The sequence below is a fragment of the Homalodisca vitripennis genome, chromosome 4 (assembly GCF_021130785.1).
Source record: "Homalodisca vitripennis isolate AUS2020 chromosome 4, UT_GWSS_2.1, whole genome shotgun sequence".
Classification (NCBI taxonomy): domain Eukaryota; kingdom Metazoa; phylum Arthropoda; class Insecta; order Hemiptera; family Cicadellidae; genus Homalodisca; species Homalodisca vitripennis.
Genome location: NC_060210.1, coordinates 134,857,883 through 135,144,786, shown reverse-complemented (window position 1 = coordinate 135,144,786; position 286,904 = coordinate 134,857,883). Strand labels below are relative to the sequence as shown.

Here is a 286,904-nt window from a genome sequence, read left to right as displayed (position 1 = left end):
GACTGATCTCCTTGCTTAAAAATAGGAATAACCTTAGAGAGTTTTAGTTTACTGGGAAATTTGCCACATTGGAAAGATAAACTGATTAAGTTAGTTATGGGATGAGCTAATTCTTGCACGCAGGACTTTAATAATTTTGATGAGATTTCATCTATACCTGAAGAAAGTTTAGCTGGAAGAGTGTTGATGATATTTATTACTTCCTCAAGTGTTGGATTTTTTAGGTCTCGCAAGTACGGGATGTTAGGTTTCTGAACAGTATTTTGTGACTTGTTAAGAGGGGGGTTGTTGCTTTTAATAGCAGCATCAGCCATTGTTGTAAAGACTGTGTTTAAGTGCTCTGCTATCTTATGAGGATCTTTGGAATTTACATTGTTGATCTTAAGTTCTCTTGGTTCAGCTGATATTTTGATTCCTCTTTCATTGTTTATGACTGCCCATACGGCTTTAGTCTTGTTATCTGAACAAGCTATTTGGTTTGCAGCAGCTTGTTTTCTGAGTTCTTTTAATTTCAAGTCATATTTTTTCTTCTTCGTGGCAGCGGCCTCCTTGTGTTCTCTTAAGTTTGTAAAATTAAATAGTTCGTGCGCTTTTAGAAACTCTTTTCTCAGCTTTTCAGTTTCTGAATTTCTAAATTTTCTCTTCTTGTGTGGTTTGTTAATTTGATATGGACACGACTTATTCAATGCTGATGTTATGGTGTTTGAAAAGTGGTTATAAGCTGTTTCAATATCTGAGGTGTTGATGATGTTATCCCAAGTCTCATTTGCTAAGATGTTTTTAAAATGTTGTATGTTGTCCTCAATAAATTTTCTTTTTTGTTCCCTAACGATCCGAGTTTTTTCTGTTAAAATATTTAAAGTGCAGAATTGTGCAGTATGATCAGAAATTCCTGCATCAAGGATATTTACTAAAACTTTGCCCTCTTCTAGATTAGTACAAATGCAGTCAATAGATGTTTCTGAGTGAGGCGTTATTCTGGTGGGAGGGAGAGGAATTCTGCTCATATTGTAGCTGAGAAGTGTCTCATTGAGGAGGACTTGGTCACGTTCCAGTTTAAGGCAGTCAATATTAATATCACCTATTAGTAAGGTTGGACTCTTCCAAGTTGGTACCTCATTCATTACTGACGAAATAATGTCCATGGCATCTGTCAATGAACCCTGAGGCCGATAGATGCCAATTATGTATGTAAACTGATGCTTAGTCTTTACTCGCACCATTGCTACTTCGCATACAAGCTCAATGCTAAGATGCTGTATAGGTATAATTTCCACATGAGGTCTTATTGATTCTTTGCAGAAGATTGCAACACCTCCTTTAAGATGGTTTTTCCTACTATATTCAGTTACAAGGCAGTAATTGTCAAGAAGAGTGTTAATAATGCAGTCCTGCTTCAGGCCATGTTCTGTCAGTACTACTATGTATGGGTCAACTATTTGCAGGAAGTGATTTAAGAAGTCAATTTTATTTCTGATTCTGTCGACATTTTGGTGGAGGACTGTTAACCGGTCAGAGAGAGTGGAATCGTGAGAAGTGATTTTCTTTAATATTGGTTTGGTTTCATTTTGCTGTTTTTCACATTGTTGCAGTCTAAAAAAGGACAGTGTACATGAGTTTGGGCTATGACTTGATCTTTTATAGCAATGGAAGACGACTTAGGCAGACAAAAAGAATCAGTGATGGTATTGTCAGTGGATGCAGAATTACTGTCTATTACTGAATGACCATAATGCTTTACCATATGCTCCTTGTAGAAGTTTATGTTGCTATGGAAAAAACATTCATAACTTTCATCTTTTACCTTTATTTTTGCATTCAGGGGGGGTGTTCTAGTTTTTTTATAATTAGCTTGTTCAGTTTGTGTGATTGGGGCTTGTATTTTAGGCTCATCAATGTGACTTTTGTATTTTTTTACTTGTAATGCTACACTTAATACATTTCTTTTACTGTTAGTACTTTTACATTTTCCCCGCGATAAGCTGTTACGTTTTAGACAATCCCAATTAATTTTGTCAGAAGGAGAGACCAGTGGACTAGTTGGCTCCTCAGATTTCTCTATTTTTTCCACTTGTGAACTTAGAAGTTTAGTTTCCAATACATGGAACTTTTCTTCTAAGTGGATATGGCTTTTTTTTAGCAGCCCAATTTCTGTTATAAGATTGGGATTATAAGTTATAATTTCAATTATATATAAGGGATGTGGAATTTGTAGCACTAGTGTTTGAAGTGAAGTCAGTTTGAGTTTCAGATGTCTTATACTTTTTTGTTATTATTTCTTGATGGACTACTTTAGTTTCATTACATAGCTTATGATGTAGAGTAAGAAGTTCCTTCTCCTGTTTCTCAATTTTCATTTCTTGTTCCTTGATTTTTTGAGCTTGTTTCTCATCGTGTTCCTCAAAGATATGTTTTATATCAAAATAATAGTTCTTTTCTTTGCTTCTTTGATCTTCAGTGTCAGAAATTCTTTGATGGAGAAGTTCGATTTTTGCTAGATATTGCTCTTCTCCTCTTTCCAGGTCTTCAATTTTTGATTGTAGGCTCATAATTTTAGCTGAAAGCATACAATTTTTACTTTTGAGGACTTCATTTTCTTCTAGTAGAGCTGATCCCACCTTTGCTGCTAGAATTAAGGTGTCTTCCTCTGTCTGGGGAGTATTTTCCAATAGACTTCTTTCTAGCTCATGCCTAGAGTTATTCATCAATTCACCAAAAAAAATCATTCACCATTAAAACAGATTTAATTGTGAAGCAATCTATGTTAGACGACTGCAAGACACGTCATGTTGTATTATTTTCCAAACAAGTGTACAATTTTAAAATATTACACTGTAATGTGAACAAAATTCAAACTTACGTATATAGTAACTTTAAAATTAAAAATCTATAAAAAATATATAAATACTGTACATATATTATTTACTTTATTGAGTAAACAAAACAATTTTTATATCTCTGTTCCTGATATTTGTCAGTGTTTTCAAAGCTACTTGACCATGACTCCTTTGATCTTGTCTCTCTCAGTACAGAAATCATGAATTTTAGTTTGATATTTTATAATACTCTAATTAACTTATTCTTGATAATAGAGGTTAATCTTGTAGGTAGAATATTATTGCCAACACTTAACACTTCATATCTAGACGTCTACACACTGCTAATCTGAGGGGGAAAATGGCACAGGGTCCAGTGTGGTGAATGCATGTAATTTCTTGCTACACCTGGTGAATCATTGTTTATTTCATTAAATTCATGTATTAAGCCTTATTCTATGTATCAACGCCAAGCTATTTTGTGAGCTATTGCTCATATAGATCAAAACATTTGTTTTTCAATTTTTTAGTCTTTTTTTGTTTTTAAATAAAGTGACTAAAACTGTAATATAAAAAAAATGTATTTTTCACTTGAAAACGAAAAATCATCGATAAACCCATAAAAATACCATCTGTATTTGCTATTGTCTCTAATAATTTATGCAAATGACAAAATAAAAACTAAAATAATAACCTTAAACCAGAACACTTTGTACAAATACGAAAGGTGCAAACAGCATGTTAAGGAAGGTTACTGACCTTATAAGGAATTGAAGTGGTGTAAAGGTTCAGTATTGTAGAATTGTATGGTATAAAAGTTCATTGTTTCTATCTGATATGACAAAAAATTCATCTTATGACATTGCTAATCATTATACAGTGTGTTGTAGAGGTGTTTTTCACATTTAATGTTATGAGAAGTTCACAGTAATCCGTAAAAATTTGTGGCTGTAGTAAAGATCAACTTGCTCCAGATGGAGGAGTACATGTATAAGGCATTGACTTATGAGTGGTTTTATAAGTATGCTGATGTTTTTGATTTGTGAAATATTAGTTTGCATTTATACCAATGCCTTAGAAAAGATTGTGTACTCCATTAAATGCACGATGATTGAATTTTTGAGGTACCAAAAAGGAATATCATACAAAAAAGTTTGTTGTTATTTTGTTTCATTACAATGGTTTAAATTAGTGTGAACAGTATTTATATACAAGAAAATATTAATTTTGTATTCATAAAATAAAAGTAAATAATAATTCAAGAGCTTTATTTGTGCATACATGACGTACCCATGGGGTGGATGACATCAAGGTATAATAAATCGCAAAGCTGTTTACCTCTTGGGGGTACATTAACATATAAACATTGAAAAAAATATTATTTCTCTTTACCAGCATTGAAAAACCAATAAACTTCCTCATAATACTTACATGTTTTAGGCAAACGGCGAAAGATGCAAACAATTTTCTTATGAGTCAGCTGTAGTAATATATCCTTGAGTGTTTATTTGCCCATAAGATTAATGTATCATTATCATTCAGTATTATCATAATTAATACAGTATCATTCAGTTTTAGGTCCTTATTTTTGATTATAGCATTATGGAAGATGACAATTTTAAAGATTTAATTCATACGCATCTAAATTCATTTGTTTTTTGGAATTTGTATGCTTTTTGAATATTTAACATCTTTAGTGCAGTTCTATACTAAGATACTCTTATTCCTCTCTCTGCGCTGTTAGGTGTCTGCCGCAGTTAACGTGTTAAACGAAGATATACAACAAAAGTTGAGATGTTTTCCTGAATAACCTATAAAAATATCTAAAAAAATGATGCATATTAATTATCTTTAAAGTGAGGTATCTTCCATAATTCTATGACTAAAAATAAGTAACGATGGTGGGAAGAGTTGATTCAATTTATCTAAAACGTTGTAGTGCACTCAAGTAGAAATGGATTCATTATTTCCAAGAAAGCGGTATCCTCCATAGGTAAGTTTACTTTCCTATATAAAACTAATAAAAAAATTAGGATAATTTTGCTGGCCCCCAAATATAAATACTTTATCTCAACAATTTTTTGTTTGAAAAAATAAATCTTTTTATATATATATATATATATATATATATATTGTAATAAATAATATATATATTTTAATTACAATAGACAAATTTGATTTATTTTGGTTTTCCTTAAAATTATTTTTGACTACACAAAAGTAATGCGTGAACTTTGAATTTGTATTCAAAATTATTCATCTTACATAAAGCATATTTTAATAACTTATTTACTTAACATACTAGAAATTTACATTTTCTGAGAAGGAAACCATTATGTAACAGTATACATATTGTAGTTTCAAAGCAGAGATCTTGTAGATGTGACAAGAAAAAAAATAAGTGATGAAAATGGTGGAATAGTTTTAAACATTAACCATTGCACAGATTAAAATGTAAATTTTGTCATTATGTGTTATTAGAGTAATTGTTTAAATCATCTGCCTTTATAAATTGTTTATGAAAATTATAATGAGCGTTTTGAATACATTTTCGTCCTTTTGTAATTGAAGATGACCAACCTTAACTAAATTAGCAATTTTTTACCCTTGACAATTTTGTGATTTATATGTGTATAAATAGACCTATCCTGTATATAGTTTATTTTCTAGATATGATACAACTAATATGCTATCAAGAAGATTGCATTTATTTTCAGCCTAGTTCAAGAAGTGTCCAAAAAAGATAATATGTTGTTAAATGTCTAAATGGTTACTTACAATAACTATAAATGGTATGGAAATTAACATATTCTGTACAAATTCATAATTTTATTAAAAGATATTATTTACAAATAAACAATGTATAGTAGTCGCATAAATATTCTATGTATAAAGAAAACAATATGTACAATATTCAGTTTGTGGTTATTGACACACTACCTACACCACTCTGTAATGGTAAAAGTCCATGACTGTCTGAGTAACATTCCAGCCAGTGGCCAGAGAGACTATGAAGATTAGCAGTACAGGCACCATGGGATATAGCAGTACCTGCGTCCTCTGTAGGATTGGCAAACCTGGACACAAAACAATATGTACAATATTCAGTTTGTGGTTATTGACACACTACCTACACCACTCTGTAATGGTAAAAGTCCATGACTGTCTGAGTAACATTCCAGCCAGTGGCCAGAGAAGAGACTATGAAGATTAGCAGTACAGGCACCATGGGATATAGCAGTACCTGCGTCCTCTGTAGGATTGGCAAACCTGGACACAAAACAATATGTACAATATTCAGTTTGTGGTTATTGACACACTACCTACACCACTCTGTAATGGTAAAAGTCCATGACTTTCTGAGTAACATTCCAGCCAGTGGCCAGAGAGACTATGAAGATTAGCAGTACAGGCACCATGGGGTATAGCAGTACCTGCGTCCTCTGTAGGATTGGCAAACCTGGACACAAAACAATATGTACAATATTCAGTTTGTGGTTATTGACACACTACCTACACCACTCTGTAATGGTAAAAGTCCATGACTTTCTGAGTAACATTCCAGCCAGTGGCCAGAGAGACTATGAAGATTAGCAGTACAGGCACCATGGGGTAGAGCAGTACCTGCGTCCTCTGTAGGATTGGCAAACCTGGACACAACACAGTCACCTTACTTTAACTAACATAAAAAGATGGTTACTTCTAGATGTTCTGGACTTGAAATTTGGTACACTTGTGTAACTTGGGCTCCATGTGATGGATAAAAACTAAAATGTCTATTTTGGTTTTTACTAATTTTTAGGGGTAAAACCAGACCAAAAATGGATGATGAATTCTCCACCAAACACCGATTCTTGAAAACAAAAACATCAATAATCCATAAAGCTAGATTTGTAAAAAGCTTCTTATGTTGGACTAGATTTAAATAATGTAATCGAATATTAAGAAATTTTGCAACAAAAATGTTATGTTTAAAGTGTAAAATGCAGAATTTTTAGAAAAAAAAAACTATAAATCACATGAATATAAAATCATTACACAAATAGTTTAGTAAAATAATTCAAAAAAATTGTACACTAGTTAAATAAATAAAAATTATACATAAAGTAATATACAAAGATGTATACAACTACATACCAACAAGTACTAAAATGGACATATAGGACATGAATGAAATTATTATAGAAATATCTTTAGATGTAACCATAGACTATTTATTAGAGTGCACGTGAGTAGACTTTACAGGCTTTGAGAAGACGAACTAGCAGTCATTTACTATCTTACACACCACTACAATAGATATATGATCTCACAATGAGCCGTTATTCATTGTACCTGCTCATTATTAATAGTTATATGATGGTAAATGTTCAGGCAAGCCGCATACCGGCATTACTCAAAATTGGTGAAAATGTGATTCACACAATTTAAAAGGGCAAAAATTATCTGCATCAGTGTAAACAATCTAGCCTGATTTTCAATATTCTGGAAACTCGCTTCTCATTGGATGTCTCAAATATGAGAGACCAATTACAAGCTAAGAGTGTAATAATCAGCCTGCAAATTCTCCATAAACTCAATGCTAAAGGACATCAGATCATTTCCAAAATTATTACAGGTAATGAGATATATGTACATTGTAGGATGCTCCAATTTTTGGAAAGAATCATATACCGGTAAATGAATCCAAAGTAGCTGCCTAGAGCCTGGCCCTAGTAGGCCTTATTAGGAATATGGTAGGCTACTTCACATATCAAAGCTTTAAAATTCCGATCTGCTATTTCTGAACCATCATATTTTTAGTTGAGAAACATTTCAATATGTTAGTACAAAAAAAATAACCATCAGCTCCATTAATGTTTTTATAAAATCAAAAATAAATAGGCCAGACAATTCAGTTAAGTGAAGATAAATCTATACTCACATGTATAGCCAAGAAATGTAATATACACATAGTAACCGATGGCAACTACCCACAACAAGTTGCCAAACAGTCGTGAGAAGAACCAATCTTGGCTGATGAGCACTGAAACAAAACATTCATTTTGTATTAATTTTACATCAAGCTTTTCTGGGACAAGCATCTCTGAATTAAGAAGAAATCATGCACCTCCCTTCATTTGACAAGATCTAATAAATCATATTCGGTTCGTAATAATATTGTTGAATTTATTAAATGTTGTGATGAAAATAATCAGACCTTCCCAATAAAAATCAGCGTTCTCAAACTTTATGATTTAGATATTGTACAGGAAAAAAAACACTCAAATTACAAGAACCTCAGATCACAGACACTTGAATTACTGCGATTTTGGTGCAGTTCTTAACAAAGAATAGCTTACTCATTACTGTACTAAAACAACTGAATTTTTTTATTATGCAAAAAATAAGTAAATGTTTTCTCTCCCCACTAGCCTACTAGATACAATGATAAAATATTTACCACACTTAGGTAATGACAGCAAATAAGCTATCATCAAGGTTTTCCTATTAAAATCACGTCAAAAACATGCTACCACAATACAAATATTGGAATATTTCAGCCTTGCTGTGAATTATCTTCAGCTAACAATTGTTACACAAAAATAGCTTATGAGCGTTATGTAACAATATATTGTTTTTCATATTTATACTGATAAGGGCTGTGCAATAACAATGTATTGTTATTCCTCACCACCTTTTTACATATTCTAAAAGATTGTGGCAATTAAAAAAAAGCAATTACATTTTCTTTATATTAAATCAATAGTTTTCATTATAACAGTATATTATTAATTATGCTAATGCCTTCAGAGGCATGGCAAAGTGTAAGGTTTAAGAAATATGTCTCTTTTATTACACCCCATTTGCTTGTCATGAAAGGTTAGCAATGATTGGTGACATCTTCCAGCATTAAATTGCTTAGTCTAGTACACAAAATCAGAGCATTATATTCCATCATCTAATTCTCATAAACATAAAGTTCATTATAATGGAAAGATGGATACAGTTATTTCTCTAAAAAAACTTAACATGTTTAAATCTCTGTATTTAGAAAATATTTTTCAACTACTAGTAACTAATAATACAAAAAAGTTATATTTCTGTTATTAGTAGTATAACACCCAAATACACAACTAACACACTTAAATGCACTTCCAAGCCAAAAATATAGTAAATTAATAGCTTAATAAATATACAATTTAAGATGTATATTGTAGGCCGATTAAGAGAGGTATATAATCAATCAATGTGCATTAAATTACATTATTAATTAAGGCTGCATTTACTCACCATGATAGAAGAACATTTGAAAAACATGTAATATGATGAGGGATGGGAAGAAAGCATTGAGATGGACATCAAAAGCGTAACCCCACTCTACATCTTGCCCTTGATACGCTGGCTTCAGAAAGTAATGGTTGCTAATATACCTGTAAATTGATCAATGATAATTTAAAATTTGTTTTCTGAATTATATATTTTGTTGACATCAAAAGATCTAAAGATCTAAAGATATTTCTATATTTTGTATAAAAAAAACCCCTATTTCTTCATCAAACATGACCACCAGAGCCCAATACTAGTAAGTAAGATTATGTGGTTCCAATCTAGATTATCTGTCATTACATCTCCGGAAGATACATATTTGTAACCATAAGAGGAGCTTCATCTCATACTCATCCCATCTTCATAATGTACTTTAGGGATCTGTATTGGGCTTTTTGCTCTTTTTGTTGGGCACCCTGGATGACTACTGCACGTTATTTACAAATGATTCAGAGTGAATTATATCAAAAAGATTACGAGAATGAGAGGCTGTACTTTTCAAAGTTGGTTCTGTTATTTGGCAATGCGGAGAACTGTCTCATGCCCAATATGGAGAAAAACCAACATCTGCTATGTTATTTTAGTAGACTGGTTAATACTGGCGAGTTAACCCTTTCAGTGCTACAGCGTCTACGTTGTAGACGCTGTGTTTATGTCTAAAAGTGCTAGTGTCTACGTCATAGACGTATTTTTATATATACGAGGGCAAATCAAATATAAACGGTAATTTTGACGTTCGGACACATGATGCGGCTGTGGGCGATTGTCGTTTTGCTTAATAGGAGTGGGGGGAACTGCTTGCTTCACACTAGCGTTGTGTTCTGCCTTCAGTACAGCCATGACCGAGCGAGAGGTACATCCATCTGTTGCGCAACGCATCGTCATAAAATTTTTAACAAATGAAGGTGTTAAACCTTCAGAAATATTTACTCGTTTGCAGGCACAGTTTGGGGACACTACTCTGTCTCAAAATCGAGTGTATACGTGGGCCAGGGAATTAAGGGATGGCCGAGAACGTGTTGAAAACGAAAGTCACGGTCGACGCCCAAAGTCTTACAGATGACAACATTAGTGCGGTTCAACAGCTTATTGAAGGTGATCGCCGGTTAACTTTTCAAGAAATCTCATCAGAAATTGGTATCAGCTACGGGAGTGTTCAGTCTGCAATCACAGACCACCTTGGCTTCAGAAAAATTAGTGCTCGCTGGGTTCCGAGGTTGTTGACTGGAAATCAAAAACAGGTCGGAGATTGCTGGGAAACTTCTGCAACGATTTCAAGAAGAAGGTGAAGATTTTTTGAGGCGCATCGTCACATGTCCACCATTACACTCCCGAATCGAAAATGACAAGTAAGGAGTGGCGAAGGAAGGATGAAGGCTGCCCAGTGAAAGCCAAAACTCGTCTCTCAGCCGGAAAAGTTCTTGCAACAATTTTTGTTGACTCAAGGGGAGTTCTACTCATTGACAGTCCAGACCTGTCCCCTTGTGACTATTTTTTGTTTGCGCCCCTGAAATAACCACTTGGAAGAAAACGATTTGAAAACAATGAAGACGTCGAAAAGCACGTGCGCGATTGGTTAACAACTCGCCCTCAATCTTTTTATGAATAGGGAATATTCAAGCTTCCAAATCGGTGGCAGAAGTGTGTAGATAATGCAGGAGACTACATTGAAAAATGTTGAAGGTATAGTTTCTGTATAATATTATTCAATAAATATAATTTTGAAAATTACCGTTTATATTTTATTTGCCCTCGTATATTGGTTCAATTTATGCAATTTACTGGCTGCAAACGATGACAGTTCATCCAAAAGCCATAGAGTAACGATGTTTGTATATTTTATTGCTGATGACTAGCTATTTATACGTCTTTGACATGAAATAAAAAGAAGGTAAGTTCAGATACGTTGCGAGTGAACTGACGCTGTGCTTTGTTTACTCTGTTTTATCTTATTTTATCCATTAAATTGTGTTATAATATTGTGAAATACTACTTCATTAGTATTCCAAATCATTGCATTACTTCATTTTTCATTTGTGTTTTCCGTGTGTATTATATTTTTTTATATTTTTATGTGTTTATTATAGTTTATAAGTTACAAACTATGTCTAATAAGAACATTGCAGGTGATGATGAGTTATTACGGAATGTTGTTGAAGATGTTCTGGACAATGAAAGCAGCAGAATTATCAGTGATTCTTCATTTATAAGTGAACCATTTGGTTTTTATGAGCAGAATGATGTGGAAAGTGACGAAATCCCAACATCTGATGATGATATTAACAAATCGTATTCAAGTGAAATTGACGATTCTGACAAAGACAAAGACATATTTTATTTTTCATCCACACTTCTTATTTGTTGTGTAAAAATAAAATAAAATATATGGAATTTGTTTGGTTTTAGTTGCTCTTTACAATGGTAGCATCAGAAAAATAATATAAAATTGTTTACATACTAAAATTGTATGCTAAAGTGAAAAAAATTATACAAAAATTTATGTTACAAACATTTTTTTATAACAATCCAAATATGTAAAAATGTATTTTTTGTATTTATTTCTGTTTATTGGTTATTTATCTTCAATACAAAAAAAAGTAACAAGATATGACCTCAAATAAGGAATTTACTAAAAGTCTGCATTTATGCACTAAAATGCTTAGCACTCTTGGGTATGGCAATGCGCCAGATCCCTTAGCACTAAAAGAGTTAAAGCTGTTTTGAATTTGGATGGATTCTATGACAATCTAGAATTGTTAAATTGACATATTATACTTGAAGCTAGCAATAGTATTGTTCTTGTTCAGAAGACTGCTGGATGACATATATTTGTTGACTGTTTATTACACTCTTTCACAATCTCATCATGTGTGGTCTGATATTGGGACCTTTCTGCTGAGGTGGAGAGGGTGCTGAGGCTTAAATACAAAAGTCTAGATCATCAAACCAGTGGCGTATATAGAACTTTGCAGATCAATTTTTGCTAGCTTAAGGATCATAAGTCTCGTTACCCAGTAAGTATTTAACTCCATTATCTACATCAGGGAAAACCTTGCCAGTCTTCTTACAAGGGATGAAATCCACAAATTGTCATGTGGGTGATGTCAACATTCTCCAGTGTAAAATTTATTTGACGATGAAGAACTTTCCTGTCACAGGCATAAGAATGTTCAACCATGTCCCCCCTGAAATTCACCACTTGGACTAAAATGGGTAAAAGAATGAGGGTAAACTTACAGCTAGGACACTTGACTCCTTGACTGAGATAGACAATGGTTTGTACTGACCACTGGCATAGTTTTTGTGTACCGGTATTGTAATAAGAACAGTCCTATATATGTGCACGTATTTTCTTTTAATGTTTATACATTCTATTTGCAGCTCTCTCTGGCAAACGGCCGCTCTCCAACAAATGAAGATGGTAATGATAATAATGGTATGCTAGAAGTTCATAAGAATGAATTGTCTTATAAAATGACAAGTTGTCAACAAGAAGAAGTTTGAAATGAAACTCTGACCAACAGTATTTAAAGAAGTGAGGAAATCTAGCTTGAGAAGTTTTGAAGTTGCGGAGTGGTAAAATTTCATTAAAACAGTTTACTTATATAAATAAGGTAAACATAACATATCAGCTAAAAACATCACTGGTAAAAATAATTATAATATTGTCAATTAAAGAATACATATTAATATGAAAAGTTACACTTACCATAATATGGTAGCAACAATGATGCCAAATCCAATGCAGTCGACAAAGATTAGATACACTAAAAATTTGAAGAACGCCCATATACTCAAATTTAGTATGAAAGTGAATGCTATGGATGCAACTGAAACAAAACAATAAAAACCTTTTGATTTAAAGATAATGTAAAATAAGTTAATTTTCTGTTTATAGCCTGCTATGCTTTGTTTTTCTTACATCTTACATCACACATGTGTGTTGTATACTGATTTAAACCTTTGCGTCCTGCGGCATCGGCGTATCACATGAGGTAAAAACCTTCTAAATTGCTGGCATTGATTGGTGCGACGATCTGTATTTAGCTAATACTTAATATGGTAGTACATAGTTGAAATATGCAAGTAACTATTTAGCTGCATTAGATATGTTACAATGTATTGATTCATGCTTGTTTGTTTCTTCCTCGAAAGTTTTTGGAATGATAATGAACTATAATGTTGTTATGGTCTGTCAGCCGATGAATTCAAATGCGAATTCTGCGTTTGGCTAGTTGCACTGTTTACTTCTTTCCGTAATTATGTTTTGATGTAAAAACAAATCATAAAGCAGTGCACAATTTAATTTATTCAGTGTAATATTGATATTTGGATGTTTCCATAATAATGAGCTATTGCATATTTTGTTGTTTCCAGTATTGCTGCCAAGTGCATAAATAACAATGAGTGAAGAAAACTTTGCGGACAATGCATGAACCATCTTTTACAGGCTTTAGATGAGAGTATTAGCTCGATATGTGTCAGTAGTAGTAGGCCATGTGGTGCTGGTGATCAAGGGGTAGTGTTTTTTATAATTTTTCTTCATGTTTTTATTATTTGAAAATAAAAACCTAATATTATGCATGAATTTTGTTTATAATATAATGGCCTTTCATGTGGCACAGTTAAAAAAATCTAAAAATATTTTGTAAAATTTTAATTTAAACCCAACAGTTTTTGAAATTTTGTACTAACACATATTAAAAATATATTGAATTTTATTTTTATCAGAAAACATGTATTATACTATTATAATATTGTATTGAAAAAAAAAAACACAAAACAAAAATTATGAAAATCTTTTAAGTGGTTTTTGACCAAACAATTCTTTTCCAAAAAGCTTGCAAATATATGTACAAATATCAGGCTGGCGATTAAGGGGTTAAGAGGGGTAACATAATAAAATAGCTAGGACTCTCAAAGGGTTCAAGGAATTGTTAATAAATATGTTTTTCTGGAATATACATGCTAAGATTATACTTTGTTTAGTTTCATAATTTGAACTGTATGCCATTCCCTTTAAAACACCTCCTAGTTTTCCATTTCAATTTTTCATAAACACATACGTGGTATAGTTGGATTCTAAGTGATCAACCAGTAAACTGTAATTATTTCAAAACATTGACTGCAATACTAACAGTGTAGGTTCTGAAATGACAGATAGTGAAGAATACTGAAAGACTAAGGTGAAACATGTGTTTTACTCAGCATTTGTCTATAAAGTTTTTTCAGGTGATACGGAGATATTGGCCATAAATAGTTGTGCATGCAAACACTCTCCATTTCAGTAAATCACTGCTGGCATTTACAGCCAACACTGGCAACTAGTACAAGATCCATTAATTTACCAACCACTTCAGTTTACAATATATATACAACATTAACCTTCAACAGGACTAATGACAGTACAGATAATGATGAAATACATTAATGTACATTAATATATCTATATATATAAAAATGAAACTGTTCGTGTGTAACAGCATCACTCACAAACGGCTGGACGGATTCGCCTAATTTTTTTTTAAATTTGTTCGTCTTGATCTGTAGAAGGTTATAGGATACTTTTTATCCCTTTCCCGATTCAGGATTCCGCCCCACTGGTTACAGAAATACCCGTAAGAAATGCATTGCAGCAAACATATGTTATTAAGTGAAAGAGTCTTTTCAAATTTTTAATCAGCTGTTCTTTGTAAACATATATAATGCGACAAAAAATATATTTATATATAAATTTCTTTACACTTATAGTTTTAAAGCATAGAGTAAGCTTAAGAGAAACGACAAATTTTGTTTAAACTGTTTCTGCAATCATAATATATAAAAAATGAATGTTTGTGTGTTTGTCCTTTATAGACTCAGAAACTATTGGACCGATCACTATGAAAATTTGTATTTTTCTATGTAGAAGGTTTATACGCAATGCCCATTGATGTAACTAACCACCAGGCTGTACTGCAAGATATAAAAGTTATCAAAGCGCCTGCACATTATAAACTGCAATTACAACACAGTAGTTACGTATATTAAAATATCCAAACACTATTTGAAGGCAAAGAAATATACGGGCAAAGCTTAAGAGACGCGTGCGAAGCCGCGGGAAACAGCTAGTTTATACTGTATATAAATTATGAAAATCTATATACAATATAAATAATGAATATTGTTATTTATGTAAAACATGTTAGCTATTTGAATTGTATAATAAATATATTTACATTATTAATTAACTAAAACTTACAGCACAGCCAAAAACTGAGCAAGACTAGAAACGCTGGATCATCTCGAGCAAACTGGGACTTTGTTTCTGTAAAAAAAATTAAGTATTAATAATAAAAAATCTTAAATTAATAAATTGTGATTTCTTTAGAGATATAATTAATAATATATTTTGTGAATTTAGTGTCCAGTGTATACACAATCAATTATAAATATCCACTTTAAACGGGATGTCTCCAAACCACATCGAAAGTTTAATATGTGGTTTCCAAAATGTAAACATTTAACGGTTTTGGATTAAAATTACCTAGGCTAATTCCTAGGTAAATTATATTTTTAACTCTGGGGTTCAAAGAGTTAAAATATAAATACACTCAATACTATACAAGGTAGGAATACACCAGAGCTTGTGTCGTGTAATAGGTTTCACTGAAGTTCAATGCAAACTTTTATGTTTATTGCTCATTCCATGGAAGATAAACAATCATAAGGAAAAGAAATTTTTACACCCTTGGCAAACAGAAAAGAAACAGTGTCTACTGAATGATTTTTCTAATGGCTTCAATGATTCTCAGACAAATTCCATAATTAGACATGCACCATAATATAACTCATTAATGTCTATGTACAAATGTAGTTTCATGAAAAATGTTAAGTCTACAGATGAAATATTTCTTGAAATATCTTGCCACATGATACATTTCATTTCATCTTGCCACATTTTTTTTATTAAGTTGTGTATCATATCAGTGTTTAAATAATAAAATTGTAGACATAAAGTCACCATAACATGATATACTCGTAGTATGTGTTGGGATAGTTAGACTACATGTTAATATTACAAATGATAAAATCTTTTATGAGTGTACTGAATTTGTTTACATATTTATTTATACTGATATTTCCTCATTGCCCATATGGTTAGCGCATAATGTTCATCCAAATCACATGGAGTGATTTGCACCATCATCAAACTCAGTGTTGTCTATGAAGAAATGAAGGTCTATGCACAATTTCAAGTCTGTAAGTCAGTTCGTTTTTGAGATATCGTGCGGACAGACAGAAATTAAATGTTTCCAGCTCCTTGAGTGATAGTTTTCACTACCACTCAGCCAATTACCTGTTGGTTATATAACCATGTTTAAGACTGAGTGAAAGTAGAACTTCTGGGAATTACAAATATAACTCAGGGAAGTTATTAGGAGCAAGATCTTTGAAACCAATAACTCTTCGAGTGGCAATGTCAGATATTTCTCACCTGATAATGTCACTTATTTGCAACATATTCTATTCAGAAAGAAAGTACTGTTTGATTTATCATCACCACAGCATTGCAGTTGGAGTCCATGCATGCAAGCTAAGAGTACTTTGATCAGCTACTCTTAACAGACACCATTTTGGTTGCTCTACGTTATGTTTACAGCTTGTTGTGCACATTTAAAATGTTGACAAGACTTAATTACTAATTCTGACGACTGTGTGATTCATGCCCTAATTCCACTTTTGACAGCAAGGAATATGAAACAGGCTGAAATTAAATTATCATCAACTTGACCCAATGGCCTACTTTAATGAGACTTAGCGCTTTGCACCATGAAATACTTTGAAGAGACCACCTTGTCACCAAGCAGTTTGCATTTTGTTTAATAACATATCAGCACTAATGAGTCTTAATTTTGTTTCTGCATTTTATGGAATAATGGGAATGAAATAATTATACTTTTCAGACTGACAACACTGCTGCAATTATTGAGGAAGGGGAAAATAATGACCGACTCAGTGACAACTGCCTCAAGTAAACAAACTGTGTAATTGCATAAAATGATGTGAAGTAAAGATTTACATTGTAGTGAAATTGATAAGATATATTGATAATGATGTATATGTGTATATGATATGATAACAGTGTTTATTATGAAGTGGGTTCTGTCAAGGAAGAGCTCAAGCATGATGGTGATTTACAATTTAGTGATGGCGAACTTGAATTTTTATTGAACATAAAATTAACATCAACTTGCTATTTGTAAGTCAACTTTATGTTTATGGTTAAAATATTGTCAAATAAATGTAATTTTAAGTATAAAAAAATAAATGTTTATTTTTAAAGTAACAAAATTAACATTAACATGACACTTATGAGTTAACTTTGAATTTATACTTATAAATATTAAAGTAAACAAATTTTATTAAAAATAATGATTGTATAAACATATTTTATAATTAGCATAAATTGTGAAAATTAATATTAACTTACTATTTTTAATTACAATTCTGTTTATGCGTTAAATATAATAATAAAAAATAACTGTAGGTAAAATATAAATGTACATGTATGTATGATTTGGCATTAACAAAAAAATGTATGTAAATTAACAAAATGAACATTATCATTTTGTTTTATATGATTTTCCTAATAAAATATTTAGCTTACAATAAACATATTATAATTCCAAAATTTCGTTAAAATCTGAAAAGCACAAGAAAAAAAATTAACAGAATTTCAAGAATAAGTTACCATTTTCACTAAATTTATCGGATTTACAGTGCTGTGCAGAGGCTGTATAACCTAGCAGGCCAATGGGTTAAAGATGTTTAAGGTGAAGATGGGATGAGTGATGGAATGGTGAAAATAAGGGGTTAGGATGTTTTATAAAGGTCAAACAATGCCGCTCCGAGTGGTCGGAATTCTGTTGTCAATAATGATCAGGAAGGAATTATGATGAAAAACATTCCATGAAAACACATACTTGCTTTTGATGAATCTTTGCAAATTTCTTTAAGGAAACTACGGCATGTATTTTAAATCAAACTGAGAGGAATGCTCAGTAAAGAAATTGGGTTGCTCCATGACAATTTTCGGCTCCATACTGCTGGTGATACTCAAACAGTTATCCAACAGTCTCTTTGGTGCAGTTTAATCAACCACTGCATAGGCCATACGACTAAACTTGTCCCTGCACATGATGCATCGGCTGTGTGGTAAGCATTGTAAAAACTGTTGGTGATACTTAAACAGTTATCCAACAGTCTCTTTGGTGCAGTTTTAATCAACCACTGCATAGGCCATACGACTATACTTGTCCCTGCACATGATGCATCGGCTGTGTGGTAAGCATTGTAAAACTGTTGGTGATACTTAAACAGTTATCCAACAGTCTCTTTGGTGCAGTTTAATCAACCACTGCATAGGCCATACGACTATACTTGTCCCTGCACATGATGCATCGGCTGTGTGGTAAGCATTCTAAAACTGACAAAGAGGTGGAAAATGCTCTGGAGACGTGGCTATCATTATTAGTGGGAAGTTTCTGTGAGACAGGTCTAGAAAGGCTAGTCACCCATTAAATATGCTTGAATATTGGTGGAAACTAAGTACAAAAATAGTTTAAGCTCTTTCATGTAAAAATATAATCGGCTTGAAAACATTTTTGTGAAAGTTCTTTTTCAAAATGATACTTTCTGAATACGCTGTGTATTATCTATAAAAGCACCACTACAAAGACAGCATTGACCTTTTGTACTTTAAATCTGATTCATTAAAACCTGTATGGACTGTGGAGGTAATTTTTATGTTCTCTAATACAAACAACAGACTACAGTCACAATCATTAGTATGTCAGTATAACGTAAAGCTCTCTTTTAATTTTGGTTTATATATATATATATATATATATAAACATTAATAATTAATAGTTCAGACATTTTTGAAATTGGTGAAATACTTAATCATCTCATAATCAAGAATGAATGGGGATAATGGGTAGAAAATGTTAAAAACCTTTCAAACATTTTACCTTTTCTATAATTGAAATTTCTGTAGACTTTTTGTGGTGCAATAAATAAATATGTCATTTGCCAAAATGCAAACTCAAAGTCCATTTGCTGGAACTTGAAGAGTCTGCGAAGATATCTGTAACGCTTCACTGCCGCTGACATGCAATCTCTTCTGAAACAATGGGCCTAGTTAGTGCAGTTAAACAAAACAAATACATTTCAAACCCTACTATAATATTGTTAATAATATGGATTTATTGATTTTTTGTTATTTCTTTATTAATTTAAATTAGTCTACAGTTGTCTTATGAATAAATAGATTGTTAGTAAAATTAAATTTAACATAACTGTTAACTGTATCTATTTAAAATTTGTTTACACACTACATTTTAACCACATTCTTATACTGAAATTTACAATAATACACATTATACGTACGTAATACGTTGTTTACAAATAATCATATTCAATAAGTGATAACCCTAAATTGGTAAGGTGCTATAACAGGTTTATGTTACTGGTTAAAGGCTTTACCTGGGAGACTATTTATTTATTATATTTAATGGAAAATCTGTTTTTAGAATGTGCAAACATAGTAATGATTACGTAAAACCCTAAAAGAGAACATAAAATAATATCAAAAACTCTATTATAATTGGCTACAAAATCAAGGCACTAAATTTGGCACATGTATACATATACATAATATATATATATATATATATATATATATATATATATATATATATATATATATATATTGACTACAATTGTTCTTGATGCTTTCCACATATCGCTCGAGAAAAACTCGAAAAATGGGAAAATGGGTAAAAAAATGTCATTCACCTTTTTTTACAAAATAAAAAAAAGCACTAAGACACAACTGGTAACATTTAATTTAAAAAGAACACTACATCGTACTGTTACAGTGACAACGTAATTAAAACACATGAAGTACTGTTTGTCACTAAAACATTCAATAAAACAAGTAAGGATTTGTCAACAGAACTCCGCAATATAAATGTAAAACTTAAGTAAACGGTAAGGGTTCATCGGAGTGACTATACCCTCCACTCACACACTCAGAACAGGGTCAATTAAGATGGCACTGTTAGGGATGTAAAAAACTACCTGGTGCCGCAGTTCAAACAAACTGGTGTTTTCCATCCCCATCAAGAAGACGCTTTACCAATCCAGGGTTAATAACACACCATTAGAATAATTATTCAGATTAGGCCTTCATTGTTTTTCTTGAAAATACACAGTTTGACATTTAACATCTGACACACAACAATATTTTTCTATTCACTTTAAAATAAACAACATTCTAGCATATATTACTATGTTTATTATTGCACATGTAATAAAAACAATCTAATTTAATATTCTTTACTTTTATTTTTCTTCCAGATTTCTAATATACAAGGGCTATCTAGAAAGTAGATTACCTTTTGCTCTGTAGCTGCTAGGGGTGGGACTATTGCAGCCATTTTGATGTCAGGGCGGTTTTCCGTTCAGTGGCTATCCTACCATGCTAGTGAGAGATTAATGTCACTCCTTGTTGTTTTACAATAGCAGTTTAAAATATGTGATGCAATTGGAAATCCCACATGTTATGAGGTGCAGTCGGTAATACGGTTTTTGTTGGCTAAGCACAATAAATCAATTGAGATTTATCACTTAACTCTCTGTTTATGGGAACGATGTGATTATACCAAAGGTGGTGTGTGACGGTGGTGCATTAGATTTTAAAATGGCCGAAAAATGTGCATGATGTGTCCAATGAAGTTGATGAAAACATTAAAGACCGCCAAATCACAATAACAGAAATCTCACTTAGTTTTTCTAAAATTTCAAGGAGTTTGTTACATGAATTTGTCATGGGACAATTGTTTGTTTGTCTAATTGTTAATTGGAACTGCGGGGGGGGGGGGGGGGGTACGAATACCTGGTTGAAGTATCAGGCGGCAGAATTTTATAATGCTGAAATTTCAAAACTAGTTCACCGCTATGATAAGTGTCTAAATTTGTGTGATGACTATGTTAAAATAGTATTTTAGTCTCAATTCCAAATGCATATAAGACCATTTTTTTTTACTTTGTTTATATAAAAACGTAATCTACTTTCTGTATAACCCTCATAATATATATCCAAAATTAAATTCTATTATCATATCTTCATTCCATTAAGTTGAACTAAGTATACTATGATCACCAAATCCGGTCTAGCTAAATAGCCTCATACCAAACACACAACACCAGATCTACACATTAAGGGCTCGTGATGATTTCAAATATAAATTACAATGCAAAAAATGTATAAACATTATAAATTATAGATTTTTAAAACAAGTTAAAATTATGTTGAGAAGGGATCAGAACACCCCACAGAAAAATAAATATTGAAACCCAAAAACTAAAATACAAAGATTTTAAATATAGGTACATTTAGTTTTTTCTGTAGATGAACCCTAAATATTATTTTGTTAATCCAACTAATACCTTTTTGTTTGTTCAACAACTACTTTCAATTTTGCTTTGAACATTTAATTTACAATATTATAATTGTGATTATTATTCATAAGGGATATGAGAGAAGGAATTGTGGAACAAGGTGTGAAGAACATGTAAGACTGCATACAAATTGTTGGCAATCCTAAATTTTTTTTAACAATTATATTTTATATAAAATGCACCTTATCAACTTCAAAGGGTTATATTTGTACTAGTACGTTGTAAAAGGCTGGAAACAGTTGGGTTAAACATATTAAAATATAAAAAGAAATACAATATGCAATGTTACTTCTGAATGCATTTATGAAAAAATTGGTGAGATTTAGTTTTAATTTTTTTAAATTGATAAGCTATATTTGCTAGCAGTACAATGCAAACTTTTGTGCACATGTTAGTTTAGGGAAACCTTAACACACAAATATTTTATTGAATTTTACTATAAAAGTCATATTTGAACTTATCAAGTGTATTTCAACAGTCAGCCTAATTACCTGTGAGTAACAGGAGCTGGTAGATAAGGAGATCTCAGACTTTCTCTGTTATTAAAGCTGTTTTCAACACTGCGGTTCACCATGCCAATCACTTACTCTTTGTATACCTATAACATCAATAGTTAATATTAAAAGACGTTGTAACTAAGCAGCTGATAAATTAATAATTTAGATTTTTCATCTTACCTTGATAAAAGAATACAATCAACCTTGTTTAACCCTCGAACTGGTGGTGTCTGTTACTGTACTAGCACGCTTTTTTTCGATGTTTGTAAACTTTTCATTAAACTGTTATATACCTCTCAAAATTCGACAAATATACAACTTATTATACACCATTGTTTTCAGAATATTTCAAGGAATAATGATAAATTATTTTTATTATTAATTTCTTATTTTCAAAAATATTGGTGTTTGATAGTAATTGATATGAATTTTTCAGAAATCTTTTCAGTTTGCACTATTTTATCAAATATGTCTAAAGGTAAATACAAATTCCAAAATATACAAAGGAAGCACAAGTTTATAACTATCAAAAATATATAGTTTTAGCCCTTTACTCAGAAAATATATGCCATTTTTAGCAATTTTGCATAAAAACCACACCTGTATATTCAGTCTTTTTATAAAATTGCTTTACAACATGGAAATTCAACCTCTATATGACTCCTTATATATAATTAATTTCAGCGTATTAATAGGAATAATAAATTATTTTTATTATAAAAAAATAGAATCCTTGAAAGTGCTTGATAAGAATGTTTTTGAATTTATTTAAATTTACACTATTTTATCATAATGTGTTATAAATTCCAAACATATACAAAAGAAGCACAGTTTAATAGTTACTAAAATTATATATAGTTGTAGTCAATTTGTTTGGGAAAGTTGTGATTCTTTTTAGAAATTTTTGAACTTTTGCGCCAAATCTAATAACAAAATTTTTAGCCTTTTTGTACAATTTATTTAGAACAATGGAAATTTACATATGATTTTTCAACTTTATATTTAATTGCTTTCAGGAAAACACAAAGAAAAATAATATTCATATATTTGGGTTTTGCTATTAACAAAAATTAAACCTTGAACAAGCCTGATAAGAAAGCTGGTTCCAATTTAGGTAATAGTTCTCTCAGATTACTTGATTTTTTCCTAAAATTAAATGCGTTTTCATCAGCCATATTACTAATAATTAAAACTAAACAAACTAAAAATAAATAAATTATGCAGACATCAAACTTAACTAATAAAAGACAGTCCGGGTTTCAACCAAAACGTCAAAAAAAGCAAAAAATATCCAATTTCTGAAATGCCTGCTTACTACTGTATATATGGCAGTGCCAGTATCGGGGTGAGCAAATTGCCATTAATACGGCAGATGCCAATTTGAGTGTAAACAGAGATTTTTCACTATATAAGTCCCATGCTTTTAAGTGTTTTTCATGTTTTGTATCAGTCACATTGAACCAACTGAGCAGTTGTGAAAAGAGACCCAACAACCAGATTTTATTCAAAGTTTATAATGAAGAAGGAAAAACATTCAATGGGTGTTGATCTTCGTTTAGTACATCAGGGCCCATGATTTCCAACTATAAGTTCTCTTTACGAAGGGGGGGGGGGGAGATATGCTTCAAACACAGGGTGACTAAAAGAGGTGGAAAATTTGAAACTAGTGATGGCTGAGGAACTGGTGTATACAACAGATCTGGTGATATTTGCAGAACAGATGATGGGTGCAGAGATAAAAGGGAATCCATAGATGGCAAAGATTGTATATTTGATATTGTAGATGCTTGTCTCTTTTTTCCAAGTATCTTAAATGAAATCTCTATTTAAGATAAGATCTAGATAAGACTATACATTTCTCATCCTTTACTGATTAGTAATTGTGAGACTTGCCACTGCCTAAGTGATATTTCAAATTCATCATGAGAGTAAATCTCAATATCACCCAATACTTAATCAATATTGGTCTTCATCTATAGTTGCAAATTAGGTTAATAAAATCTTATTAACAAATATATATATATATATAAGATTTTATTAATTATAATCTTATTTTTTTTAATTAATAAAATACTAGTGCTAAAACCACTGTGTACTCCAGTAACAAAATATTTTTTTCAAAGGAGGCGTTTATGGGATTTTTTTTAACCCGTTTTTGGGAAACAAAACAATTTTAAAATGCATGAAACATAGTGTGTGATATATCTAATTAAAGAGCATTTCAATCAGAACCTGAATTGCCAGAATCAGGCATTTTCAATCGGCATTTTATGCATACCATATAGCAAAACGCTGCGGCACTCAAAGGGTTAATAGGCCTAGTCTTTAAGCTAAACTACTTAGAAAATATTAAGACGTGCCCAAAAACTGTCTTTTTATGGATTTTTAGTCACTCGAAAACCAAAAAGCAGAAAAATGTTAAATTTTGCATTTGAACTAGTGTTGGTAGGTACAGCTTCTATTCTATTCAAAAAAATTATCAAAATCTAAGAGGTCAAGGTCAAAAAATATTTTTTCATTGGTTGATTTGACATGGAATAACCCCTGCCCTGATTGTAACAGGGCAATAACTGTCACTGTATAACAATTGGCTAGAGTCAATGTATTATCTTGTATGCTTAGCTGACAAAAAATATATTCAAAATATTAGCAATATATAGGCTAGACTAGTTTGGAGACCTAATATAACAAAAATTCTAGAACAGTTTTTAGAGTCTTGCTCTAATATCTTGAAAATAACCTATTCATACAATTATAACAGACATATTTACCAAGCATTAAACAAATCTGTAACCAATAAAAAATGTATAGTTATTATAGGCCTAGTCTATATACCCCATATCAATTATAGTTTAATATAATTTAGATATAACTACTGGCAAGTTTAGTTACTTACCGTCGGCCTTCTATCAATATTAGAATTTAAAATTTATACATAGGCTCTAATTTGTGTAACTACACATCAAATTGTAAGATTTCCAATCAAATTTGTACTAGTAATAATTTTCACATATTTCGCTATTGTATATAACCTCATAACTATGAATCCGTGAAATATCAACATAGATTTAGTATAATCAAGTACCACTGAGTACTAGACGACAGTGTAATAGCAAGTTATAAAACAAACATTGGAGATGAAAAACTAGATAAATAACAGTTAATAATACTACGTTAAGTGTATATATCTGTAAAAGAATATAATATTCAACTCTCCCAAACTCAAGAATAATTGGCCACTTACTTTTTAGTTCAATAATAATATTCAGGAAACATGTATATTTTAATATTTAGATTATATATTCTGTGATGTCTTCAATTTTTAGCACCCATTTAGGATACAAAAGGTACAATATCTTTGCATTCTTTAAAAAAGAAATCATCTTCTTGCTGAGATTTAATCTCTTCGAAATTCTGTGGCTGTTATAACACAAAAATCTCATCTTATTTTACATGAAGTTTGCATTATCTCTTCCAATACTCCGCTCTACACTATTGTATGCATCCTCAAATTGTTTGAAGCCGAGCCAATAAGGGAGAGTTGTAATCGTATCAAAGCAAGTATTTGAGAATGATTACATGTCAACACCGGTTGGTACGCAACATTTGAAGAGGTCTACAAGTGACAACATTTGCTACTTCAATGAGCAACATCAGACTTTCCACACATTTTGAAGCCATTGCCAGCCGCAATAGACCAGCGGAAATAGTCTGTCCTCGCCCAGCCGCTATCTTAGATGAACCACCGCAATAGCTGACAATGTTGAGATGCTAAACTACCCTCAGATGACTGCTGCACAACTTATATACTGTGGTGCTCACAAGCACAGGTCAAATTTTATGGGATGGCAATTTTTCGCACTATATCACTCCCTCCATCAGTGACGATAGTCTCAAATGGCTTCTTAGCTGGTGTTATGCGTACCTTGTGGTTATGCGTTTGGTGGAGGTTAGAGCGGCGAGTGCTAGGATTGCCTAAATGTGGCGTAAAGGAAACGACCCTCACCAGCAGGCTAATTCAACATAAGTCCAACTCAAGGTTTATTATGGAATTTTATTCTCAATGTCAAAGTATGGTAGAAGATAAGTAATACTATTAATATTATTTGTAGTTCTTTATAATTTCCATTATTAAACTGTTGTCTACATTATTTATTATATTGCCGTAATTGTTCACATTTTTACTTAATGTATTGTATACTATATTATTATATCCCGCGCATTGTTTGACGCAGTTTAATTGTGTTACTGGTTTTATTAATGTTGTATACCAAGAAATGAAAGTGACATGGAAAACGTTAGCCATTTTGTGAACATGTCTAAGAACCAGTAACCAGAATTTATGTTTCCTTCTATACAACATGAACATTGACAAATTTGAATTTGGCATCATGAGTTAAATGACAGAAACTATAAGTCAGTCCGTTTTCAGTAAGCTATTGAGGATTTGAGGGAGTAATTACGAGAGATGTCGAGACGATCAAATTTTGTCTCCGATATTTAACACGTAGTTACCTCTCTATATATTTTTAATTCTTTACTCTTTGGTTGGGAACTTCCGAAAACAGAATTGAACATTAAAGAGAACATTTAAACATTGAACTTTGGAATTGGAATCGGGAGGGATCAAGGGAAAAGAAACAGAGTGAGAGGGGCATCTTTCATATTTTATATTGTTCATTATTGAAGTAAAAGCAATGTATTTACAAGATTGCATTTTTATCTTATTTTCTGTGTATTTCAGTTTTAATTTAATAACATGTTATGAAGTTAGCGAAGGAAATAGTCATGACTTATATGAAATCGAAGGAAAGGTGTTTCCTCAAGAAAGTTTAGTACCTAACCCCAACTGGATTATTGATACTAAAGTTATGACAAAAGGAGGGTATCACATGGGATTTTTGAGGTAGGCTATGCTAATATTTTTCTTGTTAGATTGTATATAGTTTAACATATTGACTGAATGCCTAGTTTATTGACCACATTCACTTATATTTATATTGGGGTAATGAAAGTGTTAAAGGCTATATTAGGGTCAATAGGCTACTTAGATTATGATTACTTTAGCCACATTAGGACCTAAAATCGTATACTGCAAAAAATTATTAAAGTGTTTTAGTTTTAGGTTAAATCTTTGTTAGCCCATTGAGTTGCTATTTACTTTAGCTACGTTAGCTAACATCTGAAATCATTGTTTACAAATTACCATCCATTGAATTAGGGGATGGAGAGGAAGCATAGTTTCTGGGTGGGGGAGCTTAACAAAGGAGAGTTAGGTTTAGGAGGGGAAAATATTATGTCTATGTTGTCAACTTTCACATGAGAATTTAAGCTGGAAGAATTCTAACTACGTTTGAAGGTAATTGAAGAAACTTTGGGTAGACTTTAATAAGCAGCCTGCACTCGTTATTTGGTTGTTTTACTGAGTGGTTCGATGTTTTTGTCCGAAGGTATAATTGAATATTACAATTTATCTAACTTATCATAGGATTTCAACTTATCAGTTATGTTAATTTTAATGTAAACAATAACAGCAAGAAGTAACTATTATATTGAGACTTTGAAAATGGCGATGAATATTCGAGGAAAATATGTGGGTATCAATTTACAATAACGTGACCATGGAAAGCTATGTTCATTTTTTCCCCCTGAAAACTACAATTTTTCCTGAAAACAATAGTGAAGAAAAAATTCGTCGGCAACGAAAATCAAAGGAGTTACGATTTTTTGAAAACTCTGTTTTTGACAGTATCTCTGGCAATTTTACTGAAATGATGCTGACAAGTACGTTAATTCTGTCAACGATGCCTGCCCGCTGCGCAGTGCTGCGCACTGCTTGCTCTTTTAGAAAAAAAAATTAACTCGAGCTTGCAAAAGTCGAATCCCAGATCACGTGATGCCCCTGATCCTTAACCCTCCAAGTGTTGTTCGACAAAATTTTGTCGGTTATTTTCCATTTTTAACACAATAATGCCCGAAAGGCATCAATATAATACAATAATATACTTTCCCCCCAGTTTATATGCACCTGTGATAATAATACTTGGCTATAAATGCCCAACCCATGAAAAAAAGTCCATTTTTCATGGTCACGGTATTGTAAATAAATACCAATATGTGAGATATTTCTCACAAGGGACGAGATTTGTTTAAGTGGCTCCAACATGTGGGTTTGGCTTCTGGTAACCCATGGGGAGAATTATTTCCTCCATGCAACAAAAGAGGCCGAAAATAAGAACCAATAGCTACAATGAGATGTAATTTTTCATAGTAAGTAAATAAAGTCTATTCTTTCTAGTTATTTTGGCTTTTTAGGTAAGAAAAATAGTGGTCTTCAGATAATAACAAAGTACCAATTCTATATTATATAATTATCGTTCACATCCAAAATTATAATACAACATAGTACAATAACAAAATTAATTTAACAATAGTATTATAAATAACAAAACCAACTATTTTAGACCTAGATATCAGAGATACTCTACAATACTTATAGCTTGTTCAGATAGCAGTGATCAACTGCTTTTGTGAAAGGATTCTCTGTAGACAGGTGCACTTCCCATCTTTACAAACAAAATCAAAAGATGGCCTGCTAGACAGTCTGCTGGTATTTCACTCATCTACCTCTATGACTGCTCGCCAATAACTTTCAAGATTCAAGATTTTTGTATTGTCATAAAGCACAATTACAGGTTATGCAATAGACTATGCTTTGACAGATGCTATAACAGTCAAACTATGCCAATGTATAGGTATTTTATAGACAATAAAATTGAAAACATATTTCCAAACCAATTCACTTGTGTAATACAAAAGAACTAACTTATAATATACTAAATACAATGACTAACAATGAAGTAAATAACATCTTTTTATTAATGTTATTTACAGGTATACAGGTAGGATGTCTAACAGGTATTTATTTCTTGTGTGATGCCTTTGAACACCTTTCATATTTATATAGCTATTCCAATTTTCTTTTACTTGCAGTAACAAACAAATATACAAAGTTGGCAATGTTATAATTTGAAATTCTTTAAATAACGGCTCATGATTCATGTTTATGATTAACATTCTTTTTAATGCCAGATTAGTACTTTTTTGGTTTTATGCTGTTCCCCAAGAGCCAAACTATATTTTAGATATGAGAATGGAAAAAGGCATAATGCATAGTAATCCAAATTTCCAGGTTAACACAGTTTCTTTTTTACTTTACATAATAAATAAATAACTATAGACAATTTTATACAAAATAATATGATAATCCCAATTTAGTTTATTGTCTAGATTTACATCCAGTAATTTTAACAAAATCATTACTACTTTCGAGGGTTTTTAAGAGAAAATGTTAGGTGTTCAGGTTTACAATGGTTCAGACATTCTAAAGCAATTTTCATAGAACGTTCTTCTTTTCCCAGATTCCTTGTGTCTGTATTGAAATTTAAAAGTGTAGTATCATCTGCATACGATACAGTATTACAAGGTACATTAAAAGAAAAATCATTAACTGCAATAACAAAGAAGAAAGTCCAAAAACAGAATCATGTGGAACACCTACATGAACTTTTCTAAAATTTGATTTGTAGACAACCATTTGTTTCGTGCCAGACAAATAAGATGTTAATAACTGTAGTTCTTTATTTTTATACTCTACTTAATAATTTTTGTAGTAATAATTCATTATTAATATAATCAAAAGCGTTTCTTTAGTCTATTTACGCTGCAGATGTAAAAACAAAATTTTTTTAAATACATTTGACTATTTTTCCTGTTTCTTTTATTGTATTCAACGTCTTAAGAAACCATATTGCTCTTTGAATAAAAGATTATTTTGAGAAAAATAATCGTATAGACTAGCTGATCTTTTAAACATAATTCAAAAATCTTACTAAATATGGGTACCGGTACTAAAGAAATAGGACGCTAACTAGTCCTAACTAGTGTAATCTTCCTTGCTGTCCTTTTTGTACATGGCACTACTTCAATGATTTAGGAAATGTGCCTTCAGATAACGTCCATTTGAAAAGATAAGTTCTTGGTTTTATGTTGTGATGTAAAATTTTTATCATAATATTATTTGAAAATCAATAATAATCTTCTGTTTTTTAACCACTTAAATTAGAAACATATTTTAAAATGTCTGAATCAGTTATTATTTACAACATTACAATCTGATATGTAATTGCTTAATAACTTAATACCAGGTCCAAAGTTATTTGGATTTAAATTTAAATTCAAATTAGGAACTACAGTAATAAAATAGTTATTGAAGTCATCAGGGTCTATCTGATCTTCTAAACTTCAGATTAAGATTCTGTATTAGCTATTAAATCAAACAAATTACAATAAGCTTTGTCATGTTAATACGGCTGTCATAATATAAAACAACAATAAATTGTAAATTAAAATTACAAAAACATTCAAATTCTTATATCATTAAAATCACAGTTAAAATATTTTTCAGAGGTACAAAAATATTTTCCTCTTAACCAACTACACATAACACTTTTATATTTATTATCAGGTAATTGCCTTACTGCTAATGGTAACTTGTTAAAAAACGAGTATTGTTGAAATTTAAATCTTTTATGTCTTAAAAATGGCGTAATCCCCTTCAGTAAAAGCATCATCTTTATTAGTTCTGTGAAGCCCATCATTTATCTCAGTACATAATATCTAAAAGAAAGTGGACGTAACCCTTTTTGATAAAATGATATTGTTTGATCACAATATAGAACTTGTAAATTTCTCTATATTTAAAATTAAATCTAATATTCTTACTAAGTGAAATTTCTATAGTTTAGCTGTCATATTTTTAATATGCATTTTTTTATTTGTTGTCTCATTGCTAAGGTTGTTTTTCTGTTTTTGTAGAGAGGATGGCAGTTTTGCAATACACAATGTTCCATCAGGTTCGTACGTTGTTGAAGTGATCAGTCCGAATTACACCTATGAACCAGTAAGAGTGGAGATAAATTCCAAAGGAAAGCTACGAGCAAGGAAAGTCAATTACATTCAAACATCACAAGTTGTACCAGTTCCCTATCCGCTCAAGTTGAAGCCACTGGGTCCCACGCGATACTTCTACACTCGAGAACAGTGGAGGGCAACAGATTTCCTGTTCAACCCAATGGTAACGTAATTACTTAGTTTTGTTGTTAAAGCCTACTAAATTGAAATTATTACAGTTACTACTTAGAACATGTAAAATATACAAGTGTACTTTTAGTATTATTGTAAAACAAATTATGGTACTTCAGATAATACCAAAGTATTTCAATTATTTTCATAACTTCATGACAACATGTTTTCTGAGAATTGGTTTGGAGAATGTCTTCAAACTTTGTTTACACATGACAATGATGCTTTGGCAGGTCTCAGTTTTTCTTTCTTGTCATGTTATGTTTGATGTGTGTGAAACCCTCTGCTGCAATCGTTAGGTGTTTTTACTGGAAAAAAATCACGAAACTGCAAAGAAAAGTATGGATTAGGTACTGAATTGATAAAATATATAAAAAGCTTTCACTAATTTCCAAACTTTGTATTGAAATATTATAATCAACAATATATGATAAAACTTTGGTAAATTTGAATATAAAAACTAAACTTAAAAAGAAAGAAGTTAAACTTAAAAAAAATTGTTTACATTTGCTGCACAGTGGTTAATAACAAAATCACATCTAGAAAAACCACACAGATTGGCAACTAGAAACACATGATAAAAGAAAATCGAAGACCACTAAACATTAAAAACAATTCATAGGCTTTCAATTGATGTACAATTAAAATTGGCGGGTAAAATTTTATTTCTGTCTGCCTGCACAGTATCTAAGGAAACCTACAAATCTGTAGAGTTTAAAGTTTGCATGAAGCTTCATTTCTATATAAGCAACAAGTTTAATGTTGGTGTATGTAACTCCATGGGATTTGGTGGAGCGTTAGAGAACATTTTTACATTGGTCTTATGAATAACTGTGATGGCTACGAGAAAATAACAGAATAAAAGAAATTAGTTAAAAATACTCTGTACAATCATATGACATTTTAACACATTTAGTCAATGAAATGAGCTATACTTGACATTTTGCAAGCAATCACAGTGAAGCCTGTTACATGACACTTGGTGTGGCATACTCCTACCTTGTATTAATTAATACTTACTCTACTCTACTCCCATGGCCATGGATACCCTAGGTGGTATTTGGCCTAGCCAACCAGCTGCCTCCATCTCTCCCTGTCTTCACAATCCCCCTGACCCGCTCTCAATTTCCGCAAGTCCTTCTCCACCTGGTCCTTCCAGCGATTTTTGGGTCTACCTCGAGGACCCAATTAATCTGTATTTGATTAATCTGTAATACAGATTAATTAAATCTGTATTGATTAATACAGATTTAATTTATATTAGTGCCTGGCCATTCCTCCCTCCCTCCTTAACTAAATCCATTCTCTTTGTCAGTTTCCAGAAGAGCCACCAAGACATTGAGCCATGCTATCATGGGTGTGCTATGAATGGGTATATATTATGTTATTTCAGAAATGCCAGTGTGATTTTTTGTTTACCCTTCTACTTAATTGGTGAAGAAGTTCAAGTTCAAATATATCTGTATTTGAACACATATACTTTGTTGAGTTTTTTTTAATTTCCCTGTTTATAAATGATCAACCATATGTTTGATTTGTTTATTTTTTGCATGAATGTTTAACCTTATGTTTTAGGATTTTATACTTAAAGAAGAGAACAAAATCCTGTTCTCGTAATCCTGTTCTTCCTCGGGTTGATAATCAACTTCCTAGTTGTTGCAACAATCACCACGGACCGTTTGTCAGTTTATTTGGAATTACATTATATTTTACACTTTTTTAATGTAATTTCACCTTGAGTTTGATTTCTTTGTTTTGTACACTGTGTTACATTTTACAGTTACTGTGTATACACGTCAAATTGTGTATAAATTCGTGATTTTCATTTTTTATCTAAGAAAAATTATTTAAATCTTTTCAATTGTGAATTTGGTCCTGTTGTTATGTTTTTAGAATTACACTACTATGTTACATAGAATTTGTGAGTTCATAACAATCTTTTTGGGGTTTATTACATAAATGACCTGTATTTAATTATGCACAATCTTCTGTGCTACAGGTATTGATGATGGTTCTTCCCCTTCTCCTCATCATGGTGCTGCCAAGAATGATGAATGATCCTGAAACTAGAAAGGTAATTGTATAGTAGTATAATATGTAAAGAGTTCATTATGTTCTAAAAATTGTAACAAATAAAAAAACTCTAATATTTTTACTTTGATATTACTATTAAGCTGAGATTCGTGTTTTATTTTTGTTTTGTTACTGCTACAGTCAATGTATTTAATACACTGCTCAAACACTAGTTAAAATACCAAATTTATATGTTGTGTTTGCATTTCAGGAAATGGAGCAGCTCAATAATCTGACCAAATATGACATGCCGGAGATGTCAGAAGTCATAACATCGTTTTTTGGGGGAGCTGACAAACAAAAACCAAAATCTATCAAGTCTGCGAAGAAATCAAAGCAGAGTTCATCATAGTAATTACTAGGGACAACAAATTATTGTTTAATTAATGTTTATTGTTGTAAGTAATAAATAATTGTAAATTTATTTCTATTAAATTTGTAAATATTATATAAAGAAGACAAGAAATTTAAATGACAAAGAGCAATTAGTTATTGTTATTTATTTGATTTTGTTAATATATTTAAAGAAATTAGTGAAGGTGGAGTTATTCTTGTTCTTCCTATGATTCTCCATTTAAGGCAATTTGTAACCCTCTGTTAAAATCAAATTTAATTTGATCTATTGAATAAGAGATATTTAAAAAATTAAAGTTAATTTCAAAATCAGATGATACGACTTTAAAACTTATTGGACATGTTGATTGTATCACCTTTAACCCTTTAAACAAGAGACTTTTCACTAGCCTCCCTATTGCCAGCCTCGGGGGTTCAGTCTACAGTCATTGAAAAGAATTAACTACCCTGTCAATTTATTTACCATTTTTCAAGAAGACTTTCTATAACAGAATTGTCTAAAATTATTTGGTTACTTATTACATAACTGCTGTTTTATTACTGTTTACATTATATAAAATAAAAAACCAAAATTTTTATGGTAGGCTAGGACAGCTTGTAATGTGGAAAAGTAATTCAATTAGAAAACAAAAGTAAGGTTGTATTATAACAAGAAGAATAACAAACAACTCAAAAATTATTTTATTTGCCTATTGGATTTTTATAAACAAAGAAAAGCTGCTTTTAGCGTAAAGAACATAAAATAACCTAAAACAATAAAACATTTTATAAAATATAAATGCAACACAGTTCTTTTGTTTATAGTTTTTTTTTTTTTTTTTTTTTTTTGAGCACTAAGCAAAAGTGATGGTATTTCCACAGCTATTGCTGATCTGCTCATGCTCTTATTTCATACCTCTTCCGGCCTCAATGAATACATGTTGCTGCTCACCTGGCCTAAGCTATTTGAAGCCCACTATCATACTTTTTAAAAATCCACTAAGATGTTTTTCTTCAATATTTGTTTTATACCTTACAACTTGCTATAATGCTAAGATTACACCATAAAATTTGAAATAAATAATAATCCTTTGCCCCTCAAGCTCAGATGAGTTGTCATTGTAATGTATCTAACATGACTTCTGAATGGTGTTACCTAATACTTAGTGACCTGTACAATAGTCTTAATGTACAACAATAACTGTGTGTTATTTAAAACCCCAAATTAATGACCAAGTGAAAAGCAACATCACATCCAGTAATGATGCAACAGTCCTCTAAGCTCGACGGTCCACGGCTAGTGGCTGGCTGGATTCTGCGTCTTCCCTTGGTGATTGCATAACCATGTATGTCACTTGAGTCATATTTAAATACCAGTATTTGATCTTCAGCTCTTAAAATGCAATTCTCTAAAACTTATTAGCTCTAAGTTAAACACTTTTTCTGATTGGTTATTTATTATGATCTTTACTGAAAAACTACTTTGATCAGGCATTTTCAGAAAGAAAAAATAAAGTTAAACTAATCTTTGCTAGCTTATTCATGATAATATAGTACAATGGTGGTTTTATACCTAGATAGTTCAAATTAGAATAGACAGTTTTAATTTTTCTTGAGGAATTACCGAGCTATTATTAGGGATGCTAAATCATCTGCATTACTTGAAAAACTATAAAGCTCAACTATTAAGGTTAAGGAAGTTAGGATATTATTAATATGAATAGAAATATGTTGTTGCGTGTAAGGAATTCATAATTATGGTGTCTTGATAAGGGATTCAAAATCTATATTGAATGACTTCTTCATTAACTTGTGTGTGTGTGTGTGTGTATATATATATATGCTGAACATAGAGCAGATGAACTGTTACTGTAACATTCAGTTGTACTAGTAGAGGGTCTGTTACTGACCCCATTGGCTTATACAGGTTAATATATCAGACCAACAAAATGTTAAAAGTAATAGAAATGTTTCACAAGTCCTGCCTCCAGCATCTGTAGCCTCTTCATTCTTTCTTAACCCCATCACTGGGTTTAAAATTATACAATAAATTCCTTAAAACTAAAAATTGTTGCTGGAAATGATAATGTTTTCAAAATTATTTAAATCTTGTCTTAATCTCTTTCTTCTTCCACTAGTACATATGATAAATCTCTTTACATAAAAATGAGAAGTTTGATGAACTTGATAATTTTAGACTCATTGTCATCATGTCAACATTCTAAGGGGTTTGGGAGGGCGATATTGAATAGATTATGAATCTATTCAATCGTTTATAAATTTAAATTATATCCTATTTGCAAATAAGTTTAGGTTAGTAAAGAATAAATCAACGGTCTGTTAAACTTATGCACTCAAAAATAGAATTGTTCACGCTCTGGATAGGGGTGATTCTGCAATGGGTATCTTTTTTTCTATATGTTCAGGTCATTTGATATGGTTTTCCATTAGTGACTTCTTGATAAACTTAAGCATATTCTAGAGAGAGGTGTGCTGAAAGAATGGTTTTTACTGTACGTCGTCAGACTTAAATTTCCTTATAAAGAGGGTGGTGTCTAAGGAAGTAGTTTCTCTGATATTCAGGTAGTGGGGACTCGCAGGGACCCATATTAGGTCCTTTATTGTTTATAAATTATATCAACAACCATGTACACTCCATCTCAGAGGCAGAACTATATATTTGCAGATGACACAAGTGGTTGTAGAGGAATATAGCCATGGAGGTAAATGCCTTTATTCAGTCAAATAATATCCTGCAATGGTTTAGTGACAACAAAAAGAGACAACTTTGTAATAATTGATCATCAATTATTACAAAGTAGTGTATTCCAATAAGAAGAGCTCCTCCTTCAAGAAAAAGAGACAAGTTTCATTTATTTTAAAATATCTCCTGCAACCAATGAAATAAGTCTCTGGATGGCCAGGAAAACCAGGAATCTCCTTGTAGAACAGGGAAAATCTCAAAAACAATGTTTCTGTCTTTAGGAACTTGTGAAATAATTTGACAGCTCCTTGAAACTGAATTAAGGTCGACAATGGATTTGCAAGCCCTATCTGACGTCGGTTAATCCATGTCGGTTGTCTCCATTAGTGTAGTGAGGTTTATCTTGGTTAGTTATACCCTCATGCATGTAACGGTCCGTCAGAAGATAAAAGTCAGATGACTGATGGCCTCAGTTTGGTCTGTTAGCGATTGCTCCTCACTCCGATTGATTGGTCATCAGATTACATATCTTAAAACCAAGAAAGTGAGATTTAGATATCATGGTCACATCGAAACCGTCTAAACTAATATTAACCCCAGTCTACAGGCACTTGGTCGGCCGAATTGCCTATACATGTCGGTTTTCGTCGTCTGCGGCATTGGTTGGAAGACACCTGGAGGAAATCCAACTTCACCAATCGACTAATCGTCTGAACGACTTCCCCGCAAATGTAACAATTGGTTGGATAATTCAAACTTTTCTAACCAAATCGTCTATAACTACACTTGAACTAACGTATTGTAACGAACTACAGCCTTTTGTGTGTTTGTTTTATAATTGTGTTTTTGTAATCCTATTATTATATTATTTTAAGACAAACAAAATATTGAAGAGCCAATAATTGATTAAGAATTATAGGTTCTTATTTTATGGGAGTAACTATGGAAGGTACTGTTTGAAACAGATGTATACTTTTTCTACAGAGCTAATTTTGCACATATTGGTAACTTCCGTAGCAGACAACTTTCTAATGCATTTTTTGTATAAAGGTCGCCAGTGGGATTAACGAATAATCTTGATTTTGTAAATATTTTGCTTGGAGTTAGTAATTTTCATATGTTCGCCTAGTGCCTTGAGTTTCTATTTTGTTTGTGCATTGCCACAGGTCTGCTGTGTGTATGTGCGGATGTCAGCAACTAATTTAGTTCACATAAATCTGTCTTGACAATTTTTGTAGTTACTGTATATAAATTTTTTTCTATAATATATATTAAGTTTTTATTGTAATATTGTATTTTTATCTTAACTAGGAGTGGTTTGAAGATTTTTTACACATTTTATGTTTAAAGTATGTTTAAGTGATATCTGAAAGCTTAACCTTGCAGCTTCCAGAATATAAAGGTAGAAACTTAAAGTAGAAGTAGGGGATATGACTTTGTTCTTAAAATATAGCTATTTCTCTGATCCTCTGAAAATCCCATCACAATTAAGTGGAATTGATGGATAACTTTTTATACTATCAGAAATTTTCCAAAGGGTCAAGAATGACTTAGTTTTTATTGGTGAGAATTTGGATTATACCATTACTTGATACCACAGCTTGTATCACTCGATTCCAGTACCAACAGAAATGCTTAAAATTTGCTTACAAAGTCACCATAACATTGTGATTATGACAGTAAAGGTGAATCTAAATTCGCTGATGACAGCTATACGTTAGTATGCAAATTGATTGCTAGCATATGCTATTATTGTTGTACTATCTGTATGGAAAAGTAGATGTATAAACAAATGTCCTAAGTTTAACGAAGGTTATAATCTGTGCTTTATATATTTATTTTGGCGCATATTATTACGTCGTCTGCAGCGTATATATTTACGGTAATTATGTATATTCCTTAGAATTAATGTGGCTGTCTTAGGCTTGTTTTTCTCCCAAAGGTTAAACAAAGTTAAAAGTAGAGTTCAGATAAAATTATTTGGTTTATTGCTTGGTTTTATCGAACCGAGGTTGTGTTCCGTCAAATCGTCTCGTACTGAAAGTTCATGTGCTACAGACCTCTGGCCTCCAATACTAGACTGCAGCCTGCTCCACAATAATGCTGCTTTGGTAATTTTTTATTTTTTCGATTTTGGGTAGATGCATTTTCCAAATATCTCAGAAGGGAAAATTATTAGATATATATGATGTTAGGTTGAAAAATTGAAAGACAGAGATATAAACAAATAAGCATTTAAGCAATGTTGTTAAAAAAATTTTAATAGGTGGTAGTGATAAATCGTCATTGAATTTTTTCGCATATACCGCTAGTGTTGAAATTTGCTGAGCCACCACAGCTTCCTTCAAATACTGCTGGTGATTTGAACCCATCACCGTTGCACTCAGCGTAAGCGTTAGGGAAAATATTAAAGTTGTTTATATTCTTTTTTGAAAATGGAGTAGAGGATTGGAAATGTTTGACTGGGAATTTGAAACGTGGTTATGAGTGGCCACCCTGTCCGTGCATGAGTGACACGATGGTTGAGCCTAAACAGAATGTGAGATTTCTGAGCATCATGATTAGTAACTTGAAATACTACCCCCACACTGTTTGTTCTTCGTTGATTTTCGTCATTTAAATGTAGATAATAGTTCATGGAAAAAATTGACCAAAATGAACTAAAAAGGAAACCAGAAGTATCAAACAGATTAGACATTTGTAATAAACTAATGTTGAGTCACAGTATGCTTTAAGAAGTTCGTTTAGAATTAACCAATAATAAAAAAGGCCCACTCCAATTGTCTCCTTTTTGATGCCATATTGTTTCTGCCGTGATGATCGCCATTTACTATTTTCAGTCCTAGATGGTAGGTCGGCAAATATAGACCTATTGTGACCTGTGTTTTTATTAAGTGCATGTTTAGAGTTGACACACAACATGGTGGTTGTGATTCCTGACTTGTGCGTGTCAACGCTATGATATGATTTGCTTATTTTAACCTAGATTGTAGTTATGTATTAGGTTAGCTATTTACCTGAGGAAGAGATCAGATTGCAGATCTCGAAACTGTTACTGATTTGTTATATCGCTGAGCGATGGCAAATGTATGGAAAAAAATCCTGTTTCCTTAATGTACAGAAGTTTAGCTTACTACTTACTATGCTCAAATTTATCCATTTGTCTTATACATGACAAGCTGAACGGGAAAAGAGAGAGCCACTAAGAGTGGTCCGGTGAGCGCATAGCCTCTGACCTGACACAGAGAACACCTACTGCCAGCTGTAGTAGCCCCACAAACTGATAGGACTAGTACATAAGTTGGAATCTAAGTACAAAGAAGAGGGCAGTACCATTTCCCTTGCCTTTTTCAAAAGCAGATTAAGGGTAATGGAAATTAATATTAAAACAGGTAAAAATAAAACAAATATATATTTACAACAGTCTGTTACAAGTAAAACAAAATAGTTGGCAAAATGGTTAGTAAAATAGCATAGTACAAACTGTATGTGTATAAATAATTAACAATATCAAATAACAAAAATACCTTATCTGAATTCAAAATTCTTTAAACACAATAAAGAGAAAAAAAATATATAAACTCAGCGACATTGAGTGATATTTAGAAACTGTCAGGAATAAATTGAACATCTCTAGTCACCATACATGTATAGAAGACTATCCTGTTGTAATTGTAATAGGACAGTATCAGAAAACATATTTAGGTTGTCATTTATGTCTATACTAAAAATATGAAATATTTACTCTATAAAAACAGTACTATGAAATATTATCTATATAGTAGGAAACTACATTTTAAAATAATGTAGAAAAGAAAAATAACAGTGAATAAAATTTAGTTATCCAGCAATTACTGCAGTAATAAACGTGATATTTCTGCAGAACTTGCACTTTAAGAGGCACAATGGTCATTGTCGGATATAGTGTTGACATAAAGGATATATATATATATATATATATATACATATAAAATTTTATATATATATATACATATAAAAATTTATATATATATATATACATATACAAATTTTTTGTAAAATTCCACACATTAAGTTATACAAATTATGATTTATTCTCATTGGGTACTAGTCAACGCGCAACTGAAGTAAGATCAGATTTTGTCAATCAGTACAGAAACTCTTGTGTGATGTTGGAACTCTCATCGATCCACCTGAACACATCAGACTAGATGCAAATGTCAAATTCTTTTGTATGCTAAGAAAAAAAGCAACAGGACTTTGCATACTATGTGTCTTAATTTACGTTACTTGAGCGTTAATTATATATTTTTAATATAAATGTGAAAGTTTGTGAAGAATGATGTTTGAATATTTATATGTTTAGGGTTTTGGCTGCTTCATACTCAGACACACAAAATCTAGTAATAATATAATTATGTTAGACCAAGCAAGTATGTTAATAGGTATATAAAAGTTTTGAATGAAAACAGGATCTGTTGAAGATGGTTTTTAATGAATTGTTATTTGCCCACATGTTTTAAAATTACAATAACTACTTTATATGTAAATACTGTATTGCGTCTACAACAAAAGCTGATCAGTTTCAAATTTGTTTATTGTACACATTAAATTAAACTACATGTCAAGCACAAACCATGTACATATTTCTTTAAAGCTAAATTTTGTTTTTCGTGGTTGATATATTAATAACTGATATCTGTCATAATTCAAGGAAAAGCATTAGCCTACTCAATCAGTGTTCGAAAACAACTCAAAGTACGCCCCTCAGTTTTTATCACTTGTTTTTTCCTGTGATAAAAATCCTAACATAACAAGGGGCTATAACTTGGCTCACGGTCTATATTTTTCTCTTAAAAAATTCATTCATAAGATGTGTCAAGAGATTTGAAAGATAGTGCAAGAGAATTGGATGGCATTTGCCTTATTAAAACCTAATTACTAAATAGTAAATAAATATTTATTAAAAATATAAAAATTATGGCCATTAAACAAATTTATCATGAAGTGTATAACCTGTTTAGTTTATAAAGAACACATTGGTATACATTTTATTATTTAAAACCAACAAATGGTGTCATTGCTGTTCTTGGCCAATTACTGTTTATTCACTATTTCATAAAATCTTGATGAAATATAAAAAATGGTAAGAGCAGACATTTTTAAGTAAAATTACTTTTTCAATATCTTAAAGGGCTTTAAAGATTTAAAAAGCCATGAATTTTAAACTATAAAATAATTTTATCTCATCATTAAGTTTTAATAATATAAACAGCCAAACATAATTGCAATGCTCTTATTTATTAAATCATTTATGTATTATAACTTCGAACTTTTAAAGTAAAAACAACACAGGTGATAAAAAGTACAAAGAGATATACCACTAGAAGTTGTATTGAATTTTTGTCTTTTTTGGGCAAACAACTAATGTTTGTAATAAATATATATATATATATATATATATATATATGACAAAAAACAATACTAAGAATAGAAAATTCTAGACACCTCTCCTAAGAGCAGTTCCTCATAGTTAAATTATGATGACAATCATAACCTTGATCTGCTTATGAAACTGAAGGACTGCCATTACAAAACAAAACATATTCTTACTGTATGTTTGAAATAAAACAAAACTTCAAAAGTTAAAAATGGCACTGTAAACTCTATAAAACTTAAGGAGTAACAACTTTAAAAGAGTAATAATATAATCACTTTTTAACAGAAAATTATAAACCACTAAATAGAGAAACAGAAATAAGCATAGTAACTTGTGATCAACAGAGATTAGACTGTCTCCATTGAGATGTTGCCAGGGATTAACTGCACATAGTTATCAAAGGTCCACTTGGGGTAGACTCTCTTGTACAGATTGAGTAGGGCTGTGTCTTGTGACTTGAGCTGTCCATCGAATATGCACTTCATGTGTCCATGGGTTCCTAAAACATTTCACAATTGTAGTTCCAATGCAATAATACAAATAACTTCACATAATCTACAGTAAAATCAACAATAAAACACTCACCCAGTGGCTCCTTGATGTGACCCCGTCTGCCATACTTGGTGCGCAACTCCACAGGCTTGAACCAGTCGATATCCTCTCGGTTGAAGAACATGAAGCGAACAACAGCTGTGCGCTTGTGTACCTTGAAGGGATGTCCGCTGAGCACCACTCGTTTCACCACAACCCGGTCAGGGTTCACAGAAAGTACGCTCCCTGTTGCTACCAACACCTAAAGCAACACTACTCGTACACAAACAAGTTGTTTATTTAAGAAATATACTAGAATTCTGAAAGAAATTTCAATGTAGGATGTACAGTTTGAAATCTTTTTTTGTTCCCCTCTACCCATTCAATTAAAATAAAATACTCTACAACTCTGTACAAATATGTTGCAGATGTTTAAACAAGAAGTGTAATCAAGTACTGTACATGTTGATACCTCAAATGTATTATAATCATCTATTATCTTAAAAACAATAATTGTTACTTTGATTAATTTTATCTTGTTCTCCTAGAGATGCTAAGGTAGTCAAAGGGGTATAGTTTTCACAATCTAAAGCCACATTAAAAAACAAGGTTGATGAGGTTATTTTGTCTAAGATTGATAATACCATAATATTTTTAAGAAGAATCAGATCCTCTTTTCCCCCATTACTTTGTCTGATCTCATGGGACACTGGTCTGTGAGGATTTTACTGAACAGAATAAAGATGAGAGTCGGATACAGTACAAGGTTAACAGCACTGATAAAAAAAAGATCAAGTTACAGACAGGATTTTAAACAGTGCTATCTCTAACTCAGATCCAAAGTCCAATGCTTTAGACCATGTGGTTAACCCGGCTTTCTCAATTAAGATATTAAAAGCGTACCTGAGTGCCATCTTTCTTCTCTTTGAATGCCAGGACAGATGCTGGAGGAAACGTGATGGGAGCAAATACTGTTGCTACAACTGTTGAGTTGGGCTGGAAATATCGTTCATACTAGAACAAAGAATTATCATATTATTTGCCATGTTTAAATAATTTAACTCGGCTATGTTACAATAATGGGTTTTGTCAAAAATATTAATATTTTTAAAAATATTTAGTTTAGAGTATAATTACAAATCTCTTTGATCTACCAATACATTTGTTGTAAGTTGAGTTATGATTTAAAAAAATAAAACAATGGATGATATATCCCTAGATTTACCTTGGCGCTTTATAAAATCTACCTCAGAAAAGCTCTTTTTCCCAGAAAGCAATTTTTTCCCAAATAAATATTTTAACAAATTAGACTAAAACATCTTGTCATATATTCCAGTACAGAGAGGTCACTTATGCATTTTAATATATATATATATATATATATATATATATATATATATATATATATATATACCATTTACAGAGACATAATAAATACACAAGGTTTAGCTTTGTTAAGTTGATAGTAATATAAAACATAACACAGATACATAATGTTAATCTCTGAACACGATATATACTAAAATGCACATATGACTACATTGTGTTAGTCTATACAGTAGTACATAGTTCACTTTAATTCGACAAGGTATAGTTTATATACTGTTATGGCTTGCAGTTTTAGATTTTACAAATAAATTGTTATGGATATTTTTAGTCTAACATCCAAAGGATAATGTTATTATAATGTAATTATTTAAAGTGAACATTGGATAATAGTTCAATAAAAACAATTGGGAGTCGTTTTTGGGAAAATGTTGATCTTGTAAGCTCTTAAAGATGTTTTAGGTTATCATGTTCCATTTAATGTTTAGCAGTATCCACAGATCTGTTAGATCTTGTACAAATTCACTCATTGACTTTGGATGCCTTGATTTTATATTACAATAAGAACTCAAAATTGGAAATAAAATAAAATTTTGTAAGATCACACTAGTTTTTTATTGTTAGGTAACCAAGAGAAAGCAAATGTTAACATTTGAGTTGTTAGATTGGACTAGCTGTAACTACAGCAACCCAGACCACCAAAATAGTCTAGTATGGGTTGTTCTAGGAATAACATTGGAGCTATAGACGCCTGCTATCATTGAGGATTTAAAAGTTTGCCTTGAGACAAATGGGTGGTATTTAAAGTAAAACGAACTTGAGGAGCTTATATGTCATTAACACAAAACAGAATGCTAATCAAATATTTCAATTAAGAGGTAGGTTTATGAGTTGTGTCCAATTACCTACCTTGTGCTTAGATCCGTTGGTATGCTGGCTGAAGATTGGGCTCGCCCTAAACCTGCGATAACCACACTGAAATACCAGTTGCTCCTTAGACTTAATGGGGTCCTGGAACCTGAAGATTGGCTGCCGCTTAAGGACCATGTTAAGGACTGACATCTTCTGTTCATGAGGCAGCAAGCCATAGAATAGCAGAGGCTGGGAACCCAGACGGGCTGTGTAAAGAGCCTCGGGCACTTTTTGCACATGGACTGTAATATACCAACCAGGCTGAAACATCAGTCACAAATTATCATTATTAACTTAATCAATTAGCCTCAAAGAGGTAAAAAATAGCGTTGTTATTGAGATAATAGGTTGTAATAGCTAACACTAGTTGTTGCCTATTAGTTTATCGATGACTTCTCCACTTTAGAAGTTTTTAAATGGTGTAGATGGATTGTCTACGAGCCTGCCCATCAGTGCCGTTTTCAGTTCTTTTCTCTGGCAAGTTATCAGGCAGATGGTTGTAGAAGGTGATGCCTTTGTTGGAAGGCTTCTTCTCATAAAGACTGATGTGATGAGTGTTTAGCAACATGTTCTGACTGTGCATGGTGTTGTAGGGATGTTGGTCTGCCATCCTAGTTTGGTCTGATTTTACTGCTGAGAGCGCGGTTCTAAGGATGTAGAGTGAAACCACTGTCTTTGTTGTGTTGAATGTTGTATAAAAAAATGTTCTGTAGTTTGTTGCAGCTGATGTGAATTTGTGTTAGTTCTCTTGATTGATGTTGCTGTGGTGGTTATTTGATTGAGGCCATCGGTTGTGACGTTACTAAGAGTTCAAGGAGTTAGTGTGTTGGATCCATTTGCCTATTGTGTCATTCCTGCACGGTGTTATGTAGAGGAAAGATTTAGTATGTCTTGATATTGCCACTAGGCAGTGGTGATGTGACTCATATATATGCTCTGGGCTACTGGAAGTGCAGATTACAACTATATTGTTAGCTTGTTTCCCTTGAAACTTGTTTCCCATGGGTGGATGCTTTGTAGGCCATTTTAATAAATTCACGCTTCTCTGATTATTTGAAGGCTAGAATAGTGTTTTCAATTGGATGTAGGTTAAGGTTTTCTAGCCCCTCAAAGCTTTGTACATGTAATTCACCTTCAGTGTAACTTGTTGTTTTTATTCCTCATGAGCAGTATTTTGAGAGGAGAGCTGTTGTGGTTTTAGTACATCTATAGGAAGTATTCAGTACTTTGTACTTTGACAGTTGTTTCTATTTCAGAGATCTTGTGAATTTTCACCTTGAACACTGAAATCCTATATATGTAGGGGATTTAATTAGTGTCTTCTCTGAGCAGAATTTATTTTGTTCTGAAGAGAGTTGCAGCAAATATTATTTCCCCTGCATGCATCATTTGAGCTTCTTCTATGACGAGCCTGTCATACCGATTCCCTTGGATGTTTTAGGTGGAGGTAATTAGAAAAGAATGTACTGTTCAGAAGGTGTTTTTAACGATAGCTTTACAGTAGTTAGAGTGTATGCCCATGTACCTGTTTCTGAACTCAAGTGCTGGGTAGGAAATAAAATTAGATTTAAAGCTCTTTAATATGAATGTAGTATTGCCATATCCTCGTACTGTACTAAATTAAACTGAGTGTCCAAGGTGTGAGTGTAATATTGAGCTATCTTATGCTTTTATAGAGTGTAATTTAAATTAGTACTATATTCTTTAACTGTATTAACTAGAATAAGGATTTGTGTTTTTTGAACATTCAATAGTTGTTTATTAAATAATTATTATCGGACTATTGAAACAAGATTTTTAACAAGTTATTGATTTTGGAAACAAAGTACATAATATCTTATTTGAACAATCAACTACTCATACTTACAAGAGCACCAGATATGTCTCCCAACTCATTGAGAACCCTTTTCTTCGTCTTATCAAAGTTCTTGAATTGGAAGATCTTGGCATAATCAGAGGGAAGATTCTCCTTGGGGTCCCAAGGAGAGGTCCGGAAGGACTGGAGGCCTCGGTACTTCTGGAAGCGCACTCGAGCTGGGATATCCAGAGGCGTGTCTACCTCGTCTGGGAACATCTGCTCAATCCTGGCTTCTGCAGGCAAGGCAGGAAAGTTTTGGCATCAGCAGTGTAACATTCCTTAGTCTGACTGTGACATTAGATATTATATACCATTCCAGTCATTACTTAACAATTACTTAAGCAAATATTAAAAGAACAATGTTTCAGTTTTGAATAAGCTTATTTTACTTCCCAAAATAATTGTTATTACAAAAACAAAAAAGCTGCAAATCCACTTATTTGGCTTAACTTTAATCATTTGCAAGTGTTAAAATTTGCTTATTCTTTTATTTAATATCATTAAATAACATATTAATGCTAAAAAACTATGTAATAGGTGTTAATTGCATATTTAAACTATAATATGATAGAAATTCTACCCATTTAAAGCACTAGCTTTCGTGACTCTTGATCGCATAAATATTTACTAATTGCTTTAACCCTTTGTGACCGGGAGACCACTTATGTGGCCAAAACTTAACTCTCGCTCAACTCTGAGGGAGACTCAGGTGGTTGTTCACTCAGCTTGCAGGGCCACGCATAGTGGCCGGCTGAGTTCTGTGTCACCACTCAGGGCTTGGATAACCATGTACGTCATTTTTACTCTGATTTAAATGGCAGTACTTGACCTTTGACCCTTTAAATGACTGACATTTAAATTAGATTCTCAAACAGTTTACACAGTTTATTAGCTTCAAGCTTGAAACTTTATCGATTGGTTATTTATTATTTGCAGTCTCAAGTAGGTCTCTAGTATCATAATATAATATCATAACGTAATATAAACTCGTTTCCATATTTTAAGCTTCGTCTCCACCAAATGCACTAGTATTTTAATACATTGATAGCATACACACTATAGCAGCTACAGTGACACTAACACTTAGATAAAAAACAATTCTGAACAATGTTTAATGTGGAACATGCTGCAAATAGAGAAATATTAATTTAGTTACTTATTGGGCTGAGAGATTCCAGCACATTCCAGCCACACCTGAATATGGATTGAATTTTGTAACTGTGCAATACAGTGGGCTACATTTAGTGGCCTGACAAGCTGAACGCTAAACAGCAAGGTCCAAAATGTGTGGCCTGCCGAGCAGAGGGACAGATTACGGTCATAAATAAATGACCTGATGTGAAGAACAGCCTTGGCCACTGTTGAGCCAGGCAATCAATCTGATAGGGCAATCATATACATTTAATGCCGACCTCAAATGGTTAAGCCGCACTTGGTAGCTAAGTGGAAGAATCAACTTATCCATAATTACTAGTTGTTGTTTATCCTGCCAACCAACAAGGGTTGCAGACAGATGTGAGGTTGGTGTCATCAAACAACTCAGTATACAAGAGTTTTATTATTTTTTCATTATTTAATTTCTAGTTCATTACAGTAAGTCTGTAATCTATACACCTGACACTAAAAAAATGGGTTTGAGAGCTTGATACTATACTGGAATCCTGGTTTGAAAATTTGTTGCCACTGTTTTTAAACGCATTTGAAGGCAGTATTAGTTTGACAATAATTTATATTACATATACTTATAGACAGCATGAAAAATCTGCAATTTGATTTATATATATAGTATTTTGAAAATCTACTTATCACTAATTCTATGAGATGTGTCAATACATATAAACTGAAAACATCTGCCAACTCAAATTATGAATGCAATGGACACCTGTTATTCCCGGCAACGTACTATCCTAACTCTTACTTGATGTCAGTAAACAAAAGACCAGTGACTCACATGAGTCCCAATATACTGTAGAGCTCTTATGTTATTTATGTAACTGTGAAACTGATTTATTGGTTTTAAATTTTGTTTCGGTTTGGAGAGATGGGACTTTTTCCAACAATATCTAACTAATAATTACTCACCTCTCATTTTCTGCAAAGTCTCTTGTTCCTCGGTGAGGTTGGTGTCTTGGTCGTACTTGTCAGTTGGTATTGGAGCCTCAGAGGTAACAGTCATAGTCTCTGCCTCCTCCGACACCTCCTCGTCTGAGTCCTCTTCTGACCGGGCTTCATCACACTCCATGTTGTTGTCGTCGTCATCGTCATCATCATCATCCTCCACTTCGTTTTCTACTTCTTCTGCACAATAAAAAAAAAAGATTGATTAAAACAGCTGCATAAAAATGTAACTTGTAAGAGCTATGTGCTTATGTGCTAATCTTAGTGTGAAAATATACAGAAGAATAATTGACACTTCAATGCTGGACTTTCACGGATCCATCTACTCCCAGCCGCAGGAGTTATTCAGTGTATCGTCACAGAAGTTGGTGTTATTTTTTGTTGTTGTTTTTTTTTTCTCACCGTGTTACATTTACTACCGACAAGTATGTTGTGTGCAAGCTGCAACCAGTCCTTGTCTTCGTCTGCGGAGGTGGCCAAGTGTGCAGAGTGTTCTAACCAGTTCCATCCCGCTTGCTGCCGCATTAGAACTGCTGAGAAGTTGAAACAGCTCAATGCTAGAGGAGGTGTGTGGAAGTGGGAGTCCTGCAGCGCTAAGTCTGAGTCAGATGACAGCAACACCCTGGAACTATTGAAGAGTATCCAAAAGCAGATGGCAGTCGACAGTAAGGAGTTCAAGCCAAGCTTCGCCACTCTGGAAAAGTCAATGGTGTCCATCCAAGAGTCGATGGCGAATATAATCACAAGGTTATCAGACATTGAGCAGGACAACATCAGACTGAGGGAGGAGTGCAATGAGCTGAGGGAGAACAACAAGCAACTGAACCAGAGACTGTGGTCTGTGGAGAGCAAGATCCTGGACATGGAGCAGTACACACAAGATTGAGCAACTTGGAGGTGAGAGGTGTTCCGGTAACAAGTGATGAAGACGTCTACACTATTCTGCAGTCTGTGGCTAATGCACTTCAAGTACCCTTCAACAACGAAGAAATATCTACAGCTCATCGTCTTCAAGCACCTAAGAACCGCAACTTCCACGCTAGTATTGTTGTGCAGTTTGCTCGGAGGTCAGTGAGAGCTTCGTGGTTGACTGCGGCGAAGAAAAAGAAACTCCAGACGACTGATCTTCACTCATCTCTGAAGTCAGCCCCGGTGTTCGTCGTCGAGCATCTCTCCCCACACAACACAGAACTTCTACAGGAAGCCAAGGCCATGGTCAGAGAGAACAAGCTAGCGTACGCCTGGTGCAGCAACGGCAAGATCCTCGTCCGGAAAAGTGAGAACTCTCGTGCAGTAAGGATTTTCCGCAGCCTAAACGAGCTAGAGGACAGTAACTAGAGGACAATGTAACTTCAGGATAGGCCTATAGCTCATCACAATGTAACGTAAGCATTTTATTTTCGTATTTTCCATACATTTTAAATCTTGAGCTAATTGAGGATATATATTGTTTTCTTATATATAATTTACTAATGAGTACTTATATACCATATTTGCATATATAAATCATAAAAAGTTAAAGAGAAAGTTAATAACAAAAACAACAATATTAGTTGTAATTAGTTATAGTTAGCAAATTACTTACTTTTAAAAAATATTATCAAATATCTTTAAATGTTCATTTATTTTCTCAATGTTATAAGTCTAATAACTTATTTTTCTCTGAAATTTTAAGAATTTAATGAGGAATGTTGTTTTTGTGCTCAGTAATTTCGTAGGTGTATTTTGGTTTTTTTCATTAACTAAACAACAAATTCTGGAATTCAGGAGTACAATTAAAATATGTAGGTATGTTCTTTTTTTAATCAAGTTTTACTTAGAAGGAAAAATACAACGTATTTTTGATTAGAGCTAATCCTGTAAACTAGTAAAGAAGTGTTACATTTTATTTCTTGCTATCTCAATATATAATTAATTAATTTTATCTTAATAGTTCAGGTATAGTATAAAAGTTTGTAGTATTAGTATTGAAGTTAATTAGGATTTTTTTGCATAGGTACCTATAGTAATCTTGGTCACACAAGTTTAAAAAAAAGAAAAGTTTTTTCTTGTGCTCTATGAATATATGTGTGTGTGTATATGTATATGTAATTAGTATATATATATATATATATATAGTGTGTGTGTATATGTGTGTGTGTGTGTGTGTGTGTGTGTGTAAGTAAATTTTCATAACTAGATGGGGCTTATAAAGTCTACTAAACTACAAAACTTGTAATAATCTGTATTGACAAAAATAGTGATAGGGTCAATCCATATGAAGTGATCCAATGATGATTGCTTGACCATTTTAAAATATTTTAATATGTTTTTACCAGACTTATAAGAGGTTCAAAAATGATTTTTTAAAGAATTTTAATCTTTCACTGTTTATGCATGGCAGCCATTTTTATTCACGAGAATCCAACGGTTTTTGGCTTTGAAGACATTAGTGTTAAATTGAGGATGACACTAGAGCCTTCAAATCAACACCATTCTTTTTAGAAAGATCTCTTCTACAATATTTGTTATCTTCTTTATAGCTCTAAATGCAAATTTTTATTCCCAAAATAGCCTCCAAAGTATGGTGTAAAAATTGGGTGATTTACCATAGTTCAAACTTTTTATTCAGTTAAATTATATGATTTTTAAAAATCTGAAACTATGATATTTTACTCAGAGCAAAGTTAGGAATTTTCAAAAGTAAAAGAGAAAAAATGGATTTTTGTCAATGTTAATATAATGCGAATTACCTAAATGAAAGTGGTATTGGGCTATGTTTTATAAATTACAGGTGTGTTCTCAATAAATGGACTTATATATGTTTATGACTCAAAATTGTTTTAAAAACTTTTTGACTTTTGTCTAGTTCTTTTAGGCATAGAGTCTAAAACGAAATTAATGAGCAATGGTTTTGGCTATATATTAAAGAATTATAAAAATTTCTAAAACCACAATTATAAATTTAAATTTTAGGTAGGCAGTGGGTGATTCATCCACAGCATTATATCCAAAATATTTCTACCCGATGAGCCGTGTGAGCACAACTCTATCCACAATAGACTAACCATTATCAGTCATCACTCTACCTGCATCACAGTCTGGTATCCATGCAGCCTGATAGTCTGACATGCCAGCTGGCACTCGTTTAACTCTTTTGATCCGGACCTCCGCTTCTGCCATCTCCTCCTCTGTAGGCCAAGTCTGCTCCGCATCCATTGGATCAGGTACATTCTCCATATCCAGGGACTCCTATGACACAATTTATTTATTTAAATTTTGATAAAATATTTTTATGCATTTGCTGAACTGAAGTACTTAAAATTGTGCTAAGGTTTCTGATGTCTGCAATAACAATGATTCTACAGTGTATGTTAAAATTGTTGCTGTTAAAACATTAGTTGTAGGGTGTTTGTTAAGTGGTATTAACACATTCACTCCATAGCACTATGCTGAACACTCAACTGTAGAAAATTAAATTTTAAATTAAGTTAACTATTTTTAGAATAAAAAATTGATAAAATGATAACCTGTTTTTGTGGGTCAGCTACTGCTAAGATCTTGTATTCCTGCACCTCCGCTTTGGAATTCCCCATGAGATGAGGATCCCCCGGAGAGTCTATCTGTTTCATCTGGAAAGTACCCCAGCCTGGGATGTGCACCAAGGAGTTCACTGACAAGATCTGTCCTCGCAGGTACCCTGTCATTTTCACTGTCCCTACAGAAGATTCCTGGAACAGAAATATAACCAATTTATCTGAAGAACTAACATCAGGGTACTTCAAGAAAAACAATTCTAGTCTTTTGATTGTTTACCTGCTGGTCAGGAATGAACTCCACTTGTTCGGCAAGCAGGTGGGGCCGACGGTCTCGTTGGACTATCCCACGCTCTTTCTGGTTGCCAATGGATCTCAGGATCTTTAAAGCATCACTCTCCTGTTCCAGTATAATCACTTTTTCATCGGGCAGCCATTGGTTGATAGAGTTATGCAGTTCCTTTTTCACTCCAAAGCGTTTCTGACAAGTGAACATCACATTAATATCGTCATAACGGTTATTTCCAACTAATTATAGAATTGTTTAAGGTAAAGTAATTGAAAATGACATCACTTTACTAATTATTACTAAATATAAAACATGCCAACCGTGTTAGATATTGAGGAGAGGTCGACTACAGCAGTGACAGTGGAGGGCAAGCCTTGAGCAAGACAAGCTGTTAGCAGTGCCTCCCCCACTGTGTCGATTCCACGTGTAGACATCAGGAACAGAACACAGTCCGCCACTTTAAGTGCGTCCAACACATCCAGTACATTCCCACTGTCACACTCCAGAAGAGAAAATCGCTTTCGTAATTTTGGAATCCTAAAAAAAAACATACATTTTTAGCAGATTTGAAATTACAAAAACCAATAAAAGTGACTGGGGCTAGTTTTTAAAAATATTATCCAGCTATTGTTTGTTTATGAGCTCTTGACGAAGGATGATTTAAAAGGATAGCCCTATTTTGTAAATCATAGTGTGTTTACTGGGTCCTTCATCAGAACCAAATATCAGATAATTCTCTTTTGTACTTGAGCTTGAGTGGAACCAGAGCATTGATGGCCATCTATTACAACTTAAGGCATTCATGTACAAATATTAAGGTAATTTAAGTTAATTTTTCAGATTTAAGTTAAGGTAAATTCTGACTCAACTGTAAGTTTCTAACATTTTATTATATAAAGAGTTATATCTTTAAATAGAACAACAACTCAAAGGACAAACTGAGCAAGAAATTTAATTTACAACAATCTTACTAATCTAAAGCCCGTTATTCAGGGCACCTGGTTAATATGACAGAACCCCCAGGAAAATTGTTAAAAGTTTACACAGATTTAAAAACCTTTGTTTTACTCATGTCATATTTTATTTTTACAACAACCCTTTGTGTTGGTAATGGCCACTTGTTATACTAAGCCACATATCTCACATCTGTTAGTTGTTTTGATTGTTTGTTGTGAAACACGGTTATTATTTGTTAGAATTGTGATTTTATAGTCAAACCGTTTACAATAAGACCCTGGGTGATTTGAGTTCATGCAGCAACCAATTTCACCAACATAAAAACTAACCACATCTGTTGATTTAGAATGAATTATATCTACATCATCAGCATGTATGACATGTGGTATGATTATGTTATTTCATGTAACAATTTCATCACCTATTGGTTCCACCAAACCAGACTATTAATCAAATTTTTTATTTGAAAGTTTTAATAAGATTATGAAGTTTTTAAAAGTGTTCATCAAATGGAATGCATTTGCACATACAGCAGCTATCTTTATTAGCCAGTTTTGGGCCAAAAGTGCCACATACCACTGCCTCATGCACTGGCATAGTGCCGTATGGTTTTTTCTCATATTTGAAGAGGGGTAAGAAAGAATTAATTTTATTCTTTCTTATGAAATTTATAAAATACTTAATTATGAAATCAAGAACAAAATAAAGAAGGAGCGGTTGGCTATTCCTGAGGATAGATATAAACAAATTTTGAACAATGGAGTCTCTAATTGGGCAAATATATCAAGTGTAATAAGGAACATGTTGAAGGCAACAAGTTATTATTTTTAAAATGACATAGCTTTATCAACAATTCTGATTTCTTTTGGTTACCCCTCCATACATCAACACACAGAATCAAATATATCTTTTTCTCAGAATATATTTAAAAATGCAGAACTAAGATAAGTACAGATAATGAAGTCTTTCATTGGCACATAGCCTGTATTCTAAGAAGGAACTCTTTATATCAACACAGTTGATTGTTGTTTTGTTTTTTCTTCCAGAAAGTTTGATTAATAAAACTACCTACTACATTTGTAATACTTTTTTAAATTGAAGATTATGTTTTACCCGATATGCAGATGTGATTCAGGGCTATAACCTGTAACAGCTTCAACATCAGCATTTTTAAACAGACATAGTAGATGTGAGGTATTGATATTGGTGTTTAAAGGTACCATAGCAACCAAATATGGTGCATCTGTCAATCCTCTTTTTTTCAGTAAGTAGTTCTCCCGCTTATTGTGCCGTAGCTGTGCAGCTTGATTTCTCCTTTCACTTTTGTTTTGTTCATGTTTTGCTTTACGAAGTATCTTGGTTGCCAATACTCGACCTGCAATATAATCAGTAGATAAAACATTAATTCAATAACATGTAGTTACTAATTATAATTATATTTCATGAAATATTTTATTTCAAATACAATTAAACTACAATTAAAAAACTGTGAATTTTAATAATGTTTTCACCTATTTCTCTCTGTGTTTGAATAATACAGGTGTTTATATAAATTTATTTATTTCAGTTTACACCACTTGACACATCATACTTATTCTAGTGACAGCAAGATTGAATACAAGCATATGTTTTACATGTATTTTTTAAAAACACACTTGTATTTTTAATATGACACTAGTACTGTTCTCAATGAACATGCTAAAGAAACAGTTTTGTCTATTTGTCTGTAAATTATATGAATATGGTCATGATATTAGTTTTGTATATATTTGTTTTATAATGATTTAAGTACATATTAAATATTTAAACATCAATTAGAAGATGGTTTCTGTATAACTTGTAACCAATGCTATAGCATAAAATAATGTCATATGAAATCAAACGTATACTATAGTTAATCTTAGCAAAATTTCAAATTTTTTTTCAAAAGTTAACACGCAAAACTTGCATGATTATATAGGTATCTTTGATTTTCTTTACTGAACCTATGAAAGGTAACGGTAGCTTGTAAAATGCTTTAAGTGTAATATATTGAAATATATTATATTGAATGTAAAAGTTTAAGTGATGAACATAATATAAAGTTCTAGTTTTGGTAATGGCAATACAGCCTGAAGATACGACTTTCGCTTAAGAATTAATCTCACAAACACACTAAATGTTTTTGCGTGTAATATTTGAACCAATAACTCAAATTAAAATGTAGGAGAAGGGAGTGCCAAGTCAAACAATATTTCATTATTATATACATCGATAACATCAACCAATAGTAATTAATTTGAAAAATAACTAAATAATCTGTACCATTTCCATATTCTAAACACAATTTGTTCTGAAAGTAACTTCTTTTAGAAAAAAAGATTGTTAACTTTAGAAAAATAAACAAAATAACACTTAACCCTTTGACAAGTGGGTTTTTTCTCAGTAAAAGTGCCCTAAAAAGTAAATTATTTTAAAATTTTTTTAGGTGATTTGGTTTACTGCAGTAAATGTTTTATGAGAAACACTCATTTGAGTGTTTTTCAAGTTTTTCTGTACAATAGTTATTATATTTAAAAAAAGTATAATAGTAAGATTCAGTATTTTCTCATAAAACATTCTAAGGTTAGGATTAGGTACAAATTAGTAACAGACAAGTCTCCTCAGAAATCTTTGATGATATGAAAGACGCGAAAACAATCAGAAACGCTGATCTATCTGCGCACATGACATGTTTCGGCTTGTCCTTCTTATCTGTAGCCGGGATGGTGGTGGGAAAGGAGTAGTAAGTCTCAGGGGAGCATCTTAGCCAAAAATTCGTCTGTAAATCTTTCTCGGGCCATTTTACATAATCAGTAATTACACAAACACTCATGGTAAACACAACAAAATATTTACAATCAGGGCAACCAGTAACGTAAACGTAAGGTTACAACCTGTATTCACTACACAAACAGAAATAGAATCAGCTGATTATTTGGAACAACTGATTGAATACCGTCAATTTGGTCTGAAAGAAATAATAAATAAAGAACAACTGCGATCTAGTGAGAATGATGAAAACTACTTTAAATTATTTATTCTACTAGATTGTATTCATATTGAAGCAACCTTCTCTTTAATATTTAAATAACATTTTTCCTGTCACCTGTCTTCATTTTATCGTTTCATTAATAGTTATGGTTCCTTTATTATTTGAAATTACCTAATTGTTTAAACTATTTCTATTAATTTGAATCTGTGACTATAATTTGTTTTGGATACGTTGATATTGATTGATAGTTCTGTTATTCGATTTATAAAGTATTGATGATTTCAATAAGTGAAATAAAAACCCGAGTCCGCTTATCGTACTCTGCCCCAAAGTTAGCCCGTACCAGTAAGATTAAACGCCGGGGCGGCAAATCACGAATTTGACGTTACCAACGTATTCTGCTCACCCTCCTGAACAAAAAAATATATATAGTACTATGGGGTGCAAATGACAAATAACATGATTTTAGGGGGTATATTGATAAGTGGTTAAGTTCCTAATGTTTTAATGTTCAGTTTGTGTGCTGTGTCTGGATAATCTGTTTACTTGAATATTATCTGCGGCCGGGACTGACAGCAGCCTGATAACGTACCTGTTATCTGAGTTCTCTGGGGCATGGGTCAGTTCTACACAAGATATCGTGTTCAATAGGTCGGATTGAGTGAGTGCGTTTACAATGATGAATCAACCATCCACTAGTTCAACCAACCCTAGTGAATTGTGTGTGTCGGAGTGTTTCGTAGGGCACGTAAAGAGTTTACGTTTTAACCAAAACGAAATTATCTCTTTTTTAATTGAACATGGAATTTTTAAAAATGAGTGTATGTGTTCGTCGTGCGGTCGAGTGGTGTTTTTAAACCGGGAGACTTTGTCGTTTCGTTGTGATAGACGACTTTTTTGTTGCTGCTGCTCAGCTGTATCCGCCAACACACTAATGGTATGTGTTTTCTGATCCATCTATATATTTGAGTTTTTCATGATTTATTTAGTTTTTTAACTGTACATAATTGCCTTTGCATTACATTTCAATTTATATTTTTGATCAGCCCCTCTAGTATTTTATATTTTACTGATAGGTACTATCTCGAGGGATGTTTTTCTTTTATTGACATCAGCGCGGGCTGATGGCCGGAGGCACTCGTAGTTAATTTTTTTCTCGAAATTAAGAAAAACATTTATTTTTATAAAAATTCTGCTCATTTCTGTATCTCCCTTATTTTTCATTTACGTTTGCAAAGATGGCGGCGCAACCGGTGACGTCATCACGAGGTTCAATCATTGGCCACAAAAGGTCACGTGACGCTAGACGTGGATGTAGAACATGGAGATATTACTGAAAAGTTATTTAATTTTTCATTTTCTAGAACTTCGTTATTTCTCATTTCCACCCCATCAAACCTTATACTTTTTTGTTCTATATGACGATTCCAATAAGTTTTTAACGCAAAACTCGTATTTTTCCGCCCCGGCCGTTAATATGATAATTACCAGTTAGCCTATTCTTACAAATTAGAAGTAGTTAGTTCTACGAACCAAGCATAGGCATAATTCTAACAAATTTTCTTTAGTAAAAAAAAAAGCGGATAGGCTAGACTATGCTTACTAAGTTGTGCATTATTGAGATTGTCTGACATAAATCACAGAGAAAAAATAATGATTAATTGTTATATAGTTAGGAGTAAATGTTTATATTTCATACCTCTTTTCAAAGTTTCCAATTTCCCCTTGCTCTTATGCCGGCCATGCTTGTGAGCTTTGTTCTGTTGCTTCAGAGAACCAGGTACGTGTCGTTCGTTTTCTGCTCCAATCGCCATTTATATTTGAAGAATAAAATCGTTAAAGGAACAAATTGTTTACAATAAAACGCTTTTGGTGACAAATTTATACCATAACTAACATTCACTACCTCGACAAGCGCAAACAATAATTCATAACCTCAACTGCTTTTACCCTAACCTAACAACAACCATATTGCCTCCGCCAAAAGATAAAGATATGGGCCTCGGCCACTGAGTATAAATCATAGAGAATAAAAGAAAAAGTAAGTTAGTTTTGTATATTAGAAAAAATGTTAATAATTTTGTTCCTAGTTAAAATGTACATAGTTAATTTGTTCATAGATGCCGTTGTGTATAAGCTTCATTGCGAGCACCTTCTATTTACTGACGACCTACAACTTTATCGTAGAGGGTCTTCAGTCTAAGCGAACCTTCAACATGGTCGATAAGTGGTGCCATGATAATTTATATGTCCCTAAGCCTAGGAAAGAGCGTTTGCATTTCTTTTCTCCGTAAGTTTTCTCCATTGCTCTATAATTTCTCTTTAGGTGACAATAGTCTCTCCAGACTTAGTGAGGTGAAAGATCTCGGAGTCACCCTTACCTCTTCGCTATATTGGGACTTTCAAGTGTTTAATGCATGTAATAAGGCTGTACGAAAACTTGGCCTGATATAGAGTATCTAAACCTTTTAACGACCTCCACACGCTGAAGATAAGTATCACTCTCTGGTTCGCCTTCACTTGGAATATTTTAGCGCCGTATGGTCTTCGCATCAGCGTAACCTTAAGGAGAAAATTGATTCAGACTCGGTTTCTGCGACTGGCGAGTTAGCGCCTTGGATATAAATATCTTAATGTTCCAACTGACTTAGTAGCTCATTTTCTCAACCAACAAACTTTGGATACAATACTTTAAATCCAAGATGTCCTGTATCATCTGGTGAATTTTGAGATTGACTGTGCCAATCAACTCAGTCGGGAGCAGGTTCAAAGCGCTCAAAGGATGGTTTCGCAAGACCTTTAATTAGTTTTAACAACTTATGCAGGGGATACAGCGTCACTGCAATGCTCTTCCAGACCATATGAACTTCTTTGGCTCCTCATCACTGACCTTCAGACGCCAACGTGGAAGGTTCCAGCATTAGGGCTTACCACTATACGTTTCCTGTCCTCGTGTCCTACTAATCCGATTTGGGCGTCGCCTTCAGGTAGTCAGCGTCGTCCTATATACACTTCCTCTTACAATTCCTTTGTCCTTCGCTTACCAACATTACAATAAGCCCTGTCCTATTTTCCCACAACCTATTTCATGCTTCATTATTGTTGTTCATACAAAGCAACTTTTTGAAATTTTGTTTGTTCACATCTATTGCCATATATGTACCTAGGAGCAATAATGGGTCAGTGGGTATTTTATATCTTGCATGGATTCAAATCAACAGACAAATCCTCGCCCTTTCTTTTAGAAACCCTGCTTGCCAGAGTTAGGATTCCCTTATTGCCCTTGACCTTTTTATTTTCCGCCTTCGCTATTACCGACGTCCTGTTGTTCATAATTTATCTTATCTTAGCGTCTCTTCCCACGGCCCTACGTCTTGTTCTACACCCTTCGTTTTCTTTCCGCCAATAAATCCTTTATTTCCGCTACCCCTAAAACATTTCCTTTACTCCCCTCCTATCCGTAAACAACCAGCGGTGTCCTAATTTCCCCTGCGTCGTGTCCTAGTTCCACGTACCTCTTTTACCCTGACCTTTGCCCGCACCCTAGCAGTTGTCCATGTTTCCGCTTACCACTATACGTTTCTTGCCCTCGTGTCCTACTAATCCGATTTGGGCGTCGCCTTCAGGTAGTCAGCGTCGTCCTATATACACTTCCTCTTACAATTCCTTTGTCCTTCGCTTACCAACATTACAATAAGCCCTGTCCTATTTTCCCACGTTCAGTCCGGCTCCTCCGTCACTTGACCCTACCCTGCGCCGCCGATGAAACTTCCCGTTACCTTATCGCCTTCCGCTTCTTTTCCCATAAACGTAACCCTCTCCTAAACACTCCTACACGCCCACCTAATTCCTACTCCCAATACGTCCTGCAGGGCCGCTTTACACACAAGTATCGGCACCTTTTACCTATGCCGACGGACCCCTAACGACCCCCAAGGCGCGTGGAATAGGAGGGTGGGCCGACAGGCAGAGCGTGGTGGGGGTAGGGTATACGTGACGCAGCTGCAGTCCTCGTGGCGCGGGTAAGTCCGGACCTTGAGCAGTAGATGAACAGTGTCAGTTACACGAGTGTTGGTAGCGTGTCTATAGTGTGTCGGTAGCGGACTGTGTCGGTGAAGGTATGTACTTACAGTTATTTATAATTCATGTGTGAATAGTGTGAAATTAAGTAGTCTGTGTATTATAGTGTGTCGGTAGCGGACTGTGTCGGTGAACGTATAGTACTTACATGTTTCTAATTCATGTGTGAATAGTGTGAAATTAATAGTGAAATGCCGGGAATGCGGTGTGCTGTTGCTATATGCAACAATTCATACTTCAAAACCAACAGAAAGGCTCGATGGTGTTTCTTATTTTCGCTTTCCTAAAGACGAAAGAGTAAGGAATATTTGGATACAGCGGTGTAAAAGAAAAGATGAGGAATACCCGCTACTACCTCCTGATACTTCGTATGTTTGCTCAGATCATTTCAGCAGACTGACGAATTTTATAAGGAACATTGTGGTGAAATTATGGGAAGTAAAAAGAAATTAATTAAAAAAGATGTTATGCCATCAATAAAATTAATGCCTTCTGGAAAGCGAGAAGAAGTTTTGAAAAGAAAAGGATCGACTGTGTCGAGCTGAATGTATGAAAAAATCAAAGAAAAACGACGACATGATTAAAAGTATTTTTCTGTGATGTTTGGTCTTGAAGAGTATGCGTCTAGGTTCTAGGTTCGTGCGTCTTTGTCTTTGTTGTTATGCCTTTTCTTCGTTTCATCTTGCTGTTTGTGGTGACGAGTGGGGAACTAGTGATAATAATATATTGGGAGAATCAGGCTGAGCCCATTATTCAACACAGGTACCGAGGAAAATATTGACTACAAATTAGAATACTTTAAAATGAAGAAGCTTTGGAAAAGTGTACGAATGAACAGTATGAAAAGAACGTCAAACGGGAGCAGAGATTATAAAAACCTGAAAAATGAATTTCACTCAGACCGTCTCAATAGAAGTTCGTCAATACTTAGTGGTGTGTTTTTCTAAAACACAAATTGGAGTTAATTCTTAATAAAAAGGAAAAGGTAAAAGCATGGAGCCGTGTGAAGATTAATGCCAACAAACGCGTTTACTATAAGATACGCTGAGTAAGAGATGCTACATTCATCTAACGAAATAAGATAGGTGTTCCTCTACCAAGTATAACAACATTAAAAGATATGGCGTCAAACTTAGCGTACACAGTGGAGTACTCGATGCGGTGTACTTAAATTGATGGAAGTAGCCTCAGCAGTGACAATGAGTACCCTGGAGAAGCTAGGTTAGTTGCTCATCAGTTTGACGAAATGAAAGTCATGTCGATTTATTGAATATGATTTCAGTCTCGCTGATAAAGTAATGGGTCCCTCATTCACAGGCTCAAGTAAATAATGGTAAGATCATTCATTTGCTTCATGGAAGCAGCCTGTTTCACTGAATTTGACCAAAAATGACAAAAGCGTGTTTAGACTACATTATATCAAGACATTTATGCATTGGATTTTACTGTTGTTGCTGTCGTGTCAAAGACTGTGGAGGAGGAAAATTTAGGCGTGGTGGAAAGAATTTAAAAGTCTCCTACAATAACAAGCGTTCACTTTTCAAAAATAACTAATAGGAATATTTATTTATTACTTTGCCGATGTTCCTCATCTATTGAAATTGATCCGCAAATTGGTACATTGACGGAGGTTTTTGTTATGTCGGATGGTACAATGATATCTACCAGCAACAGTTAGGAAGCTTATAGAGAGGCACAGATAAACTGGAGATATCGTCATGTCATAAATTAACCAAAAAACATGTCAACTGCGAGAAATTTCAAAGACAGAGTGTCCCTCCAGTTAGTGCCCAGCTGATGTCGAAAACACAACGGCTGTTGCATTGCGACGCTATGACGTTATGTGATTGAAGCGCTTCGTAAGGATGCTGCAAATTTTATTAAATTGACAAACGATTGGTTTTGAATGTAATGAATAGTAGGGTGCCCAACGCAAGTTTAAATTTAATGTGTGGCTACGGTCTTCATTAGAGGAGCAAAGAAACAAATTTAGAACAGTACGTGAAAATAATGGAGGGAAATGATTGTATTGAAAAAAATAAAAATCAGCAAGAAGCTTCGATTTTCAAAACGATAAGAAAACGCTAAAACTGATGTGTTTTCCAGAAAAGGCGTTGATATATGTCTACAAAATCGTTAATGTTGCTATTTGATGACTTGAAGATCTTCATCATATCATATATTCTGACATCGAAACTGAACCAAGACAGTTTGGAAAAGTTTTTTTCCCTTGTAAGAGGAAGTGGTGGTATTGCAATGGACCATTCCAACTCCTTTGAGTTTCTTTACGTATGAGTTACTTATCCTCAGGAAAAAAATGAAACTTTAAGACGCATTATAATACCCAGCAAACGGACGTTGGAGTTTATTGTTGGGAAGGTTTTAATGAAAACCTGTGTTGTAGTTGAAAAAGTGAGTGCTCCCGAAACTGAAAGTGATTAATAACAGGGAAGTGGAAGGAGGAACCTAATTGGCGTGAGACAGATGAAAGGTTTGTCAACGTAGCGACACCGCAAATCCATGATACACCCGGACCTCAAGTGTAGACATACCAATATCAGAAGAACTATCTACTGATGGCCTTAGTTGAATCTCCGGTGGTGATTTCACAAAGGGCATGAGTCACATTTTTTATTTGAAATTGAGTTTGTTATTGGTTTCTGTTACTGCTGGAGGGTCAATACATTGTTTAGTTGTCAAACGGCAATAAGTCACATACTCAGTGTTGCTATGGTAGACTTATATTTTATACGTGTGGTTCACAAACGGCATGAGTCAGTGACTCGTGCCGTTTCAGCACTCAACTACACTGCCAAGTGCCAACTAAAGATCAGCTGATCATTGCCCGCCCTTTTAGCCACTCTGCTTCCTAGTTATTGAAGTGTAGTAAGTATGATGTGTTTGTTTGTGGGTTTGTCGGTGTTATATTATCAGTACATGGATAGTGTTTTTAATTGAACATCAAGTTGCATATGTGACTCCAATAAGCTAATTTCTTTTTTATGTAACGTTTAAACTTTGAAACTACGTATTTACTAGTTTTCCTGAGTGAGGTTTTAGAAGTTTACATAACCTCAAAGATGAATTCTAATGGTAACAATATTTTAAATAATGAAGGGAATTGGAAACTCAAAAATAGAAGAAAAGAAAGGTGTATGTAGGAATGACAATTTGTACTACCATAATGTGAGGAAGAAAGCAAGAATGTTCCAGAAGGTATGAGTAATACTAATTCTAACAAGGTAAGGCTTGTACCTGACCGCATGACTGGCGAAGAACTGCAGCTGTAAAAAGAAATGTTTTGACCACTTTACTGAAAATGACAAAATGGATATTTTAACGGTTGTTTTCCCTTGTTAATAAAACTAAGAACGAACAAGACCATAACTCCTCATATTTCATTCTGCAAGGACTTATAACTTTACAGAATGTGAAACACAGAGACCCACGAAAAGATGAGCCAAGAGAATAGATCTTATAATTTTCAATATCATGTCAAGGTAGGGTCCAAAAAGCATGAAGTTTGTAAAAAGGCATATATAAGTTTACATGGAATAACGGAAAAGAACGTAATTGTTAGAAGAATGAATTGTGATTTGTTAAAAACTGGAGACATCACCTAGTGATAAACGGGCCATAAATTACCCGAAATGTTATTCGTCAGATGTTTGTGAGAAAATAAAAGTATCTCACATAGAGTCTTTCCCGAAGAAAAGAGACTCATTATTCAGGCAAAATTAATGCTTTTACTTAGATGCCCGCTTACTGTAAAAGGCCATGCCATGAACTCTTTTGTCAAAAAATACCCAGACCTATCTGTGAAATATGAATTTATATAGCAATAAGTATTACAAAGAAAATTTTACTTTAAGATTCGGTAGGCCACAAATCGATACATGCTGTAAATGTGAAGAATTGGGTGCAAGTTGAAAAGCCCCTCATTGATATATTGCCAGATAATGTTAAAAGAGCAGTGTGCAGGTGAACTAATAGTTTTCACAAAAGGCGAAGCAAAAAGTTTTACAAAAATTGGAAAAAAATTACTGAATTGTCAAAAAACAGGAATGACATTTTAGCTATTGCGTGACTTCATGCAAGTTATATACCTTCCCACGACAATTCCAGTTCAAGATATTTTTTACATGAGACAACTTGGCCTCAATAGAATACGTATTTGTATCCACAATCTAGCCAACAACAAAGCTACATTATACCATATTCATGAAGGTATTGCCAAAAAAAAGTCCCAGACGAAGTTTGCTCTTTCTTGAAAGATTTCATTGACAATTTTCCGGATATCTGTCAATAGGAGTTGTTAACACTTTGTCTGTGATGGTTTGTTCCGGACAAATAACAGAATTTTTAATACAATAGTTAGAATGTTTTTAATTTAGTAAATGACCCAACGTTTTTCAAAAATTATTCATGCCCCTTCTTTCCTCTTCGGGGTCATTCTTTTTTTTACCCTGTGACCGGGATTTTGGAGTTTTGAAAAGAAAATCCAAGCGTGAATCAAATATGACCGGTTTCTGCATACGTTTCCCAGTGAGATTTCTGGACTTATTACCGAAATCGCTTCAAGGTTTACTCTTAAAAATGTAAGAACTGAAAAAATCTATCAACTCAACTTTAGTAGTTTGGTGGCAGACTTAATGTTCTTTTTAAGAAAACATGATTTCCTGATGAGACACTTGGTAGGGCTATTACCGAAGGAACAAAAAGTATCCTTTCATACATCACCTTACATGATGTTTACCTACTCAAGATGAACATCCATGTGCAGTAAAAAAACGTGTCCCATGTCATGAGACAATAATGTTGTAGAACAAAACTTTTGTTCTAGCAAAGGAACCGATACTCAACAAACATACCCGGACCCGCAACCAAGTACAATGGGAAAATACCTCCATCCCCTTCTGAAAAAATGGAAGATATAAGAAGACCCATCAGTTACATACCCTCATGAATATCTTGATTTCTATAATGACATAACAACTTGGCCAACCGAAGAACGTAGATCCAGGCTTGACCAATAGGAAGAAAGTGTTGGAGATGAATGAGGCTAGATGTTTTACTTGTAAGCCTACTACTGAAAAGCCATTTTAATTTTGTCATTATCTAGAAGAACCGAATACTGGACACTTAAAATGTTAGTATATAATATTTGGTAATAAATTTGTTGTCATTAATACAAACAAGAGTTTCAGTTTTTATCCCTCTTTTTTAAAATAGCTAATTTCCAGACTGATTTCACCAAAGGGCAGAGTCGTGTTTTTTAATTTGTTTACGGGTTGTAATAAAAAAAAATAAAATTATCCCAAAAAAAAAAACGATATGTTTTTAAATTACATATAACCTCGTATACCAATCGATCATATATATTATCTATCCAAAAAAATGAACAAATTGTTTTAAAACTCACATACATTTAAGATAATCGTTTTTTTTGTTTCCTGAAAAATTAGAAATGTTTTGACCATATGCCCTTTGTAAAATCACCGATTCAGTTATAGTTATAGTTAAGTGGGTGGATGCTAGAAAGTTAACCACTTCATCGCCACTATTTAATTTGAACTGAACACCCCCTAAGTGGTCCACATAATTTCTTGTTTTTCACATTTTTGTTACAAACTTACCTATACAAAACATTACATGATAATCTGCTAAGCCTATACTTGTAAAAAGTGATTGTATTGCTAAATATAAGTATACCCATACAAACATGTACAAAATACCATTACAAAATTTGTTAAGGGACGATGTTTACATGGAATTTATTTGCTGTACTTATATTAAAACATTTGCAACTGTGTGATATGTCTTGAAGCAGTCCTCTAGGCATAGCCAGTCCTCACATTGGGGACTCCAGTAGATTGTGTCCTTCTTTCGTTCTGCACATGTTGGTAGCAAACCACACATCTCCTTTGAGGCTTTGCTTTTTTCCCTGTTGGTGGAGTCTTTTCAATAAAATGTCTTTCAAGTTAGGAATCCTGCCCCCGCCTTGGTGGAGCTCAGTGGGGATGGTCTGCACTTGAACTGTTCTTGGTACCTCTTGTTGAAATCTTTCCAAAAATTTCTTTTACTAGGCCTAATCTAAATGTTAAGTGATCAAATATTGTTGTGTTTTTGACTTCAAAATGATGTATGAGTTCATAATTGTAATGTTTAGTATGCGCTTGAAGACTTTCATGTACCATTTAGTACCTCTTTTCCTTTCCAGTAGATAGTTCTCTAACATTTGATCTCTAAGGTCTCACACCCCCCGTATTCTTATTATATTCTGACTACAATACCAAACATAACCAAACAAATAAACAGCTAAACACAAACAATAACATCGTCATGCCAGCAGACAAAGTCGTTTCACAGTCAATTGCGTAGTTAGAAAACAGCTGACAGTAAGCGCCAACTTGATCGATGTTGTTCGTTTTCTACTATAAAATACATGTTGAACTGGCTTTCGATACATAGGTATCGATACATCGATTAGTTCATTTCATCTTCTTTCCAACGATGTATAAACTCGAATGTATTACACCGAAAATAACCGAAATATATTTGTTATAAGATCGGAATGCGCGATGCGTACAGCGTACGTCGCGGGCCGGAGTTCAGGCGGTAAACACTAGAACTACTACGGCGTACGTCGCGGGTGCTGCGTCGAAGGGTTAAAAAACAAGTATCTGATTTAGGGCCATTTTCACATATAAAAGAAAAGCAAATGAGGGGTCATGGGTTAGTCCCGGAGTTGTCTGCTGGAGGACTAACATTTGGAAGCGACATTAGACTTTCAAAAAAAAGATTATTGAAATGGAAAATGTATTCATCATAGCATTCGCTGGCGAAAATATCGTTACAGGGCCAACATACCTGGTGTTAATGCAACAAAAGAGTATTAAAAAAAGAAAGTTAAAAGTAGAATTAGTCTGTAAAATACCGGACTAAATAAATTGAGATAGTTTGCCAGAAGAAAGGAATAGCGATGAGGGTGAAAATATTTAAATAAACAGAGGTTAAATCAAAAAAATGTTCAAAAATATAAAAAGTTTACAAAAATTAGCTGCATAAACTTCAGACTTGAAACTCGACAATGCAGTAATTTATATGTTTTGTATAATACACTTTGTATTAGAATATTGTATTTCGTATGTTTAATATACTTGATGATTGTTAAAAAATGTATTAAAATTCCATTATAAACGCAAGAAGTAAATATTTTTCTTTTTAAAAATATGAAATTGAATAGATGGGTTTTAGTTGATACCCACTATTGTGAGTTTGTTAACACTAATTATTACACAACCATATTCATAATGCCAAAGTTATTATTAGACTTCAATTATCTGTTATTTTCAGGGATTCTCCAAATTCTTTACTTTTGAAGACGGATGGATTAGAAAACATTTTCATTACAAACTTGCCTTAAACGGATATTGATACTTGTGATACATTTAAATTTCTGAGCTGGTGCAATATTTTTGTATATGTTGTAATTTTAAACTGTTATGTGCAGTTTTATTTGTTATTTGACTTCACAGTGTTTTTATGCTATTTTGTCTTTCATAATAATTATTTTGTCTGTGATAATTTATTCTTATGTATGTTACTTCCTATGTGAAATATCTATTTTTATGTCCAATATTTATTTGTTTATTTGTTATAGCCTAGTAAAAACCCATGCCTGTTAGCTAATGATATATTCAAATATTTATAATTTTTTATGTCATAAATTATTGAAGAAAAAATTGACTGTAGCTAATTCAAGCTGTAATATGACTTTGTCAATATATATGTATATATCAACGACACAATAAAATTCTTGATTCTTGATCCAGCCTTGAGATTAGTTTAAACAGCGAAGTACGAAATGTATGTTTCTTGCAAATTTTGTAAATAGCCATAATATGAAATATAAAAGTACTTTTTAAACTAACTTGCATATTTTATTGCGACTGGCCTATGATAATACAGATTAACGTGCCATGTGGCCCGGGTTACTAGTGTTGAGTTAGCGAAGCTACGAGAATGTTTTTTGAAATGCGGGGACCAGGACTGCAAACTGCAGCGTCTGGCACTACTCACGTCACGCACGGCGGTAGAGGTGGGGGAGCCGTCTGTCCGGCCCACCTCCTATTCCCACGCGCCTTGAACGACCCCATCCTTGCCATAAAGAATAACGGTCGAATATTCAGAAACAGCAGCGTCTCCATTTCAAACAGGTTGGAATAAGCAGACCATATAACCCTACGGAAGAGATGTTGCTGGCACCGCAGCTAGGAACAGACTGACAATTATTAGGGTATTCTGCGCATCGCGCCAACCTGGCTGCTATACAAGGGAGACCATCACAGGTACAGTTTTCATTCGTTCCTGGGAAACCACCCCAGGTAGAGCAGCTCATTCGTTTCTGGGAGTTCACCACGGATACAGCGCTCATTCGTTCCTGAGAGACCACCACAGGAAGCTCTCCGTTCCTCAGAGACCAACCACGCTTCCCAACTCTCAGGTAAGAAAATCACCCTGCGCTAGAGAAATCCGAGCGCCTCTATCCCCTAGCCCGCAAGAGCAATCCAAGCGGAACCTTTCGTCCTGCGCTAAAGAAATCCAAGCGCCTTTTTGTCTTTCACCGTTATAGCAGTTCAAGCGGAACGTTTCGTCCTGCGTTAGAGAAATCCGAGCGCTTCTATACTCTCCCGATAGAGCAATCCAAGCGGAACCTTTCGCCCTGCGCTAGAGCAATCTGAGCGCCTCTTTCTCTGTCGCCGCTAGAGAAATCCAAGCGGAACCTTAGTTCTTTTGCTAGACTCTTTCCCAACGCCTTTGTTTCCAAATTACTATTGTCCATACTCCTCCTCATACCCTACTTGGAGCCTGGGCTGTGATGATACCGAGCGTTCGTATTGAGTCCCCTTAGGTTGACTCTGCTCTCAATCTGAGCCTTTGGTTTCACCATTCTAACTACCTCCTCCCGACCCCTGGAATACTTTACCCCATTTCACGACTGAGACTTTCTGGGTTGGTTACGATACGTTACATTATTCGTTACAATGTGTCATCTGGTCCCGTACTTCTAATTGTGGAGGTCAAACACAATCATCGACCAAATCAGAAAGAATCTCCTCCTAAAACATGGTGTTCTTCAGCAGAACTATACGAATCCATAAATCTTTTGTCCTAGTCATTTTGGCTTTAGTGTTGTATGTTGTAGTTCTCTTGCAGACTGGCTATTTCTGTCTTTCATCACTGCAAACTTGGAGTTTTTAATGGCTTTCTTAGCATCCTTTTTGTTTTTATAATGTGGGGGGGTTTGGTCTTGAACCCATTATGCCTCTTGTATATAATCTGAGCAGTATCAGAAAATATTCTGGTAGTGTCCTATTTTAATAAGAAATTAAATCTGTGTTTGAATCAATAAAGTCAAATATGAAAACACACTAGAAAAGAAAATGTAATAAACAATACACAGGAGTGTTAAAAGATCACTTGACTATCACATAATATGATAAATCATATATTATTATATTTTTTTATCTACTGTTCTGTTACAGATTTATACTTTAGGAATAAAACAGCTAATAACAGCAGTTAAATAATTTTTATTCAATTAACATTTAACACTAATTTTAGAGTCAGCTTATTTCTATATTTGTTTTAATTTAGTACAATAACATTGCTTTAACTTGGATTTTACATTTTAACTTTGAAAGTTGAGCTCAGACAATCATATCGGGTGTGTCGGGGATAGGCATGGGAGCACGTTGGCGCATGTCGCAGCTGCCTGACCAGGCTCGCACAGGACTGGGCAGGTCCAGGACACTGCGAGGTAGGGCTTCCACTGACAGACTTACTGTAGTCGGGTCGTTCAGCCCATTGGCCTTCAACCTCCTCTGTGCTGCTATGCTGGCACGCAGAGTCTTGCGTTTCTATACAATGTGTGGGTAATTAGCATATTAATAATTAATATTATTAATGCTACTTCAGCCATACATTAATGAGTAACCAACCTAGGTTAGTTAATCAATCTCTTCATTGCCACGAAATTACTCACAAGCATAACAGTGTTATAAGAACAGGTTGTCACCTGTCATTTTCAATGCTACATACTAAAAACAATAACAAATTTCATAACTACAAGTAATAGATAATCATTTCTGAGACGAGAACAACACTTATGCTCATCATATAATTACTATTTTGATATCGTGTAAAGCTAGGCCTTCCTACTTGTCACATAACTGTTACACTATAGTCATATACTTGTATGTAAATATGTTTAATTTTAAATTATAGGATTACTGCTGTCAGATTCCGATGCAAGTTGTTGTGCTACTATTGGAAGGGCGAATTCAATGCTTATGGGGAAATAAACTAATATAATTAAAAAATAATGGCCTACTCAAATTTAAAAAAATTGATTAAAAACTTCACATAATTTATTCAGCGCATTAATAAAATTATTTGATGATATTCATTTTCCTTCTTAAAATACACTAGTATTGATTTGCAATTTATTTCCTAGATGGATGTAATAGTTTATTGCTCTATGGAAACTCTCTGAGCATAAGAAGCACACGTTAAGAAATTAGGAATTCAGGTTCTTTTAATGGTTTCTTAATGGTGTAAGATATTACATAATTATATACATTTATTGTAGAAAATTTTCGTGTATTTTTGATATATTGTTAAAACTCTATTATACTTATTAAATTTGTAGATTATCACAGAATGGTTACAGCTCATATTCATTATTGGATACCATCATCATTAATACAATACTGACTGAATTCTTATATTTTTAACTGTATATAAATAAACTAATACTTATTTTTAGTTGAGAATAATTATTCGCAATGGCTCATATAACTTGTATTGAACTTTTAAAATATTTGTCATTATACCCTATACTTTCAGTTTGAACTATATTAAAATAATTTTATTGGTAGAAATACTCATGCAATTATATTTTGACACACGTGAAAGTGAGGGGGGAGGAACGTCACTGATATTGAGACCAGGGCCTGTAATCGAATGTGGGGGAATTAATATGGTGGCATGCCTACCATATTAATAATTGCAATATGACTGTAAGTAAAGAATATAAGACCTCAATGTTAAGATTGAAAATTACTTGAAAAACCACTGTAATGGCTATTACCTATAGAGTTGAAAAGAAATATATAAATATATATATATATATATATATATATATATATATATAAAATACGGATTTTTTACTTGCCATGCTTCCACTATTCCACAGAGCCTTTACTTTTTCGAGTCAATTACTGTGACCATTTCTGTCCTATATGTGTTTGAATAACCAAACTAACATATGATCAAAAGACCAAATATCTGTAAAACGACTTTAAAAAAGTACTTGCTTCACTAGGATTCGAATCCGGATTTCTCACTTCCTGGGCGAGCATAATTTACTACCACTACACCACAGACCTTACTTTTTACGATTCAGTTATTTTGTATTCGACTATTTCTGTCACACAAGTGTTTAAATAACCAAATTAACATATGATCGAAAGACCAAATAGCTGTCAAATGACTTTTAATATTCATTAAATATGTATAAACTGCAATAGCATAATTTAATTTACTCGTAAATAAATATTGAATCCCAAAAAGTACTTGCCCCGCCGAAACTCGAACTCAGATCTCTCATTTACCAGACGAGTATGCTACCATTACACCATAAATAAATATATATATATATGTACCATGTTATAAGGTACCGCTAGTTACAGAAATGAATGGACACCTACTTCAATAGCTCCACGCCATTTGTCTGCTGCATGACGTGCCAGCTCCATGCGCTTCTGTTTGCGTATCTGGTGTTTTTTGTAGACCATCTCTATGATGATCAGCCCAATACCACCCACTATACCAGCTGCTACCAGAATGAATACTCCTGCCATGTTCTTAAGTCCCAGTGTGTTTGGTGTCTTCTCGTACTGCTCACATTGCTGTAGATTTCCCTGCAGGATCCACTTGTTGTCTAAACTCTCCATAAATCCACCTGTAGAGCATAATGCAGTTTACCACCAAGTGTTAGTGTAATATAACATTGGATAGTCAGAAATTTTAGATCTCTGTACAAAAATGCCATGGTTTACTTAATTCAGACACACACATATATAATATTAAATAACTAACTGTAATCAGTGGTGTATGAAGAGATTGACTTTTGGAGTGGGGGTTGGATCTGATTGAAAAGCATTCCACACAAGGGGTATGGAATAAATCTTAATTAAACTAAATTAGATAGGCTTAATTAAAAGTAAAACTGTGACTGTTGTATTTAAAACAAGCTAGGTTGCTGTTATATCAGTTTTTTTGTGGGGGGATGGGATTTTGGGTGTGGATTCATCCTATCATCCCTCATAGTTACACCACTGACTACTACAAAAACTCAGTAGATTTAGTTAATATGTTTCAAGGGAAAATAATATTATATTTGTTAACTATTTTGATAGTAAATTTTTAAAAGTATATACTAAAAAAGCCAGCATTTTATAAAGGACCAGTCAAAAAACAAGAACTATTTTGCTGAGTTTGCAAATGCTTGCTAATTCTTACTAACCTTTTAACTAATATTCAAGATTTCTTTCTTTCTATTCAGTGTAAATATAGTACCATAGATAAATCATAAAACACATAAAATGTATTAAATAAATAAAATATATAACTTATCTAAAAGATTTTTTCACAAGTTAGAAGGATTGAATAACTCTAATAACATAATTCTATCTATAAAACACAACAATTAAATAATATGTTGGATGTGTTTTGTTCCATCTGACAACGGATAACATTTATATTTTTGAAAAATTCCACAGTGAAATACCAAATATTTTAGTCTAATTATGAAAAAGTATCAAGTAAATATAAATAAGTTATTTACTAATTAGACTTATTTATGTTATTTTTATCCTACACTGGCAGTACAATGTGTACTGTGAAGAAACAAAGAAAGTTGATATAACACACTAAAAATATGTTCTATATTACCAGTAATGTACTATCCAGTAGAGAACTTTGTTGAATACATTATGACTTTTTATTATCGTTTTGGTATAACACAGTTGAAAGTTAGTGTACGTGATATTGGACATATGTAACTTTTTTATAATAATTTTGGTGTAACACAATCAAAATTTTGGTTACATTTTGTATTCTTTAACTAATTAATGGCATTACTAGGACCTGGGTTGGGGGGAGAGAATAAATATGATTGAAAAGCATGCCACACCGGAGGGAGGAGGGGGTGCATGGTACGGAATAAATGTATATTTGAATGAATTAGATAGGCTTAATTCAACAATTAACTGTATTTCAAAGGCTTAATTCAAAAATTAACTGTGTTTCAAACAAGTTAGAAGGCGTTAAACAAGTTGGATGGCCGTTATATTGATACGTTTTGTATTCTTAGGGGTTTTTTTTTGGGGGGGGGGGGAGGAGTTGTATCTCCTTTATCTCTCTCTTATATACAAATTATGTAAAAAAAAAACTTTATTACCAACAGTATAAGATATTCAACATATATAACATTGCAATTTTGTGCTTATATTATCAATATGAGTATGGAAATTAGAATAAAAATGGTTGCATATTAGGACAAAAATGAAATATTGCGAAAGAAGAAAGGAGGGATTTGGACGTCTAGGATGTTATAAACACTTATGAGCACTTACTTTCATGGAAATTTAGGATTTCTAAGGTAACAACATCTGCCCACGGAGAGCCTTTTTGCAGCCCAATGCCGTAACCCGAGCGCCCAAACAATTCCCCTGCAGTGACAAGTTCACAATCCTGAGCTGCTTCAAAGTCTAATCGAGAACTATCCCAGATGAAGGCCATGAGCTTCCTGAAACCATATTAATAATCAGTAACCAAAATCACTTTTACATAATAAGTTCATAATATCTGTTAGAGGCTTATTTTGATCTAATTCTATCTACAAATGCTTATAACAATTTGAAAATATTTTACACAAATATTATTTTGCAATAAATTGTAATGTTCTAGTTTCTGATAGACCAATAGCACAGTAAGTGAATCAATGGAGCATATATGTTTAATAGAAATAAAATCGGTCCTAATGCTGATCTCTGGGTTCAGTGCTCTTTGAGGATTGAATTCGTAAGGGCATTGCTGGCATTAGAGTTATGAAGATTACTTTTGTTCTTTTTTCAGAAGTCAAGAGGCAATATAACTTTTTGGACTACCCTTTATACCATTGAATTCTACTTTATATGAGCATGTTTCAGACAAATGTTCCAGAGACATAATTAAACAAACAGAAGTTACTAGATCTCCGCCCCTCAGCACAGACTTAACTCAAAAGCAAACCAGAAAGAATTCTTGAAGTTATTTAATCAACTCATTTTGGACATAGAACACGTTTACATGCAAACATTTTAAGCATCTATTAAACTTTTATTTCCTCATATTACTTTCCTATGGTATTTACCTATTTATCTCTAGGAGCTCATTTACATTTAATGTTAGTGCTCTCCGTAATAGAATAGGAACGATAAAGTATCAACAAACCCAATTTTAACGTCTCTGATGGCTTCCTCTGCTGTGTCATAGTTATTGGCCTCCATGGTGCGATACATGTTGGATAGCTCCACTTGTCTGCGGAAGTACATGTCTACTGCCGACCCCTTCACAGTTGCGCATGTTAGGTTCTCCATGGTGTTTCTCAGCTGGAAATAAACACATTATAATAAGTATCAGAGCTACCAGTTTAGACTCAAATTTAAGCAAAAACAGATTGCTATAAAACTTGTGTTTTTAAGTACTTCAATGTTTAAAAATTTTTATGAAGTTTAACTAGTGAAGTGTCTAACCCGAGCATCATTAATTCCTGTCAGTTTTGTTTTTGGCCGCTCCAACACAAGGAAGGCTGCCAAGTTGGCAGTGTAGGAGGCTACGATGATCATGGCAAATCCAGCCCAGACCATTCCCAAAACTCGTGCTGAGAAACTACGAGGCACTCCTGTCAAAACGTGGGTGATTTAGCACACAAATTACAAGAACATCATGCATTTCACACTTGATCATAAAACAATTTCTGTAACTTAAAAAATAAAAATTACTGATAATTATTACCTTCACCGATGCCACTGTTCAGTAGAACTCCCCAAGCAAACCAAATGGCACTGGACAAATTGAGAGCATCTTCCTCTGTGCTGTCGGTATTCGCAAGCCTGTATCGACCAAAGGGCGAGAATCGATCCAGTAAATATAGTACCAAGGCTACCACATGTACTGATACCATCACCAGTATCCACAGAGTGTTACTGAAGGGTTGTAAGAATGACACTAAGGTTGAAGATCTTGAGGGCTGTAAAATACATTAATTTTATTTTTTTACTAAAATTGATCGGAAACATCTTTTGTTTTTAAACTTTAAATACTGTTAAGTAATGTAGTTTTCAAGTAAGGTTAAATTTTCATTTTGTTTTAAAAGCAAAAAAGCCTTTAACTTTGAGAAATAACTTAATAGCTTTATCAATTCTATGTTAATAACAGCCATACCTTCTTCTCCAGTATAGTAATGCCTTGATACTTGAAGGGTTTGCTGAACTCTATAAACTCAGCTCTCTCTGGGTTGATAGTCAAAGGGGCCACAATCATATCTGCTCGGTCATTCACCAGCTCTCCGATCAGACCGGTCCACTCCTTCTTACCTCCTGCCACATCCACATGATCTAATGTTCCATATCCATATTTTGCAATATTCAATTCGTCAGGCAGTCTACAGTTTGTAATTGAAACATACAAAAATAACTTGTTTACCTGAATTATTTTTGATTATGTAACTTCCAAATTGGCCATCAGGAGAGAGGGTGAGGTTGTATGTAAAGTCTATAGTCTTGGACAACTCCCGTAGAAGATCCATGCAGTAACCCTTGCAGCAGAACATCCGCATATCTGTGGCAATCACAGGTGCAATAGTACTCAATTCACAAATGAGAAAGTGTAACTATAATTTAAAAAAAATTCTGGTTAGTAGTTATATGCAGTGAGCTGTACATGGTACCCTGGTTGACACAGTGAATTCTAGTATTTAAGCGTAACTAGTGTAAGTAAAGCAGAAGACTGAAACCAAATACAAGTATTGGCAGATCTGAGTATATTGAGTTCAAAATTTAATCAATTTCTTTGATACACTTTTTCAATCTAAATTACAAAAGTGTAGTAATAAGTTACTATTTTCCTTCTTTGTTGTATACAGTGGTGTTGTAAAGTGGTTTTTAAATGATAATAAAGCTTTTTTTTTGATAATCATTAAACTATGATTATCTATATCACCTTTGAATGGAGTATACCAAGTTGTTGTTAATAGTATGTTTTTAAAACTGTATAACATGAAATATAGCGGTTTGTCAGATTACCTCATCAGAGAGAAAATTAAAAGTCAAGAGTTGAATGAAAAAACTGCAAATATACATGAAGGCAGAGTTAATAGAGTCAATGGGGTTTCCACTCTTGCAGAATTCTTCTACAGACTAATTAGCCCTTCATAAGTGTAAGGATAAAATGGGAGATACTGTTAAGAGTTTTATCATTGCAAATGTGAATACTTCAGATTCTTCTAATCCTGAAAATGTGAATATTTCAGATAATTGTGTATATCATGTTTATTTCTTCCAATTCTCACATTGCTATCTGTAACTATATTTCTATAGCTCAAGGAGCTAAATGTAAATGTTTTTAGGTTGGATAATAAAGTGTAAACTAACAGCTGAAATAAATAACTGCTGAGATTGGCAAATTTCAGCTTTGGATATAGATTAGCAAATTCATGCTTCTTTTTATATGTCTTGGAGTTAAATTTAAAGTTAAAAATTTACTGAAAGATGTTTATGTTATGGCATGGAAACAATTCATTTTTAAAATTGAGTTAATAGGTTTAATTATTGTTCATAGTAGAGGGAAAAGAGATAAACATAATCACTCCCCTTTGAACGAAATTCAGGAAAGCCACACTTATACAACTTTCATGACCAGTTCTGATTCATTCTTGGCAGAATCAACTCACTACTATACAACATATCTCTGAATGTATTAATCCACTGTTTTATTAGCAGTTTTATTAAGCCTCCTTTTTAAATAAGTCTCTTTTATCCTTCCTAACTATCATAAATGTCAATTTTTCTCACTTTCCTATGCCCGTTTACAAGTGTGACCTTATTGGTGTGCAAAGATCTCTCTTTATGGTGTATCTGCTTCTGTAGACATTTTTACTCATGTAAACTCTCATACTAGTACTCTGATTGTGCCCAACAGTCAAGCGGGTCAACCTGTTCTTACATCTTTGGACAATTATTTAAGAAGATATTCATTGGTAAATGAAAATTCAAGCATTCTTTGGAACACTTTCTTGTTTTTCTGGATTTCCAATGTATATTTTGTCTCACCAATCCTGTTGTTAACCTCTCCTCATGAAATGTGTTGGGAATTTGAGTATTCCAAACGGTCCTTCAGTATATTTTAAGTTATTGTTTAAACCACTAATTACATCTATCTAGTTTTTACATCGCTCTGTGTATGGTGCTTTCTAGACAGGATATAATTATCCTGTATTAATTAATTGTGGCTTGTACCGTCCATTGTTTGATCCTGAAATCCTGTTTGATCCCAATGAATTTTTTTAGATTTGTATGGTTCATTGTAGTTGCAGCATAATTCAGTGACAGTATTTTCATGATATATATATATATATATATATATATATATATATATATATAATAATAATATAATAAAATATAATATAATAAAAATATATATATATATATATATATATATATTTTTCAATACTACTACTACAGATCAGCTAATCTTACCATCTCTGGAAGAATTAAAATGAGGACAGGGTATCTCATCAGGGTTACAGGTCTCTGTCTCATAGTCCTCCAGCTCTCTAGTGTACACAAATGGCTTCTCTTCAATTGTTAACACTTTGATGTGCTTGGGAATCTCCAATCCCTCTGGCTTACTCTTGGGTCGGCCGGGCCACACAATACGGGACTCATTGATCTTCAGGCGCATCCTGTTCATCTCCTGAGGACATAATAAAATAATGAGAGTACTCGCGCTCAATCATAATTATGTAAGATTAGTCTTATTAAACATATGTTTTTTTAATTCTTTGACTCGGTTTAAGTCAACATTGTTCCACATTTTCAAGTGTACTTACATTACTGTACAGATACTGGCCCACAGAGACCTGCTGGTCAGGACCCTGAACATTGACAATGTTGTACTCTGCATTTATTCTGTCCCCATTGTCATCAAACGCTACTTTCCCAGTGGCTCCATGGAAGAGGACTTGTTTCTTAATATAACTGTAACAGTAAGTGTTTATTCGTAGATCAGTGTTGTGTTCATAGATTTTGTGTACAAAATAAACAAGTAAAGGTATATTCACGCCCATAAACCAATACTCACTCAAACAAAACTCTTCCGGTTTCCCATATAGAACCAGAATTGTCGCAATCTTTGGGAGCTTCAGTGATGTTTTCTGTCTGGTTCATATCCCGCAAGGCAGAGGCCAACACGTATCTGAAAATGATTACAATTATGGTTACTGTACACATTTTACTGTTACAAATTCCTAGATACATTTAGAATAACATATTTCTGAATACTTTATTTTAGTGTGCTGTGTTCATTAAAATTGTTTTGTTTAAGAAAGCATCCTCATCTGTGCTAATAAAAATGTATTCTTGTATTCAAATAATTTTCCACTGTACATTTTATCATTTTGTTAGGATATTTTTAATCCCATAGTATTTTCATTATAAAAGTAAATATTTAATTACGATGCTATTGTAAATACAGTAAATAAAGAGGTATAAAATTAATAAATTAATTTTACAAAATAGTACTTGTACACATTAACCCATTGGCTTATACATATTTTTACTATCAGCTCAACTAGAGTTATCCTATTAAAAATGCTAAAAACGTAAGAGTTTTGTTATATGTTTAAAAAAAATTTATTTTTCAAGTTATTTGGTTATATTTTATATCTTTTAGGATTAACATGAGATGGGCTTTAATAATAAATAGATATATACAAATATATAGATGGATATTTTTAATATATTTGGGCATAATTTAAAAATAATAATGCTGTACAAACTAAAAAAGTTTTGGAATTTTTGAAATTAAAAATTTTTTTACTCAAATAATATGAAATAAAATACCCCATTGTTGCTTTTATTTTATTTGAAATGTATTTCTCTACCTAGCAATACTAGAATATGTGTATATATATGCATAGTTTGTCAGAATAAATGTTTTTTCTAAATACTGAAAATTCCAAGAATATTGATTTTTTTCTCTTGTAGTACACTAGTATTCTTATAGTAACTTATTATTCATTTAAATGTCAATTAATTGAAGTATTGCAGTTTTTCTTATTTGTTACAACAATATTAGTCTAATTTATACTAACATTTGGTTGAAAAAGGAGTTAAAAAGAAATTATTTAGATGGCGTTGTACTTGTCACGGAACGGTTCGGTGATATACATTTTGAGCCCAGACTAGCTGTCACGGAACCGTTCCGTAATACAAGGCCAATGGGTTAATATTACCATCTATACGAACTTATAGAGGTTACATTAAGGAAGTTTGAAGTTTTATCTTAGTTTTTTAAAATAAGTATATTTTCTTATTATTATCTGTACTAACATGCTGTCCTGGATGTGAGCCTTCTCGCTCTGGGCATGTACCAGCTTGAGGCCGAGGACTCCTATTGGCACGTTGCTGGCCTCCAAGGCCTGTTCTGTCACTACCCACACGTATCCTGCATCTGTCATCCTCTGCAGGTTAGCATCTCGGAATATCACATGGGCATCGGCCTTGCTGCCATAACAGTCAGTCCATGATTACTTCTCAGTACGGTATGGCTTTGCTTAAACTTGCAAAGAAACCCTCAGATGAATACACATTACACATTACCTGGCATACACAAGGTAGACCCGGGCTTGGGCATTGTTTATCTCTTGGAGCTGTTCGATGAAACTCTCCAGGCCAGGTTCAAATTCAATCACCGACTCTACCTATTAAAAAGTTATTAAATTAAGATATTTTTTTATTTATATTTTCTTTGTCTTTTTATCTTTAACCTGAAAGTATGCATGTGTATATTGTATTATACGAGGAAATCCAAAAAGTAAGTTTCCCTGTTCTGTAAAAAGACGCGTACGTAACACAGCATGCAGCTGTGGGCGGGGATATGTAGCGCGGTTCGGTTGGCAACAGGTGCGCCGGTCACTGGCCCATTGTCACGCTTCTCAGTCACTTGCTGCCCAAACATCATGGAGACTCCACTGCATTCTGCCGCCAGTTGCGAAGTCCGTAGTGTTATTCGTTTCTTGACCGCCAAAAACGAAACTGCCGTTGAAATTCATCGTCAGTTGTGTCAAGTGTATGGTGAACATGTTATGTCCGTTCAGATGGTCCGTCGTTGGCGTGCAATGTTTTTGGAAGGAAGAGAAAATGTTCATGACGATGAGCGTAATGGCCGACTGGCCAATTCTCGGCAACCTGACGTCATTAATGCTGTACGAGCAGTTATTGACAATGATAAGCGAGTGACTCTCGATGAAATTATGGATAAACTGCCATCAAGTGTTGAAGTTAGCCAGTCATCTGTGCACAATATCATGACAGAAGATCTTCAGCTTGCAAAAGTGTGTGCAAGATGAGTGCCTCGCTTATTGAGCAATGCCCATAAACAACAACAAATGGCTGCTGCCCAGTCTTTCTTGCGATTGTTTGACGATGAAGATGAAAACCTTTTCAGTAGAATAGTCACTGGTGATGAAACATGGAGCTGAAAAGACACCTTGGCGGTCGGCGATTTGCCAACAGCGATGACCTTCAAAATGAGGTGGATACTTGGCTTAAAAATTTGGCGGGTGAATTTTGTGATGCTGGAATAAAAAAACTACTTCCTAGATACCAAGAGTGCTTAGAAAGGGATGGTAACTATGTAGAAAAATAAGGTATGATGTAAAAAGTTGAATAAATGTGTTTCAGTTATTTTTTGAGTCTTTTTAACTTTTTCATAATTAATGGAAACTTACTTTTTGGATACCCCTCGTATGTATTTTACAGTATGTAGAACATTATATTTTGATGTTAATCTTACTAAATTCTAAAAAGAGCCGTCAATAATATATACTATACAGTACATATTATTGTACTGGTACAGTACTATAATAGTACTGTTATTGTTATTATGTTAATTTATTGTTGTTATGTTAATTTATTGTCGTTATTTGTTGATTTGTTTCTATGTTTATACCTTGTTACTTGCTTATATTTTTTATCTCTTGTTATTTATATACATATGTGTGTATGTAGGTGTGTATATGTATGTATATTTACATGCATATAAACAAAAATTGTTAATAATGGATATAAGTATGTATTTATGCATGTTAGTTGTTAGCAGTAGCAAATTGGAAAACATGGTGGGCTTAATTAATTTATATTATGATTATTTTACTACAGTAGGATTCAAACATATTTATACATATAACTGGAAGAATGCATTTATCTTGAATGTCTATATGTAGTGTTTAAATGGAATAATTGTGAATAATTTGTGCATGGAGAAGATCTAAAAGGACTATTACAAGTAAAGGAATGACTGTCAAAATAAGTAATGTACACTTACAATTAATTAGTAAGTCAACTTTACTTCCCGCACACGCCATTATAGGGGCATTGGGAAAGTACGGTACAGAATGCATGTAATGATAGAAATATAAATTGCATGTCGTAATGTTAATGTGTTATTCTCAGAATAAAGATCTTTTGATCTTGAAATTGAATATGTTATGTAGTACAAACAAATTGGTTGATTACATTGAATTCAAGAGAGACTAGTAATATTTTTCCATTAGATTCTTCAAGATTGCATTTAACAGGCCTAGTAGCCTTCTCCTGATCAGCTGTAAGCTGTACTGGCACAGGTAGAAATATAGGTACTGTTGTTATTGAATTGATTTTGGTAGTTATTAATCAAGATGGCTGCTGTTTGTGCAAAACCAACATACATGTGGATTATTGTTAAATTTTAATTATTTAATTTGAGAAAAGCACTTATTTGGTCAGTTGAAGAATTTCTTAACTTTGAATATTGCATTGCAGATTTAGAAATACTAAATTTCCTCAAATCCTAATAATATTATAAATGCGAAAATGCCTTTGTTTGTTTGTTTTGCTTTCACGCATAAACTATTCAACCGATTGTACTGAAATTTTACATGGGCATTCTTAGGGACCCTGATATGAATATAATCCTAATCTTATTTCAAAAATCCTTCCAGGCTATACCCCACTGGTCTCTAAAGCAGTAAAAAAATACCATCTTGGTTTCTAAGTTGAGAAATATTAATTTAAAGAGCCTGTTAAATTTAATGAACTGTTCTGTGTAAATATTGTATTATGAATGCACAACTGATATGTTTCAATTATTTAACCATTATTTGCAATTTGTTTACATCTATAGAGTGAAAACATAACTAAAGTAACAACACTTCTTATTTCAACATCGTGGCAACAAGGTAAACCAATTAATTTATTCTAGATGTTACTTAAAAAAGTAAATTGTTAATGTGTACATGTAAGATATTGAATTTGGTTTCTTCAGATATTGTGGGACAACATATTTATAGTAGCTGAAGGAAAAAATTGGGGAAACTGGACATTAGCATAATTAAACAAACCAGTTGCTCCGTAACCACATTTTGAGGAAACAAGTGAGCGCAGTGAGTATGTGATTATAGCAAATGGAGTCACAAAGCAATACACAAAACACTAAATGCAATTTTTATGACATATAATCGTTGAGGGGATGTCGTATCCAGTTCTGACTGCTGAGGTATACAATACTACTTAGGTATATAAATACTGATATGATTCCTCATAAACTCCAATTTGGACTTTAAAATAAATGTCCTGTTGGGAACATAATAAATATCAGTTAGTAGTGCAAACGAAATCTGAAATAAGAATTACAGTTTTGCTTAACCTCTAGCCAGTTAATAACACTGAAGAATGAGTACCTGATGCATGATATATAACTAATTTCGTTTTAAAAATATCATAGGATCTTATCGTATTATATCACAAGTGCTTTCACTAAAAAAGCTATGAACTTCGACTTTGGAGTTCCTCTAAATTGGTCTAAAATAGTTCAAATGTTACTGAAATCATGGGAGCTATTCAATCAAATACATGGAATGTTGCACAAAAATCACAGGTGAAGCTGCTGGTATGTGCTAGTATTCTCATAAACAAAATTATAGCGGTCCCTTTGTATTGAATAGAATTTATTCCAGTCTCTACTTACAGTTTTGTAATTTTTACTTTTAAAGTCACAGCTGCTGACAGATCAGTGTAATTAACAGACCTGAACCTTGATCTCCACGTCGTCCTCCATGCTCTGGGAGGTTGTCTGGAAGCGGCCCAAGATTGCCCGACCATCTGTGTCTGAGCTATGGATAAAGATGACCTTGAGATAGTTAAAGTGCTTAAGTAGTTCCATCCACACATCAGCCTGGTGTGAGTATGGTGGCACTGTACGCAAGAACGACACGTGGATATTCTATAACACAATGGTGTCAACAATTTATTCCTCATTCTAAATTCAACAATACATTACAAGTCACACTTCTTACAAGTCAATGAGGAGATTCTTTTTCATATGTTATTAAGGACCCAACAGAACCCACTTAAAATTGTGTTGATGTCTGTGGGTCTGTCTTTTCATCTGTGCGGTAACTTGATTAAAAGGTTGTAGAGAACTGAAAATTCGTACATAGATCCCTCTTTATACAAGAAAGAACTCTATTTATTTTGGGTTAAAAGATAAAAAATAAAAGGTAAAATTTGATGCCACAAAAGTTTTCCTTTGAAAAACCCTTTAGGATTGTTATACCCTCTAGGGATGATTGGTCGGAGGGAAGGAAACCTCTTCCACCAGCGGAGCTTGAATGGTTGACAGACAGCTCTAAAACAAAAAGCAGCACAGGTGCTGGAATTGTGGGAGTGAGACCATTTAGGGAGCTGGTGGTCCCTATGGGTCCGTATCCGACAGTTTTTCAGGTGGAGGTCGCAGCTATTACGGAATATGCTTGTGAGAATCTTCGTCTGCGATATAGGAGCAAGATGATTAATATTTTCACGGACAGTCAGGCAGCGCTGATGGCGCTGGACTCATGTGTGATCAAATCCAAACTAGTTTGGGATTGCTATCAAGCCGTTTCCTCCCTTGCCAGAATCAATAATGTGACTGTTTCTTGGGTTCCTGGTCATGGGGGGGATCCCTGATGGGAATGAAAGAGCTAATGCCCTGGCCAACCGGGGCTTAGCGTCATTAATGACGGGCCTTAACAGTTCTGCGGTGTTCCAAGGTGTGAATCCTTTAGGGCTGTCTCGAAATGGGTTCGCATGGAGCGCGTGAGAGAAGGTGGAGGTTGCATCCGGGCTTGATAATGAGCAGAATGGTATTACAGCCGCCTTCCTCCAGAGTGGCGTCGGACCTTCTCTCATTAAATAGATCAATGTCTTCTCGGGTTATTGGTCTTATCACGGGGCATGGTCACCTGAGGAAGCATCCTTCAAGAGGATTCGCTCTGTAGAATGTGTGATGAGCAGGATGAAACTGCTGAGCACCTGCTCTTTGACTGCCCTTCAATAGCAAGGGAGCGGTATGCCATCTTTGGTAGTTTGGACAAGGGTGGTGAATTTCCCCAGGAGGACCTGATAGGTTGTTTTCGGCGGTTTGTGGAACTGCTGAAATCATAGACTGGTAGGTCTCATGGTGTGTTTCCGGGGTGCGCAAAAAGCCCTTGAGGCTTAAGTGCATGGCTGTAGGCCACCCAAAAGAGAGAAAAAAAGGTAAAATTTAAATTTTTTAAAATTGGTTTTATGGATAACTATTACCACAACAAGAAAATCATAGAATAAACAAACTGAATACAATTATATAACATTTCATCATGTGACATAGTAACTCATGTGATAAAGTTACTTTCTTTGTTTGAAGTTTGTTTTTGATGATTGTGAATGAAACAGAATTTTTCCGGACATTTGCCAACGTTGTCATACAAAAAATCAGTAACAGTATGTTTCAATATCTGCAATCTCAGATCTTCTTCAAGTAAATAACTAACATAACACATAATTACACACTAGATTAAAATAAACAAATTGTACCTAGTCAGCGAATGCAGACCTATTGTGACCTGTATTTGTAGTTCAGTTTTAATAATTAGTGTTGTGTTTTGTTTTTTTTTAAATGCATGTTTTAGAATTAGTAAAGTTGAGACACAACATAGTGGTTGTGATTTCTGACTTATGTGTGTCACAACATGCTGGTATGGTTTAATTATTTTAACCTAGTTTGTAATTATGTGTTAGGTTAGTTATGTACTTGAAGAAAAGATCAGATTGCAGATCTTGAAACATAGTGTAACTGATTTTTTGTATCACTGAACAGTGGCAAATGTCCGGAAAAATCCTGTTTCCTTCACTAAGTTACTTTGTTGAAATGGTTATTAAGACTCATAACATTCTGACTCATAAGATACTCTGTTTTAAGCAACTATTTCTTTTTTTATAAAAGAAAATGGCATTCATCTTTCTAATGAAACAATATGTTAATTTTAGGTGAGTCTTTTCGAAACATGTCAAAAATGAACAGTTAGCATTATTCTGAGTAAAACTTTACATACAGCATAACAATTATTTTCAGGGTAACATAACTCATTGAAAAAATATAATCATAGTTTTAATGCATCTATACAAAAAATATAAATATATAGGTACGTAAAACTTTTACTTTTATAAAATTTATAAAACTAAGAAATTTATATAATACATTATTCAAGGTCAATATTCTTGACTTAAAGTAGCAAAACAAATGTGTAATCCATTGTGTAAACGTATGTTGAACAATGTGTGTAATATCTCAAGAGGCAAAAGCAGAAAAAGTTTTAAAACTATATGTTTTTAAACATTTGTAAAGCACACTACACATAATCTTTAAGTTTTTATTACTTAAAGAATTTCAGTGTTTGCAACCCTTAACAATTTTCCTACCAGAGCTTACACCATCTGTCTGTGCTGAACATAGATTATTAAGCACTGGACTGTTGGTAAAAAAAAAAAAAAAAAAAAATCTGCATAGGAATAAATTTAGTGTGCATTCAAAATCAGTCTGTTCTGTAACTATGTTAGAAGTTAGCCTATATTTCATTTATAATCTTTTAGTGGTTCAAATAAAATGTAAAATAATGGAGAATTTATTTTAGAATTAACAACATTATAGACTGATAGATATACTAATGTCTACGTATTTGCTAGATGAACATATTTGTACCTTGTCAGAAAAAGCAGAGTCTCTGGAAGAAATGCCAATGACAGGGATGTGGTAGAAGCCACTTGTGTAAGAGACAGCGGCTGGTGACAAGTCACCCGTCAAGGGGTGGGACACTACCACAGCGTACACCTGACAACAGTTAGTTTTATGTTAAGTTAAAATAAAAATTGTGTCCAGTAATTGAAAGTTTCAAATTTTGGTTTCAGAATTTTTAAGCATTATATCTTTCAAAACTTATTGGTACCGGACCAATAAATGCTCTACTAAGATTCACTCTGTTGGCAATGATACATTTGCATACATTCAGGGCTGTTCTGATTGGGTTGGAATTCATCTAGATAGCTGTGGCATCAAACATTTGTTGGTGCCGGACCAATAAATTCTCAACTGAAACTCACCTTGTTAGCAATGAGATGTTTGCAGACTTTCAGGGCTGTTCTCATTGGGTTGGCTTCTGTCTGAATAACTGTGGCATCAAACATTTGTTGGTGCCAGACCAATAAATTCTTAACTGAAACTCACCCTGTAGGCAATGAGATGTTTGCAGACTTTCAGGGCTGTTCTGATTGGGTTGGCTTCTGTCTGAATAACTGTGGCATCAAACATTTGTTGGTGCCAGACCAATAAATTCTCAACTGAAACTCACCCTGTAGGCAATGAGATGTTTGCAGACTTTCAGGCGTGTTCTGATTGGGTGGGCTTCTCTGTGAATAAATGTGGCATCAAACATTTTGTTGGTGCCGGACCAATAAATTCTCAACTGAAACTCACCCTGTTGGCAATGAGATGTTTGCAGACATTCAGGGCTGTTCTGATTGGGTTGGCATCCATCTGGATAGCTGTTGCATAAAACGTTGTTCCTTTTGGTACTATCTGGCTATCGAAGTTCAAGTGCTGTAAAAAATAAATAATATCAATTAGATCCTTTTTGAAGATTATACCTTTAGAACAATAGCTAATTACTTTCTATATACTTTATTCTATTTTTTAAACTGTTATCAAACATGACAGCTTTTAAGTTAATAGGATTTTTGATCAGTTTCCAATGTTCAGTACTGTAACTGGCTATAAAACATTAGATTCATTTCTAGAACTGAGCCATTAATAATTCTCGAGTCACTTAGCTAATAATTGTTGTCTATGAGCCAGAATGAATTAATTAACTGTGTCATTACAATATGTAGCCTCAAATAATAGTACAGAGAAAATCTACTAGTGACTAGTGTTATGGACCTTCTTATCAGCCCATGACACTCACAGCAATGGTCTCCTCGAACTGCAGCTTGCTCTCGTTGTTGCTGAGCACCCCACCGATGTGGAAGTAGTCAGGGTTCCGAGACTCCACCAACAGCATGCCCAAGGGTTGTACACAGAAACAGTAGACTTGGAAGACCCATCCTGCAACTGTATAATGTTTTCTTCAGTATTCTTATTGAACTACAGTAGTGATAATATATACTTGGACACCGGTAATCGTTTTTAGTGAAAAGGTTTATTAATTGTGTTGCGGATTCTATAACCTAATTAATAAATATGCATTGGCTATTATTTTTAAGTAGAAAACCGATAACAATAATGGAGGAAGAAATGTGAAATTCATATTTCTTATATAGTAATTATAATAAATTACTGTATATTTGTAAAAATTTATTGAATATACATATATATATATATATATATATATATATATATATATATATATATATATGTATATCTATATATGTAAATTTATTGAATACACACACACACACACACACACACACACACACACAAAATATGAAATTGAAGTACAATATAAACTGCTGCATATATGTACATATATCATAGCCTAATGTATTTCCATGCTTGTATGTGCGCCTGCATTTTGTTGTTGAAAATATTGCAGTACAAATCTGTGTTATTATTGCGTCTCTGTGTTTACACGGCGCTTTTCTATCGACGTGGCACAACAGCTGTGGTGAAACGACCTTGAATTTAACCCCATAAGAGCAATGTTAAATTTTAAACACTTTTACACACCTATTTTTAATAATAAACTAACGAGAGGTGTCATTTCAAAGATATAATTAGTACGTATCCAAAAACTTTTTAGTAATTTTTGTAAATTGTATATTTTTTTAATAATTAAAGGATTAAGTACAAAAAAGGTTGTATTTTTATTGAAAATACAAAACCTAAAAATAGTTTGGATACGTATTGATTATGTCTTAGAATGAGTCTCACCCATGATTCTACGACTACCAAATACGGCCGTACTTAAACTGAAATGAAATAATGATTTATTCAAATAATTGTATACACATGATTAACAAAAACTGAAAAAACTCTGGAATTACTGACCAATTTTACAAGTACGTAATGTGGTCAGTTAAAACACAAATATAAAAACAAAGTCAGACTTAGCCGACTCTATTCAACTAGATAAGACTTAATACAAAACATAATTGCTTAATAGCTAAAACTACAGTATACAAATTATGAAGGCACAGCTAATAATAATAAAAACAAACAAGTTCTTAAAATATTTCATTTTACATTAAAAATAATAAAAATATAATAAGTTAGTTAAGCATTTAGGCCTACATTTAAAAAAAAAAAAAAAAACAACGCAATATCGTAATGACCAAAACAACCAAGATTTTACTTTCAGACAAAAATGCTTTATATTATTAGTTTCTTTAATATGTTGAGGTAATCTATTAAAAAAATATGGTCCACTATATATAAAAGAATTTAAAAAAAATATTTATTAACTTTATGAATTCTGAAGTTTCTTTTGTTCATACTTCTAGTTACATATAAAAGATCAGTCGTTCCGGTATTTCACTCCGTAAGTGAAATAACATTAGAACCTTAAATACGTAAAGATGTTGAATAGGCAGTATTTTTAAATCTACATACAAAGGAAAAGAACTGTCTCTCTTTTTCTTACCTAGTATTACTGTATTCGTAGAAAGTGATTTTGAACAACCCTTAGTTTGTCTATTAAATACTTATGTGTTCCTCCCCAACAAACTAATCCATATTGCATTCTAGAATCAATTAAAGAACATTTTTTAACATTGTCCTTGAAAATATTAAATGTTACTACGTCACGAATAGTGTCAGTTGATGGCTTTCAAGGGTAAGAGCGCTGACGTCTTCAGTGACATAAATCGTCCCTCTCGTGTCCTCTATCGACGTAATCAAAGTTGATGAGATGTGTGATGAAGCACTTCTACCCCCTCCCCCTGCCCGCTACATCGCTACAACCCCCTTCACAGCCTTCTCAGAAACTTCTTAATCTGAGGGCGCTATAATAAATTTCCCACAAGACACCGAGAGTATTCCTCTTACAAGAATTTAAATTTGAGTTATTAACTTCAGAATTAGTTTGAAATGATACTTGCTTGGATAAATTTAACTCGAGCCAAGACAATCTGGACTATTAAGGTTATCAGATGAATATTATATTTATTTGTAACGTTTAATTAATTATTATTCTGTTTAATATTCTAATTGCATTACTATTCAAACAAAATATTTACAAGTATTATTTGTATTTGTTAAACCATGGAACGCTTTGTCTGGTCTACTATATGCACATCATGTACACGAGAGTTGCATTATTTATTCATTATTTTGGTGTAGGCTATATTATTTAGATCTATATTATGTACTATACTAATTTAACTCTATGATCATTTTCATAAGTTGTGATGAAAGAAAACCACCTTTTAGCGATTTTGTCAACCATTTTTTTTATTTATAGACATGTCATACGGATAAATCTAAGAATTCCAAAATAACTGTGGACTATGTTCTAATATGTACATATCTAATGGAGTATTATCCTTGAAGAAATTAGAAATTCTTCTAACGATTTCACGAAAAATAAGATTACATGCACAACATTAAAAAAAGTGAATTACGTGACCTTTAATGTAAATTGACTTTCGATTCCTGGACTGTACACTGTACAGTGTACAGTGCAACGTATCTCGTTCAAATGTAGCTAATGCATTCAAGGTCAAGTAATTCGCTTTCAACTTGACATCGTGCGTTATGACTATTATAACAGTACATTCGCTTAAACTAATATGTAGGCTACGTAGGAATTTAATAGATTTTCGCCCGGTAAAAAAGAGATTCTTTATTTTATTTCACTTCACAACCAATACTGATCCTTAAATCATATCGTGTGTAGACAAGACTAAAACAGTTTTCAAACTTTCATTCATGCTTGGCACATCACACATAGAATGAGGTTTTGGTTATTATAGTAGTACGTGCTTTGTCGTAGGCGTGACCAAAGTGACTGGTAGAGAAAAGGCGTAACAAATTTTAATCGTGGCTACAAAATTCACATTCAGGTGTCGTCTACAATTAGTGTAAGTGCCGTGTACACACAAATATCAAAATTGGAGGTATCTCTTGACTCTGTTGAAACTTTCATTTATGTTTGGCACATCACACATAGAATGATGTTTTGGTTGGTTATAGTAGTACGTGCTTTGTCGTAGGCGTGACCAAAGTGACTGGTAGAGAAAAGGCCGTAACAAATTTTAATCGTGGCTACAAAATTCACATTCAGGTGTCGTCTACAATTTAGTGTAAGTGCCGTGTACACACAAATATCAAATTGGAGGTATCTCTTGACTCTGTTGAAACTTTCATTTATGTTTGGCACATCACACATAGAATGAATGAGGTTTTGGTTATAGTAGTACGTGCTTTGTCGTAGGCGTGACCAAAGTGACTGGTAGATAAAAGGCGCGTAACAAAATTTAATCGTGGCTACAAAATTCACATTCAGGTGTCGTCTACAATTAGTGTAAGTGCCGTGTACACACAAATATCAAATTGGAGGTATCTCTTGACTCTGTTGAAACTTTCATTTATGTTTGGCACATCACACATAGAATGAGGTTTTGGTTATAGTAGTACGTGCTTTGTCGTAGGCGTGACCAAAGTGACTGGTAGATAAAAGGCGTAACAAATTTTAATCGTGGCTACAAAATTCACATTCAGGGTGTCGTCTACAATTAGTGTAAGTGCCGTGTACACACAAATATCAAATTGGAGGTGTCTCTTGACTCTGTTGAACTTTCATTCATGTTTTGGCACATCACACATAGAACGAGGTTTTGGTTATTATAGTAGTACGTGCTTTGTCGTAGGCGTGATCAAAGTGACTGGTAGAGAAAAGGCGTAACAAATTTTAATCGTGGCTACAAAATGCACATTCAGGTGTCGTCTACAATTAGTGTAAGTGCCGTGTACACACAAATATCAAATTGGAGGTGTCTCTTGACTCTGTTGAAACTTTCATTCATGTTTGGCACATCACACATAGAACGAGGTTTTGGTTATTATAGTTAGTACGTGCTTTGTCGTAGGCGTGACCAAAGTGACTGGTAGAGAAAAGGCGTTAACAAATTTTAATCGTGGCTACAAAATGCACATTCAGGTGTCGTCTACAATTAGTGTAAGTGCCGTGTACACACAAATATCAAATTGGAGGTGTCTCTTGACTCTGTTGAAACTTTCATTCATGCTTGGCACATCACACATAGAATGATGTTTTGGTTATAGTAGTACGTGCTTTGTCGTAGGCGTGACCAAAGTGACTGGTAGAGAGAAGGCGTAACAAATTTTAATCGTGCCTACAAAATGCACATTTCAGGTGTCGTCTACAATTAGTGTAAGTGCCGTGTACACACAAATATCAAATTGGAGGTGTCTCTTGACTCTGTTGAAACTTTCATTCATGCTTGGCACATCACACATAGAATGATGTTTTTGGTTATAGTAGTACGTGCTTTGTCGTAGGCGTGACCAAAGTGACTGGTAGAGAGAAGGCGTAAACAAATTTTAATCGTGCCTACAAAATGCACATTCAGGTGTCGTCTACAATTAGTGTAAGTGCCGTGTACACACAAATATCAAATTGGAGGTGTCTCTTGACTCTGTTGAAACTTTCATTCATGCTTGGCACATCACACATAGAATGATGTTTTGGTTATAGTAGTACGTGCTTTGTCGTAAGGCGTGACCAAAGTGACTGGTAGAGAGAAGGCGTAACAAATTTTATCGTGCCTACAAAATGCACATTCAGGTGTCGTCTACAATTAGTGTAAGTGCCGTGTACACACAAATATCAAATTGGAGGTGTCTCTTGACTCTGTTGAAACTTTCATTCATGTTTGGCACATCACACATAGAACGAGGTTTTGGTTATTATAGTAGTACGTGCTTTGTCGTAGGCGTGACCAAAGTGACTGGTAGAGAAAAGGCGCGTAACAAATTTTAATCGTGGCTACAAAAATGCACATTCAGGTGTCGTCTACAATTAGTGTAAGTGCCGTGTACACACAAATATCAAATTGGAGGTGTCTCTTGACTCTGTTGAAACTTTCATTCATGCTTGGCACATCACACATAGAATGATGTTTTGGTTATAGTAGTACGTGCTTTGTCGTAGGCGTGACCAAAGTGAACTGGGTAGAGAGAAGGCGTAACAAATTTTAATCGTGCCTACAAAATGCACATTCAGGTGTCGTCTACAATTAGTGTAAGTGCCCGTTGTACCACACAAATATCAAATTGGAGGTGTCTCTTGACTCTGTTGAAACTTTCATTCATGTTTGGCACATCACACATAGAACGAGGTTTTGGTTATTATAGTAGTACGTGCTTTGTCGTAGGCGTGATCAAAGTGACTGGTAGAGAAAAGGCGTAACAAATTTTAATCGTGGCTACAAAATGCACATTCAGGTGTCGTCTACAATTAGTGTAAGTGCCGTGTACACACAAATATCAAATTGGAGGTGTCTCTTGACTCTGTTGAAACTTTCATTCATGCTTGGCACATCACACATAGAATGAGGTTTTGGTTATAGTAGTACGTGCTTTGTCGTAGGCGTGACCAAAGTGACTGGTAGAGAAAAGGCGTAACAAATTTTAATCGTGCCTACAAAATGCACATTCAGGTGTCGTCTACAATTAGTGTAAGTGCCGTGTACACACAAATATCAAATTGGAGGTGTCTCTTGACTCTGTTATAATTATTGTTATAAGGTCTGAAAGATTCAATCCTCAACTATCTCAGAGCTGGAGTATTATTTTTAGATTTACTGTCTTTCCCTGGAACTGTTTAAGACCGCCATCCTGTGTAATATAGGTTATACACGTTGGTTCAGATATCAGCGAAAATTTAGCAGTATTGTTTCCAGGGTGGAAAATAAGCAAAAGCTGAACGAGCCAACTTTATTGTCAATCTATCAATCCGAAACTAATATTTTGTTACTTGAATATCCAAAAACCATAAACAATATGAGTTATGTCACTCTAAATTTGAGTAACACTTATCTTATAATGACATATTCCAACGTATGAGTAGAAAACGTAGAGCAGTATTTTTGAATGAAGAAAATTCACCGGTTTTAAATGCCGGCTAATTTAATAACTGTGAACCGGTAATTTTTCATAGAAACCGATATAACAGAAAATAAATGTTAAACATAATAAAAAGGAACCAAAGATGCTTAATATTGTACGGTGAATTATTTAAAAATGAATCGTAGTGCTCTTGAGTATATATTTAAATTATTTAAAAAGGATTTATGATTAAAATTAGGTTTATATTTAACCAGCGTTGCAGCAGTTATATTTGTGTTGATCTGTGCAAGTGATTATTTGTGTGTGTTTTGTGTGTTTTAATTATGTAACAAAACCATCCACCATAACGTATATATATGTTATCGTAGACACACATGACAATTTGATTGATTGAAAGTAGGATATAAACCTAATTTTAGTCATTATAAAAGAATCAGGCTACCTCAATGAATTATAAAAATAACAATTGTTTTGCTGTTATTTCTCAAGTGGCCTTAAAAATTAAGTTTATGTATGTACTTAAGAATTTATGTTTCTTGATATTTTCACTCATTCATCGATTTTAGTGAAATAAAAAAAAAAATTTGAATTGAATTTGAAACCAATACCTCTTGTCCATTTAGCACTAAGTCAAGTAAAGTGGATTATCCGAAGAAAATTATAGTATTTTAAACTTATTGTGAGTCATGAATATTATGAGATCGAAAGTAAAATACAAAATTACAGGCTTTAATTATTTGTTTCCTTTTATTTAGGAAAACAACAACTGTTATTATTGGTACAACAAATGTTTACTCAAGTATACAACAACAGTTTTAAAGCATTGGAAATAAAACAAAATGTGTCCAGTGTTTTCCAGGGCACAGATTAAATGTTTTAAACAAACATGCACTGCAAAAAATGCATGTAATTCATATCCAGTCCAACTTTTGTGTTGATCTTTATGATGCGCGAGATGGAATTGTAACCATATGGACAAGTTTATTTAACATATTGCTTGCAATGTACTCTTGCTATATTTTCTGATATTCCAGCAGACATGCACTGTATGTGTGTTGAGTGAAGGGAGGATCATATAACAGGGGAGGAAAAAGGAGTTAGTTATTCAGGAGTGTGTTACAATGGCGCTGCGCTGGGGAGAGTAAGATATCCCCTCTTCAGGAGGGGTTGCATTTAATGCACATAAGAAATTGTGAGATTAATATTGAATAGTATCTACTTTTCTTATTACGAGTTTGTACAAAGGTTAAATTCATATCTGTAATATTTAGTATGGTTTAAGATATTTTTATGGGGATTGAAGAGTTCTTGTGCCTTAAGATATGTTAAATAAAAATACTAAGAACATTAACTGTAGACTATGGGCAAGGATTTGTACGACTTCGTATCGGTTTGATTCGCGAGGAGATCAACAAAAATTTAAAACGTGAAGGTTGTGGATTGTTTCATTTAAAAACATGCAGTAGAACCGATTAAAAAGCCATATGTGTAGAAAGAACAACGTAATATAAAAAGAGAGTTTTCTCCACTAAGTTTTCAAACCACATGTTGTAATATAATATTCTTATTTTAAACCTACAAAATGACAAATCTCTGAACAAAAGAACTTGGCAAAACAGAATCTAAGCGCGCCATCAATTTTTTACAGGGCAAGGGAGGGCGAGAAGAGTATAGAATCCCGAAATGAGGGGTTTGGGCAAAGACAAACAATCTTTGATGATGGTTAAGTTTTTGTCCCAATCAGGCAATTTACTATAATAGTTTTCTCTAGATGTGGGAACACTGAGCGACGTGTGTAAGACCGCATTAGGTTTTGTAGTTGGTGTTATGTTTAAACCACTTGAAGGCAGGTTTTTAATTATATACAGGGTGATCACAAAATTTTGTTGAAACCTTCTATGGCTCATAGAACTTATTAATCCAAACAAAAAATGTTCTATAATCATTGGTCGAGAAATGTGCCGTTTAGCCGCTAGCTTCCATTTTGTATTTTTTTTTAAATAAAAAATTATTATAGTTATTTTATTGTAAAAAAATTAGCTAAAGCTAGTGATACTAAATTTGGCAAATAGGTCGGAATACATAAAAAATTTTAAAAACAACCGTGTTGTTTGATTTAGTATAAAAAAGGCGCCTATTCAAAATATTTAAAGTATATAACACAAAAACCAGTATAGTTATAAAAATCTATAAAATAGCAAATATTTTGAAATTTTTATAAAAATTCTAACGGTACCTCTTTCAACGAAATCCGTCAACGTATTAGCGAGCACGGTCACTTTAAAGTTACATTTGCACAAGCTGGGAGCTGGAAACAACTAATGGCTGAGAGGTGTGACATGTTTGTCTTGCCGGAAAAGGTAAAACTACGAGTATATTTTCTGTAATCATATTGAGTATGATTTAAAGTACTCATAATATTATAACATTATCTCTGACTGTCTATCTGTCTACTGGATATCTCGAGAATTAAATGACTATATACTTAAAATGCTGCATGCAACTTTAAACAAGACTGTTATGCGACAGGTTTTGTGGCGTACTTCTGCCTTTTAAGAGTAGGCCTATACCTAGGAATTGTTCTTCCGTTCTGTTCTTCACCCTAGTTCGATTCTATTCTTCACTTCACTTCGAGTTCTATTCTTTTCCAATACAAACTTTTGAACTTTGGTGTCTAAAGTTAATGCTGAGCCAAGTCTACTGAGTTCGTAGTTTGTCAGTCAACGTCTTCATTTAAGGGAAGTCAACTTTAGTGTTTTAATAATAATTATTAAGTTTCGTAGCAAATATTCTAAAGAACATTGGAACCAGTGGGTCCTTCCTCAGATACCATTTATGTTTGATTTTATTATATTTTAGCAGCAAGGTGGCAAAATTCTACTTTTACTTAAGTCGAAGAAGTGGTGCATCAGTTAAATTTGAATGTAAATTTTTCAAGTTAATTGATAGTAATAATAAATACAGTGTCGTGCATTTATTACTACGACCTCAGATATCTTGCTCTATGTGTTTCGTCCACTCTGTACAATTTTAGTTTAATTGTTTCCAGTATATGCAAAGAAAAAAGATTTCCTTTCTTTCGATAAGCGCTTGATTCCACGTTCTTCAAATAAAGGAATAAAAATATCCAAGATAAATTAATGACTAGTGAGATTAATTGCAAAATAAGATCTCTAAACTGAAGCACTTATATTTATAACTAATGACAAACTTTTATTTCATAAATTTGTAATCAGGGCGATGTGTAACATGATTATTTGCTTTCGTTCTTCCTTTGACACTGAAACGGGGAAAATAACACAAAGCAAATTCAGATTTAATAATTTGTTTATTGTAGTTATTTGAATGTAAACACGAATGTACAATCATTATTTCCACTTAAGTGACACACAAAAATAACCAACCGACGTGACGTGACGTTGCTGTACATAAATACGCCAACTCACGTTCGCAGGATCGCATCATAATATCAATGTAATGTAAAAGTGAGGTAGTACATCATAAACGAATTTATGGCTTAGACGTTTACAATTCTAAAGGACAAAACAGCAAAGTCACAGAAGCCATATCATGTATGACGCAAATGCCTTTGGATGAATTGGTTGAAATAGACATTTGAAAAACAGACTACAATATTTTTGGTTTGTATCAAAACAACCGTGTAGAGCATATCGCAAAATGCAGGCTTTATTTAATTATGAATACATGAGTCACTGCCTTTAAGTGTCACTGCCATTTCCTCAAGTCCAGGAAATAGCACAAAATTGCCAGACCATGTCTCACAGTTGCAAAGCTTTCCTGCAAAAAGCTTTTGAGGGGGAAATTGTATAAAAAAGAAACCACCCCATTTTGATCAACCTTTTTATTTATTTGTAATGTATTAATTGTAATACATGCAACAGTTTTATTATCCCTATTTATATAAAAAGTCATTCTAAAGAATGAGTGCCGATGAAAAATCCGTTTCAAGTAGATTTTTGTATATACAGTATTTTTATATTTAATTCAGTTACATCGTGTCAAAGAGCATGTAAAACTAAATAAAAATCATACTTAATACATTATTGTATCTTATAATATAACATGATATCACAATACAAAACAAATACGACAAATAGACATTTTGTGCAAACCTGCCAAACGTTCAGAAATAATAGCACTACTAGGAGACAGTGAGAAAAATCTTTATCATTAGATAAATAGGTTCTAAAATAATGCTGTAAACTAAATGATAAGTAAAAACAATAATGTAATGAATAAAGTAATAATAGAGTACAAATAATCTAATATTTAGAAGGCCGGTAATTTATGCATATTTCTCCGAAAAATTTTTCCTTGTTAACGTATTTTCATTGAAAAGCAGTGAGGAATTATGAAATCCAAGGAGTTCCTTTGGTCGTGTTGTAGAATAAAAAATATGCGTAACATTGAGGGAACAGCAAAAAGTGATTACAAATGTAATGTTCATTCGGTTAAGCATAACCTTGTCATTTGTAATATAAAACACCACTTCATATTATAAATGCCTAAGGACCAAGTAGACATGAAAGTTAAATATTTTAGAATATTAAAAATTTGAGTAAATTAAAGAAGCCATGATTTGGTATGTTTCCAGTAGCACCTTTTGCAGACATTTTAAAATTTCTGGTAAAGCATAATAGACATATGATAGTATAGCATAGATGGTATATGATAGTATTATATCCTACTATCGAAAATGTCTCTCCCCAAATTCTAAAATAGTAATAGATCGTTTACCATCAATATTTTTCATAGTAATAGTTGTCAAAAACATAGAATACAAAAAAATTTAAATAGTCACCAGAGAGTTTATACTTTTATAAGCACATACCGGCAGCTTCGCCCACAATTTCTTAGACAACATTCCGTAGATTTGATTGAATAGCTCTCACGATAACACTTGAACTATAGAGAAAATAAAAAAAATCAACATCAATAATACTTACACTATTAAAGTTCCATATGTAAAGATGATATATGATACAGTGACGTACATGTTCTTGCTTACACGTTCGTATGTGTGAAATATGATTTTGATTACTCGTTATATGGCCAACATTATATAATAATTTTAATGTGTTTCTGAGATTACATAGCACTTGAGTAATAAACATTCAAAATATGATGTACGCAATGGTACTCAAATAAAACGTTTATTAAGTAAAATGTACTATCCAGTAAACCACAACGATGTTGTTTGGCATTAATAGAAGAGGTATTGCTACATTAATGAAGCGTACATATATATATGCAGGTGAATTTAGGCTACTTGTTTATACATAGTATATGTTAATATATATATATATATATATATATATATATATATATATATATAAATATATAATATAATATATAATATTTTATTATATATATATATATAAATATAATATAATACACATAATATTATATGTATAAATATAATATAATATATAATATTTTATTATATATACATAAATATATATATATATATATATGTATATATATATATATATATATAATATAATATATAATATTTTATTATATATATATAAATATAATATATAATATTTTATTATATATATATAAATATAATATAATACACATAATATTATATGTATAAATATAATATAATATATAATATTTTATTATATATACATAAATATATATATATATATATATATATATAATCATAATATATATTCTTTTGTTCTCAGAATTATTAGAAATACATTTCTCCAGAAAAACTGTACTATACGTGACAAAAACAATATTTTAGTAGAATGCAGTTTTTGGCATGAGCCGCAGGCAAATGACTTCTTGCGCATTGTAAAGAGACTGCACACCAGCCTATTTAAACAAAGGATTTCCTTAACCAGCAGCTGCCTTTTCCGGGCAAGGTAGAGCATTGCGGTTAAACCAAGGAAGACCTTGCTCGTTTGCTCTTAACTTGTTAACAAGTTAAATATTCACCCTGTATTTCCATGTATGTAAATAGATCATTCCATTCGAAAGGTAAAGCTATAATAAGCGTGTGGTGCTAACTGAAGGTAGATCAAGATCACAATGTTTGACTAATCAATATTATAACTCTAATAAACATATTTTAATTCGTAACCTTAGTCATTACGAACTAAGGTCGGACCGTTTTACTTTTTCTTTAAATGGAACGTAAGGAATGGAATATGTTCGTTTTCCTCTGACTACGAGTATTCGTAATATGGGGTGCCCACTGCTACAGTTAAGGCCACTGGAATCAGTATCCAAAAAGAATCAAACTCTATCTCATCATTGTAAGAAATTATATATTTTATGGATTAAAAAAAATTTAATTTTTAAAAAAGTTCAAATAATTTTATGAAATTAACAATGTAATACTCTAGCTTATACTCCGACTTCTAGCAGATAGATTGTATTGCAAATTATACTCGCCAGTATCATTTTCAGTAAAACTTTTTGACATTTCAGAAAATGCTCAAAAGCATGACAGATAAGGCACTGATATCGAATATCGAATTCATGATCTACGACCTTAAAAAACTGGACTTTTAAGTTGAAAGGATCCATAGCAATTACATTCCTCATGCTATTTTGTAGGTTTTCTATAAAATGGTTTCGCTCTCCGACCCAAAATCACTCAATGGTTCATAGAGAGGAGAATCTTGACAAAACTGTACGCAACGATAGTTGTAAAACTAATAAGTTTGAAATTTTCCCTCTGATTTGTTTTCTTATAAAATGAAATAAAGAATTATCGTATAAAAAGTAGTTTTATGATATAACTGATACTACTGGAATGTCTAACAAATTAAAACTGTCCACACTTTCTAGTTACTTTAACATAAATAACTTTCTTTACGTGGAACCCATTAAAAATATGAGATATGTTTCACAAAATCTTTTTAGTAATTAAAAACTATATATACTAAATAAAATAATACAAACAATAAAAAGAAATGAAAAATATGATACTTGAGTGATATCTTTATGTATATCGTATTGATGATCAAACCTCTTTATCGTTTTCCAATAGATAGACTAAAGATTGGTATTCATGAGGAAAGAGAACATAATGTATCCACGACCTAAGTCCCTACAAAATATATAAAGCTATAGCTCACTATTATAGAACATATATGAGGGTACAATTGGCTGAGCTTTAGCTAAGGTTATCACTCGGGACGCTGAAAAACTTCATTTTTGTCTGTCTGTCTTTTCGAGCAATATATCAAAAATGAAATTATCAATAGATTAAATTTAGCATGAATCTTCATTTAAATATGATGCATACTAAGTTCAATGATGGTGCATGTCACTCTATGACTTTTGGCTGAGCGTTAGCGAATATTTTTAAACTGATCTTATGAGTAACCTCGATGACAACGAGAAAATAGCAGAAAAAATAAATCTTAAAAATAAACTGAGCACAATCATGTGAGTTTTTACATAGGACAGGATTATTCATAGAGTAAAACGAGAAATACAATATCAATGTTTGATCCCACCCTGTACGTTATTTAAATTGCTTTTAATTGAGATTAACTTCTAGTTGTTTCCGTATTAATTTACAATTTATTTGTACAAAACAGTAATTTATGATAAGACACAAACATGAAGTGTATGAAGCATAACAGATAATATATATATGTATGGAATCAAAATCTATAAATTAATAGCATTAAAATGTATGTATTAAAAATATGTTTGATAATTAGAAATTTTAATGAATAAATCATGCAAATTCAAAATAATTCAAATATTAAAACACGTTGTATGGGGTATGTAGTTTGAACCCCAGAGACTAAACGACATAAATCTCACTGTTTTATGTGAATAGTCGCAGAAATTCATTTTTTTTTAAATTCTCTATCTTTACAAATGAGTCGGAAATATGCTTGCCATCAAACTGGACTGAAATAAACATAATTTCAGCTTGTGAGTAACAGTGAAATTGTTTTCAGTTGCACATTACCTGTTCAAGACTCCAAGGTCCGCAAATGGTCGAGCCAATTCGTTTTCGTAATTGTAAACAAATGTCCCTTCAATGTTTTAAGACAAATTTGAAAGAGAGGATAAAACGGGAAAAACATATCAATTTGCACATACTTCTAATGTATAACACAAAAAATATTTCCAGCAAAAGCACCTATTAAAATAGGCATTTAAATCATAAAAATACAGTCAGAATCGCAACACACCGGCCTTCAAATGTATTGACTCAGATTTGGACGAAGTTCTGAAGAGGAAATATCTTAAAATGACAAAAACTTATTTAAAGAACTTTTCGTGTTTTTCGGCAGTCAATTTGGCAAGACAAAAATATCCATTCTTTAAAAGTTGCCTAGTTATGAATTTTAAGTGTATATTTAGGGTTGAATTCATTAAATGTTCAAGATTTCATGTTCAAAATGTTCAAAAATTCATTAAAATGTTTAAGATTAAAAAAAGAGCGAGTGTCCAATCTTCGTGGGTTGTCCGCTTTCCTGTATCTTAGCAAACAAAATCATGACACTTTGGTACTAGTTTTGTTTTTTTTTAAACGTACATATTTACAAAACTATTTTCCTACATTAACCAACTTACCCACAAACTACAAAACGTTAATATTCCTCGTGTAAAAGGAAAATCATATCTGCTATGCCAAAACTGGTTTTAGCTCTATAAAAGAAACAGTAAAAGAATGTACCAAAACTTCATTGTTTTATTCGGTAAGATATGAGGACGCGGTCCCACACGGCGATCAAGCTGTCAGTTTTTACACTGTTTGTCACACTTTTGGTCACTTTACCCGTTGTGGGTGGTAAAGTTTAGGAAACTGTGGGCAACAGATAGATATCTAGTAATATTTTTTATTAATGAGGTATTTTGAGACTCAAATACTTTTTTATGTAATTTAAAATTTTACTTTCTAGTCTTTATTTAAATTCTTAAAAAACCAATTTTGCTTGAAGCATTTTATGGGTACATTCAAAAATGTCTTTAAGCCTACCGAAGAACAATGAATCAAACTCTTCCTATTAAAAATGTTTAACAATAAACAAAGTATTACGTTATTGAATTTAAAAAAGTATTCCTTTACACAATTATTGCATTTTTAAATGTGAGCATATATTCCTTTTACGTACATATGCTGTTTTATTCTTAGGATGAGATGAACACAAGAAATTAAATGATCAAATTCCATAATAATTCCTCCCCATTAGTATTTTGAGGTAATAACGTAAAGGTTCATTGTAAACATAATACTAATAAGCATGGTGTAAACAAATTTTCAAACGTAAACTACAAATTTTCAAATTTTATAGTGTAAACTACAATTTCAAAAGTGGTTTAAAACTAATTATTACTAGAGCTTCTAAAACGGGCTATTAATGCTTAAGTTTAAATATATTTATTTTTAACAGATTTCTTGCGCATCTTGAAGAATACTCGCATTAGGTTAATACCTATTATTACCAGAATACGAGTGATCTTCAAGAAGCGCAAGAAACCTCTTAAAATGTCGAGTATCGAAGCTAGTTCTTATACTACTTCAAGCTCTCTATAATTTTTTTTTAATTACCCAGTTGACAGCGTTGATAACAGAGCTTAATTTACGAGCCATTGTTTTCAAATATTTCAACTTGTAACACCAGAGACTTGGCTGTTTAAAATTAATAGTGCGGTGAACATAACATGCAACTATAAAATAATCGAAAACTGTTAAATTAGTTTATTTCCAGGTTTTTTTAAAGATTTTCTTTATATGAAGAGCTGAAAATGAAAATAAGGTTTGATGGGATTTAATTACACTAAATACAGCTGATCTGCATTTTTAGTACCAACTCTTTGTTCCTAAAAGGAAAAAAAGCTTAAGTAGACTTGGAGATAATTAACGTTTATTTGGGGATACATAGAGTATAGAGTATTTAAATTGGTACACGGTGTACTTGTTTATCATCTAATGGCCCTTGGATGTGTCATCAGTTCAGTATTAGTCGAATTTAATTAGAATCAGCACTAGAAGGACATCACCACATACGATCATATTCATATAATCATATTCGATCATCATATTCTCAGATCACAAAGTATAGATACCTGAGTTTAAAAGTTAACATCGAATTAACTAGTAAAGCTTCAAGAACGGGGATAAAATTTAGCTTGTTTAGTTCTTCGTTTAGAAATATCGAGCAAAAAATTACAAAAAATAATTTTCAGTTTTAATCTCGATAACAACGAAAAAGGGTACCAGATTTTGACACTTTTAATTTACTGTATTTATAACTTGAAAATTTTCGATCCAATTAAGACCAAACTTTTATACAAGATGAGTACAAGAGTACTATTTTTAAGTGTGTAATTTCATATTTTTAGAATTATATAATAAAGTTGTTATTACATTTCCGTATTAACGTTTATTCTTGACCGAGCGATCAGATTTGCACGAATATTTACTGTAAGGGAGTGATCAAGGTTGCTAATTTAAATTTTCTTTCCAAAAAATCAAAATTCAAGATGGTGGGTAAAATGTGGAGTAATCAAATTTAATTTTTGGATTGAGAACAATTCGCTGTTTGGACAATGGTTTTACTGATTGTTGCTGAAGTAAAAAAATAAGTAATACTAATAAAAACCGCATTACTAATATATATAAATAAATAATATTGAATTTGTTATATACAACCTTGTATTTGATAGTTAGATCTATAAATAACACAAAGCTTAATAAAAGAGATAATTTTCATAGTTAACAAAGAGATGTCATTGGCTTACAATATTTAATTAAAGCACGCACATTATACATAAACGTAATTGGTCTGCCTATATAGTACACGAAACGAAACCTATTTAATACTAGCAGTTACCCGCGGCTTCCCACACAATTCGCAGGCTTTGCACTTGTATAAGCTCCTCTGGTTCGGGTGAATTATTTTTGTGACGTCAATGTTGAATTTGCCTTGTTTCCCCGATCACACGCACGCACACACAAATATATATATATATATATATATAATATATTATATATATTTAAATATATTATATATATTTAAATATATATATATATATATATATAATTAATTAACTGATAGCTACTACTACTTATTCAAAGTAGGCTTAAAAGGTAAAGTATTCTTTGTTCGAATGATTTCTGAATGTCATATATTTTTAATTTTTTAAAGAAACAAGCAAATGGATTGTTTTGACATTTTCTAGTTTTATCAAGACATTTTTCATTTTATATAATAAGAAAAGAATCTAATTTTTAAATTGTTGTTTTATCCTGCCTTCTAAATAATAATAACGCTTTGTCTTCGATTTGAAGTACAGATTCGATAGATAATGTTGTATATGTACATTAAAAGGGTTGTTTCATAAGACACGGAGTTTGCATTAGGTAAATAAAAACAAACACATAATTAAGTGTCTAAAAGCCACAGTTAAAACAGTAATCTGTTTAGACCGTTTATGGGTTAAATCTAACATTTTAATTATGCAGAGACACTTATTTGATCTATTTTTACTAATAAGACTTTTTGCAATTGAACTAAAAACTACGGAATAAAAGGTCTTCTATATAGGAGTATATTCTCGATCTCGGAATGTATGTTGTAATCGATCCTAAAACAAAGCCAAGCCCCTATGCAAGTAGGACAATGCAACAATGCACAAATAATGCTGTAATGGGTATTACTTAATAACTAAACGTGTATCATACTACATTTTTAATAATATGACTTTGGTAAATTAACACAATTAAAAATACTTAAACTTGTACATCATGTTATTTATGTTCAATGGGTCAATTCAGAGACCTGAACCACAATTGTTTTTCAGAACTGTACCATGTTTTTAATACAACGAGCTAAATGATGATAAAGGTATTTCAAAGTGATTTTTTCTCTGAATGACAAAAAGTCATTGAAGAAATCACAATATACTCACTCAATTCAATGCTTAGGCCTCCAGCTGGACCTGAACCTGAGACTGGTGGACCTGTGGAAGGAACTCGGCAACACCAATCACATGATGAGGCTAATAATGTCCGGTTTAAGGTACAAACGATGGACACGCACAGTAGGCTACTGTATAGAAACGGTCCAGCCCAGCTGTGTTGGCATGGCAACTGCTATTGATCCACCCCGCACCCTCCCCCAACCACCTCTGCATCTAGGGGCACCATAGACAGACTTCTCAAGGTCAAGTGAAAGTACAATTTTATTATGAATGGTTTTGTTGTTCGGTGACCTAAATATCACATTTAGCCTATACATCTTAGTTTCAACGAGTTAACTGCAACAAAACTTACAAATGACAAAATCAATGACAACATTTATTTATCAAATAAATGAAATTATTGTTTTTTTAATTATATGTCTTAAGACGATCCCTTTCCCCATATTCCAACCAGAAGTGCATAAAACCGCAGTACCTTAATTATTATTTATCTTAAAGCTTAAGATGTTAAAATCGATAATCTATATGGTTACTTTAAACAAATTTGCTAAGCATAGTTCTGTTTAAATACCTTTTTTGAAAACAGAACCATAAAAGTATTTTTTTACCACATCACGAGGAATTTTACGCACTTAGAATACAATTTAAGGGCATTTTACGTCCCAAAGGAGAACGGTTAAAGATAAGGATAAGAATTTTTTTACCGTATGAATATGAAAGATATTGCCTCCAGTAATACGTATTTTACTCGTAAAAAGTTAGTTTCCTTAAATAATATTTTATTACAAAACATACAATTTTGTTAAGTTTAATTACATAAAAACATGTAATTTTCCCAAGTCATAGATCATTAAGAAACATGCCAGCCTCGAAGCATTACTCATAAACTGTAAAATGTACATATTTTTATATTCAACATTTTTTTTGGTCTTCGTTACACAATTGCCAAAAATCCCCATTTAATTCCATTTATAATTTCTCGTCTAGTGGGAAAAAGCCTTTTTTCTTATTTTTTCTTCGGGGAATTAAGAAAAACAAGCTTATCTCAAAAGGGCTGTGCATTAGGAATTTTTAAAAATCAATAAAAAAGCGATATTTTTTATTTGCACCACCTCAATACGACCACTTTGTCTTTTTGATACTATTTTATTGCACACACAGCAGGTAAATATACACATATAATTTAAATATCATGTGATGCACTTTCTGATTGAGGAGTATACTTCAAACATAGATGTGCCGAACCTAATGTTAAACTACAATGGAATTTCAAAGGAGGAAAGTGCACTCACAATGGTGAGGAAATGACATTTCATTCCTCTGAGATCATAGACTTAGACTTGTGCCAAGTAGACACTTCGTAAATTGCCGTTGTTCACTGACACAGTAAACACGGTCTTAAGTCGAGCAATTACCTTCTGAAAGTAGGTCGGAACGGAAGTGCTGCACAATGAGAGGTGATGATTTAGTGTAAAACCTTACAATGTGCAAGCATTCAACCAAGTTTGGTGGAAGCATAGTGGGTGCCTAGTCCAATGTTGCTCATTTCAGCGAGGGAAAATCTCGTCGACAAATCCTTGGCAGCCTTGGTCATCGCCGAAATCAAACACGAACGCAACGAGCAAGCGAAGTGCTCAATTCTGAAGTGCTGCTAGGAATTCAAGACTGTTCAAACTCCAACAATTATTTTCTCTGCAATTGTTTCTCTGCCCATGTTCACAGGCTCCGCTACATCTTAAAATTCAAGCAGGTAATGCATTTTTTCTTACATTGCACAAAAAGTAATCATTTATATTTCCTAAGCATGTCTAGAAAAGTGCCCATTGTCTCTCACAGTACATACGCACCGGAAAGTTAAATGCATGGTAGAAGGAAAACCCTACATAAATTTACGTTTCGCATCTAGTTTTGACAACAATAAATCATTGTCATGAGTAAAAGTTAAAGTCTACCAACGTTGTTTACTTTTCATTGACTTGGTGAAGTTAATGACGTGAAGATTATATCACAACTAGCAGTTACCCGCGGCTTCGCACGCTATTTCGTAGGCTTTTGCACTGCTGGTTTGAGTGAATTGTATTTCCGACGCCAACGTCGAGTTTGCCTAGTTGCCGTTATGAAAGGCAACACGAGAAACGAGTTCTTCAACTGGAAAAGGAGCTTTTCTGGACTTGTAATTAAATAAATTACATTAGCTATTTGATTTAAGAAACGTGATGTCATAAGGTGTAAGATAGTTTGACAGGGTTTCATGGTCTTTGTATATTGCTTCTTATCCTTTTTATTAGTATTTATTGATATTTAATTGTATTTATTGTTATTGGTATTGTCTACATTTATTTATTGTTTATAATTTATTTTCTAAATTGTAATGTTATATTACTATTTTATATTACTATTTTAAATATTTTAAATACTATATAAATATTTTTAGCAGATACACAATGGCGGCTTAAAGTAATCTAATAAGCTAGAATCTCATAATTTTTTTTTTCAAATAGTAATTTGAAAAAAAAAATACTAGTACTAGTGTGGTAGTTAGTAAACTAGCCACAGTCCTTGAAAAAGTGGCCAGCCATTTACCAAAAAATGTTACAGTTATTTTAATTATGTTTGTATTGATTGGAAATAAAATTCACACTTTATATTCATATATTCATGTACACAACTATTCCAAGACGCAGGCATTTAATAAAAAACTAAACTAAATGAGATGGACAAGATTTTTGGGAAATATTTTATCACAGAAAACAAGAATACAGCAAGGCGAACACTTCGTGTGTTTAGAAATGAACACTGTGTATTTCGCACAAGCCAATGACACAAATTGTGTTTTGAAGAGGTTGTGACCTAAATATTGACCTAAAATATGATAGATGTACAACGAGCAACAACTGGAAATTGTCAATTGTCAGCTGGTAGTTATCAGTTGTGATATATATATATATATATATATATATATATATATATATATCACATATAGATAGAAATATATTCACATAAACAGAGTAACGATAAGTTCAAGCAACACACATTATTTGTTATAATGAAAAAAAATGTATAGAACATTACTAAGATTGTGAAAGGCCTGGTTTCAAACAGTCAGCAGAACTGGAGTGGGAGGGCTCCCAATGTCCTTGATGTGGGCGATGTAGGTCTGCCGGGGAAATCAGTATATTCCCAATTTCAAAGTTGCATCTAAGAGACTGCCAAGATCAGGTTGTTGGTGAATCCGGAACTTGCCTGATGCTACCTTCAGGATATCGAAACAGGTAGGCGTCAAAGCTTTCTATCCTCAGTGGTGCTTTGAGGCAAAAAAGAAGAAATGCTCATTCTGATTTTAAAATTTTTATTTTATCGTAGAAAATAGCTTTCGTCTCGTTGGGTGTTTTTGCTTTCAAGCCTCTATGGGTGTCACAAAGTTCAGGAGTAAACGAAAATCGGCTTAAGTTTGTCACACAGTTAAGTTTATCAGTATTACCACCATCTAACTTATGCTTATCATTCATTGTGGGTGATCTTATCACCTTTTCGGATATGTTTCAACATTTTAAATAATTTTTACTGAGATAAACACTTTTAAAGTGTGCTATCCAAATATTCTCAAAACTTTTTTCTTGAGGTTTCGATTTTTATCCGTAACATAAATGTTTAGCGACATGCAAGCCAGATTTCGTGAATTTTATTAGAGTAGACTTGCGTTTACGGTGTGCCTATGCATAAGTTTTACATAAGTTATCCAGTGTATTTATTTGCGGCCAATTAATTTTCGCCATTTCAGCCACCCAAACAACGTTATAAAATTTATAAAACGGTTAATGTTTGAATTTTGTAGACATCTCTATGTGTACATAACACATTATACGTAATTCCAAATCAGTAGGTTACACAGGAGGTGACGGAAAGACTTTATGATTCAGTTAGCTTCAAATGGAGATTACTAAAATCTTGCATGAATCTAATAATGAAATGCTGTAACCAATATTTGGGAGAATGTTTATTTCTGTTAGTGGTGCCAATTATTTTATTTTAACGCCAAATCCATCTTTTTATTCTAACGGTCATAAATTATAATCTGCTTCTTTTAAGTGACATATTTGAAATATTCTTATTTAATTTCAACAGTAATTTAAAATGTATAAACATTGATGACAGTGTAGTTGGCGAATAGCAGACAATCGAAATGTATCTTTCCTGTACAGATATCGGGATGAAAAACCCAGTTTGCTATAAGATAACGTATCAGTGTAATTCTCTATGAAATAATACATCCACAAAGCACATTCAGCCGTCAGCGCAACTGCTCTCGAAAGATAAAAGGCACTCGACGCTGGTATAACGAAGCCTGTAACAGGCATAGTAATTGTAGATAGGCATACACGCACTCACATCGAGTAACAGTAACACCTGTGCTCATGTTTAGATGTAGAATCTTGCACTGTCGACACCTCCGTGTGCCAGGTAGGCTGACATCTGTCTTACTTACACTAAAAAATCATCGGCACTTAGTCGATTTTTACTTCACCTTCATTAAGGTAGTGGAATCAGTTTTCGGTTTTAGCAATTTAAGGTATATCTTAAGGGATGAAAAATTGAAAGTTTCGTTAATAATCCATGAGGACTGGTTGTAAATGTGGGTCATCTTATAATCAGGCCCAAAGAAAAACCGTTGAAGATAAAAATGAAGTTTCTACATGACTGGAAGGAGAAACATAGTTTTTATTTTAAAATGTAATTCTTAAGAAAAATATTAAAAAAACAATATTTCTAAATACTACATTACTCGTATTTGAGTAATGTAATTCCCATAAGCCATAAATGGAAAAAACATGCCACTCCCAGAAGACATAAGCCATGTAGCCTACGTAAATGAAAAGTTTCACATTTTGATCTTCAGTCGGTCTTATGCCTAAATACAATATTAAAAATTTTCTGACTTTAATTGCTTTTAATTTCTTGTGGAGTGATAAAAAATTCGCATTGTTTTCTTCAGTAAGTTTATCTGGACTTATGAATTTGAAATTAAAAAAGATTTTCACAACGAAAACTCGTTTTTACCATCTTAAATTGTAGACTTACTTTCTTTGATATTGAAATTCCATAAGATTTCTGCTCCCTAGAAGGTTGGTTTGAGAATTGTATAGTATAAAGACATCTTTATCCTAAATAAATGCCTTTTTAGCCGTATACTATTACCAATTCTGGTTTAGCAACAGTTCAGTTGAATTGTTGAACTGTTAAATGATGGAAGCAATGTTTCGAGTACGAACAGGAAAACTTAGGTAATACATTTTCACCACCCAAGCAAAGGTAGTTCAGTTTATAGTAAAAGAAAACTCTCCATGAACCAGAGGAGCTAAAAACTAGACACCAACCAATCTGTATTCATCAACCGTTTGTCTGTCTATGTTTGTTTTTATTTTTTATTTTAGAAACCAGTTAAGATATGAAACTGAAATTTGCTACATTTATTTTATTTGCAGTTTAAAATCAAGAGAAACATTTACATTTTTTACTTTATCACGTTTCAAGATGGCGGACCATTGAATTTTAATGTTTAATACCGTACAAACTAAAATTACTACGAAAATTTCTAAAGAACAATAAACGTTACTTCATATGATTACAAAAATTTTGAGATATAAATAATTTGGATTAGTCATTAATAATATAGATTTAAATGTTTAACGGTTGTAATGCATGATTAACAATGCCGTAAACATGTTACAAATAAAAATTTTACAGTTTAACAATCCAACTCAACTACGAGTACATTGTTTTTTGCAGATTTTTACCTTTGAGCTAGTTATTTATTAGTTTTTTAATTTTAATTTTATATTTAGAGGTTTATTTATTTTTGTATAGAATATAAGCGTAAGTTTGTTATTGACAAAGCCAGCTTTTAATACAAAAATATAAAATTTTCTCTAGTGATTTAGAAATGTTCAAATACTTGCACACTTTGTGTTATATATTGTGATTTTATAAAGTGTTATAGAGGTTGTTCACTAATACTATATTTCTTAGTAATACTTACATTGAGAATTAAATTCTTAGGAGAGCATCCAAAGCTGAAATGTTACACAAGTATTGGATTTGGATTTACGAACCGTCAGTCTAAGCAGCTGAAGCGCCCGTTGTTTGACGTTCATTAAAGCGTAGTTGTCGAGAACCGTCTTGGTGGATCTTGGATGGACTGTTGGCATCTTAACAAAGTAAAGTTTAGATATTTATCGTAGAGTAATAATTTGGACTATTTAGCAAGATGGGTCTGATAATTAAGAGTTGGAGATTAGTAGAATAATATTTTGGTGTAGATTAGTAGAAAATATGTTAAAAACGTATACTTATTACCGTTGTAATTTATTCCGGCCTTATTATTTTTGCCATTATATATCAGAGAAGCATACTTTTGTCAAAGGGCAACTAAGATGTGTTTTATAACAGTCTTTAAATATATAATAAAAGTTAGATAATAACTGTGTCTTTTATATCTGATACTAAATATTTGCTACATTAACACTGAAAATATTTACTTGTTTTTTATCTCTGTAAAATTAACATATTTTTATATTTTAAAACATTTAAAGTGTACATTAGTTCAAAAGAACAGTCTTGCTAACTTTCGTCTAGCATGGTTCTTCCCGAATGCTTTATAGGCATTCTTTGGAGTCGAATTCTGATCATCTTATATTTTAGGACATTTTTTAAGGTAGGAACTTTACCTGATCGCTGAAATCTCTGAAATATGATTAAACTAATGAAACATATGGTTGTACTGTCACAAAACAAAGTTTACACAGAATAGTTTATTAAACAGACTCTTTTAATAAATACATTTTGCAACTTGAAAGACCAATGCAGCGTAGGGATTCTTAAAGTAAGAATGGGCCTATATTCATACGAAAGACCGTAAGAATGTTCATCTAAAACTTCATTACAATCGGTTGAATAGTTTACGTATGAAAACAAAACAAAAGCACTTTCGCATTTATAATATTACTAGCAGTTACCTGCCGATTCGCCCGCAATTTATATGCAAAATTCCGTATATTTGATTGAACAGTTTCCACTATTTCAGTAACAATTGTAGAACAATTTAAAGTAACGCCAAAGTAGAAGTTAATAGCTTTCTTGGTGAAAGCACTTGCGATGTAAGACGATAGGGTCCTATGATATTTTAAAAATGGATTTAGTCATATATCGTGCATCAGGTACCCATTTTAGTGTTCGTAATTAAGAGAACCAGAAGTTAAGCTGGATTAAGAGTAATTCTTATTTCATGTTTTAGACATCTAATTCAAATTTATTAATTTCCAACGCAACATTAGAGTTTATTATTTTGCCCCGAGAAACAATATATATATTAACCTAAATATACAGGTAATTTAGTAATGAAGTTAGATTCAAAACAGTACTGTTTTCTAAATTGTATGGATATAAATATTCTTACTGAAAATTAAAAACTTAACTCAACATAAATAATACTTACACTATGCCAGTTGTAATCGATATTTAAAGATGGCATATTTAAAGATACAGTAAAGTATTTATACTTGCTTCCCAATCCATTTTTACCATATCATAATATTTCCTCGGTCTAGTCTAGGAATTACATAAGTATCGTATACCTCATCTGGAGAAATGAATGCGATGTCTCCTCAACGATTATCTGTCATAAATATTGTACTCAGTGTTTCGCGTATTGGAGCGAAAAGGTTGTTGAATCATGTGAATGCCTAATCCCTCCGTCTTTTCTTACTTTAGGTACTGTAAATATGCCGTCTTATACGAAGAAGTGTCGTCAGATACACGAAAATTTAGAATATTTTAAACTTCAACCTGACTTTGAGCATTTTTGGTCAGTACCCATATTGTTTGTTGTTGGGGGTGCGAGTTTCTGCTATCAGATCTGCGTTATCTTTAACTCTGATCCCAAAGTCCGGTCGTGCAGCAACCACCTCTCCCGATGATCATATGGGACATTTAAAATTATACATCAATAGAAATTGTCAATAGTTGTTCATTAATTTTTTAAACTATTATCACGTCTATGAGCAGTTTCAAATAACCTTTTTAATGTAAAAATATTTACGATATCTCTTTTCTCAAGTTTAGCGGCTGTTCAGAATTTCGGAATGGTATAACAATATCAAATCTATTAAATATAGTATAGCACAGAAGAGAGATCGACCATAACTAAGTTGCAATTGGAAGCTTTAGAGTCTCGAAAATTCCTAAGATTATGGCTATATAGGTTAACAGTTGAAAAGTCCATAAAAAAGGAGTGTCATTTTTTGTTTCTTTAATAAAATATTTATGTTTAAATATGTCTAACTTTTCTTTGCTGAAGAAAGTAATTAAATTACTATTATACATTTTAAAACATGCAGTGAGCATGTTCCAAATAAATTATTTACTAAAAAGATACATTACGGAAAATAGGAAAACAATCAATGTGGACATAGCGCGTTTAGAGATTCCAGGAAATGTATTAAAAAGAATGCAAACTTTATTTAGGTTATTTTTATGCACATCATTGTGCGATACGAGTACGAGCTACTATAACTGATACGAATTGAATTAAAATGACAACTCCTTTAGGCTGCCTTGGCCTACATGTTGCTACGGGGAATACAGACAATAAGAGCAGTCAGATAGCTAGTGAGATAAAATGATTAATTATATTTTTTACGTCAATTTCATGAATGGTTTCAAAACACTTTAATCCAGAACATCGGCAGTCTGGTCCCGCTTCAAGTGATTGGGTAGCTTCCTGCGAATTTTACTCATCTTCCAATAATTTTCCGCTTGTTAGCAGTTTTTTTACACTCCCCTTGATGTAGACTTAGAATAGGATCTTCGTCTATTAATAATCAAGTATTATCTTCGATTATGTTAAACAATCTCAACACTAACGAGTTAGCCACACAACCTAACACGTCAGACAACAACAGGCAGTGAGCAACAGTAAACAATTATTTGTGGAAACAACGGATCGAGATGGAGATGACCCTCCCCCTTCTTTTAATTCACAACATTGACTCTCCTTCTTTTCTGCTACGTATAGCACATCTTTAAAAGCTATTTTCTAGATGACTATTCCCGTTTTATCCATCCTGCGAGAAACCCTTACTTTGGCCATTTTTAGTATTAAAATCGGTTGAACTCAAAAATTGGCTCCTCCTTCTTTCTGTGGACCTTTCATTTTGAAAATTATGCAACTGCAGGATACAGTTAATAGTAATACAAGTGAAAATTATAACCTTTATAACTATCGTACCTGATTCCAACAAAAACCAGGTACATTTATATTGTATATGCCTCACACCAGTTAGTACGCCATATCCATTCAATTAAAAGTTTCATTGCCATTACACTAGAAAATAAATTGTCTAGGTAGCATAACAATAATGCAATAATAATCCAATGCAATGCAATGTGGTGTTGTTTTGTGTTACAATTTAGGGTTTACTAGATGGTTGAAAGTGGCTGGTTTCACACTTATAACACAATTTATCCAGGCCATTAATCCACATAGAGTAAACATTCACATTCAGCGTTTAAATAACCAAATAAAAACAATCTTTTTCGTTATGGGGTTCTAAATTTGTTTCAATAATAATATACCTTTATAAATTAGTCGTCAAAACAACAGCTTCGAATGTGTTAATCTTCAAATCCGTAATAACTCATTATTTCATGGTAAAACCGGTGATAGACCTTTCTTTAGACAATGCTGAAAGTTATATTTATAATGTAATGTAGTTAAAACCTTTAAATAGTTAGTTAATACTCTAGCTCAAAAGAGTTTGGTAAAGATGAGTTCACCTATCGAAGCCTGTATGGAGCAGCTAATAAATGGTATGGCTTAATAAATATAGCCTACGAGTTGTTATAACTAAAACTTTACTACACTGAAAACACCTGATTTCAATGCACCGGCTTGGTCTTGTGTCCTTTACCTGGTTGTCGTGCCCTTTTGATAACAACTCTATCATCGCTGTGAGTTATAGTGAGTCACTGTGAGTGCAAGTTTTTGCAGGCGCAATCCTGTTTTGTAGTTAAGCAACGACCGCGTGTTATTTTTGCTGAACAAAGTTTCAGCACACTGCAAATGTCTTCGATGCCTTTAAATAAAAATATTTTAGAGATCTTCCATATTTCTACCTTATATTATTGTTCAACCATTGTTGATCAATTATTGTTAAACAACAAACTGATCACTGCTGCCTATACAACCAATAATACGGGTTGGCATGTGGTGACACTAAAAAATTAATCTCCAATCAACAAAAAGTTTAGAACCCCGAGTTTGGAAGTTAACTACAAACTAACCAGTAAATGCACAATAAAAGGAGTAAAAGTTAAATTATTATGTGTCTGGGGTAGCACATAATCCCCGTCCCCAAATATAAATTATACAAATTTCCTTTTAAATTCCATCCAAGATTCCACAAAATAAAATATTTTGATTTTAATTTCCAGTAGGAAACAGTGGGAAATATGTGATTCTTACTGAGAGCACTCATTGCCCAATAAATAAAATGTACTTAGCGACGCGTGATATGTTCTTAAAATTCCCACCCTTCTTTTACTGAATTCCTTTTCTCTTTCTAGCCTCTTTGACAGTGCACCACTCACGTTTAAAGCGGAAAGTTTACTTCAGAAATAGTCCGATCCTACGAACTGTTTAAACATGATCCTGTATAGGACAAATAACATTTTAACTAGTATACACATTTCCCTCGTTTCTGCTTCCTACTTTCCCAGTTTCAAATGTTTGTCCTACTTGGGCAAATAGGAGTTTTCATTTCTTAGATTTCAACTTTCCCTATCTGTGTTCGCCAATGGAATGGTCTATTTTTCATATAAGATTTAGTTTCATATAAGGGTTTGAAAAAGAACAGTTTTATGTGTATATTTAAAACTGCTTTGTCTATAAAATCCGAATCTAGAAACTTTGTGCTACTGAGTTTATAAGACATTTGGAATTTCAAAAAATTATAAATGTTCCTCCTACGAGGAACGATGGCCGCCTGTAATCTACAGTTACTTTTATATTTGTTTTGCTATATTATTCTTGCCTCCGTAATATCATGCTTACATAACTTTGCTTACGTACCTTGCTTACGTAATACCTAATTTGCTAAATAATTCAAAATAAAAAGTCTGAGTAGTTCGTTAAGTGACGTCTTTGCGGGTGTGCCATGATTCTGCAGTCCGGTCTGTTTTATGTACCTAGGCTGGCCTTTGCTAGTGCGATACCTGGTGTAGTTTCACTGTTGGTTTCAACTTAGCAACCATCTTGCATTCAACTTGTATAATTAGAACTTAACTCACATAAACGCAATATGAAACGTAATAATACAGTACTTAACTAAATAAAATACAAATATTAAGTAACTATCCATAAATTACAACAATCTTACTATTGTGAATTTTTTAGTGTAATAATATTTTTTGCTGTGCATTTGGCTGAGCTTTAGCAAAGCCTGTCACTTGTAGGTCTGGTAAAAATCAATTTTTGTCTTCCGAACTGACTTATGGACTTGTAATTATGTGTGAAGCTTAATTTTTTATATAAAAACACTGAGTTCAATTATGATGCAAGTCACATGGAATCAGGCTGAGCCTTAGCGAATATTTCTAGATTGCTCTTATGGGTAACCGTGTTTGCAACGAGAAAATATCAGAATAAATAAATTATTAAGCTCAATAAACCCACAAGAGATTCAAACAGGTGAAATGTTAACACATGCAGCCTATCCAAGAAATACGTAATGTTATAGTGACTTGATGTGTAAACTCTTATAATTTAAACACTGATTTGAAACCCAATTTAAAGAACAAAAATGTGAATGTATTGTCTGACAAGATATGCCAAGAACGATTTTCATATGTAGACTTAAAATGTTGCATGAAACTTCATTTTTGCGAGAATAAGTTGTATGGTGCGCGATTTTCCTGACTCTCATTTTTGTAAGATTGTCTGTCTCTCTATCTGTCAGCAAGCCTTGAGAATGAAATGAGCTGCAGATTTAAAAAGTTGCTAGCAATCTTAGCACAGCACCTGTTACGACACGTGGTGTATCGTATTTCTACCTTCTGTATAAGTGAGGTAATTTTCTACGCATCATACAACACAACAGTGCCACATACACCACTACATTCATTTGAACAGTACAGTATGTCAGTCTATCGTCTGTCTGTTTACATTGTGACAGACAAATAACAGTTGAATACTGTGTTTTGTGCAGGCTATGCTAATGTACACACTAACAACATTATCGCACTAGACTGTTCGCTGTTATAAGTAGCAGTTGTGTTTATGTAAACTCTTAATATTTCATCATTCATCTGGGAAACGTAAATACTTTTTTTGGTGCGGTCGTCCTGAGCGCGGGGATAGGTACAGCCATACCTGTCGCACCCGCTTAAAGTCGAAACTGTCCCAGACTAGGTGTATACTTATTCTTCCCAAAATAGTTGAGTGAACACATTTTCCACTTTAAAAGTTCTACTTCTCTTTCCTCTTATTCCGTCAATTTTAATGTGCCTGACGAAAATTAATCATGCGAAATTTTGATTAATACAGAATACAAACATTTCCTTTTTTTGTTAGCAAAAACGCATGTTAAGTCTGAATTACACCTGCGTATCCATGATGATACTATGGAACTAAGTTTTATATATTTAATTTTAAGGTAATTATTTATTTATGTATGATATATTCCAATGATAAGTCCAATAATGTTATAAATAATTAACAAGGCACAAGTACGCCTCGTATTGTAACAGGCTTCGCTGAGGTTGCAATTTAAAAGCTATAGCTCATTTCATTCTCAAAATATCTTACTTACATATATTCAGAAAGACAATCATATAAAAAGAAGTTGACATGCAAATAACGCGCCATAGAACTCATCCTTATAGAAATGAACATTCATGCAAAATTTTAAGTCTACATACAAATTCTTTCCCGACATATCTTGCCGCATGAAAAATTCAGATTTGTTTTCATTAAATTTTGTTCCATATCAGTATTTAAATAATAAAAGTCTACACACCGAGTCACTATAAAATAATGCCGTATGTGTTGGGCTATGTTTCAATATATCACATGTTTGAATCTATGATGAGTGTATTGAGTTTATTTATTATGATATCTCTTGTTTCCATCTTTGTTACCTAAAAGACCAATGTAAAAAAGTTCGTTAACGCTCAGCCAAATCCCAAAACTCAGTGTTCCTTATATAGAAATGAAGCTTCCTGCACAATTTTATGTTTGTAGTTCAATTAGTTTTCGAAAGAGAGACAGATAGATATAAATAGCAGATAGAAATTAAATTTCCCCAGCCCCACAAGTGATAGATAGGCTTTGCTTTCCTAAAGCTCAGCCGATAAATTTTGCTTAAAATCTATGAAATCATATATAGACCAACACAGAGATTAAATGTATATGAGTAGTCCATATTACTACGTATTCAGTTTTATTAGGCTAAGTACAACTGTACTAGCCGTCAGGTGCTGTTCCAGAGCTGCGAGAGGCAACCGTGATCAAACCCTCTGAATTTATATCTATTATTTGACAGGTGCTATCTGTAGGGAAGTCAGGAGTGAGGTCACAATCACAAATAAAATCACACGTAATCGATTGGTTAATGCAATGGGAATTATGCAAGTTTTCGCATTGTGAGTGTAGTGACAGTTTTAAACTAAAAGTTTTTCAAATTTTAATAAATTTAGCGTCCAGATTTGAAAATGGGACAGCAGTCTTGTAACTAGTAAACAATGTACTGGCGTCGGTGAAAAATACGTAACCTGTTTGTCCCGGTAGCAAAACATGTATGCAAAAGATATTCTGAACTTAACTGATGTATTTTTACAAAATGTGGAACAAGCAAAACAATCAACTTTTATTTCATACTTGTTTTCATAGTCACAAAAATCAGTATTTACCTTAATTTTTCACATCTTTTGGAGAGATACCCTGGACCTTCAAATCAAATCCAAATCTTCTATTGTTCATTAACAATACAAAATTGAATGAAACATTGTCATAATCGTATAATATTTACAAAAACAAGACTAGATATTTTTATATATAATATTTCTATATATGCCGTTTCAAATTTAATCACATCTTATAAAAACATTAACATGGCTATTGGAAAATACAATTTAATAAACTTACACCATCAGAGACGAGCCTCCCAAGAATTCCTTCAAAGTATGACAGACTCTATTCATAGCATAATTATTTAGCCTTTTCTTGAATAATAAAAGGGTTTCACTAGTTTTTGTATAGTGCGATAGAGCATTAAAATGTTTTGGCCCAAGTTATGTGGTTGGTTTTTTAAATAATTTATGGTGATTTGGTTTTGGACCGTGTGTAATAAGGATATATCCTGCAGGAAAAAATGACGTTTTTAAAAGTGACATAAAAATTGAATATATGAATGGGGATGGAAAGGTAAGGAAATATTCACGAGGGAGTACTTCTCGGCAACTCTCCCGGCACCCGAGACCACAAATCAGCCCCACAGCCGTTTTCTGCAGATTAAAAACCTGGTTGAAAGAGGATGACAGTGAAATTCCTCAGACGAGAATACCACATGATACTAATGAAAAAAATAACCATAATGCACCATTTTAAGAATACTTTTATTTAAGAATCCAGATAAATATCTAAGTGAAAAAAGACAGTTGTTTAATTTTTTACATAGCTGATCAATGTTAATTTTCCACTTGAAATCAGTATCTGTGGCATCACTAAGAAACGAATGGAGTTGCATTCAAAACCTACTGCCCCAATATATACAATGGCAAAGTTTAGGATCTCAGTCAAAGTACTATGTGGTCCAAAATAAAGCATGCTTGTTTTATCTACGTTTAGAGACAAACTGTGTCTTTCGAACCATACACCAAGATTCAGTAATACTTACTGTAGCGCAGTATCAAATAAATTGAGTAGACTTTGCTAGCACAACAACACTTGTACCATAAGCGTATTGCGCCAAGTGATCCTTTAAGTGGGTGTTACATCATTTGCATATAGCAGAAACCAGAGGACGTACAATAGATCCTTGTGGAGCACTAGAGATTATAGGAAGAAGCCTAGAACATGGTTTGCTAAAAGGATTCATCTCTTCGACACATTGGGTTCTATCAGAGAGGTAGGAGTCAAACCATTGCAGTGAAGATCCTCTAACACCACAGGCCTCCAATTTTCGTAGAAGTTGATGGTTCACAGTGGATCCCGTCCGTGCTTTTCCCCCCGATCTAGAGCTGTGATTGCAGCAACAAGGAAGTCATTTATGGCATAGGTTTATTCCTTAAAAACCCGAATTGATAGCTGATGTCTCTCAAAAAAGTTAATCAGTATGTCATGAATGATGCGTTCATAAACTTACTTAATACAGGAAAAATAGATATCAGTCTATAATTTTCTGGATTCTTGGATTTCTTCTTAAATATTAGTATTCATGATCAGATATACCGCTTCATACAGCTATGGACTGTAGCAATAGACATTTGAAGAGAATCAATATTTGCAATGGCGTTATCAATATGAGAACCTCCAGATGATGAAGGGCGTGTCATTTCATTTATAGCAATTCGGAAACAAAAAGAATTGATTATGTCTGAAAGAAATAAAAACTGTTTATTATTTTAATTCCAGAAATGGACATTAAAGTTCCACAGATGATGAAATGTGTCTCATTCTTCATATAAATTCTCGTAACGCATTTTAAAAAGACCTGCCACAAAATGTTCTAAAGTCACCATTAGATGATCTATAAAGTGCATCAATGAACAAAACCAATGAAGGTAATTTACTTGTAGCTGACTCAAAATGAAGTTCCGAATTAAGATCACCCAGTTCCTCCTTATCATAAACAGGGTGTGGAAAGTCCTTACGTACAAGGATTCTCACTCCACCCCTTAATGTAGAGGACCTACAGCAAAGGGAAGCAAATTTTTAATCTTCTATAGCCATAGCTGATTGAGATGATTGGCTAGAGAGCCAGTGTTCAGATATACAGGCTATGTCAACATTTTCAGTTTGAAGGAAGGATGCTGATGACACCAATTTTCTTTCTATTGATAAAAACTTCATTGATTTACAATTACAAGTCAATAATACTTTAGAACTAGCTTCAAATTGGTTTTCAGCTAATAACTTACTTTTAAATAATGACAAAACTAAATCAGTTCTGTTTAGTCTTAGGCCTGTTAAAGATGATATTGAGTTTGATAATTGTGTCAAGTTTTTAGGTGTGTACATTGATTGTAAGCTGTCATGGGCAAAACACATTGAACAAATATCAACTAGGCTATCTCGTGTGATTTATCTATTAAGACGTCTTATGAGTTGTGTTCCTAAACATTATATTGTTACTGTTTACTATGGTCTATTTCAGTCCATAATAAGCTATGGTTTGATTTTCTGGGGCAATTCCAGCAACCTTAAAGATATCCTTTTGATACAAAAGAAGGCTGTTCGAATAATTACCAAGTCTCACTACCTGGCTAATTGTAAACCACTTTTTATTAATTTAGGTATTTTAACTGTTTTTAATCTCTATATATTTTATTTGTTTTTATATATTCATGAAGATATTTTATCATATAATGTAAGGAATGAAATCCATGAAAGATTTACAAAGGCATGGTAAGGTCTTGATGTACCCTTCACAAGATTGGAAAAAATTAGATCTAGCCATACTATAATGTGTATTAGACTATATAATAAGTTACCACTCTCAACCAAAGATTTATCTTTTAGTCTCTTTAAATGTAAGTTACATAGATGGCTGGCTGCACATCCCTTCTATAGTATCGATGAATTTTTAAGCCTGCCAAATTCTGAAATTAATGTTTTGTAAGTTTGTTACATATGTTACATTTATTTATTTTATTTATTGACTATTTATTTTAGTTTATTTATTTAGTTTAAGATTTTATTTGATATTTATCAATGTTATTTTAGTTCAAGAATTTGGTATAGCAACAATGATGTTTTGTTTTATCAATTTACACTAGTTAGTCCTACCTAAGTAGTATAAACATTAACTATGACAAATTATGATTTGTAACATAAAATGATGACCATGTCGATTGCTATATGCATAAAGACAATAAAGATTTTGATTTGATTTGATTTGAATTTTGTTTGACAACGATTGCACATTTTATTTTTAATTTTTGCACATTTTGGTGAATAACTCTCAATGGAGGTAAAACATCATCTCAGGACTTTGATGTTATAAAACAAGTTTCAGAATTTCTAGGGAGGCTCGTTCTATCATTTCACTCCTCGTGGTCACTCCTTCTTTGTTATGATAACACAGAAAGCAAAGTCTGTATCCATCTTTAATTGGACATACCTTGTGGTCTTTATATACCGCAACGGAAATGAAAAAGACAAATGTAATATAAAAGATAATTGAAAAGATTTTCTAGTGTGCCGCAACGAGCATATCGTTAACAGAACACGCAAACTGCTCGTCTGCCGGGCAACACTGTTATCGCGATTATTTGCGATTGAGTGTTCGATTCAAATAGTGACTCATACTTTGACGGTGGACATTTTTAGATAACTTGTAATACAAATAACGGCAAAACAAGATAAAACATTACCTTGGTAATTTTATTTACTTATAGGTAGTAATCATCAGAATCAAAATTTCACCACGGGGTAGTTTCACCCGATGCGTTGTGTTCTCACGGGTAACATTATTTTTTACACTAAAACTTGGTCAAAAAGTATAAAGTTATCTATATAAATAACACTAACAGCCGGTATTATATAAAGTAAGAAGTTGTGTAAAATGTAGTATACGCATTTGGTATAGTAGTCTATAATATAGATATTATGTTTTATATAATTGTATAATATATAATAATAATAACATATACATTGTAGATGTCTGTCTTATTTTTGATATATTATTTTGAAATTAAACAATTCAATAATTACTTTTGTTGTTGGGGGTTATAGATTTAATTGAATATGTTTTCAGACCAAAATAAACCGAACAATTGGTTCTTATTACACGTGTTGGTTCTTATTAATAAACATATGTAAACTTCAATAAAATATGTCCATTCAATATTTGGGCATTTAAATTTGACCTCTATGTTATTTTAAATTACTTGCTTTTTATTTAAATACACTTTTGTTTAGTAACAATTCTTTTTTGGGTATAAGGACATTTTTATTGAAAACGACACCTAAACAAAAACCCCTGCATAATATTGGATAGTTATATTTTTAAGTAACAATAAATACTAAAAGAGCAAAAAACCGCTTAGTCAAAATTGCGCGCTTAGAATGTGTATGTGCAACCACAACCCCACACGATTCGATTTTCTATCTCTGAGTAACAGTGTTCTCTAGATGCATACTAGTATCGAATTGACATAATTGTAAGTAGGAATGTGTATGTGCAATCACAACCCCACACGATTCGATTTTCTATCTCTGAGTAACAGTGTTCTCTAGTTGCATACTAGTATCGAATTGACATAATTGTAAGTAGGAATGTGTATGTGCAATCACAACCCCACACGATTCGATTTTCTATCTCTGAGTAACAGTGTTCTCTAGTTGCATACTAGTATCGAATTGACATAATTGTAAGTAGGAATGTGTATGTGCAATCACAACCCCACACGATTCGATTTTCTATCTCTGAGTAACAGTGTTCTCTAGTTGCATACTAGTATCGAATTGACATAATTGTAAGTAGGAATGTGTATGTGCAATCACAACCCCACACGATTCGATTTTCTATCTCTGAGTAACAGTGTTCTCTAGTTGCATACTAGTATCGAATTGACATAATTGTAAGTAGGAATGTGTATGTGCAATCACAACCCCACACGATTCGATTTTCTATCTCTGAGTAACAGTGTTCTCTAGTTGCATACTAGTATCGAATTGACATAATTGTAAGTAGGAATGTGTATGTGCAATCACAACCCCACACGATTCGATTTTCTATCTCTGAGTAACAGTGTTCTCTAGTTGCATACTAGTATCGAATTGACATAATTGTAAGTAGGAATGTGTATGTGCAATCACAACCCCACACGATTCGATTTTCTATCTCTGAGTAACAGTGTTCTCTAGTTGCATACTAGTATCGAATTGACATAATTGTAAGTAGGAATGTGTATGTGCAACCACAACCTCACACGATTCGATTTTCTATCTCTGAGTAACAGTGTTCTCTAGATGCATACTAGTATCGAATTGACATAATTGTAAGTAGGAATGTGTATGTGCAACCACAACCCCACACGATTCGATTTTCTATCTCTGAGTAACAGTGTTCTCTAGATGCATACTAGTATCGAATTGACATAATTGTAAGTAGGAATGTGTATGTGCAACCACAACCCCACACGATTCGATTTTCTATCTCTGAGTAACAGTGTTCTCTAGATGCATACTAGTATCGAATTGACATAATTGTAAGTAGGAATGTGTATGTGCAACCACAACCCCACACGATTCGATTTTCTATCTCTGAGTAACAGTGTTCTCTAGATGCATACTAGTATCGAATTGACATAATTGTAAGTAGGAATGTGTATGTGCAACCACAACCCCACACGATTCGATTTTCTATCTCTGAGTAACAGTGTTCTCTAGATGCATACTAGTATCGAATTGACATAATTGTAAGTAGGAATGCCACTCTGTTCTACACACTACGTGTGATAGGCTAATTCCAAGCGGTTCGACATACACATGTCTAACTCTATCTGTAGTTGCGAAAGGTGGTGCAGTCATAAAATAGATTAATGGCACTTGGAGAGAAAAGACAATAGAAGATTTCACAATAAACTTAGACTTTATGAGAAACTGACACGAATATTGTCTGGCCCCAGTCGAGCAACGTACCATCCAGTTGCCTAATATCGTTGATCGATATCACAAGCAGGTGTATTGCTGTTGCGGGCGATTTAGTCGTTTGATACAACTACGTTGGCAACAGTGTACAAGTCCAATATTATATTACTTCTATACCAGATTTGAGGATAGCCTTCTTCAGCAGTTACTTGCCTTCGTTAAGAAGAAAACATCATTAAACGAGATGTAAGCAGAACAGACACTCTTATATTTAGTATCTTCAAAGTAAGTTAACTGATATACACAAAGTGAAATAAAAGCTTCAAAAGATAATTTTTACTTTCGGTATTCCAGCCATAACAATTTCTAATTTGTGTTAGTATTTTAGGACAGACTTTTTTCATTATTTATTTTCCTCTTCGACCTCGCAGTCAAACTGCAAGATAAATTTGCGTGGTCATTTGGCCCACTACCAAAGGACATTCGGCCATTTGCATTTGTGCAATTGTTCAGTAAACAAATCAGTTTTGATGGTACAGTTGTCGATGCCAGCATGGGCCAACTTGGCAAGAAAAATGTTATTTGTTTTCGTCGTTTAATATCAGGTCTTTGTCTTTTCCTATTGTGTTACACTAGTGAGTAAAGAAATGCCCATGCAATTTACAAACAGTACTCTAGGAAAACCAGGTAAAATATTTGCCTTACAACAATTGGCTGAGCGTGCTCGAAGCCTATCACTTAGGGAAAGAATTTACTACAGTCTGTACCTGTATGTCTATTCACATGATATCTGATTGATATCATTGAGCTCAAAACTGATTGAGCTAGACTTAAAACTCTGCATGAAGCTTCAGCTCTACATACGCAATATCTAGTTCGACATTGGTGCATGTCCCTCCATAGGGGTTGGCTGAGTGTTAGCGAAGTCTAAATTTTCTCACGATACCTTAAGAACGGATTGACTAGGAATTTTAAACGAGTAAATAATTAATGCTTTGCAGATAAAAAACAAAAGTACGTGTACTATTGTACATTGAATTCATAAATTTAATACGACAGTTAAAATGTACTGAGGAAATATATAACACCGTGGCGAACCGCCAATGGGTGAGGCGACATTACCATGACATTAGCTTGCAATGACGTGACACTGTTACAGATAAAATATTTTACGAGGTCGAACATAGCCGAACGAGTAGGGCTCGCAAACCCTACCAAAGTACAAAGATTAACCTAATCAATCTTGACATTAGTGTAGACTTTATAACCGGGCTCTAAATAGGACTACTAGTGTTTTTTTGCTTAATACTCGAATATTTAATCTATAACTCGCCAATTATTCACGTGTTTTAGACCGTCCTTCCAAGATTACAAAAATATTAACCGCAAGATTGAAAAAAATCGAGGACTCCCCGCGTTGAAATAACGTAAAATAGCTACTCATTAGTTGTAGTATGTTTTTGCCCTCCCAAGAATCGAACCCGTGACCTCTCGACCGACAGCAGGCTAGATTGTCTGGAGGTCGCTGTCAAGAATAATTGCAGTTGAGGGTTAAGCGAATGCTTAGCTCGATCTCCAGTCAATTTGACACCCAGAGTGATAATCACTTATCCAGTCGGCCTTACAAGAGGGCTGCACAAAGTAAAGGAAGAGGAACGCTATGGTGGTCGACTGAGTAGATCAATGTCGGGGCGCAGGCGCGGAGCTCGCTAGCGGGGTGCAGTGTTCCACAGTGGGTAGTGTCACGCTGCTCGCCCTAGCCTCACACTCACAACCCCCGCCGACACCGTCATTACCAGTAAGGCAAATATTTCTCTCTCTCTCTCTCTCTCTCTCTCTCTCTCTAACTCATTAGTCTCGTTCCAATCTAGGATTTGATACCACAGCCTACACGTATTTTGTACAATACCTACAAAATTGAGAATCACTGAAATAAATATTGATACAAGGGAAAATAATCTTGCATGAGAATCCAGCATAAAGCTTCTAAAATTTGAATAAAATAACAATTTATTAAAAAAACAGATTTCGTTGTCCTGCGTGGGCGGATTAATGGAGCATAACAGTATAAGTCAAATTATATAAATTTTATATAGTTAATATATTTTTAATATAGTTAAAAAATTATATACAAGAATCTCGTGTTCGATGTTCGTTTACGCTAATCTCCGGAACCACTGCGCCGACTTTAATGACATTTTATACATATGTATTGTTTATTCCAACTTAAATGATAAGATAGTTCTTATATGGATTAAAAAACGTAAATTTTTATTTGCCAATTTAAGGATGTTTATAGATAAAATGTTAAATTCACTTCTAGAGCCTGTTAAATGTAATAACCTATGTAAATATGTTCTGTGTAAATATAGTTTTATGAGAGTACAAGTATATATTTAATTAATTTAAACTACAATTTTCAATTTGTTTATATTTATAATTTTGAAAGCCTTTTCAACCTTATCTGGTACCGCTGTTTAGCATAGAGTAAGAAAATGTCCATATAACAAAATTAAAAACTTCAATCAAAATAAACTTTAAACTGTACATTTTTGCAAATGTTAAGTATGGGGTGCATGGTTAGCATTGTAATGTTGATATAAAAGACAAAGTTACTATTCAACTTTTACTGTGTACTTAAGTCTTATAAAACCATTTTAGTTGCCTTTTGACAGAATTGGGCTTCTCTGTTCTGTTTATATATATTCTTGATCGGGAAACCAGGTAAAATCAACTATGGAACAAAAAATATGAATATCAGAGTAAATTACAATGACCATAAATATACAACAAAGGCAAACTCGAGTTTGGCGAAGGAAATATAATTCACTCGAATCAGAAATGCTCATTCACGTGCAAAGCCAACGAAATTGCGAGCGAAGCCGCGGTTTACTACTAGTATATAAATACATTTAGCTAACGAGACCGAGAAAGACAGCAAACCAGCCGCGCGAATGGTTATATTAATCATGTAATTAACAAGGCACAGCGAAGCGTGGCCGGGGCAGCTATTATAGAAAATTAAAATATATAGAAGTCTGATAGAAATTTAAAATTTAAACAAATAAATTGGATATTTCCAAAATTATTCCTATTATTATCTATTTTACGAAACAATTACCGAATTGGTAAAACCCCTGTAAATTCAAAAAGTTTTTTTGTAGACATGGTTACTATATGTTGTATATATCAATGATAATTGTTATAAAAAATAATTAAGTTTATTACTATACCTAAAAATGTAAAAAAATGTAAAATCAGATTGTCTTTATCCATTTAGAGCACTTGTTATTTATGGCAAACATTATATACACTTAAGAAAGTAATTTTTCATTTGAGTGTGCGCAAAACATTAACATATTATTTACATTTAATATTAGTATACATCTTATTAAAGTGCATGATAAATACGTCCTCGATGCTGCTATCTCAGCGATACCCGTCTCACCAAGATCTTAACAATTCATTTATCACAACAGTTAGACTACTCATTCAACATTGATAAAAGCTGCCGTTGATGTATACATACATATACGTAATAACGCGTAGATTTAACGCGTATCTTATTTCAATTTGGAACTTTGAAAGGTTACTTATTCCGCTAAAATGGATTTTGTTTTGAATGAGTGTAAGGTGTAGTGAGGTATATTTCAATTCCGTTTACAAGAGTTCGCAAGACGGAGTCAAATTAAAGTATAAATTAATAAATTCTTACTTGATTAAACATTCCTTGATGTTTTAATAAAAAGGGTTCTACCAAAGTCCAGCTTCGGACACCATGGATTGTACAGGACCGCAACAATATTGCATCAACATTTACTGTACTTGTTACCTAGCCAGCTTGCCTCACTCACCTGACCTCGATACACTGCTCTGGCACCGTTAATAGGCCCAGGCTGGATTAGTTCTTCATATCTTGTGAATTTATTGGTTCTCGTGATATACGGTAGTAAGTGAGTGGAGAGGCAAGGGGCAGGTTGTCTGAAACTGCTGGGCAGTGTTGTTCCTTGTCTGACAGACATTCAGACAACCGTAGTTGGAGTTTTACAACAAGATTGGGTGGAGAGGCAAGAGGGCAGGTTGTCTGACACTGCTGGGCAGTGTTGTTCCTTGTCTGACAGACATTCAGACAACCGTAGTTGGAGTTTTACAACAAGATTGGGTGGAGAGGCAAGGGGCAGGTTGTCTGACACTGCTGGGCAGTGTTGTTCCTTTTCTGACAGACATTCAGACAACCGTAGTTGGAGTTTTACAACAAGATTGGGTGGAGAGGCAAGGGGCAGGTTGTCTGAAACTGCTGGGCAGTGTTGTTCCTTGTCTGACAGACATTCAGACAACCGTAGTTGGAGTTTTACAACAAGATTGGGTGGAGAGGCAAGAGGGCAGGTTGTCTGACACTGCTGGGCAGTGTTGTTCCTTGTCTGACAGACATTCAGACAACCGTAGTTGGAGTTTTACAACAAGATTGGGTGGAGAGGCAAGGGGCAGGTTGTCTGACACTGCTGGGCAGTGTTGTTCCTTTTCTGACAGACATTCAGACAACCGTAGTTGGAGTTTTACAACAAGATTGGGTGGAGAGGCAAGGGGCAGGTTGTCTGACACTGCTGGGCAGTGTTGTTCCTTGTCTGACAGACATTCAGACAACCGTAGTTGGAGTTTTACAACAAGATTGGGTGGAGAGGCAAGGGGCAGGTTGTCTGACACTGCTGGGCAGTGTTGTTCCTTGTCTGACAGACATTCAGACAACCGTAGTTGGAGTTTTACAACAAGATTGGGTGGAGAGGCAAGAGGCAGGTTGTCTGAAACTGCTGGGCAGTGTTGTTCCTTGTCTGACAGACATTGAGACCGTGATATACGGTAGTAAGTGAGTGGAGAGGCAAGGGGCAGGTTGTCTGAAACTGCTGGGCAGTGTTGTTCCTTGTATGCCAGACATTCAGACAACCGTAGTTGGAGTTTTACAACAAGATTGGATGGAGAGGCAAGGGACAGGTTGTCTGAAATTGCTGGGTGGTGTTGTTCCTTGTCTGACAGACATTGAGACCGTGATATACGGTAGTAAGTGAGTGGAGAAACAAGGGGCAGGTTGTCTGAAACTGCTGGGCAGTGTTGTTCCTTCTCTGACAGACATTCAGACAACCGTAGTTGGAGTTTTACAACAAGATTGGGTGGAGAGGCAAGGGGCAGGTTGTCTGAAACTGCTGGGCAGTGTTGTTCCTTGTATGACAGACATTCAGACAACCGTAGTTGGAGTGTTACAACAAGATTGGGTGGAGAGGCAAGAGGCAGGTTGTCTGAAACTGCTGGGCAGTGTTGTTCCTTGTATGACAGACATTCAGACAACCGTAGTTGGAGTTTTACAACAAGATTGGGTGGAGAGGCAAGGGACAGGTTGTCTGAAACTGCTGGGCAGTGTTGTTCCTTGTATGACAGACATTCAGACAACCGTAGTTGGAGTGTTACAACAAGATTGGGTGGAGAGGCAAGAGGCAGGTTGTCTGAAACTGCTGGGCAGTGTTGTTCCTTGTCTGACAGGCATTCAGACAACCGTAGTTGGAGTTTTACAACAAGATTGGGTGGAGAGGCAAGGGGCAGGTTGTCTGACACTGCTGGGCAGTGTTGTTCCTTGTCTGACAGACATTCAGACAACCGTAGTTGGAGTGTTACAACAAGATTTGGTGGAGAGGCAAGAGGCAGGTTGTCTGAAACTGCTGGGCAGTGTTTTTCCTTGTCTGACAGGCATTCAGACAACCGTAGTTGGAGTGTTACAACAAGATTGGGTGGAGAGGCAAGCAAGAGGCAGGTTGTCTGAAACTGCTGGGCAGTGTTGTTCCTTGTCTGACAGACATTCAGACAACTGTAGTTGGAGTGTTACAACAAGATTGGATCTTTTTAATATGATTCGATATTCCATAATAATATATAATATAATATTCCATAATAGCTGTGTAATTCAGTACGAAGCAAAACAAGAAGTTTAATCCCAAACAGTATACAAGAAAATGGAAACTGAGGTCGGTATTTATATAGGAATGTAGGTATTGACAATTCATTTGGGACAGTAATTGGTCGGAACAGTTTTAAAATTCAATAAAATTAATTTGAGAAAGTTAACATAAAAACACATTTTATAATCCTACTCAAAATCCTTTCATAAAGATTGATATGATTTGGTAAGTATTGTTGTAAATGATTAAGATTCAGGCACAAATATCTAATTGGTAATATACTATTTTGAAGAACACTATTTTAAATACGGTAAAGCTAAATGACGATCAAAACTAAACAAAAGGATTTGAGGTCAAAATTAAATACCTTTAATGTAATATGTATTATTATTACATATATTTTTAAGAATGAATACAATTACACAACTCATGTGCTTTTTAATTTTTACATTATTAGGTTCATTGTTTCTTTGAATAATATTCCACTTTTAATCTTTACTGTAAACACGCGTGAGTACTGTATGGTAATAGCTCACTGTCTATAGTACCTATACAACGTTAGCCCTTATAGTAACATCAGGTTAGGTGACAGTCTATTGTAAGAACTAGCAGGACTTCACCTTACTGTCTATAGTATACAAGGTTAGCCCTTATAGTAACATCAGGTCACGTGACAGCCTATTGTAAGAACTAGCATGACAGCAACTTACTGTCTATAGTATACAACGTCAGCCCTTATAGAAACATCAGGTCAGGTGAGCCTATAGTAAGAACTAGCACGACTGCGCCCTACTGTCTCTAAAACAAAAGGTTAGCCCTTACAGTACCAATGTCCGGTCAGTGAGTACCAGTGTTACAGTCCACTATTTACCGTACGTGAAACCTAATATAAGTGTTACAGACATGTCATATATTACGATACCTAGTCGCGTGAGTTAGCTTGTTGGAACTGTTATCATGGTAGCCTCGCCACGGCATTATGTTTAGGTGTTAAGTGATAACGGCCAGCAAGTGGTAGGGTGGGGGGAAGAGAAGGGAGAGGGGGCTCCAGTCTCTGTACGGTCGGGGACGCGACCAGAGGCCGCACCGGTGAGTGTTACAAGATAACTGTTACAGGCGATTGTTATATTTATTGTTATAATAATTTAACACGATTAATTTATAATATGTTTAAAACATAGAACAATATAAATATACATACACGTGTAACATGTAGGGCTGTTTCAGACCTTATTTATAATATGATCGAAAATAATGACTCTGGATTTATCAGAACATACAATAATACAATAAAAGGCATTACCTGTAACCGTTATTAAACAATATTGTTAACACATAATACATATATGTATTATGTATTCACCCGGCAAGTGAGAGATCCGGGTTCGAGTCCCGGCGGAGCAAGTACTTTTTGTGATTCAATGTTTATTGAAATTATATATATATATATATATATATATATATATATATATATATATATATATATATATACATTGTTTTCTTTTTGATATAATACAAATTACATTTTATTTTGGTAGAAAATTATGCATAAATAGTATGAATAGAAGGTAACATAATTAAAGCAAAATAATAGGTGTACTTTCTGCCCTGATTTCATGCCCTTCTCGTCGGGTTGACGATTTCGTGGCATATGGTATGGACGGTGGCTTTGTATGACTGGTGATGGGTGAATATCTGCTAGTTTCCATTCAATTTTTATTTTATTTATTTATTTTTAATTTCATGAAGAACCTTCTTTTCATTTTATTATTTTATATAAATAAAGATTATCATTTTTTAATGTAAAACGGTAATGTGAACTGTACTGTGGCTCTGTTTTACACTAAAAGTATCGCTTATCAATTTATAGTTAGGTGTAAGAGAGGACTTAATAGTCCTAATTGAATATGTTTTTCTTTTTGTTCAATAAAGAATTTTTTTTTCAATTTAATTTCAGACAGTCTTAATGAGATACTCGATAATAAATCCGTATAATCACGTAATATTGTTCAGTTTGATTGTTAACTAATATGAACCTGAGAAAGAGATCAGATTGCAGATCTCGAAACGCAGAATTACTGATTTTTTATCGCTTAATGATGGAAAAGGCTCGAAAAAAGCGTGTTTCCTTCACAATCCTTCCATCAAAAATATACTTCAAACAAGAATTATGCACATGATCTATAAATAGGTGTATTACTTTATCAGCTTGGGTTGTTAAATTTGTCTCTAAATAATTAAGTCAGGTTTTTAAAAACGCGTATATTTATATTTAAAAAATGTTGTTGTAGTTTTATTTATATAATTATGGAAAACAAGTATTGGATTTGTTGTAATTGTTCCTAGTTATATAAATTTAGCAGTCTGTCATCATAACAGTGACGTAGCGTTCGTTTTTCATGTCTTGTCGTAAAGTTTATCAAGGCACAAACACTAATGAGTCGGGAGTTGCGAAACGGAAAAGGTAAAATGACATGAGAAATGCTGAGTACTGTAATAATTGTTAAACCGCTTAGTTACATTTTACAATAAAATACTCTAAATTTAGACTATAACCGATAGTCATGATATTATAATGAACATTTTAAACAACCGATGAAGACTTCTTTTTTGTTGCCTAATAACATTCTTAAAAAACACGCCTAAGTATATAAAATTACAAATAAATTTCAGGTTAGAGAAGTTAGAGAACATAGAATCGTATATAACATCTTCCAAATGCCAAATAACATAGTAATGAATAATCATGCACTTGAAAATTTGAAATTTGCACTTGAGTTATAATGAAATAATTGAATGATATACTAGTAATAACAAATTAAATTGTTGAAGGACGAAACATTTATAAACTGGCTAAGTCTAAAATTTGCTATTTAAGTCAAAAGTGTAATGCACGTCTTAATAGTATTACTATTAAATATTCAACATTTGTTTGCTTGGAGAAGGGGTTGTTAATTATCTTTACTTTACTTCACGTTTCTCCGTAAAATCTTATACACTAGTATTGGTAATATACGCATAAACTTGACCGAACTAATTAAATTAATGTTTAGGCGTATTCAGGTTTTGTAGCATATGTGTACAATTTTAAAATATTCTCTTTTCAATTATCGTACACGATATTTGAACTCTCTTCCCTACTCTAACGAACTCTTGAATTCAGTGTGAATGTTGAGTTTAGCTCCAGTTCACCTTTCTCTTAGTTTACATTGAATCAAGTTATTCCTCTTCCTCTCTCTCTCTGAAGAACTCTTGAATTCAGTGTGAATGTTGAGTTTAGCTCCAGTTCACCTTTCTCTTAGTTTACATTGAATCAAATTATTCCTCTTCCTCTCTCTCTGAAGAACTCTTTGAATTCAGTGTGAATGTTGAGTTTATCACCAGTTCACCTTCCTCTTAATTTACATTAAATCAACCCTTCCCACCATTGCTACGTTATTTGTAGAAACTCGGTTGCTCCACAGTGGTTAGAGATCTTGTCTACAACATCATAGTGTAGTTAATTGTGCAACTAATGAGACAATGAGAATACCTCTTCACCTATATCACACTAAATGTTGTAGTGTAGGTGTCTCTGATGTCAAAACGATGTTAAGAGTTCATTTTAACTTCTTCGTCGCCGACTTCTTTGGATCTCTTCAAAAGAACACGACTCAAAATTCCAGGAGTCAAGTCTGTGACAGAGTTAGATTTCAGACGCTGCAATAAGAGAAAGGTGACATGGAGCTAAACTTAGCATTCACACTGAATTCGAGTCGTTAGAGTAGGGAAGAGAGTTCAAATGTCGTATACGATAATTACTCGAAAATAGAATATTTTAAAACTGTACAAAAATGCTACAAGACCTGAATAAGTCTAAACATTATTAGGCTATACGTCTAATCAACCCTTCCACCAGCTACAATAAGCCTCTAATTCAGGTTCTACACTGTATATTTTATATATTAAAAATTGCGAGATTCACTATCACTGTTTTGTATGGATTTTAATTATTTTTAATTGAGGTTTGTATAAACCAAAATTTTACTTAAATATAGAAAATTGTTGATTTGAAATCCCACTTGACCGTGCCTTTCTAAGTTGGAAAGTTATTAATGGCTGAAAACTTTCAGAGTGCTCTTGAAATTGACATCTGAAGCTTTTGCTTTTTGATCGAGTAACTTTTCATGGGCCGAGGAAATCATTGAGTGCAGAGAAAACATGTTGCTGTGATGAGAGGTACAATACTGATCAGATAAATATCTATACTGGTCAAATACTGGTATTTTTGTTAGGCTGAACAAAAAGATATCAGGATAGTACAATAAATAAGGATCAAAATGCAACGATACACAATTTATTGTTTAATTTTTTCTTGTGCATACCATCCAAGAAGAAAAACTGAGGGTCCTAACAAACACAGGGGACTGGGATAGCTCCGCGAAGTACATAATGATCTCTTTTTAGGGAATTATAAAATTAAGGAAAGTGTTTATACATTTTTTGTTCAACAAAAGGATATATTTAGGTAAATAGATGTACTTTTACTAATTAAACTGTTTTTTATAATAAAAAAATTGGAACAGCCAGGTAGACGAAACTCTAAGAATTCTGTCTTACATGTCTGTTAGAATGTTTTTTTTTCTTATTTGCATAGTAAGAATTTTACGCAATGTTGGTTAAAACGAAAATGTAATAAAAAAATGGGTTGGATTCTGACTAATGAGTTTATGTATCTGAACACTAGACGAGTGGACGCGTTGTTTTATTCCAATATTAGACGTTAGTCTAAAACACCATACATATATTATTACAAGAATTCATTTTTATGAAGCCAGTTATAACAGTAGAAATTATCGTTAGGATATTATTAATAGAGTCACGTTTGAATCCAAACATGGTATATTTTAATAAACCTACTACAGAATTACGCTGGATGAAAGGTTCATTGTTTCCTGAACAATTACTAGTAATTACTGAACCTATTTCCTTGTACAGCAGATAACTACTTAGTCTGGGTAGGTTATTGCTCGTTATGGCTGCGAAGGTAAATAATAATTATTTCAGGCTCCGGCAATTAGAACTGTTTGTAGTTTGAATTTTAAAACTATGAATCCATTTTAAGTGGATTATACAAGGGAATAATTGGTTAGTGAAACTTTAAAGTAAACCCTTTAGTGGTTTTGTTACTACCTACTCCAAATTTTGTAATGTCTTCCTTTATACGATAAATACATTGCATTTCAATAGTTTAGCTTTCATGGCTCAATACATTGTATTTGCTCTCGTGGGATGTTGTGTACGTACAATTCGACTCCTTATACCTATGCCCCGTTACCTCACTTACTTTTTTTTAGCTCTATTGTAATGGGAGCTAGGTTTATGTATTTATGTATGTACGTGAGTGTGTTAAGTGTGCTACATATCCGAGTTATATATGATTAAAACTTATCGGCAATGTGGGTCGACCTATCTTTTCAACGACTCGTGCCCACGCACAGGCTTGCCTATGTGGGTACTTTTTTCCTATATTTTAAGTAATGTTAATGTTTTAATCATACTTGAAAATTACTATAGTATATATTACTCTATTATGGAACTGTAATTTCTTTATTTGGAAATAAATAAGGTTTTGAATTGAATTGAATTGAATTATACATTACTAGTTGTTACCCACAGCTTTCCACCCGATTTTCCATGAAATAATAGGTATGCCATAGGTATAACCTTCTTAAATGGCATAATAAACTCTCCTAAACTAAGTGATTATGACTGGAAGATATTCCAACTTTCTGATCCACTTGGAATTTAAGTTTAAGGGGCAATATTTTGGGACCCTGGAATCTGAGAGTGAAACAGTTTTTTATGAATACCAATGAAATACACAAATTTATCTGCATCATTCCACAAATATTTGGTAATTGCTTCATACGAATTTACCAAAAGCTTGAACTATTTTTGGCCAGAGTGCAGAAATACCAAGTTCATAATAATCTTATCGAGTGCACTTGTGGTGCAATATGATGGAATCTTACGATAATTCTGAATAAGAGGTAGACAATTAAGGTACGTATTATTATAGTGTTGCTTGTTAAGAAGTTCACAAGTTTACAAAATTGCCACTGGCTCTTATTTCCGTTGGTGAAGAAGCATTTCTGGTATGAATCAATTGTATTTCAGTCAGACATCATAGTAGAGTTTGCTTCATTTTTCCGTTTTTTTCTTTTTATTTGTTCTCAGAGCCTACTTTATTCAAACATTTTCTACTTTCGGTTCTGATTTTGGGCTAAGGTACTTACAGTACCGTAGTAGCATTTGCATTGTTGCTCCAATTAGATTTATATTGGTTTGAAATGTCTACTTTACACAAAAAATGTACTAATTTTATATAGCCTAATATAGCCTAGTATTACGAGAATTTAATACACTTTCAGTCTTGTGTTTTTCGGCATTTCTACGAGTATGTGTCAAACTGTACTTTTCTAGGACAACGGAAAATTTAAAACTAAAACAGTTCTTTTAAGGTTTACTACTCTATTTCAGCCGCTACAGGTAGTTGATTTCCATGAAAAATTGTCACTTTTTCCGTTAAGATCATAAACCACTTTTATTTTAAATTTCAGTGTTCTAGGACATTGGAAAGTTGAAGAGACAAAAATATGGGTTTTCTAGGGGCTACAACTCTTTTTAAACTCCTATAGGTGGTTGATCTTTATTAAAATGTTTTTTTTATCTCTATGTAAGTCTTAAGGCAAGTGAATGTCAAATTTTACCTTCCTATCACATTATGAAGTGGAAAACAATATTTTTCATAGGTTTTTAATCTTATTCCTGTCGTTGTGGGGAGTTAATCTACTTGAAAAATCTTATATTTGGCTGTTGAAAGCATAAGACACGTGTATGTTAAATATCATTGTTGTAGGTCGTCGGGAAGTTTAAGGCAAAAAATATAGTTCTTCTAGGGTTGCAACCATTTTTTGACTTTCTATGGGTAATTGATCTTCATGAAAATGTTTTTATTTTTATTTATAAATCAAGAGGCATGTTTTTTTCTAATTTCAAATTTCTAGGACATTGCAATGAATTCAAACTCTACACAATTCATTAAGTAGGTTTTAAAAATATTACATCACCATTGCGGTAGAAAGGACTCGACTGAAAAAAAACAATTTGAGTATGCCAATTAGGATGTAGCTAATGAAACTCAATGATACGAGAACAAAATTCCACTCTCATGTTATCAGTGTGTCGCTGAGGATGGATTACAGTTCCAATAATTGAGGACTGTAATTGTAGGTTTTTTTAATAGGTTATGTTCTAATTTTCTGACTGAAATGCTTTATTTATCTAGAATATGACAAAAAATAATTTACAAAACCAAAAATACTGTTTTTTAATGTTTTTAAAGTATAGTTTTTTTCAAAATACCACTATTTCGTATCAACAATTGCTAGAGAGCTGAAATTTTCACAGAATATTTTTAAACCCTATTTAATGAATTGTGTAGAGTTTGAAAATGTTCGGTGCATAAATGGGCAAGTAATATAAAATAAAACCTCTTCGTGGGTCACCCGGTATATTTATTTTAGTGGTTCAACCCTATTTTACCCATTATGGGTGGTTTATCTTTATGAAAATGCTTTAGTTTTTTCAATTTACGCCATGATGCAGACGTGTGCCAAATTTCAACTTTCGATGATTCGGGTAGTTTGAGAGCTAGGAATGAGTGAGTTAGAGCTTTGCTTTTTATATGTAGAGATCTGCTGAGGTTAACCGTAGCGATTACCATGTTAATTTGTAAATGCCGTAATGACTCAATTATCACAGACAAATACGTGAAACCTGGCAGGCATACCACTAACACATTTATTATTTACCTCCATTGTCCACTTATTTAATATTCCCCCGTGGTTCTGAGTTATGTTCTAAACTGAACTTCCACTGGTTTGGCCATTAAATGGAAAATAAAAATATATCTACCTACGTATAAGGCAAAGAAATTTACAATGGGTTTAGTTTTAGCCCAGATTTGAGGACTCCGTGTTATTTAAAAAAAACTACGCCATTATAAAAACTTAGATGTATAAAAAGATGATGATCGTATTAAAACATTTAAATTTAAGTTATTCTGAATGCTTTATTACAAAAACAAATTAAATATCTAGAAATGCTAATTTATAAAGCAAAGGAAGTTGTAAATGGGTTTATCTTCAAATAAAATGCTTTCTCTATTAATGCATAATAAAATAAAGTGCATTAAGAAATAGTAATTCCCTCTTCATTTTCATGGTATTCTCTTACAGAATGGAATTATATATTCATTACACAATGTATTATTTTTATATAATACATACTGTATACTGTACATACTGTATATAATAAATAAAATTGTATGCATAATATTTATGTAACATATCATATTATGATGGCTAATTATATAGCTTTCACAATTTTAGTCTATATATTCGTTTTTCGATCTAGTAGTTTTTTACAGCATCATATAATTTATTTGTTTCATTAAAACATTAAAAACGACTAAATTTTGTATATATTAAATTTTCTCAATCCATGCCAAAAATCTTCGATGATTAATTTATCCGATAACAGTATGATAATTCCGCATAACTATGTACGAGTAACTCAAATTGTTTCTATTTGATTAATTTGATTTAAAGTTTTAACAAACGACATGAAACATTTCACGCTAAATGCTTATATTCAAGCAACAAACATACAACTATTGTAAAATCGATAACCTTCAATTATGTTATTCCATATATTTATGGCTAATTGATTATTTCGAGATTGTTGCATACTCTTGTATTGCTTTAATTTTCATTTACCTAAAGTAATAATTTTCAATAAAAAGGACGACACATTGTCCTCATTGAAATATTTTTCAAGATTACTTGCTGTTGTATAAATATTCTGATCTTTGTCTTAGATTTATACAAAAATCACAATGATTAGTAAGTCATGTTGGTTTACTAATGATTGAGTTACACCTTTTTTGGTTTACAGTTGATATAGATATTTAACATGATAATAACTTTGGTTCATATTCCATTGAAAATTTCAAACGTTTATCATGACAAAATATGTTACATAAACATTATAAAGGCGTTAAGGCATTTATCATCATATCATCTTCGGTTAACAAATAATTGAGGCAGATCGTTCAGATAATTCTTGATAAAAAATTCGGTTCACAAATTATTGAAAGTTGGGCACTTATCGTGATAATATTATTTCAGGCACGCGTACCTGAGGCATTAAAGCATTGATTTCTTTGGTTTACAGATTATTGAGAGTTAACCACTTATCGTGATAATATACTATTTCAGGCACGCGTACCTGAGGCATTAAAGCATTGATTTCTTTGGTTTGCAGATTATTGAGAGTTAACCACTTATCGTGATAATACTATGTAAGGCACACGTACCTGAGGCATTAAAGCATTGATTTCTTTGGTTTACAGATTATTGAGAGTTAACCACTTATCGTGATAATATACTATTTCAAGGCACACGTACCTGAGGCAATTAAAGCATTGATTTCTCTGGTTTACAGATTATTGAGAGTTAACCACTTATCGTGATAATATACTATTTCAGGCACGCGTACCTGAGGCATTAAAGCATTGATTTCTTTGGTTTACAGATTATTGAGAGTTAACCACTTATCGTGATAATACTATGTAAGGCACGCGTACCTGAGGCATTAAACAATTGATTATGATATTATCTTTGGTTTACAGATTATTGAGAGTTAACCACTTATCGTGATAATACTATGTAAGGCACACGTACCTGAGGCATTAAACAATTGATTATGATATTATCTTTGGTTTACAGATTATTGAGAGTTAACCACTTATCGTGATAATACTATGTAAGGCACACGTACCTGAGGCATTAAACAATTGATTACGACATTGTCTTTGGTTTACAGATTATTGAGAGTTAACCACTTATCGTGATAATACTATGTAAGGCACACGTATCTGAGGCATTAAACAATTGATTATGATATTATCTTTGGTTTACTGATTGTTGAATGGATCAGGCAATTAAAATGTTAATTGCTTTGGTTCACAAACTATTTTGGGTTCAGACATTTATCATAATATTATATTTACATTTATTATGACAATGGTCATTTATGGTGATAATATACTTTCTTTAAAATTAGTTATTGACAATGGATGATGTGAAAAGATAGTAAGATTTCGGATATTTACCAACGTTATCGTTATTTGAGTGGTAGTTTATAACCGCTCTTTTTAGTTCTTAAGTTTGCGATATATTAGGGTTTTTAACACCTGAAGTCAATGATAAATTTCAATCCTCGAAATTTAGTGTTTCACTTTTTGTAACGATGGAATGTGTCTGAAATCCTATTATATTTTTATAATATCTTTAGGCACCTATTACATACTTAGATTCTAAAACCATACAAGAATATCTCGTAGACTCTTGTCGATAAACGTATTGGAGCGTTTTCCTCGAACAAAGCAAGGAAGTAGAGAAATGGTGTAGCTTTGAGAACCCAACTCTCACTGTCGTCGACAGTCGTGTAGAGACTATATACACCGTAAGTGTACCCTGCATATTGAAATACCAAAGGTGCCAGTCCGAGACCCTGCAGGCTGCGCACTCCTTTCTCCTATCTCGCCTTGCAACTGCAGGCCAATGCCAATGTCACCTTCCCTCACCCACTTGTCGGACACCGCCTACTAGGTTAACTAATAATGGGGCACTTGCATGACTGTCTTTTCTGGGAGAGCCTTATGTGTGTGTAAATTCTCACTTTGATGAAACAATTACACGTGACTTTGTTTTCATGTTAATTATCGATTAATATTAATTACTTTGAATTATATATTCCGAAACACATTTGCAATATATGAGATTATATCTCATGATCTACTATAAGCCAATCGATAAATAATGGGGCCAGTAGAGGGGACAGGATATCTCATGAAAGGGATTAACAATGTCACAATGTATCTCAAGTAAATCAAGTAATGTTTGGGAATTTCAATTAAAACGATAGTTAAATGCCAATAAAAGTTATTTATAGCCCAGAATGGAAGTAATCAATAAAAATAAAAATTAATTAGTGTATTATAATGTGACAAAAAAATTGGGAATGTTGAGTTTAGCTCCATTCCACCATGTTAGGCTAAAAGAAGATCCCTGACGGTGCCGGGTCCCGGCGACCTCTCTCACTTCAAACGTCTATGACATTAAAATATACACCTACATAACCTAGAAAATAATTTTGTACTGTTTGAGCAGTATTCATATATGTATTCGAGTCGTAAGAAAAATATTTTGTGAGCTATTGTTGATTGAATGGAGAAAAACACGGTTTTCTAATTAAAATGCTAGCTAGCTTTCTCCACTTTAACTTATAATTATTCCAAAAGTAATGACAGTAAAAAAAATCTTATGCAGCATTTGTTGTATGTCTCTTGAAGAACGATATACCAAACATTTTAGAGTTCTAAGTTAATAATTAAATGCGTAATTAATCCTTTTCTAAACTCTTACGAAATTGGTTATTAGTTATCATTTTTAGATTTTGAAAAGACTGGTACTATGCATACTGGTCGTGAATACTAATTAGGATTCGTGGTAATTAAATGTTACCCCATTCCACACATAGAAGATATTTTAAAAGAGTTTTTTGTAATAACAACGGCTGAGCAGTGGCTGCTGATTCCTGACCGGGGAGTACAGTCTGTGTCCTTCAGGTGACAATTGTAGCCGAGCGTCACGTCAACATACAAACATAACTTTACCACTTTTTTATATAAATCGTTAGTTCCTGTTTGGGCTGATGAAAAATTCATTAGTTCCGCAGTATTTTATTTTTAAAGTTATGATTGAATGTGAAAGTGTCAGGACCACAGCCTAACATGTAGTTCACCCACATTTAAATATGATAATTAGGTTTCGATTTATGTTTATCGTTCGTTCCTATAAGTTTTCATAAATAAGTTATTATATGAGCAATATTAACCATTTTACAGGCTTCATTCAATGTTTAAGCCAACTTTGCAGTATGAGAACTACCTAGATTACCAACATTAAATAAAGATAATAATATATTCGGGACACCTATTATATTTTTCTTCGTTAGTTCCTGCAAGACTATCGTTAGTTTTCAAATCATGATCATTATAGAGCTTTAGCTCAATGTGAGAAAGTCCCATTTCACAGCGTAAAAAATAGTTTATCGATAGTGACAAACCGTAATTAGGGTTACCGATTGTGTGCAGTTCATTTTTCGTTACTGCCTCTTAACTAAAACTACCACAACAAAAATATTACAATTTTATTGTTGTATTTATTATTATGTTGTATTATTATTGTATTACATATTACAATTTTAATTCAAAGCGAATAAGCCAATTTCACAGCATAAAATTCAACTTACCATCATAACTATGCTCCGGCATATGTACACATCGTAGGTTCTTGTTAGTTCCTATAGGTATATATGAATAAAATGACGCTAAATTACTAGCGCCATCCATTCATCAAAGGACTGCAAAAAGTTATTGTTGGCAAATTTAAGACGGAGTAGCCGCCCCACAAAGAACAGCAATTTTCTCATATCTGAAACTTTGAAACATTGGGATTTCTAGAATAGTCATTCTAAAGTTTATTTGGTTTGAAAGAATATGTTCAGTAGAACATCGAATATGTTTTAGTGAGGGCGAGACACAGTACAGGCCATTGAGCACATTAACCAAACAATCTGCTGTTTTGACCAGATAGGAATGCCGATACCTAGAAATTTACATTCTTTGAAAGGTTCACAAAAGGATCCATTTACATAGTTGCTCTTTTCATTCATACATTCATACAAACCGTAGAGCCTTGTCATTGAACAGGATACGGGAGCTAGGTAAGTTGAAATCGCCCAGCAGTATAGTTCGGCAATTTCTTGAAATGAATAAGCCAATATTTAAAAGCATACTCGCCTAATTTAAACATCTCGCTAAATTGCTATTATTTTGTGTTTTGTTTTTAACACACAGGATAGGTAGGTGCATTTCATTATTATGGAAAACTCTCGCGGTACAGTGATGGCGAGGGGAGGGGGTCGAGCAGAACGCATGTCTAGAATTCAGTGTTGTGACTGTACCTTCATTTGATCTGCATCCTTACTAACAAGTAAAGGCAGCCAGTAATAAATATTGCCTGATTTCTAAATACATACAAGTCTAATGAGTATCCAAATCAATATTCACATCCAGTACATAGGGTATCATACAGTATTTTCAAAATCTCAAAATAATAACTAATAACCGATTCCGTAAGGGCTTAGAAAAAGATTAGTTATGCATTTAATTATTAAGTTATAACTCTAAATGTTTGGTTTGTAATTATTCAAGAGGCATGCAACAAAATGTTGCATAAGTTTTTTTAATTTTATCAATTTTGGAATAATGATGAGTTAAAGTGGAGAAAGCAGTTATTTTAAACAGAAAACCGTGTTTTCTCCATATGTTTAGTTATCACAATCGACAATAAGACATTTTTTTTCATTCCTCGAATACATGGCTGAATTTTACTCATACAGTAAAACATTATTTTCGAAGTAATATAGGTGTATATTTTAATGTGGTAGAAGTTTGAAGTGAGATGTTTAGCGTGTGAGAGAGCCGCCGCGACCCGGCTCCGCCAGGGATCTTCTTTAGAAAAACAAATTATAGCGTAGCGTCAGAAATTTGACCCTGTCATGAACGTCCGTCAGAAGAGATCCAAAAAAACATCGTCGACTATGTTTAAACGAAGTCTTTGCATCGCTTGGACACCAGAGACATCTAGACTACAAAAGAGGTATGAAGGAAACAGGATTTTTCCGGACATTTGCCATCGTTATATGAAAAAAAATCAGTAACACATACGTTTCGAGATCTGCAATCTGATCTCTTCTTCAGGTAAACAACTAACCTAATACATAATTACAAACTAGGTTCAAATAAACAAATCATACCAAAGCGTTGTGGCACGCCTAAGTCAGGAATCACAACCACCATGTTGTGTGTCAACTTCACTAACTCTAAAACATGCACTTGATAAAAAAAAAACTATACACAACACTAATCATTAAAACTTAACTGTCATTTTTGTTTCACTAAACGATGGCAAATGTCCGGAAAAATCCTGTTTCCTTCTCAATCCTTCCATCGTCAAAAATAAACTTCAAACAAAGAAAAGATGTCTGGGTTACCCAGCGGCCACCCAGTGTAATCCAAGATGAAGAGGTGTTCTCATTATCTCATCAGGTGTACAATTCGCATTAAAACAATCCTTCCTACCACAGCTACGTTATATGTAGAGAATAACTAGATTACAAACTTAATGAACTCTAAGAAAAACCATGTAGCAAGAAATGGAAAACACCCTAAGTTGTAGAGACCAATTATTCTTTGAAAATCCTGAATGATATTTCACTGCAATCCGAGCAAACTAATTTACAAACTTGGTGTTTGTTTGCCATAAACCAAGCAAAGTTGTAATATATAACACGTAACGAAAACAATTCTGTCGAGGAAAACACCCTCAGTAGGAGAGACAATAATAAGTCCTCAATAATATGACACCACAACCCGAGCTAACTACTTGTTTCACGTTTTTAACAAAACAATCGACGATTCAGTGCCAATAAAAATTATTTATGATCCAGAATCGCAAATATTAAGGATAAATTTAAGTTGTGAATTATAACCATTCTAACGTGAAAAATCAGAAAAAACTGGATTACGAAATTGATTTTTATTTACCATGACTCAAGCAATGTTTTAACGTATAACTCGTAACGAAAATACTCAAAACAATCTCGTTAACTCAATACGTTTATTATAATTCCATTTCTCTGGTAGAAGAAAAAACCTGTTGTACCTGTATTACTATGTAATTATGAAGAAGAAAAGTTGACTGTGTTATATGTTTGTGCTTCGTTGGATGTGCTGTTGACCCAAACTTTTTGTTAGTATATTACTTGTGGAACAATACCCAGTTTACGGCCTACATATTAAGTATCTGATAGGTGTGCGCTCACACACACTGCACTTAAAACTTCTGTGTCGGTTTATAGCCTTGCAAGTATTTGTTATAAAGCCTATTACACCGGCTTGGTTTTATTAGCGCACAGTTATCTCAGAGCTACGGATGTTCAAAGCGATCGGAAACACATTTGTGACCTCGATGTCATTCTTTGTTCTAACGGAAGTCGAGGTCAATGAAACATACTAAACCAAAACCCCAAGAGATAACGAAACCCCGGGACTGGGTCTGCATGCAGGATGTGGAAACCTCAGGCGATCATCCTATTGTTAGACAGTGTCGGCGGAACCACCGGCATATGTTTAGCTAGTTTCCATGTAGATTAATCGGAAACGAACTATTTTCTATTAATTGATGAAAAAAAAATTAAAAATTGTACAATAATTTGTATTTTTATACACGAGGCCATTCAACATCAAAGATGCCATCGTCAGATGTGAAACAACAATTTGAATAATATAAATGTTTTACCTTTTAAAATAATTATCAGCTGCAGATTTGTTTGATTAAAATTAAAATTAAAAAAAATTAATATATGTATAAAAGTCTGGGTCTAAAAGAATTTTGTTAAATTTCAAAGGAAGGGTGCATTTTGAATCAGTCCAAAATCATTGTTTAATATTTTATCTTTCTGTTCAGTTTATGTGTAATGTTTAATAAGCGTCGAGTTCTTCTTGTTTATGGACTTGTATTAGTAATGAGAAATTTTTAAAAGTGTGATCTGTTTCTAATGCATGTTTGACAATAGCTGATTTTAAAGTGTGTTCGTATTTATAATATCTTTTGTGTTCTTTAAATCTTTTATTTATGGTTCATTTTTCCTGGCCAATGTAAATCTTGTCACAATCTTCACAGTTAATTTTGTAAATTCCACTTTTATTTTCATCTAAAAATGTATCTTTTGCATTTCCCATTAAATTGTTTATCTTATTCGTTGTGCAAAATGTTATGTTCATGTCAACGTTTTTTCTAAATACTTTTTTAATTTCTTTATAAAATGGACCACAACTCATGGATTGCCAATTTCGTTTTTCTTCTAGTTCGTTTTTAAAAATAGTTCAATGTAAAGAATTTCTGTTTGTATGAAAATTATGTTTTATTGAACTAAGGGACTGGGTGTAATAGATTATAACCTTTTAAATTTGTCAGAATTTTTGCAATTATATACATTCCCTATAATCTGACGCGATTGACTGTACAAAACGGAGATTGAAATAGTTTAGAGAAATTATTTTGCCTAAACTGTAGGAATAAGGAATGTTTTCCTAGAACTTATTTAAATTTCGTAGTACTTAACCCATAGTAAAGTCTCGTTTCCACAGTCTCATGTACCGAGGTTTGTCAACCTGGTAGGAAGTAGATTCTGTAAATGCATCTCTACGTTATCAAAACTATTCTGCCTATAGGCTACTTATGTGTTGTTGCCGAACATTGATCGGTTAACTTATTAGCAAAATCTCACGAAAACTGATAACTTCTTTCTTTCACGTTAACTTCTTTCTTTCACGTTTACTAAAAGTTGTTAAGCTGATATTCACCTATAAAACTGTATGGTTATAATTAAAGCTATTTAATGTCTAACAGAAGGTTAATTTGAATATTTGTTATAATATAAAACACAGTTTATTATACAATAAAATAACTATTTTGTTTATTGCGTAAATGGTTACTTTTTTAGCGTATTAACTGTTCAGATAAAATGTTCAGCATATTATTTGTTTATAAACTATTAAACTTATGAGAATTCTTGGAGCATTGGAAATATATTAATTTAATACCACTAGTGAATTACAATACATATTCTAATAATTAATTTAATTTTGCGAGACTTTTCTGAATGGGTAACATGATAATGTTGTACACCGGTCTACGTGTCGCGTACACGTTCGTCAAAGATTTGACGAAGAACATCGCATAGACAGACATACGCCATTATCTAACTCTATCATGCCTATGTATAAATAAAGCTTTCTGCGACGCACCGTTATCGAACTCGATCTTGCCTACGTAAAAATTATACTTCATGCAAAACTTCAAGTCCGTAACACAATTCTTTATTTAGTTATCGTGACGCACAGAAAGGAAGACATTTTTCCAACCACCTGAATTGTAGGCTTCGTTAACGCTCAGGTAATAATCACGTTTTATAGGCTACACATAAATGTATTATGTAACTTAGTTATGTGAATACTAATCTGAAAATATAACGTTTACATGTTCAAACCCTTACAAACCAGTAATAAACGGTTATTGGAACACAATAAATATTTCTCATGGTCACAAATACCATACAGAAGGTATGGAATGCTTTGACCATTTCAGGAATGTGATTCTATGATCGACCAAGATGCTGGAAAGCACAACACTACGTAATGGTCAGGTGCTGTACTGAACCAGTCAATACAATACAATATTTTATTAACAGACAAAAATGTAATGAATGTTTACTTGTACAATAGTTACTTTAGATTAGTTACTATAATATGCAGGGCGTCCTAGAACCCTCTACCAACCTTTTCAGGCATTACTCCTGAACCAAACACAGATCAAAAATCATATTACTTTCTAAAAATCAATTATCACCCAAACATCCACCATTTTGTATTTGTAAATTATGATACAATGTGAAACTAACATGCTATTTGGCTAATCAAAAATTTAAAAAAATGTCAGTAACAGTAATTTTTAAACAGACCTTGTCTGATAATTTCTGTTTTACTAAACAGCTGATTCCAACAACGTGTGCAGTGAAATATCAATCAGGTTTACCAACTATCCGACTAGTAGAATAAAAATTTCCTTCACTCACCCATACAACAACGAGGTTTTATTAATTTTTTGATGAAAACCACGAGGAAAGTGTAACAAATATTGAATTTTTGAAATCAGTAAAAAATATTTACTTTATTGTAATTAGTTAAAAATGGGTCTTGCATTAAAAAAAATGTACTCGAACCCTACAGACCCTGCTTGCTTGTCTTGAAATATTTTTCATTATTATAATATTTAAAAACTATAAGAAATTTAACTCATATTTCATGTAAAACACGTTTTAATATAGCTACTAATAAGAGAGCTGTGACAAATTGTAAATTTTGACCAAAAACGGTTTTTCAAGGTCAGCGAGTGAACGAAACAACCAGTAATCAACTTGAGCACATTAATTTGTTGGTCTTGTTACGCATAACTTTTTTTATTTCATAGTTGCTGTATCTCTTCTAGTTTCCAAGATACTTTCAGTGTGCATACGATTTGGAACACAGGGTATATATGAGCATTACAAAATGGGGAATATTCGGATAATTATTGAGATTTCAAAAGTTCGATCGTGCTATTTGGGTTTTCCTTTGGTTCATTTTTTTGGAATGTTTGGGATTCTTGGGACATTCTGTTAAATAACAAAAAACACGATTAAATAACTTTGTTGATAAATTTATTGTAGTTTAACTATGGAGAGATATTTCTAATTTGATTTTTAGAGAATGTGAATAACCAATTCTTTTGTCGTGTATAATTTAGAGTCTATAACACAATTCTTTAGCGAGACATGCAGACAGACAACCAGACAGCCATTTAACCAGACTAGTGAGTTATAGAATTCATTATGGGTATGAAATATTCCAATAATCTGAATCATTAGTATTGTAACTCGTTAATTTCTCAACACTGCAGACAGTTCTTGGTGCTAAAACCTTGTAGGTTTCTTTTAAATAAATTTAAGTAATTTTATGTTGTTGCATATTCAGGTAAAATACTGAATTGGACCAAGAGTTCGACTTGGATTGGGAGATGTCCAAATAAATGTAATATGTTGTTGGGATCTAGGAATTCGATTATATCTTATGTGGGTCAAAGCTATATTCTACTATGTTACTGAAACAATCTTTGTCCCATGTATCTCAAGAATGCAGTGAAGGAAGGGAGGACGAGTAAATTCCACCCGTAGAGAGTCCCTTCCCCTTGACATCTCCATTCTTCGTTCTTTATAACTCTCTACCCGAAAACTTAGCTGCATTCAAGCTATTTGAGAAGTCATTGATGAACTTTTCCAGTTTTATTATAATGTAGGAACCAAGATGAGTATCCTTTCTTGATCCAACCGAGCAGCTTCATAACAGTTTCCATCAGCCCGAATATAAAAAAAGTCATATCTGTTTGATGAGAGTAAGGATAGTTTGACATATCGTACAGGTATAGTTAGTTATTTATATAGCAAAAAACAACACATTTTCTATTCCATTAAAATAAAAATTAACAAAACAGTTCAATACAAAAAATAACCTCTATCACACTTTGAATTTTATTACAATAAAGCATCTGTTGACCATGAATTTACTAACGGCATGACTATCAGCTGATTTGTTTAACTTTAAATACGTTATTTTGATTAATATCTTAAATAAAATAAAATAGTAACTTATGCAAGGGCTTAACATTGTCTTAGTCCTCCTCCGTAGAGTAATGGTTTTAGTATCAGCTCTCTAACCGAGAGATCACGGGTTCAAACCCCGGGGAGATCTAACCATGTACTTTGACAATAAAAACCAGTGCACTTCGAAGCCGGCATAGTTGACGCTGAGGCTTAAATTAGATAACAAAATAACATTATTTTAAACAATTTTTACATTTAAGAAACAAATTGTCTAAAAGGTTATGTCTCTAGATAGAAAATTAAGTGGGCTAAAAAAATGGCTCTTGTAAAATTTAATAAAAGTATACGGCTTTTGAGTTATTTAAGTTCAAAGAATAAATATGACCGCTATTTTAAAACGGAATATCGAAACTAAATTATTATTTTTTGCAAACGTGATATTTGCATAATATGCAAAATTTGAACTCAATCGTTTAAGCCGTTCTAGAGATATAAATTATTTAGTAAGAACAAAACAAAAAGGCGGATGTCTGGGAAAGGACATGTACGAGTATGCATTTTAGAAGATATTTTTATAAGAAAATTTCTTTATTTTGGTCCATGAAATCACCTCCTGAAATATTTCCGCACATTACGGATATAACCTGTATATACTTTTAGGTATGCAAAGTAAACGGACCCAGAAGGGCCATATCCGTGAAGAGGTTAATAATATCTTTAAAATGAGACGTCTGCCATAATTCTGCGATTAAAAATTGAGTCGTAAAAGTGCATATCTTAAACAGATTACTCATTATCTGCTAACGGTATAAAATGTGACGTAAGAGGTTGGACAGCCTGTCGGATTTCGCACGCCTCATCAAAAATTATTCCGCCCTGCGATGTGTCACCGTTGATTAGCTTTATGTTGTCACTCGCAGACTGGCTACCGGAACTGCTAACTCCATGTTTCCGGTGGCTGGCGTGCGCCGCGCCGGCCGGGCCTCTGTAGCAATAATAACAGTTTGTCATGTTGTCAGCCTGCTCGGTGCCGGTGTGGTGTAGTTGGCCCTACTGTGCCATACCGGTACCTGCACTTTTCATCACGTTGTTAATGAGAGGTCACTTCCTGGCAACGAATGGTTAACACGCAGTGTACCGCCAATTGTCATTCAGTACGACTTGGTGTCGTGACGCCCGTACTGTGTGTACGCAACTTGTCATTCATAAAACAAAACAATTATAAACAAATTTGTGTGTACCGAGACTAAGATGAGTTGTTAAATAATTCCCATGAGGACATGCATTACTATCATACTAGTGGGAAAGCTGGAACTCTTTTGTTTAAAGTTTGTTGTTGACTATGCATGATTTGATAGGCTAATTGGTTCTCGGACATTTGTCGTCGTTATGTGCTACAAAAAAAAGTATAACACTACAATTCGAGCATCGAAATCTACCCTCTTCTTCAGATGTCAAACTACCCTAATACATAAATATGAACGAAAAACTAAAAATTATGTATTGAACTGCATTTACAAATTACATAAAGCCCGTCAGTGCATCAGTTAGACCTTGCCCAGTTTTTGAATGGCAAGCCATCGCCACACTTTTCAAGTTTTAAGGTGTTTTGTGCATCATGCGGGTTTTCTGATCCCTGGAGAAAATTGTAGATTTTACTACTCGAAACGTAGTATTATTTTTTGTAACACATACCGATGGCTAATGTCCTATTATCCTTTCAACTTATAATAGTTGAACAATGGTGATAATATAGACCTAATATTAAAAGTCTGTTCAATGAGGCTTTACAACGTTAGCAGAAATAATCTCAGGGTAATCACATGTTGTGTTTAAGAAATATTAAAAAATTAAACACAACTAAAAATTAAAATAAAGAATTACGAATTATAAATGTTGGTTAACATACACGGCGCCTATATTTGTATTGTCGTCTATATAATAATTATATTACATAACAATATTAATAAAATTATATTTTTGTATTATTACTAAGTTGTATAATATACTATTATTTATGGATTAATTTATACAATTATGTACTTAAAATACGGATTAAAAACTAGCGTTTTTACGTTAATCATTAATTATTAATTTGATAATAAAATTTAAGTATAGTAGTGTTATAACCTTCCCCTATAGATATCTAACCTTAAATATGTGTTATTTAATATGTAAATTTTAATTATTTGTGTTGATTGTGTACTTTTTCGCTGCAATAATTCGTCAACATTGGATCTTACACGTTTATTTAAATTAATTTAAAATGGTTCGAAAATGCGAATTGTATTTGTTTTGAGGAGGTAAGAAATTTAGTAGGCCACCGAACGTACTGTAGGAAGAGAGCAAACGAGTGTTGTGGTGTCGCGAATTGATTGTCGACAATTGAGCGAGTTACGTGTCCTGGACCTGTCGTGTCCTGGCTATCCTGTGGGAGGGGAGTGTGTCGCAGGAACTCCAACTGTGTTGTGCTTAACTAACTCCCCCCCCCCCTATGGTGCTTTGGACTAACTGAGCTACGCGAAACCTTTTAAGTATCCGAAAACAACACTTAGCAATTAGAGCACATCTCATACTACAAATGTTTAATTAAATGAAGTAAAAAAAGTATTTATTTCTTCATCAAAAAACATTTACATCTAGTTTACATGCATTTCCTTAGGTGAAATAAAATATACTACAATAACTAGTTACGTTGCTGTAAAACTTTATAAAATAAAACTTAGAAATTAATTCCCAAACTAAGTAAAAACTTGTGTTTTGAGCATGAGTATTGTAATGTACCGCATTGTTACTTAATATTTTATTGTAGCTTTATTACAACTAACTAGGCTAAAAAGAATTTCTATAAAAATAATTAAAATTCCTGTAACATAAATATATAAATATTCAAAAAATTAAAATTATTAATTGATTATGTTTTTAATAATTTAAAAGAATATACTAAAGATTTGTTTGGTTACATGGGAGAAGACTATGGCAGTTGCAACTCTGAAATGAAATAGGCGCATGTGAAATAGTTCGGTTTCTACATAAACTACGTTATGAGATGAGGAGTCAATATACTTAGTTTTTCAAATTCAGAACAAAGAAATAAATGATAAACAAATGTAAACACTATTCAAAATTTGTGAATAATTTCTTTTAATAATATTTTGGATGTATTCATTAACTAGACAAATCCTATTAAAACAGGACATTCTGAAGAATTTCCATCACAATTGCAGTTGCACTGGTATTATCTTGTTTTCTTAAAAAAATACTGTTATGTTTTTTTTCGAGCTTAAGTAGTTTATGAAACGAAAAGCCTACGAAAACTGATATACTATGTACTGAAATAATAATAATATGTAATAACAAAGTTTACGAAACTGATATCGAACTTTTACGAATGAATCAATGACACCGTGCTATAGGATTTGTGAAATTTTGTTTTTTTCAATTTATTATCTTAAATTGATATATGGTAATATCATAACACTTGAACAAATTGTCACTCCTAAAGTACTAACTTTGTGACAAAAAACCCCATTTCAATTAAGAGTCGAGTGTTCAGAGTTTTCACAAAAAAGTTTGAAGTCATTCCTAATCCAATACGTTGACATTTTTTATTGTTTGTACTTGCTAAAAGAAAAGCTGAACTCGAACAACAAATTCAGTCTCGCTAAAGTTGGTACGTAGCCAACTCTTAACTAAGAACTCAGCAAGAGGGCCGTCTGCTAACGTATTTTAGTCACCACATAACTGAATCAAGAACAGACAATGAGGTAAATCCCCGTATCTGTAAACCACCCGCTCTCTCTGAATCAGCATCAGGGTCTAGTGATTCTCCAGACGAATCCATGTTCGGACAGTGACTATTCAGAAGCATATCTGATGAGTCACTATAGACAATTATCAGCCCCTACCCGTCCCACTGCACCAGGCCTGGATCTTCAGGCTCAAACAGGGTCTTCAATTTGGACTTTTTCCTACAATACTATATCTTCCAGTATCTATGAAATCAGTGATGGATCTTAGCTGAAATCGTATTTGTATCATTCACCCTTCTTGAAAAAACCGGAACTCTGGATCACAGAGGACTTATAAAGTGACAGCAATCGTGAATTCCTTTTCTGGGCGGATATGAAATACCCGTGATGATATCATTCCTGAAATAATTGAGAGAAATTAAAATATCCGCACCAAAAAATTAAAATCTAGAAACCTCACTGAGGTTAGTAGGTCTACTAGCTTTGATTATATTAGTTACACAACTCGATACTACGATCACTAAACAGAAGGAAGTCGCTAGTGTTTTCCTAAATTTAATATGCGGTATTTACTATGTCTGGGGGTTACGCTGCAGACTGTGTTCTAGTGAGACATATGTTCTCTATTATCACTGTTATGTCACATGTAAACCGCCAAACCGGTCTTTCCTCCTGTTTGTTTGCACACGAATCCTGAGCCTTTACAGAGATGTCCTTAAGTAACGGTCGAATCACCGAAGAAAATCCAACAATCTTGTCGTGCACTAAATCTGTTGTTATTAACAATTTCGTCTCATACATTATCTCATGCTCCTGTATGCATGCATATTCCAACAAGGTTGTGAAGCAATGGCCACATTTTTGCAAACTTTACTCGCATAATTTTGTTTATGTAGTTGTATGAATTAAAACTCAATTTATATCTTCGTGTATAACATTGATAATAAATAACAATAACAGATTTTTAAGCAATGGTTTAAATATTTTTTTTTAACTATGTATTTTTAAACGGTTTCGTTTTGGTTTATTTCTTTAAAAGCTTTAGCCTGACTAGTGAAGCTACAGTTCTTTGGAAACTCGAGCAGATCTACTAATTTCTTGTCGATATTTTAATGCCTGGTAAAGGGCACCACATAACTCTATACCTTGATTAACCCCCATCGAAATATTTTGTCACCTGAAATGGACAAAACTTTGCTATTCATAAGGTTTATGAGAATGGTAGGCCCTGTTTATACATTGCATGGGGGAGGGGGAGGGGATAGTATTGCAATATGTACCGTCAGATGTTTGTAATTACCTTCTACACACAATAGTTACGAGGTATTTGTGTGCACGAGAGGAAAGTGTCACTTAATTACCTCGAGAGCGAAGTTAACCGCACGATGTGGAACCGAGCTACTATTCTCTCGAGGATGATAAGTAACTTTCCTCCCGTAATGCTCACAATTATTTCCCCATCTACTTGTAACAAATAACGTTCTATTTAAGCATATACTCTCAAACACTGTGTGTCCATTGCTAATAAATTGCTTTCTATTTAATTTAAAACATTTATGTTGTTTGTAAATAATACTCTAACTTGTTACTAATGTCAAAGAATGTGTTCCCCTTATTGGTTCATTACCTTATCACCTGCAAATTATCACATTGTTAAAAACCACACAATATTAGATTATTTCAAGTTCACGACATAACTACATCAAGCAGTTTTTCATTGTAAAAACTAACATTATGGTTAAGAAGGAACTGTCTTTAAGCCAAGTCTGTGATTCATGCTTGAAGATGCTAGCAGAAACAGACCTAAACGCTACCAGCAATTCCTTGAAATGATTCAACGCAAAGACGGGGAAACTGTCCTTCTTCTTGCAAAGTCAGCAGAATGGCTATGTCTATGTCAGCACATCTGCCTTCATTACGCCCATGAACAATGTTCATCTTAGTCAAGGAGGAGAGTTGTCTTTGTGTAGACCAGACAAAATAAGATGTGGTGATAATGGTTATTAATTTTAAATGTTTTTTTCACTAGCTCTATACCGATTAGTGGTATCATTTTAATAACTATATGCACTGCTTTTTCTATAGATTCGGCCCCAGTGTCACTAAGAGCAATTAATAGCTGAACTGGATATGGAGTAAGTGTGATATACGACAATAAGGTATTCCGCGGCTATCATGGGTTTCAATCTTAGGACGACTTACGATGTACTGGATAGTTTTTGAAAATCTTAGCAATATGGTCTCCCCCTGTCAACTCCGAATCAATGGTAAACTCCAATAGGCTAACTTTTCATAAAATAGTCGTATTGCTGCGGATAATTTCTTGAGTCTTAAGCAGTTCAATAATGGGGTTGGTCACTTCAAACCCTCACTTGTTGAATCCCGTAATCTTTACTTCAGCAACCGACCGAGCTTGTCTCTCTTGACAATGTTATAGTATTGTAAGCAAAAAGAAATATCCTACGTGTCCCGGTAAACCAATATCTATTGGTGTTTTGAGAAACAGAATACAGCCGACTACTGAACCTTGGGGAACGCCATATATAGCCGGGACCAGGCACTATTTATTACCTGACTTCCCTAAGATAGAATTGGAGCATATAGCACTTCGCCTCGCATTTCGAACACTTTCAGCTTGTCGTTAAAGCCCAGCTTATTTAAATTATAAAGTACACTACACATGACAGCCCCAGTCGATATGATCGACCTGCCTATCTCGATCTCGATATGTGTATTAACTGGAAGATCATAATTTCCAAATGGTTAATCAAGTGGCTCTCCATGGCAGATAGCTCAAACACGTAGGAAAAAACCTAGTAATTCTCTTAATGTTTAAACAGTTGAACTATTTGAGCGATGTAAAAATACATTACAATTGAGAAAAAAGATTCATTGGCTTGGCCCACCTAGGGAATAGGCAATGGCATCCGCAACAAAATTTAAAACCTGACGGGCATTAAATAGTAGGGTCTAAAATCATCTATTAATGTGGATATACAATCAAGAGACTGATAACTTCTACGTTTCTAACTGAAACGTCTGATATTCGACACTGTCATAGCTTATAAAGCAACATTAAATAAGTCAATGCACAAAAGCAAGGCGACCTCCGAAAACGGGGACTTCCAACCAATCTGTCTACCTATCCAAGCAAGAAAGTGTCCTTGTTTGGGTCGGTGCGGAATTACGCCTTATTGGGTTCTTCCCGATCATCTGGATAATTGACTATAGACATCCTCGTGGGCCATTGACAAATTATAGGTAATTCTAATGGTTTACATATTAGTAACTTTGTTTCACGGGGAAGTAAAGTAAACATTTACACCTGTCTGGAAATACCAAGAGCCAGCCGCTTTGTAAAAAAACGAAGGGAAAGTACTTTTTATCACTTGTTATAAATATAAGCTCTGTATGTAAAAACGTCAATGGTAAGTAATTGGTTAATGGTAATGGTATAGGATTAACTACTACTTATCGGATAATCTTCTGGGTAATTCCAATTCATGAACAGCAATCAAGCATCTTTTACGAGCTATGTTTATCATTACCATACCTTATATGATAGTGATTAAACATCTGAACATGATTTACAATAGTGCAATTTAATAGCAGGTAACTTTATCTCCAAATAATGTTGACAAAGAATGTGCAAAGCTTGTTCAAGAACCTGGTCATGCCACTTTTGTGACAGCTTAAATACGCATTTATTTCTTGATTTCAAAAACTTTCTGTACGTTTGAAAGTTACTTAGGGAGGTTTTGTCACTTAAAGAGAAGATTAAGCTTTCTGAAGGCTATGTTGAATTAATAACTACCAGTAAAATATATGAAAGTTTTTTTAAATGTTGTATTTGCCTTAATATCTTTATGTGTTTTGAAAGTTTTAATGTATAACTTTATGTTCAATTTAATTTCAAACACTTTTATATAGAATAAGATGGTATTTTCGCCTTAATATAGATTGTTTTAGATGGTGTTACGATTATGTATTTACAGCAGTTCTTAAGAAATAAATTTAATTTGAGTTTATTTTTGAAGCTACTCTAACGGTTTATTGGAGAATGAAGTTTAAATAATGGAAAGGGTTACAGAACTGTATTGCTGGCCTACCGAGACGTTCAGTATAAGTTGCTTCCCCTCCGCCGCCCACATTTTCATATTCCTTTGTTACTTAGGTATTGTGTTGGACAATGTAGCGTAGGAACTTTTCGACACAATACATTTTGTCTCTATCCACATCTATAGTATTGTTAGGTCTTATTTCTGAAAATCGCTTAAAATCTGCTTATTAATATTTGAGAATGTTTGACGTATGTATTACTGAGATACAATTGTAATTTTAACTTTACCTTCGTTTGGGTTTTGGAGTTTCTTTTGGGTTCATTTTGGACATAAGAATTACTGTTCAAAAGCAATAATTTTTGCAATGAAATAATTACCTGAAATAATAGTATTTGTAACAAACAAATATGTACGAATGCTTCATTCAAATTAATACATATATTTTAATTTTATTTTGCTAGTAATATCACGACAAGTAAATCTTCGAATTTTGAAAAATAATATAACAACTAAGATATTTATCATTACTCAAAGTACCTAGTACAAAATTTAAATCTATAAAGTTTAACTTTAAAATTTATCTCATTTAGTCCCAATACAACTATTTTTACTGTTATATTTTATTCATAATACACTAGAATTTTTCTAAAAATTTCCCAGATATCCGAGATGCTCACCGGTGCGTCTAACGAACCTCATTGTTGTGGCTTTTCATCGACACTCGGCTCAAGTATGTCTTTGTCGTGTATAACTTCAGTCTAAGTGTTCGAGAGAGGGTTTCTTTCATCTGTACTTGGTGATTACCCTCGAATTTGTTTGCTACGTGGATAGCTGAGTGTTCTCGTCTTCATTTGTAGAAGGTTTCTCTAAGATTGCATGCAAAACTGTAAGTCTAAAGATTAAATATTTCTCGAGATATCTCACAGATAGTTTAGCTACATGTATTACTATACCACTTATTGAAATGTACTATTATTGTACTCAGTTTATTAGCAAAGTTATTTATTTCGTTTATTCTGCGATTTTCTTGTTTGGTTGTTACCCATTAAAATGTTCGCTCAGCCAAATCTCATGGTGATATGCACCATCATGGACTCGATGTTCCTTATTTTAGACATGAAGCTTCATGAAAAATTCTCGAGATGTCGTGCTGTCCGACATACAAAAATGGGATTTTCCAGCCCCTAGAACAATAGGCTTCGCTAACGCTCAGCCAATAATATACCATATGAGAGGGTTTCGTCTTAAAAAAGGAATCTGAATAATTGGAAAATTGAATTGCAATAAAGACATCATCATCGGACATATTCGAAATTATTACAAATTCTAGCTGTAGCGGGCCACAAAACAACAAATATACCATCAATATAACTATTACTACATTGCTTCCGTGCAAGTAAATTACATTATTTTGATATATTGAAGTACTCTTTATATTGTAAAGAGATCCCTCCTAAAGGAAAAGTCTCAAATAATTTTTTAAATTATCAGAGCCGGGAACAAGATTTTCAAAAATTAGGCAAGTAATTGACCATTTGTGGACCCAATTTATAAAACAGAGTTTTGAGCATTGAAAGAATGTGTTAAAAATACTTCAACCAGCTAGTATTTTGTTAGTGACTTAGTTGGGGGAAACTCAGGATTTGAAAAATAAAAATACTTTAATTATACAGAATAAACTAAAGTAAAAATATTTTCTCGTGGAAAGTTCCCTTTCCAATTGTTTCTATAACCGAAACTACATATTATTCTTAAGCAATTTTTAAAGTGAATGTTCTATCAGTACATAATTTTAATGCAGTTCCCCCAACAAACACCGTAGAATCGTAGAAAATTACAGATTCAATGTAGGCTAATTGAAATACACTGTCTTCAGAGTGGCTTGATGAAGAAATGCTAATGGATGGATGACGCAGGGAAAACAGAGCACGCTTTTGGCTAACAGCACCGATTTGTTGATCTCAATGTAGATTATTTTGAAAGATTTTGAAGAGGAGTTTCCACTGACATCAAATAGAGTAGTACGTCTTGTAACGAAACGCATTATTTTTATCTTATGCAGGGTCAATATAAAATGGAAATCGAATGGATAGGTTTACCATAGCAGAATTCAAACGAGTTCAGACTTAACTTTGTTACGATACTACCACTAGTATCGTCTTCAAATAAATAAATCGCTCTATTAGTTGGAAATGGAAATGAAATGAAAATCAGGGGACCTAATGTGGATCCCTGAGGCACTCCAGTCTAAACATCAAGGAACGCAGAGGAAGCTACACTACCTTATGAGGTGACCATTCGGACACATTGTTTTTTTTTCCGGAAACGTATGGACTAAATCACATACAGTAGATGTTATACCACTGATACCATAAAGACTCGAGATGAACTATGAATACTCCATGGTTCAAGGTGATAAGTAACAATTTAAATTACAAACATTTCTGATGCAGATTCTTCCTTATCGAATGCTGACAGAATAAAAATAATTGAAAAGCTAAGGATCTCGAGAACCGCACTCGTCAAAATTCTAAGCACGATTATAAAACTACTTAAGGTCCACTATTTACTAGATGAATGAGTTTCTCGATTATCAGTAACCTATTGGAACTCCATGGATTACTGTAAACGTTTATTTTCCAAGTGCATCTTTAGTTTAGTTAACACTAACAGAGAGTTGTAATAAAAACTTGATTTTAATTTAAATTCAAATTGTTTTTATTTCAAATTCCTACGCTACATTTTATATAGCAAAGCTACCATTATAGGTGATTTCGTCATTAACCTAGATTAACTCAAAACTAACATAAAAATCTAACGAATTATGTACATTCCGATAACTATAATGGCATTAACATTAATAATAACATTATAAACACATAAAAGGAATGTTGTTTCTTTAGAACACAAAAAAATTTTGCGCAGCGTGTTAACAGCAGTTAGTTTGTGTTTATAGACACGCGAGCATCGCGTGCCCTTAGTTTTGAAGGGCAAAGTTTACTGTTTCGTGACGTCAGGAGGGCTCGGTGTGAGAGAATTTAAGCTATCACAAGATGTGTAGCTGTAACGTTGATAAAAACACACAGTCAATCGCTGGTTTTATAGTAATGTTTAATACCAACATTCAGGTAGATATCGTAGAAATACAATGTGAGCTTGTTACCACGATAACAGTCGTAGTTTTTTAAAATATCTAGACTAAACTTGGTTCAAAGGCAGTACTTTCACATAGTTTAGATGAGTTCGTTCGTCAGTCTTAAACAATAAAAATTTTCGAGATGGCGGCCATTCCTATCTTGCTAAAGTTGTAACTCAACCAATTGCCAATATGGACCCAAACCAAATCATTTTTAAGTACTTTAGATAATTTTAAACCATTTTTATTCTTTCACTTTTTCCACTACTTCTTAGGTTTTCAAGATCTCGGCCATTCATAGTTTGGAAAAGGAATGGTTTTATACGCCAGTTATTATGCAATATAACGCAAAACAAAGGATGTTTTAGAATTCTCAGGTCATTTGCAATAATGCTTGTACTTACGTGTCTCTTCATATCTCTTAAGATTTTCAGATAGCGGGCGCACACAGCTTTAAGTAGTATAAACGTTGCGGGAATAATTGTGAATATGATAATTACCGTAGTACTTGTTAGATTCGTACTAATCGTGATATAGAGACAATATTTATACATAGCTTGGTTGAGTTCGGTAGCCAATCTTGACTCGTTAGAGTCTTAAACAATAAAAAGTTTCAAGTTGGTGGTCATTCGTAATGAAAAATTTAGTCTTGCTTATTTTTTTAATAACTCTTCAGGTTTCAAGATGGTGGCCGTTTAGTTATATTTTTATAAGTGACATCATGTTTACAAACATAATGGCATGTTAATTGTATCTAAAATCAAGTCCACGTTTTTGGAAAGACATTTATATGGTTATAACAATATTTGTCGTACAAGATTTTAAGATTATGATTTTCTAAATGTTTGAAAGTGTTACGATTTTATTAATACACCAAATATTGAAAGTTATTGTCCCATCACTGTTGTGCAAGGTAAACATCTAAACTAGTGATAAATCTTTAGTTAACATTTAGAGATGACGGCCACATATAAAATCTATCTTTCATCAAAGTGAGCCAAGAGGAATTAGAAGGCATTTTGACTCTAAGAAGAAACTCATTATTGTATAACAAAGTTTCAATATAAAAGTATTTTCAACTATAAGGGCTTATTTAAACGAGTATTTAGTATGAAGCAGTTAAATAGCATTGGTGTACCATTGGTATTTAGAGTTAAACAACGATGTACTAACGATGCGCTAGAAAGTGGCCGTCGCGCCGCTCGTGCCGACCGGGGCCGTTGCGCCGCACGACGCTCTGTGCTATAGGTCATACTCGGTAATTTATGCGCAGCGCCGCGCCAAACAGAGCGCTCGATACGCCATAAGGTCATCTTGCTCTCTTCATTGTTCTTCCGCCAACACTTCCCGTTCTCGCCATCCAACTTTCATTAGGAGGCCTTTCATTCTACAATGACCTCGTGATTCTCACCGAAGCATTATCAATTCGTTCATGCTTTTGCGGTTGTCATTTACGTAGACCCGTTACATCTGCTATGCGATTTTGTCACTTTGCTGCAATGCAGGGATACCACTACAGTCGTTACATGTTATTCTCTCAAAAATTATTTCTACTTCTTGCATTGGCTGACCCACCCTGTTCAAACCCCGGATGTGTCATTAGGTTCACGAAATGGCAATGCCTCCTAGTAAGATCAAGATATCACTGACCCAATCTAATTTTAACCCTGCATTGGCACAAAACCAGGATGACAATCCATATTTACGTACTTTCACTGTGTAAGGTATTATGTTATTGTCAGCCTCAATTATCGTATGTGATAAAAAGATTATTGAAGTTAGTTTTCTTGAAATATAATCGTTGCGTTGAAAGTAGATGTAATTAAGTTAAACTTTGTTGAAAACTAAAATCTTATTAAGTACCAAGTTTTTTTTTATTTCGAAGCATAATCAAAAGGGATTTGTGTAAATGTACTAAAATGCAATATACACACATTACATAATTCATACATATAGAACAAAATTTCACCACTCAAAATAATTGTTGTACGTTCGTATTACAATTGCAGCCTCTGATTTACTGAAGTCTTTCTCATGTTCTCATCTCACCTTTCGTCCATGAAAAGTGAACGTTGTTAAACCTCCTGAGGATCCCAGTGCTGCTGCAGGACTAACATCAAGGTATTTCTTGCTTATTTATTTTGGTGAGGTCATATGGAGTTCCTTAGCCTAAACCATCCATACAAGCCATAATTCCAAAAATGGAAACAAGGCGGAAGAAACTTTTCTTTAACTCGTTTGTGGTTACGGCTGATGTATGTAATAAAACACGTACTTTATGTGCCAGTTTATAGGACATGTAATTCTTTGGACTAATTTTCAAAGCACTTTATACAAATAAAAAACAACAAAGATAGTTATTTGAGTACACTATAAATGGTTTTATGTGTATAATTTTATTTTATTTTACAGTATTCGTGATAGTATTAGTTAAATGCAATAACAATCATTGTTGTAAAGAACTGAGTAGCAACAAAAGTAAATAACAAAGAAGCCTAACAACACGTTTATAAACAAAATAATAAAAGCATAATATCACTGAATAACTAACTGATTCGGCACTGACAGGAATACAGTCGCCGTGACTACACTTTTTCCTTCTCCAGCTATGGGCGCTAGTTGAGTACTAATCAGCAAGCAGTTGATTGCCTGAGGGTTTAAACCTTTGATTGTATTCGTTACTAAGGAGATAACTCATTCATACAGACGTGGTGTACGTTTATTTCAGTTAGTTCTCAGGTACGACGCTAGGGGCTGCGCCGCGCAGCTTTAATGCTTTTCACATATTTGCTACCTGACCTCTTACTCCACAGATGGCAGTCCGAGCGCATCACTTTAGCCATGCCTCAATTTAGAGCATTGCATAAGTTATCTCTTGTGTAACTAATACAGAGTTTATGTTGAAGTATTATATCAAAATATTAGCTGTAAAAATAAATGTGATTATTCACGGATTACTGATTATTTACATCCTTTACGGATCCTGTTGTCGAGTTGCAACTTTACCGTTAGCATAACAGTGCAGCGTTGTCATATTTATTCATATGTGATTTTATTTATTGAAAACTGTATTTATGACATTAATTTATAGACTCTGTTTTCTTAGTTCTGTTTAGTTTACTAACTCATTTTATGACTTATATTTATGAGTATTGCAATCTCAAATAATTGATCGATTGGAGAAAAATGTTTATAAGCCAAAGTCAACAGAATTATAATTTACGGTAGTACTAGCAGTTAACCGCGGCTTCGCACGCAATTTTGTAGTTTTGCACCTGAATGAGCACTTCTGGCTCGAGCAAATTATATTTCCGACGCCAGTGTTGAGTTTCCCTTGTTGCCACAACCAAGAAAATATGTTAAAAAGTGTATGTTTATGGTCATTGTAATTTACTTCGATGTTATTATTTTTGTCCCATTGCTAATTTTGCCTATTTTTCTAATCAAGAAAATATAAATACATACGCAGCTCTGAGAACTCTACTTTTGTCAAAAGATAACTAATAATTTAGGTTTGATAACATTGTCCACTTTTGCACGCAATTTAGTAGGCGTTGCACTTTTACTGTATGGCCATTGCTGGTTTGAGTGAATTATATTTTCGATGCCAATGTTGAGTTTGCCTTGTTACCACAGTCGTGAAAATACGTCAAAAGGTTTATATTGATGGCCATTCTAATTTACTTTGATAGATAATAACATTCTCTTTTATATTCAATAAAAATGTACAACTAAAAGTACAGTAACAATGACACTACGCGTTTGTTCCTTTATAAACTAAAAAAATATTGACAATATTTTAGAACGTTTAGAGCTGGAATTACTACATTAGATAAAAAGCACAGTTCAGCGAACTTTCATCGTAGTGTAGTCTTGCTGACTGCTCCAAAGGGAGTCTTCGGTGTCAAATTCTGACCACCTTATATTTTGTGGAATCTTGAAGGATAGATGAGTACTTACCTAATTGCTGAAATATAAAACGGCGTTAAAAATATTTGTACTCACTACAAATGCAAACGAATTGTAAATAATAGAAAATATTTACACAGAACAAATGATTAAATTAGAAATGCTCTGTTAATTAATATTTCACAACTTTAAAGACCAGTAGCCCGGAGGGATTGTCAAAATAAAAATAGGCCTATATTGATCCCAAGGACCCTAATAATGTCCATGTAAAATTTCAGCGCAATCGGTTGAGTAGTTTACGCGTTAAAAGCGTAAAAATCAAACTTAGTCTCACATTTATATTTTTTTAAGATTAATATGGCATTAACACACCTTCACTGCGGCACAAGCCATGTACTTACTGGCTTTTTAGGACAGTATAAATTTGAAACTGGCATCGCGTTTAAGGTAACGGAAACTAGGGCCCCCAATCTGGTGTGGGTAATACAAAGCGAGAGTGCGCTGAAATCCAATCTTTACAACAACTTTTAACATTAACTTTTCACTCTATTATTTTTTTTATTCTATGGCAAGGAATATAACTAAATATAACTCTGAGCAGACAAAATATAAGTTTTAATCTCTAGGGGTAAAAGTGCACAATCGTGTTTTAGACGAACTCGAGTTCAGAAATACATTTATGCACCGAAAGACAACTTTGCTCCTTGTGATGAACAATTTTCATTATCATACGGAAAACAAAATCAAAACTTAAACGTTTTATTTTATTTTTATTTGCAATAGCTCAACATTCACATTTTCAAGATTACGTATAAAAATCAGATGTTATTTGCTTGTACTGATACAATAACAATGTTTGACATAGCGCCAAAATCGTGCGCCATCAATCCGTGTTAGAAGTAACGAAAACATCGTTGATAAACTAAAGAATAAACAACAGATGCTATTTGCTTGTACTGATACAATAACAATGTTTGACATAGCGCCAAAATCGTGCGCCATCAATCCGTGTTAGAAGTAACGAAAACATCGTTGATAAACTAAAGAATAAACAACAGATGTTATTTGCTTGTACTGATACAATAACAATGTTTGACATAGCGCCAAAATCGTGCGCCATCAATCCGTGTTAGAAGTAACGAAAACATCGTTGATAAACTAAAGAATAAACAACAGATGCTATTTGCTTGTACTGATACAATAACAATGTTTGACATAGCGCCAAAATCGTGCGCCATCAATCCGTGTTAGAAGTAACGAAAACATCGTTGATAAACTAAAGAATAAACAACAGATGTTATTTGCTTGTACTGATACAATAACAATGTTTGACATAGCGCCAAAATCGTGCGCCATCAATCCGTGTTAGAAGTAACGAAAACATCGTTGATAAACTAAAGAATAAACAACAGATGTTATTTGCTTGTACTGATACAATAACAATGTTTGACATAGCGCCAAAATCGTGCGCCATCAATCCGTGTTAGAAGTAACGAAAACATCGTTGATAAACTAAAGAATAAACAACAGATGCTATTTGCTTGTACTGATACAATAACAATGTTTGACATAGCGCCAAAATCGTGCGCCATCAATCCGTGTTAGAAGTAACGAAAACATCGTTGATAAACTAAAGAATAAACAACAGATGCTATTTGCTTGTACTGATACAATAACAATGTTTGACATAGCGCCAAAATCGTGCGCCATCAATCCGTGTTAGAAGTAACGAAAACATCGTTGATAAACTAAAGAATAAACAACAGATGCTATTTGTGCAGTATGGTAAAAAATACCTACATGACTATTCAAATATTCTAAAATATGTTGAGTAGGCTTATCTGTAATTTGGTTTGTTTTCGTTCAAAACATTTAAATCCTAAAAGTAATGGATACTTTCTTTGAATATAAATGTAGCTAGACATATTGAGAGTATTGCAAATTTATCCAGCCTCAAAATACAATACCTTCCATGGTTATCGTTTCTTTATTTATTGTAACATCGACCAGGAGCAGACTGCAGCTATAGTCGGAAGATAAACATGTTTTGTATGAAGGGAGGATCTTTAAAGCTCACCACCAAGAAAATGTTTATAATATTAATATCAAAACTCTGCTAAAGTATTTGTTTTATAGTACTTGTATTATGTTTATACCAACAATCGAGGTGTACACGAATAAATGTATTTACACAACTGTGAAATTACGTGTTTAATTAAATGTAAAAAATGTAATTAGAATAACTTTTGATGGACTAATTTACACATAAAATATGACTATGAACCAGACTTAATAAAAACTTCTGATAAATTCCAATCAAGTTCCCTATTTTTCCTCTAAATTTTTAAAACCCCTTTACCACACTACACGCGATTAGATTAAGATCAATAGGCCTACATTAGGATTATAAAGGTTTTATATGGTTTTAGCAGGTCTGATCAAGTATATCGAAGTTTTTCATTTTTAGTGACAGAAAAATCAATTCACGGGTTAGTTTACTTGGCCGTCATTGAGATTTTCAGATTGATATAGTATAATCGGTTTAAAAAAATTGTTTTTTACTTCGTATGACATTGTTGTCACAGCTCATTAAGAGCTAACTTTTCCATCAAGATAGGATAGACCCTTTTTGTTATTCTAACAGGCATCATAAGAATTTCATTAAGGATAGTATAACTTAGAATCATCTCATAACCAGACCCTAAAAACTGTTGAAAATAAGCACTTTACAGTATGTAAAAATTTTTCAGTATGTACATAACAGATGACTAAAGAGAATGTCAGGTTGTCTTTTTTATTTAAAAAAAACATTAGGACTACTTAAGAAAAAAATAATTTAAAAAAAGTAATTTTAATACTTAATATCATTAAAAATTATTTTCTTAAATCTCAAATCATATAAAAGATACCTCTTCTTGAAGCTATAACTAACGTACATACCGTACTGTAAAAGATCCATATTTATGTTTATCGTCAGCTGTTTAATTAATTTAGGCCTGGTTACAAAATTAACGTTTTGATTGTGTATAATTTTAATGGAAGTTTTTTCATACTTAAGCTGATTTCAGAAAAATCATTTTAGAGGGCTATGACTTTTAAATAAAACAACGTCACAACAAAAATTGCATTTACTACCACGTAAATTGTAAAGTCTACTTTCAGTTCCAATACTGTACGAAAAACACGTTTCTAGGAAAACCTAGTATTAAATATACATATTTCATACAGAACACATTTTGGGTTAAAAATCATTGTTGCGTAAATAATAACCTAAATTATAAAATACAGTTTCCACATAGTTACAGATGCAAACAACGGAAGCATGACTGAGGTTTTAGCGTGGTGATCGCTACATCAGATAACCAACACACATAAATATGCACACAACAATGTACACCGAAGAGGTCAAACATGTTGGTTACATTGCCAACTGTCAACTATAACTCTAATAGATCCTCTCTCACATTGTGTGGTAACTCTTCACCGGCCACTCCACTCTGTCAGAAGTGCTGCGATAGTAGTCTGTACAACATCGAACACGTTGGTTACATTGTCAACTGTCAACTATAACTCTAATAGATGCTCTCTCACATTGTGTGGCAACTCTTCACCGGCCACTCCACTCTGTCAGAAGTGCTGCGATAATAGTCGGTACAACATCGAACACGTTGGTTACATTGCCAACTGTCAACTATAACTCTAATAGATCCTCTCTCACATTATGAGGTAACTCTTCACCGGCCACTCCACTCTGTCAGAAGTGCTGCGATAATAGTCGGTACAACATCGAACACGTTGGTTACATTGTCAACTGTCAACTATAACTCTAATAGATCCTCTCTCACATTATGTGGTAACTCTTCACCGGCCACTCCACTCTGTCAGAAGTGCTGCGATAGTAGTCTGTACAACATCGAACACGTTGGTTACATTGTCAACTGTCAACTATAACTCTAATAGATGCTCTCTCACATTGTGTGGCAACTCTTCACCGGCCACTCCACTCTGTCAGAAGTGCTGCGATATTAGTAGGTACAACATCGAACACGTTGGTTACATTGCCAACTGTCAACTATAACTCTAATAGACCCTCTCTCACATTATGAGGTAACTCTTCACCGGCCACTCCACTCTGTCAGAAGTGCTGCGATAATAGTCGGTACAACATCGAACACGTTGGTTACATTGCCAACTGTCAACTATAACTCTAATAGATCCTCTCTCACATTATGAGGTAACTCTTCACCGGCCACTCCACTCTGTCAGAAGTGTTGCGATAATAGTCAGTACAACATCGAACACGTTGGTTACATTGTCAACTGTCAACTATAACTCTAATAGATGCTCTCTCACATTGTGTGGTAACTCTTCACCGGCCACTCCACTCTGTCAGAAGTGCTGCGATATTAGTCGGTACAACATCGAACACGTTGGTTACATTGTCAACTGTCAACTATAACTCTAATAGATGCTCTCTCACATTGTGTGGTAACTCTTCACCGGCCACTCCACTCTGTCAGAAGTGCTGCGATATTAGTCGGTACAACATCGAACACGTTGGTTACATTGTCAACTGTCAACTATAACTCTAATAGATCCTCTCTCAAATTATGTGTTAACTCTTCACCGGCCACTCCACTCTGTCAGAAGTGTTGCGATAATAGTCGGTACAACATCGAACACGTTGGTTACATTGTCAACTGTCAACTATAACTCTAATAGATGCTCTCTCACATTGTGTGGTAACTCTTCACCGGCCACTCCACTCTGTCAGAAGTGCTGCGACAGTAGTCGGTACAACATCGAACATGTTGGTTACATTGTCAACTGATACCTATAACTCTAATAGATCCTCTCTCACATTGTGTGGTAACTTTTCACCAGCCACTCCACTCTGTCAGAAGTGCTGCGATAGTAGTCGGTACAACATCTAACATGTTGGTTACATTGTCAACTGTCAACTATAACTCTAACAGATCCTCTCTCACATTGTATGGTAGCTCTTCACCGGCCACTCCACTCCCTGTCAGAAGTGCTGCGATATTAGTCGGTACAACGTCGAACACGTTGGTTACATTGCCAACTGTCAACTATAACTCTAACAGATCCTCTCTCACATTGTGTGGTAGCTATTCACCGGCCACTCCACTCCCTGTCAGAAGTGCTGCGATATTAGTCGGTACAACGTCGAACACGTTGGTTACATTGTCAACTGTCAACTATAACTCTAATAGATGCTCTCTCACATTGTGTGGTAACTCTTCACCGGCCACTCCACTCTGTCAGAAGTGCTGCGACAGTAGTCGGTACAACGTCGAACACGTTGGTTACATTGTCAACTGACAACTATAACTCTAATAGATGCTCTCTCACTTTGTGTGGTAACTCTTCACCAGCCACTCCACTCTGTCAGAAGTGCTGCGATAGTATTTGGTAGAACTTCGAACACGTTTGTTACATTGTGAACTGTCAACTATAACTCTAATAGATCTCTCTCTCACATTTTGTGGTAGCTCTTCACCGGCCACTCCACTCTGTCAGACGTGCTGTGATATTAGTCGGTACAACATCGAACACGTTTGTTACATTTTCAACTGACAACTACAACTCTAATAGATCCTCTCTCACATTGTGTGGTAACTCTTCACCGGCCACTCCACTTCCTGTCAGAAGTGCTGCGATATTAGTCGGTACAACATCGAACACGTTTGTTTCATTGTCAGCTGACAACTACAACTCTAATAGATCCTCTCTCACATTGTGTGGTAACTCTTCACCGGCCACTCCACTTCCTGTCAGAAGTGCTGCGATATTAGTCGGTACAACATCGAACACGTTTGTTACATTGTCAACTCTCAACTATAACTCTAATAGATCTCTCTAACATTATGTGGTAAACTCTTCACCGGCCACTCCACTCGGATAGAAGTGGTGCAATAATAGTCCGTACAAAATAGATCATGTGGAGATATTTAGAACAAGTTTAGTATTTTTGTCCCCTTTAGGGTTTTTATGTCAACTAGCGGACATGGTTGTCTTCTCCTCCCCCAAAATAAAGGCAATCCTATATTTTTAGCTCACGGTTTTTAAACTTTATTAGATGTTGTATCTTTGATATCGTAAATCAACTATAACTCTAATAGATCTCTCTGACATTGTGTGGTAACTCTTCACCGGCCACTCAAGTACATCTACATTATATAAGTAATCTATAAAGAATATTGCTTAAATTAATAATTGTAATACTGGGTATAGTTAATAAATTATGTACCTACTATGCCTATAAACATATGAATATGTATTTATGTAAGTTTTTTGAAATGAGCAAAGATATTATACTACAAAAAATTTTTTTTTTAAAAAAGGTACTTTGGTATCAAACGGAGGCCACATTTACCTTATCTACTACGCAATGTAAATGGGTAAATACATATGTACATATTATAAATATAAACTGTTACAACCTTTGGTAATCGTGATCTGAGCTTCAATTTAGGTACTATCAAGAGGTATATTTTCTCCTTGCGCCAGAAGTGTGGGGTAGCGCCAAAGTCGCCACCGAAGTCCACACTGATGACTAGTGGCATTTCCGATTGTTACTTTTCCAACGTTAGGTCACGTTCGACGATCTGGCACGTGATCTGAGGTCAGGAAAGTACCGACCGGAAATGTCACAGGCCATCAGTGTGGGCTTCGGTGGTTCGAGGCAACCCAGCACTTGTTTCGAAAAAGAAACCTAAACTTAACTTACTTATATCGGGTAATAGACTGCGATATTATGGTCTCCGAGTAATACAAACATACCAAAAACAACAAACGCCTCTTTTAGATACTTTGTCACACAATGTGTGTGTAATCAAAGTAATACACATGGTCAGAGCTCGATTTTTTTTAAGAAGAGGCCGATCCCCTTTTGGGGAGAACGTCGCCTATGCTTAATATATGAGAACTTTTACTAACTTCGTGTACCTGCAGTTCTATAACCAGTCAAGATATTACAATACAATTTTTACAGTATGTTCTGGTATGTTAGTAGATGAGCCTGTAGTAGATTGAAACATTTTAGAGCAATAGAAACAATTTTATTGCATTATCAATAAACAAGTAATTTTTTACCACACTAATTTACGATTTTTATTATTTATTTCAGTAAATATGTAAGATATAGTCATGATTTTACTACCAGATAAGCTAAACAGTACCTTGGGATAGCATACAAAATTTCATCTTTCTAACTTAAACAATAGCTGAGCTACAGGTACATAAGTTCAACAAACACAATTTTCGGAAAACGGCAATTGAAATAAACATAGTAGTTGATCATATGTAAAAAGACCTACAAATAAATTTAGAATGCTCCAGCACCATAGTGGCTGGTCCCTTGGTTCTCTGCATCTTCCAGCTTCCTTTTACATTGTCTTTTCTTCACCCTCATCTCATTTGTAGCCTCTAGACTTGCTTAGAGGAGGTACATTTAATATAGTACATAAATTTTTCGCACCAGCTAGGCGTACTCCTATGCAACGTAGACCATAAACAAACCTAGTATTTAGTTTGTAGAGTTTGTTTTTCTTTTCTGATGTGTCTTTTGATACTTTATTAGCACAGTTTGTGCATAATAAGACTTGAAACAATACCTTTTCTTTTACTTGAGTCTTCAGAAAATTTTAAATTGCCAATAGAGTCACAATGTTTGCATTTACATAAGGTATTGAGAGTACTTAGTGTATTTACATCAACAATAATATTTACAACATTTGATTGATATATGTCTTCAATTTCTTTACTAGGCTTATTCAAATAGGAAAGTTTTTCTTTGATGCACTTTCAAAACTAGGCCTAGGATTTCCATAACCTAGAGTTGAGCTAATGCTAGACTCAGCAGTTTCATTACTTCTAATGTCTAATGTTGTTTGTTTAGTATATTTATTCCCTCTGAATGTTCTTCTTTTAGTATAACTTAGTCATTTAGGCATATTCAAACACAAAACTGATTATAATTAATAAGCTCAAACTTCACAACCACTTGAAAACTGTTTGTAAACAAACTACTGCACATAATATATATAAACATAAAACTTTCCAAGACTACAATACAGCTGTAGCTGGTGACAGTACAGTATCTCATAAAACTGCATAGAGTATAAAAATAACACCAGTAAATAAAATATGTATGAGAATGAATACAGAAGTATGAGTTCTGGGACGATTTCTCTACAGAAAATGCGCTAAAACACTTGAACACATAATATATTTTTATTTTTATCAAGATCTTCCGTGGTTTAAAATACCAAGTGTTATATATTACCATTTTCAGGAAGAACTCAAGAATTTTTCAGTAAAATAAAAAAAAATTCCTTTTTTAGTGATGTTCTCCCCTTTTAAGCCTTATTCTGTCCGTCCTCACGGGCCACTGCCCATTATGCGATTGGCATAATGTTGCATTTTAAACGCCACTGTTCAATGGATGTGATTCGAATAGTATCAATTATAATGTCCCCATATCTCTCTTACCACCAACGTTTGTCGAATAAACGTAACTGAATCATAACATTTGCTTATTGGCAGAACTTTATCTATTGTCGATGATAGTACTGATATTGATTTAAAATCGGTGCCCACTATATAACTGCACTGCTACACATTGTTTTTAATAGTGCAGTTTTGTTTTAATAGTATAAACAGTTCAATTGTTTCTCACCTAATACGCCTGGTAATATAATTCGTTCAATTTAAGTTTAAAGTCTAAGATTATTATTTTTTACGTTTATGACTATTATTTACATGTTTATTAAACAAATGACCATTCAATCAATTTAAATTTGTTGTACATATCGTTAAAAACACTCATACGTTTTCATTCCACGTAAAATGTGTTCGTACATCTTGATCAGATTTATGTGAGTTTGTTTATTGTATATGAAACACATTTATTAAATCATATTTGTATTACTTTATAACGATGGAGGGCTCAAACATTTATTGATTATTATGTTATTTGCACATTAGTGTATTAAGTAGTAACCTTACACAATACCTAAAACACATTTAAGTTATCTTAATCATATTAATAATTTGTCCTTTTTCTACAAAAAAATCACACACGAAATTATTTTTTTTTTTATTACCCATATAATTCAACTGAGTTTGCTGGGCCAAAATTGTTTCAAGTATTGGATATGGATTGTTAGTTAATGTTTTAAAACCTGCATTTGGAAAATCCAATTAAAAAGTGGTTTCCTAATAGACTTATCGATTTGTCATCGGGAATAATGTGAGATCATCGTCAAGTGGTCACGTGACTAATGCTGATTACTTTTAGAGCGTTTGCTCATGCGGCTACCTAGATTGTATGTAAATATCTTCCGATTAAAAAATCAATATCACAATAAATACAAAATATTTTCCACAAAATGATTACTTGCGAATTTTAATGTTCAAATTTAAATAAAGTTCTATAAATTGATATCGTTATAATAAATAAAATACTTCTATGCATCAAATTCTATGGTAATCTAGTTTACAAATCAGTTTTTGAAATTAGAATTAGTTGAAAATTAGGAGAAAAAAGAAAAATAAATTTACTTCAATTAACTAATCCCGGCACGTTTAGCCTTATAAAAATAATCCAAAATACATTATATTTCGAGTAGATTGTTTTATTTTTTTTTTTTTTTTTTTTTTTTTTTTCATTGAACGTAGTTTTTTATACTTTTTGTTTGTATATAAGTCCACTCTTAATTAAAGCATCTTGGCCCACTGTGAGCCGACTGTATAAAACATTCTTGAGTTTCAAACTTACTTTAAATAGTTTTAAACTTTTAACGCTTCTACGGACTTTTCATCCTAGAATTATGGAATATGTATTGTTTTAAAGGTTATACATAACCAAATGCTATTAAATCTTTTGTAAAGTGTGTATACTTTTCGAGTGCGTGAACGAAGAAATACAAAAAGTTGAAGATTTTGTCTAAATAATCGATATAAATATCGAAAACTAGAAAACGTTTTTGATGTGTGTTAATTACACATTGAAACCTTAGCAAATTTCTTTGTATTTTCTAGTTATTAATCTTAGAGAAATGTCTGGATTTGGTTGATATTGATAAACATGAAAGGATGCAAAAATAAATTTGTAAACATCTCTAATCTGTCATTCTTCTTTTGGAAAAGACTTGTAAATCTACAAGCGAGACACAGCTGGTATACTTTACTGTATAAAATACATTTATACTATATACATTATATAACAGGGCATCAAATAGAAGAAAGTTTCTTTTGCAATTATTTCAGTTCAGTAGAGTAAGGGAAGATTTGTAAAGAGCAAAGACAACCTAAACTTAGATGTCTCAATAAGGTTTAATAACCAGGACCAGTCAACAATTCACTGCTGTTTTTGTAAATGGTAATACTAGGCCTGGCCATCAGATTGTGCTGTGGTCAGTTTTTCAAGTGAAACTTGTTTTATATTTTTTTGGGCAAGAGTATTATTCAAGTTAAACGAACACTCAAGCAATTTCGTTAATTTGTGCCAAATAATTTTAGTTATTTTGAATTTGTTATTAAAAAAATCAGTAGGTATTTAACTGGAATGTTTTCTGTGTAGGCCACGATGGTCAGCTGAGATGGTGCGCCATGCTGCCGCGGTTCTCCACTAGACGTTGTTTTTTGACTTTACTTTGTGTGACCGCCCTTCTGTTCATCGTCGTGAATCTTGTCGCCCACCAGGAGGACGGCGCCAACTCACCCACCAATCCCAAGACCAAGCGAGCCCATCTCTTCGAGTCCATCATTCTTGGACCATTTGAGTCATGGACCCAAGTGAGTTGAGTCACTTAAATACAGATTAAATATAAAAATATAGGCAGATCGAGTGACAGTTCAGACATACCAAATAAGAAACAAATATATGTACACACGCACGCACACGCACACAAAAAATCAAATCTGTTATTGCTCGTGACAATTACACATTGCATGGCAAACGTCATAATTTATTCTGAATTCGTAACACTCGTTAACCACCACATCCCAAATTTTAAACATTGTTCATACATTCAAGTCTCATTCATCCTTCACCAATCTCAAACCACTTGCAGCACTGGAATCAGTAATCGAATTGGGCGGTCTCTCGATTAAAAGCCTGAAACTCGCCAACGCTGTAGAATGCATCTGACAACAGAAAGCGCTTCAAACGAGTTTTTGACGCCTTTGGGCATTTGGGCATTTTTCATAGAATTGGTAATCCGTTGATGAAATGAACACCTGCCTACGAAGGTAAGTGTTCATAAACCACCGTTCTGTGTCTTCCAGTACGGTAGTTATCTCTGCCTCGAGTCTCATACCCGTGTATGTCACGTCTCCTGGTTAGGGCACATTTCGACACACAGAAAGAAGTTGTTTCCAAAATGTAGAGACTGGGCAAAGTTAACAGTTTTAATGTTGTTAAGTAAATTTTTTAATGTTGTCCTGCACGACTCTGAAATTCAACTTTGCGATAATACGAATCGCTTTTTTTGAGCACCTTCAGGAAATGAGTGCTTGCACAGGCCCCCCACATCACCACTCCATAGGGAAGGTAGGGGTGAATTAGCCCATAATATGCCTGCAATCAGTAAATGACTAGGACAGTATCGGGCCAAGGACCTCAAAACATATATTCCTGAGCACAGTTTTGTACACACATGGTCAATGTGATTATTCCATGTCAAACCTCAATCGAGGAGTAATCCAAGGAATTTTGAGGAGTAGACCTTCCAATATGGAATCTGCCAATATGACGGGAGACCTACTTTGTGAGACCTACTTTGGGAGTCCACTGGGCGCAGTGCAGTGAGAAATTCATCACCTTGGAATTGGAAGAGTCTGTTTGAAGGTTGAGGCTGTTGAAGTATTGAACACAATTGTTGACATCGACTAAGGTTTGTTGCTCCAAACCTTCTTGTGAGTTATCTCTGAAACTCTTGTCATCAGCTTACTGCACGATTTTACCATGCAGCAGAGATTAATGTGCGTTGTTGACGTATAACAGAAAAAAGGATTGGACTGAGTATTGAGCCCTGAGGAACTCCATAACTCAGTCGAATTGGTTGGATATCTGAACCACTTGAGCTCTCTGATTTTAAAATGATCTAAGCCATAAGAGCGGCACGCCTCGGATGCTACGATATTTTAGTCTGTCAAGCAGTATTTCATGGTCAACGCAGTCGAATGCTTTAGCTTTAGAACATAAATAAAATAAAGATTATTTAAAATTAAATCTTCTTAAATATTTCAAATGCATGAAACATATTCTTACTCATATACAACTTTTTAGTTAGGCCTACTACTGTATAGATAGTTCATTGAACTTTTGAACAGTTTTGGGTTTCGTCTAGATCCCGTATTTATTTTATCCGTAGCGCCAGTTATAAGTAGTTAACCTTTTCTCTCTGTGTTGGAGAAATTTTGAGTATCCAGAAAGAACGAACAGCATTGAACATCGAATTTCCTTTAAAACTTGGAAAATCTGCAAGTGAAACATTTGTAATGTTACAACAAATGTACGGTGACGACTTTTTATCACAAACATAAAGGTTTCAGTGGTTTAAAACGATTTAAAGATGGCCTCAAAGACACGAATGACGTCACACGCATTACCAGACTATGTCTTCAAAAACTGATGCTAGCGTTGAAAATATCGGTAACGTTGTTCGACTACATTACCGATACTTAGTCAGACTTACTACATTAGCGTCCTGACTAGACTGCCCTACGTGTGCGTGTACAGAAAAAACGGAACGATTTGAGGAAAAAACTAGTCATGGATTGTCCACAACGCCAATACTCCAACTTACAAAACTTTGTCAGTGAAGACGTTTTTTGGCCAAACACAACATCTCCGTCTTAGATCATCCACCATACTCACCCGACTTGGCCCTCTGTGACTTTTTTGTGCCCTAGAGTCATGTCAGCTTTGAAAAGAACGAGATTTGAAACAGTTGACCCAGTATTAGAAAAAGCGACGGAAGAATTGAACAGGGTTACGGAAAATTGTCAGCTACGGGCGGAATAACTACGGGAGCCATACAAAACACTATGAGTGAGAGTGGGGTCACAATACAACTGACTTAGCAATCTTTGTTATCAATTTAAAATTATCAAGAAGCATGTGATTATGTTTTCATTAATTAATTTCTGTATCCATCTTTTTGTTGTATGAGTGTTGTATAATTTTGTGTTTTTCAGCATCAAAATGGTTTTCTTAAGCATTGAGATATTATTAAATGTGTTATTTGTACTTTTCACCTACTCAGTCCAAGTGAGTTATGGGTCAAGGCTTAAGGTAAGATTTGTAAAAAATATAAACTAAAAAGTGGCAAATATTTCTGTATTGTCCTGATTTAAAAATGGCAAATAATTTCAATATTCATGTTCTACTCAATCAACATGAGAGGGTTTAGACCATAAAAATGTTTAGTGTAGTGATTCAAAATTCCAATAGCATATAAAAAAACTCTTAAAAACCAAAATTTGGATTATGCGTTTAAAATGTATTTTACTCTTTAAGAATAACAGGTACAATCAGATTTCAGAAATTGTTGTTGGAATGCCCATTCAAAATTGTTATTTTTTCGCACACTTTCAAATTTCCTGTACAGTGTAACTCTTTAAGGGTTAACTTTTAAAATTTCTAATCAGTAATTATCCCTTGTTCTATATGTATTAACAGTAAGTTAATCCTCTAAAGTAACTCCATATCATTGATTGGCTCTGAAGTGATTGATTTCGTGTACTGCAATTAGCGAGATTGCCAGATAACCTTTAGTAGACTAAATCCTCTCATTTACTTCATTCTGTTTAGTCCTGTTAGCTTTGGATTTCCAAATTTCTTTTAAAATGTCATATATTTAAAAATAGGTAACTTCCTTTCTGTATTTTTACTGAATAACAACAAAAGGTGTTTTTAATTTTTTATAAATATCAATCAGTTTTTGTATGGTCTATTCTAAAATGAAAACTTTAATGGTTTGTTCTGTTAGTCAACAACATCGACAGTTGCGGATGTGGAGGTAACGGAGACCACGACCCTCGCCAAGGAGCCATTACCTTGGTACATGGCCAAGGGGAAGAGATTACCAAAACCTGCCAAAATCAGTCTTTCAGGGCGCAGGATCGCCAAATTGTTTCCAGGAGAGGACAGAGGAGCAGATAGGATAGAGAACCAACTCATGTTTTACCCTCCAGAGCCCATTGAACCGGGGCAAGTTAAAAAGGTAACTATACAAGAATTTGTTGTTTTTTCATTCTTTTATTATTTATTGTCAATTTGGAGACTGCATTTACAAATAGTTCAATATCAATTCTATGCAAAACTATCTCATAGATTGTCTTGTCACCAAATACTTAATTAATATAAAAAAAATATTATACAATTTCACATTGACAACTTGTTTGTATATAAAGTAGTATCTTATGTACTTAAGTTTATACTTTATCAATCCAACAAGTTCTGTACACTGATATGACAAGCATTGAACACTATGTTTGTTGACCTTACCGATGATGAATTTAATTTGTGGGGTGATTTTCACATTGTTCATTATATTTCCTTTACGTATTTTTATGTAGATCAAAAAGAAACTTTGCCACAAATTCATAATTTAATGCAAGTAATGACACAATGCTGTGAAACACACATATAAATCTGACAATACCCTCTGATTCATATGTCAAGCTGGAGATACTGCTACATCAATATATGTTCTATTTCCATCCCATCCTTGGTGCTCAGTGGTGACAGTTCCTTTCTAAATCATACCACCTATTTATAAAATTATTAGGCAGATTTAGCAGATGGTCATCTGGTTATGGTTGGGTTCTCAAAATTTACTCCTGATTAATCTCGATTTATCAAGTTTATCAAACTGTTTATTGTGTGAAAAAGTTTCAAAATATTTTATATTTCTAGGGTGAATGCCTAAAAGATTATTCTTTTCTTAACCTTATCCTTCCCAGAATCTCCTTTTGAAGACTGTAGTACTCAACATACATCCCAGTTCAGGTCCTAATAGATGTGTGGAAACCTCTTTTCTGACTGAGTGGTCAGCTTATTTATTTCATTCAATATCTCCTAAGTGTCTCTGCTCCCAGGGGAGACAAAGTTTGTTATTTTGTCCCACTCATTGAGGGTCTGCTTACAGTTACACATCATATCAGAAGTTATGATGGGATAATTTAAATCATTCAATTTTTCAACTGCTGCTTGACTGTTGAACAAAATGGCGATGTTTCAATTCATTTTTAGGTTACACTGTACACATTTTTTATATAGTTGATGATTCTCACAACAATCATATGTCAAACTGTTTATCATATGTTGGTTTAAAACTTATAAATCTGTATTCCCTGAAAGTATACTCCTCTTGCTATGGAACACTTGGCTCAATGTTCATACAGCTGTTCAACACAATTTTGGAAACCATTATGTGAAAGTTCTGTAATTGTTTTCGTTGCTACTCCCTTTGACAGCCTCAGCATCTGCAAATTGTTTTCCCTTCAACGATGTTTTCAACCACGGAAACAGGAAGAAATGGTGCCAGGTCAGGCGAGTAGGGTGTATGTTCTAGAGTAGTAACACTGTTCTTGACTAGACAATTAGATAATTATGCACTAACAAAGACTGATGTTCAGAGGAGTTGTCATGAAGCAAAAACCAATTGTTTCCTGCCCATTTCTCAGTTTCCTCCTGATGACATCTCTTAAGTGCATAAGAATTTCCATATAAAGGTCTTTAGTCACTGCCTGTCAACTCTGACTTGTACTGGTTTAAACCTTTTTAGTAAAAAAAAAAACACTTCCAGCATAACTTTTTCCTTGCTTTTGTCCAAGTGAAGTTTTTCTTTCCTTGGATATGTTTTTGTTTTCAATTCTGAGGACTGACATTTCTGTTTGAGGGTTGTATAGAAAATACCATGTTTCGTCAAAAGTACAGTTTTTTTTTCAGAAAATCCAGATCTGCATCCAAGAACGTAGCCAGGACAAATTTGGAGGGGTCCAGACAACTGGTATTTTTCCATGGTGGAGAGTAAGGGCCCATTTTGTTCCTTCAAAAGTTCTTGACCTGTTTCTTTGTTAAGAACAATCTTTCAGCAGTACATGTCAGTAATTCTGAATTATTTAAATAATAAGAGTCGTTTACTAAAATAGTAATTGAAAAAATTGAAAATTTGGGGGAGGGTTCGGACTCCTTGGACCCCCTTGCTGGCTACGTCCTTGTTTGCATCGACCATAAAAATGAACTAACTAGCCATTAACATTCCATCTTTGTGGTGATTAGTTACATTTTTGGAACCATTTGCAAACAAATTCAAAGCATGTTCAAAAGATCAAGAAGAATGCTATGGATACTACCATGTGATAAAGTTACTTCAAATTCAATCTCATCAATCATTAATCTGTGTCATTCTGTTTGTTCATTCAACTTGCTGTACTCTGTCAATGTTCTCATTAACCGCTTGACTCTACATTGTAAAACATTTTTAGGCACATTTAGTAGGTGATCGTTGGACTAGTATTCCACTAAACATAGAAAGTCTAGCAGGATCTTCATAACTCCTGTAAAGGATATACAGTTGAGACCTTTCTCAATTAATTTAACAGCTCAACCTAAGATGAATTTTAGCAACTGTTTTTGTAAGTGATTAATGATGTTTTGATTGTAATCAAGATCCTGATGTTCAATGGGTTGACATCCTGGGGGCTCAAGGCTGGCAGAGAGACATTTGCTGAGTGTCCTATCAACACCTGCTCTCTCTCCGCCAACCGGGTAGATGCTGAGGATGCTGACGCCATCCTGTTCAAAGACCACCTTGTACATCCTGGCATTCAGCGGCCAGCAAAGCAGGTATAGACTATAAACTCTACTTTTCAATAATTTACTTATGGTATTACAATCATAAATCACTAAACTGTATCTATAATAATATGGTATCTTTACAAAGTCATACAGGTATGTGATAACAGCATGGAGAGGCACAACTCAATTTAACCCATTGAAAGTCATCAAAATTCAGAAGAAAGCAAAATAGTTAATGGGTGAGCTATGACCTAGAGAAAGTTGCATAGCTACTTAAAAAAATGACAGTGACTTCACTAAATATTCTGCAAAACAACATTGTACTGTTTATCAAGAGACCTTCTTCGAGATTGTGATCTCCATGAGTATAATACAAGACATGGTCAAGACTTAACACTACCTCCTCAGAGAACAGCTCTATTTGAGAAGATCCAACATATGCTGGGAAAAAAACTCTTTAATGCTCTGCCAGAAGAAATCAAGAAAAATCAAGATAGCGATATGAAAATAAACACAGCAATAAAGAACTGGTTCCTGAAATAAACCATGTACACAGTGGAATAATTTCACTTTTTACTTGTGGGGACAGACAACTTAATCAAGTCCAACATGAGGTTTATGGTTTAGAACTATGAACATTTTCAGTAATTGAGCCTACTTGTTATCTTAAAGATTATCAATAAATAATTTATTATTTATTTTTATTTATCTAATAATATTGATAAATAAATATTGTGTTTTCACTTTAACATATTTTTATGTTGTAAGATAAATCTCAGTAGAGTTTCTTGTAGATGAACATTTTTTAATTATATCAAATAGTAAGTTTAGTTGTAAGATCAAAATATACATATAAAATATCCTAAAATTAAAGGTTTTCTGTATTTGTAATTCTAAATTGATGTAGCATTTACAATATTGTTTGCTACTTACTGAAATTATCTTACTATGGATAATGTCCCCAACTGGAGGGAAATATATTAAAAAACAAGGTAGATGGGATTTAAGTTGCACAGGTTAATATACTTGTACACTTCACAACCCTTGTAAACAGGCCAACATATGGTGTAAGCTCAGTTTCCAACTCTTCTCAAAAAAGGACTTGCCAGTTTAAAAAATCTTTTAATAGAATTATGTTTTCTCAAATCACTTATAAGGCTAAAGCTAGTATTTCATCAAAGAGTGCCAAAAGTGAGAGCAGATTTGGTTAACGGAGTTATCTAAAGAGCTAAACAACCCCTGCTTTAACAAGGTATTTATTGAGCCTAATTCTTCCCACAAGCCTAAGGAAAAAAAACTAGTTTGAACCTGCTGGGTATTAAATCTATAAATGCAATCAATCTAAATGCGGGAAAGTCACTGAAAGTTGTCAATGTTTTCAGGTATGGATACTGTATCTACTGGAGTGTCCATACCACACTGCACATGTTAAGTACAATGACTTGGTCAACTGGACAGCAACATACCGCAGTGACAGTGATATCGTTGCACCGTACGAGAAGTGGGTCTACCACGATGCGGCAGTCACTGAGTTCCAAGGTCCACTCAGAGACTTTGCCGCCAACAAAACGGACAAGGTCGCTTGGTTCGTGTCCAACTGCGGTGCTCGTAACGGAAGACTCCAGTACGCCCAAGAGCTACAGAAGCATATTCAGGTCAGTAACTTAGCTGACGAAAGTATAGGTATTTTATTTTAAATTAATACTAACAGCTCAATCCATAAACTATCTTAAACTCTATCTATACTTCAGTTTGATAATATTAGTACTCTTGAAAATATGTGAAAGGAACAGGATTTTTTCGGACATTTGCTCAGTGTTTGTTCAGTGTTGATTTTTTGTATCACCAAATGTTTGAAAAGATCCTGTTTCCTTCTCAATCCTTCTTCCATCGATAAAAACAAACGTCAAACAAAGTTTTTAAAATAGTTTTTGTAAGCTGGCTAAATTCTTTTTACACTGTAAATTATGTTGGAAGTATTTCCCTTCTGGCTTCCTTATTGATGCTTAACATGTCATAATATCAGAAAATTATTATCAAAATAAATTAAATATTTACAAATAGTGGAAAACTTTGTACTATAAAGTCATTATATAGAACAATTCATTTAATAAATTGGAAAAAGGGATTTTCTGTTATATAGTTTGGTCTATTATCATTGTTTATTAAAACTTACTTATAATTTTTATTTTATTTTGCAGTTAACATCCGTGCAAAGAGAATTTGCATACCAGAAAGAACAAAATAAGTTATTAGATTAACAATGACTCACTTGAACGTCATTTGTGTTTTTTAATTAAAATTTTATTTTAGCATACTATATACTTATTCAAAATATTTTTCTTGTTACCAGGAAAAACAACATGTTCTAATTGACATGAAATTAATTTAATGAGTTGCATCATCAACAAAGTTATTAGGATTAATTATATCTATTTATTTAACCCTCTGAGTCTATGTGACAACTAGTGTAAGGGACCAGTTGCATCTGCTAAACTGTAAAATTTTTGCCATGTGTCCTGAGGTTTAACAATTTAAAAAGAATTAAATTTTAAATCTATATGAAATAATATATGATCTATTATTAAAAATTAGATAAATTTGTTATGGATAAAATGTGTTGTTTGTAGATAATTTATAAAATAGATCCAGTAAGAATTGAAAAGAATGTTTCTTTTTATGAATGTATATTGTTGCTAACCAGTTGCATAAGTAATTTTTTAATCAAATAAAATTGTGTATTAATAATGTCTTGCTCTTACTTGCCAGGTCGACATATATGGTGCATGTGGAAAGCACAAATGTCCTCGTTCTTTGGCTGAAAAATGTTTTGAGCTCCTCGACAAAAAATATAAATTTTACTTGGCTTTTGAAAATTCCAATTGTAAAGACTACATTACAGAAAAATTCTTCGTGAATGGACTTGGGTAAGTTTGAAATAAAATTATATCTAATATATCTATTAAGCTAATATTATATCTTGTATTAAGCCTATATCTCATTGTCAAGTATAACTGGTTTTTTGTCAGCAGGTATATTTAAATTTACTTAAATAGAAGATATATTTTTTAGTTTAACTTATACAACTTAATTCATGCAGCTTTAATAATTTAACAAAAATTGTAAAACTTCATACAGTTGTCAGAAAAGTAACATTTAAAATATTATAATAAAATAACACCCCTTATACAGATATAATAATTTAAAGCTCAAACCATTTTCATTATTATGTATTAATAACTAAATTACAACAATGGAATACAAAAGGTGAAAGTACATTACTTAGTTGAGGACCATCTAAAACCATGTGAACTTTAACTAGCCACCAAATTTGATAGAGTAACATTTAGAGAACTCTAGTTTATGCCATTCTCCTTCTTTTTAAAATACCTTTAAAATGAGGTGTCACTTGCTAGGGATTCCTATTTACAAATTTTAATTTACCCCCTAAGTACCCCATTGTTGGAGTGAAGGTCAATCATTTTCATACATAAGAAAACTCATCAGTTGGTCATATAAACATGCCCCAAAGTAAATCACTCCATCTCTATTCATAAGAAAGTTAATATGGGGGTTTGGAACTTTCAAGACATCCGGTATAATTAACTTTACAGTTTTGAAATAATTGAATATAATAAATATAATTAAATTTGACAGAACTTAATTTTTCTGTGATTACAAATATATATTAAGTAGTCATATATTACAAAAAGCTAGGAACATAAAATATTAAAATGTGATTCAGGTAATATCTAGAATGTCAGATTCTAGTAGTACAAATTTATTTGAATTTAGTGTAAAGGGTTTAATCAAAAATCTTTACTAAACCTAATAAACCTTTAATAACCTTTATTGGCTTTACAAAACATTGTATAATTCAACAGGCGCAACATTCTACCCATCGTGATGGGTGCAAGACCAGAAGACTATGCGAAAAGTGCTCCAAAACACAGTTACATCCATGTGGATGACTTTGCTTCCCCCAAACAGCTTGCTGAGTACCTGCACAAGTTGGATAAGGATGATGACCTGTACAATGCGTACTTCAAGTGGAAAGGCACCGGAGAATTTATCAACACTCACTTCTTCTGTCGTCTGTGTGCACTGCTCCATGACGATTACCCTGTCAAGAGCTACCGAGACATCAACGAGTGGTGGAGAGGCGCTGGAACGTGCACTACCAGCTCCTGGCGTACGCTGAGGGACTGACGCTTCCCGGCTCGGCGCTTCTAGACCGAGCAATAATACAAACTATTGTTACACCATTGTGTGAGGAATTTCCTGAAGGCCTCATACATAGAGGAATGAGTGTTAGGAAATTTGATCTCAAAGTACGGAGCTTAGATCATTCCTATGAAGCGGATGTTTTAGCGATAACTACCTTTTTCAAATAAATGCCTCTTTTGAAGTGTTTAATTTCTACACGATAAGTAGATTTTAGTTACTTTAAAAGTAATTAAATTGATTAATTTCATTACTAATTTTTATGGCTTAGGAGTTTATTCAATTTTATTATTTAAGTTTAATAGACAATCTTTTCTTTAAAGCTTGCCATCAATCAAATATAGAGACCAATCAGATATGTTTAACTCGCTTTCACAATAAAATCCACATCAGCAAATTATAACTTTACAAATGACAAACACTGAATGCTCAAGTACAAAAAGCTCTACATTGTTCATAATTTAGTCTTAGTTTATTATTAAAACTATTAATTGTAAATTTGTATTCTTTTAACGGGTATCACATTTTATTGTTATTCAATGAACATAATTCACCATGTTATTTAGAACTAGATTATGCGTTGTAGAAATTATATTTATATTTGCAAATTAAAAAGCTTGATGAAAGGGTAAGTAAACCACAAATATTCTCCTCAAGAATGATTTTAAATTAATTTAGTGTGCAATGGTATTTAAAAAGTTTAATATATTTTTAATAATTATGATGCTAGCATTTTAATGTAAGTGAGTTATTTTACAAGGTAATTCCTAAATTATTTTATTACAGTATTTAAAAGTGTTGAATTTGAAATCTACCACTTTTTACGTTAACAAAAAACGTATATTTTATCATTAATGGAATTTCTCAATGTCTCACCAAAGGATTTTCTAGTTAACCATCTATCACCGAAATTCTAATTAAAAATCAACTAAGAAGAAAACTATGAGTATTGTTAGACAGCACAATATTATTTGTACCTGCCTATGCACAAACGGACAAGAATTATTGCTCTAAAATCCAAAGTACAGTATATGTAACCTTTTTTCATGTAACACATGTAACAAAATTTTCACCTTATAGTTAACTAAACAGTTTGCTATAAACCATAAATTATGAAGAATTTAACAAAACTAGTTCGTTCCAATATGTAGCTTCAATATTGCTATTGATTAATACTTAATGACAGTTATTTAAGTTATATCATGAAAGTAAGTACAATTAAGACAGTAGGGCTTTCTAATAATAAAAGACAGCCAATTCTTAAGGCAATAGCTAAGCACATTAGAAAAAGACTACTATATACCCTTAAATCGTTAAATAAAATAAACACATTTGATGTATGAAATAGTAATAATATTTCAAGGCAAGGGAATGTTTTTCCTACACATTGAAATACTCTTCGCGTCAGTTCCCGTTTAACTCCTAACGCACAGCAGCTTAACCCTTGATTGACTGCATCTAAAAGCACATTAGCCAATTTTTTTTAGACTGACTCGTTTTAGGAATTAATTATTATCTTCTCAGCAAATTAGATTTAATATCTACAATCAGTAAGATTTATATGATTTCTTTTTAAAAAGCATGTTTTGTTTATGCAAATATAAAAATATAACAGCAAACACACTTCCTCACAAACAAAAATAAGAATAGTCACAATTAATATCCTTGCACAGATCAGTGGCCCATGAGGACAGACATTATCCAGAAAATAGGATCAACCTTTTTTTTAAACAAATATTTATTTTAGACAACAATAAAAATCTGCAACTGTGATAGTAAATAAACTTTAATGAATGATTTTTAAATTACACTTAGTTTTTTGTTTTGTACTTTTTACATATTTCATTACTTTATGGGGGTTTAATATAATAAACGTGAACAGAAATTCCACTTCTAATTGTAGTTACATCATAAAATTCTCAGATGTATCTTGTGGATATATCTGTTGGCAAAAATTATCTTGTATTCTACAAGCTGGAGTATTATATATAGTATTATATTGTCAGTGTGCTATGATGAAGCCACAGAACATGGCTCATCTTTATTGTAGGCAGTATAACAGCTGTGCACCAATACCAATACTGCTGATAGTTCTCTAAAGATTTTCAACAATGGTTTTCATTTTAAAAATCATTATCAACATTCTTTAATTAAACCTGTTTTAGGTGACTGATCAGTGTTCTTGGTTTTAAGAATGGTTCAGACTGCGGTTGGTGAACTTGTTTACTTTACAAAGTCATATTACCTTATGCACATGTCATAAAGGCTGTTCAAGGACCATATCATGTCAGTTTTAGTTTTTTATATAATTATATCGTAGTCAGTATCGGAACCAATTTACAAATCAAGTATGTATGCACATTAGTTATGCTCAAACTAGGTTTATGTTGTCTCAATTAACAAAAATACTGTTTGTTTTAAGAAAATATAAGCTACGTTGCATTTAAGAAAAAAATATGTATTTGTTAGCATTTAGTAAATATTTCCCTATTCTATTAATTTTTCTTTGTTTTATTTACACAATTGTTTGAAACTAGCACAATGTTATTAGGGTGCACTTTGAGGTTGTGACATTATTTAGCAATATGTGGTATACTTGTGTGTGAAAATGCCTCTTGTTCTTGTAGACTTTTGACAAAAGACATTGTTTCTTAGTTAATTTAGATCTTTAAATTTAGTGAATCTTTTTCTCTGGAGCAATTGTATTTAATATATGGTTACATCATTTTTAAATCAAAACATGTTTTAATTTGAATCTATCAACCATGGTACAATAAAACAAGCACTTCTTTACTTTTACAATCTATAGGATGTATTAACAATACATTTGTTTGGAATCTATACTTGGTGAAAAGTATTCTCATTTGAAGATCAACATAAAAAGTAGAGAAAAATTCTAATCAATTTACAGTACAATTGAGCAGATATGGTTTTGTTACCAGAATAATGCCTTGTTATTTGTACCACAGAAGGCAATCAACTCCTTTTATGCCTTTATTACTTTAATTTTGTATTACTGCAACAAACTGGACAATGGTTCAGTTGTACCACTACAACCAAGTTAAACTTCTACTCTTCACAGGAAACTGTGCCATTCTCTGTTGCTCATTTAATACCAAGACATTGAAATTGTTAGTTTTTATAACTTTAACTTGTGATGTAACTTTAACTTAGTATTGTTCTCATTACATCATGACCTATATTGAGTCAGATACACACATACCAATTCACAACCAATTTTTCCTTATTCAGGATTCATAAATTCATCAATTTCAATTTTTTTCTGTGAAAGATGTTGAAGTAACAGTGTAACTTGATACTGACGGAGGCATTTGTATTATTCCTCTCAGTATTATTTCTGTTGTCTTCAACTGTCAAATAAAGATGAATAGAAAAATGTATAAATATTATTCAGGTATCCATTAGTTGTGTTAGATAGAAACTTTTATTTTAGATAGTATGATTTCATTTATTTTCCATGCATATAGTGTTTTATCAGTTTAACTATTCATTTAGTACAAATGTTTTCTAATTCTATTACAATTTAATAAAATAAATCATCAATATAGCACTATAAGAAATAACTTAAAATACAATATGAAATCCAATTGTTTTGTTCTTTACATTTTCATACATACAGATCACAAGTATTTATATATGATTTTTGTATTCAATTTGTATTTATATTTTATTAAGTTTATTTTGTTTTAAGTTTGAAATGAGTGGTCTTTTAGTTACCATTGAAACAAAGTTTTAGTAACAAACTTTGATACTAGGTTTAGTAAGTTACCTTACTGTTATAGTATGATTACCTATTAACCAATTATCTATGTAATGTATTTCAATCTTTTCGATATGTATTTACTTTTAAATAATTTAATATACAATTTTAAAGAGTATTGTCCTTTAACAATAACAAGGAATTAGAGCACAGCTTTGCACAAATATAAATAATGTATTGACTTGATTTACATTCCATGTTATAAGCTGAATAGTGAATGTTCTTGGTGGATAACCTTGAAAAAAGTTCTATTTCTAAAAATTAATTACAGTAAGTTATATTTAATAATGTACAGTTAATTGTTTGAACCAAAGTAACATTTGATTTGTAGGCGAGACCAGGGAATAGGAATAGGGTAATGATCTATAAGTGAGACTAGGGAATAGGATAATGATCTGTAGGCGAGACTAGGGAATAGGAATAGGGTAATAAGAATAACCGAGAGATAGAGTCTACTTGCCCCTACAATTCTGTTAACTTATTCCTGTTTAAGATACACAAGGTGGCACAGTACCCCTTGACTCATGAGTTTAATGCCATATACCCAATTTAATTTCAGACAGTCGTCCTGACCTTATTTTTAATTTGATTCATATGATTTTTAGATAATTTTACTCGTCAAAGCACTGTCTTGTGAATCCGGTGATTAACTTTTCCAAAAATGCAATGCTGATAATCTATTAAATGCAGTCTTGTGATTGCGTGATTTTAATGTCAAAATTTTGATAACTGGATTCCACTTTTACATGCATAAGCTTCAAAATCATTTTTGTTTTGCCAAATCATCTTGTTTAGGTATGTCAGGAGGACAGTTTAAAATTAACATTGAACTAAATTCACGATCATTGAGGATTACTGTGCCTTCTTAAAGGAGAATGAATGATTGGTTTTCGAATGAGCTGCTCAAGAACCATCAACGCCGAACCAGTTAGTGGGATGCCATGTCTAGGAATCATCCTCTTGCTTCAGACTGTTTGTTACTAATGGCAGAAGCAACTGTGGGACACAAAGCTTCTTGTGTTCATTTGTTGAGATTTTAAAGACTAGATGCAGACTGTTATGCACCGGCCAAAGGTGTGTTATTCTCTTGCTGATTCCTTTAATAAGATGTTGAGGCATTGGAAATATGTACTGGTGCAAAAGTAGTAGAAGACTATTATGGGTAAAGCAGCAAAATGGGCATTCAGTGGTGTGACCAGAGGCATACAATTAACAGTGACAGTGGATGAATATTAGAAATCAATCATGTCCGTTATCTGGAATATGGTGACCTTTCTGGAGATGCTGGAATTTAAGTTCCCTTTATTAACTGCACCTGAAAATGATGGTGTGTAGTGAAACTCAGTTTCAGCGTACATATTAGCTCTTCTAATAAGCCTCATTCTTCAATCTGATGGGTTTTCCTTACAGTCTTTGGTCAACAGGACAATCACCATTGCTAAATTATCCAATTCTGTTATGCCAGTTGACTTTCAAAAAATCAACATTACATCAGTGATTGTCAGGTATTTTCATAAAATCTGGGTTCTCCGTCTTCAGGAAGTAAAAGTTAGTACGTAACACGATCTTATCATTGTGCACAATCACTGATATGTTCAGTTTATCGTAAAATTCTGGTTTAGTGTGACCCTAACATCCTGCCTGTTTAGGGGATTCATAACAGGGGTTCTCAGTTAAGAGTTTTGAGAATAAGAGCTACATGGGTAGAAATAACCCATTTACCCACTCCCTGTGCAAGACTTATGAAAATTATGAAGCAGAATTTTAAACACAGGCACCAAACCTGTGCTTCCTATCATATTTCAATCAGTTATTCGCTGGGTTTTAATTTGTGTTACTACCAAACTTATATACTCAAATTATATATACATATCGAACCCTGATTTTATTTGAAGCATTTTTAAAACAGTTAAATTTTTCTGAGAGATTCTGAATTATTTTAACCATCTATAATAGATTTGTCAGCACATTATTTCAGATAAAATTGAAGCAGATGGCAAGTGTCAAAAAAGTGTTAGTCACAAATTGAGCCATTTGTGGCAATCAACATGTTTATCTACCTTTTATTCTGACATGGTATATAATCCATTTAATACTCTCGACAAGTATTTATACAGTAGGTTTGTGAGAAAGATCTTTTATATCTGTTTTTGAATGTTTGGAATAAACACTTTAAATCTACTGAAGAACTAAATTTGCTACCTTAAGTTTCTTGGAACCTCATAATTGATTGGTTCTTCCCTATTGTACTTGAAATGGTTTAATAGTTTATTTGGTACAAATTAGTTATAAATAATGGACGGAAATCATATTTAGAATTAAATAATGTACGGTTCCCTTAATTAACCTTTCAAGTAAATAACGTTCAGTTCATACAGTAACTATCTTAAACAGTAACCTTTTGTTCTGTCATGTAAATCTTGTTGTATGTAACATGCGTATATTACTTTATGAAGCTTATTTTTCTTGTCTATTGTAAAATAAATTAATATGTTTCACTCTGTCTACCATGTATAGTGTAACACAATATTTATGTTATGCTGTATACAATTAAAACTGCCATTTATTTAAAATAAAAGTTACCAAGCACATTCTAAATCAGGGCAAAACAAAAAATATTACTCTTGTTGGTATTAATAATTAATGTGATTATTGTGTTGTAACGCTTTAAAATCCCATGTTCGTTTTAATTTATCAGTAGCACTTATACTTTAAGTAACTTATACTAGTTAATTTTAAAATTTTTTGATACTAGAACACAGCTGTATCAAAATGCAAATATTGTATGTAGTATTTCTTAAAGGGGTTACTTTTATATTAGAATAAACAATTGCACTTGTCAATATGAGCAGGAGTACCGTCTCCTCATTGTACATAGGTCTATCGTATATATAGATGTATATAGCGCGTAGTAGGGCTATAATTATTAGTTTCCAAGTTAACTGTGATAAGACATGTGTAGATTGTAAGTAAGGTACGGTTGGCTGTTTCATAATGATTGTTGTACTTGATGCACTATTAAAGACTGTTTTGATAATTGTTTAATTAATATGTAACCCTTGTATCAAATAACATAAATTGAAGACTAAAGGTGTTTATGTGTTAAAGATATATAATATGATAAACATTTTATATATATATATATATATATATATATATATATATATATATATATATATATATTGTTATAGTTATATTTTTATATAGTTATTGTGTATAAATTAATCAGATGTGCAGACAATAGATTGAAGAATATCTTTGGATAAGTATATTGTAACCCCTTAACTGCTATAAATGTATATATACACACACGTCTAGTCTACACAGGTATATCCGTACACAATTCACTGTCTACAGAATTATTTGTGTCAGTTAACAACGGTTGCATTACTAATATTCACCTGCAAATTGTGAAAAAAAACTGGTTGATTTTGATCTGAAGAAATTTAAATCCCCCACAGGGACATGTGCGTTGTACTGCCTGCATTTCATTACTAACACAAGAGGTTAATACACATAGCAAACCGAAAAAGTTAACGTTTTGAAAAAGAAGGAAGAATTATATTAGAAATTAAATAATACTTTGGTGAAAGAGGCTAAATTGAAAATAGAGTTCCACTCTAGCCAAATTATACAGACCGATAAGACTCTCCTTTGCTATTAAAACAGAACGGTTCTGAATATGGGTGCAATGGATGAGACACTTTAAAAAATTGCATTAAGTAGATAAAATCACAATTATTGAACTGCATAGTTTAGTTGGAAATATTTAAAAAAATCTCTGTCAGAATAAAATTTTATGGTGTGCCTTTATGAATATAGAAGAGGCTTTTGATTGTAAATATTTTGCTTCCTTACAAGGGCTGTGTGAATGTGAAGATTTGTATAAGGAATCCACCATGGCAGTGACCCAAGGAGAAAGTCTGCAGGGGAATGTCTTTGTACCAATTGTGCATTAAGGAGATGGATGGTAATGATTACAGCTACATAGGAAGGCTTAAATTTGCAAGCACTTGCAGATGACCTTGTGTCCATTAGCATCAAACCACATCAAAAAATCAGTGGAAAGAGGGATAGGGGAGGTCTCACAATCAATGATGACTGGTGTAAGAAAAGAAAGGTGTAAAATCTTAGCATTATCTACAGTGGTTTAATTTATAATTAAGATAATACTTCATTGTGAGGAGTTAGGAATGAATTAGTATAAAATATTCAAGAGAAATTTGTAGTAGATAAAATATTGATTTTCTTATGAACTTTTCAATCCCCATAGTTGCTATATCATATGTAGGCCAAATAGTTATATTGGAAGAATACTGATTATATGTCAATGCTTAAACATTTCTATTGACATAGCTACTTTGTGTATTGGTGACATGTGAATCAATAAGTTAGAGTGGTTTCTTATTATAAATGTGCAGTCCGACCATCCTGTCCTCCCCTCCACAACTACGTGGGTATAATATATACAACTCTATTTCTCTAGTATAAAATATAATTTCATTGTTTAGATTAATTTGTTTATTTTTGTATTCTTTATCTCATACTCCATGAGTTGACTACACTTAACTATAGACATGATGACGTAAAATCGGATGATTGTGTCCCATTGGCTGAGACAATTTAATACACCCCTCTAGTACATTAAGAAAGATGTCACGTGATTAGTTGGCACAGTCACGCCACTACCTTGGCCAGCATGTAAATCCAAGTGGGGTGCATCTCATTGTTCTTGTGTGCCGAGCACGTCTCTTAGAACTCTCTAATTGTACTTGCCCTTTAAATACTGTAATTTTCACTCACCAAGGAGAGGGTATTCTCGAGGACCCCCATGACCTCTGTTAGATTTCATTGAGTTCGTATTTTGCCCAGGACAGATGTGGATTTCCATATAACTACTTGTCCCCCCCCCTCCTGATGATGTCTCTTAGTGTAAACTATGTTTGTATTTTGTGATTTCACCTCTCAGTCTACCTATGAACAGTGTGTCGACCCTGTGGTAAGAAAATGTGACATATCAGCCTTGCCGTACTGTGCATGTGACTGGTGAAGACAACTTCGGTGAGTGCCACCATTCCTCTATTCAATTCCTTTTTCTCTCACTCTACCTTTCTCCTTCCTATCCACATCTGCTTAATGTATTTTAGTACTGATTTTATACTTGGGTGAAAGGGCAGATACCAAATAAGTGTTCTGTTGTTCTAATACATAATGGTGGTAAATGTTATTGATCATTAATTTGGTCTTTTCAAATCATTAATCATGTGATCAATAAAGAAAATGTGTTTGTCAACACTGAGGAAATAACCTGATAATATTGTAACTAAAGTTGTTCTCAAAATTTTTTGATGCACACTAATGATTGGTTTAAATATAGCCTTGTTGCAAATGAACTCATTTTATTTCATTTTTTATCATTGAATCGAGAAACTAATCCTAGAATTGTCTCCATTTCTCAAAATTAACAAATAGGAGCTTTAATTATGTAATGTAATTTTCTTTCGGTTACAAGATTTTAGGATTTTTTATCTCTTCCTTGGGAAGTGATTAATTACATGTTAAATGCCTAAAAAATAATCTATTTCTGCCTGTAGCAAGATAAAAGTTCCTATTTCACCTACATATGGTCTGCTTCAAATAGGCACTAGTGTGTATATCCTGAGAGCACTATTGCTACACCAATGAGGATGGGAAGATAAGAAATTCTTCATAAGGCATTTACAATTTATTCTATAAATTAGTTCGTAAAAATCCAAGATTTATACTTTATTTATATGAAACAAACAAGAAAGGCTCTCATTTAGTAATAAAGAACACAAAGAGGAGTTTCACTGGTTTATTAACAAAATATACGATTTCCTGTCTAAACAACATATAATGTAATAGGGGAAATACATTATCCCTATTATTTAATGAAAAAACATTTTCCAATATATTTACAAAATAAAACATACAAAATCCTTAACAAAATAAGTGCAGTATTGTAGATTGCACTTCTGTAAACTATTATTGTTCAAGTAAAACCTACTTCCCTCTCCTATACGTTGTACTTATATCACATTAATTCTATTATAACAAATGTTATATTTTGGTTTTGTTTGTGGTGGTCTGTGTAGAGTAACAATAACTTATCAAGTGAAGCTGCTCGAATGGGTGATAGTGTGGATGACACCCTCTCGATGACGTTTTCTGTATCTTTATATTACTAAATAATTATATATTACAAACAACACAACATAATTATACAAAAAGTAGATATGGATAATATATCTATGCTATATACTGATGTGGTAGTAGTATAATTGACTGTTATTAACAATCATTAAACTCAAAATTAGTGAAACTCAGTAATTATTATTATAAGTCTCATAAGTTAGTAACAAATTCAAAACTTTTAATAGTTAAGAATGAGAGGAGAAACAGTCACAATTTAGTTCATCTCCGCTCAGGTCTACTTCGCAGTCATTATCTCAGTCTTCCTCTCTGTTGCGGTCTCGGAGAATGAAGTCTGTGTTTGAAGCTGGCACTAACAGGAATTCAAACTGAAGATCAAGCTCTCCGTTGTAAGATATTTCAAACTGTCGAACCGTCTATAAAATAAAACATCTTTTTGTACAACATTCAGCACAGAAAACTACACTAGAAGTTCATGGGAAATTGAATTAAATATTTTAAATCATAGTTGTCAATGTCTATTTTGTCGATATTCTTTATCACAATTTGTTTGTCAAAGCGTTTGTAATTTGATTTTGCAACTTTTACTGTTCTTTAAATGTTTTCACAATCTTATTACATTTTATGGTATAAAGTATTAAAAACTTCAACCATCTACCATCTTGAAACTTGATATAATATAAAGTTTTCTCTCTAAAACATTGTGTATCCAGGTTTGAATTCCAGAAAAGTGAGTTATCTGCTGCTTCCTACGCAATTTCCTATTAAAAAAATGATATCGTGAGCATAATTTTTTTAAATGACATTCTAAACACTGCTGAGTTTGGTGATAATCAATGAAAAATAATCCAATCTTCTAATCCACTTTTAGACTTAAGTTTAAAGAGCAGTGTTTTGGGGCCATCACATCAGAGAGTAGAACAGTTTTTGTAAGTACTGTGAAATAACTCAAATTTCTCTCCAATATTTCATGACAAATGATTTCATTTGATGATAAACAACTAAGCTATTCTAGGCCAGCGTGGAGGATTTAAAAAATCTAAGTTCTTATCTTGCAGTTAACACACTCATGAAAGTAACAAATAGTGGGGATGTATGTCATTTTGAAAGGGAAGTTGATTTTGAGTTGGTGCCCCGACCAAGAATATATACACGTATGTAGTTCTGGAAAGTGTACTTCAGTCACAAAACATCTAAGATGTGTTTTATAACAGTTTTTAAGTTTTTAAGCAGAAGTTTTGCATTTGACTAGTACCTTTGCATTTGATATCTGCATTACACTAATGATCAAGCTTTGCATACTTAATATACGTTGAAATTTAAAGTTAAAAGTATATTTTTGCTAAAACTTCCTATTTATTATCTGGATAACCTCTGTTCTCATCAGTGATTACAGAGAGGGTTAAAATAAGATGTGCTGATTACAAAAACACATGTACTATCTGACGGCTCAAACAAAATTTCATAAAAATTGGTAAAGCTGTTTCGGAGTAGTGTGACTACAAACACTGTGACACGATATTTATGTATCAGATGTATATGAGATATGGCTGAAGGAAATAGTATGTTTTTTATTAATAAAAAAATTCATTTCAGGGTAATATTACAGAATTAGAATACTCATATACTCAAAATACTCATATTAAATAAACAACAGAAGAATTACAATATTTTAGAAAAATTGTTTCAAAGAGAAATTACTCTGATATAACAATAAAAATACAACTTTACCAAAATCATATTGCACCACCTTAAGGAGAAAGAAAAAAGAGATTAGCTGATTATTTTCCTTCTTTATTCTCATGTTTAGTTATAGCTTTGTTGTTTAATTAATATATGAGAGCCATATAATAATCTTATATTGCCTCTGAAGAACATTACATAAAAACAGAACTATTTCTAAAGGGCATTTTTTAACGTATACTTATCAAAATGATAACAAAAATATTGTAATGTAACATAATTGGCAAAATCTGTCAGCAATATAATCAATGTTAATAACCGGACATATACTATATGACATATCTGAACTACTGTTCAATGATAACTTCTTTGAAGACTTTCCTTAGATAAAGTTCAGATTCAGAATTAAATTTTTAACAAGCATATACTTGAAAATCTATATTGTTACAAAAATTTATAAGGAACCTTTAGCCAAGCAATAGCTGAAGAACTGTGCAGAATTCTGACCTACCTGAGCTAACACTACTTGCAGTTCCAGCTGTACGAATCGTTTCCCCGGACACATCCGTTTCCCGACACCAAACGGAGCGACCAAGAAGGACTTGGACCTAGCTTCCTGGAGATCACAGATGCAATCTAGTGTCACATGTGATGTCTGAGGTGTGACGGATGAATTTGATTGTGATGTTTTACAAGGGCACGGGTCCGTGAGCCACCGCTCTGGAAGGAACTCATTGGGGTTCTTGAAGTTCTGCTCTTGCTGACTTGCTATCCAGTTTTGGCATAACACCACTGACTGAAACAATACAAAAATTTATATTTATGACACACCTTACTTCCCAACTTTACAGAAATGTGCATTGTTTAAGCCAGAAAAACTAAATAATACCGGTAAAATATACTCAGTACAGGACAGCACTTTTAATTCTTTGTTTAAAGTTTGTTATTGACGATGGATGATTTGAAAGGGTTCTAGGATTTCGGACATTTGCCATTGTTATATATAACAAAAATATAACACTGTGTTCTATTATCGTAATATATAATAATGGTAAATATCTGAAATCCTATTACCCTCAAACATTTTTAAATTAAAAAAATAATTTATTCCTTGGAGCTAAGCAGAGAACTTTTAGTCCAACACTCGGACAAGAAACATTTTATGTGTGTTATAAATCATTAACTAATTCAGGATTATTATTTGTTACGAATAGGTCAGCATAATAGGAATATAAATTTTAAAACATAATTTTTATAATGGAAGATGCTGGCATTAGGGTTTAATTACAGCGTCCACAGTCTCCCACTGACTGTAATGATGATGACTGACTGTAAAGACTTGAAGAATAATCTCTTAGTTGAAAACCTGAAGAATAAATAGTAATGTGTACCAAATCAGAGATCTAATAATCTAATAACGATTGACATAATGATATACCTGACATTTTAGATTTGATTTATTCCAAGGCAGTCCCTATTATAAAAGACTTGTATATTATAAAGAAATTGACAATTTTACTGTCAATTGACAAATTAAGAAATTGACAAATTAACTTTTATATTAATATATTCATATAAAAAATTAATTTTCCTAAATTGGCTCTTTAAGGTACATTATCCTGAGTCTTAGTAGTTACAAAGACACATTAGTAGGTACTTACAGCCGAACATGAAACCTTTGTAATAACCTGACGATGACTGTCACTGTCTGCGCTTTGGGATCCAGAGACACAAGACTCAGTTCAGGGACAAAGGACACCTTTTCTGCTCCACAGCTGTTTTAAATATCCCTTCACTGCATAGAGTAAGAAATGTAAATTGATATTGGGGTATAACATCGTGACATTGTCACATTTGTTTTCTCTACTAGATGTTACAGTAATAGTAACAATCTTAACACTACTGCTGGTCTACACTGAGTAACATAGACTATTATTAGTAAGCCTGATGCATTAACACATCTGTTGCAGCCAATATATATTAGCCAATTATAAAAGTTTTGGAATAATTTATTTTTCCTTTTGTAAGTAACTTCCAACACATGGTAACTCTTTCCTTGGTAACTCTAAATCCCTCTTATGAAGACCACATCCGAAGTTACCAAAACTGCTACAATCTTGTGACAATGTATTCAAGATCAAATACTGACAGGGTTCGGGTTAAACAAGCTATGCTCATTGAGTACCGCAGGATCCAAATACCTATCTATTCTTACAAATTGCCTTGAAGAATATGCAGCCAATATAATAAATGTTCTTAAAAATAAGCGATCCTGTCCTTCTAAAAAGTGTACCTCACCTAGTGACTCTTCAGTTAACTTTAACTCTCTAAGATTTCTGATTAATTGTAAATTGCTGATCAGGATTGAGTTGACTAGTCTTCACCAACCAAAAGACTGTGAGAAATAGTAATATAGCACCAATAGTGCTGATATGTCCACATATGTTCCATAACATGGCTTATAAAAATCATGGGATACAATAAACTGAAAACTCAATAAAGTAAAAACTGTAACTGTATTTTTTTTTTAATAAAAAAACTTACCCCAGGTTTCAGATGATGACCACTTAGCTCCATGTCAGTTTCTAATATTCTTGCAACACAAGGAGCAGTCGGAAGAACTCTGTAATAATAAAAAAAATACTGTAAAGCTAAAATAAAAAAGATTTGTAACTTTAAGTATAATATCATTACCATGTAGGAATTAAAGTAGAGTAAAACAATTTTTGTCATTCTTACATTTTATTTGTTAGTTTTCATCAAACACAAACTACATTGTTACATGCATGAATGATGAATGTGATTTTACTTGAAGAAGTTGTAACCTTTTCACTCTGTGAAAATATTAATTTTTTAAGCTAGTACAGTGAAGTAATAATCAAAATATTGGAGTTAAATTTATGAGGACCCAAAAAAGTTTAAGTACTTAAAATTATTAATAGAATAGTTTTAGTTTAAATAGTAGCCAATGACCGAAATACAGATCGCTAACATTAATGGTCTGATATATGAGACTGCTCATTTTTCACTTCCGACTTTAAATTACATTAAACAGCTCAGTGTTACTTATACTACGAAGGAAAAGTACTTTTCTAGTTGTTCCATTGAGTATGATTTTTAGCAAAAATACTTTTTTGCTCTTGAAATTTCATATATATTGTTTGTAATATATAAGCTAGTACAAGTAAATCTATAGAATAAGCCCAATATATTTCCTACACATTTCAAGCTAAGATCTTAACATTTTGTGTGTGTTAAGATTGCAAATTAGAAAAACAATTTAATTAAAAAATAAAGTCACTTGAAAGAGAATCAAAATTGTTTTATTCAAATAAGAATAAAGTACAAAGCACATTGAAAGTTAAAAAAGTTTTAAAATGTCAAAAACATTAAAAAGTCTTAAATATTCTAATTAGAATTTTTGATATATTGATTTAAATATATGAAAAACTGCAATACTGTTAATGACAATTTTTATCATCAAGAAATCTCCGATGAAAAATCTGTGAAAATCCTTAATACTTTTAATAAAAATTTTTATTACGTACAAAATATTAAAATTACCATTAGGGTCAATTATGAGTATAAATATGCTCAAGACAATGGGTTATTTTAATGATTTTACAACCAGTGAGAAGAACTTTTGGAAAACTGCAATACCACTACTGTGAACTTAACACTCCTTGTAAATATTGGACACTGAAGCTTTACACATGGATTGAAAGTTGAAAATGTTTGCTTACAATAATGAACGTAATAGTACTCAGTAATATCTATATTTGAATCTAAGACTTTTGTTCTGAAGGAAAGAGATGATTGTGCTCACCCTTAGTCCTAAAAAGGACCTTTGCACCTCCCTTACTTATTGTGTCCTCAGAATCTGAGACTTTTACAAAAGTTGATCGGATGTGAGGGCTCCTGTTCTCTGATGTCCTTCGGGCTGAGGAGATATGCCCCTATGAATCTTTTCCGAATTGTAGATATGGCAGGACAGTTTAGCCATATGTGCTCTGCTGATTCCTCCGCTTCTCCGCGGAGCCTGCATTTATCAGTCTTGCTTAGGCCCACCTTCATAAGGAGTTTTCTAAGGGGGGACCATGTCCTGTCAGCATCCCTACTATCATTCTCATATCCTCCTTACTCTGATCTAGGAGAGATGCCCACCCTTTAGCATAAGGAGAGATAAACATTTTTTATTGTCTTAATCCTGAAGCCCTACTCCAATTAAAGTATCTTATCCTCTTTTCCCAATCTTTTACAAGAGCTTTGCTATAGGAGTTTACATGCGTAGTAAAGGTGTGTTAGGGTGTGAAAACAGTGACTTATCCTAATGACTATCTTAGATTTTAGTGATTTGTCAACACCAACGTAAAGGTTCCTGCCAGTCCTACAGTTGAAACCACAAAGAGCCTCTAGCATGTCCCCAGGCATACAATATGTGTTTCAATGTCTACCTGTGAGCCTCCATGATGCAAGCGCGTAGGTAGTTGGCGTCTCTGAGGACTTGTGAAGTCACAGCAGTTCCCAACGGCGCCAACTCCACAATTTCCTCATACAGTCGCTTCTGTACTCGAGGATTCTTCGCAACCAGGTACAACAGGAACACCAAGGTATTACCTAGCTGTGAGAAAAATTTTAAAATATACTTAATAATTAACATAATACAGTTAATATATTAGTAATTATGGTGCCCTAATAATTGGAGATTATTCAAATTGTACTCCATATAAATACACCACTTGCATTACAAAAAAACTTACAGAAACAAGAAATATTATTAAACTGTATTATTAGTATTAATATTATTATCACCAAACTGATAACTGATGGCATTTTTGGCACAATAGTGCATTTTAGTGATAAAACAATTATTTTGTCCAACTCATAAAAGTAGTTCATACATTTATATATACACAATACATAACAAAAATGTGTAATAAATACTGAATAAAATAAGCACCACTCAAGGTAAAATGTTAAGCTCTTACATTGATGTAGAATGTTATTAATGATAAGATAAAGGGTCTTTGTGCTAGTACTTGAAAAACTTCAAGTTTGATAAGGGAACAAGGGTTCAGTCAACTATATCTTGTGTGTACAGAATAAAGTTCGTATTATTCATTTATATACTTGATTGTTAGGTATCACAAACTATTATTATTTCATAAAAATTGAAAATACAATTGCAGTTGGTGTCGTACAATGATCTAAAATTCCATAATTTTGTTGGATTATTACTGGATTTTTACTGTTTTGCCTAGAAAGGAGAAAATATTTCAAATGGAAATATTTCTTTTAGGTTCTCTGGTAAAAAGTGTTTGGGAAATTTATGCCTGTATATGTGTACAACGTTTTTATCTTTTATCAACACTTTTTATTTGTTTACAAACAGGAATTAGGAATAGTAAGTAAGGCTTATTCCTTATTTTAAAAAACCATCTTAATAACAACTAAACAGTGTATAGAAACATTAGTATTGGTATTAACATTAGAAATGCACACAGTGTATTTGAATTAGGGTTTCATGCTGCAACATCTTATGCATACATTTACAAAAATAAATCAAAAAGTTATAATTTAAAATCTTTTTAGTTTGTTAAAACTTAGTCGAATTAAGTTGAAAATAATTTCTCTACAATATGTTAAAATAATAAATGTAAAAACTATTAAGGACCAGTAAGGACTCACCGTCTTGATGCCAGCAGCGACAAAGTCAATTATCCCCGCCTTCTTGTCCCGGATGTCCAAGTTGGGTGACTGCAGGATGGACATGAACACACTCTTTACTCCATCCATGTCACACATTTCTAGCTCTTCTTTCAGTGCAGAGTCCACCAAATCCGATATCACTCTGTCACAGACAAAACAATTCATTTACACAACTGGTAGCTGACAATTAAAAAGTTAATTCCAAAATATAATTTTATAGTGCTACTTTTTGAAAAAAGGAAGGTCATGAAAATCAACTAAAGGTGTGTTTATTAAACTAAAAAACATAAACATTAGAATACTTTTCTTTGTGTAAGTCATATTATCACAGAATAAACCATATTAAGTTATTATCACCTCAATCATTTCTGAACTGCATACACACTTTAGTATCTAACTGCTAGTTTTTGGAGTAGGGAAAATGTTAAAAATAAGAATATAGTAAATATGAATGGTTCTCTTGAGTTATGAATTACTTCCATTTCATTGTTTTGTGATAACATTGCTTGTCAATGAACAATAATGTTTTACAAGTGCTTTGGTGAAATACTCACTCATAAATCACATCTTCGCTTTGGATCAGTTGCTTGTAGGCGGCTGTGGGAAACAGTTTCCAGAAAGGGAGGCCGTAGAAAGCGTCCCTCGAGGCGCAGAACTGAACTTGAATCGCCTGGGCAAGGCGAGCGGCCGTCGGGTCCTGTTGTTGGTCCAAGAAACCCATTCTGCGCCCGAGGATCAACGTGCATGTGCTCTCCAGGCCCATGCGGTTGGCCAGTTCCTCAAAAGAGTGCACCACACCCTGTGGGTCCCGTGAGGATAAGAGTAAAGTGTTGAAGTCGTCTGCCACTTGGTTCAACTCAGGCAGGAACCTTTGCATGGTTGCTGCACTAGTCAGGGCAGGTGTCAGTGATGTTCTTAGGTTGTGCCAGGTCTCACCCTGCCTGAAATAAAACATCAGATTTATTAATTGTATTTATAATTTTGTTGAATGCAATAATTAAATATCTAACTTATAAAGTATTCAATTTCTATTTTTGGAAAAAATCTGAGCATGTAACTATAAAAAAGCTTTTTACATAACTCACTACACTTCATTCCATGAAAAAAAATCATAACAGTTAATATTGAATGATAACAATGAATTGGATTATGAAAACTGATTTAGTAAAGTTGATTTAAATATAGGTACTAATTTTTTCTTAACTCTCTAAAGTAAAAAATACTCGAACAATGTAATAAAGCATCTGAATCTAATTATATATTGAAACCAATTACTTCTCTGATATTATAATGTCTTAAATATAATGTAACTTTTTGTGATGGTAACCTACTATTTTGGATTTTGCATTCATCTTCAACAAATTTGCATAACAATGTAATCTATTTGACTAATAACTCCAGAAGTGAGGTTTAACAAAAGAATATGAACAAAATGATCTCAGAAATCAATAACACTGATGAGAAGTTATTTAATCTTTCAGTAAACAGTATTTTGACCATATATTGTGAATAAATGTTGACACTAACTCATTAACAAGTCCTAGGTTGGTGTACTTGTCAGGCTTGGTAGTGCGATAGTATGCTATTACTTCGGTCGGTGGCCTGACAGGATATCGGCTAGGGTACCTCAGAACCTTCTCTATGTCTTCAGCAGCAAACAGGCTGATGACTGGGAAATTCCACAGAGCCTCTTCTTTCACCACAGCTCCAAACTTTCTGTGTAAATCTATAAAAAGATAGTTGTGTTATTTTCCACATAAACAGAAACTAATCAACACTAAGTGTTCAAGAATTTTACATAGAATTCAAGCCACAGAGCAGATTTTGGTTATATTTTTTGATTGTTGGTATAAAATTTCCAGCCCAGTGATGTACACAATTAAATACACAAACTCAAACCATCATCAAATATCTGATGTACTGAATTTATAACTGAATAGTAGCCAGTTCCTGTCATTGGTGGGAGAATTCTCAGGTACTTTCTCTTGTCTAATAGACATTTAATTGACTGTTTGGATGGGCAAGGTTGAGGTAAAACATATTACCTCCACGTGGGTAGTTTAAGGATCATGCCACTCCGAGTCATGTCATGAATTGAAACTAAAGTAAGAAAATAATGGCTAATCCAAAGCTGGACTTTTCTCTGACATATACTACAATTACATAAACAATAAATAACTAATACTATCAACAAATTCAGTATCCTAGTTCAGTATCCTAAATCCAGATTCAGGCTTAATACCTTGGTAGACCTCGTGTATCTTGTTTATTTTGTAGTAGCCAATAGTATACAGCCATCGAGTGCCTATAACAGGCAGTGCAGGAGGACCTGGAATCTTCTTCTCCTTCTTCTTCCTCAAATGTGATGTGCTTTTCAACCCTTTAAACAAAATTTGTTTTAATTAATTTGTTTCAGAAGAAAATATTTTATTTTAAATTAATTCTGCAAAAAAATATGAATAGGATTACTAAAAGTAAGATTATACTTTTTACCGTCATACTTTTATGAATTAATAATTATATAAAAGGAGCATTCTCTTATCATTTTTCCACCTGGGTTTAACAAATAAGTTTTTAATTTAGGACTAAATAATCTCAATGGTGCTGTATGGACGGATGGAGATAACAGGTAACATTTGCCATTGTTATGAGTATTGTTATGTTGTGTCATTGTTGCTACCATGAAGTGCTGAAAAGATCACAAAGAAAACTTCACAGTAGGTGTACACAGTGTTTTACATTTCACCTTTGAATTCTTTGTGCCAAAAAAGTAAGTATAAGTTCTTCTTTTGTTGAAATTGCTTTCATACTTTTAGTACAAAAATAAGGCAGAAAATCCAATGCTTGTTATAATATGAGTATCATGCACTGTGTTCTGTGTAGTAGAGTGATGATGTCTAATGAATGTTATTCTTTTCCATAGTGTTGAGTAACAGTGAACAGTTTGAATCTGGCATGTCAGTGCTGTAGTTCTTGAATTGTTAATTTTTGTTTTTGCTAACCTTGTTTTAGAGTTTAACAGCTGAACAACTGAGCAGTAAAATCAAACAGCTATTAAAAAAGTTAAATTATTTTACATAAAAAAAACTTATAATCCATACTTTATTATTACTTTAAAGAGCATAGAGAACTAAAAATGTGTTGAAATCTAGGATGTCTTTCTTCCTCAGAAGATATGAGAACCACTGAGCTGACCACTTAAGAATTCTTCGAATGAGACTAGTGTGCAGAAAAAACAAACCTTGAACAGCTGCTTTGCAGTTGAACCACCATGACGGTCGATAGTCGATGAGCAGTAGTACCAACACGATCACGACCACAGCCGTAACGTTCAGAGGGTCAACTAACACTGCGGACAGCAGCATCCTGTAAAAGCCATCAGCATGTTTAATATATTTAATTTAAACCGAGACTTAAACAGTGTACCATATATAGTGTTAAACCCCAATAGTATTGTCATAGATATATCTCTATAGCTTTGTTAATGGATAGGACTAGAGGAGGTGGAGGAAACACTTCTATAGGAAAAGAGAGACCAGGTATGGTTATAGAAGGTTGCGAGCTCTCGGGTAAGCAAAGAGGAGCATCTTATAACTCTCAGCATTCATGATTTTGAGGACTTTATCAGTGACGTTACCCATTTTAATCAACTTCATACCTCTGATGACACCTCTCCCACTCTTCTTTATGTGGTTGTACAGAACTCAGGTGCTGAAGTGAATAGGGAATCTCTAAATTACCAATAAAATAACAAACAAAGGACATGACTAAACATAAACAATCACACCACTTTCAACCTAAGTTGCATATATATATATATATATATATATATATATATATATATATATATATATATATATATATATATATTAATAATATATAAATAAACTTTTCTAGTTTTTATCAAGAAATCCAAGCTCTAATAATATATATATATATATTTTTTTTATTTATTATTATATATATATTATATATATATTATTATTATATATATATATATTATTATATATATATATAATAGAAAAACACGGTCATTACAGTTACAAATAAATGATAAAAATAACTGGTACATTTTGTTGAAGAAACAACAAAAGAGACAGTTCCAAAATCTTGAATCATGTTATAAACAAGTTGATAAATTTGAATAACATGGACCAATGATGAAAGAAACAACAATGAGTATCTGGAAACTCAGAACAGAACTATCTAACAAAAAGAAGTAAATAAAATGTTAAAATAAAAATTATTGTCACATAACACAAAATTTTAAATATATAAGAATACTATTACCAATCCCTCTTTATGGAGTACCGGTACAAACGTGGGCACTGGACAAATAAGCAGGAAATAAAGTAGTAACTTTCTAAAATAAAGTATCAAGGAAAATATTTTAACTTACCATGGAAGATGACACATTAGGATAACATAAAACTGTGAAATATTAGAGAACTGTTCAAATTTCCAGATGTTTGGCTGAAGCCAGGAGTAGGAAGTTAAGGTGGGCACGACACCTAAGTAGAAGAGAAGAAGGGAAAATGGTAAAAAATTTGAAGAGGATATTCAATAAATATGGATGTGTGAAAGACCCAAGACACGATGGAAGAACGAAATAGAGAGGGCCTAAGAAAACTGGCAGGATTGGAAGAGGATGTGCTTGGGAGAAATGGGGCGACTAGTTGATGAGACTAAATACCATCTTGGTTATCCATAACCATGACAGAAAGTAAGTAAGTATAATCCATTACACTCCTAGTAATTAATAGGGAAACAAATCTATTGCCAAACTTGTTAATTTTGGTGGATGAGGAAATGGGAGGGTTAGAAAAGTTAAACGTATCAAACTATAATTTTTTTCTCAGGTAATTTTATTCGTAGCTAGGCACACAATAACTGACCGCCAGACACACAAACAACAGTTCTATCTCATTCAAACAACTAGATAAAGAGACTAAAAGTCAACTGTCTGCCAAATACTCGGAATATACACGATTAGCTGACGCTCGTTTAACATTTATTACGTGTATGACGGTTGATTTTTAGCGTGTCAAGCTAAGGATCTGATCTAAAATAATACAAAATATTTTTTTTTAATTTTTACCCCTCTTAATATACTCCTATTTCTACCTCCGCCAAAATTAGCGCTGCTGACTATAATTTTTTTCTTTGCGTAGATTCTTCAATTAATTGTATTTAAAAAAACCAGGTTAAGGTTGAGTGCTTATACAATACAGGTTTACTCACGACTTCTAGACTATTCCAAATGTATAATTTTAAGACATTTTTCAGTGAATGTATGTATAAGCGAAACAAAGGTTTTCATATATCACGTTTGCGTCTTGTTTCACGAGGACCGCTTATGAACATTGTTACGAACGTTGCATACGGAATTGTAATAATGTTGTGCCTATCCAAATTTCATCCAAGCATTTGATCTCTTCCGTACTGCAATGGTTTGTTAGTTCTAATTCAAAATTCACGTAATTTTAATACATTTTAGGTCATATTTTTTATATTATTTGGCCCAATTTCTTTAACGTTTTGACTGGCTTCTTGTTGTGAAAGTGTAATTAAAATCTATTGTTAATGAAGTTTAAAGAATGTTGTAACAAGCTGTAAATCTTTAATTGTTAAAACCGTGACTTGTTTTAAAAGGTTAAACCCTGTAAAAATATTTCAAAGCTTTGCATGTTCATATCTCTTCGCTAGTAATATCTTGGTCAGACACATTTGTTTATTTGGAGGAATAGAAAGACGGATGGACAAAACGCTATACGATGAGTAAAGTTTTCTGGTTCGGCTGTAGGTCTGCGTTCGTGTGTAAGCATAAGTAATTAATATTATTAAAAAATGTCAACGAAAGTATCAAGTTGTAATGTGTTGCAACAACGATGAAACAGACACTAATGATTAGGCCTACATTATTTTTAGAATGTGCAATCATGTTGATTCGAAATATTAGTTTTTGATTGATATTTTGTTTACAAGACAAGATGTTATTTTAAAGTTCGAAAGGCTTGTATTAATAATCATGACGCTAAAAATATCGATGCGGTGTTGTTTAAAACATTTATAAATCGTAGTTTCTGATTTGTATGTGATTAATTTTCAGCATTAATTTAGTGTTGTGTTTCCAATTAACTCCCAAGAAACACGGAAGTCCAATCGCATTCTGAAAGAGGTCACGATTGTCTTTTGGGACTGTGACGAAATATGCAAACAAGTAGTCGTAAACAGTGATAAGTCATTTACATAAGTGTGAAGAAACCCACGCCAAGTGTACCACCGCTTGTTAAGTTGACAGCAAGTGGTTATTTTTGGAGTCTATTACTAATACAAAAGTGTTTACTTTTATTGGTCATTATATTCATAATGATTACATGAAATAAATCATTAGTCAGTTGGAACCAAACACAGAATCACATCTAAGGACTTCAGTAAAAAGTAGCCTAAAGATAAAGGATAAGTCATATGAGAAATGATCGACAGCGATCTTATCGTCCACGACTTCAACGTCAAGCGGCGGCTTAAAACGATGTAAACCGCAGATCAAAATATTTTAAACGAGCTTTGTTTTTCTTGTTAAGTAAAATTTGATGAAATAAAATTGATAAGGATGCTGCTCAGTTCTCATAGATCCCTTATAAAAGATTCGCGTACGAATCCAATACTATTTATACAGCGGTATATTTTTATTACGTGATAACCATGTAGGAGATTCGTAGAATCGTTAGAACTTATATTTTCTCCTAGATTGCTGTGACTTATACAATGTTCACCATCAAATATTTCAAAATTAAGAATTACAATATTATATATTGGTGTCCACTTTTCCTACACGTGTACAATAGTAGCATTTTAACATTTATTTTTTATTTATTTAAATGACTAAATTGATGGGAATTACATCCTATATTGTCTTTGTTTTCAAAAGGCTCCTATTGTATATCCTGATGATAGATAAAAATCTTACTCCAAGAAAGCCCATGCAGGATGTTTCTGAAATCCGCTCTTACAAAGCGAGAAAAATAGTTATAATTTACAGAATGTTATGAGCATTAATGTCCCGTACATCGCGTGGTGTGTTATGCATGAGAGGCCTCGTGCATCAGATTCGATTTAAACACAAATGGTACATCGTTAACGCTTAACGACTCACAAATGTAAATTAACATCGTTCTGATCGTATCATAAAATATAATTTTCAGCAAAGGCTCATTTTAATAAACAAAGCCATTATTATGTTTTGATGAATTATAAATGTTCTCACGTTTGTCACTTAATTTTAAATCGGAGCACCAGTATGGTACAAAGAAAGGACGAGGGCTTTAGCAAGAATTTAATATAATTGACTGAGAGTACTCCAAAAATATATTTCCACGAAAAGTTTACAATTCTGTGACATTGCATACATTCCGTTTTACTATGAACTCTCTCTATGAGCCAAGGGTAAATTACTATATTTTGACCTATTACGTCCTAAATATTACCTGGGAAGTGCCTATAAACCCTAGTAGAGGTACCAAATTACCTTCTGAAGTACTTGAAGACGCACGCAACTCACAATTTTGGAAATATTGTTATGTTACTGGGTAGATGAAGAATATTTATGGATTTATGATCGTCTTTGTCCAGTCAAGCGGTTTGCCGTTCTTATGTTTTCTCGGTGTTGTCTTTTGACAGACATGCTGACAAGGACAAACTTAAACTCGTATTTAACAAAATAAATGTTAATAAAATAACATAAAAACTAATTGATATCCAACGACAGCAACATACTGTATTTTACATAGAAGACATAGTTGTTTATTATCACTCAAGATGCAAAATAAACCACAAAGATACAAAAAATGTACTTTGATTTAAGATGTGCATCAGTAATCAACACCAAGATTGTGAGGATATATTTACCTGACAGACACTCTTACGCTGTCTTCTTTTTCTTACAGCACAATATGATAACCAACACACCGCACCGATCAACAATTTCACGGACGACCGACACTCGAAGGACACGAAACGATCGAGTAGAAGTGGTTGTTGATTGTCAGAGTCAGCCTAGTCGGGGTCGCCCGCAGAGCACCGCGCCCGCACTTCTCCCCCACCCCTGGAGTCACGTGACTACCCCCTCCACTGCCGACGCCAAATGTGATTAAACGCAGATAGGGTTGTTTGTTGCCCATTGTAAATATTATTCTGATAATTTATTGCGACCAAGACCTAACCGGTCTCAAGAGGGTGGGAAAGTAGTCATTCATAATGTCGTATTATAAGAGCATTTAAAACAATACTGTCTGTTAAATCTAACTAGCCACGCTACTCTGAAAGATAAATAAAAAAGAATAGTTAACATATGAATTCTCAGAGGAATCTTATAACCTTTTAAAAATTCAAATTCAAATTTTAAAATTCAAATACATTGTTGTATTTTACATATAGACTACTAGATAAATCCTAACCAATTATTACTGTAAATGTAAAATAAACCACAAAACTCCAAAATACATTTATTTGGGAAATAATACCTCTTAGAGTTTTTTTAATCAAGTCCGAAACAACAAGTATTCAATTAGGTATTTAATGTTATGTTTATAGGGAAGGGGCCACTCTATAGAAACTTGAGATGAGAAATTGGACGTAATATAAGAACACTATCTTTATTCTTGACCGCTATAGTTTCTTATCCAAAATATCTTCTGTTATTATCGTTTCCTTTCTTTCGTAGCCATATTTTTACAGTAAAAGTAATTTTTAATTTAGGTAGACAGCGTACCCTCCTGAAAATTTAGCGCCCTGAATTCTGAAACATATCTGTTAGAACGAGATGTCTAATGAGCCTTCATCAAATTATTTGTTTATAATAAATTTCAATTTATAAACGAATATATTTTAAATAACTTTCTTATTGTTGGTATAACAATTATATAAATAATGTGTGTGACAACGGACACAGTAGACTACTTTATTGTAACACACTTAGGATAACATTATGTTTGTGGAAATATCAGCGGAGAAAGATATTTTTGACAAAGATGAGTTGATGACCGATAAAGAACTTAACCTTGAAAGCCAGACCGGGTAAATAAATCTTATCTCTACAAACAGCAAACATTACCACTTTATCTTGAGGCAGCCATGAAGATTGTTGAATTCGGCAAAACACCCACGAGAATCGTAATATTGTTTACCATTCCTTTGAATAATATAAAACAAATATACCAGCGTTCATTATTTTACTTCATTATTATACGAAAATTGTACACAGTTGGAAGTAAAATAAAATAATATCAACAATTACCAAGTCTTTCAATATTTTATTAATTCTAAGTATAAATAGATGTGTTATAGTTTTTGTAGTATTTTTTATACTTTTATTTCAGATGTTAAAATTAATTTATATTTTGACAGGTTGGACCAGTAGAAATAAATCAATATAATTGGCCAGTATTTCATGACAAGTCTGACAGATGGTATGTACGCCAACGTATAAAAGCTGCGTGGCAGATGTAAGAAAATGACAAAAACAGCTGTTTTCGTCTGGGCATAAGAACTCAAGAGGAAAGGGTTGCGACCCCGACACTTGTCGCAGGTAAGGGGTTGTGGCATTTGCTCACAAGCCCGTCAGGTTGTTTGGTAAGTGAAAGATTGATTTAGTGGGGGAGGGTTGGTAACAGCTGGACCAGCGACAGCTGCTGCGTTCAACAATGAGACGTTGCTACAGAACAGAACAACAATATCGTGTTGCACAGAGTTGGGTCAAATGTTAGGTTAGGGGTAGTTGCGGGGGAAACAGATGGTGAACAGCTGATGTCTTACAAGCCTGAACCCCGCCTCTCTACTTCCACTGTTAGTCAGTTTGTCCCTCCAGTGTAGATATCAAACTAGTTTTGCAGATAGCACATATTATTACTTAACTCGGAGTAATATTGCATTACATAATGCATCATGCATTACAATATACAGAGTGATTAAAAAGTTAGGACTCCCTCTAATTTTTTTCTAAAGTTTATATTAGAAAATATCCTGTGGGTAGTAGTGCAAGGCGGAAAGGAAGTTTGATTTGATGATTTTTTGTGCGGGATTTTGGGGACAGCTCAAAAATGTACGATGTAAACCTCTCAAGTGACCCCTTATTTTGAATAACATATACAAACTTAAAGAATTGTGAAAACCAGAGACCGCTATCTCTATCCCATCCTAAATAAATAGGTCGTCAACATTTTAATGAACTCTACTTTTACATTAATTTTATTTTGAAAGTTACTAGTCTACTATACGCCTCGTCACTCATTACAGATAAACTTCTTATCAGTGTACTTTCTAATCTTCATTAGATCCTTCGTCCATTGTATTCCTAACTGATTCAGAACAAAAACGACCAATAAACCGGTTTCCACGCACACAGTAACTTTACTCAAAGAAAATTAATTTAAGTGTAACTGCATTAATTTTAACGAAATATGGGAATTTTATGTTTAAATGGGAAAGAGATGGCGATCAAAGGTTTTCACCATTCTTTAAGTGTGTTATGTATGCTCTTCAAATTTAGGAGTCACTTCAGAGGGGTTTACATTTGAAGTTTTTGATTTGATCCCGAAATCCCGCTTTTAGTGGGGGGGGGGACAAAAAAATGTTAAAAACCGTTAAGTAAAACTTGTAAACCATTAAGTAATTTTTGCAATGAAGACACTGCAGTTTTAATCGAAATAGTTTGTATGTTACAAAATGGTATTATTAAATCATTTTTGGCGATAGATTTATCAGGGCAAGCGCATACATTTCAATATTATTTTCGGCTTAAATGTTTTTTTAAAAAGCTAACTACACTAAATCCTTGAAAATGTTCTAAAATACTTCAGAGATCCCAAAATGAACAAATAATTTTTAGTTTAATATACTCGTAAATATAATCCCGTTGAAAAACTTGGACATCATGGGCGTATTGTATTTAATTGACGATCTAAACACTCCTGAGATCAGTCACAGTCACTGAAAGATATTCCAATCTTCTGATCCATTTCAGATTTAAGTTTAAAAAAATAGAGTTGGGGAGTGTTTAAGTTGAAGAGTGAAACGGTTCAAATTTCTCCAAACAGCTCCAACGATTTCAGAAACAATAGAACTATTTAATGCCAATGTGGAGGAATTCTAATGTCAAAGACTAGCTTCCCAGTAATAATGATGGTGCCTATGTAGTTTAGAAACGGAAGTTCTAATTTTTTTAGGTTCATATTGTCAGTGGTTAAGCGAAATTGCTAATGGCTCTTTTATGAACGCTTCCGGTTTGAATGAATTACATTTCCGACACAAAGGTTGAGTTAGTCTTTTTTCAGGATCAAGAAAACATGTCAAAACGTTTTTTTTCAGCCATTGTAATTTACTTCCAGTCTAAGATATTCTGGTGCCACAGTTGAGTTTGCTTTGCTGCCCCGAACAAGAAGATATATACATCGCAAGTATAAGGAGCCTACTTTAGTCGAAAAACAACTAATGTGGATTTTATAATAGTCTTTAAATCAGTAGTAAAAGTTACGTAGTAATTTGTTTATCTGCATTACAGTATTGATCAAGCACTGCATACTTAATATTTGCTCAAATAAACATTTGAAAGTGCATTTTTATTAAAAATTTAAATTTTCCTATCTGGATGAACTTTGTGCTCAACAGCGGTTACAGAAAAGGTTGAAATAAGAAGTGCTGCTATTATCAAACTTTTATGCTTTCAAGACTACTTGATGTAAACAACTTTAAAATGGTACTACATTAATTAATCATATGGTTGTACTGTCATATAAAAATGGCTATACAGAACAGGTAATTACTTTCAGTAGCAATTTATTAACATACGTTTGCAATAATACATTTCTTATGGAAATTGTCGTAACTTTAGAGGCCAGTGGGGCGGAGTTCTGATGTCGGAGAGAAAAGTCCTTCTTTAGTACGCCTCTAGGACGAAAATATGTATCAAATTTCATATATATATATATATATATATATATATATATATATATATATACAGCTTTATGTAATCTGTATCTGTATATTGTTGAGGTTATTTTACAACTTATTTATTTGCCTTGACGACTATCATAACTCCACTAACTGAAACATAAAATCTAAAATTATAATAATCATCGGGATATTAAATTTGTTTCTCTAATTTGCAGATTTTAGTTGTAAAATTTATACTGGTATCCACTTTACATAATTAACCCAATAAGCAACATTTTATTCATTCCAACGCTTAAAAGGTGGGTTTAAATTTAAGATCTGTTTGAATTAATTACAGTTTACTGATATTACTGATAAAATAGGGCATTTACGTCGAACTCCAACAAAAGTTGACCAATTTATAAAACCGCTTGGAAATAGTTCATCAGTTCATGCTCGCCCATCAGCTGATTACGAAAAAATAGGGGTATCAAAAACAACGTAGTAAATCAAATAAAGTGACATTAATTTGCAGCACTATAGATTAATACATTTAATTGGATACGAGGCAGACACGAGATAACGAAGTCTGCCCCTAATTCCCACTGCTATTAGCAAGGAGAGGTGAACGTCCATCCAAGCTTTCTTCTTATTTACGGAAAATTTTGAAAGATTATCGGAGATTATTCAGGGGATTATTTGGGACTCGGGGGTCTCGGGGCTTAGTGTTGTACTCGTATCTATTCAGAGCCACTGGTTACTGGACTACAGTGGTCTAAACTTACTACTAAACCCTGTTCATTGGAAGAAGGAATTATAGCAACATCTCAAAGAGTTACTTACCCAGGAATTCCAGAAAAAGGACCTCAGAAGGGGATAGACATATTTTGTTTGGTAAAAAGACCTCTTGATTCTTTTAGAATTTATATTCAACACCCACAAGACATAATTAATTATTGAGCAAGAGTAGGCTACTACTAATGTTATCTTAATTTTGGCTCGTTCAGTTTTCAATATTTTTAATTATATGGCACACATTGATCATCAACACCACCTTCGGCTGATTTGTTTTATACAGAATAAAAACATATAGCATGACTCTATATATAACTCTTTATATATATATATATATATATATATATATATATATATATCCAGCTGTATCATGATTTAATTTCCTCCCTTTATATATATATTAAATTAAAAGGGAGGAAATTAAATCATGATACAGCTGGATATAGTATAAACGGATTAAGATATCGCTTTTAGTTGGATTGCAAATTTGTCACCCCTTCCTATACAGTTTGCTTTTCCAAAGAAGAACAAACGAAGCCGGGTCCTTGGAACATCTAAATTTTAAAAAATCCGAGGTAATATAGGTGTATATTTTAATATGGTAGACGTTTGAAGTGAGATGATTAGCGTGTGAGAGAGGTCGCTGGGACCCGGTTCCTTCAAAGTTCTTCTTTGGAAAAACAAACTGTAAAGGGTGATATTATGGGAGGGCAACTTTAAATTTTCAAATTGTAATTCCTATCTTGTGACATATCGTTTGAAATATGTTCTCAATAGAAACACAATGCCCCGTAGAACACATATATACCACTTTTTGCGTAAACGTTTTGGACAAATAGCCCTTAAAATTGTTGAAAACTGACGTTTGACATTTAAATTTACAATGTAAATAAGTCTGGCAGTTCAATGTAAAATCTTAATCACGTCTATATACACACTTGTATATACTTTGTAAAGTGTGTACTACTTCCCCTCCTCCCCCTTCTTCCACTTTTGGAAGATCCCTTCCTTGGATCATATCATTCATTAGAAAAGTCTGTTTCGCTGAAAAGTACCTATCAAAAGTACCTACACAATGTGCGGGTCTTTAGTTTTATAAGTATGATGACAGTGGGTTCATTACCGGTTTTACTATGACTGGTTTGTTTTACATAACAGCCTGAAACTCTTTATCTTCAACTTATCTCTAGTTTACATTTGTCGTATCATGCCATAGTCTACAGTTTGTAGAACAGTATTCACTCGAGGAAAATAACAAGTTATTTTAAAGAATATATTAATTATAAATGCCGCATTAAGACATCATTGATATAATGCAAGTAATGGGAACAATCATCAAAAGTTGGTAATAATAAAAAAAAGGTTCGAAAAATAACTGAGTACGGTATCACAAATAGGCTGGAATTTAATTAACGATCGAATCCAGTTCTGGACGCTCCACAGCGCATAACCTGTTAATCTTCCGGGACGAGACATAAAGACTGGCCATTAATGTGCTAAATTTAAACAAATTGGTTGGAGGAATTGCTCAACAGCCAGCCCGCAGCCACAGCCCGCTGGAAGGTCACACCACACATTGGTTGGGCAATCGCGTGTTGATTGCGTTATTTTTTGAAATCTGAATCACATTTCTTTTATCTTCCTTGGAGACAGGAAAATAGACAAATTGTCTGTTACTCTACCAAGAATATTATAGGCATTTAAAGTATGAATGTTGGGCAGTTTTGTAATGAGGCTCAAGAAAAGCTGATGCAAATATATAAGTTTTCAAAGTATGTAAATAAGTCATGACTTCATGGAATTACACCTTTTGAACGATTTATATCTAAAGAAAATTAAATTGATAATAAAATACTACTGGAGAAAATTAAATCTGTACATAAAAAACAGTAATTATTCAGTTATATTTAAGTAATGCAAAATATTTCTTTCTTATATACAGCAGTTGCTATGCAGGTCTGATTTCAAGATGCTCCCAAATATTCGTACTGATAATTTATTGAAAAGCCGCTATTCTTCATGGAATATCAAAGAAATCTTTTCCGCTTTTCCTGTTTTCTACAAAGGGATTAAAAAATGACTATGATAGCAATTTTTAATAATCAATATAAAATGATAACTTGTTCTGATAGCTAAGTGGATAACATCTCAGCTCGTCACAACGATTCGGGTTCAAATCCCAGATCAGGCATGGAATTTGCAAGGTGACAAATCCGGGATATGTCCGGGATATTCTTGACTGCGACTGGTCGTTGAGTAGGAGATACGCATTACAATTACATTACACTCTTAAGTCTTCTACTGATACATTCTCTTTTGATATCTTTAGATTGGTTGTTATTTTTGTACAATAGGCTCTCTCTTAACCGCCCTCGGATTAACCGCCTATCGCTTTAACCGGCGCCGTTCCAGGAAGTGAGAGTCACTTCTATTTTGAGCTGTAATCAATACAATAACAAGGAACAATTTGATGCTTCTACTGTTTTTATCCTGAGTTGTCTGTATGTGCAGTACATTTGTGTACAGCCTTCCTTATAGTTTTCTTGTGAACCTTTTTTGTGAGTGAAGTGAATTTTATTTTGTACTATATTTCACACACTTTCTGAGTTGTACAAAATAGTTATGGCTATAAATAACATTTGGTTAATTGGCATATATCATAGGCTAGGGATTGCATAATTGTGGTTTTCGTGTTGACTGACTTTACGTGAGTCCGACCAAGCTTCTGCTCTGGTCAACTCAGAATGAGTTTGAAGTTGATTTGTATTATTTGTTAGAAAATTTACTGGGTATCACTGAATTCCAATCGGCCTTTTTATAGAATATTCGATACAAATTTAGTCTATTTACCCAAATGTGTGTCCCATAATTTAGATTATTTTTGAATGTTGAAGAAATTAGACTTTGTTATTTTTTTTATTTCTGATTAGTTGATAATGTTTTATCTTATCAACAGATTATTACTCTTAAATACTCAAAATTAGTTCTGTATTTACGTTTGTAGGCCTTACCGAATGCCGATAGTCGAAGAATTATTTTAACCTTTTAATAGCCACCACCTCATTGTGTCATGTGAACGCGACTTTATAAATATGTCTTATGGGATATAGATATTTAGATTTTCCCAACACCTCTAAAATACTCATATACGAGTGAAAAGGAATAGAATATATAATTTTAAACTTAATAATACAAAATCTGTAGCAATTCCTTACATTTATAAATATACGTAAACAGGAACAAATTTAAACGAGATATTTTCAAATTCTTTAATTGCTATTGCTTTTGAAACATAGCCTTCCCACAGCTTGATCATATTGACGTATCTAGTCTATAATCCGATAGTCGATGTGTTGGATTTGCTAGCCAATTTCGGCCAGTCGGGGCAGTGGAGAGGAACGGTACTGGAAACCTGTTGTGGAGGTTAGAGGGTCGACAGAGTGCCGCAAGCTAGAGGCCTACTTTCTGAACTCTGCATACTGATTTCCTTATCATAGAGTAGAATGTACAACAAACGCTGCGCCGTATTGCAATTCTGTAAGAGTCGTCAACGTTCAGTAATTTAGAATGGTTCAACTATATTATTGTTTGCGAGTCCATAATTTCTTCAACGACTTTCTTGCGTGACTGGCGAGAAAAGTGGAAGTGACTCTAAACCATTGTGACGACAGAGGAAAGCAAAACACGTTGGGACAATGAAAGTGAAAGCCACCGTCTAAGGACCCCGGCCTCTAGCGTCGCGGCGTGGCAGAGCAATAAATCGTCTGTTCCAGTTACTCTAGTTCCCTGTTCCCGATTTTGGGAAGGATGCAATCCCAAACGGACAATGCTCGGACGGTCTGAGAGGCATTCGCCGTGCAGTAGAACTGTAAATATCGGCTGTCACATCAAAGGAGACCCCGTTACAATGTTCACTTTGCCAACGCTTCTCCTTGGCTTTGAACATATTGTAAATAGTTGTATGTGTATTTTAATAAAAGTAGCAAAAAAGTTCAAAGATAACGTAACTTATTTGAGAAGGTGGAACCTTGTAAATGTGCTCAAGCCAAACCAGGCGATGAAGTTTGTCAAAGAAACTTAAACTTCAAGAGTCCACCAATATCTAAAATAGAAAGAGAAGATGTTTTAGAAAATCAAGGCTTGGTCTCAAATTTGTCATGATCTCAACCCTTATGAGGAATCTCATATTTTATTCCTTTAGAGCTGTTTCTAAATTAATCCACACTGAGCACATAATTAAGAATGTTGTCTGGCAGGAAACATTGAAATATGTTTATGATCAATACACCAGGTCACCAGGAAATTATTGTCCCAAATAATTTTGACAGATTTGGGCTCTTTATCTGAACACTGCTTTTGAAGAACAATCAATTGCAAGAAGAACATCAATTGCAAGAAGATCTAAATCTCCATGGTTCGAATTCTACATAAAACTGTTGGACACACTTGATTACCACTGAAATTACACCATTGGCTAATGTTATTTGCAGAAAAATACACGATACAAACAAGTAACAAGGCTACAACTCGTGTGTCTATCAACCACCTAACTAACGTACGAGTACATAGTTGGTCTGCAGGTTGAGTTGGTAATTGTCAATATTCACTGCAGGTAAGAAGTTCAGCACTAACAAGACAATGAACGATTGGGTTGCAACTTATTACAGCCGCAAAAATGAATGGAGACTATAATTAATTGCCAACTGGCACGGTGGCCATACTAAAGACGACAGCGGCCTTGGCCTCGGTTCATTAGCCTGGCAAGTAAACAAAACGTATAGAGTAGACGCCTCGCTTTGCCTCGCTTTGGACGTAAGGTCGGGTCTTCGGACAAAGGCCACTGACTGAATGAATAGATTAAAAATACCTCGAAGCAATCAGAGAAAAGAAAGCTTTTCATGCTACAAAAATAAAGTCTGCAGATCTTACTGGGCGGCCTTTTCTTTTGGATCCTCCTCCCTACTACAATTAAATACCGCACAGCTTTATCATGTAGCAAAATCTTCCACATTCATCACATTTCCTAACTTTTTTCACACATTAGTATGCAACAGTATCGAGACAGAGTTTATCTAACTTAGGTTAACAAAATTTGAACTTTAGTAACTAAATAGAAGTTTACTCAAGCTTCAAAAACATTGCTTTAAGCATGTACTTTATAGTTATGTATAGTAATGAAGTAATGTAAAGAATTAAATATACTCTGCTCTATATTTCTTATACATGGACGTTTCCTATACAACCGTTTAATTGAATTTTGTCACAAATAAACTTCTTTTGTACTTATTTGTTTCTTATATTTGTAAGTATCAAATTTAGTTTGGCAATAAGAACGAGAGATCGAACTCTCATAAGAGGACACGAAAAAATTCAACAGAAAAGACGAAATTATTACTATTTCTTTTTAAAACGTTCTAGGAAAATTACGGAAAATTCCATTTTTATGTCTATTACCATAATGATAGGCTGTTAACTGTGATGACACGGATATTATGACCTACTACCGTGATAGCACGCATATTAGGTCCTACTACTGTGATGAGACGCATATTGCAACCTACTTACTGTGATGTAATGCGAATTAAACTTACTATTATAATGAAAAGCATATTACAATCTATTACTGTGAAAGCACGTCCTACTTATGTAATGACATGCATATTATTAGCCTACCTACTACACTGTGCTGACACGCATATTATGCCCTACGCCCTACTACTGTGATGACACGCATATTACGTCCTAATACCGTAATGACACACATATTACAATCTATTACTGTGATAGCACGGATATTACTTGCTACTACTGTGATGAGACATATATTATGTCCTACTACAGTCTGTACACACATATTACGACCTACTACTGTGATGGAACGTGAATTAAACTTACTATTGTAATGACACGCATATTACGTCCTACTTCTGTAATGACACGCATATTACGTCCTACTATTGTGATAAAACGCATATTCCTGCTATTACTATTATTACGTATATTACTATCTACTACTGTGATGGCACTCATATTACGACATACTTGTATTACTGTGATAGCACGCATATTACAACCTACTAATGTAGTGCGGCACATATCACGATCTTACTACCTTGATGGTACGTAGTATATTACGTTCTACTACTGTGGCGACTCGCTTATTACTACCTGCGACTGTGATGGCACTCATTTAACGACCTACTGGTGTGATGACATGCATAGGCTACATGTCCTACTATTGTGATTGTACGCATATTACGAGCTACGTTCCTAGTGGTAGTGTTGTATACTTGGTAATATAGAGAGACACGAAGAGGTACTTACTGAGTGCGCAAATGCAAAAGCGCGAAATTATCCGATGAGGGTGGCGATAATGCGTAAATTCCAGCAACTGTATAATGCAATTTATATTCACACCAGTATACATGAAAATATTTAACAAAACAATTTCATTGTACTATTGGTTGATGTTTTATTCATTTTTCGTAACATAAAAAATGTCTTTTAATGTTTAAGACTAAAAAAAACGAAAAATTGTATAAAGTGGTTAAACAAGAAAGTAAACTAATTTAGAGGGCACTAAACTTCTCCTAAACAAAAGTAAACGAAAATATAAAAGGCTCTTACTGTGGATTCAAACGAAATACGTGCAAGAGTATATTATACCACAAATAAGACTAATGCTTATTATTAGAATAGATAAATTAGAATGTTTTTATTTTTATGGCACTGTGTGTGTCTTATTAGTGTAGTTAATACAATCATCAGTTTATCAGGAACGTTATGATCCTTTATGTGTAATTTTAAAATAATTGAATTATTCTTAAACATTTTAGAAATGTGTTTAAATTGAATTTCACGCAAACGCCATAAAATTAATATTAAAATGCATACAAGCTCATTTATTGATTTAAAATGTTTGATCCAAAATAGTCTACCAGATGCATTAAAATATTTTAAACAATTAGATTAAATGAATTAATATTTATTCTACGATACTAAGCTTCAGCCCACTGTATATGGCAGTACAAAATAGGGAAGAAACAATTCTTGTAAACAAGCATGAAGAAATAAAATTCTGAATAATTTTTGAGCGACTACATGATAAACATAGCTCCTTATCTCCTCGACGTAACTCGTATAATTTATTGCACGTGTATGGATTAAATTAATTACTGGGATTACTGCATTGTGTTTTACAAAGTTCATTTACCTGCTTCAAAACTGATATATTTGTTACTTGTGTTAACCGGAGGATGAAAGCTCAAACAGATGACAGTAAATTGAAGACCAAAGTGTTTGAACATCCTTGCATTCAGAGGGAAAGGTCATCAGGAGTTCGTGACAGAATCTGTAGGCATATTAGATCGAGTTGTATATATCAGTATAAAGAGTATGATTTGACTAAAACATTAATACCATCGACTACTTTCTAATTGGCTGGGCGTTGGTGAGCCTATCACTCGGGGAGGGGGGATTTCGTTTGTCTGCCTGGATGTGTCTGTCTGTCTGTCTGTCTCTATCCGTATGCTATCTCGAGAAGGTAATGGCCTAAAGACTTAAAATGTTGCATGAAACTTCATTTCTATATGAGGAACAACGATTTTTATGATTGTATATGTCACTCCATAGGATTTGAGTGGGCGTTAGCGACTATTTTTACATCGGTCTTATTGGTAACCACGATCGTAGGGAGAACATTGCAGAATAAACTTTGTAAACATATTGCATACAACCATATGATATTTTAAAATGTGACATAGTACACAGTAGTTGCTTACAAGCTTGTTAGTGTATCATAAAATAGTTTATAAATATCATAAAATATCATTAACAACATAATCTGTCATGTCTGTCTGATAAGAATATCAGCTGATATGACGTTAATGCAGCCATTGTTAGCAGCCTATTGTCGTGACGATAGCTCAAGCATTTACTTGACAACGCTGGAGGATTAAGAGGAAAAACGCAAGCACACTTTAACTTAAAATTTGGACGATATTAACAAAAATAGCAGACATTTCATAGTGTTGACTACTTCAGAGTCTGATTAAAGTATGCATAGAGCCCAAAAAGTGACGACTATTGGGTCAATTTATCGGTCAAAGGTAGGATGCCTAAACAAATTAATCTACTTTCTTTTAATTCTTCTAAACCTTATATAATTACTCCAGATTTATAGTCTGTGTAAAAATGATGGTCACATAACATTAAACTTAGCGTCCCAACCAACGATGTAATATGTAGCCCAAAGATTCTCCATGGCAATCCTCTTGAAAGACTAAACTTTAGGGACTGGTGCAGTGGAAGAATAGATTGCAAAGCTGGTAATTTCTTTACTGACATCATGGTTGACTGAGGACATTTTGCCATTCAGGTCAGACTGCTCCTGCCATAATCTGACGACTGCTCTGTTAATGGTGAAGAGCATCCTAGACCGATATGGCGAGAAGAGATGAGGAGCGAACATTAATCCCAATAAGTAAGGAACGTATAGGAGAATCTCTGATTCCAGATTAAGGTGCCAAATAACACACGTAGACTATTGGAGTTTTCATTTCTGAGGTAGGTGTGGTGAGAAGTTATAGGGAGTGGATATACAAATTGCAGTAAAACTATCATTAACTTCATGAAATGGTTCGTCAAGTAAGTGTAATCATTGAAGTCCTTGTAAGGTCCTTTGAACTACTATCTTTCATGGATCGAGAATGGGTATTTAGGGAAAATGGGATTTGGAGTCATCGCAATGGCTATTACTGACCTCAGAAACGGTTGAAATCAACTCGAGGTCTGTGGAACTAAGCCAAAAGACAACCTGTTTGGAGACTACGAACCTTCTGTTCTAGTGAAGTAAAAGCTATTACCCCACATCCCCCTTTAGCCACGTCACTACCATAGCAGCAAAAGGGCATGTTATGTCTTAATGGATGTTTTTCTGTGATGTTGTTTTGTTAAAATTCAGTTTTTTCAATGATCACATTGAAAAATATACATTACACATAAATATGTATAAGTGTGATATATAATACTCAATCCAGTAACGATATGATTTAAGATGGCCGAATACTTTAATCAATTTTAAATTTAAAAATCATTTTTTTATATATGTTATTAATTAACTTATATTAGTTGTAATTAAATTATTAATAATTTTATATAGATGTTCATGCCTTATTTCCTTGGGTTTTCTGTTATGTAAATATAATATAGCAAATTGTAAAAATATGTAAAATGATCTGTGTGTACATGTAAAATATTTATTGATATTATGTGTGTGTGTGTGTGTGTGTGTGTGTGTGTGTGTGTGTGTGTGTGTGTGTGTGTGTGTGTGTGTGTGTGTGTGTGTGTGTGTGTGTGTGTGTGTGTGTGTGTGTGTGTGTGTGTGTGTGTGTGTGTGTGTGTGTGTGTGTGTGTGTGTGTGTGTGTGTGTGTGTGTGTGTGTGTGTGTGTGTGTGTGTGTGTGTGTGTGTGTGTGTGTGTGTGTGTGGTGTGTGTGTGGTGTGTGTGTGTGTGTGTGTGTGTGTGTGTGTGTGGTGTGTGTGTGTGTGTGTGTGTGTGTGTGTGTGTGTGTGTGTGTGTGTGTGTGTGTGTGTGTGTGTGTGTGTGTGTGGATTTGGAATTGACGCCAGTTCAAATGATAAATGTGTCATGTTGACATGAACCTGCGGCAAGCCCAACATTACTCGGCTTCAACGGGTGGCCTGCCTTAAATTTCGGGGGTCATTTATTTTTGGAAACACTCCATTAATTAAAAATACTCTAATATTGGAGAAAAGACCTCTTTAATCGGAGATTAAGATAGTACCTAGTTCAGAGATGCTCCTTCTTAATTGTGAGAGTACTTGATCAGACCACCGTTCTTCTAAGATGTTATTTTATTTTAGTTTAAGGGTGTGTAAGATGTGTTCTAGTCTGTTTGTTAAGGTTAGGTTATGTTGTTTTTTATACTATGTAAATCTTTCATTTTCCTATTTCTCGGCCAATATAATACATTTATTGTATATAATTTATACTATTGTAATCAAATCTTTGCCATACCTTGTAATTCGTGTCAACGAAAATAAAATATGATTGAGTGCAACGTTCCTGAGGTGTCTTGTCTATCTTAACGATTTAAATCCTACTGAAAATAGCGTGTCGTTCACACCCAAGTGGAACGGCGCGCGACGATAACGTTGTTTTCGAGTAGTTAAAAGTCGATGACCCGAATACGCAATATGAAATCTACAAATTGATAAACTGGTTTAGTTTGTAACCGTGAACTGGTTTCTCATAAAGCTCATTTGACTTCTGGTTGACCTTTCACCATGTTTTAGTGTCTAATATTGTCAGATGATGTGGGTTGTAGAAGCTGTCAGAAGAGAGGCTAGTGCTGGTGTTTGGCAGACAGTTTCAGAAGTTACTACACTACAATACAAACTTTCCGACCAAATAACATCGGATATCTTTAGGAGCCATTAGGAACTAATTCGCTTGTTTACTGTTACAGGCTAAATTTGAATTGATAACTCTATTGGGGCCATCGATCTAATAATCTATAGTATTCAGAAATTTCCCCAAATATGCGCCAGATTGTAAGATATGCTAAGGATTTGCCAAATTCGGACAATACACTACATATCTGTGGGAATCGATAACGATTCGACAACGAAATAAAAAAGTAACAATGAAACCGTTAAAATTTACACAAGTACCAAATTTTGCGTAAAAATCTTATAAAAGATCGATAAGCCGAGCTGTTTAATCAACCTTTCGACAACAGTTCTAAATCTACGAAGAGAATTTCTGATCACGTAACTGTCTATAAAAATATGTTATATGGAAGGGTAAAGTCCATTGACACCTGAAACTCTGTGATTGATCTAGTGGCAAACAAAATAAACAATTATTGGCTGATCGTTAGCGAAGCCTATCGTGGGCTGGACAGTATTCATTTCTGGGTGACTGTCCGCAAGATATCTCAACATTTTATTCAGATATAGATTTGAAATGTTCATGGAGCTTCATGCTGTTTTTGTTGTGCATTTCTCTCCGCAGAATATCTCGCTAACGGATTGAGCTATATACTTGAAATTCGAGTTCAATGAAGGTGCACATCCGTCCGTGGCATTTGGCTGTGCATTAGTGAAGCCTATTACTCAGGTGACTATCTCTATATATAATTGAGATATAGGCTTGAAATTTGGATGAATCTTAATTTCTACACAGACCAAATTGAGATCGATTTGGTGCATATAATGATAATAATGATGTGTGCATCTCCAAGGAATTTGGTTTAGCGAAATCTGTTTGTACCGAAAAGAAATGAAGCTATACTACAGGCTTGAAGTTTGGTAAAAACTCCATTTTTACATAAATAAGATCGAATTCTATGATGATGGTGGTACTTGGTTATCCCTCATCTTGTCAGGATGCCATTAAGGATACATCCATGACACTCAACAAGGGGGATCATGAGGCGTTTGCTTGTAACGTTTAATACTTTATGGCAGTGGCTATCGATGTAAATACAGATTTTCGGACACTGTAACGAACCATATCCCAGCAAGATGTTGAGACGACCCCCATACCCTCTATCCATAACCTCGTGGATCTTTCATATTCTGTTTGGGATTTCGTACCTATCCTTAGTACCAAACGATAATGCAGAATATGGCTGAAAATATGTGCTTTTAATTGCTGGCTGTCACACTTTTTACCCAACTATACAAACTATTCAATAACCCTAATATATGCTATAGTTTATTATATTGTGAATGAACTTCGACATAAATATTGGTTGTAAACATTGTTAAAGCATTCAGATTCTAGAAGAGCATGATGAAAATTAATATTTTCAATATTAATAATTAATATAATACATGTAGTTAACATCAATGAGGGTATATCCTGAGTGATATCCTAAGAGTTTAATAAGCCAGAAAACGCACTAGGTCGTCCTACACAGTGAACGTGTTAATTTGGAATTGCGTGGATATCACACATTCTCTTGAGGGGGGGGGGATATCTCCCGCTTCGCTACGCCCCTGAAATAAATAAACTGTGCACAGCTGTGGCGTAGTAGATAAGAAAGAAAATTTGCTATAGTTATGAATAAGCGTTTATATCAGATTGGAACAATGCTTGATAAGTCGAAGGACTGTGAAACAGTTAACCTAACCTCTCACTCACTCTATAAATCCTTCTGAAAATACTGTTTACTATTCTGAATGTCCTTTCCAGCCGGGATTAAGCCCATACACTGCAGGACAATACATTTCTTCTTTTTTCACAAATATAAACTACAATATACCCAAGTGGTTTTTATCGTGCACTGAACAATAGTTACACTGTTAAAGCAGCTACAATTGCATATATTTACGTTCCCCTCTATTTCGTATCTATCAACATATTGTAATGAGAGGTTACTAAATAACGCAAAATAATTACGCTACTAAATTTATTGAAAATGTTTTACTAGAAAAACAGTCCCGATAGTTTTCGTCATAAACTAATGTTTAGTTACAAAATTTCGATTCACTAACGACAACGTAACCGCCAAAACATTGAGTGTGCAAGGTGAGAAATCAGCTGACAATCAGGTGTTAGAATGTAAACAAACCTGACCTAGAAAGGCGAGTGAGAGAGATGGAGACAACGTGAAGCAGCACATTGAGGACATACACTTCCACCTAGAGTCGCGGACGCGGACTGCGGGACTAGGTATTGGATCGGACGGATAGTGGGTTGGATTCCTGTGCCTACTCCTGACTCTTCACGCATGCACGGCCCGGCCCCCCCCCCCCACCGGACAACCGAAGCGCCGCGCCAATGCCCACACACTAGCCCTCCCACGCTTATCAATCATCTGCTCGTATCTCATAATCATTACTGGACATTGATAACATTTAACTACTAGTGACCTGACCTTGAACGTCTAGTCACACACACTGGCCGACATTCTTTGGTAGCTAGAGCTCTTCCGTTATCTACTTGTAGCTTGGAGTTAGTTAAGCAAACATACGTCTTACAATAAAAAAATAAAAAAAATAGTATGCACATTTAGTTGATTATATTGAATTATTTTCTCGTAAAAGTGTATTTACGATGGAGTAATTCACAAAGGTGGCATCAAAATGTTATGAACACTTTGGAATTTGTTGATTGGTTGGCAAAAAACTGAATTAGCAAAAAAAATGTTTTATTTTTATACTATTGATCGCATTAAAAAAATGGTCAACCTAGGTTAAAATCACAGATGTTATAGTCCATTTTAAATAATATTAAACTTCTATGTATTCATTATTAAACCCGTGGTTTTTGTTAGTAATAAATTAAATAAATATTTGGCTATTAAGAATGTTAAATAGAAAAAGTTAGTAAATATTTCGTGGTAATTTCAGTGTGACACAATATTAAATATACTATTTAATTTCTTATAATCATACACTGCGGTACTTCAAATTTACGTTTATTTAGGTTATGTTTACAATGTTTTAAGATTATAGAATCGATACGCCTTGTACGCGATCATTGTGAAGTAAATGGTTTTACAATTGCCATAGTCCCTCCATAAAAATTCACGTACACTGTAAATTACAAAACTATTGAGAGAATCAGATGGCATTTAAAATATCCCTAAACTTTGTGTGAAGTGTTTCAAACACTTTTATACTGTATGGTTTCTGAGAAACATATATGAACATTTGTCAACCTTGTCCGGATATTCGTGAACAGAGTGAACCATTTGAATTAATAAATCTTCCGCAATAATCGAGGATTGGAGTTACAGTAAAGCTTGAAACTCTCAACGTCAATCACTCTTGGACCGTGATTGTCTTATTTGATTTCAAAAGTGTTCAGTTTCATTCTATGATGGAAATTGCAGAAGAATTGCTGTTCCTAGATTTTTCTTAAATAATAAGAGATCTTATACACTACTAAATCGTGCTTTGCAAACATGAACTCATGTTAACTGCCACATGTCTATAAGGAAAGTGTTTTGCTCTACGGCTTCAAGGCTTCACTATCTGGCCCTTGTGTGTCTCACTTTCACCTGTGCTGGTGTGACGTATGATAAGTGCTATTGAATTTTGGTGGTCGTGACTTGTGCTCGTGACTTGCATCATGTGCAGAGACAACGCCCGGGTTCATTATCTCCTGTCTAGACTCCAAGCAGTTTTCGGGAGTGTTTGACCCTTTATCTTATTTTTTCTTTCTTATTTCATGAATTAATTATATACCCACCTGGCGAAGAGGATAAATTTAAATCTTCCATGCGTTGTGTTATACATTTTGTAACATTTAACTGTGCGAAACCATCGTCATTTAACAAACTTTAAATACAAACTTTAGACTTGGCCCTTATTGTCAAAATATTACTAACATTTCATGGAATCCATGAAAACTTAACCGGTTGCCATGAATTTTTTCGCAAATATCTTTGCTACCATTACGACTGTACTATGAGAAAATTGCGCTTTTCGACTTCAGGAATCCACCCTCTGGTCATTACTACAAAAAATAAAATACAACCTGAGATCTCAGGCTGGCTCATGGGTGCTCAGTAGAAACGTGTTTCCTCTATAGTCTCAGAGCTTTGACCTATTTCCTCAAGCATTAAACAAAAGCTAATGGAATCTCAGAAATGTAACAGTTGACTGAATTAAATGCTATGAATTTTGCACACATATTGATTCGACCTACTGAAGGTGCTCTTTAAGAAACCTACTGTCCTATTTCAAGGTTCCGCTCCTTTTGTTTCATTCTAGGTTCGGAAATTGGAACTTTCGACGCTTTTCGCGAAGTAGGGAATGCTTAGAACATTTCGCCTTTCAGACAACAGTGGTGTATTTACGATTTAGGGTTTGGGAGACCAGACTATTAAACTTTCTCGTATATTCTTTGCGGTGGAATGGGTAGATCGATATCGCCTATTTACATTTAAAAAATAGGACATTTGAGGAATGTGACACCAAAACTTTGAGAAATGGATGAAATTATTTGATTATCGAGAAACTGTACAGAAAACTCCATATCTAATATATTCCAGGGGTAACTTTACCAAAAAATATATTATAATTTCTCTAATTTTATATCATTGTTTGTCGTCCCCGGGAGTATTTTCGAATCGGGATCTATAACCTTATGTACGGATAACATAATGTAAATTCATTTAGAATTTTTAGTTTATATATCCTTGTTTGGAGACTGGAAGTTCTAGCATGGGTCAATAATGTAGGATGAGGGTATGTGAATGGGGGTATATCCTGTCGTACATCATTTAGTCTTAGAGTAAATCTCGACATCAACGTTAGAGTAAGTGTGATCCCTCTACTGACAAACAATCTACACATGTCAAACATAGAAGCACCAGTAACCATACGGCAGGAAAAAGAGCCTGGTCCTGATATAATAGTGAGGCTCCAATAATCTCTCATACATTATAAAACTCTTTAAATATTTAATTTATTTTGTTGATGTACGTTTTGAAACTCTTTAATTCTAATTTTATTCATATTTACTAAAAATTACACACATACTCGTACATTTACTTCCATTATTTAACTTTATGTTGAATTTGTGTTTTTTAAATTTTAAACTCCTTCGCAGTGTTGACAGTTAGCTTTTTAACACATTATTTATAATTACACATAGATAACCATATTCACCCAGGTTGGATTTCGGTGAAAGAAATGTTGAGTCCACTTCAGGTTTGTCAACAACGTATATATTTATGAATTAATTGCGTAGTCTAGACATTATTTTAAGACATATAACAAAATCTCATGTCCATAAAGCTCATTTAGCCGTTCAGTTGGTTAGTGGTGTTTGTTGTTTGGTGTCCGAGAGACATGGACAATGGCTTCTCAGATTCAATTATCGGTTATTCACCAACTTCGGACGGCGCGGCGTCGTTTTTACGTATTTGAAAGCGATTATAGATTGAGGATAAGTTGATGAGTTTAATCGCTGCATGACTGTGGACTGGGGCATAGTAATTTGAATGGCCGTATAACCAATATCTAAAGAGATAGTCATAAGTGGTTTATGCATTTATTTCATTTATTTATTAAAAGTAGTGTCTTGACACAATTGCATATATCAGGAGCGAGAGGAATTGATCCCAAATGTCCTGATATAAAATAAAACTCGTATAGCAGCAATCCAACTTGTTTGAACTACAGCAGTTAAATGTTTTACTTAGAATTAAGCCTACCTGATTTATTTAAACTGAATAATTTATTCTACACTCCTCGGTGTTGTATGCGCTTCAATGAGATTTATCCCCCCCAGAACTAATTACGCCACTGTTATTATACATGTATATATTTTGTACAAGATGTATATTTTTTGTATATTAACCATAAATATCTCTAAAACAACTTAACAACTAACGAAGGCTGAATAAAAACAGTAACAGTATAAAATAAAAATGTAACATGAGTAACAAGGCAAATAACAAAATAATGTATCAGAAAAATAAATAAAATATGCTAAGGCCACAACAATCAGTAATATACCAACGACATTCTACCCATTATAACAATTTAAGTTTAGAATGAGTTACAACACAATTTAAAATGACCCATAAGGAAAATACATAATACAGTAGTCTGATAAAAATGTTCTACTTGTTAGAATAACAAAATATGTAATTTAATAGTGAGTAAAATAATAAAACTATTAGAATAAACCGATTGAAGGACCTGACAGACAATAACGAGAGTTAGCGCGAGACAGACAGACAATGGCAGATTTCAATAAAGCTCTTTCGGACCCATAGTTATGATAAGTTCATAAGCCCCATAGGAGAGAGATTAATACAAGATAAATAAGTACAAGATCCATATATAACAGCAGGGGCGTTTCAGTATATAGAATGAGAGTATGTTTACGCAATTTCTTCCTCTAAAAACAAATTCTAAATAATTCTCTAAGATATTTAATAATTCCGTAAATGCATGAGATCCACCTGATCTTTGCCCCTGCATGCTACGTGGTTGAATTTTTTTAAGGAGAGGCCGCCTTATTCTGACCATCCTTATGGGCCACTGGCCTGTGCGAGGATCTTATCAAACAGAACAAACCATAGTAGTTGACTCCATAGTACTAACGTCATTCGTTTACATCACCCCTACAATAACAAAATTGTATATACTGTAATATAACATAAAATATTGATGTTTTAATATGTTTGTGTTTGGGGAATCGTATTGTGGACGTAGTTGTAACTTAATGCTATTCTGAAAGATTAATACAAACTGAAAATAAACTGATACAAAAAGCCTCTTCAGGGGGATTTCAGGAATTTCCTAAATTGAAAATTAATTTCCGCTTTGAGACTAAATAAGAGTAAAAGTATACGGTTTAGTTATGAAAATCCATAATTTCCAGTATTTTTGTATAATCATATTGTATAGATCTAGACGTACTTTAAGTATCAATTTTATGCTTTAAGAAGATTAACTGTACTATGTTTTAAGTACATAATGTTAGAGAAAGTGTAAATGATTTTCAGATAAATTATTTTAGGAATGTTTACTAAAGTGCAAATGGTAGATTAATAACTTATATTTAAAATTTAGTACACACGAACAAGTTTTTACATTCCATATAATATAAAAAGTTATTTAATATTTTACTCATGATTACTATTTTATGCACACGATTGAAACATTGTCAATAAGGTATTTGTTTATTCCTCATTAGTATCGCACCTTTAGTACTTATTTTTCCATTTTTACGTCATATAAAAATATAGAAGAATTAAAATCTACATGCTTGAAAAAAACAGAAGATTTTGGAATATATTGCATAACAATTAATGTGAATTAGCCAACCATACAGACCAAATTGTTTACTCACGATCTATTAAAAATAGGACCTGAGGAAAAAATTAGTTTTATATTTCTAACCCTTTCGGTGTCCCCCTGATTCGACTTCCACCAAAACTAGCAGAAACACAGCTAGTGGCTTTTGCAACTAAATCAATTGAATCTAAAACTTCTCTGACGGTGTAGACGGCAGGAACAATTAAAACACATCCTTTGCTTGTGTAAGAGATACGATGTACGCCGCATTTTGTATTTTGATATGGTCAAACCTGGTACAAACTTTCCTTTATTTTACGTCAAGAATGAATACGTTAAATAGAGGAATATGATTAAATTATAGTACTAGGCATATCAATGCAAGCCTGGGTTGTAGCGCGATGTTTCTAGCTGTAACGGAAGAATAATTAGTATTGGGATAATCGATTGGTCGAGCAATCGTTAATGTTCACCTTTACTTCTCATCAATCCTCCTCAATCTATTACATTCAAAATTTAAATTAATACATTGTGTTAACACTATAACACTTAAAATTAGCAAACAATAATAATATAAAAATATGCAGAATTATCAAGCGCCGAAGAACAAACCGGATGTGAACAACCGGAACGAAGCGAGACGTCTCGCGTCACCTCATACTGAGAATCAGCTGACATGACAATGTGGCAACGCTGTAGGAGGGTGTGAAGGGAAGTGTTGTGCGATAACTGCCCATACGACAGGCTTGTGTTTCGTACCATACATGCATTTGGAAATTATGTTCTTACAAAATTGCTGTTTTGAGAATAACATTTCGTTGGGACTTTATTTTCACTTTTTTATAAACAAGGTAACCAAGCTTAAAATTGTTTGAGCTCAATGGTCTTTTTGAGTTAGTACTTTTGGTGAATTTTTTCCCGTTAGCAGATACAGTTAAAGAAATCAATTCTAAGGTTTTAGTAGAAAATACGCTAATGGTGTTGAAAGATTTAGTGTTTGGTATTGTACATTAAATTACTGAAAAGTATTAATTTGCTCATGTTAATGCGAGCAGTGTAAGGGGCGACTTCGAACCCATTTCAATTTATTTAATACGTCTTAAACTGAAAGAACTCAAAGCCTCTCCGTTAATTTAAAAACAATGACTAAGATTTGATCTTTTGTTACCCGGGATTCCTTTTGTTGCTAAAGTACGTGTTTAGCAACTAGTGAGGCAGCATGTAAATAATTGAAACCTGTATTTATGAAAATAGTGGGAACAAAAATAATAAACACAAAAAAACAACCAGCTGACATGTTGTTCACTGATTTAATTTAGTGACATATGCATGAAAAAATTACTGTGTCACATGTTTTCTGTCTTACCCTCCTTCCCCATGCATTATTGACATAACATTAACATTTTCTGAAATTTGTTTCACATGTTTCTATTAGGTTATGGGCGGTTCCTTGTAATCTATTGTTTGTGCTGTTACTTTTAAACTTATAAATATCATCTGTTGTTATATTTTATTTTAAAATCGGTAAGTATCCTGTATTATATTACAGCTGTTCATCATTTAATAGTACTTTTCCAGTATTTAAACAATAATTTGTTAAAAATTGAAGGATAATCATAGCGGATCAATCATTGTTCTACATAGACTATAAGAGACAGGGGAAGTGTATACAATTGTATTAAAGTCTTACTTCCACAGTGTGGGGAACTTATTCATATTAATAAAAATATTAGGTAGTAGTTTGTAAAATTAATTAGGCTGCCACCTATAAGAACTGAAAGTTAATTATAGGCCTTTGTCCAAGGTTTAGCAACTTGATTTATCATGATATTTTTACTGAAGTTCGGTATACTTAACCCTAAAAGTGCTACTGTCACACTGTGCGATATGTTAAACCACTATAAAGTGCTAATTTCGCACTGTGATATATTTTTGTTTTGTCGTATGCAAACAAACATTATTCAGTGCTTGCGTTCTTTGTAAAGTAAAACAGGAGATTCCTCTATGTTTTGATGGAACTGGAAGTAGTAATTCAGAAGATTAAATAGAGAAGTATGAGAAATAAAAGTCAATTGAATCAGGCAGTGTGGTACGCGTCAGCTTACTGCCAGATTTGGTTTGTTCAAAAAAATATATTTTTCAGAATAAAATTTGGAATGGGTTTTACATTTTGAACTTTTTATTACTTACATTAACCTTTTAACTGGTGATAATCAATAGGTCTTCCGTTGATCGCACTATGTTCCAACTGGAATCAACGGAGATTCTGATGATTTGCTGCACTCGCTCTCTTTACTCTTTACAGTGCATATTCAGGTGATTATCAACATGATTTAATAACACTCGAAATGGGAAGAAATACTGAACATTGCACTTCTTTTTTTATTTCTCTATATCTACAGACATCAATGATTTACATTACAAAAGCGATGATGAGTAATTTCTTTAGTAGTGCTAGGTTGTCTTTACTTGGCCGAATATTGTGATGGCGATGTCGTTTATTTTAACTTTCTAAGAGAATATTGCATTAATTAGTCTTTATTAGGCTATCATTGAAATACTATGAGTGAATGAGTTATAATATGAGAATAATTATTTGTGTTTGTATTTGAAGGTTAGTTGTAGGCTTGTGTAGGCTATTGCTAGCGAGACACAATATTAGTTTTATTAGGATTATTGTTATATTTTATGGCCACATCTCAAGAGTGTGGACGAAGCAAGACTTTTAGTATGTTCATTGTTTTACAAAAGTTGTAACATTGTATTGATGTGCCAATGTATTTGTGTGGAATATTTTCTGGCAGAATAAAATTCTTATTCTTATCAATAATTAAATAAATATTCTGTATTTAAAGTATCTTATTGGCATTGAAAGATTTAGTAGGATAATATGATTTTAGACATTTGCCATCATTATATGTTGCAAAATGTATAACGCTACCTTTGAAGGATTGAAATCTACCCTCTTTGTCAGGAATACGAAATGTAGTACATAAAACGTGCTGCAATAAATTGTGAAAAAAGATATTAAAATATCATACCTGATAGATGACAACTTGAGGTCCAGACAGAAGGAAACAAACCCAGGTGTTGTCACAGCATAAAAGTCATGAGCAAAACACTAGTGAAAATGTGTCAACACATTTTTTTAGTGGCAGTTTATTGTCATAGTTTGTAATTTTTATGTACTAAATTTCTTACACCTGATGAAGAGGTTAGATTTCAATCCTCAAAATTCAGTATTACATTTTGCAACATAACAATGGAAATTGTCTGAGATCCTATCAAAATATATATCATGAAACATTTTTATAGGTTAATAATAAACTTTAGAAACTCAAAACTTTTTTAATGACTAAACATTATTGAGACAAGTCTGACAAATCATTTATATTGTTATATTTATCACCTTATCTTGACTACATTGGTTAAAAAAGTCTCCTTGTATTTGGAATACATTTAAAGGGAATTAGTTATTTTACATAACTTAAAGCAGTATATAAAACCCCTATTGCCTGCAGCATTCTGGTAATAGGTACTTGTTTTAATAATATTTTTGACCTAATAAGTAACCTTATAAGTTGTAGGAGGTATTAAAAAAAATTGTTCAGCTTTAGGTTTATTAGATGAAATAAATTTTGAAAATTTATCACAAGGTTTAATTTGGTAACATATTAGTCATTAGGGTCGCCAAAGATTCACCATTATGTCAGCCAAAGTGACGTATATAACAGTAGGCAGCCTAAGCTTATATTACGTGTATGTACCACTTTAAAATTTCTTCTGAATTATACCAAAGTTTGAATATTTTTTATAATGATAAATTTCTTTAGATGTACGGTATCAACTAAGATAGCAGAAAATTATTTATTTCATATGTTTTGTCGTAGGTATGTCTGAAATGAAGCTGAAAAGTGTAGAAGACGAACTTGATGATCTTGCAGTTAGAATACTGGAGCTAATGAATGATAGTATTACTTGCAAAATGAACATAGAAAGGGCTGTGAGATCAGGCTGTTTGGATCTTGCAAAAACAAGATATATTCTGGGGAATACCAACAGTGTCTCGGCTACAAAGATACCAACTGAAGAACTAATAGCCACAACGACTGTTGTTCCATCTCAATCAGAAGACGGAAAGTCTGTGTATGAACTGAAACGTGAAACTCCTTCCAAGGATCCAGAAAATAAATCAAAAAGCACAAACCAAGATCCCATAAAGTGGTTTGGATTTTTGGTTCCCACAAATCTGAGACAAGGCCAGTCGTGGTTTTTGAGGGCTATAGATTATTCAGTGCAAAGTGCAAACATTTCTGCTGAGATGAATGCATCTCTTGACAAGTATACACAACTAAAGAGTGATAAAAACTCCCTTAAAAGTGAAATGAAGGAGTCCTAGTTTTGTAAATGATTAAATAATATTAATGGTTAGTATTTAAGGTACTGTAATAATTATTATTTAATTGTAAATATCTTCATTTTCAAATTTATTTAAAATAAAATAATAACTCTACTTGGTTATTTATTCCCTCTTTAAGAGAGCACTGTTAGCTGCGTATCTGAGGCTACATTACATGAGGATGAAGTTTTTTGTTAACTGTGTTATAGATTACCTCGTCTAAAATCCATGAACGTTTTATTTCAGAGACTTAGATCTCAATGCTAATTAATTGTTAAAAATATTATTATTTGTTAATGGTATATAATTTGTATTTAAAATAGTTTCTTAGGGAAAAATGTATACTGAATAAATTAAAAGTTATTAGTATTTATGATAAGTTTTCCATTCATTACCAGTGAGGCCTAAAATAGTTTTGAAGTGAAACATTTATGGGTTTTAGACGAGTTCCTATTCGTAATGCAGTTTTAAACTTATGCCCTATGTTAAAAGCGAAGCATCAGTTTTACAGCTGGTAGACGACTAGTTCCACAGTATAACTAGACATCATTGATGATAAAGAAGTGAACTGTTCAACATTTATTTTTAAAACAAGTTTTGTAATGGCTTCTAATCATCTAAGGATTGTCTGTGTACAGATACATAATAGACAGTGTAAATATTTTACTATTCAAACTCCATTTTCACAATGTAAAAATACTGCTTTCAATACAAGAAAAAAACCTATTTTTATTTGGTAATAGGGTATGGTGTGTAAAAATTAAAGATATTAAATATACTTATTTAAATAATTATAATACATGTTTTAACACATAATTCATTTTTGTAAAAACTGGAATATAAAGTTTTATTCTTAAGAATTATGTATCAAATAGAAGTTATACTTCCTTCCCATGCTCACAAAATCGACAAATTAAATGCCGAATAAATTTTTAAAATATTTGTTTCTAAACTGACTTTGTGTCATTCCTTAAGATCATCTAAAAAATTAAAAGCTTGAAAACCCTTAATCTATTGACATATTAACAAACACATAATTTTGCTGTTATTATCAATCTGTCAAGAAGATGGAGCACTGTAGCTGATACCAGTAGTTAAAACAGATTGCAAAGGAGATTGGCAGTTAGTTTGTGTTATACCAGGCTAGACAAGTATGACAAGAGAATGCTTTGTGTAACCATTTTTCAACTAACAAATTGTTCACAAATATTAGCGTTTGACATTATTTTTTATTGATAAGCAGATTTGACATTCCAAAAATACTAGACTTAAAATTGTATTTTGTAGGATTTTTAAACATAATTTATTTAAGTAAATATTAAGACAGTTAAATGATTTTTCAGCATTTTATTAAGGATGAAAAATACTCTTAGATCATACTGGTTTTCTTTCTAAAATTGGTTTTTTGTTTTATTGTATCTAAAAAAGTAATATACAGGTATGTGTGGAAAACCTATTATTTGGAATTAAGTTATGATCTGTTAAAAAAGATTTACAAAGAAGTGAACTTTTATTAAATATATAAAGAAAAATGTACAATAGTTTATGATCTACCTCGCTGCCATGATCTGCAATATTTTCCCGAATAAAACATTTAGGCTTATTTCTTACTTTATGAACATTATATAAAGTAACATAACATTATAGAACAAAATGTATTAAAAAATATGTCAGAATAAGGATAGTAGTGTTTGTCAACTAAGAAAAAAGGGTGAATTTAACAATTAAAAGTATGTAAAAAAAACATAGATTGCCTGCTTGGTTGTTTTGCATAGAAACGTGTGGGCAATAGAATACCACCCGCTGGTCCTAAAGATCTTAAAATTTTTAATTCATAATACATAATTTGAAAGTATGACAGGTTTTAAGACAATCGTTATATGTTGCAAATATAAAACACCATGTTTTGAGGACTGATATTTATCCTCCTCTTCAGTTGTCAAAAAACTTGAGAATGATTAAACATGCTAAAAATCAAATCATTTCACATAAGAGATGTTAAATCAGGTATATATTAAGAAATTTGATGGTGTTAGCAATAGTTTAGTTTACCCAACACTAAATTACTAAAATGAATTTAAAAAAGTCAATAAAAGAAAAGCTATAATGAAATCATTAGTAGCAAGTATTTAATCAATAAACATGTTTGGAATGATAGATAAAGTAGTAAAGCTGGCTATGGCTGGTTCTTCAACACTAGAAACATGTGGCATGAGAAAATAGGCTTCAAGAAAACATATTGTGATGTAGGTTAACTATAACACTTTCTGTGACATCTAAAAACAGAGAAGATTATCTGCATTTTACTGAACTTTTTGTAACCTACTCCTAACTACAAAATAAATGTAGTACAACATATTTGTACTATTTCAAATATGTTTACATTTAGTGTTCGGACCGTCCATGGTATAACAAGAGTAATCAATGGCTAGTTCAAATTGATATATCGATTAATCTAATTACATATCAATTTATAAGCAATACTGAATAACCTTGTTGTTTCAAGATTCCTTACTCAGGTTTGTAACATTTATCCATAGATTGAAGGGCCAGGAAATGGTATCTTGTGCACTCCTCACATAACTTATGGTAAATGAAGGTATGACTGATTGCAATAGGATAGTTTAACATGTACATTTAGGTAAATAAATTAAGCCATTCAGAATTGAAAATACAATACCTTAATAACCTACGTTTTAATTTATTTTATTGATTTTGTTTGGAAATTGTCATATTGGTACTGTGTTTTATAAATCCTATGACACTAATGTAACTACTTTTTTATTTTTTTACCTTTGCACCTACTTATGTTCATCCCTCAAATTTGAAGCTCACACAAAAGCCTATTATATTAATGGATTCCTGTTCTCTTATTTCTGTCGGGTTAAAAAATAATGAGACCTAAACTAGCGTTTTACCTGTTTTACAATATAACAGGTGAATAGCAGGACAATTCAGCCAATTGTACTCTTCTGGTCTTCTGCTTCTTCACAAAGGGCTGAGTCCATTATTTAGAATAAAGAGAGATAAACATATTTGATTATCTGAGTCCTACCTTCATGTCTTGGATCTGACCCCTCTTTTCTCATGCTTTAACTACCACTCACTGTAGGAGAAAAATCCAAAGCCTGGCTCTGACCATATCAACAAGCTTTCAGAACCTTCCTTGTCCAGGGTGTCTGCTATTTCATTTCCAACAATGCCTTCATGATCTGGCACTCAGCCAAGGACAACTTTATTTCTCTCTCTATAAGTTCCATTACGCCTAGAGCATTAATGCATACTTGTATTATCTTTAACTCGAAAGAATATTCATCTAGCACCTTTATAGCAGCCTGGGATGGTAAATATAACTAGGTACTTGATTTCATTTCACTGACATTTTTTAAACTATGTATTTTATTTCAAGATAGAATTTCCATTTATTTAACGGATTATTGTCGAATATATCAGCATATCTTATTTTTGCCATAAAACCATACAAAAAATATTTTATGCAAATTTTCTATCACACACAGTAAGTTTGACATCAAAACTCGTTTCTTCTACTTGATGTATATTGCCAATTTTTGACTGTCTGCAAAGGGTTAAGAGGGCAAATTCCTAAAAATATCATTTTTGAATTAGAAAAAAACTGAACCAAGTGGCAAAGAGTCAGTCAGCAATACACCTAAGATAGTGCAATAAACTGTATTTTAACCTTACTAAAAATGTGTGATGTAAGTGTATGAATAAATAACATAGCAGCGTGCGTTTTATTGTGGACTTCAACTCAACACAACAGACAAATTAATTAATAGAGTACTTAAAATTATTGTAACTAGAAGAGGTTACGTTTGAGTTTAATGTGTCTAATTTTACTACAGATTCAGGATTTGAAGTATTTGAGTACAGCAGAGTTTAGGTCATCTGAGGTTTGATCAAGACGCAAGTACCAAATATCTGTGTTGAGTGCCTAAAAATCTAAAATAATGACATTTAATTAATACTTAGATCATTCATTACTTGTTGAATGTTGTTTAGCAAACACGATTTTAAAACAATACAATGACTTGATCTTGGAGAGAGTGCGAACAAAGTTAAAAGTGATGTAGGAATTGAAAATGTCACCTGCCCAGAAAGTTGTCTAAATTTTAAAGAAGTGTCTATTTAAATGTTGGTTAGAAATACTTTACATGCTCAATAGGGTGATATTTTTGTTATTAGTGACGAAGTTGAATCTTGTAGAGATGGATAACCGATAATCAGTAAAAAACTAGATTGAACCACTCGACAATCAAACTTAACATACTAGAAGTGTCTATTTAAATGTTGGTTAGAAATACTTTACATGCTCAATAGGGTGATATTTTTGTTATTAGTGACGAAGTTGAATCTTGTAGAGATGGATAACCGATAATCAGTAAAAAAACTAGATTGAACCACTCGACAATCAAACTTAACATACTAGAAGTGTCTATTTAAATGTTGGTTAGAAATACTTTACATGCTCAATAGGGTGATATTTTTGTTATTAGTGACGAAGTTGAATCTTGTAGAGATGGATAACCGATAATCAGTAAAAAACTAGATTGAACCACTCGACAATCAAACTTAACATACTAGAAGTGTCTATTTAAATGTTGGTTAGAAATACTTTACATGCTCAATAGGGTGATATTTTTGTTATTAGTGACGAAGTTGAATCTTGTAGAGATGGATAACCGATAATCAGTAAAAAACTAGATTGAACCACTCGACAATCAAACTTAACATACTAGAAGTGTCTATTTAAATGTTGGTTAGAAATACTTTACATGCTCAATAGGGTGATATTTTTGTTATTAGTGACGAAGTTGAATCTTGTAGAGATGGATAACCGATAATCAGTAAAAAACTAGATTGAACCACTCGACAATCAAACTTAACATACTACAATGAGCTTGTGTTCAACCAATACAGCAATTGATAAAAGAAGGAAAATTTTGGATTACATAGTGATGCATAGACTAGGGAGGATGAAAAGAACAATATAAAACTGTAAGAACGACTATGTAATCAAATGTAGGAATTATAATAAAAATGGTAATTGTTGATCATCTTTCGAAACAAACGTCACTGAAAAGTCATTGCAAACTGCAACCTTGCCAGCTGGGTTACATTTCAAGTTCCCAGAAAAGAGTAGACAAAGTTCCAAGAGTAAGAGCATAAAAGACTAGCCTGAATTAGTTGAATACTGTGAGCCAGTCCAGTAAACAATGAATAGGAAAAGTGCTTTAACAAATACACAATTTTGATTACAGTGACACTGGCACTTTCAAGCTACTAATGGACTGTTCACATACTGTGATTATAACTTCTGATAAATCCATGCTCAAAATAAATTTATTTTGCATCCTAATTCTAACTTTCTTACTTAAAAAGTAAAGTTTAGACCTACATTTATATTCAACTGTTTACAATGTTCTTCAGTTATGTTGGACATTAGTGAACATTTTGATACAACTATAGATTTCAGTTCATAAAAAATATATACACTATTGTTACAAGATAAAATCCTAAATAAACTATCAGATGTTTGCCATGGATGCACTATGCAAACTGCTGAATTCTAGCTTACAACTGAGGATTATTAAACCTATTTTCATGATCAGAGTTCCAAATTCTAACTCATCCATGGGTGCATATGAGGAGGGTTCAATGGTCTCAAGCCCACCCCCAAATTTTCAAATGCAAACATTAAAATTGCAGCCAGTAATGTTTTAAGCTAGAACACGTTAACGAGGCCTCAAAGCTCAACAATTTCCTGGGAGAAATTTCCAAGCTCCTGTTTTTGGAGTGTATTTTGTACCTTCTAAGTCCCCTCCAAATTATTTTCTATAAACGCCTTTGATCTCATGTATACTTGTTGACCCAACATTGGTGATATACGCTAAAAAAAATCAAAAGTATGGCAAGGCGTCAGTATTTTGTTTAAGATGGCATTCAGAAAAAAATCAACATTACCAAAAATATTCTCAGTATATAGACCTGTGGCTCATACTTTTCTGTAATGACATTAAGATTAATTTACAGAAATAAGCAAGTCATTAAAATAACATTACATTTTACACAGTCAATTAAGATTTATAAATGGCAGGGTTAGCATAATTTTTAATTCTATTACAATAAATCCTAAGAAATTATTGGGAAGAAAAACTCCAATCATTTATTTTACCTACAGAATTTTATTGAATTTGAATTTAAGTTTTCATAAAAAAGTTTATTCAATGTATATTCATGCGGATGTTTATTTCCAAGTGTGAATTACCAAAAAAGTAAAAAATACAAACAGTTACATACAGATAAATTATAGACTAATGGTTGTAAATGCCATCACACAAAAATACACAATCACAATAAAACAGCATTTCAATGGTCAGCATCTGACAAGGAGTCAGGGTTCTCCTTGTAGTGGGATACTCCGAACCATTCTGAGTGATCTTCTAGATACCTGCAACAAAAACACGTGTTAGATGTGCGCAATATCCGTTTTCTTTGAGGCCAATTTGATATTTTAAGACACATGGTAGACTACAAGATATCCTGGGTGTCCCACGAAGAATTTCAAACATTTGATTTTACATTACTTTATGCACCAAACATTTTCAAACTCTACATAATTCATTAAATAGGTTTTTAAAATATTCTGTGACAATTTCAGCTCTCTAGCAATTGTTGAAACAAAGTGGTGGCATTTTGAAAAACTACACTTTAAAAATACTAAAAAGCAGTTGTTGTAGACAATCGCTAATTTTTATTTTATCTATATGTTGAACTTTGTATAGTTGTACATAAACAAATTATTCTCTATAAATAGATATTTATACATTTTTACATAAATGGAACATATTCTGGAAGCTCATTTTATACGCTACCATTTCTATTATTTAAAAGGAGAAGGTAGAGGGTATGACTTATAGTTTTTAAAGTATATCCATTTCGCTGAATCTCTGCGAATTCTTTTGCAGTAGCTTGGTGTTCTTATGCTTGTTTTTCTCAAAAGGTTACAAAGTTTGTACACCACAGATCTCTGACCCGCAATACTAGACTGCAGTCTGCCCCGTGGAAGCACTGTGTTGGTAATTGTTCTCTTTATTTTCAAACATCACAAAAAGGAAAGTTATTAGGTATACATGATGTTACGTTGATACATTGAAAGAAACAAATGAAAAATAAGAAGCTTAAAATTGGTGGTAGCGAGAATCGTTACCGGATTTCTCGCATATCGCTAGTGGTATAATGTTTCTAGACCACCACGGATTCGTGGCATTTCTTGCAAATACAGCTGGTGTCGATAAACCTTCACCTTTTCACTCAGTGTTAAGATTGAATACTGTGGTACAGTTGTATATTTTAAATTTTAAAATGGACTAGATAATTAGGACATTTTCGACCGGGGAAAAACTGGGAATTTGAGAAGAGATTTTGAGTGGCCACCCTGTTTATTCTTGACTAGGCAGTTCAAAGAATTTGCCATTGGAATGTTATGAAGCTCATAATGTCATTATCTTAGATGTGTAATATTGTAAACCACTATTTATAATGTTTAATTTTGAACACTGATTTAACTGAACTGGTTTTGGTACCATGTCTGGCACTTGCTCATTTGAACGCCCATACCACCAGACTGCCCAGAGTATCTATAAATGGTAAATACCTCGAACATAAAATGGTGAAATGATTTAGTTTTGTTGTTTAAATCGTAGTGTCACTGCAGTATCAATCGTGTACAAAAATTTGGTTAATCGGACCACAAGTTTCTAAATTATGAACGTACAAAGTTGAAGTTCGGCTTCTTTTCATTCAAACAATCTTTTTTGCTACAATGCTTTGTAAGTAGATCAATTGTCATCAAAAAGCCTTGAGTTACCAATTTACAAGACGGCACAAACATACCACTAGAGCTTCTATTTTAATTACAACCATTAAAGGTGAAATGTGTATTTGGTACAAACTTTGAAGATAGTAACGCGGATATGAACAAATGTATTGCAAATTATTGAATATCACATTTTGTGTTCTCATATTTTCACAATTTTTAAATTACTTTCCCATTTATCACCCATGACAGTTAAGCCACAATACATACAATCCACCCTTTGCCAACAAGGGAGGAGGAGGAGAGTATATTTGGACTTACTTGAGAAAGTACCCGAAGTGTTCAAGGACAATTTCAAGTTTGTCGTCTGACATGTTTGTAGTTTGTAGGAGTTCTGGAAGTTTTACTGAAACATGGAAAATTCGCTTTGAAACAAGAGATCTTGGAAAAGCTTTAACAGTAGTAATAAGGAGCACAACACGTAAGTAAACGTACCAAAGAGCCTGGCCAAGTGTATCGCACCGTAGATGAGAGATGGAGGGGCAGGCTGGATACTGTATGCGCTGGGGGGAACGATCCTCCACTCCTGAATCTGGGAAATTAGAGCTGAGAGACGAGGACACTGGGTCCCGCTCAGCATGGAGCTGGTGCTGGCACCACTGTAACAGCATGGGCACTCTTTTAGAAATAAACTATTTCATTTTTGTAAACTTTTAGGCCAGTATTTTCAAACTATTGAAAGATGAGTTATATTAAATAGTAAAATATGTAAAATACTCAGATATTATATTCCATTTTGTTCGGATACAATATATAATTAGTGGGATGTATTCATTCCCTTTCAGCATAAAAAAAAATAATTTTACTGTCATAAATATTCCATTAAGAATAACTATTTACAATATTCAGCCTATGGCACAGACATTTAGAAATATATTATGTCCTATCTGACTCTGATAAGTTACACACTCTATGTATAGGTCATTCTGTAATAAGGTTTTTAAGGGAAAAATAAATTTTTAAGTTGCTAAATGACACTGATAAATTTGTTTAAGGATGTTTGAGATGTTAACACATGAGAGTGGAGTAGTTAATTAAAAAAGGAATGGACAAATTTATGTGATGGTGATGGAAATAGCTGCCTGCTTTTCATTAAAAAAGTGAGAAACTTCAGAAAAAATCCATAAAAAGAGATATTATAATATAGTATTTGAACTCTGAAAGGTTTCAAATATTTCTAGTCTATAACAGCACGACTACACACTTTTTGCTTGTATGCTTTATGAGATAATCTAACACTTTTTCTATGCAATACCTGAAAGTGATTGCTTACCTACAAGTAGACAGTGAAGTTAAATGAGCAGGATGAGGTTTGCCATTTGTGTGCTCATGCCCAGTTACTACTTTATGGGATGACCTGAGACTCTTCTTCCATGCAATATCTGAAAGTGATTGCTTACCTACAAGTAGACAGTGAAGTTAAATGAGCAGGATGAGGTTTGCCATTTGTGTGCTCATGCCCAGTTACTACTTTATGGGATGACCTGAGACTCTTCTTCCGAGCAATATCTGTAAATGAAATAATGGTACTGAATCACAGGTATTGCACAGTGCATGGAGTTGGAGTTAATATACTACTTTTTATTGCTAATAATTTCCTAGTCTGATAACTGACTTTTTTTAAGGTACCTCAACATTGACACTTAAAATTAAGACAAAAAAATTCAGTTTAAGTTCACTGGTCTATAAGCTATTATGCGTTGTGTAAACAACTTAACCTCCTAAATTGGCAAGGAGTTGAAAATATCCAAACTAAACTTTCACTACGGGCAAGGTCAGATATTTCCGACCTAATGTCACTTTATTTGGTAATGCATTTTAATGCATTAAAATTATATAAAAACTCTATACATAAGCATATCAATTTGCCTGTCATCGGCTAAGTATAGTTTTTATACTGTGTAGTCTTAAATGGGCTATAAAAAATATTTATAAAACTTTGTAAGAAACTGCAATCGTGACAGCAATTACACAACTTCACGAAAATAACATTTGATCACTAAGTTTCAGGAAGTATTGTTCATAAACAGATGCAACTGTACTGTTGAAAACTGCGTCTAAATATCTATGATAATCTGTCGATTAAAATAATTAAACATGAAAATATTTGCTACAATATTATATTTTAGAAACTAGTTTCAGCAACATTAGATTTGGTATAATTTACATATATATGGACCTACTTAAAACAAATGATCCAATTCGTTGCAAACATCTGTTTGTACGTATGTACATCAAATAGTAACAGAACTTCACTTACAGGCCATCTGCATCTGAGTTAAAGGATTATAACAGCTGTTTATTTGTAGGTCCAATTTTAAGCCATCTGTTCATGTCATACAAAATTGTGTTAAGTTTATTGATTTAATTTCTTTATTCACTTCCTTAAAAGGTTTATGGTGCATTTCAATACCCTAAACATTTGTACTTAATGTATTTCTTATATTCTTACTTATTTTATAAACAATATATTACAAAATAGTGTTATACTTATTGTTCGTTATAAAACTATACATTTTTAGACATATCTCTTATGAACAGAACCTGCTTGAATACTCAGTTTTATTTCAATTCTTAAAAGAAGATAGATACAAAATAATTTATCACAATATCAGTGTACGTAATTGTAATAAAACCTGTACACAAATACTTTAACCCATTGCGGATCACTGACGAGCTGAGCTTGTTATGAAGCTGCCGGGCCTAACGAGCTCAGGTGATGCCTAACCTGAGCATCAGCTCAGCTGATTACGAGCTCAGGTCGTAAAAGCGGTCTGCTTTTAAGTTTCCATAGTTCTATTAATGTTTGATAGATTGGGCGATCGATTTCACTTGTCAACTAATAGCGTTTAACAACGGTCTACGTTCAGAGTTTTCAAAAGTTTTATAAATATCCTACAGATCGCAGTTGTTTGTCGAAGTTGAAAAATCATTCATATGAGTTTACTCTCTGCTTTTTAGCGCTTCTGATTGGTTGTTTTCCTCAGCTGTTATTATAATAGTAACTAGTATCACATTTTATGGTATAATTTGCGTGTCAAAATATGTGCTGATCGAAATGGAAAACGAAAATGGATGTTTATTAGAGAGTGTTAGTGAGAATAGTGCGCTTATGTCCACGCCGGTGAGCGAATGAAGCAAGCGACTTTGCAGTTAGTGACATAGAACTTAAACGACGCAGACGTACATGTTGGCGGGTTTAGTCTGGACAATGGCCCGGATGTTGTAATCGCTTCGCCCGAGCCGCTATTCTTAATTATTGTTTTTATTTTATTGTTAGAAAATATTACAATAGTTCATAAACAATATATTGTATTTAATTATTTTGTTTTTAAGAATATAGATGGAGATATTTTTATAAACCAGAATCCAGTTCAACGTAGAGAAATGAAGTGAGTATACAATAGCGAGCGATACAATGTGGCACACCATTGCTGTTCGTTTGGCCGCTGACCGTAAATTAATTCGTGCCCGAGAAGCCAAAACAATACGATACGCAATGGGTTAATTGTTGAATATTTTAGATTTATTTTACAACACTAGAAAACAGAATATGTTTTTGTGATTACAGAACGATTCGTTGTAATGAGTTCCATACCTTCTCCTTCGTGGTTAAATTTATCTTCACAATCACTATCAGTAACTTCTTGTTTTATACTGCCTGGTAAACCACCACTGAAAAATACAGATAATACAATAAATTATATACGGGGGAAAGGCAGACAGGTATTTCAATAACTTTTAGAGACCAGCTGATAATACTTCATTAGTGGTTGACCATGTACAAATTAGAAGGTAAAAATAAATTTATCTCAGAAACTCCTAACCTTGGCAACAAGTAGGGAATATGTAAATGTATTGTATATTAAAAGAAATCTATAAGCTACACTATACACTTAAATTTGTGAGAATAAGTTTTTATTCTAACTAAATTATGTGGACAATTATAAAATTTTTTCAACAAAAAATTTTACTGTTTTTAATAAAACAATTGGGATATTATTACATAAAATATTATAATACTTGTTTTAATCACAACTTGTTGATACTTAAAATACATAGTTAAGAATTTAAATAATTTTGCTGCCAAAAACATCATTATTACATCTGTCTTTTAAGTGGAGCTAAGAAATTTTTTCAATCAATCTTTATTGTTTAAAGGCAACAATAATGAAATATGTGTTTCAAATTAAATAAAGAATTGTAAACAATTTTTTTCATGAATTTATCAGCCTATACAAAATTACACGCTCAATTACAAAGCACACAAGTTTATTGATAATATGAAACGTTTGTACATTAACTAAACAAATAATGTTTATTGTATAATATAAACTCGGCTCCAGTGAGTTTTTCAGCATGGAAATTGTTTTTGGGCTGTTCTTAAAATTCACAGTTGAAACTGCTTAAATCCCCTCAATTTTCGCTAAATGCTTTTTCTCTCATGGGTTCTTTAAGGAATGAAAACAAAAAGGCGTTGTGGGGAGCAACACCAGAAATATACTGAGTCTGATAAATAATTGGCAGCCTGCTTTTGCCATGATATTGGTGAAAAGGAAAGCAGTGTGGCTAAACTTGATAAATTCTGTTTTAACTGTTCATAATGCCTAATAACTTTCAGTTGTGTTCATAAGTTCTTTCACTTGCAGTATCACGTTGTTATTTGTGGTGCTTGCCAATGACACTTTGGCATGTAATTTGTTGATCTCTGAATTTGTTCTTCCCTGCCTTTCAAAAAGTCCTTGTGCCACCTGAATAGTTGCCGATCTGACAGAGCATCTTCTTTCAAAGCTTCCAAGAAAACAACTATCCTAACTATCCGGCTGACAAGAGAAAACTGAGTGACCCAGCATTTGTATGCTGTCAATTTTGTCCTAACTTCCCCCTTTATCTTTCCCTTGACCAATTCAAGTGATTTATTTGCAGTCACTTTGTAAATGTTAGCAACATTGCTTTCCGGAAAAATTTTGTATTATTTACAGCCAAGTCATTCCATGTTTTAGCCACCACGATCCTATCTGTTTTGAAACAGTTTCCAAATGACTGTGTTTCACATTTTGACTCATTCAAAAGCTATGACCAATGATAGAATGAGAGCACATCAGAATATATCATGGGCTTTGTGACAGACAGTGTGGCTGATCCCTCTTTAGATTTATTCTGCTTATTTAAAGACTACAAAACTTAACAACCACCTTGGGGGGGGGGGGGGAGAGTTGCTACATTATGAGGTGGACAGTACTGATAAAAATTCAACACCACAATATGAACCAACACTATTTCTCAAAGTCTAATGCCTTAGACCGAGTGGCCACCTGATCTCTCAACAGGTTTATTTATCCTCCTTTATTACAGATTTATCCTCACTATGGCTATACCAGGTTTAAAAAAAAAGTAAAAATATTTTGTAGTTTTGTGCATTTTGAGATCATTGGCTTTATTTTATGCTTACAATCTATTGTGGTAATTATCTTAGTACGGGTTTCTTTCCCTCAAAAATAACACAAGAGTTTACAATTTTACTTTCACTAAGAACAATTCTTTTAATGAAAATCCAAAAGTTAATGAATGTAAGTATTTATGACATATTAAGTTATTATATATATTCAATAAGTAAATAAAAATAATTACAGTTAAATGTATGTCTCTCACTTACGGATAATATGTGGATGCTGGCTGACTGACAGCCTGGCGAAACTGCTCTTTTTCCTGGCGATACAAGAGCAGGGAACCCAGGGTGAAATCAAAATATATACGGAGTCCATCTGCTACCTCCTTACACAGATTCAGGCTGCAACATGTACGGTGCAATTAGTCTGTTACCACTGTTTCCTGACGATCCCAGAGTGGAAAATACATGATTCTTACATGGATCTAATCTTGCTATCTTTTAAAACAAGTTAAAAAAATATTTTTCTATTAATAATCCCTTTGTCAATTATAATTATAATTTCTGTCTTTCTATAATTTGCTTGAAGCTTCATTTCTATGTAGATAACACAGTTTGATGATGGTGCATGTATCTCCATGGGATTCGGCTGAGTGCTAGCGGACATTTTTTACATTGGTCTTATAGCTAACCATGATAGCAACAAGAAATTTTTAAGATATAATGTACTGATACATAAAGCATGACTAGCCACCCCAATTCATAAAAGAAAATACATTTTTGGGGACATTGTGTAAAGCTAGAGTATAAAAGAAAAGTGTGTATACTTTTATTGTTTAAACACTGAAATGAAACCCACCTTAATGAACAAAAATGTGAATGTATGACGTGGCAAGATATCTCAAGAAATATTTCATCTTAAAGGTATTTCATATTTTGCATGAACTTCATTTCTACATAGACAAGTTTGAATTCTGTGATGGTGTATTTCCAAACATGGAATTTGGCTGAGTATCGGTGAAGCTTATCACTTGTAGGCTGCACAATTTTGTTTTGTCTCCCATGGAGATGTAAAAATTTCTTTTCTTTATAATTGTCTGCTTGTCTATTTGTCCACAGGAAATCTCGAAAATGAAATGAGCTCTAAACTTGTAATTTTGCTTCAGTGAATAATTTACTCCTACTTTGTATGAGGGTCACTCTAAAAGTTTTGAGACACATACAGAGATTTCATGCTTCCAAATGACGAGTGCTCATAAAGGCATTTTACAAGTAATCCCCTCCAGTATCAATGCGCATTTGAAATTGGATTTTCCATTCTGTGAAAACACACATCAATTTTTGGAATGGAGCAAATATTTACTCTTTAAGAAAAGTTATACATATTGTAAAAATCATAAATAGTACACAAAAGGCTAAATTTGTTATTATGGGTACAATTATTTCCAAAAATTAAAAAATATCATTCTTACACTAAATGTTTCTAAAATATACAAAAGTACAGAGAATTACATGAACTACAAAACAATAAATGAATTAATAACCAATATCAAATTTTTATTATTTTTGAAAAGTGGTTGGACGTACCTAATTTGTTTCTATGGACATGATTATTTTCAAAAATTAACAAAAAATATCATTTTTACACTAAATATTTCCAAAATTTAGCATATCCTATAACAAAGCTTTAACAAGCTATAAACCACCATAATAAACGAAAACCCATGATATATCACTAATTTTCAAAATGGCTAGATGAAGACGATCTTTCTGGCAAGTTTTATGATATCATTGTTGCCAAAACAGCAACACAAATTTCACCATTTACATAAGCAAATCTTTCTGATTTAAATAGTACATAAACAGTGTTAGTAGTTTTGATTTATGTACTATATGAACTGCCAAAACACAAGCGTAACAGATCAACATTATGTTGATTGCTACCCATAAATCGAACCAGATCGACATTATAATGTCGATTGTCAAGTCTAGGGTTAACAAATAAAGATATGGTTACATATAACTCCACATACACAGATTTATTAATACGTGTACATAAGTCTTCCAAGACTTAAATTTATAAAGGTGCACTGCAAATTTTTATGAAAACGATTTAAAAAGTTAAATGTTTTAATACATATTCTATTTTAAAGAAAAATATCTTCACTGATAATTTATCCACCATAAAGTAACAGAAGTTTGGGCGTGGCGCGATAAGTAGTGGGGGTAGCACCGCCATTTTCACATCGGTGTGCGCAGCCGTTCAGTACGCTTCTAGCTAAGCAAGGGAGAGCATTGTGCGATCACGCGTTCTTTTGTTACAAAGTAAAAACATGAGCGCCCTGATAGAAAATCCCGCCAAGTGTGAAGTGGGTGGTGTAATAAGATTTCTGTGGTCGAAAAGTTACACAGCAGCTGAAATTCATCGTGAATTGAGTGCGGTGTATGGCCAAAACATAATGAGCGAAGGTGTAGTCCATCAATGGGTTCGTTTTTTTTTAAATGGAAGAAGGAACGTTCACGATGAAGACCGGAGTGGTAGGCCATCTCTCGCCAGTGATGACTTGGTGAACAAAGTGGATGAGAAAATTCGCGAGAACCGTCGCTTCACAATCTCGGAACTTTCAGTTCATTTTCCTGAAATTTCTCGAAGTCTTGTACATGAGATAGTGACAGAAAAACTAGGCTATCACAAGTTTTGTGCTCGTTGGATTCCAAAAGTGCTCACCGATGATCACAAAATGAAAAGAATGGGTTCTGCCATAAACTTTCTTACTCGGTATGACGTTGAAGGAAAAAAATTTTTGAACAGGATCGTTACAGGAAATGAGACTTGGGTAGTCTATGTGAATGCCGAAACAAAACAACAGTCAATGCAATGGAGTCATACCGCTTCGCCAAGCATGCCAAAGAAAGCTCGCCAATCTTTTTCAGCGAGAAAATTTATGGCTACAGTTTTTTGGGATGCTAAAGGCATCTTGCTCGTTGAATTTATGGAGCGCGGTACGACCATTACAGCTGCAGCTTACTGTGAAACCTTAAAACGGCTATGACGAGTGATTCAAAACAAGCGTCGTGGTCTTCTGACATCTGGTGTTTTTAGCCCAGTCAATCTAGGTAAAAAATCATGCAAACCCGGAAATGCGAGGTATAAAGCTGAATTTTTGGCACAGATGTTCTTTATGATATCCTTGACCATATACTAAAAGTCCCCTACCGTCCCCTGTGTGCTTCTTCCCGGTATAACGAAAATAGGGGGGAGGAGGGGCGAATATTACTTAAACGCTTACTGCTTTAGAACGGTAAGATATACAGAAATATAAAAAACTGATTTAGATTCAGTAAAATGTGGCCATTAATAAAGGTCATGTGATAACTGTAACCGTTAAGCATTAATAATTAATTTATTTATTGTTTTACTTTCTTTTTAGCTAGAATTGTGTTATAATGCTATATTCTAGTGTTATTTCTTGATGTAACAAAGTTGTAAAAGCTCTATTATATGTTAATAAAGTATACACAACTTATAGACAATCGTGAGTGTTTTTACTTAATAGCGAAGCCGGACGCCCGCCGCGCCGGCACAGTCATCGCTGACAGGATTCAACGTGAACGGCGTGTCGCGCATGCGTTCTTGAACATGTTTACAACTGCACTGTAGTTGAGGCGGAGTGCCCCGTTCTGTTTACACCCAGTGCGTGCGTTTTTTGTTAATATTTCACGTTTTGTGCGTGCGTGTCTTTTGAAGTGATGTTAGTGTACTTTCAGATTGGTTGTATTTTTTTGCATTAAATATGGAAATAGATTGTTTTTTTGTGTGCCCATGGCTTTGGTGCTGGTTGTGATTCTAAAAACACACTGAACATTGTTAGCGTAACTGAGAAAGGTGTAGAAAGGACTAAAAAGTGCAAGTGAAAAAACGCGGAGATGGCTTACATGACAAGTTTTAGTACAGTTACAGACCTGAAAGTTCATGATGTTTGCCGAAAGAATTATACCAGACCTACAAGCATTAAGAAGTATATATCTAAAAATGTTGGAAGTGAAGTTTCAAGTGAACCGTCAACCTCGTATAGAACAAGATCTACAGAAGTAGAAGGTTTCGATATTAAAAACTCATTGTTTATTCTGTGCTAAGCATATAGATTTCCAAGCAATAAAAAAGCGGGCTTTAAAGTATAGGAATTCAGCTCATCACGTTGAAACATTGACAGTGCAGACTAGAATTCTCAACATTGCTTGCATTCGTGGTGATGATTGGGGCAGAGACACGTGACCGTGCAGCCCGGTGATCTAGTTGCTGCTGAAGCCATTTACCATGGAAACTGTTTAACTCAGTGTTTTAAGTTAAAAAAAAAAATACGAAGTCCGATGATAATGATTACAAACATGATGCCTTTTTAAAGTTGTGTAATAGGTTAAATGAAAACGACGAATGCAAGTACAGTTTAGGACAACTTTCAGATATCATGGACACCTTTTTGGATGGAAAAAGATGGATATACTACTAAACATCTAAAGAACAAACTTATTGACCATTATGGCTCCGATATAATTATTACTGAACATACCTGGGCGCAGTACAATAATCAGCTTCCGAATGGCAACACATCCAACAAAAATCCAATCCCGAAGAAGGAGCAACTGAGGATAATTTCTGCTGCTGCTGAAGTAATTAGATCAGGACATTCGCGGCTGCGTTTTACAATCTTGGTGAGTATTCTACATTGCACCCTGATTGCGTGGATTCACAAACTCTAATGTCTTTAATACCCAAGTCCCTTCAAGTATTTCTTAATACTGTAGTTAAGCATAAGGGCACCAATGAAGAAAATACTGAACTAAAAAAAGCTGCGATAGGCCATGCTATTATAAGTGCATGCAGGCCACGCTCTTTCTTATCACCACTTTTGATAGGTTTTGAGCAAGTATGTTCATAACCATTATGGTTCAAGGCTTTTGGTTGATATTTTGAATAGACTTAGAATATCTTAGAATATCGTGTATTTTAAAATTCCCATCTGACTATGAAGATTACTGGCCTTTGAATTGGCTCCGAGGCCACCTTCTCTCTTTAACGGAGCAGCGATGAGAAAAAACAGCTAAGTCAGCACTTTGTGATGTTATAGAAATGAGCACACCTACCCTTCATAGTTGGCCTCAAGACTGTGTTTAATGTATTGGACGGAGGACATTTGCTTTATCATGCTGTTTGGCCTAAGCCTGCCACATATGAACAAATTATTTCAGGATATGTTGAATTTATTCGCATCCATTACGGTTCAAGTGTAACCGTAGTTTTTGATGGCTATGAGGGACCAGCGACCACAAAGAACCAAGAGCAAGATAGAAGAGCATGTCGAATTCAATCAAGAACAATACATTTCGACTTAAACATGACAGCATCAGTGACTCAGGCTGAATTTCTTGGTAACGCTGCAAATAAAAGCCGACTTATAAGTGAACTGAAATCACATTTTGATCGAGCTGGCTTTTCAGTTGTACAAGCTGTAGCAGATGCTGACCTTTTTTTATTGCTTCAACAGCTCTTCAGCAGTGTTCTAAAGGTATGAAAACAGCTGTGGTTGGTACAGACACTGATCTTCTAGCACTTCTTGTGCATGGAGTTAAAAGTTTCTGATACATTATTCTTCATCAAAACCAGAAGGCAGTAAAGGTTCCTACAAAGTTTACCCAGTAGCTGAAATTAGTAGTAACTTAGGCAATATGAAAGACTGTATACTGTTTGCACACGCATTTTCTGGATGCGATACAACATCCGCCACGTTTAGAAAAGGGAAGAAAGTGCCATGGAAAGTGTTGGAAAAAAGTGCGGAACTTCAAAAAATGTCAAACCTTTTCAAAGATCCAACTGCTGAGCCTGACATGTTAACATCATGTGGAGAACAATACTTTCTTGCGATATACGGAGATACAAAGTGCAAAACATTAAATGAACTAAGGTACTTTATGTTCAATAAACTGATAGCTAGACAGAAGATTACTTCAAGCTTTGATTTGTCTGTTTTACCACCCACTTCAGTATGCCGCACGCTTACATACCTTGCGGGTTTACTATCAAAGTGCAGAAATGGCTTGGGGAAGGATCTGGATCCATGTTCATGGGGTTGGCTTGAAAAAGACGGTACCACAATCTATGACTTTGCCACCGGCACCTGATAAACTCTTGAATTTCATTACATGTGATTGTAAGAAAGAGTGTGCTCGATCGTGTGATTGCATAAGGTCAGGATTAGCTTGTTCGGCAATGTGTGCTCATTGTCAAGGCAGAGACTGCAACAACACACTGCAGACAATTGATTTAGAGGAAGAGGACGTTGATAGTAACTAAAGGTCAGTTTTAAACAAGATAGTGGATACAACACACTGTTCAATACAATTGCTTTTTGACATAACGGTTGTACATTTTAAAAATCATTAAAATAAATTAAAATTGGGTATCATATTGAATATAGTTAATATGATTTGTACAAATATTATTTTAAATTAATAATATTTTATGATTGTACTTAAAAATGTAATTGTTAAACCATTAAATTTTACTGTATTCTGTACATTATTTATTTAACCTCTTCATGCATGAATTATTAAATAATAAAAATAAAAATTTGTTTACTTGTTTTTCTTGTTAAATAGGCTTGTGTAATAACAAAAATAATTTTTTCAAATTTTTTTTGCGTCTTAGTTAAAAAATGGCGGACCTGACGTCATATGACACCACCATGCAATAAGGAAATAAAAGAATTAATGTTACCTTTTTTTATAAATTGTTTTATTTTCTGGTACATGTGCATTAAATAAGTACTATGTTTAAGTTATAAATGTACAAAAATGTATTTAATCTCTTAACATTAAATATTGTCACATTTTGTAAAATAAAAAAAATGTTTATTTAAAAAAAAAATAAATTTCAAAACTAAAATCAATTTATTTATTGAAATATCCATATAAGAACATCCTATTTACTATGGAAAGCTTCCATAAAGTGTGGACATACATGTAAACCACAAATGTTTTACACTGGAATCTGGTTTTTTTTTTTCTTGCCAGTGTTCAAAACGGCATCGCTGCTCCCTGGCGTTTTCGACTTTCGATGGCCAGTGGTCAACTTTGTCGTATCTCAGTTCCGGAATTATGCTTACTGGTTACTTTTTTTAAGAGTTGGAGTGTTGTTAGGAGACATTGATGAGGGCCTTCCTCTCTTCTTCGTGTCACATAACCCTTTCGCAATGAGGGTAAGGGGCTACACTACAGATGATTTGAAAGGCAACAAGTCCATTTTTCCATCAACCGATTTCCGTGTAGCACAACCAAGCATTCACTAGGGACACATTTAAGATGTGAAACAAATACTCTAAGGTACCACTTCTTAGACTTGATGCCATGAGGGTAATGTGCTATCATTCTGTCCGCCATGTCAACTCTCCTCCCATGAAGGTGTACTCAGATATAGCATGAGGCCGAGTGATCGTTATAACTTCTTGGGTTTTCCTGTATTGACTGAAAATTTTGAAAATCTGTGAAAATTTCAGGAAGATTTTCTGGTATTTCAATACCTTCTGAAATATTCTGTTGGGCAACATCAACTTCAAATAGTTCATCACCTGAGAAACTACACTCCTCATCCTCTGACCCAGATGGAATAATATTCTCACTATGTAATTCCAAGTATTCGGCAATATATCACTATCATCCAAGACAGTAGTATCCATGTTTTCTTCCACCTACGAAGAAGAAAAAATAAAATAAGTGAAACTATACCAATCAGTAATGGGCATCGGGATAGTTTCACTTATTGCATGGTGGCGTCATTTGCCACTCATCAATAATTTGTGGCTAATTTTTATTATATTAGCAATTTCAAAAATATATTTAGTAAATATGTTAGTATATAATACCTAAAAACAGAACATAATTTTTCTTAAACTGACCAAAATTCCTCATTAATCAGGAAAAAAATTATGAAACTGCCAAAATAACCTCTCACTAATAACAACATGCTGGACTGAATAAAAATGGATGGAAAATGAACTATTGCTTCCAATGTGCTGTAGGGTGGCTTTTGCTAGTACCTATGAACCCTTGAGTGAACTATATGAGATAGAGACAGTTTGGAGTACATCTTATACATTTTATATATATTTATTTATTTAGTGGTGTGAAATGACATCGTCATGCATGAAGAGGTTAATACCATGCTAATGTTATACTTTTTAGACCATTGACCACGTTCATTCTACATACTTCAACTGGAGTTTATTCATATACCAGTTTAATTTCCCAACTGAAATATACAATTTAAGGAAAGAAAATAAAGTGTAGTGTTGACGGAAAACCATTGATAAAATAAAAATATAGGAGAAAAAAACTTCAGTATTAAAACCTTAACAATGAAGAGTAAATCAACATTTTTTTGTTGGTTAACAATTTTTCATGCACTAACTAAAACTGATTAAAAGAAAATCATCATAATATTTTGTAGCTTATATATTTTTCTGAATTAAACACAGTTGTTATTTTTCCTCCATCTGCTTTTGTTCTCGAGTAATGTGCGTTTAAGTAAGCCGCGCCCCCCTCCCCCCTTTATTTCGTTAAAACGGGGTGACGCACACGGGGGACGGGCGGGGACTTTTAGGATGTGATTTGGTATACCATAACGGACATCTGTGCAAAAAATTAGCTTTATACCTCGCAATTTCCGGGTAAAAACCTAGATTGACTGGGCTATGACAACGCCCGCCCTCATACAGCTCAAAGAACAACAGAACTTTTGGAAAAGTTCAAATGGGACGTTTTTGACCAACCCCCCGTACAGCCCAGACTTGGCTCCCAGTGATTTCCATCTTTTCCCGTACATGAAGCGGTGGCTTGCATCTCAGAGGTTTGCGAGTGATGAAGAGCTTCAAAACGCTGTGACAGGTTGGCTACGTTCGCAGGCGGCAGATTTTTTTAAAGACGGAATTTCAAAAACTGTTAAAAGATATGATAAGTGCTTGAATTTGTATGGTGAATATGTAGAAAAGCTGTAGTTTTAACATTTATATAATAAACTTTTTGTATCTCAACTGGTTTATTTTCTATTTCAAAACGGAGGTTACTTTGTGGACGACCCTCGTAAATATAATATTATACTGAAAGTAGGAAATTATTGTTCATGGTTACAATGAGAAGTGCTACTATTACTGAGTTAAATAAAATGAATACTAAAATCTTACTTTCTGAAGATGGTGTCAAAATCTTTAGTTTTATCAGAGTTATTGCTAAGGTTGCTTTTGTCTGAGAGGTTCAGTTGCTTCATAGCCCAATGCCTGAAGAAATTCTCCAGAATGGTGACCACATTTGGAGTACACGGCAATTTTGAGAGCTGCAACAGTTACAATAAAGTTGTGAATTATATTCTGTCCAAAAAAATTCTGTAGGCAAGCTTTTACAAATTTGGGATTAATTTTATTGATTTTGTCATGGGTTATTTGGGTTATAAAACTGTTCAGATTATTATTTTGCTATACCAGAATTAGACATTTAGAGAACTATGAATATTTTTAAAATGGTAAATTAATATAAATAAAATAAAGGTGGATATATATTAATCTCCAATAAGAAATCTTCAATTGTTTAAACTAAACATTTTCTATATTTCGGCTTAAGCCGTCTTCGGGAAATTACAAATCATAAACATAAATAGGGCTATAAGAACAAAATAAAAACATAAAACATCAACACAGAAAATGAAAATATATATATATATATTAAGTTAAAGATATTATGTTATCAAGATCATGAAATTGGGTTCTCTAAAAACTAAACAAGATACCATAAAACAGAGAAAAATGTCAAAAATGGTAGAATTGGCTACATACTTTACAAGTGAATTTGAAAATTAATTTTTAATATTAGTATTTGAGATTTATTTTTAAAATTTACACTATAAATGCAATAATAATACTGTATATCAGGTTTAACACATTCACTGCTGAAAAATAACGTAAAACTCATACATATTGCTAAAATATTTTTATAAATATTATTATACCTAGTTGTCTGGAGAATCCGAAAACAGCATGGAAGTCATATTTTAGTAAAAAATGGCGGTGAAAGGGATGTCAAAGTTTTTGCCTCCAATCGGAGGTGTCCGCACATCACAACTTTTCCCATATGCCTCCTAGGAGGCAACTGCATATAACGCATCAAACTCACCAGAAGTCACTATTGTTTTATTCCATTACAATAAAGTTACTGTTACAAAATTATATAAAAAAACAATATACATATATACATTTTCCTGAATTGAATCATTCATTAAGGGGAGTGCCACTTATCACAGCAAGCCAAGGCACATAGTCCTGGCTCCCCTGGACACTGCGAACAGATAAGCACTGTCATAGTTTTTTCTTTTCTTTCGCACATTGCCTACACCTCTTTCTCAGAAATCTATCACCTTTCGTGTCCCTTTTGTCTGACTTATACAAAAATTGTCTGACAGTTAATGATTGCCGGGGACGAGGTGGTGGTGTGGCAATATTTGTCGTCGACATTTTTTCAATGACAGCAATTCTCAAGGTATATGTCAGTTTTTTTCTTGGATTTGCTATGAGATACAATTTGAAGCTGTTTATCATTAGCATCTGTAAAAAATTAATAAAAATCTTCTTATACCATCGCAACGTTTTATGCTCACATGGGTAGTAGCTCATCATTTGGTCGTTTCTGTCAACTCCTTTCATGTGAGCATTGTAGTGTACGATGGGTAATGGCTTTTGACGTGGTTGGCCAAATCTGTTGTTTGACACTGCCCAATCATTTTAAAATCTAGTAGAAATGTATAGTACATTGCGTTTATCACGCCACTCACCTACCATTACTCCTTCAGCATAATGCTCTATTTTTCTCCCTTCCGTAGCCTAGCCCCTACTACTTCTGGTGGGAGATATTTTCGGTTTGATACCAAGGTCCCTGTGCAATGGTTTCTTCCGCAAGAAGCTTAGATGCCCGAGGAAAGCTATTATAGTAATTATCCATATATAAAATATGTCCTACTAACTAATTTGCTATGCATACAAGGGGGTACCCAAAAAAAAACCGGAATTATTTTATAAAAATTATATATTATCAAATTTTTTACAATACGACCTTATCTTCTTCAAAATAATCTCCATTACAACTAATACACTTGTCCCAACGGTATTTCCATTGATCAAAACATTTTTTGTAGTCATCTTTAGAAATGGCTGCAAGCTCGAGCTTCATTTTTTTCTTAACCTCTTCAACGCTGTCAAATCGTTGACCTTTCAAGCCTCTTTTCATGTGTGGAAATAAAAAAAAGTCGCATGGAGCGAGGTCAGGCGAGTAAGGTGCGTGGGGCAGCGGAACCATGCCGTTTTTGGCTAAAAACTGCCTAACTGAGATGGCTGTGTGTGCCGGTGCGTTGTCATGGTGGAAGAACCAGTCTCCAGTCTGCCACAAATCGGGTCTTTTCTGGCGAACACTGTTGCGCAATCTTCTTAAAATCTCCAAATAAAATGTTTGGTTGACAGTCTGACCTGGAGGAACAAACTCAGAATGAACAATGCCTTTAGCATCAAAAAAGCAAATCAACATGGTTTTGATGTTTGATTTGACTTGCCGACATTTTTTTGGACGAGGTGAAGATGGCGACTTCCATTGGCTTGACTGTTGCTTCATTTCTGGGTCATAACCATAGCACCATGACTCATCACCAGTAATTACCTTTTCCAGAAAATCGGGATCATTTTCGAGATGTTCTTTCAGAAGGCGGCAAGTTTCAACTCGATGTGCCTTTTGATGGTTAGTCAGAAGTCGAGGAACAAATTTGGCAGCAACCCTTTTTAGTCCTAAATCTCCTGTTAAAATTCGCTGAACCGAGCTCCAAGTTAACCCACTACTCTCTGATAGTTCCTCAATTGTCTGTCGACGGTTGGTGAGCACAAGTTCACGAATTTTCTCAACATTTTCGTCCGTTCGAGAGGTTGATAGACGTCCAGAACGAGGTTTGTCTTCAATCGACATGTCGCCATTTTTAAATCGAGCGAACCACTCGTAGACCTGAGATTTCCCCATAGCATCATCTTTGTAAGCTGTATTCAACATTAAAATAGTTTCTGCAGCATTTTTACCAAGTAAAAAACAAAATTTCACAGCTGCACGTTGTTCACTTAACCCTTTTAATGCCAGACATTTTTTCAGTGACCATTCGAAAAATGCCAACCTGTTTTCAAAAAGTACATGCGAAGAATGCCAGGCCCTTTTTCCATAATTTGACAACTATTTTTTAAAAATGTATAACTTTTTTATTTATTGAAGGAAATTATCCATTGAGGTTGTTTTTTATGTCATAATGTGAAGTGTTTGAAACAAATGAGTATTAAAATTTTTACAAATTTATATAATTTATATTTGTAAAAAACAAAAAATAAAAAAACAAAAACTTAAAAAAAAATTAGTTTGAACATATAAAGGTACCTTTATTATTAGCCTTAACTAAAAAGTAGTTACTGGCAATTGTACTATATTTAATTGTTAACACACACACCAAATTTGAAGAACTTTCCTTGAAAAATAGTGAAGCTACAGCATTTTATTGAAAACCTTGTAAAGTCCACATTTTTACAGTAAAATTCAGTAAGACATATTTTGGTCATTCAAAATCACTTTATTTACACGTGTTGTTTAACCCAATGTATAAAATTGTTTGTTGAAATAATAAAGAAAGTAGTTTACATAAAATTAAAATTAATTATTTACAATATAGGGTACATAATTTAAAATTTTTTAACACTTGTGTTTGCCGAAGCACAAAGTATGAATCCCCCTCTTTTACTTATGGTCAAATCTATTTACAATAATCACAAAACTAATAATAATATAAGCAAACTGAAATAAACAAAAGAAAAGCACAAATAATTCCCATTAAAACATAACCTAGCAACAACGTATTACCACAGAAACCAGACGCTCACTGAATGATTGGACGAAAATGAGGTTGAAAACGTCATCACATGTTGAGTTTGTATTAATAGTAGTGTCTAGATTCAGTATGCAAAGTTTAGTGGCATTTAGTCAATAATTAAAACTACAATATAACAAAAACCGGACGAGCGCCCCCAGCGCACGTCGGCATTTTTCGTAAAACCTAATGACGTGCGCTCGCGGCGCACGTCGGCATTAAAAGGGTTAAACTTGCCATGACAAAAACGAAACAAGAACAAAACAGGGTTAGCGAAAACTCACAGCCAGGGTAATAAACGTCTTTCATTTTACTGTTGGAAGTAATTAATTGATTGTCTGAAAAGTGAAGACATCTAAAAATCAATATAAATATTTCTCTAGACATTTGTTCTCTAACATAAGTGAAATTGAACATTTTATCAGTCTTCCAGTAGTCATTGATTCGACTCACTCTGACAGTACCCATTTGGAAAATTAGGCCTATGAATGTTTTTAGTTCTGCAAGAGTAAGGTCTGCCCATTTGTTTATTCTAGACTTAGGTCCTAAATTGGGCGAAAAAATACTTCTCAAGGATATGCATTTGTTTTGTCACAATTACTTGTAAAAAGTCATCATCTAACAAATAATTCCACCAACCAAAAGGTGTGTTATCCCCAGGCAATGGCACAAGAATTTTATTGCCCTTTGTAAATGGGATGTGTCTCAGATCTGCAGTTCTGTGATGCCACTGTGGGTTGTAGATTTCATCATCGGGATCGTCAACATTGTTGGGATCATCAAAATTGTTCGGATTGCCATAAATTTCAGATGCCGCGTATTGCTGTGCCTCGTCAAAGTCACTATCATAGTGGCGATGTTCGTCGTTGATGTCCGAAGCTTCTGACTCACTCGAATAGGCAATATTGGCACTATCTAATAGAATTCTGTCTATTTCACTACTTCGTTCCAAGCGTTCCATGATTATAAATAAAATAAACAGTAAGATACTAATACACTGTTTATATACACTAAATATCATCAGTTATCTCAACCAGACAAAATAAATCAGTACGAGGTTGTAAACAACACCGTAGTAAAAATTCAACCGCACAACTCAAACGCTTAGCTTGTACTGACTGATGTATGTCGATTCCGAATGCCTCCGATCGGAGGCAGACTCACCCGAGGGGAGCTCGTCATGCCTCCGATGGGAGGTCTCAGCAGTGAATGTGTTAATGCATATGCTCTTATACATTACACTTTTGATATCCATAAAGTTTAGCTTGTAGAAACTTTTTGGGAATAGAAATTCAACTTGGCATAGGAATAACTTACTAATTTTATTTATGGTCTAATCTGTTGACTATTTTCTACTCTGACCTATGGTCATTTTCTGCTTATTTCAAGAAAAGTGAGTTTGGCTACTGGTGGAAAATTTTCATTCATCAAGTCAGTAGTCACGAATCAACTGCTGGTACTATAAATAACTGAAAATGCTTTTACACTCTTGGGCAGCAGATATAATGTTTTGTGCAAATAAAACAATACCTGAATGAATAAATACACTATTTAAGTATGGGTTCTGAAACAGTATGGTTTTAAATACTATTTTGACATTAAAAAAATTTTTCGGACAAGAGAAGACTTAAGGCCACGGTGGGACTTACCTTGTTCTCCTGTGTAACCAATCGGTAGTCGAGCTCCAAGTGTCGCTTGATGGCGTCACTGAGATGGATGGGCACCACGTCGTCGTCTGCACCTGATGTCGACTGGTCCGATAACTCACCCAGGTCTGGGGCTGGCTCGGGCTCGGTGCTTGGTGAGTCGCACACCCGCTTCGCCTCCAGGCTCTCCGAGATCCGCTCCGACAGCTTGCGTCTCCGCTTCTTGCGCTCTCTCTTGTAAAGGTTCCCACCACTGAAGCACACAGCATAATTAACATAAGGTAGTTTAACAGTGAATAATTACCAACAAAAATTATTGCAATCACTGTACTTTGTTTTAATGATTGAGGATAAAGTTCTATTTCTTTTTATATTTGCCATGGTTATCTGTTAATATAAAAAGTTACCTGGGTGTTAAACCATCTCAGAATGAAATTCTTTACAAGTAGCATGTAGATTAGTTGTGTACAGGCAGTACTCAGAATATATGAATACAACCAGATAAGTATCTCATTAATCATATAAGTATCTAATATTTATTTCAGAATTCTGAGAGTGCTAAAAACCACCTTGAGCCCTGATCTAAAGACATATCACTACTAAAACAAAAGTTAAATGTGCTAAAAGGGATGGAAAAATGCTTTGAGAATTGCAACTTTGATTATACAGGGTGACAATTAAGGGGATACCTCAAAGATAAAATTTATCGTACTAAGCCTCGAGATTTGGCGCACCTAAGAAATCTCATAGTCCAAGAAGCTCAAGATATTCCTCGTGACTACCTTCAAAATGCAGTAGATGGCTTTTACAACCGCCTAGGACATTGCCAGACGATGGGAGGGGAACATTTTGAACACTTACTTTGATCACAGGTACTTAAAAATTGGTGTTTACTTGTAATACTTAATAATTTACATTGTTCAATTGTTTTAAAATTCAAATAGCTGTAACTACTGAATGAATCCACCTTTTGAAGTCCGGTTTGCGGCATTATACTCTGCTAAGTAAGACCTTTAATTTGATACCAAACTTGACCTATGCTGCTATTTAAGAATTTTGTGTGACTCCTTGTGGACCGTCCCCCAAAGGGATTATTCGGTCGGTAATTGGGCAGATATGTGCGTTACTATCACCAGTAAGCACGTGTGAACTTTGGTATTTCTTTCTATTGTGGTTCAAAAATTAAAAAAGAGGTTCCAGACTTAATTGTCACCCTGTATACAAACAATACTTACTGGATAAAATTATTAACATACACATATTATACTGTCCTATAATCTGAAAGGATAATAGGTTTTTGGACATTTGCCATTTTTAATGCTACGAGAATAGAACATTACGTCTTGAGGATTAGAATTTATTCTCTTCTTCTAATCTGTTTCCCCTTCACAATATATTTACCTCTTCCCCACCAACCTCCTTTCGAAGCCTTCTGTTCCCCTTTTTGTTCCAAATGACATGTTGTATTACAAGAAGTACCCATATTGATCTATCATCAGTCTTTCAGCTTTTCTGGTCTGTGTGGTATGTGGTGTTCAGTGTGCTTGTTCTATGCAGTTACATTGTTCGTACTAGATTTTATCACTCTACACTCTCAGGTACATGCTTGAAATATTTTGACACGCATCAAGTTCTGTTTTAATCATGACCAGAGTGAGTTTATCACCAAATATTATTACTTTTTATCTTTGTGTATGATTAACCTTAAGCCTAAAGAATAGATTACAAAAAATGTACTATTTTCATAAAATTAACAATGGCAAATGTCCAAAAACCTATTATCCTTTCAAAGCTTAATAGCTCTGATGTTACTAGTTGTGTGGTATGTGACCACGACGGTCCATATGCGGTTTGTACAAAGAGAGTTCAAATTAGAGTATGATTATCCTTGATTGTCCATTGAAACTTACGCTGTTAGCTGGGCTTTTTCTGCAAGTTCTCTTTGTAGTTGTCGGTTTTCTTCTGTGTCTTTTAAAACATATTCTTCTGTAACAAATCTGTCCCAAGTTGAGTTCCAGCCCTAAAATACAAAATAAATGCTAAATAAAGAATTCTAAACATAAAATGTTAAGGTCACTCATGCTTTTAATGCAAATAGTCTAACAAACTTCTACTTATACAACACTAATGTGTTTTATGCTATTTTTCTAAAATAACAAAAGTTTAATAATCAAGCCCTGGGGTACTGCTTTATAAAAGTGTTTAAAGGTTTGTTTTTACTTCTAAAAACATCTTAACATAAAGTAGAAAACAAATAGGTACTCCTTTTATAAATTCATGTTTGATTTCTATCTACTTCAACACAACATTTACATTTGTGAAAGGGCCACATTATTATATTGAACATTATTCTTTATCGACTCATTGCCTAGACACGCAATGAGCAAATGTAAAGAATATAAAAATAATAGAATCACACAAAAGTTGTTTAATAAAAGAAAAATATATTTGTCTGTTTTCACTCATAAATAAAAAGAAGCAAAAGGAAACGATTTCTGGAGAGAGATGGGCCAATAATAAAGTTATATTTTGCAAGGGACCAATATTGGAAAATACCTAAAAGTATAACACTGTTGCTGTCTTACTGATTTCTTGTTTCACTATAAGATGGCCAACGTTAGAAAATTCTTGTTTCCTTTAATACAGTTAAGTTATGTCATATGTCATACAGTTTCTACATTTTATGTTATACATGTGTTTAAAGTGAAATTTGAAAAACTCTGTATAAAAGGAAGACCAAATAAAATATTTAAATTAGAGTACTAAATATTACCATCTAGAATTTAGGTTTATAAAAAAAAAATAATTTAAGATAAAAATCTTTGTAAACAGTGTGAAACAAACAAAGCCCCTTTAAAAATTATTTTTTTTACTTTCATTCCTTCCTTTTTAAATATTGTGTAAACCTACCTTTTGGGACTCCCACTAAAATGGTACATAATTTTGTAGCTCCTTTTGTAAGATTTAATTTTATCTGATGGTTTTCTATAAATAAACATGATATAAGACTATAATATTTATATAGGCGCTACATTACACAGAGTTGTCCAAATTGTATTTTTGAATACCACTTTTCTCATTTCACTTAACTCTTTAGAGTGATATACGACATTATTACTATCTTCTATCAATCTCTTACGGGCCATCCATAAAAAAGATGAAAAATAAAAAAGTTGGGTTATATGCTACGCCTAAAACTGATGTACAGAAATTCATTTTTCTAAATTGAACCATTGGAAAGTTATTCATTCATCCCTGTGCCTTTCACCCCTCCTGTCTGACTTTATGTAGCTTATTTATATAGCATATATTACAAACATTCATAAACATGGGATACAGTTACATATAAAATATATAAATGAATATTGGTAAACTGATAGCACAATAGAGCAGGTACTTTAATCTAAATTTCAACTTACATTAATCAGTGTAGCCTTTTCCAAATTGTTCATTTTTCTTTAATAACAATACTTTGTTATTATTCATACAGTTTTTTAAACATGAATAAAGATTATTATTACTAAACTACTTATAACAATGATCAATTATTAATAATAGGAAATGTTTATAATATATTTCTCGATTGACCATATGTCGAACCCTAACTCTATCAGCTGAACTTGCTTCTTCTGAACTATTGTTTACAAACTGAATAAATAATATATGGACAACAAAATATGAATAAATAAATAGGCTATATTTATAAATTTTGCTACCAGTCATTTAAATTTTATTAACTAGAATTGAAATAAACTGACGATAATAATAAAACTACTTCCTGAAGTTTGATAGCAAAAACTATTACCAAACATAAAGAACATTTGTAACAGAAAACAAACTTGAAAAACTAGTAAAGAACAGCATAACGTACCTGGAAATGGATTAAGAATTCTACAAGTCTCTTCCCACTTTCATCCTTGCCAACAGTAATACTAAGAACCTGGAAAACAAGAGACAATAAATCCAGCTAGAATATTATGCAAACTAAAAACAATTATATTTGAAAAAAAATTGTTGTGTCTTTGTCAACACCACTATTTTAAAGAGACAGAAAAATTTCTAAAAACATTGTCTTTTACAGAATGCTGTAACAAACATATAAGTTAAACATTAATTTATAAAACTGTTATCAACATTTAAACATTTTTACATTTAGACAACTGATTGGTGAAATGAAAATAATGACAAACCTATATATAAAATTAAATTTATGAGTGTTTTCTATAGAGATCCCATAAGCACTTATAGTCAATAAAACAACCTTTAAACTTGCCATTTTAAACATTTCAAAAATAAAGTTGGTTATGAGATGCCCTTAAATAATTGATTTCATTAATAGTTACATTATTGAACCTTAATAATCAACACTGTAACTAAAGTATACATGTTTATTAGGGAAAATTAAATTATAATAAAAATTATAAAAATAAAAACAGATGTTTATTTTAATTTGTAAGTAGTGATTGTTACGATTATTTCAAGTTATTAATCAAGCTTTATTGTTAATATAACAATTAATGTTTGCAAATTAAGTTATTGATTGATCTTGAAGATGATAAAACAAATTTTAAATGGGTACATCAAATTGTTACTCATAATCCACCTAGAACCCAATAGGCTACCAAGTTTGTTGGATATTAATATTTTGGCTATTAGATTAAAATCAGATTATTATTAATTTTTCTGTACTTTATATGTGCACTGTGGTTGGCTGGAAAGGGAATCCAGTCCCCCCCTTCCATTCTTCTCTGACTCACTGCCTTAGTGTGAACCCAGTCACAGACGGGAAAGGTTGTGTTGTTTACCATTTTGATAGTGCTGGTTCCACTGTTTTCTTCTCACAAACCGTTCTTTGATCACCACCTTGGTTGGTTTGAACTGATTGTGTGTTGTGTTTAGTGTAGATTATGACTGTAGTGGAGGACACGATGTTGAAATTAAATACTTGTTTTCTGATGTAGAAGAATTCAATTCAAATTCAGACAGTTCTTATGATGACATTTTTGAACTTTGTATGAGAGTTGTTGGGGGAGAGGGGAGGTAAGTATTTTTAAAGTCAATATTAAAAGAAACTGATTAACAGGTGCCATTGGGGATAGGGGCTTAAAATCCACTGGAGTATTAAGTACGGACTGGACAAGAACCAGAACCAGTTAGTCTGAAATTAGTCCAGAAAATAATGCAATCAGTTCCAGTCAATAAGGTTTCTGGACATTTTCAATAAACTGTTTGGGTACACAGGCATCATTTTTAGGTGAGTAAAACCATTTGTATTTTTCCAAATTTTAGATTTACACATTGCATCATGCCCCACTGTGAATTTGTTAATATTTTCCTCATTAAAACTTGTGGTAAATTACATTATTTTTACATAGTCTTGGCAACATGCACAAAACCGGAGCCCACCTAAGAAATGTAGCATGGCCGAGTTGGCTACTAGGGTTAATTATTATAATACACTAACAACAAGAATAATATAGTACAATGTTTAATAACATAAATTTAAAAATAACAGTACAAAATTACATAACCAACAATGGCCTAGATGTATATATAAGAAAACGGTTACAATATTTATAGCTTTCCCAGGTAGCAGTGAGCAGAGCAACTGCTTGGAAAACTGTGAAATGGAGGAAAGGATTACCCCATGGATTACCCACATATACATCAAGAAATATCTTACACAATTCCCTCAAATTCATTGCCATCTTCATATTCTTAACAATTAATTACTTCTTGCTGTTTATCGTTTGGATACAATATTATTGTAACTAAGTTAATAAGTTGAATCACATGTAAAATTAAATAAATTGTAATATCAAATTATTCATTCCGATAAAAAAAAATGAAACCATTTGATAAAAACAACCGAATAACGAGTGTAGTAGGCCGCTTAAAGTCTTAATCCTTTTATAATTTCAAAGCTGATGACTTTTATTTAGTATTTTAGATACGTTGATAGTTCTATTATTCAATACACACATACATATATGTATATGTATATGTATATATATATATATATATATATATATATATATATATATATATATATATATATATATATATGAAGGAGGCTATCGATGATAATACTAAGTGATATAAATCTGGGTCCGCTTATTGATCTCTGCCCACAAAGAATAATATGGTTAGGTGAGTTTGTAATATTTTTCATTTTCATCAGCCTTTAGCAATTTATATTTTACTGATCAGTACTGTCTCGAGGAATGTTTTTCATTCATCGCCATCAGAGCAATGGCAGATGGTTGTAACACACCCTACTTTATTGATTTATGATTGCATTAATTTTGTTTTGATTAACTTAACAACAATTTGTTTTAAATTCCCAAATATAACTCCAGCAATATAAACTAAAATTAGTTAAAAATAGAGAAATTGAAGTTACACATTTATAAAAATTCAATTCATTACTAAGGTCCTAAATTATTTAATGCCTTAAAACTAGGAGGTTATATGATCGCATAGGCATTTTACTGTTTGCATGAAGTTCTCAAGTTTATTTTAGTATTAGCTTAATATTTAGGCTACTTTATGTTTTGTTATTACTATTTATTTACATTTTATTCCTGTAATTGATGTAAACAAAACATAATCTTGTGTGAAAAATAAAACATTTATTCTGGTATTGTGAACATTTGATTATAATATGCTGTAAAATACATTAAATGAGTTATTCAATTACTTCTGATATATCAATGGGTTGAAGGTTAATTATTTTATTTTTTTATAGGTAGGTTAACTGTAAAACACGTTTTGATAAGCATCTAATTCTGTATATATAAGTTATAACACAGGTTTTGTTGAAATAATACTGGAGAAGACTAAGCCCAACAGCAATATTGAGAAACATTTTATCACTAAGAAATAAAATATTTCTAAATTGTAAAAACAACAAACTAGAAATGTTGTACTTTTATTTTGTTTTACTGCTACCACTATCAGTATTCATTAACACAAACCACTAATACGCCACTGCATTACTGGAAGCCTGTTCAACTACTAAGTTTTGGGTTTTTCATAACTTAACTTATGCTCATTGTTTTTAATTTACTTTTTAGTAGTAATATCCATTTGAAAAATAACAAATAGGCAAGGCCTAATATAAAGTAGTTAAACTAAAGATTTGTTACACTTTGTCATTACACAGGACTCAACTTTCAAAATGTTAGGCTATTTGCTAAATTTAATTATTGCTTCTATGTTACCAATGTTAAGCCGAGGTTCTAAGATATATTTTGTATTATACAGCCTAGCCTACCTGTATATTTTATAAATATAAATATCGAAGATATTTTTCCCCAGGCCTACTGTATAAGATTATGTTATCATATCTACTTTTTTATTAATTTTTTTAAATGACCTATAGCTTGCCGAGTGACAACAGGCTATATAATTTTCAGACTGCCAGATCTAGGGGTCAACAAGAATGACAACTACAAAATAGGCTTCTAATACCTAAGTTAAAACCAAGTTAGGGCTTGCTTACTATGTTGCTCCTACAATTTCCTTATACCAAAAACTTTAGTTCAGGTATATTTAGCTGCAAATAGTACAGCAGAAAAAAAGTGATTAGACGTAGTAAAATTCAAATGTAATAATTCCTATTGCAATTTACGAACCTTAGAATTATATAAAACTTTAGTTTTAGCAGGATCTGGCTCGTAGCATAAAACCTTTTCTCCTTCTGAAAACTTTAACTTCACACCGCGCGTGGAGACCATTCTCCATTCCAAATAAAATATTAACACAATTCAAATTGTGTGTTAAAATTTTAAAGTTAGGCTTGTTGTGGAATACACTTCACACCATCAATGACTACAGCAGTGTATAAAAATAAATAAGTCAATACAAACAAAAAGAGCTAACCTCCAAACACAATCCACTTACTATTATTGCCAACCGTTAATATGCAACAACAAAAAATACAGCAGTCTCTGCTTCAGCTCTACACCGCCTCATAAAACTACCTTGAAATTTTACTAGTTCCAGCTTAAAAGGCGAGAAAGTAATTATTAATTGAATTGAATTGAATTGAATGAAAAGGGAATCGGCCTCTCTTAAAAAAATCAACAAAATTGAATACAATAATTGACTACGGTATATTCAAATACACTTTTGAATTCGTTGAAACAAGTCCAGCAAACATACTACTTACAATATTGTCTTATTTCTACCTGCAATCTATTGTTTTTGTTTGTTTCACACGTTTTTCAGTTATTAGCGGAAATTTATACTAACGTACACATTACAATATATTAGTTTAACGATTTGAGATAAACTGATGTTCTTGTGTGTGATTAAGATGCTTTGTGCATTGTGCAATATAGGTACCTCCCATAAGGTCAAATGCATGGAGACATTTTGAGACACTAGATACAGATTTCATAGATTGCAAGATCTGTACAGGACTTTAAATGCCAGAAAATACTAGCTATCAATATGAAAATGCATATAAAACGAAACCACCTACATGCCTTGTTGGAACCGGAAATCAACTTTAATAATATTGCATTATGTCAATAACCCTTTATATAGACCATGCACTAAAAGAGAACAGAAAACAACTATGTAGCATCATCAAGTTCTATTGCATATACAAAAGAAATCGTTTAATGTGGAAATAGTAAGAAAAAATCTCGGGAAATAAAATCATTAACTAAACCAGGAACTTTCACTGATGCTGAACGTAAGTCGATCGACCGAAGTTTAGTTAAAATGATTGGAGATCTCCAACCGTTATTAGTACCTAGTTGAAAATCAGGAGTTCGTAGAGTATTTTCGAAAACTGTGACCTCTGTACAACGTATCTTCTAGCAAGATTTTTAACTGATAGTTTAATTTAAGTGTAAAAAATCGATCAGCGAAATCACTGTTAAAATAAGGCATTTGCTCAACTTCCTGATATCACAATTCACGTAAAAGTCTACATATGCTAGAAGATAATAAATTATTTCAGTGAACTGCCATTATATCCATGATGATATAAAACAGAACTATGTATTAAAGATGAGTGACCTTTTTTGAAGCCATACAGGAATAAATATTTTAGTTCACTGTATGGCGTATTTGAAGAATGGAAGATCAACGAAAATGTTGCGCCTGTTATTACTAATATTAGCTCAAACGTTAAAGCATTCACTGGCCAGCTCACAAGAATACATGACCCTTGTGCCGCAGCTACGTCGAAAATTTGTGACTTACGCAATTGAGAACAATTTAACTAATGTTAAAACTCTAACTCTATAGTTACTTATTCCAACGAGTAACCCAGCGAGTGGTAAACCGAGGATAACTAGTCAATAATAAAATAATGCAAATGGCACAACTAAAAGAAATACACGATTTATACGATGAAACTTGTCATCGGTGTAAATGGTTTAAAGACTTTACAAATGATAGCATTTTTATGTGTGACATGTAGCCGAAATCGCCATAAGTTCTAGATGCGTTCGAAGGCAAGGGTTTTAAGTGATTTCTCAAAAGTGTTAATCATTTGAGGTGGAAAAACGCATTCACGTTTAAGTGTTATCAGGTGAGAAACGCTCCTAAACGTCCATGTGCATGCCTTTGTTAAGAAGTATATGTATTATGGCATCACAAATTTGCCTACAGAGATTAGGCTGGACACAATCTTTAAGAAACAAAATACAAGTTGCTTAAAGTTATATCGAGACGTTTCGGTTGCAGGAAACATTTAACACTACAGCTAAATCAACATTTAACGAACCAAGGTTCTTGAAAACTTCTTTCTGCGTGTTAGATAACTCAACATTAGAAATAAAACAGTATACGCAACAGATGCAAAAGGAACAGTGAAAATAATTGCGATCAACCAATCGAAACATCGGCATAAAGTGAAAAGGCTTAAAACAACACGAATTAAAACAATGAATACATTAACCAATAATTGTATTATCTAAGACTACAACTTTTATTTTGAAATATTTTAACTCTCATGCTATATTCGAATCTCACATTACTACGTGGAATTTGCACCCAAAGACTCTTTTCTACTTTGAACTGTCTTGTGTTCAGACTGATGAGACTGCAGGGAAAACTGAAGAACACATAATTTACTGGACATGTCATCGAGGCAGTGAGATGCGAAAATACTGCTCTGAGCTCTCTAGCAGTCACTACAAACACTTTCCTTTGTTAATGTTGGGAATTTATATTTAATACCTATCCATTGTTGTATACAAGTTGCAAATATAAAAAAAAAAATTTGTACTTTTACAGACAGGCAAAATATATTGTAGAACATTATCAGTTATTTCCTTTCAACTGAACACGACAAACCTTCTAGATAGATTAGTTTACAGAACAATATCCACCCTTGTGGATAGATCTAGGAGATCGGCTTAAATTAAATGGTATTTACTTATAACATATTTTAAGTGAAAGTTTTGTATGAAACAAAATAGAGGTTTTCTTGTTGATCGGCCTTACCTATTGTTTATGGTAGGTTCTATGAATTAAAGTTCTACCTCACACTACCACATTAATTCATACTAGACAGAGATTACTATTTTAGTTAAAATTTAAAAATTACCTGGCCAAAATAGGATTTAAACTAAAATATCTGCGGGTGATAAACAGAGAAGATACCACAAACATCAAACCAATCAAGATTAAAAAGATACGTATAAAATCAAGCTAGTTTTTTTACATTCTCACAATAATATTATAATTACTACTAAAATTAAATAAATAAATCATTACAACACATTAGACAGCTGACTTAATATCTAATCTAATATGGTTTAATCCTTTTTCTCTCCCCTGACTAGTACCATTGGACATCACTAATGTATGTGTCAGATCGATATTGTTTAGCCTCTGTTTGTCCTCACAGCTCTCATTTTCAGTAATGCTATACATGTCAGTATTCCTCTCCCACTCCTAATAAAATAACCCATGATTCCCCTAAGCTTGGATTTAAATGTGTAAACACGTACAAGTACTAGCTGAAGACATGGTTTTTAAACTTTGTGATAAAACAAATGTAAGTTTCTTATTTAATTTACCAACAACTTTGATAGTATATTAATTTATAAATGTATTTTCTTTCTTCTCTTATGTTTTTAAATTCCAAAATGAATATATCATATTTCATAAACATAATTTTTAAGAGTATATTTTAATAGGAATAATCTTCATTTAAACCTATTTTCACTTTCTATAGCATATTGCAACCACTGTAGCACACATACATATATCTTTATACTCTACCATTTTATCGATTATTTGAATCGACTTTTTTGAATAAAATTGCCATTTTAATCAGAAACTTAAGCATAATCATATACATAAATTATTTAAAATTGCTTTTAGAGAATTTCTCACGCTAAGATATCATAACAATCGCAAGAGTGGGGGTTACACACTTTATATGTTGCAAAACTCAGAAATCACCTTTATAAATCTAACATTTTTAGAATAGTAAATTGCTGACTTAAATGCGACATTAAAACGTTTATTATTGCAGACTTAATAACTAATACAATATAGTTTCATTATAACCATGAACTGAAGTAATTACATTTTTCTATTATTTTATAAAAGAAAACTCACAATTCTCCATTAATTTTTATATTTTAACACGAGGCATCAAAGATGCCATCATCAAGTGATGAAAATACATTACCAATAAGAAGAGCTCCTCCTCCTTCAATGAAGTAATTACAGCTTCATATTTTTAACAACAATACATTTAATGATTAATACCGGTTACGTATAATGTTCAACAAATAATTTATTAATGTGAATGGGAAGTATGGCAATCCATCATAATTTTGTATCCCTTTCAACAGATTTCAATGGATTAATCAAGCACCAGAAAACACGAAGGGCGTCTATCTAAGACCACGCCAGTGCCTAAGTTTATACAAGAACATTTTAGACGACTTCGCCGCTCTTTTCTATACAACTTTTTAGTAAAAATGGAAGTTTACGTACAATGTTTTAAATAAAATACACAATTTAATATACTATCTATAACATTCTCGATGTCAACACTTATACCTCACAAAAAGGACAAAAATAATGCAGGTGACTAAGTTTTCATGCCCTAATTCAAAGCGTATTAACAAAATTAAAATTTATTTATAATTCGCTTTAAAATATTACCAATATTGGTGACAGAGTAGTATCTTTTACCAAATCTTGATTTATGCCAACAGTTTTGGTTTTCTCGACAATTTACATTTTGGGTTTGAGTTAAGCCTTAATAGCGCAATAATAATATTAACATTGGAAACGTTTTTATTTATTTACCATAGATAGTAAATTAATCTTAAAGTTTTAGTTAATTAATTCTGCATTCAATTTTCCCTGCTAATCCTTAAATATAGTAGTAGAATTAATATTTGTATAATATGTCATGTTCTTATTAAAAATTCAGAAACTGTGCACAATAATCTCGTTTTCAAAATGTTATATTACACTTAGAATTATTGTAACACTGAAATTACATAGACCTTTAGGGGTTTTTTCTAGGGTGGCCTAGCAACAACGACAACAAGTACAACAACAACAACAACAACAACAATAATAATAATAATAATAATAATAATAATAATAATAATAAATGATTGAAAATGTTAAGACTGGTTTACTATTTTAATCTTCTATGCATAATTCCTTCTTAGAACATGGCAGATAGAAATTGGTCCTCAGTTTTTAGATTGTACTACACATTTTAATCCTACATACCTCATTAGAATATGCCCTTGTTATATTGAGGTAAATTATACTATCGTCCCCACTGCAATATGATACTGTTGTTATGGTCTGCATGTAATTTAGTTTGTGAACTAACATAATTAAGTTTCTATTAATGTAAAACACGTCACTGAGTTCATAAAAACTGTTGTTAGTATCCAATTTGCCATCTAGCCGCATTGGCAATCTTTATACCTTTCAAATACAATTAACATTCTTTCACGTCACTTTCCACAATAATTATTCACTCTGTCAAATGTACTGCTTTCCTTGTTTGTACCTGGCAAGGCAATTATATTGTTGTTTTATATTTGCAGATCACAAACTTAATTACAAGGAAACGGCCACTATTATACATTTTTTACTGTCAATAGTAAATTATCGATTATACATTCCTTCTTATTTTCTCTCATTTTAGTCAAAGCTATCTGTTTTGTAGGATTTATGATACAAGGAATAATTACATTTTTCTTGCACCATCAAACCCAAAAGACTGGGTGTTTAGTCTTAAATTAGGGCAAGTACCATGTTACTTTTAAAAACGGGAAATCAAGCAAATTTGATAAAAGTATCCTGAGACAATATATTAATCCTTTAAAAGTACATCCTGTCTTTTATTTTAATGTTCACTTATTCCTTATGGTTTTTTATCTTTGGAATTTTTATTAATTGTATTTAACACTTATGTTTGAAAATTCACAGATGGGAAACCTGAAAACAGAACTTTTATTACGAAATAGCTTTCCATTATTTTATTGTACGAGTTGATTCAAAATATCATTCGCGCGTACAGTGACTGACTCATCGAAAACCTTTTTACCTCGCTATGTGTGTTTACTAAAAATCTTTGATTATATTATATCGAACGTTAAAGCTAAAATCGAGATAAATGGTGTCAACTTGTTCTCTTTTGTTTAGTGGTTATTATTAGTAATATATTTAATAAACCAATATGAGAAAACATACAAAGGCTTAACACGTGTTTATTTATATAATTTATATTTTTAAAAACAATATCTTTAATAATCGGATAAAATCACAAACGTGCACAACGAAGCTATACGAAGAACGCGGTCCTAGTTTTGTAGCCTGCCAGTGAAGGCATAAAATCAGTTCCAGATCCTAGTTGTTGAGGTTATGACTGCATGCTGTCTGTCCTTGAACTGTGCACGTTTTCTGTGTTAAGTGTTAATAATTATTTTAAATGTAAATTTATGTTTTGCTGTTTTTTGGTGAGTGGTTATTTATGTGATTTTCTCACTCTACTTTGGTGGTGGTTTCAATACTTAGTATATAAGCAACTTTCAATTTTAGTAATAGCTGGTTTGGGGCCCGTCTCAACGGGTCCAACCATAATGGTTGGAGGAAAATCTGATCAGGAATTACAGATTGCTGTACACAGCATTATGGAGGTTAATGATAGTAATAAGGATGATCAGAATAATCCGAAAAAATAATAAACGTAAACATGACAGTGAGTCTGATGAATCTGGTAAAGATGATAATTTAGTCCCTAATAACAAAGATCAAACAAATCAGACCAAAATGTCAAAAAGACATTTGATCAGAGGTTATATAAAGCTTCTGCCACCGGACCTTTTGAGGTTATAGTTAGCTCTACTAACAGGACCAAAGGTTAATCCATTCACGGTGGGTAAGTTGCTTCAGAAAAAATGAGTCACTTATTGATTGTATTAATCGTAAGGGTAGAAATGTAGCTATATATTGTAAGAATTCTGAAGTCCGCAAATAAGCTGATAACCAATAACTCACTTCCAAACTACCATATCTTTATCCCCTCTTACAGAGTTCGGATAACAGGCGTTGTCTATGCAGAACCCGATATTGACCAAAATGAATTTGTTAACCATGCCTGCAGTACAGTACCTATCCTGGAAGCCTATCGCATTACCAAAAATTCAAAAGAGGGTCCATACAGGACTCATTTTGTTAAAATAATTTTTGAAGGCAATACATTACCAGAAAGAATTATACTAAATCATGTTATTGTACCTGTTGAAAAATATACTTTGCCAGTCAGACAGTGCTACAGGTGCTACTCGTACAATCATGTAGCCAGTTCTCCATGTCAAAACGAGAACTTGTGCGGAACATGTGGTAAAAAGGCACACGGTGACCACTGTGACAAAGACCCTAAATGTGTTAAACTGTGATGGTGACCATGTAAAGTTTCTCGAAAGATTGTCCAATGTTTAAACGTCAATTAGCAATTAGAATAGAATGTCAGAATATAATGAAGATTTTTTCACAGCTTCTCAATACTTCCCAAATCCAAAACAACCTTTCCACCAAAATCGGTACCATAAAAACCTATGCCTCAAAAGTCTCACCAGATGTAACTAGTTTAACAGAATTCCCTCATATGTTTGGCCAGACCACACCCTACTCCAGTAGGAAATTATTTTGACCCCTTAAGTTTATGCTCAAGTAAATGAGAGAATGTAGGGCAGTCCTCTATATTCAGGAAGCCAAGAGATAATTATAGGCCTAAATGGAAACAACACAACTAAGCAAAAAAATTGTACACAACACACCAAATCGCTGGACAAGGAACAAAAGTAACAAATTCTGATAAAAATGAGAGGTTAGGTCTCTCTATGACTTCAGAAAAACAAGTAGACAGTGTTAAACTAAAACAGTCACTTGAAGACTTTAAAGCAAAGGCTTATTTTGAAAATTGATGTTGGATGCATCAATAGCCAATCCTGACCCTCTAGAGATGATCAACATAGTACTAAGGAATATAAAGAGTATACTTTTAGACTTAAGTATTGGCACTACCGTAGACACCTCGCCCCCTGATGGAAGTACCGGCAGCTCCAATTAAAAATACTGCAATGGAATGTTCAGTCAATTCAAATCAAATGGGCTGAATTATCCTTTTTTTGTGTGTAAGTACAATATTAAGGTTATTGTCTTACAAGAAAACATGGCTAAAACCAAATGAAACAATATTGTTTAAAAATTTCTCTGCTGTGAGAAATGATAGGTTTGATGGTTATGGTGGGTCTGCAATTTTAATCCACAAGTCGCTCACGTGGAGAGGTATTGACTGTGAAGCTGTTTTGGGTTTGGATGCTCAGGATCCAATTCAGTGTCTGGAGTCACGATCCGGGGCCTTTCAAGGCCTCTTCACATATATAGCATTTATTGTTCTCCAAAAAAGGTAAGGACAGAGTTATGGAAGAACATTTTTTCCAATAAACAAGATTACTCTCTACTGTGTGGCGACTTTAATGGTAAGCATCCCTATTGGTCCGCTGACTTACGCCAAGACACAAGGGGCAGTCATATATACAATGCGTACAGTGACTCTCCACTCATACTTTTAAATGATAAGTCCTTCACCACCACTGGATCTCCTGGCAGAAGACCTTCAACTTTAGATCTTACTTTTGCCACTGTGCAATTAAAAGATAAAATAATGTCTTGGAAAGGTAATGACGGTGATTCAATGGGTAGTGATCACTACCCTATTATTTTAGAAATTAATGGTAACAAATTGTGCTCACAAACTGTTTTGGGGCTCAAAAAAGTCGGGTATAATAAGTTTTCACTCATAAAAACTTTAAAAAAGCCAATTGGGGTAAGTTTTCAGAAATAGCTGATAAGACTGCATCCAGTATACTCTCAAATAAGAAATTGATGATTATAAATATTAAGGATCTCAATAAGATATTAAAGGTAGCAATAGAAGACTCAGTCCCCAACTTCTGTCACCAAAATAAGGGAGATGGCAAGTTTTTTAACGCAAAATCTTGGTGGACACCGGACTGCTCTAAGGCAGTCGCTATAAGAAGAAGAAACTTCAAACTCTTCACAATGAAGATGACTCCCCTAGCATACAGGCAATACAGAACTACACACTATGAGGCCGTGGAGGTGATCCGTAAAGCAAAAAGACAAGCTTGGGTAAGTTTCTGTGAGAACATAGAAAATAAAAATAATACACAAATTTGGAGCACAATTAGAGGTATTAGAAGTGGAACCAAAGATACTTATAACAAGATTTTGCTCAATGATAAAAACTTAAGTTATAGCTTTTTAAAACTTACCACTCCAGACTATGTTCCTATGAAATCTGAAATCAATCAACCGATCTTTACAAAGGCTACAAACCAACTTCCATTGGAAGAAAAATTTAGTCTAGAGGAATTAGATATGGCGATAAAATCTAGAACTAAGCTAACAGCTCCTGGTTTGGACGGGGTAAGCTATTTAATCTTAAAAATGTTACCCTTTTCAGCTAAAACTCTACTGCTTAATGTTTTTTTAACAACATCTGGTCCGGAGCCGAGATTCCGATGCAATGGAAAACCATCAAGGAAATAGGCATTCTAAAACCAAACAAAGAAAAAGGTAAGGAAAGCTCATATAGACCCATCTCTCTAATGTCATGCATGATAAAAATCTTCAATTTAATGGTAAAACCACAGATTGGAATGGTTTATCATTAAAAACAAACTAATACCAGACTACCAATTTGCCTACCAAAAAAAGAGAGGTTGTAATGATTTCCTGTTAGCATTCATGGCTGATATTCATGTGAATTTAATGCAAAATAGGATTGCAGCTGCTGTCTCGCTGGACCTGAGCAGTGCCTATGATACGGTTTCTCTGCCCCGCTCTGGTGAGTAAGTTGTTTTGTCCTGGGTATTCCCCACAGATTTATAACTCATGTACATAAATGGTTAAGCTATAGACAATTGACTTTTGTCGGAAGCCAGCATACCCTCACCAGGTCTACTGTCAAAGGACTACCCCAAGGTTGTGTGCTCAGCCCAATCTTGTTCTCACTTTATATATCTGATGTGGGAATTCAGTTACCAAAAGAGATCCAACCCTTTTTATATGCAGATGATCTCACATTAGTCTGTAGTGGTACACGGTTTGACGGTGTTGATGCTCGGATGCGAGAAGCCCTGTCTAGTCTTACCCAGTACTGTCAACTGCTGTCCCTGGCAATCAATGTAAATAAGTGCAAAATAATAATCTTTAGCTGGAAGAGGCAGACAACAAACCCAAATTGACTGTAAATAATGTAAGTATCCCAGTTGGAGATTGCCTCAAAATTTTGGGTATCATTTTTGACAAAAAACTGAATTTTAAACACAACATGTAAGCTGTTTGGTGAGTAAAACTCTTAAGGACCTAGACATTCTTAAGTCACTGGCCTGCGGAAGGAATGGTGTTACACCCTCAGCTACTTTTAAAGGTATACTGCAGTATAATCAGAGCTAAACTAGATTATGGTGGCTTTTTGTTTGGGCATTTACCAAATAGTGTTTTGAATAAACTAGACATTATTCAAAAATCAGGCTCTCAGGTGCATATTGGGTGCTATGAAGTCAACCCCAATTTTAGCTCTTCAAATGGAAGCAGCAGTACCCAACTTGCAGACCAGAAGGAAAATGTTAACTGAAAGACTAGTTTTCAAAGTACTGTCTGAACCTAACCATCCAGTTTATGTAAATTTAAAGTATTTAAGTATGGCAGCAAAATCATCACGAATACTGGGCCAAGAAGACCACACCACTGTATATAAAATCAGTAAGTACTGTAGAAAGGATAGTAATCCAAAACCTGTGTCAAAGAAACTAGACTAATTGACAGTCTGGAGAAGCCAATTACTATGCTGGATTTAAACTTATGTTGCAGGGTAGATATTAATCGGATGGAAAATCCAAAATCCGAAATTCCTCCTGAAACACTCAAAAAATTATTTATAGAACAAATAAATGAGGAATTTTCAGACTACATAAAAATTTACACAGATGGATCGAGAAACGCAGAGGGTTTCTGGAGCAGCTGTATTATTACAAGGTAGGCCTAATCATCTTAGTTATAAATTCTGTTTACCCAAAAATAGCTTCCAGCTACACAGCCGAACTTTACGCCATAAAGAAAGCAATCGAGATAGCGAATCTTCAACCAGGTAACAAAGTACTAATTTGTTCTGACTCAAAAGCAGCCATCCATGCAGTCAAAACAGCCTGTAAACTTGATTATATTGATAACATTACATCCCAAATCGTGGAGGAGGTCCTTTCTTCAGAAAAGAAAATAAACACTTCAGTGGGTTCCTGGTCATGTGGGTATTACACCAAATGAAATAGTAGATAAGCTGGCGAAAGAGGCAATTCAGACAGGAAAAGTAATCAAAGATCTGGTCCTTCCGATGGGTGACTTTGTCAGCCATTTAAAATGTGAAATGACATCCTTATACAAAGCTGAAGTAGAACAAAGCAATAAAGCAAGATGGTATAGGGATGTGCAGCGGGACCTTCCTATGGTCCCAATGGTTTAAGAATGCTAAGATAGGAAGAAGTAAACTAGTCACAATAATTAGGCTAAGACTGGGTCATGCACAGGTAAATGAAACTTTATTCAGAATAAACTGCTACTTTACTGAAAAATGTCTCAAGTGTACATTGAATGTGAAAGAAAGTCTTCAGCACCTAATCTTTGAATGCCCAACATATGATAGCTTCAGAGAACCATTAATACAACATTTAAAGGAAAAGAAAGTAAGGCCACCATTCTATCTCAAAGAGCTGTTGGTAAGTTTTTGACTTAGGCGTATTGTTAGAAATAGTAAGGTACCTAAATAGTATAAATAGGTCAATTTGATAAAGGCAATTGGGTGTT

The 286,904-nt window shown here is 33.2% G+C and overlaps 8 protein-coding genes across 19 annotated transcripts; 3 read left to right on the top strand and 5 right to left on the bottom strand.

The window, feature by feature from the left end:
• Positions 1–5,625: 5,625 nt before the first annotated feature.
• Positions 5,626–25,225, bottom strand: LOC124360231 (protein unc-50 homolog). 8 transcript variants are annotated; one of them, XM_046813658.1, is made up of 9 exons: positions 25,026–25,225; positions 22,124–22,230; positions 19,139–19,287; positions 15,367–15,432; positions 12,835–12,955; positions 9,090–9,229; positions 7,741–7,842; positions 6,037–6,086; positions 5,626–5,867 (listed from the first exon to the last, which is right to left on the bottom strand). In XM_046813658.1, exons 2-9 carry the CDS (start codon positions 22,204–22,206, stop codon positions 5,757–5,759), a joined length of 822 nt encoding a protein of 273 aa, XP_046669614.1. In that variant the 5' UTR covers positions 22,207–22,230; positions 25,026–25,225; the 3' UTR covers positions 5,626–5,756. The 8 variants fall into 8 exon arrangements, with proteins under 8 accessions (XP_046669614.1, XP_046669615.1, XP_046669612.1 ...); XM_046813659.1 differs by having other exon boundaries at positions 5,626–5,721; positions 5,912–6,086; positions 19,139–19,290; positions 25,026–25,224; XM_046813656.1 differs by having other exon boundaries at positions 19,139–19,290; positions 25,026–25,224.
• Positions 25,226–26,691: 1,466 nt separating this feature from the next.
• Positions 26,692–34,014, top strand: LOC124360228 (ER membrane protein complex subunit 7). The gene is made up of 4 exons (XM_046813652.1): positions 26,692–27,035; positions 31,007–31,265; positions 33,273–33,347; positions 33,558–34,014. Exons 1-4 carry the CDS (start codon positions 26,827–26,829, stop codon positions 33,696–33,698), a joined length of 684 nt encoding a protein of 227 aa, XP_046669608.1. The 5' UTR covers positions 26,692–26,826; the 3' UTR covers positions 33,699–34,014.
• Positions 34,015–39,776: 5,762 nt separating this feature from the next.
• Positions 39,777–58,292, bottom strand: LOC124360227 (pre-rRNA-processing protein TSR1 homolog). Its single transcript, XM_046813651.1, has 12 exons — positions 58,021–58,292; positions 54,422–54,683; positions 52,672–52,888; positions 52,343–52,543; positions 52,057–52,257; positions 51,616–51,778; positions 48,512–48,727; positions 46,439–46,662; positions 44,569–44,832; positions 43,237–43,347; positions 42,388–42,595; positions 39,777–42,301 (listed from the first exon to the last, which is right to left on the bottom strand). Exons 1-12 carry the CDS (start codon positions 58,133–58,135, stop codon positions 42,150–42,152), a joined length of 2,334 nt encoding a protein of 777 aa, XP_046669607.1. The 5' UTR covers positions 58,136–58,292; the 3' UTR covers positions 39,777–42,149.
• Positions 58,293–69,977: 11,685 nt separating this feature from the next.
• On the bottom strand, positions 69,978–106,298 carry LOC124360226 (glutamate [NMDA] receptor subunit 1). The gene is made up of 18 exons (XM_046813650.1): positions 106,134–106,298; positions 88,090–88,235; positions 87,603–87,725; positions 86,832–86,960; positions 83,859–84,053; positions 80,393–80,493; positions 80,123–80,296; positions 78,873–78,986; positions 78,622–78,769; positions 78,269–78,485; positions 76,218–76,352; positions 75,957–76,111; positions 75,528–75,762; positions 75,266–75,414; positions 74,964–75,121; positions 74,105–74,277; positions 72,176–72,429; positions 69,978–70,324 (listed from the first exon to the last, which is right to left on the bottom strand). The coding sequence occupies exons 2-18, from the start codon at positions 88,183–88,185 to the stop codon at positions 70,115–70,117; spliced, it is 2,766 nt and encodes a 921-aa protein (XP_046669606.1). The 5' UTR covers positions 88,186–88,235; positions 106,134–106,298; the 3' UTR covers positions 69,978–70,114.
• A 4,205-nt stretch (positions 106,299–110,503) lies between these two features.
• On the top strand, positions 110,504–194,131 carry LOC124360225 (glycoprotein 3-alpha-L-fucosyltransferase A). 4 transcript variants are annotated; one of them, XM_046813645.1, is made up of 7 exons: positions 110,504–110,606; positions 176,859–177,073; positions 180,274–180,507; positions 182,961–183,137; positions 184,472–184,744; positions 185,859–186,016; positions 186,974–194,131. In XM_046813645.1, exons 1-7 carry the CDS (start codon positions 110,561–110,563, stop codon positions 187,296–187,298), a joined length of 1,428 nt encoding a protein of 475 aa, XP_046669601.1. In that variant the 5' UTR covers positions 110,504–110,560; the 3' UTR covers positions 187,299–194,131. The 4 variants fall into 4 exon arrangements, with proteins under 4 accessions (XP_046669601.1, XP_046669603.1, XP_046669602.1 ...); XM_046813647.1 differs by lacking the exon at positions 110,504–110,606 and adding an exon at positions 127,733–127,810; XM_046813646.1 differs by lacking the exon at positions 110,504–110,606 and adding an exon at positions 133,011–133,046.
• A 2,785-nt stretch (positions 194,132–196,916) lies between these two features.
• On the bottom strand, positions 196,917–230,142 carry LOC124360224 (ecdysone 20-monooxygenase). Of its 2 annotated transcripts, none has more exons than XM_046813643.1 (10): positions 229,990–230,142; positions 207,902–208,026; positions 206,903–207,040; positions 206,188–206,386; positions 205,215–205,601; positions 204,640–204,802; positions 203,406–203,572; positions 201,496–201,574; positions 199,463–199,747; positions 196,917–197,684 (listed from the first exon to the last, which is right to left on the bottom strand). In XM_046813643.1, the coding sequence occupies exons 2-10, from the start codon at positions 208,023–208,025 to the stop codon at positions 197,565–197,567; spliced, it is 1,662 nt and encodes a 553-aa protein (XP_046669599.1). In that variant the 5' UTR covers position 208,026; positions 229,990–230,142; the 3' UTR covers positions 196,917–197,564. The 2 variants fall into 2 exon arrangements, with proteins under 2 accessions (XP_046669599.1, XP_046669600.1); XM_046813644.1 differs by lacking the exon at positions 229,990–230,142 and adding an exon at positions 212,569–212,729.
• Positions 230,143–237,472: 7,330 nt separating this feature from the next.
• LOC124360223 (coiled-coil domain-containing protein 115) lies at positions 237,473–242,342 on the top strand. The gene is made up of 2 exons (XM_046813642.1): positions 237,473–237,491; positions 239,066–242,342. Exon 2 carries the CDS (start codon positions 239,068–239,070, stop codon positions 239,572–239,574), a length of 507 nt encoding a protein of 168 aa, XP_046669598.1. The 5' UTR covers positions 237,473–237,491; positions 239,066–239,067; the 3' UTR covers positions 239,575–242,342.
• Positions 242,343–245,760: 3,418 nt separating this feature from the next.
• On the bottom strand, positions 245,761–275,375 carry LOC124360222 (male-specific lethal 3 homolog). Its single transcript, XM_046813641.1, has 11 exons — positions 275,132–275,375; positions 271,366–271,434; positions 269,405–269,514; positions 267,498–267,747; positions 262,100–262,248; positions 253,131–253,265; positions 251,073–251,149; positions 248,875–248,983; positions 247,910–248,073; positions 247,736–247,820; positions 245,761–246,046 (listed from the first exon to the last, which is right to left on the bottom strand). The coding sequence occupies exons 1-11, from the start codon at positions 275,231–275,233 to the stop codon at positions 245,965–245,967; spliced, it is 1,332 nt and encodes a 443-aa protein (XP_046669597.1). The 5' UTR covers positions 275,234–275,375; the 3' UTR covers positions 245,761–245,964.
• Between the last annotated feature and the right edge of the window lie 11,529 nt (positions 275,376–286,904).

Coding starts and splice junctions, on each gene's coding strand:
- LOC124360231 (XM_046813656.1), bottom strand. CDS start 22,206: ATGGTGAACCGCAGTGTTGAAAACAGCTTTAATAACAGAGAAAGTCTG. Junction 15,433..19,138: donor AAATTTCAATTATAGAAAAG/GTAAAATGTTTG, acceptor TTTTTTTTACAG/AAACAAAGTCCCAGTTTGCT. Junction 6,087..7,740: donor TACATTTCTTGGCTATACAT/GTGAGTATAGAT, acceptor TTTTGTGTCCAG/GTTTGCCAATCCTACAGAGG.
- LOC124360228 (XM_046813652.1), top strand. CDS start 26,827: ATGTATTTACAAGATTGCATTTTTATCTTATTTTCTGTGTATTTCAGT. Junction 27,036..31,006: donor TATCACATGGGATTTTTGAG/GTAGGCTATGCT, acceptor CTGTTTTTGTAG/AGAGGATGGCAGTTTTGCAA. Junction 33,348..33,557: donor ATGATCCTGAAACTAGAAAG/GTAATTGTATAG, acceptor TTTGCATTTCAG/GAAATGGAGCAGCTCAATAA.
- LOC124360227 (XM_046813651.1), bottom strand. CDS start 58,135: ATGGCGATTGGAGCAGAAAACGAACGACACGTACCTGGTTCTCTGAAG. Junction 52,544..52,671: donor TCTCCTCAATATCTAACACG/GTTGGCATGTTT, acceptor TTCACTTGTCAG/AAACGCTTTGGAGTGAAAAA. Junction 42,596..43,236: donor AGAAGAAAGATGGCACTCAG/GTACGCTTTTAA, acceptor GTGTTGCTTTAG/GTGTTGGTAGCAACAGGGAG.
- LOC124360226 (XM_046813650.1), bottom strand. CDS start 88,185: ATGCTGTTGGTGGAGTCTCGGAACCCTGACTACTTCCACATCGGTGGG. Junction 80,494..83,858: donor ACGTGGAGATCAAGGTTCAG/GTCTGTTAATTA, acceptor ACTTTTTAATAG/GTAGAGTCGGTGATTGAATT. Junction 76,112..76,217: donor CATAATCAAAAATAATTCAG/GTAAACAAGTTA, acceptor TGGATGTGGCAG/GAGGTAAGAAGGAGTGGACC.
- LOC124360225 (XM_046813645.1), top strand. CDS start 110,561: ATGTTTAGATGTAGAATCTTGCACTGTCGACACCTCCGTGTGCCAG. Junction 110,607..176,858: donor TCGACACCTCCGTGTGCCAG/GTAGGCTGACAT, acceptor TTTTCTGTGTAG/GCCACGATGGTCAGCTGAGA. Junction 184,745..185,858: donor AGCTACAGAAGCATATTCAG/GTCAGTAACTTA, acceptor CTTACTTGCCAG/GTCGACATATATGGTGCATG.
- LOC124360224 (XM_046813643.1), bottom strand. CDS start 208,025: ATGCTGCTGTCCGCAGTGTTAGTTGACCCTCTGAACGTTACGGCTGTG. Junction 201,575..203,405: donor TGCATCATGGAGGCTCACAG/GTAGACATTGAA, acceptor TTATTATTACAG/AGTTCTTCCGACTGCTCCTT. Junction 197,685..199,462: donor TGCAAGTAGTGTTAGCTCAG/GTAGGTCAGAAT, acceptor TTTATTTTATAG/ACGGTTCGACAGTTTGAAAT.
- LOC124360223 (XM_046813642.1), top strand. CDS start 239,068: ATGTCTGAAATGAAGCTGAAAAGTGTAGAAGACGAACTTGATGATCTT.
- LOC124360222 (XM_046813641.1), bottom strand. CDS start 275,233: ATGGTCTCCACGCGCGGTGTGAAGTTAAAGTTTTCAGAAGGAGAAAAG. Junction 271,435..275,131: donor AAGTTTTATATAATTCTAAG/GTTCGTAAATTG, acceptor CTTGTTTTCCAG/GTTCTTAGTATTACTGTTGG. Junction 251,150..253,130: donor CCAGCATCCACATATTATCC/GTAAGTGAGAGA, acceptor TGTATTTTTCAG/TGGTGGTTTACCAGGCAGTA.